Here is a 288,358-nt window from a genome sequence, read left to right on the forward strand (position 1 = left end):
AATTGTGAAGAAAAGAAAATGCAATATAATTTTGTCTAAGTGACTTGAAAGCATGGACATTAAAACCTGGTAAGCTGAGCCTGGCCAAGGCAAGTGCAAGTTAAACGGCTCTGCTTAGGCTCTCCACACCACCAGGGGGCCCCCAAGAGCACCAGGCCAGCATGAGAAAAATAATTGTTGGAGAAGTAGAAGATCTCAAACTTGTGAACTTGTTTACTGTAAATGTAATATCTAACTGTAAATTTAGTATTGGCTACAAATTCAATCTAAATGTTGAACTCATAGCAAGATGTAAGCTAACAGTTAACATAATGGACACTGGTTAGGATGAACGGTTTAAACAAAGCAAAGTGAAGGTGGGTAAATGTTTTATATTTGAACCGTTTTAAATGGTGGAAATTTACTCTTGAATCAACCCTGCTCTGAGAATAATGTAAGCTAATGGTTAAGCTAACAGCTAAACCGTTAGCTTAACCGTTAGCTTTGGATGCATGACATCCTTGCCTTCATCGTGACCGTGAACTAAAATTATATCTCACTCCAGAGATTTCAATATTGTTATTTTGAGAATTACTAAAGTAATATACTCCTTCAAACTGATCTTGAGAGATTTCAGACTTTCAGCTGAGCTGGTAAGACAAGCTTGTTTTCTTCTCTATTCATTGCCTTAATGGTGTTATAATTACACCGTATCACATTCCACCACCATGTGATTTGAGATCAGCTTCCTCTCAAACCTTTTGTTTACACTTTCACACCACCAAAGCATACTGGGAGCTCGCTTCTGCTCTCTAGCCAGTGACCCCTGACAAGACTGAGCAGGTAAAGCCTGAACATTTGAATTAAGACTGACAAGCAGAACAAATCGCTTCGGAAATGAAAAAAAATATTACCAACAGATGTTTATTTAACAGGTTTAAGACCCTTTTTTTACGTTCCACAGGTGGCTCTTATGAAAAGTGAACCAAGAATGAACCTTGAAACATGAGTTTGACAAGGAACTGCTAATCGACCTACAGACAGGAGACAGATGGGATGTATGCGCTTTCTACAGGATGATGAACTGAGGGAGATGGACTGCAAAGGTTCTGTCATGTGTCATATATATATATATATATATATATATATATATATATATATATATATATATATATATATATATATATATATATATATATATATTTATATTTATATATATATATATAAAAATATATATATATATACTGTATATATATGCACACATCCATACAATCCTTCCATTCATTCATTGATCCATCCATCCATCTTTCTCCTTGAAGTACGTTTACTCTAACATATATACATTTCTTTGTGTAATTTTTCGTAGCTTTGTGTTGCGAAAAAAATTAATTTGGAAAATAAGTTCAACTTTTTAACTTTTTTTATAATAATAAAAAAATATTTGGATTTTTTTTTTTTTTTTTTGCTTCCTCTGCCTTAATTAGCTTTTTTGTAAAGATGTTTCTTTTATTTGGAAAAATACCTGAATGGGCATATATTCATATTTCTATCAGTCTGATTACACCATTTTCACAAATTAAATCAAATATTATAATTATACATTTACTCTGTACTTAAGTAGAAATACTTTTTTTCATTTAGATCTCCTACTTTAGAGATGTTCAATATTTTACATTGTGCTATTGATGCAATACCAAGTCTAGGGCTAATGTTGCTGCGACTGATTAAGTTTCATCAAACTGCTGATCTTTACATGTTTCTGTTGTTTTTCCTTTGAATTAGGACAGAATTTATATGTTTACAAAACACTTTAATAACCCATAAGACAATAAAACAATAGAAAACCAAATCAAAGCTGAATCTTTTTTGAGATAGAGATGAGAATCTACAGTAAAATAAAAAAAGCAAGATGGAATCTGTAAAGTATTAATTCAATACTGATATCGACAATGTCAATATTTTAATTGGACCCTCCTACTTTTTTAATTTCTTGAATGACTATTGTTCACTCCTATTTGAGTAAAAATACATTAAAATAATTCTTCTCTTACTTGAGCACAGGTTTCGCCCAGAGCCCTTTTACTCTGCAGAGGAATGGACCAATCAGACCTCAGGTGACTAAAGGTCAAAGGACGGGGTGAATGCTGCAGCAGACGTGCCGCAGCACTCCTCTGCCTGCAGGCTGCGATGATCTCTGAGCTGCTACAGTTGGTCTTTAACGTGAATCTATCAAAGCTCCTGGCGGGAGCCATAATTGAAGCTCAGTCGTGCCAGAAACAAGATTTTTCTTGCTTGGGTGTAGCTGTTGGCTATCAAAGCAAATGCCAAAGGCCTGTTATCACAAATACATATAATCTGTTACTGAGGCATGCGAACGTGAAACTCTCTCTGTTTCAATGCCTCCTATGTACAAGCAAAGATACATTTCCACAAGTAAAAATGTCAAATCAGCACTTTGGAGCTTTACAGAGGGAACACAAATGTAATGATTTCAAAAGCTGTGAATAATTAAGTTCTCTATTTAGATTTTAAGGTTTAATTAATGGAAGGAGTCAGAGTCCAGACAGTGAATCTGTGGGAGAAGAAAAAGATTAGGGTGAAGAAGGGAAGTAAAACCATTAAAACACAAGAAGAAACATACAAAAAGCTGGTTTGTTTGGTGTGATACCAATAAATATTTAGCCAATGATTACTGACAAAAGTAAACTGGTCTTCACATGAAGTTTTTCTCTTGAAAAGTAACAAAACAATTTTTTAAAATCCTTTTTTAGCACTTTTACTCCTTTTTAAATTGACTTTAAGTTTGTTTTTGGTCTTTTGTGAGTTTCTTGGTTGAATAACAATTATGTAAAATCTTAATCTGCCTGGAATATTTTGGGGATTTTTAATAAACATTGAGGTTAAAAGTCTTTGGGGTGCTGTGGTGGTGCAGGGGCAAAGCATGACTCACGTTGAGGCCTTGGTCCTTGTAGCGGTGGCCGTAGGTTCGATTCCCAGCCTGGCGACATTTGCCGCATGTCTTCCCCCTCTCTGGTTGCCCTGTTTCCTGTCAGACTACTTTCAGATGGAGGCCACTAGAGCCAACAAAACCTTTAAAAAAAATAAAATAAAATAAAAAAGTCTTTGACGTAATGAAACGAATGAGCCTAAAATCTAAAAGGACAAAAAATGTGTTGTGAAGTTCATGATTACAACTATTCACCCATTTAAAAGTAAGTTAATGTCAAAACTTTAATTTGACATAAACATATCAGTTTTCAGATTGAAAAAATATTTGTCCCCTTACAGATAATTAAAAAATTACCTAAATGAGTAAATGTAGTTTTTAAATTATTAAAATAAATTATCCAGACTAAACTGAACTTATGTGAGAATATTTGTTAAAAAAAAACCCCAGTGTGACTAATTACTTTTATTTGATTTTACGCCATAAATCCCAATAAAATTCACTTAAGTTGGTTGTAACACAACTAAATATAAAAAATACTTAGATATCAGGAGCAAATGTATGACAAGACATTTGAGTCAACAATAGAAAAGACAAAAGTCACATTTGGAGTAAATCCTTATTTAATATCAATACTCCCGATATCTCTAGTTATCGCAATAAATATAAGCTTGGATTAAATATTTGAAAAAGTCTTTTCTTTTCCAGGTGGACACTGACGGGTCAAATGTAAAAGAGGGGCGCTAGGACCATGGGGAGGGTCTGGGTCAGGGTAAACCCGCCTGTGTTCAGAGCGGATCATGCAGACGCGCATCAGTGACTGAACCGCACAGACTGCGGAGGAGCTCCGCACGTTCACTGCGCACCTGGCGCTTCATTTGCGCTCAGAGTGAAAAAGGAAAGAGGAAAAGAGAGAGTAGGAATATAAGGGAGGAAGAGGAGAAACTTGCCTGCGGATATAATGCGGGAACCCTGGAGAAATGATCCTGATGGAGAGGAGAACCTGACCGGGATGTGAACCGATCCACAGTCTCTAATCAGCAGGTAGGCATCGAAATAAAACGATTTACTCTAAAACAGAATCAGCTTTAAGTTTTATGCTCCAAGTCGGTGCTTGGTTGCTTCTTTAGAGGTTAAAAAAAGATCATACATGAAAAATACAACAAATTGCTGTCGTTTATTTTGCATTCCTAGTCAAACTGAGCTTCATATTGCTCATTTCATCTTTATGACGCAAATTTAACCCCAAACCAAATTCATGTTTTGTTTTTTTTTTTCGCTGCATGTTTTATCAAAATATTTTTAACAGAATCAGCATGTGAATGTAAAAATATAAGGAAGACAATTTTTCTGTCAGCTCAAAAGCGAAAGAAATCAGTTTATACCTGGAAAAAAAAGAAAATCTGCATTTTTTTTTTTTATTTTTGCTTGTGTGTGGCAGCTCGTAGGTGTGTGGACGTGCCCCACCCTGTCTTGTTTCGGGAGTAATGATCTGTGTTGCCGCCCTGCCTCGACTTGCTGCTTTTTACTTTTCTGCACACCTGCTATAGTCTATAGTCATGCCATGCGAGCCCAGGGATCCACAGCGGGGATCGAGTGTCTCCTTTCTCTGTTAATCTGCTCTGAAAGCCTCGCTGTTAATGAATGGCACCCTTTTTACCTGGTCGGCTCTTTATTACAGGCCTTTCTCTGGAATTTGTTCATTGCTTGTTGAGCCAAACAGACATTAAAACGCTTGTTTGCTTCCATCGGGTGAAATCCTATTATCCTGGTAATCTATATTGCGGGGAACAAAAGGGTCATTGTTGTCTCGCCGCTCCAACTTCAGGCCGGGTTTGCAACACTGAAACGTGTGAGCTGCACCTACTTGCAGAAGTTTAGCAATTAGGGCTGGACAATATGGATGAGTCAAAATCAATAATTATTAATTCGTTTTTTTGTTTCAAATATTTGAAATATTAAAAAATATGTTGTTGTTTTTATTTTTAAGCAGTTATGAGGTACAGTGGTGAAACCTGAAACTGCTGCTACTCAGCTGGTTGTTGCTAGGTAACCAAAGAATGAGTGAGTTGCTAGGTAACCAAAAATAAGTGAGTGAGTTGATGCCACCAACTTTGCTTGGCTGCCTGTGAGAGGTCGGCTAAGGTCTTTTCTCTGCCTACATCTCCCAGAATGCTGTGCAGTTCTGGGTTGAAGTACAGTGAATACATATCTGAACCGCCATCTTGGTAGGCAAATGCAGCACAAAGCATAGATGAACCATGGCTTCGAGATCAACAAAAAGAAAGTATATTGACACTCTTGACCAATGTGTGACAGAAATATTTTTTGCTGCTGTTGGGACTGACTCGTATGATGCAGAGAATGTGGCTTGCTTATTGTTGTCATGGCTACTGCAACTGTGATGACAGGTAGTTATGAATATCCACCAAGATGGCAGCTTGTCAGCTACAAAGTTCCTGGTTCCTCACATGAGAACTATGTTCAATATGAATATACACAGTTCTCATATGACGTCACACTTCCAGTAACTTTGTAGCTGACAGCCATCTTGATAGGTATCTGTAAAAGCTATGACAACAACAAGCCACAAACTCAGAACTAGCTCTTGCCTCATTCGTATCTAAATTCAAACAATAAAAGACATTACAACTATTAAGTCTTAAACTTACTTTTAAATGCTCTTTTTTTTTTTGCTGGTCTTGAAGCGGCACTTGACTACCAAGATGGCGGTTCAGTGCTGCAGATAACTTCTGGTTCAGACTTGTGGAAACTATGTATTGAATATTGACTAAACTATTAGATGTATTATCTGTGGATATTGATCATCTATCACAATATGTATTGTTATTGATTTATTACCCAGCCCTAAATTGAACATACAGAAAAAAATGGTTTAAATTATTCAGATTTTGTTGTTACAATAAAAAACATCAATTTCTAACATTCCAATGCATCAGAGCCTGATTGTGCAATTCTTTGCATAAGTACAGTAATATTTTAATTAATTAATTTAATTTAATTAATTATGACCAAAGTAAAGTGGTCAGAAAACAAAAGCATGACAATCACATTAGATTATTTACAAATTTGTGGTTTTAACTCATAAAACATGGGAAAGGTCAAGGATTGCAATCACTTTTGCAAGGCCAGATGCACCTTGTAAATGTGTTTTGTTTTCATATTTTTTCCTTCCATTCAACTTTCTGTTAATATGGCTAAAAGGAGCAGTCAAATAAACTTTGTTGAGGTTTATATCATGTTACAATGTTATTCCCTCATCAAAAACATACCTGGATTGTTGCCTTGATTATTTTGTGTATGTTTGAGAAATCTTTTAATCTCCCATGGCAACCATTCGGGAGTGCCTAAACGCTTGCTTTTACCAAGTATGGCTCTCAAAGAGCTCCCTCCCCCAAGTTGCCCCACTCAGCTTCTTCAGACTAGCGGTAGCAGCAATTAGCAAACACCTGGTGGAACTGTGCATCTTCTGAGCTTATCAGATAAGTTACTTGCAAGGTTTCCCCCAGTGTATTATAAGTCTGGCGGGCCACCAGGCTTTACTTGGGCCCCCACCAGGCTTAGCATTGCATATTTATTTAACTTATTTTTTTTAATGTTTGCATTTTTAAGACTTTATAGTCAGTATTCAAGTATTAATCTTCCAATGACACATAATTATCAAGTGATATTTTCAAATTTCCTATCAAATTTAAAAAAAATTTAACTCAAAAACACAGTAGGCCATAAATAAGTGACTGCCCTAACGCCTCAACCTCCGCGCTTAGCAAGTTTGCTGGAGGAAACCCTGACTTGTTCTTAAAGGGTTAATGGAGAAACGTTGTGATGACATGTACTAAAGGTGGAGTCAGAAAGAGAAGAAGTTTCTTAAAGAGTCAGCGGTCCAATTTGAAGGTGTTAAATTATGAAGTCAAATTTCTTTCAAGTCATGTTTGAGATATATATATATATATATATCATATACACACACACAACTGAAGTCAACAGTTGATTATGCTATAAATGTCATTGTGTTCGGAAAATACAACACTGCCCCTTTAAATGATCATTTTGTGAATCTTTTCAGTGTTTTCCACTATGACGCCACGTGAGATCACCGTCTCAACTCACCTGCTCCTCCATCACCTCCTCCCCTTCACCCTCTCTCTCCTCCAGCCTCCCCACCACCAACCCGTGCACGTGCCCACCCTGGTCCCGCACGCACCGACACCTCTGACCCGCTCGCGCTTCAGCGCCGAGGCCCAGCTGGACTTCACCACCCGCTGCAACGCCAGCTGCTTCCACCGAGCGGAGCAGGAGGAGCAAATGACGGACAAACTGGCCTTCGAGACGCTGTACGCGGACGGTTTCCGCACCCTCACCACGGTGGAGGTGGAGGATGATGATGATGCTCTTCACCCGACTCACGCGCCCGAGTGGAGATGGAGGAGACGATTGAAGCGCAGGATGAAGCGGCAGATCTACGGAGCGGACGGGCGTTTTAACATCCAGGGTGACGACTTCCTGATGGATTATCCCTTCTCCACGGCGGTGCGCATCTCCACCGGATGCACGGGCGTCCTGGTGTCCCAGCAGCACGTCCTCACCGCGGCCCACTGCGTGCACGACGGGAAGGATTACGTTCATGGAGCCCAGAAGTTGAGGGTTGGCTTCCTGATTCCTCCGTCCGTAAATGGCACCAAAGCCGGGTTGATTCCCAACAAGAAGCCGCTGGTCCGCTGGGTTCGGGTGAAGCGCACTCGGGTGCCGAAGGGCTGGATCCAGGGCCCGCAGGAGGTCAGCATGGACTTTGACTACGCCCTTTTGGAGCTGCGCTGGCCTCACCGGCGCCCCTTCATGCGGCTCTCTGTAGCGCCCTCTTCGGACGACCTGGCAGGGAACCGCATTCACTTCTCTGGGTTCGACAGCGACCGCCCGGGGGAGCTGGTGTACCGGTTCTGTCCGGTGGAGGAGGAGTCGAGCGAACTAATCTACCAGCACTGCGACGCGCGGCCCGGGGCCAGCGGCTCCGGGGTGTACGGCCGGGTGTGGGACGACGCGTTGGAGCGCTGGGAGAGGAAGGTGATCGGGATTTTCTCTGGACACCAGTGGCTGGAGATCGACGGAGAGAACCGGGATTACAACGTGGCTGTCCGCATCACGCCGCTGAAGTTCGCCCAGATCTGTTACTGGGTGCACGGGAACCGGCTGGACTGCAGGCAGGACTGAAGCAACCGAGGCCGAAGTGAATTAAAAATAATACAGGGTGACCTTTACTGTTAGCTACTGCAGAAAACATCCATAGGGTGATGTTAACAAAGTTACAGTAAAAACTTAACAGCAATAAATTTGTTTTATTTAGCCTGTTATAAAACACAGAAATGATCTGATATTCGAAGTTGTATACTTTCATCATGTCATTAAATCATTTATAATTAAATCATTGAAGCTAAATATTTAGCTACAAACTAAATATTTAGGTAGCATGCTAAATATGTAGCTAGCAAGCTACACATTTAGCTTCAAACTAAATATTTAACTTGTGAGCTTTCTCATATAAGACTTAAAATTAAATATTTGTCTTGCTAACTAAATATTTTGAAGCTAAACATTTAGCCTTCTAACTAAATATTTAGCTTGCTAGCTAAACATATTTAGATTGCCAACTCAATAATTGATTTAAAACTAAATATTTGGCTTGCTAACTAAACATGTAGTTAAGTCAAACACTCAGCTTCAAGCTATGCACATAGTTTGGAGCTAAATATTTAGTTAAATAACTAAATATATAGCTTGCCAACTAAAGATTTGACTTCAAACTAAATAGCTTGCTAACTAAATGCTTAATTTGATGCAAACTATTTTGTGCGCTAACTAAATATTTAGTTTCAAACCAAGTATTTGAATGAAGATACTTTACTAATCTCAGAGGGAAATTGGCAATTTAGTTTGTAAGTTTGCTGGCTAAATACTTAGTGCTGAACTAAGTATTTAGCTTCAAGCTAAGTATTTAGCTAGTAAGCTAAATATTCAGTGTGCTAATATTTAGTTTGAAACTGACATTTATAAATGAATGGTTAACATGGTGAAAACATGAACCCTCATTTTCTTTCTCTTAGATTAAATAACCCAGATTATTGCTGTTAATTTTTGACAGTGTAACTTTACAAACGCACCTTATAAACATCTGAGTGCAACAGAAATATTTCCATAGAGGTCTGTGTTTACATCAGGGAAAAATCTACATTTGGCTCCATGTTCCCTCTCCTGTGTTTAATTGGTAACCTCTGCGCCCGTTAAATAAATCTGCCAGTGAGATCACAGCTCTGATTTTTGCCCGCGGTCAGATTCATGTCAATGTTTCCACAATAATAGCTGAACCTCCTCAATAAGGAAAAAACACTTTCTCCTGGTGCAGCAGCACCGCGTGTCGATTACTGTAATCTACCGAGGATAAATTATAATCCCCCTTCCTCTTTCATCTGCATCCCGCTTTGGTGATTTTGGCAATTTTCCATTTATAACACAGCTCCTTCTCCGCCCTCCTGCACGCATCTGAAAAGTAAATAAACAATAAAACTGCTTCCTATCATTTCGGCGGACACTTTAGACTTCTCATAGTTGACTGAGGACAGAATGTTAATTTTATTTTTTCACGAATGCTTGAGATATTTTAATAAACAGAGTTTTAATTGTTTGTGTGAAGTCCTTTTGGTGTAAAATGGAGTTCGACTGCCCCCATGTGGCCATGATAAATACTGCAGCTCTCAAGTGTGAACGAGCCTCGTTGATGTTGTAGATTAATCGATTAAAAATGCTTCCCTTTAAAGAATTAACACGCTTTAAAACATATTTAACCACAGTCACTCCTCTTGTGACTGAAATATGATATAATATAAACAGAAATATGAATACCCAGAGATGGAAGGATGAATGTATAAACAGCAGGAGGTATATGGACTGGGACAGTAGGTAAAGCGTATAAATAGGACTGAAACAATTAATCGTGATGAATTGATTATTGAAATAATTGTCAACTAATTTTTGTAATTAATTGTTAACTGGAGTAAAAAAAAGACCAAGAAAAATATATTCAGAGCAGTAATAAAGGCAAAACTGTACAACCCTCCTCCCCCCATAAACATTTATATTAAAGATTCAAAAAATAACCTTTGTAAAAATGTTTTACCCAAAACTCCTCAAGTGGCATAACTTTAGCTTTACCCAGATGAAATTATGTAATAAAAATAATTTAAAAACTACCTTTTTCTATCATTTCATTGATTAATCCAAAAATACACAGATCAGCCTTGAATTGTATTTTTCCACGTTGGTGTTAAAAGTATTTTGGACATTCAATCTTTATGATCAAGTGTTCTCTAAAAGAATGCTACATTATTGAGTTTTAGGCAATAAAATTAGTTTATTTGCATCTATTAATGTGTTCTATTTTATTTTAAAAATGTAATTTGTATTTTTGAAATGTTTTTCTATTATATGACTTTAGTTCAGTTAAAAAGAAATTCTAGAGAATTCAATCCAACTAATCAGAATAAATCAATTACTAAAATAATTAGTTGCAGTTACAGATGTACAAATATAGAAAAGATCATTTTAAGACTAATTTTCTAGAACAAACAAGAATACCTCAGTTTCAAAAGTTAAAAAACTTTTGAAACTCAGAAATTTTCTTTTTCTATAAATTTCTGAGATTAATCTAAATTTTTTTATTTTTCAAACTGAAAAATTTATTGCTTTTCCTTCTGTAGTAAAAATGAGCGTGTAGTTTAAGACGATGCATGAATGAGAGGACAAACTAATTTATGAACTGGATGGACAGACGGAGAAACAAGACAGATGGGATTGAAAACAAATGATAAAATGACTGATTGATAACCAAACTGATCGCTAGATTAATAGATGGATTTTTCCAAAACACTTAAACATCTTTTGTCACAGTTTCTACACAATATGCAGCACAAATAGAAAATGTATTTTAAATAATTAAGGGACTGATATCCAGTTTAAAAGAACCAAAAAGAAGAAGTCAGTAGTTTAGTGCTTTTATTAGAGATAAGGAGACGATACAAAACATCCACCCTTCGCTTCAGTCTGCTTGTCCGTCATTTACACATCGCGCCGCGTCAGACCATCAACAACACCACAAAGCTTTTTAAAACGAGGAAACCTTTTTTAACAAGTACGAGGAATGTTATGTTCACTACATCGAATGCCGAGTTCTCCGACACAACAGGAAATAAAACGGAATCACTCAAGTTTTAGGGATTGCATGAAAACAAAACCAAAAAAACCCCCCAAAACCAAATGGAATGACAAAAACAAAAAAATATTTAACCGTGTTCCCCCAGAGAAGGTTTTCATCCGTCTTGTGCAAACAAGAGTGAATTAGTTCATACTAGGCCTAGTGTCAACTACACACAAAACTTAACTAGAAGTTTGGCAAAAAAATAAAATAAAATGCAGTTGGAATAGTTTTCATGATTTTAAGAACTGTCCCTTTCTCTGAAATATTTCAAGTGGAAAGAACAAAACCCTGTCCAGAAACGTGAGTAAGTGCATTTAAATGTCATCGTCTTCATCACCACCCTTCATCATTAGTATCTTTAGGTGTGTTTTGTTCATAATCCTTATGTTGCATGAACTGGAACAACAGTCTGCCTGTTTGTGTTTTTTTGTTTGCTTTTCTTTGTCACTTGACCCCAAACCCACCCCAGGTCGCCCTCCCCAGGAGTCCCACAAATGACGCTGGTTCTCCTTTTGCCCCGTTTTCTCCAACCCGACTGGAATGAACAGCTAAACCCAACAGATGTGTCTGAGAGGCTTCGACCGAAGCCGCGGGAGGAGGAAGAGGAGGAGGAGGAGGAGGAAAGGCGTGTTTATATAGGAGATCCTTCCAGGGTGACTACCGACGAGCCGCCCAGCTTCTCCGCCAGCGTGCGTCGCTCCTTCAGGTCCTCCAAACCGTTCACCTGCCACTCATGCTTGATGCCTGGAGAAAAATAAAAAAATACACTGACCCGTCAAAAACTGGGGATATTTAATGAGAGGCGAGGTTTTCACCTGATTATTCTGACTAATATCTCTGTGGTTAAAAAAATTTTACTTATTGATTCCCAAGATAATTAAAAACAAAATGCACCAGTCAATCCTACAGGACGTGTAAAACGAGTAAAAGGAGTAAATGTTCACCAAAAAACTTCGAAAACTTTCTGAGTTTTAAAAGCTAAAAATTTTTGACTTTTGAAACTCAAAAAATTGAGAAATTTCTAGAACAAAGGTGAACATTTTCTAACAAATTTTCAACTTTTTAAACTCAAATGTTTTTCCTGCAAGTGTGTGAAACTAAACTGGGTTTAAAAAACGGCATATCATTTACACAGAAAAAAGCATAAAAAGAAAAGGAGTAAATTTCCACTAAAACCATCAAAATTTAGCTGCCTGGCTTTTTCTTAAACAAATATCAAAGAATAATTCAAAATAGTGATAATGAAGTATTATGTATACTTGACACTTTAGTATTAATGCAGTATTACGGAGTAATAAATACATTTTCATGGCGCTTCTGTAAACACTTTATAGTAATCAAGTAACAGCAAGTACATCAAACAAAATCATAAAAGAACAAATATATACGTTAAAAATAAAAACTAGCAATTAGGAAAGATGTACAGCTTAACGCATTTAAAAAATTTATTTCTGAGCATTTTGAATCTATTCATAATTCCCAGAACTAAGAATTGCAATTCTTTATAATGTCGATTTTTTCCCCTGCACCTATAGATTGAATCATCATCATCACAACAACAAATAATTTTGCCCCACATCTCTAGAAAACCCCACTGTCTCTGGCATCTAAAACCAAGAACTTTAAACTTCAGACAGAAACATTTTGACGGTTTTTAAACCTTCAGCTAGCTTGATGTCGTTACCCAGATGGACTGAAGTGGAGCGAATGTCGGATAAACACAGGAATCGACTCGGAACACCATGAATTCAGAATCACAAACCAACCAAACATGTTTAAAGTAGGAAAATCCAGAAAATCCTGGAAACCGTCCGACAGAAGTAAAACCGGATAAAGTTCCTGCCGCGCGCGGCTGCTCACCTTCAAATTTCCTCTTGATGGCGTCTTTAGAGCTGGCGTAGATCATCTTGCTCTTCAGCGGAGCGCTGTCCGGTGCCCTGAGGAAGAGGAGGAAAGGTTTAAATCCATCGCCACGATTCTCTGAAAACATTTCAGCGACAACGATCCTCACCAGAAGATGAAGACCAAGTCCTCTTTCTTCGTCTCTTTGGTCTCGTAGGTGGCGTCGTACAGAGCGTAGCGGCAGTCGTCGGGCGGCAGCATCTTCACAAAGTCCTGGTACGGGTCCATGACGGTGTTGCCGATGTCGCCCAGCAGGATTTCTTTGCCCTCGTCCAGAACGATGTTCTTCAGGTCCTTGCTGAGGCAGAAGAGGATGGCCTTCTTCCTCTTCCTCTTCTCATCCTCGTTCGCCTGAGCCTTACGGACCTTCATGTCGTTGAAGACGGCGATCACTTCATCCGTGACTTTCACACCGGAGGCCTGCGTCAACAGAAGACACCTTAACAGAAGCCGGGCCCGACGCGATCAATCAACTGATCGCATGATAGATCAGAAGGATTCCTCTCCTTCTACCAAAAACAATGATAAACTTCTTCAGTCTGGGGCTTTTTTAAAGATAATTTTGTTCACAGAGAATTCATAATTCATTTTACTTGTAATTTCTATTTTTTATTTATTTTGGACATTTAGGATGACTTCCAATTCCAGTGTTAAATATTCATTTTAATTAAAGTTTATTCATATTTCAGAATGTGTTCTTGCATTATTATTACTTTAATACCATGAACACTTGGAAAAAACAATATTATCACTTATTGTAATAACTTCAGGGACAATTTGTTGTCCAGTAAATTTGTTATTGTCTTCTGATGATAAAATATGGAAAATGGTTTTTTTTTTTTAAATCACCCATTTACTGTATTGTTTATTATTTACAGTGAAGAACGTCGTAAGAATTTTGATGTATCATTGTCTTGATAAATTAAAAAAATAAAATAGAAAAAAATGGTAAAACCAACATTTCCAATAACACTGTTTCACAAAAGCATAAATTAATATCAGTAAATTCAAAAATATGATTAAATGCTGTTACTGTTGGAGATAAAACTAATGCAATCAAGGAACCTGAAGCATTTATTTTATTTATTTCAAACAGAAAATGTTATGTTTAAATCCTTAAAAATGCTAACATTTATATTTTGTTGAAGAAAACCTGAAACCTGGTTTGTTAATTTATACACAGACACGCTTTCTTTGATCCTTAGGATCTATCTTATAACTTTTTAAAAATAGAAACTCTGGGAAGTTGTGCTGATTAAAGCGTTTGCTGCAGGTTTACGTTTCCCAGCTGTGACCGAACAGAGAGACGACTGAGCCGAGGAACCTGAGAGGACGACATGTGACCGTCACGTGCGGCACGAATCCTCCCAACGGCGGCGACTGATAAGACAGACTGGAGCAGCAAACGTTGTGGTCACGACGGGCTGTTAGCCGTTAGCAGAGCTGGCGCCAAGAAAGACCCGAACCCAAACAATACTCCAGAAAGAGGAGAGACACTCAACAAGTCTTTACTCAAGCAAAAGTAAAAAGTAGCAAAGAATTACTCAAGTAAACAAAGTACAGAATAACTGATCAAATTATCAATCATTTAATATTTAAAAATTACATCATCAGATGAAGCACAATATAGAGTAAAGTGGAAATTTTCGTATTTTAAGGATGAAAATGACAATAATTCATATAAGTGACAAAAAAAATAACAAAATCAGGCAAAATAAATTTTCCCAAATCTTTCAATAAAAAAAAAAAAAAAAAGAGAAACATTTATGAAAGTTTAACAAAAACTGCAGGTGTGTGTCTGTGTTTGATGAACTTTTAATAATAATAATAATAATAATACATTTTATTTGAAAGGCGCCTTTCTGGCACTCAAGGACACCGTACAGAGAACGAAAAATAGCAAAAACAATAAAATATAGCAATTAAAAGTAGGTAGAATAAATACACAACAATGTATCTATATAAAATCTATATGTAAATCTATGTAAAAATCTATATAAAAATCAAGCAAACCAATTGTGTCATGTTGAAAAGGCAGATCTAAAAAGGTGTGTTTTAAGTTCGGTTTTAAATTTAGGGAATTTTGGTTAAAACAGGTTTGTTTTTCATTCAGTGGGTAGAAAATCCAGAAATTTTACTCAAGTAAGAGTAAAAATACTTTGTGATAAAATTACTCATAAAAGTAAATTTTTTAAAGAGTTACTCTAGTAAATGTAATAGAGTAAATGTAACTAGTTACTACCAAACTCTGACATAGACAGACGTAGTGTGGTAAAAGCAACCTAAAAACAAAAACGAACAACTTAATCAATAAATAATAATAAATAAATCAAAATATTTAATGTCTAAATCTGAATAAGTTTGTGACTCCCAGTCGGCCGGTAGGTATAAAACATTACATAAGCTCCTTTGTGTCATGCATTCCTGCAGTAAAGATGTCCATGTGTGAGAGGCTGCAGTCGGGAATTAAACACCCCAAAAAAACAACAATAAAGCCTTTGTTTAAAAAACCCGAATCCAAATCAGTCCCAAACGGCCCATAAAGACACTCAGTCAGGTCTCCTGACTCTGCTTAGCCACTTCATGTGGAGAAACCGCCGTCTCAGGGCGAGACGACAAACATATCAGTGGAAAAAACACAAAGAGGAGGAAGTAGGCCAGGAAAGACGGAGCGGAGCAGACTGCAGCTTGCCTCTGTTTGCTCAGAGTGTTAAAAGCTCGTAGTGGGAATCATTAACCAGCAGACTCGTTAATAAGTAAACACTTCCTGAATATTTATTACATCATCCAGGTGCAGATATTCCCGCATTTCCTGAACGTTTCATTAAAGGGATAAGAATCTTCCTATCAGGCAGCTTAAATATAAAACTGACTTTTTCCACACAAAAATTAGCATTTTATTTAGTTTCCATATTTTTTTACTCATCTGCTTTGTTAGATTTAAGAAAATACCCTTTTTTAAAAAGTGAACATGACGTTTTTCTCTGTTCAAAAGAGCTTCACTTTGCTCTCAGCTTATCTAATCTTAACCATTTATTACACAATTCAAAGTTCAAGATCCACAGTCCCAATGTGCAAAGCCTTCATCGCCTGCTGGAGTTAAAATGAGGCCTTCACACCTTCAACACCGGGCATTTTCATCATTTCTGCTCATGTCAGACTCAGAAGAGAAACAAGTTAAACTGAGTCAGCGTTTATAAACGTCTGCAACAAAAACTCAAAAGTATAAAATGATTTTTAAGCATTAAAACTGAATTGAAACTAAATAACACACATTACTTAGATTCGCTGATCAAGCTTTTCCAGACGGATACAGATTTCCTGGTTTTTTATTTTATTTTCCCCATTTTGACTGAAAAGAATAAGTGTGTTGTAGTTTATATTTTAAGTTTATTACAATATTATTACAATCAGAGGACAGGCTGGCATCTGATCTGCCAAAATACAGTGTGACAATTTGGACATTTAGAACATTTTCCCTTCGTATAATAAAAACAAAACCTTTATATCTGAGAAATGGTAAAATTGAACATAATTTGCTAGAATTTGAGTTTGGTTTGAGGTCTGACCTGCCAACTTCATTTTTAATTGATTCCAATTTTCTTTTGTAAGGACAATGAAACAAAAATAAAGGATCAGGTGTGGTTGAGGAATTTACAGACCAATTGGCAGGACGCAACAGTCGTTAAAACCAGCCTTGTTGCAGCTACGACCAAACCAACCTGTCTAACTTGTTTTTATTTCACAAGATAGATACGTTCTGCATAGATTCAACAATTGGCCCTGTAATATACAGACTTGTGTAATGCTGTGGGTTCTCAGATGGAAACTGGAAACCAAAGACGATGAAACATTTACACTCAAAGCCTGATGTGGTAAATTAACCAGTGGGTGACAGAAATGAGTCAATCTTTTGTTTACATTTAGGGTGGCGAGTTGTTGATCATTAGAAGATCAGAACTAAATCTTTAAGAAAATAAAAAATAAGTCAGGTTTTTCACACTTTGAGTCACTAGTTACATTTACTTGAGTAACTTTTTGGGGGGGAACGAAGTACATTTAGGAGTATTTTTACTATGCTGTACTGAGTAATTTATTACAAAGTATTTCTACTCTAACTTGTGTAAAATTTCTGTATAATCATCCCATCTCCGTAAGGTAAAATTTCAACTCCATATTTTTGATCCCTTTAATACAGTATGCATTATAAATCTACATCTCTATTTTGGTAAAATGATGTGGTGGGCCTTCATGTTACTGGCAGGATGCGCAGCTACAAAACAAGATGCGGCAGTCTGCTTTAGCCTCTGCTAACACCAATGTTACATAACCTAGATTATTTTGGACGTCATTTCAGAAGAAAACAGAAAAAAAAAATGCTCACAGCGAGCAAAAGAGCATGGAAAAGATGAGAGTGGCGTTATAAAGCAGTGGGAGACAAAATGGTCTTTGCACCAAATTCAGGGTGGGGCCATGAACGCAGCACATGTGAGCGCTAGCTTGCTATATAAGGCAAAACTACCCAGACACACTGTCAAATATCACTTATTTATTAAACATTGCTAAGGAATACTCCGTATGTTTTGCTTAGAAACAAACTGGCTCAAATTGGCTTCGTCTGCAGCGCGGGGGTGACAGAAACTGAGCGTGAAGAGGCGGAGTAGAGACAAAGAAGGAGAAATCTCAGCTAGCGCCAGTCATACCAGTAGCTAAGAATGCTAACGCCACGGTTATATCTAGATGAGGCGCCGCTGCACCTGCCAGCGAGGCGAGTCTGGAGGTGTAATAACAGAAACACGATGCAGTGAAAACATCGGCGCAGTGTCATGGCAACGCCGCGAACGTTACCTCAGACCTTTCCCTGCGAAACACACCGAGACTGCCGAAATGGCGCCAGTTTCAGGGCAATTGGTATTTTATCTTCCCAATTACGGCAGAAAGAAAGTATCCTGCTGGGGTTATTCACTGAAGCGGAAAAAAAAGTTCACAACACATGTGACTGTTTCGGGAAAGCATAACCGGCTAAACCAGCAGGGCAGCATTAGCTATGGTAAGCTAAGCTCTGTGGCTGCTGCGGCAGCCAGCCGGTCAGGACAGTATGATGCTAAACCAGCAAGAACACCAGTAAACACAAATTTGACCTGTTAAAAGAATAAAACACCGTGTACTTTCAAATGGGGAACGGGAGCCGCGACGTTACTTAAAACGTGAACAAAACCAGTAAAAAAAAAAAAACACCTACCATTGTCAGAGCAGCGAACAGTTCAGCGTCTGAGAGAAATTGAATGGATCGATGACGAAACGACTTTATACACTGCGGGAGCGCGCGTATAAGCGCGTTCCCGGAAGTAGCGGCGTGCACGACGCGTGAGCGCATGCGTACTAATGGCTATAATCTGACTGCTTTGTCTTGAGTTTGATCTTTGATGTTTATTATACTGACACATTTATTACAGCTGGGTTTTTTTTGTGTATATTCCTGTAATATTTTTATTTGTTTTTGAATGTGCGTTTTTATTTTGCATCTGTATTCCCAATAAATTACTTCCTACTAAAATTAAACTACTTTGAATAGTTAATTTAGCTTACAGTACTGTTTAAGTATCAATCAAAATGTATGTATGGTACGATTTAATTTGAATAATTATTTATATTTTTTATCAAGTGCCTCGAAACGACATTTGTTGTGAATTTGCGCTAAATAAATAAACTGAATTGAAATGAATTAAATTCAATACATTTCAATAATAACACTCGACAAAATGTAATGTTTGTTCTGGTTTCTCAGTTGGTGACTGCATGTTGTTTTTATGATTTTTTTAAAATAATTTTTGTATTTTTATGATGTAAGCACTTTGAACTGTCTTGTTGCTAAAATGCGCTATACAAATAAACTTAATTGATTGATCGATTGATAATTTCCCGGGCTTTGTGATAACAAAGCAAATATAACCCATACTACTTAAACAAGTAAGTAGTAAATTATTTTAGTAAATGTAAAAATGTCAATTTATGTGTTAAACAACAACTATTATTATTTATCATTTTATTATTATTATTATTATTGGTAGTAGTAGTAGTAAGCATGTACTCCCCAGTTGTTTTTTATTTATTTGCTTTTTCTTTACTCGCTATAAAATCTTACTACGCATTATGTGTGTAACTGTTGGTTTAATCAGCATTATAACTGTTCTTGTAAGTGAATACGTGCAATTAATTATCTCATTAATGGCGAGAGGGTAGACTGATATTTAAATGGACCTCTCTGCTGTCATTATAGCCAGCCGGGGCTAGGCAGCGGTTAGCATGTTAGCAGTGGGAGGAATCCCTCCGCTGCCCCTCCTTTCTCCTCCCCTTTGCGCGGGTTTCGTTGAACTCACTTCCAAATATGGAAATCGAACGATGAGCGGCGGTCGGGTGCACGCGCCTCACTCACGGCGCAGAGGAGGAGGGCCGGGCAACGGCGCCGAACACCATATAAGGAAACAAGGGACACGAAATTTGCTGCACGAGATTTTTGTGGAGCATCGAATGGCGGAGGGAGGGAGAGAGAGGCAGAGTCAGCGCTTGGTTGAGAGAGAGGTGGATACCTAGCAGCAGCAGGAGCAGGAGGAGGAGGAGGAGGAGGAGGAAGCCGGGAGCCGGATGATAAAAAACATGGATGACTCACGAAATTCAGATATTTGTAGAGCGGATACAAACACTTGAACATCCTGGGGACCTGAGCAGAATAAATTATTGAGAGGCTATCTGCGCGGAAACGTATAAAAAATACCATAAAACCCCTTTAGCTAACTAAGCTTGAAAATAGTGAAATCGGTGGGCCAAGAGTGCACCGTTAACATCAGATAACAAAATAGTCGACTGACGCCAACACAAGGTTGTTATATAAATCAGGGCTGTGCAAAGGACGGTCGGGGGGCCATTTGTGGTCCGTGGATTGATTTTCTGCAGCCCCTAACTGACGGTTGGTTTCTGTAGACGGAGGCTTTTTATTTATGCCAGCAAATTCAAATCTTACAATAGAAAATGTCAGGGACAACACGAAAGTATTTGTCCATTAATAACAATGTGTTTGCCTTTTTACTTTTTATTTAATTTAAATAGCATCTATCAAATGACTTTTTCAAAAGCAAATTTTGATTAATTAAAACTTGCTTTTAATTAATTTAGCACACTTGGCAAAGAATAGCAGGTGTTTCAGGAGAAAGAGTTGCCTAAAGCCTGTTTTTATTGAGAATATACTCTTTTTTCCAGAATAAATTACCAACTGAATGCCTTTGTCTTAGGCAAACAAAACAATGTTTAAGTTTCACACATCTCTTTCCCTCAAAAATGTGACTGCGTTATTTGTCAAGTTAAAATACTTCTTGCTTAGTTTATTGTTAAACAGGCACTAAAAGAAATCTCAATGTTTTTGTGATTTTAGTTTTGAAAAATCTTTTTATGGTGTATAAGTACTTTTAAGTTTTGGATATACAATAAATAACCCCTACATTTTACACAAAAAAATTGACTGCTTTTCTCATTTAAATAAAGTACTGCAACTAATTTTATTGTTGAGTAGATTAAAAAAAAAACAGTATTTTAATTATTTTTTTTGTCCTTTTTTGATCTGTGGATCATTTTTGGCTTCTTGATTTTGGTCCATATGACAAAAGGTTTATTAGACCTATCATTTTAGCTTTTTATTTTCATTTTAAAGTTAGCATAAGTTAACTCCTGAAATTGTGGGGAATAGTGAAATTCTCTCACTCATTATCTTTGAATTTAGCAAACAAATATATTTTGTAATTCCAACATTAAACAGGAAGCATGTAGTCAGAAAGAGAAAAAAATATATATTTGGCTTCAATTATACAAGTTTTCATTTGCTCTATGGGTTTATTAGAAGACTTTTGACGTGTTGTCACAATAAATTCTAATTAATGATGTTTAAAATCCCCCAAAGATGTTAATTTTACTATTTTCTCCACTGTTTGTCCAGTGAGAATATCAGTACATGTAAATAAATCTCAAAATATGATTAAATGCTGTTACTTTGTGCAGTTTAGTGATACAAATCACACTTTTGTATTTGACTTTTGTGCAAATGAAGCGTAAATAAGGTCAGGTATAAGCTAACAAAACAGCAGGAACTGTGTGAACCTCTGTTTATTGTTTATAAAACGGCATTATGTCAAAGTCATGGTCATCAGATCAATGCAGGAGATTGTTACATTTGCCGTTACTACAATATTGCATGCATTTGTTTCCCACATTTGGAATGAGCTGTGTGCAACAAGCACCAAAGAGGAGGAAAAGTGCAAAAATAACTGCCTGTAAGACGTCCACAAGCTCCCTCTAGTGGACAAAAACGAAAAGAGAAACACAAAGAACGACAATGGTGAAAAATCATCTCAATAGTCACTTTTGGCCCTGAACACTTCAGACTTGCATATATAATTTCATGCATTCACTAAGAATAAAGCCCTAGTTTCAATCTTTGTGTACACAGAATATGATCAGGTGTTAAAGTGCACATTATGGCCCCCATTCCACGTGACACTGGATATTTTTAAAATACCTAATGCTTTCTATTTCACTTCTCTAATCATATCATACTTAAAAAATTATTTAATCTATTCAGGGAATGGAGGACATTGTTGCAAATAATAGCAGCCCTTTAATCCGCCACCAAATTCCTTCTGATTTGCTGCAAAAATACCAAGTAAATCCAGTTTATGAGAACTGAAAGTCAAAACTGATCAGTCAAGCAGCAAATGCAGAACAATGAAGCCTGTCGGTTTCATTCATCTGCTCCACATGTAGGACATTTCACACAGACAGTTCAAGCTGCAAATACATCGGTTTTTATGAGTAAGAAACTTTCAGGCTTAAAAAAGCTTAAATACCAACACAGAGACATGCTAAGAGTTGTTCCTCAGTATTCCCTGAAAGCTCAGATTATAACGTGTGAATATAAATATTACTGACGACGTTTGATGCAAAGATGATAAGATTTGCAACAATCAGAATTTCTATTTTGTGTTTTTGTATTTAAAGACGGTGGTTGCTTTGTGTTCAGGTAAATTATTATACCAACTCGTAGAAGACAAAACAGTATAGTTTCATTATATTAGGACGTTTAAAGCTAACTCTTTGGCTGACAAATCGTTTGCTTTCGTATGCTGGTGATTTGACCTCATTATTCCAGAACTGTTTTTCTTTTTCAGCTAGAATTGAAAAAGCTGCGTCTGGTTTATTCTGTAGCGCCCAGCATGTTTCCATCAAGGGTGTAACAGACAAAAGAATAAATAAAAATAAAACTTAGTGTCAATGACACAAATCTCCCAAGAAAGTGTGTTTCTTTTTCTGCTAGTTTATCTTTCCAAGGAATGCTAGCTTGTAACATCTATAAAGCAAATCTACAAGGAGAACAGAATATTTTTGAGGCTATGAGGAATGGAAGAAAAATAAAAAATAAGCTACATAAGCAGGCAGTAAGCAGCTTTATGTAAAAGCTTTAAAGCTGCATTTTGAAGTATCTTTAAGACGAACTACAAAGTGGACCCACGTCTCAGCTCAGTAAAGCTTAAAAAACTGAATGTTTCCATGAGGTGTGAAGGTAAACATTGACCTTTCTGTTAAGACAAACTGTAAACTTGTAGAGAGGGTTTTGTTTTGGGATGTTCCTGCACTTTAACAGGCTGCGTCTGATGCTGGTGAGTCAGGATGGGACACTCGTCGCCCAGGGCCAGTGAGGATGATGATAATGATGATGATGACGATGACAATGATGATGACGATGATGATGATGATGATGATGATGATGATGATGATAAGGCTTTTGTGCTAGAAGTGTGCTTGGGTTTGTGTGCCATCTGTCTGGATTAGAGACCCCTGGGACTCTAGCTGGATTTCTTCTTGACGCTCACTGGTGCTCCTCTCGATTTGTTCAACATCTCCGTAGCCTTAAAAAAATTACACAAAGATTATTTGTTAGATTGGATGAAATTTCACCTTCTATCTATTTATCTATAGAGATAAAGAGACAGTGAAACAAAGATGGAGATTAGGGCTCCAACTAACAATTCTATCAATTATTCAGATGAAAAATTCTCACATTCTCCACATTTTTCATTTAACTACTTAAACTTATTTTATACAATAATAGAAATATATGAAAAACTACAAATAAACAGATAATAAATCACATTATTGCCTAAAAGTCAACAACACTCCATTATTTTAGAGTGTATGTTTGATCATAGTATGCATTTGCAGCTAAAAATACTTCCAACATCAACTTGAGTTAAACAATCAATAATTAGTTTATTCACTCGATTTAACAAATTTCATCATTAATGTACAAACATTCTCTTATAACACTGACTCTACCTGAGTGGAAAGAGCAGGAAAAGAAGACAATCATTTAGAAATTATTTCTAAATAATTATAAAATAAATTTGTCATGGCCACATACATTAAATTATCTCCTCATTAACTCAAAAGTGTATAAAACGTAAAATTTTTTTATTTTGAATTGGTTTAAAGTTGAGCATTTTTCCAAGTCCTCATAAATAAATAAAATAATAAATTGTCTTTAATATCAACTTTTTGCTTTTTGTTTTCATACCAACCCACGCATACATTTCACATCCTTTGATTTTTATTTGTAAACAAATATGTTTTCTAAACAAAAATCAATCAATCAATAAATAATAAAACAAAAACCTGTTCTAGGACGACGCCAGCAGCCTGGTCGATGGCTCCGCCCACAGGCCGGTACTGGCCGGAGTAGCGGATGAAGGCCCACACCAACATGGCGACCATCAGCAGCCCCAGGCCGCAGTCGCACACCAAGGCGAAGGTCGTCAGGCCGACAAAGAGCAACACGCCCGACACGATGTAGAGGAGGCAAATCAGCACGAAGAGAACCGCCGGAGTCCGGAAGGCGCTGAAGAGATTCTTAGCCTTTTTAACAAAGAAAATATTTAATCAGCACATTATGAAACAAAACCAAATCAAACTTTTTCATGTCTTCTGGAAACATTTTGACTTTGGCTCCTTTTTCATTTCAGATTTTTACACGTTTTATGTGTAACACCCATTTACTCAGTTACATTGAGTAACACTTTAATTACTTTTATTACATTGTTCTTTTTACTAGAGTAACATTATTATGAAGCATCTCTACTCTTACTTTCTGGATAATCCATCCACTGAGTAACTTCACTGAATAAAAACAAACATGTTTTAACCAAAAATCCACCAGACACTGATCTGCAGCTTTTATTCCAGTTTTATGAGTTTTATAATGAAATAAACTGACTTGGAAAATTGTTCCTTTTGCCTGATTTTGTATATGAATTATTTTCATTTAGGTCTTTAAAATACAAAGATTTCCATGTAACTTTTGGTCCGTCTGATGATGTCATTTTTAGATATGAAATGATTGATGTTTTGATCACATACTTTTTTTTTTACCAAATATTTTTCTACTCTTACTTGAGTAATTTCTTGGATGGCCAATATTTACTTTTACTTGAGTAAAAATATGTTGAAGTAGTGCTACTCTTACTTGAGTATAATTTTGGGTGCTCTACAAACCTCTGATCGCTCCACAAGTAATAATCCTTTTGGCCTAAATAGGCTTTAAAACTGAAGCATTTGTAAAAAGCATTTATATCCTGATTTCTATCCACTTTAGGAGATCACAAATAAATAATTTATTATGATTTTGTGACTTAAATATGGAAAAAAAAAGATACCAGAGATGATAATGTCATAAGATAATTCCCAAGTTAGCTGGAGACCTGCCATTAATGACCCATAATTTGATATTTCTTCTTTTTTCCTGGTCTTCTTTTCTTTATTTCCTTGTTGAAGGAAAAAGTGTCAAGGAACGCACAGAATAAAATTTAATGAAATATAAAAAAACCCAAAATGATTTAAGCTCACAAAATGTTTTGTTTAGGAATAAAAACGGATGAAATGGTAACACGGCAGAACAAACTGCAACAAATTTTTGTTTTACACGTTTTTATTTTTTATTACTGAAGTTCGGTAAGGGGATGTTTCTCTACTAATTGCAGCTGATGATGATAAATGAGTTTGAAAATAGTCTTTAAAGTTTTCTGTCATTTTGAGGGATAGTTTCTGTTTCTAGCTGTTTCTGACCACCAGCTCGATGTCTCTGTTGCCGCATTCGGTCCGTTTTAATCAAACTCCCGTTTGTTTGTGTAGAAAGTCTGGTTCGTTTGCAGAGATGTGAAAGTAATCAAACACTGATGTGGACCAAAAGAGTGAACTCTGGTGCGGTTTGAATTCACAGCTTTCAAAAACATAGTCCACTTTCAAAAGCAGAAAGTGGACTATAGCGCAGGGCATTCTGGGTAAATACAACAAAACAAACGCACGTCTAGCGCTGGCAGGAGAAATGGCTTGTGGTTTTTTACCAGAGACAAAAGAAAAATCCAACAGACGCTAAAATCTGACGCTACTCCACTTTGTTTACATTTTGTAAAGAAGAAAGTTGTGCTCAGTGTCTTCTGAGGTTTTTGTGTCATTTCCTTCAGTGGTTCTTGGTGCAGCGCCCCCACAGGCGAGGAGGGGAACAGGTTGTTCAATTTGTTTGGCTAGTTTGAGACAGTGCAGTGTGAAAGCGAACCGCAGCAGCTGAAAATGCAACAAATGTTGCAATTTTGATCCTAAATCAAACCAAATCAGGTGTGAAAACACCCTTAGGTAAACTAATATTAAAAAAAAAAATCAGGTTGAAAAGCAGGGAACATCCAAAGAAAAAACATTAAAAGTCACTTAAAAGGGAATGCAGTTTTATATTTTGTTTCCTTTGAAAACAAAATATAAAACTAGATAAGGACTTCAAAAATAAAACTTTCCATTTAGCGGTTTCAGATTCATGCAGAATAAAGAACAAGCCTCACCTCGTTGTGCTTGCTAAGCGACTGCCACATCTCGCCCAGCTCCCTCTGCAGCTGAGCCTGGTAGCGATCGCAAAACTCCTGTCCTCCCATCTTCTTTGTGTTTGCAAACGTGTGGATGGCTTCTCCATGGAAGAAGTTATGCTTCTCCTCCAGCGTCTCTGGAGCCACATATGGCAGATCTCCTCCACATATCTAAGGCGGGATAAAAACACAAAACACATGCTAAAGAACCGGAACCTTAGAGATGCATGATGTGGTTCATGCGTGGCAGAAAACTCACCCTCTCCATGTTCTTCTGGTACTGATCTTTAGCTGCTGCTACGGCTGCCAGGTTGTTGGCTTCTGCTGTGGCCTAGTAAAATCATAAACACATGTGTTGCTCATAGTGAAGAAAAAAACAAAATAATTCAAACTGCCTGTTCAGCTCCATAACACACGGATTGTACACTTTTCCCACAGCAAAATTCAATCATCTTAAGGTAAGAATTAAAACTTTTTCAGCACCAGACTTTGAAGATAAAAATAATACAAAGTAACTAAAAAAAAGACACTATTTTATATAATTTACCATCATTATTAATAGTCTCATGATAGTATTCTACAGTCCTACAGCAGGAACATGGAAAAATAAAACAATAATTAATTTTTATGTGTTGAAATGTCTCTCTTCCACACATCCTAAACTTCTGACTGGTTTGAGAAAGTTACAAAAATATTTATAAGGTGTATGAAAATATCTGATTTCAATAAATAACATTTTCCAAATTTTGGCTTTTAATCAAACATTATATCACCAAACTGTGTAATCTGAATATCCATCACTTTCAAGGACTTTATAGAGAAATTAATCACATTATTCAAAACAATCCAAACAAATTGTGTTAAAGTAAATGACGTTCATGCTCAAATTAAATGTTTAAACACAATACACAAAGAAAGTCTAAAAAATGTCCTCCAGATGTTTTTAGCAAATAGAAATATTTCTTGTAATTCTGACAAATATAAAATAACAAACATTTAGCTTGAATTAACTTCCGACAGTGAGAAATAAAAAAGTATTTTTATTTTATTCAAATATCTGGTTTTAACTATAATTAATGTTTTGCAAAATTAGACTTTTAATCAAATATCAGATTAGACAAATTGTGCAGTTTGAATATCAAGAAATCAATCGCATACAAAACAATCAATAAGTGGTTGGGCCACTAGGAATAATAAATGTTACATAAACTGAAACAATCCAAACAAATCTTACGGTAAATGATTTTTAAAAGCTAAAACACAATAAAAGTAACAAAAAAAAAAAAAACAATTTCTAAAAATATTCTCGAAAAGTTTTCTGGCATTTAGCAAGTAGAAATATTTTTTGTAATTCTAACAAATGTAAAATAAGATAAGGTCTTCACAGAGAAATCAAGAACTTGAACACCTAATTGAAATTCAGGCATTTTCAAGGATTTCCAGCAGAAAACAAACCCTGCCAATATGTCGACACGTACCATGAGCATCGTCTTTGGTTGAGGCAAATCTTCTCCTTGGTAGATTTTAATGTAAGCCTGGAAACCAAAGCAGGACGGAGTAAGAAAAACGGAGCGGGCCTCAGCAGAACTGCAGAGAACCGGGGGATTTCACCTTGAAGAACTCCAGCAGGCCTCTGCAGGTCACTTTGTTCCCGTTTATTTCCTTCTCAGCCAGGTTGTCTGGATGCAGCAGTTTGGGAATCAGAGCCTGCAGCTGCGTTTTGAATTCAACGGCAACATCTGGAAACAAATTAAACGTTTTGTTATTTGGTTAATCTGTGCAAAAAAATACTTACAGCATGAAAGATAATGTAAAAACTCATTATCTATCCAAGTAATCTTACATTTATTACATGTATAATGCATATATAAAACAACTAATCGATATAGTATCTATTTAGTTTTTATTACAGCAGATGAAGATTTTATTTCTTTAAATTTCACCAAAAAACATCAGTAACAAAAATGCCAACAATCAATATTATATATTATATTCAGTAGTAATTATATGTTTATATGATAATTTGAACAGTTTTATGTCTTTTCGTTGACAAACTGTGATTGAGATAAAATTTTCCTACCGAGTTGTAAATTTTCTATTGTAACGTTGTTTATATTTGCATTTTTTTAAAGCTATTTGTGAAACACTTTGCTTTTCTGAATATATATATAAATATATGTGCATATTATTTAGATTTTTTAAAATCTGGAACTGAAGTGGTTTTGTTAAAAGAGTTGGAATAATTATCATTGCTTTCATTGTTCAATATTTAAATTATCACAGTTTGGCTCCATTTACTGACAAACATTTTTTCTACTTGTTCTGAATTTGCGTATTTTAAACTGTGATTTCTCCCTTAAATTATACATTTTGCTCCATAATCTTAAACAATTTTTGAATATTTTTCCAAACATATATATTATTTTAGCTTTGTAAAGAATTAAGAGTTGTCTGTAGTTTCACTATATCAATAAATGTGATAAATAAATAGGGTTAGTGTTTTCTAAAAATCCTACTTTATGGATTATTCTTATTAGGCTGTCAAGATAATAAATCTTGCTGGACGATAAAGTGTCCCAGAAATTATTGCGATAAACAATATTATTGTTATTTTGAGACTATTTTCATCTAATATACTAATTGTAAAGGCTTATGAATGCATGTAAAAATCTTTAATTTAAAAAAAAAAATTAACACGGGACCTGTAAAACGTTTTAGACATTTTAAGCATCCAAAATAAACAAAGCAATAACTTTAAAAGTGATTATAAAGTCTCTGTAACCAAAATTGCATTTAAAAAAATACTAATAATCATTCAGTTAAGACGGGAAAACAGGCAAAACGGGCAGGTAGTGAAAGCTAAATACGTCCTACTGGGTGTTAAATGTTTGCAGAATTTCTCAAAATGGCGGCTTTTCAACGATATTAAAAGTTAGTATCTCTTTAACAACTGGAAATTACTACACTCATGTTATTTTATTATGCTATTAATTGATTTGCAGAATAGTTAATGTCTGTAGTGTAGATTTCTTCACAATAACTTAAATAGATACGATTCATATCTATTTATTCAACATTTTTAGAGACTTTACTTCCAGTTGTTATCAAAACTCATCAGCAGAATCAGCAACGTTTGGATTTTCTCTATTAAAATCAAAGCTAAACCCGTCTCACCGCTCAGTTGTCCCCGGAAAGCGGGGTGGGTGGCAACTTTGAGGCCAGGATGGGGCAATAAGAAGCAGGAGATCTTGGTGAAACATGAATGAATGTGTTCTCTCACAGTCTGCAGCTCCTCATGTTGAGCCTCCTTAACCTGAACATACACACACAGCACTCTAGAAATGTTGCAGCACTTTTAAAATCATTTTAAAAACATTTAAACTGGTACCTGCAGCCGTTTCTCCAGAAACTCGCTGCCACCTTTGAAGCCGTACTTGTATTCGTAGGGGAAACTCCAGTCTCTGACCAGAAACATCAACGACTGCGGGGTGAAAAGAACAGTGTTGAGATAAAAAACATATCTATATTTAGCAACAATAACCACACTATCATTAGTTAGTGTGTTGGATAATGTGATTCATGGTACCTGAAACGGCTTCTGAAAGATCTCATCCATGGCCAGACGGCCATATTCTGTAAACAGCTGAGAGGAGAAAACACCAAAATGATGCAAAATGTCACAATTAACTTCAGTAATATGCTCCAATACGGCCAACAAATAGCACTCCAATATAAAAATCTGTTTTTAATATAAAAAAAACAAAAACGGTATTATGTGAAAATTCTGGGTTTTCTTTAGCTAAAAGCCACAATCTTCAGAAACACTGACATGGATCAATGTTTACTGAATCTACTGTGTATAATGGGCTTCATTTGTTTAATTGAATCATTTAAATAAATTAACTCTATTGATGATATTCTAAATTACTGGTGAGAAAAGCCGACTGAACTTTGGTTCCAGCAGCTGAAACCAAACTGAACTCTCTGGTTTTTGGAACCTCTCTGGTTAAATCCAAATAAGCTGCTGTTGGCCACGCCCCCCAACTCAACGCTTAAACTCACACGTGAGTTGCGCAATTATACAACTGTGCATCTTTGAAAAGCAGAAGTGGCGCCTCCTGCACAACAAAAATGCACCAAGTGGTTTATGGATGGTAAGTCAACAACAAAGCACTTGTCTTTTCCAGCAGCCATTGTACAGCGTATACAGAGGTAAAACCAGCAGACTAAATATGCTGGAACACTGCTTGGTAACGGGCTGAGCTCGGCTGGGGTTGCTAGGTAACAGTGCAGTCCCAATGGAATGTGACTTAATCGGGAGGATTTTGAAATGACATCAAAAAACATGCCAACTTATTGCCAAAAACTAAATGGGTTTGTTTTTTAAGTGTTTAGACTGTTTATAGATCCAGTTTAGAGTCAAATGGAAGCACAAAAATGTGCAAAATGTGAATTTTGCGTGATAGTTTTCCTTTGATTACAAAGTTACAAAGGCGTCAAGATAAATTTAAACTGCGAAGGCCAACCTCCACTTTCCCTTATGCTTTAGGGAGGGCAGGCTGGACTGTACGGTTGGCATCTTATTTCATTACATGGTGGTTAGCTTCCTAGCTTCTGTAACAAAAATATACACAGATGTCTTTAAAATCACAACACAGCTGTTATTTTATTACAGCAGTCCTACAACTATAAGATTCAGGTGGGAATAAAAATAGTAAAATTAGGTTGGAACTATAAGACGAGCTGTTCTTTCTGAAAAGCTTTTATGAAACTGAATCATCTCTAAAGTTAAGTTAAAAAAAATAACAACACAAACCCAGACTGACCTGTAGCTGCTGCAGGTCGTCCTCCTGGATGTTCTGTGAGAGATTGTAGATCTACCAAACCAGAATTCATGTCAGAAAACTCAACAATGACAAACTAATCAGTAATGATCAGAGTAAGATGTTTACCTGGACTGAGCTGGTCATGGTGCTGAGAGCAAAGATGGTGGCACAGTCCTTCACTGTGGACTGGTCATCGAACGCTCCCTGAGTGTCCATCAACACCACAGCCACCTACAGGAGAGAGAAGGAACAGCAGCAGACGTTATTTTCTGTAATAACTGACTTTGTTTTGTTTTTTTTTACTTTTAGAGTAAAGAAATAAACTGTATTTATTTAATAATATTTATTTACTGTTAAAAAGTGGTGACAAGAAGCCCTGCGGGGTTATTTTGAGGCTGCTGATTGGATTGCTCTTTGCCAGCCACATGGAGAATGACATCATGACTGAGTGTGTGACCAACTATAAAAACATCTTCGTGGACAATACTATCCCCATTTGAAGAATTTTGAATTAATATGAGTCACAGCAACATTTAGTTTCCCTTTGGAAAGTATTTTTGAATTGAATTTGAATTTAATGTCAATTTAGATTAATAAAATTGTGTTTGTTTACTGCACAAAATAAACTCAAAGATGTAAAAAGCTGAGTTTGAAGTAAAATAATAAATTGCTAGGTCTTTAGTTTGAAGAACTAGTAAAAAAGAAGTGTAATAAATCTCAGAAATAGCTCGTTGACATAAGCTGAGTTGATACATTCATGGCTGTGTGCTCTAAGGAAGGCTGACTAATAGAGTCTAGATACATAGATGTAAAACATTTAGAAAGAACATTCAAAACAAAAACGGCCATAGCGGTTCTGGTAAAAACCCAAACAGAGGGAAACTTCATTTCAAACTAAATACAGCCTGCAGAAACCAGGTAAAGGCACACAGATGTACAGACTCATCCAGCAACATCTCAACTTTTCTGCTACTAAAAGGAAACATCTTCCTCAGGATGTTCCCAACAGAACATGTGTTCATTTCTAATTAAGTGGATTTTAAATCTGCCACAGTTAATAATTAATAATAGTTAACAATTAACTGGCTGAAATATATAAAAGAAGCACAAACTTTAGAAATATTAAAACCAACAGAACACAAAAAGCTCAAGCCCAAGGTGCCTCAAGATGACCTGTAAAAGTTGCTATATAAATAACCTTTACTTACTTACTTGTTACTGAAATAAATTCACTTTCATATATATTCTTATTTAATAAAATGTACCTGTACTAAAGTACAACAGAGAACAATCCTGAGATAAAGTTTTCTATCCATTTTAACTATTGTTTATTTTTCCCAAAAAGAAAAATGTTGCGATGTTCTTCTTAAATTCAACATTTCGTGTTAACAGTAAATGTTTTTTCTCTCTATTTGCTCATTTTAATGTGTGCTATAATCTAAAAATCAAACTTTAAGTGACATCTGCTGTTTGTTACAGAGATGAGAAGTAAATTGGTATCTCTAGATGACGTCAGTACCTCCGTCCCGTCGCTCTTCTGAACTGTAAAAACTTTGCTCCACAGCTGGATGCCTGTCGTCTCTGGTTCCGACCCGCCTCTCCAAGAAAACCCAGTCAGCTCCTCGTCATCCCGACCCAGCCAGTTATTGTCGCTCTGCAGACACACAAGTTAAACCGTAAATACCAAACATGCAGCAGACATTCAGATAAAACTTTAGAGCAGAAACAGCTTCCCTCTGGGTTTGTGTTTTGGGGTTTTTTTCCCACCATTTTGCCAGCAGCTCCAACTATCATTACAGCCTGTGCTATAAATAGACATCTCCAGTGTTTTATAACAAATAAAGTGGAGAGCAGAGCTCTCAGGTTCTGATTAGCTCCACACTGAACAGCTTGTTTTACTGTCCACTGGAAGCTACGGTTTAAAATTTAAAATGGTGCAACAGGAAACATTTTAATGGAAGAGAGAGAGAAAAAAAATTTTAAAAATCAATAGCATTTATTAATCGCAATCTCAAAGCGTGATGCTTGTTGGACGCATACGAACAAACAGGGGAACTAGTATATGCTGATTAAACTTCCTATGAAACCTGGCAACAAAAATCAAAATTATTATTCATCAGCAAACAGGTTTGGTCACATGCATATTTTCATGCTGTGCTAATGCATCCATGCCTCCCAGATTCTGGAGAAACCAGTCGGATCATGACCTGACCTGTCACATTAAACTGTCCCAGACGTTATCATGACAAATGATAAAATGATTGTTTTTATTTCAATTTTCAGGTAATATAATGGTGATGGCGTAATAATGGAAGTCAAACTTTAATTTTTGACAAACGTTTAATTCTGGAAGTGGAAGACATTTTAAATATCGAAAATAAACAAAACAACTGAAACAACAAATAAAATGAAGAGAGGTCAGTGATGTGGACGTAAAGTTTTATCACAATATTTATCACGATTATCACAATATAAGAATTATTTATTACTTTTTTAGGTAACTGTGTGGCTGCAGCTATGTCGCAGCAATTACAACCCACGAGATTAACTGATTTACTGCGACAGGTGTCGTCATGGCAACACCTCGGGCTCACCTTTCTGTGCATGTAGCGGAGCATGAAGTCCAGTAAGAAGCTTTTCCCCTTCCTGAAGGCGCCGGCCACCGACAGAACAACCACATGTTTGTCTCGGACCTCCGGGTCCAGCAGAACCTGAGCTAAAGCCTCGGTGTTCAACGTGAAGGAGTGATCGTCCTTATTTACGTCCACAATCTGAACCGGTCGCGCATCACTCCCCATTCTGCAAACAAACAAACAAAAAAAAACATTATCGTCAAATAAAAGCTTTACGAAGCTCTACATGAAAACATTAAATAAGCTTAAAACTTTACTAACATTTGGCATCAACTACCTTTAAAAATTAAAAATATTTTCTTTAAGGTTTCATTTAATAAAATTCTTGCTAATAAACATTAGGGCTGGGTGATTTATTGGTTAATAAAGTTTTTGAAGATGTAATTTTTTGGAAAATCTCCATTTTTCTTTACCAATGCATTCCTGAGGTTTTCATAGTTCAGACTGGGGCTGCAGCTAACAATTATTGTTGTTATTGATTAGTCTATTGATTATTTGACAATGGGTTAGAAAATGGGCACATTCTACAGATTTTTCATTTAACCACTTAAACCTTTTTTATACAATATTGGAAATGCAATAAAAGATGCATTTTACAGCCTAACATGCAACACCACAGCATTCCTTCAGTAAATGTGAGCCAGGTGAAGCTAAAATTATGCAACTTGTTGAGTTTTGGGTAAAAACATGTTTACAGACAAAAGTGTTTTTTATCTTAAATTCAAAATTACATATTTTTGTACAGTTTTGATGCAATTACTGCTCTAAATGTGATGTGTTTGTTTCACCAAATTGCCTTTTTTGGGTTTGTACATCTTAGTTAACAATTAATGGATTACTGAATTAATCAATGGTTTTTTTCGATAACCGATTAATTGTAATTAATCCGATTAATCGTTTCAGCCCTAATTCGGAGTGATGTGAGCACACTCAGAGCCGCCATCTTGTTTGACAAACTTATTTAAAATAAATATTTACACTTTGAATGCAGGTCAACAAGTCAACCCAATTTAAAGGTCAGGCTAATATTTTTTACTTATTAGAATAAAGTTATAATATGTAAAGAATACAGTCATACAACAATAAAGTCTAAATAATACAAGCATACAGTTTAATATTACCAGAAAAATAGTTGCAATATTAGAAGAATGAAGTAGTAATTTTATGGTAACTCCTGCACAAAAAATAAAAAATATTATCAGTAGCAGGACTTTGAAATGATTGAGCAAATGACTGAGTCTATTTTGAAGAAAATAACTACACACACTGAGGTGGTCACATCAGATCATGATAACTCTACACAAGCTTTTTATATCATTAAAACTATTTTTTTCTTGTAATTTTTGGCATTTGTATTCTGCTAAAACTCAACTACACTCTCATAACTGAATAATTACAACAACAACAAATAAATTACAGCCAGGCCTTAATACACCATCATACACCTCACAGAAGATTTGACAAAAGCCACTTTTTGAAAATATGTTCTGTCATTTGTAATTTCTTTTTCAGAAAATAAATCAAGAAAACAATAGATTATCATTTAACAAAATAAAAGTGTTGTATGTATGTAAAAGTGGTCTATAAATGCACCACAATACTGTACAAAAAATTTTAATAATTGATTTCTGTCTCATTTATTTGGCTTTCGTAGTTTTTAAAGCTCCACAAACTTTCTGAAGTTTTCATTAGATCTCATTGTGAGAAAATGTACAGTATGGATGTAAATTTTGTGCTTTTAACAAGCAGGTTACATGGTTACAACATTATCCTCCACAGTGCATAAAACCATATGTTTATTTTATTAAAATTTAATCAAAATTTGATGAATCAATGAAAAAATGTGCCTGAATTTGATGCCTGGACAAATAATCGGCAATCACTCATATCATTTTTAATTTTAAGCATTTATTTCAAAAATGAACTTTGATGATAGTTGAACGATGAGCAATTTTGAATCAAACTGAATGTTTTCCAGTCAGCACATCTGGCAGAAGAGATAATTTATCTTAAATAAAACCCACCATAGGGCATTTTTCTGTCCAGATCGAAACATGTTTCAACATTTTCTGCTAATAGCTCTCCGTCATTCACCCTGCGGGCATTAAAATACTATTCCAGTAAGTCAACCAATACAAAGTTTAGCTCTGTGTGGATGTGGCTGCTGGCTGTTCATATTTGTGTCATGCTGCTCTGCCTGCAGCTTATGGATTTAGCATGCCCTCCAATAATCTGTTCATGTTTCTTTCCTCATCAAAGGAGCGCATTGTTACGAGACCTAATGGGGAAACCTCCATGTCCTCCATGTCCTCCATTAAGACAAGAAGGTGAGACGATGCGTCATCAAACTAAGGAGGTCACTCCCTACTTTCAAGCACCTTGAGGGTGTGGCGTTGATGAGCAGCATGCCAGCCATTTCTTTGCAATGAATGTCCAGAACAGACTGGATGCAAGAAATTAGCACAATCAGAATTTATTACTGCTTTTGCGCAACATCAACAGCTAGCAGAGTGAGTTTGGCGCAGTAAAGTTGAGCTGAAATCCACTTTTAACGCGAACGTCTTCGAGTCTGCATAACTGAGCTAACACAGCGGTTAAAACTGCGAGAGTTCAGACAAAAACAAAGAACTAGCTGTTAAATGAGCGCAGAGTTAGAAAAAAAAAAAATCCAGAAACAATGTTGCGTTCACAGGAACATAAGTGAAAAAGTAACATACGTGTTTGTTTTAGCTGAAGTCTCACGGTGCCGTGTTGTCTGCGGAGTCTTCCAGAAGCGTCTCCAGACACTCAGGAGAGCCGAGAAACGAACAACTTTTCACACTGACACGAAAACAGTCATGAGAACTTTTTTCCACAACTAGACTGCCCACTTCCGGCTTCAGTCCGCGAAACGTCACATGGGGAATGTAGTTTTTTGTGTGACCTCCTTCCCCCGTTCGAGCTCTGGTGAAAACTACAAGCCCCTTCGAGTGAAATTCACCGACAGGAAATGGGAAATGTAGTTTTTATTCAGTGAGGGCGATGTTTACGCAACGACCGAGCAGGTAATGTAAAGTAGGTGCGGATACTTTGCGTTTATCCAAATCACTTCCGAAAGGTGACAGATACGGTATCCTAGCAACCGGAATTCGATTGAAGAGAAAACAGTTGTGACGTAGATGCAGCGCCCTCTGCTGTTGTTAATTTAACCAACGTAGGAGTGACGTCATTCATCACGACACATCATAAATCTTCTGATTTTTTTTCCCCCGCTTGTTTTAAGTAATCCAAAAAATATTTTTTTATAAATATTTAAACTGCATTGGTAACATTAGACTATAAATAAAGTCTCTTTGTTCATTATTTTAAAAAATGCAAGAAATAAAATTTTCCTATTGCATAAATGCACATTTAAATTTAGAGTAACTTAAAAATATCTTTGACAAGCAGAAAACTAAAAACTGACATTTTAAAGGAATATCGACATTAGAGAACATAAATGAAAACAGGAATAGAAAATGAATACTTAAGTGAATTAAAATAAATAGTTTGAATAGATGCCAAATTGAATAGAAAATAAAGAGAATATTTGAAATGGAATACAACTAAAAATGTTTGTTACCTGGATAAATTTGTAACAATGGATATGTTTTATTACTGAAATACTTTTAGAAATAGTGTTTTAGAAAAAGGTACAGTACTTTTAAAAAGGAGAGTTGCAGAAGGTGAAATCACACATGAATTCAAGTCTTTTTTATTTTGTTAATTTGGTGGTTTTGTACAAGCTATCTGTAATTAATTTCTGGGAAAATATTGAAATTATGAAAAAAGAGAAGACAAAAATATTATCTTGACCAAACAAAATAAAGATTTTATTTCACAGAACAGAAAATGAGAAACACTGAATTTACAAACAAAAAAGATCTGTTTTACCCCAACTTATTATTTTTAAACTAAATGGCAGTGGTTGTATTAAACTCACAAAGAAACTAATGCTGTTTAATGACAGTTTAGCTTAAAAGTCTTAAAATTATCAAGAAGAAAGGAAATCTGAGATTTAAAAACATACATGACATCAAAAACATTAAACTATCTCTAACAAACAGGATCAGATAAAAGAAAAGAGATTATTTATATAAATATTGCTACCAATACGTTACTGTTATTCCTCTAATGCTTCTCCATACTTCCTCAGTACATTTATGATTAATAAGCACATAATAAATTAAATATACTTTATTGCCAAAATACTTTTAGAAACCATTTTCAGAAAAGGAAACAGAAAAACATAAATTTATTACAACTGTGTATTAGAAATGCAATTTTTCAACTAAGTGTTTGTGTCTTGATGTGGTTTTATTTGTTAAACTTCATGGTTGACTATAAGAAACTTTAACCAAGACGTAATAGTAACAGTACGTCGTCTTGGTTTGGAAGCGCTCTTTCCACCCCTGAGGTTGATGAGCTCGAAATAGGGCTGCACCACCGAATCGGACCAGATTTCTTTAATTTTGCCCAATACTTGCTGCCAACAATATTCAGCGATTTTTCAGACCAAATAAAATCGGTATGAGCAGGTCAAGCCTTTTTAAACATCATGATTGGCAAGAAAAATGCAATCGGTGCACCCCTAGTTCGAACTGTTAGAAACATTACAGCAAACACTGTAAAACTGACATTTTAATACTTCTAGTTTTAAAAACATTTGTTCTGATCTGTTTCCATAAGAGTTCAGGTTGGGGCGTCCAAAGTGCCAGAATACAGGAGGATTTTTACATCATTTCTTTCCATTCTAACATCTCATAATACAATAAAGTCTAAAGGGGAAACACGTGTTAATGACTGAAACATCTGGGTTAATTGAGCTAATATACGCCACCTGCAAGGTCCAACAGGGACCCGGCAGCTTCCTGGGCCTCCACGTCCAGCTGCAGGATCTCCACAGTCTCCAGGTCCAGTTCGGATTCGCTGGGCAGCACCAGGTACTGGCACTGGTCGGACTCGTAGTAATGCAGCTCGATGTAGCCGCTGTCGGACAGCGGGTCCTTTTCGGTGTCTTCGCTGACTTCGTGCGGCTGGTATTCGTGCGGCTCCATGGTGACCAGCTCCTCGTGATCCGGGGTCAAAGGGCACGGCAGGTCTTCGGAGAAAGGCGTGTGCATTTGGGGAGAGGAACTAGAAAGGAGCAGGGCGTGAGAAAGAGAGTCTGTGGGAGGTAAAGAAAAAAATAAGAGAGATTAATCACTAAAACCGTAACATCAATAATCTATTTAAGAGTCAGGATGATTAACAAAGCAGTAATTAAACACGTAACGAAGCAAATTATTGCGTAAACCGCAGAGATTTAGGCGCAAAACAATGCGGACTAATGACGAAGCCCGTTGCTAAGGCGATTGCTACAGCAACAGAAAACAAACACGGGAACAATGGCGTGCGCTGAAAAAAAGGCGCCATAAAAATGCCACAGAAAGCTGCTTCTTCCCTGACGGAGAGCTCCGGGCTTTAGGAAAGGCACACTAACGAGTCGGTCCGTGTCTTTTCTTAGAAACGTGACCCTGGTGTCGGTACCGACCTGAGATCTCCACCGTGTCGCACACTGAAGGAACCTCGTAGCTGGTTCCATCTAACCTGCAAACGAAACAGCAAGACAAAAAAGGTATAAAAACACGACAGCTGGTTGGTTTAAAATTACTCATAAAGTCCTTAGATTGTACCTGGAGGGAGTGACAAAACAAAACAGCTTATGTTTTTAAAAATACTTTTAAATACTTTTGAAAACTAGTTCAATAATTATAACTTTAAATGTTTTCCACTGATACAAATCTGACAAGTTTACCACTTTACTCTGTAACCACTAAATAAAATAGAGCAACAAACTGCCCTCTTGTGGTTTTCTTTTTTGTTACTCTTCTTACCACCCGAAATCTGATGGACTCAGAAAATGAACCTTCACAGACACATAAAGTTACAAAGTCGGTCTTCTATCACCTGGAGAATATTTCCAGGATTAAAGGATTACTGACCAAACAACATCAAGAGTAACTCATCCATGTATTTCTCTTTATTCAAATTCAAAAATAGTGAAATGATCCCAAAGGAAAATAAAATGTTGTAACTCCATATTAATTCAGATTCTTCAAAGAGTTATTGTAGATAGTGATGGCTGTTGGCAGGAAAGACCTCCTGTTGCAGTCTGTATTACATTGAATTTGAAGAAACTTGACTGAAGTTGGACTGAGTCCCTTTCTGAAGTTAAATAAATTTGAAGAATAATATAATGTAGTAATATAATGAATAAATAATCAATTGGCATTTACAGGAGGGCTGCAACTAACGATTATTTTAGTAATCAATTATTCTCTCGATTATTCTGACGACTAATCAGATAAAAACTTTGGCACAGTCTGCAGATTTTTCATTTAACCACTAAAGCATTTTTATACAATGTTCGAAGTACATTAATAAAAGCAAATAAACTAATAATTCCTAAAATGTTATTGTCTAAAATGTAATAACAGCATTACTGTTGATCATTTGTAGTTTATTGCTTGGATGCATTTGCAGCTAAAGAAATTCTTCTAACATCCGTAGGTGAAAAGCTCAGTCCGTTCTGCTTGACTTAACGTCACTGCAGTTTAAGAATGATTTGGGTTTTTTAAAAATTTGATTAAACAGTTAATAATTGGAAAGAAAAGCTGCTTAATATTATGAGATATTTTTTATTTTTACAAAATTTGAACTAGGTGAACATAAAACTACTTTTGAGAAGTTCTGGGTAGAACATATTTACAAAGTTTTTTCATATTAAATGCAAAATGTACATATATATATATATATATATATATACATACATACAGTACAGACCAAAAGTTTGGACACACCTTTCTAATTCAATGGGTTTTCTTTATTTTCATGACTATTTATAAGCAATAAATCCCACTTATTAACCTGACAGGGCTCACCTATGAAGTGAAAACCATTTCAGGTGACTACCTCTTGAAGCTCATCAAGAAAATGCAGAGTGTGTGCAAAGCAGTAATCACAGCAAAAGGTTGCTACTTTGAAGAAACTAGAATATAAGGGGTATTTTCAGTTGTTTTACACTTTTTTGTTTAGTGCATATTTCCACATGTGTTATTCATAGTTTTGATGCCTTCAGTGTGAATCTACAATGTCAATAGTCATGAAAATAAAGGAAACTCATTGAATTAAAAGGTGTGTCCAAACTTTTGGTCTGTACTGTATATATACTGTATATATATATATATATATATATATATATATATATATATATATATATATATATATATATATATATATTAGGGAGGAGGCCCCAGGGAAGACCCAGGACACGCTGGAGGGACGATGTTTCTCGGCTGGCCTGGGAACGCCTTGGGATTCCCCCGGAGGAGCTGGAACAAGTGGCTGGGGAGAGGGAAGTCTGGGCCTCCCTTCTGAAGCTGCAACCCCCGCGACCCGACCCCAGATAAAGCGGAAGAAAATGGATGGATGGAAATATTTCTAATCAGTGTGGTGTAATTGCTACTCTGTGTTGTTCTTTCAGCCAATTGCCTCTTTTTTTAGTCCTTATACTCCAGTTAATGATCAATAAGATTAAATTAGTTGATTATTTCAGTAATAGATTTATCATTAATCTGATCAATCTGAATTGTTTCAGCCCTAAATTACTCATGTTTTGATTGAACTCACAGTGCAGGCTTGTTGATCAGACAGCTGCTGGTGCCGTGATAGCTGTGGGTCTTCCTCAGACCCTCCAGCAGTGCCGGCCGATACTCTGGACACACACACCACAGCGACCCCTTCCCCACCGACTGCAGCAAAACACACACATACACTTTCATAACACATTTTGCTGGATGATAAATTTTTCCAGTAATTATTGTGGTAAATAATAATATTGATGGTTTGAGATCATTTTCAAGTAATACTTACAGCTGAACAATATGGCAGAAAAACACATGATATAAGCGTGTCATATCAGTCGGTATTGATAACTGTTAGTTATTGATTAGTTTTTTTTATTTGAAATATCTGAAATACATATGACCTTTCCTGTTAACCCACAGTTTTCACTTCACATCATTGTTTTTTTTATTTTTAAGCAGTTATGAGGCACAATGGCAGAACCTGGAACTGCTGCTGCGCAAGTTACTCAGCTGGTTGTTGCTAGGTAACCAAAGAGCAAGTGAGCTGCTAGGTAACCAAAGAGCGAATGATTTAGTTGATTCCACCAACCTTACTTAGCTAGCTGTTGGAGGTTGAGCAGCTAAAGCTTTTCTTCTGTCTACATCCCCCAGAATGCTGTGCGGTTCAGTGAATGTATTGAATATTGAATATTCTATCAGGTGTACTATCTGTTGATATTGATCACATGTCTATCATGTGTTTTATGGCATAAAAATGTTACCCTTGCAAAGAGCAATAAACTTTAATTTAGTAGAGAACACTAAACACTGGAACTGGAGGATATTTAAAATCACCAAAATAATACATGACAACAAAAAACAATAAATAAAACAGAAATGAAAAAAAAAAAAAAACACACCTGAAACTATAAATAAAATTATTAAGATGTCTCTGTAAACTAAATTGCCCTTAGGCATGTCACCATAACAAATTTTGCTGGATGATAAATTGTCCGATGATATCCGATAATATTGTCGTCTTGAGACCATTTTAAAGTAACAAAATGATAATTACATAATAATGCAAGTTCAACCTCTCAAAGATCAATAAACTTTCATTTTAATGGAACTTTTAACATTGGAACTGGAAGACATTTTAAATATTCCAAATAAGCAAACAAAACAACTAATAAAATGAATTATGAAGTCTGTAAACAAAATTTTCCTTCATAAAAATGGTCTAATTGAGACAAATCCATCAGACTGAAGACTTTTTTAATCCAGTTTTTAGTAGAAAGAGAGAAAGACGTGGCAAATTAAAATAGTTTCAATGCAGTTCATTGATTTACAGCTTTTTGTGACAGGCTTACTTTTATATAACATAAACATTTGGGTTCAGTCATATAATTTCAGCTGACTTTTGTGGAAATTGTGCACACACCTGGCTCTTGTCCCTCTGAATGCGACGGAAGCTCTTGCTCAGCGACAGGTTGTGTCTCACCGAGTTCCTCCAGCCGCCGGTGGCCGTCCTGTAGTACGGAAAGTTGCTCACGATCCACCCATAGATGTCCTTCACCGGGAGCCTCTTCTGAGGAGAATCTTCTATCGCCATGAAGATGAGACTGCTGAAGGAGTACGGCGGCTTGGAGGAGGCTGCCACAGGAGGAGGAAGCTGCCCGGGGTGTTGCCCGGGTAACGTGGTCACTTTGGTCAGAGGCTGCAGGGGCAGCAGGTCGCCCCTCTGGTGCAGCCAGCTCAGACAGGTCAGGTCATCCTGGTCGGACGTGTCCCTCTGTCCCAGGCACTGAGAGGCGGCAAGGTCTGAAACAGGAGAGGACGAACGAGCGGACTCTGCTGCAGCCGGAGACAGAGAGATGGGGGAGGGAGGGAACGAGACGGGTGACAGAGGGAGAGACGGGGGTGAGGAGGTCAAGGTCAGAGAGTCTCCGAGAGCAGCGAGAGACGAGGAGAAAGGTGGCAGCGTGTGAGAGCCGTTCTTCATTTCTGTCAGATCCAGACTCATTCAGCTGCTTGGCTGCAAAAGACAGAAATTCAGAAATACTTTACTGATCCCACATGTTGCCGTAGCTAGTTTTAATTCAAAATTATTAAAAATAAATGTTGTAGATGGTGATGGTAGTGCGCAGGAAAGATCTCCTGCAGCAGTCTGCATTACAGCAAATTTGAAGTAGCCTCTGACTAAAGATACTCAGTTTTTCTAAAATAATCTCATAAAATTACTCAGTGACGGCTTAAGCAAATATGGCAAAACAAAAATCAACTAACAGGTATCAAGCCAATGGAATATTAGTGAAAAGAAAAGGAAAGAAGAGAAAAGAAAAGAAAAGAGAAGTAAAGAAAGAAAAAATAATTTATTAATCCCACTGTGCAGAAATTCTCTTGTTACAGCAGCACAGTAACAAAATATACCACATTAAAAATATATAAAAACAATATAAACAACTACTAAAATAACAATAGTTAAAATAAAATTAAATAGAAACCTGAACATCTGGGAGATTTTAAATACAGAATATGTTTTTTTGTATGTACATTGTGCAGCTTTTCAAAGCTCACCTGCAGTAAACAGCACATGTGGTTTATTTTAAAAGTCCCAAATGCAATAAGTCTTATGTACAAAAGAAATTAGATTTATGTGGCAACTTCTATATTTTTATTAAATTGTATTACATCTATAAATAGTGGTGACCCCAAGGGGGGGCAACGGGGTGCCATAGTACCCTCTTAAAAAATGCTGAGAATCATATTCATGTCATAGAAATGAATAAAGAGTCATCTTCTTCAATGAAGAAATAAATGTAAAAACAATACTTTTTTTTATTTTTTTTGAGGACACAGCTAAAATCAACAAAATTAGGCCAGTAGTTTTTTTTTACTGGCCTGAAACAATAATAAAAAAAAACAATACCAAATAATAAAAAACCTCTTTATATTTTATTAGAATTTGATATGATAGATGAACACAAAGCATAACTGTGAGATTAAATACTTTTCAGCTATTTTACAAAAAATAGTTGAAAAGTGTGGTGTGTGCATTTGTTTTCAGCTCCCTCTCTGACATCTCTAAATGATGACTTAGTGGAAACCACATGCAGTTTTCCAGGAGATTTGTAAGATGTGACCTGAGCATGTTTCACCATTCTCACTGTGAAACATGGTAGTGGCAGCATTATGCTTTGAGGTGCGTTTGTTCTGAAGACACAGGTTAGGCTGGTCAGGTCATTTTCTATTATCTAGGTGTGCAAAGCATGTTTTTTTTTTATTTCTATTTGTAAAATGTATTAAATATATATTTACGCAGTACTTTGTGTTAATCTAGCACCTAAAATCTTCTGTAGTTTACATTAAAGTACAACTTTAAGAATTTTCTCTGACCTCCCAGGTTAGATCAGTAACATGATGGCCAGCCGTTCCCCTCTGATGAGCATCTTTCTTTGGCCAAAGTCCAGACTCACGTTCCCATCAACCTAAACCTTGAACTTTAAAGATGATGCGAAAATAAACTCATATGCTTCAGCCTAACCACGACTATGATAAGCTGCATTTATGACGCTCTAAAACTTTGTATGAAGCCACATGGCTCTGTTGTGGGGCAGGAGGCAAATGGCGGAACAATATAAAGTTTCATTTAGCTATACAAGAAAGCCGCCTTTCTCCCCACAGGTAACCCCCCCGTCGGTGCGTTTCGCTCTTTAAAAAGCAAAAAATAATAATTTTTTACTCACCAGATACCAACAAAGATCAGTCAACCGGAGCTCGACTCTCATCCGAAGTCCAGGGTTCGGGAGGAATATTTAAGGCGGAACCCGGACGGGTCAAAACGTGAAGAGTCGCAGCCGGACACCTCTTCCTCCGTGCCCTGTTGATATCTGCCGTAACCATGGAAACCGCAGAGAACGCTCTGCGCGCTCCCGTGCGCAACCCCGAGCATAATCACGCTGCCGCAGTGAAAAAAATAAAATACGTGTAAAAAACTTTAAATATGGCTACAAACCGTAGGAAGAGTCATAATACAACCCCAACAAGAAAAGAAATGTTTTCTTTTCTTTTCTGCAAAATGCCGGATTTAAATGGAAGGGATTTGTTTTCATTAAATCTAAAAGTAAAAGTAATCCTTTAATTCAAAAAATACCTTATTAATCCCGGAGAGAAATTAAATGTAACTTATATTATTACATTTGATTTTCTAGAAAAAAATAAATAAAAATAAAAAAGGTGTTGTAGATGTAGCAATCAGGTTTACAGCAAAAGTGACAAAGCCGCAGAGGACGAATGTGACTTTCATGGTGGTCTAAATTGATTAATTCATTTATTTTCAACACTTTCATATGTGGTACTAAATTGGATCCTTATTCCCATATCTTGATACAACAAAAAAATTATAAGAGAGAATCAAACATGCTGTTCCTGCAGCAAATCCAAGAAATACAGAGGCTGGATGAAGTACAATTGTCCAGCTAAAAATGTCGAGTTTGTCAGAAAAATACAGATAAAATTATTTTTTTCTTTATTTCAAAAGGGATAAAGTTGATAAAACATATACATTTTTAAACAAACAAATATTTACTGCAATCTGAACTCAAAGCAGAAGGAAAACTGGACTCAGTCTTGTTTTTTAAGATGTTTTGTCGCTAATCCGAAACAATTTATTCCTTTCCCTTTAGTTTTAGTGTTTTTGGTTTTCAGATGAGTGGAGAACAAATCCCAGGACGTCCATTGACCTTCCCTTAATTTGGATTGTCACTTCCTGTAAGCACTATAAAATCAAATCTGATTTTATTACATCTTTACAGGAGAAATCTTACCACAAAGAGAAAAAAAAACTAGATACACAAAGCTATATATTTGTTTATTTTTTCATCACACAAAATCCAAACTTTATGATACTTTGTCAAATGTAGATAAATAAAAAAAAAAGAAACAGGAGCTGGGCGTACCGTTCGGTTTAAACACTGAGAAACATGTCCAGAGACATGATATGAAAGCTAATCTGCACACAATCAAATCTGATGTTAAAACCTTGGAGCCCTTTTAGTTAGGTGTTTAAAAATACCAATAATTTACCAGCGTTACTTTACAACCACGCAGCAGACAGAGAGGCGCTTCGTTTCACATGTTCTGCTCGTTTCGATGAAGCGGAAAAGCTTCGTAAACACGCTGCAGCTCAACACCAAACAAATGTTCTCAGTTTACCAACAAAAACAGTAAAAGGGCGAGAGCACAAACAGTCAATAACCTCCTAACCTCACGGTCACCTGACTAAGTGAGACGTTAACCAGTAGATAATGATTGGCTGGAAGACGGCGGTTGCCACGGTGATGTAGAGGCGGAGCTGAGGCTTGGAGTTCGATCCCATTCCCATCGAATCCGAGGAGATGGAGGGCAGGATCTTCATTTTCAGAGATCGAACCTGCGGGGTTTGTAATTAATCAATCAATCAATCACATTTTAATCAAAAACTTTTAGTAAGCAGCACTTTTAATCCAAAAGCACTTCTTGCTACTTCATTGTTGAATAAATAAATAGACATATAAACTAAACAACAAATAAATTTATTGTATGTAATCTGTTCTATCATACCCAGAGTTGAGTAGATATACTTGAAGAACTTTTTTTGGGGAAAAAAAATTTACTTTTAGGAATATTTTTACTACAATGTACTTTTTAATTTCACTTGAGTAGTTTTGTTATGAAGTATTGCTACTCTTCCTAAAGTAAAATTTCTGGATTTACTCAATAATAACCCAGAGTTGTATTTGGAAATAAGATTCCTTAAGACTTTTGCCCAGATTCTTACAAATTAAGGAATTTATTTCACACAAAGCAGAGATTAGATTCTCAAAGAATCACTAGAAACTTAAGCTCTTTGATATTTTACAGTGCATTAACCAGCTTGGCTGGATCTCAACAAGTGTTCAGTTTTGACGTTATCCCTTCAAAGCAGGTTTAATCAATATACAAATGCAATACCTGAAGCTGCCAGAAGAGGACACAGATTTCCTATCCATGTAAAACAGAAAAAGTGCAGCTGGGGGGAAGTAGAGAACTGCTGACAACTTTTAGAGAGGAGATGCACCGAATTTGTCCAGAGGTTGATGGATTTATCCAAAGTGCAATTAAGCAGATTAAAATGGCATGTGTGTGCTTTCATAAACTAAAAAAAAAAAAGAACCTGAAGCAAATTATTTACCCTAAAGGACAAACTCTGGAGCTTTGCCCTTCATGTTGTCGTTCTGTTACAAAAGTCTGTATATTCTTGTATTTCTTGCTGCCATTTACAGTATTTTTGTGATAATCTCACATGAAAATCTAACTAAAAATCAGCAGTGCCTTTAAAATTATGCAATCAGTTGAAAATGACCGGGGTTGAAAACATTGTCTTAAAGGAACAGTGACTGTATTTGTACACTGCATTTTAGATTCAAATCATGAAGAATTAAAGTGTCCCAAGAATGGAGCCTTGCGGGACTCCATCTGTCACCCTTTATAAATGCCAAGTCACAAAACGTAACCCGAGTCTGCCAAAAAAAATAAATCAAAAGCCGTTCAGCATAATGCTAGAAAATAACAATCACTTTTCCAACCAAAAATTATGAAATTTTATTACTTTTTCCTTTTCTAAGTATCAATGTTTTAGTTGCTTTCTGACAACAATACAAGAAAGTGAAGGAAAGCAGCTTTACAGTAAGTTCAGTCATATTAAAATACAATAAATGTGACCAAAGTAAATAAGAGTTTAGCAAAATCATGTTGAGAAATTGGCCGACACCAAATATTAAAGAGTAACTAAACCAGAGATCAACATTTTATTTCAGATAAACTGTCCATATAGGTTGTTAAAGGGTTCTATCTTTATAATTCTGTGCAAATTGTGACATTTTTGCGTAAATTTGGCATAAAAACTGTCTTGATTTTGCCGTCTATAGGTTGAGGGATGGCTCCTGCAGTTAACTTTTCCAATTGGTTACAACGTTTCAACTTGTCACGTCTCACTTGGCCACGCCCCTCCGTGTATCTTGGCTCCGCCCACTTTGGTGACATTTTTCAGTTATTGCCTGGTTGGCGGGTTAAACAACTTCTGTGTTATTATTATGTAATAACACTGCAGTAAACAACACAAAGAGACTAAAACACTTACTACAACTTGTTTTAATTTTCTAAACACTTAAAATAATAGAATAAAGTTTGTATTTAGTATTTAAGGCCATATTTGGTGTGTTATGTGAAAATGCAGGTATTAATACTTACAATGAAGAACATCAGGGCACAAGAGGACCAGGCAAGGGCAACATAATATCCGTCGCTGCCGAACATTAAGCCACACATCACCGTGAAGATCATTCTGGGTGAAATACAAACACACAAAGACAAATTAATTAACTAGATATTTTAGGACACATTTAATTTATTTAGCAATAGAAATAATAATAGAACCAAGGCTGAAACTAACGATTATTTTAGTTAGCAATTATTCTGATGATTAATCAATTAATCCGATTTTTAAAACTGGTGTGTTCTGCAAATTTTTAATTTATCATTAAGGTTTTTTTTTATACAATATTAGAAACAAATTAAAATCCAAATGAACAAATAATTCAACTTCTTTTTAAAATAAGGAAATAAATATTTTATTCAGTACTGTGGCTTTCCTTTAGCTTAGGCCTTTATGTTTGACTTAACATCATTTTTTAGTTGACTGATATTGGATATCAAAAGGTTTTTTCTGTGTTTTTGTTTTACAGAATTCAAACTGAGTGAAGCTAAAACTTTGCCACTTGAGGAAAATATTTACAGAAAAATGTTTTTTTTCTTTGTCTTAAATCCAAAATATATCTTTTGTTGTACAGTTTTGGCTCTGAGTGGGTTGTTCTTTCATCAAATCGCAGTTAAAAATCGATTAATCGATTACTGAATTAGTTGACAATTATTTCAATAATCGATTAATCGTTTCAGATGTGACTATAAAAGAGGTTATAATAGCGTTTTGATGGATACCTGATTTAATACATTTAAAATATGAGCATTAAAATGTGTATTTACCCAACATATTTGTATCCACTGTAGGCGATGAGGTCAAAGGTTGAAAGGTCGCTGTGTACGGTCAGCAAATACAAACTCAGCAACATGACCAGAACCTCAATGATGATCCAAACCAGGGCGGTGCTGGCACACAGTCCCAGAACCTCTGGACTGAACCTGCACACAGTCAACAGACAATCCCGATTAAGCTCATCTGACACAAAACCAGCATAAAAACAGTGAAAAAAGAGAGAAATGTTCACCGTTTTTGAATACCAAGAGCCATGCCAGCCAGTAAAATGTAAGTAATGAAAGCCATGGCTGTGAGAAAGAGGAATAAATGTTAAATAAACAAACATCGCAGAATTTTCTGGTCCTGATTGTGTGTTTACACACAACTTACTGGGTATGTAAAGATCAGGCGCATTTACGTCTTGCCTTGGAGTGAGTGGAGTGTCGCGATGGTACCGGACCTCCCAGTCCTACAGAAAAAAAACCACCACAGAAGAAGAAAACTTAATTTAGCAAGACGATGTGAAAAATAAAAGGTGATTTTAGTTGACAAGAAAACATATTTGAAAGCAATTTGAAGATTTCTGCTGAAAAAGGAAAACATTTTGTAGCACATTATTTTTGTAATTATTTGTTTTTCTGTAATATTTTATTTATTAATTTAAACATTAACTAAACCGCAGAAACTTATTTGTATCTGCTGTGTTTGATACATCACTGTGTTCTTAAGCATTCTCCATAAACTAAATACAAAACCAAAATTTCTACAATTTATGAATAATAAACAGACTCATTTAGGTTTAGCCCAATTAATCTCGCTCTCTCTCTATATATATATACTGTATATACATGTATATATGTATATATATATATATATATATACACAGTACAGACCAAAAAAGTTGCAGTTGAAAAGTTTGGACACACCTTCTCATTGAATTCAATGAGAAGGTGTGTCCAAACTTTTGGTCTGTACTGTATATATATATATATATATATATATATATATATATATATATATATATATATAGGGATGTACAATCTAACCCCGTTATTTGTTTATTTCACTTTTGAAAGGACAGAAAAATGTAAGTAATTAATGTAACATCAGTAAATATCAATTATCTGCTATAACAGCCATATTAAAAATCGGCCCAACCTTTTCAGTTTGGGGAATTCCTATTCAAAACTGCAATTATTGTGTTTTATATCAATTTATGATAAAAGAGCAGATTTAAGGGAGATTATTTAGTCTGGAATCAACATAAAAATGTAAAATATAATCTGTTTGCTGACAACATTTAACCATGTGGAGATTTATATACTGAACTCAGGAATAATAATTAAACTACGGCTGTACAATAAGTATCTGAATGGAAACCAGGTATTTACATACAAGAAATAAAAATACACACATTTTTTGTCATTGTCTGAAGTTAAATCAGGCCAAACTTTTCTTGTTTTATCTTAGTTAGAGTTACCAAAATTATTTCTATTTGCTAAATGCCAGAAAACTTGGCGGGAATATTTTTTAAGAAATCTTTTTGTAATTTTCTTCTAATTCAAAAGTTTACAAACATTTTAATCTTTCAGTCTTTTAATCTGTTTGGGTGTTACTAAGCAAAAACAAGAAAAGTTTGGTCTGATTTAACTTCAGACTGGCAGAAAGAAAAAGTCTTTTTATTCAGTGAATCTAAATATCTGGTTTCAACTGCATGTCTGTAAAAGTTGCTACAGGAGTAAATCTTTACTTTTTATAAGATTTATAAGATAAATGCAGTTATGAAGATCAGAAATATCAGCAGAAGTTCATGAAATCTTTAATACAGATTTGATTAAACTTCTGTTGTAACGTTTTAAAAGACAGAAAACATTTTATCTTTGTCTTTTTCAGAAGAGTTTGCATCATTTATACTTTATAAAATGTTACATCTCATAATAAGGGTAAATAAACTCTGAGTGCTTCTAAATACTCAATAATCACATCCCATAAATGTTCATAAACAGCAGTGATAAGGAGGCAGATTGTCTTGTTTCAGTGTAATAAACATTGAAAAATAAAACAACCCTGGATAACGAAGTACTGAGCGTTTTGTTTCATCGCTGGGCGTGACGTGGAGGGCGGCCAGGTGTAATCAGATTACCTGATGTGTGTAGGGGAACATGAGGATCATGAGTTTCTTCAGGACGTATCTGGTGTCCACTGCGAAGAAATACTTCAGCTTGTTCACAGACATGAATCTGTTAATCTGAAATGCAGAGTGTAAACATTAACAAACACAAACTGGAAGTCTGCAGAGATGAATGGACAGAAATGAGTCATTTATTTAAACAAAAGGAAGTAAACTCCTTTGCTTTTAAACTTCTAACCAAGCAGAACAGCGCAGGTTTAAAGTAATCATGAAGGTTCAACCATTATCTTCAACCTTAGGTAAATATTAACAAGCATTTCTTTTTAAAAATCAGCTGTCCTTTGAATAACTCTGAAAAATGAAACTACTTTTGGTTGTACTAATATGTAATATACATCCAATAAATATTATATTACTACTGAAGAGCAAATTTATTTCAGGAACTTAATTATGATGATTCACAGTTCTATGGGGATTAGAGAAACAAGTGGCCATTATTTTAGTTATTTATCTATCTATCAATTATTCCAACAATTAGTTAGATAAAAACAAAATGGTTCCTTTTTTAAATAGAAAAATAAGCATTTTATTGCCCAAAATACAATAAAATAGCTTGATAATTTGTAGCAAAGGAAGAATCTTTAGCTAAAAATAATACTTAAAGTAATTTCTGTTTGACTCAACATCAGCATGGTGGAGGAACGATCCGGTGATTATATATCAGATTAATTGATTAATAACTGGATAGCAAAAAATGCTTAATAGTAGATATTTTTTACAGAATAAGAACCAGGTGAAACTAAGTCTAAGCCACTTGAAGAGTTTAGGTAGAAAATAATTACAGACTATTTTTTCTTTTATCTTAAAAAATGTATATATTTTTGTATAATTTTGGGCAAATAGCTGCTCTGAATATTCTGTTCTTTCAGGAAATTACCCTTCTTTGACCCCAGTTAACAAGTAATCTATTATGGTACTAAATTAGTTTATGATTATTTCACAATTAATCTGATTAATAGTTTCAGTCCCAATGGAAACAGAGCATGAAAAAACTTTTTATTACCTGTAAATTTAAGAACACTAGATAATCTCCAAGACACTTAATTTAAAAAATAATAATCCAGTCACCTCTAAAGAAATGGATATAATCTATAGTTTAATGAATACATCATTCTGGCAGTTTTGCAGAAAAGTATCGTCTTCCTAATTTATGAAAGTCGTCTAAATTCTCAAAAATCACTTGGATTCATAATATATTTTTGTAAAGAAAAATAGGGAAACATGCTCTTAGTGGAAACTAAAACTTTATTTGCCTTATATTGCCAATATAAATAATAAGCAGATTAATGAAGAACATAGAAGCTTTAAAAACAGTAAAATCTCTGAAGCTATAAACGGCTGAATCAGTCATGCTGACGTCCCTCACCTCCTTGTTCACCATGTCTTTCCCCTGATTGGCTAAGGACGAGCCATACATCATGGCGGCGCTGGCCATCGGGTCGGCGAACAGGTTGTTGACTCCCGGCGCTCCCTGCATGTCGTTCGAGGGTCCCGCCATGTTGTAAGCGGGAGCGTAGAAGCCCTGGCTGTTCATTCCAGGCGCTGCTGAGCTGGTGTCGTCAAACAACACCGCGTCTCCTGCAGAGGGCGCTGCACGCGCTCTCTGCTTCGCTGTCGACAAACGGACACAATGCAGTTCAGTTTTCCTTCTTCTAAGACGCCGATCGATCAGCCCGTGGCCCTGCTCAGGTGCAATAAAAGCTTTGGAATAACTTCTCCAGCATATGCTTATTTATGATACAGAATTTATAGTTTTTATTTTCTGTACACTTCAAAAATTTACTTTTTTTGGTGTGGCTTTTAGTGAAAAAATATTATTACATTTGAAATAAGACAAAACTAACTTCTAAGTAACTTTTCAGCAAGATAAATGAGTTTGTTTTAAGTAAATCATTTCCTAATGTTAACAAAAAAATACTTGTTTCATTAGCAGATTATTTCATTTATCATATGGGAAAATGTCTTGTTATAAGTGAAATAATCTGCCAATGGAACTGGTACGTTTTCATCAATATTAAGGAATAATTGACCTAAAATAAGCCCATATTTCTTGATGAAAAGTTACTTGTAAGTTAGTTTTGTTTTACTTGAAGTGTACTAATATATTTGTACTAGAAAACTAGAGAAAAATACTCAAGACAAGACTGCGTTTTTGAAGTGTATCAGTTATCGTGATAAATTTGTTGTCATGATAGGAATTTTTGGTAACATTTTATTTGAAGGGGTGTGCATAAGGCTGTTACTAGCGTCATTTGGTAAATAATGACACTTTTAATGCAAAGTTGCACCAAAAGTTGCATTAAATGTCCATTAAATGTGTCAACTTTGCATTATTCAGTAAATAATGACACTTTTAATGCAAATTTCCATTAAAACTTGCATTAAAAGTCCATTACAAATGTCAACTTTAAATTAAAAGTGTCTTTATTTACCAAATAACACTTCATGGAGGCAATCGTAGACATTGATGAAGACTCCTTCATGTTTGTAACAGGTGTTTTGTCAGTCTTTTGCACACCCCTTCAAATAAATTACCAAATTTTGATTTATCACTGTTACAATAACTCACAATTAATGATGTTTATACCCTCCCAAAATGTTACTTTTTGTCAGGATTCATAGATTTTCTATTTTCTCCACTGTTTGTTCAATAAAAACATCAATAAAGACCAATACATTTGAAAATACTGTGTGCAGCTGAATGATACAAATCACCCTTTTTTATGTGACTGGTGTCTTAGAGAAGTGCATTACCAATAAAAGGGAATGTTTTACAAGAGCAGTAATTATGTTTGTGGGACTATAATTGCTGTGGCACAAAGTCGCAGTCATGAAAAAGAACAAATAGTTCTTATTGTCACTTTTATCGTTATCCCATAGCAAAATATTGAGATAAAACTTTAAGTCTGTATCGCCTAACATTATCTGTAACACATAATTATAAAATTACAAGAAACAAAGGCATTTATATAGTAAATTGACAGTATCATTTTTGTTAGTCATTTATGATCGGACTGTGTTGCATCTTATTGATAGGAAATGGATCTTTTTGTGACTAACTCAGAGGGCATGAAGTTAGCTGGTGTGAGGGTAGGAGATGATTCATGGTGGCGAGAAGAAGTCTTGCAAGACGCTTTAAGATGTTAAATTGTGCTAAATTTATAAAAAGAAACAAAATCTGTTTAGATTGGTTATTAAATACTGGCTATAGTTGATTAATTTCAACAGAAGGAAGTTGTGGAAGTTTTCAAATAGCTACATTTCACTCATATATCCAACAAACTATATCATTTGTGTATTTATTTATTTATGTTTAGTTTTTTAACAGAAATTCAATCATCTGCTTAAATCAAAAGATGTTGAAATCACTTGCTTAGATTTTAACACGTGATTTGTCTCATACCATTTCCATGAAGGCAGGAAACTTCGCCCTAATGACGATCATGTGCAAACTGCAAACGTATATCTATACATTTTTACCTTTACAATCCACAGCATCACTTGCGGTAAAAATTACGTAAAACTGATCTTTAGCAATACGTCACTACTCAAATGAACACACGTTAAAAAGGAAGTAGATACTATGACTGGATTTTTCTGTAAAATCTTGCAAAGAAGTAAAACAACAGTCGGTGATTCAGATTTCCACTTACTTGCTCTGAAGCCTTGATGAGGCAGATCCATGACTCCAGGAGACGTTAGCTTCAAATTAAAAACAGTAACACGTTAGCTAGTAGCTAGGCTACCTTTCTCACTTACTCCAGGTGAATTGTAGGTTATCTAACTGTTAAGAGTTTAATTCCAACTTTTAAATCGTTACAACCTTATTTTTTTATGTACATATGATTAATTTTCTGTGTTGCTCCGAACTTGTTCTTTCTGAAAGTTGATGCTAACAGACAAGCTAATATTAACGTCATATTACTTCGCTTTTTTTTATTTCACGTCCGAGAAGACGGGTGAGTAAGCCTCATCAGCACCGTTTATAAAAGCGTAGTTTACCTCTAAATAAATTATTTAGTATTAAAAAACACTGCACCGCAGGGAGGAGTACTTACCTGCAAAGCTAACGGTAGAGGCTACAAGCTACGTGGCTAACGGAGCTAATCCCTCCCATTCACTGCGATTGGTTGACATCTGTCTGCCTGCGTGGCAGAAACTATCCAACTCCCCACTGAATAATACAAACAGTACACATCTAATGTAACTCTGTGTTCAGTGGTACGGGACATGAAGTAGCGTCCTGTGGACCTTTCGCACATTTTGTAATGTAAGATTTGGAGAGACTCAAGTTTATTTGTATCTGGCACATTTAAAGAACAAGGCATGCCGCTTTCATGATATTACAGTGACAGAATAAAGATAAATAAATAATGAAATGTGCTAAAATTATTCAGTATTCCAGTTGTTATTAATCAAACAGGACTTCAGTCTTGATTTAAAGGGACTCTGTGTTTCAGCAGTTTTCCAGTTTTATGGAAGTCAAATTTATTTGTAGGTAGGTAGTTCATGAAAACATAGTAGTCACCGATTATAAAACAAGTGATAAATATTACAGTTTGTCAAATGCCATCATTAAAAATAATCAAGTGAATTTACATCAAATATATAATCAGTGTTAACCTCTACTAAACAAAGGCAACTCTTAAAAATAGATTTTTTAGCTTTGTGTTTCAGCTGTTTTGTTGTTTTCTGGAAGTTTGTTCCACATAAAAGAAGCATAAATACTGTATGTCGCTTCTCCATGACACTGTTGGAGTAATCAATGTGACTATAGATAAACACATGTATGAGTTTATGAAAGTTTAGAAATGTTCTTCAGGTGATAGAAGGCTGATTTTGTAACCATCTTTATGTGACGCTGAAGGTTCAGGTCTGAGTCCATCATTACACCTAGATGTCATTCCTGTTTGTAGTTTCTGAATGTAATAATTGAAGCTGTGTGCTGACTCTTGGTTGTTCCTCTTTAGGTCCAATAATAATAACTTCAGTTTTGTTTCTGTTCAGCTGGAACAAGTTGTGGCAATTCCATGTATTGATTTGTTCTACGTAGCTCAACGCTTGAATGGGTTCATAGTCTCCTGGTGATATTGTAATGTGGAACTGTGTGTCATCTTGATAGTTATATTAACTAATCTTATTATTTGTTATAACCTGAACCAGTGGGAGCATGTAGGTATTAAATAGAAGGGGTCCCAGGTTTGAACCTTGGGGTCCTCCATATGTGACTTCTGCCTATTCCCTTTGTGTGAGTAGATAACTACTCTTTGGAACAAGCAGGAGTAACCCAAGGTTTAATCCTGGGACCCGTTCTATTTAATGTACCAATTGACACCAGTCAAACCTTTAAACAGAGTTTTTCCAATCACTTTGTTGGAGATTGGCCGGTAATTTTCGAACAGCGACTTGCCCAGACTGTTCTCTTCCAGCAGCGGTTTGAGAACTGCAGCTTTTAAAGCCTGAGGGAAAACAACTAATGGGAGAAAGAATCAGACTATTTCACTAACAGCAATGCAATAAAAGGTAAAGAGAGGAGCTTCAAAGTGAGAGGAACAAAGATGAAATGGGGAAATTGAAAATGGATCACCCACTTTTCATTTGGATGTAATTAGAACATTTTCCAGTACGTAGGACATGACTTTTCCATCAAACTAACTGACAGAAAGGCAAATATTTGCACCCACTTTCACTGGCAAATAACAGCTTAAGTGATTTATTTGAACAAGTTGCTTTTCCCATATTTTTTATGGGATTGTAATTTACTAAATTTTTGATACCTGATACTCGCTGCAATCGTCTGGGTTTTATTTGATAGAAAACCTTTTGATCAGTTTGGATAATAAAATTAATTGTTGCATTTTTTGATAACTAGAATCAAACTAGAACTTCATTAAAACATTGAAATATTATTATACAGTTCTTTATACTGAGCTATTATGTGAAACTAAAGTTAAATTCACTAAAGTTTGTGGTTGTAATATCATAAAGGCAAATATTGAAAAGATTCTATTACTTTTGTAGGGTGCTGTTTATACTCATAAATATTTTATTAAACATTTCTTAGGACGTTGCACTTTGACATCACACTTTTTATTTTCATCAACAAAGTTCTGGATTAATTCACTCGATGTTTAGTCTTGGCAAAATGTAATTATTTTAGGTCTTTTTTTTGGCTTCCAGTACAAAGCTTTTAAAGGCAAATAAGAGTTTTTACATTCAAAAAGCATTTCTGGTTTATTTTCTAGTGCAAATATCTTAGCACAAGTGAAATATAACAAAATGAACTTAGAAGTAACTTTTCAGCAAGATATAGCTGCTTGTTTTAAGCCAATAAAAAATTAAAAACTGTTGGTTTGAATTGCAGATTAGGTCACTTATAATCAAACATTTTCCCAGTTAAAAGTGAAAAAATCTGCCAGTGAAACTAGAACTTTTTCACCTAAATTAAGGATTTGTTAACTTAAAACAAGCTCCTCTTTCTTACTGAAAAGTTGCTTGTAAGCTAAGTTTAAATAAGTTGTTATTATTATTATTATTATCATTATTATTATTATTATTTAAACTGTACTAAGATATTTGGTCAGATTTGTGTTTTTGCAGTGAATACTTGAGATGAAATTGAAAAAGTTAAAATGAATCGTTTTCTTTATTCGGTCCACTTTCTTCTTTGCACCAGCAGCCATGTTGGTAACACACCACCACAGCATGACACTGCCATCACTTTGCTTCAACTTTAAACTCCTGGAAATATGCAGGACTTCTTGTAGTTGTGGTCAAATTGCTCAATCTTTATATCATCTCAAATAAATCTCTTATCCAGATGTTTTTCCTCTTGTCCATCCAGGCAGCTGGAAATTTTTTGTCAAGCTTCAACTTTGGCGCAGCGGCTAATTCTGGAAAGATGCTGAGGTTTTTTCTCAAGAGTAAGACAGTTTCATTTTTGCTACTTTAAATTTAGGTTTCAACTTACAGCTTCTCGGAAGTCTTAATTTGCTACTTGGGGCAGTTTATTGTAAATTTTATTCAATTTATTCTTGTCATTGGCATAAATATTTCCATAAACTAAACGTGTGTCATATTTTAGATAGTGTAATATGACATTGTGAATAATGTAGATTTAAGGCACAGTCAGTATATTCATGTTCGGACTTCACCTTATGATTACAGATAATCTTTTTTTTCTTTGTAATGCGTAAGCATAAAGGTGGCATGGCGTGACTTTAGACACCTATCCTACTTAATAAATTAATCTGTGGCATGGCAGCATGTTTGTGTGGGTGGGATGAAGGCGTGGGTGGGTGTGGGATGAGTTATGTGACAACATGCAGAGATTTCTAGATGAGTAAACTGCAAAGGAATCCAAGCTTCCTTTATTCTCCACCTCGGATCATGTTAAATTTTTAGAGGAAACTCAAAACAGAAACAAAGAATAAGGAAGTTAGTCAGAGTTTCACCCCCTAAAAACCTAAACATTTAATTAAGGAAGTTAGAGCTGGATTTCCTTATAAAATTAAGGGTAGAGGATAAAACCAGAGGGAAACTGAAGGTGTAATAGGAAGAAGACATGTTGTGGCATGTCACCACTTCACATGTCTCATGAGTGAATTCCTCACAGCTGACTCACCTTACGCTCACCTTTACCCTATTTTACTTTTTATGACACCTTTCAGCATATTACAAACAAATCACCCTGCATGTTCTGATTTAACAATGTTTAAACCTGAAACTTTTTAACCCAGAGACAAAAAGCTACAGGTCCCACTTGTTGTTTCCAATGTAAAGAATAAAAAATGTGACTCCAGCATAAAATATTAACAACTGTTGTTCGAACTTTGCAGGACTGGAGTTAATAGTAACACGAGACATGAGTGCAGCAGTCAACCACAGGTCAGACCAGCCGATGCCGGGAACTCTGTCCCTGAGGGACTGCAAGGTCAGCAGCTGTTGTGACAGACTAAGCTTACCAAATCTGCAGTTTGCAAAATTTTAATCTTTACTAGCTACTATAACATGCTTACATGTATTTAAAAAAAAGGGAAATGTGGTAAAACCAGTGGTGAAGTAACTGAGCTGCTTTGCGCCATTTGGGTGACTCATTTCCACAAGAATGTGTGCTTATTGATGTGGTTTATAGTGAAAGTGGCGGCCAAAAAAACTCAAGTTTTACAGGCACGTGCTCAGCTCTCTGCCTGACTGTACAGTCTCAGTCACAGATCAACGTGGATTCAGTCAAAATACAATTATAGGATTATTTATGACATTACGGGAACCTTTTATCACATATGTGTTGTTCACATGATGAGTATTTACATGTTTAAAATTGCACCGCGCCTCATATGAATCCATATAAATTCATACTAACTTTAAATGCTTTATAATAATTTACAAGTTAATATTTAATAATGATAACAATAGATTTAACCTTTTTTATTCCTAATTTTTTTTAATCTCTATTATGGACCAAGAATCTTTGTCTTTGTTAAAGACAAAGATTAATAAACTTAATATTTATTTATTTAAATAAATAAATATTAAAAATAATATTAAAATAAAACAATATAGATTACAAATAAAAACCAAGAAAAACAAGATAGCCATTAAAATTAAATGAAATATTGTTATTGTTGTTATTATATTACTCTTGTTGCTCATTTAAACACTGTATTAAAATTTGGATTATACTTGTGTAATCTCCCACACAACACTAACAAACAAGAATAATTTCTGAGCTTAGCTGTTTATTTTTTGTTTATATGTATTTATAGGGTATATTTATACTAATACATTACATTTACATGTTTATACTTGTGTCTAAACATTATCATTACCTTAATGTTCTATAGTTTTCAGCATTATAACATAAATATATATGTATTTTTTTGAAATACATATGTATTTTTCTGTGTTATGTATACATGAGCTAACAAGATGGAGTGGATTTCTGAAGAGAAAGAAAATGATAAAAATGTACCCTAAGGCTGTTAAAAATATAGGAGCACTCTTGTGAAAGGTTTTAGGAGGAAATTAGAAATTACTCATGTTGTGTAAGAATGTAAATGTCTCTCTTTGAAGGAAAAACAAACCCATTTAACAACCTCAAGAAATACTCAAAACGATCATTTTATATACAGATGTATTTTTAAATTACAGCATTCTAGCTACATGTAAAGCTATTAAATTAACATATCATCTCACTTTCACTCACTAACAGTTGGTCTCGCCTCTGGAAACTGGCTGTTTCCTGTGTGAGCCGGTTACAGCAGAAGGCAGCTGGAAATATAATAACATTTCCACTTGTACGTTTGATAACAGGAGAAACAAAACAGCTAGTTTTGACCATGAGGTGACGCCGCCTGAGGAATCCCTGTTTGTAGTTGCGGGGAGGAAACTCACCATATATGGGCAGTGACGTCAGCCCCACGTGGCTTGAGTTCGTGAGAGATTCCAGACAACACTATTTCCCGTAAAGCGCGGAGGGGCGTGGCAAACCAATTCTCCGGCTTTAAGGGTTTACAACTTGACAATTACTCCCAGACTTCCGATTCTACATAGATGACTAGGAGGCGGGAGGTGCGGCTTGGACAACTTTCGGACGTTTTAGCTCGATTTAAACAAAAGTCAAACACTTTTTCCCTTCCTTGCTCCCCTTCGGATCGAACTCGTTTGGACTCTACCGACTTACGGCAATACAGTGGGCTTGCCCCCAGAGTTTGAATTAACCTACAAGACTCATCCCGAAAGCTACGATCTAAAGGTTATATATACACACAACGGAGATTGGGTTAGGTTGCCGTTTCACAGAAAGCCGGAGAGGATGTATCGAAACTTCGAGAGTCAAGGGAGAGGCAACCCGGTGTACGGAGGCAACCTGTCCGGGTCAAACTCCGCATCACTGGGAAGCACCAGCACTTCCACCACACAGCAGGAGCAGGTAGGTGTGCGCTCACCAAACTGGGCTACAAGGTCAGAGGTTGAACAGGATTACACATACAGGAGGAACTAGAGGTTTAAGTACTTTTAATGTTGAAATTCTTTAATGTGTTACATAAAAAAACAATATATAACAGAGAGATGTTTTGTAATTTTAGTGTGTGACTATCAGAGTTTTGTAGTAACTAGTTAGTTATATTTACTCAATTACATTTACTTGAGTAAAATTTCTAGACACTCTGACACACACCTGAAGTTTTTGTTAAAGTTTCATAAGTTTTCTATTGAAGGAAACTGATTTGGAAAAATGTTCTCTCACCTGATTTTATTTTTTATTACTTATATGAATTATTGACATTTTCATCCTAATTTCCACTTAGCTTTTTATTTTTGTCTGTCTGATTATGTCATTTTTAAATATTAAATGATTAATAATTTATAGCATTAGAGAGATATTTTTACTTCAGTAAACTTTTTACCAAATACTTTTTTACTCTTACTTGAGCAATTTCTTGGACGGCTCCTTTTAACTTTTACTTACGTAAAAATATGCTGAAGTAGTTATACTTCCCACCTCTGATGACTATATCAATTTTTATGTATAATGACAAAGTGACAAAGTCTGTTTTGTCACTTTGTTTTTAGTTTTCTGCTACATAACAATGTTTATTCATTATTATTATTTTTATTCCAGAAATTTACAATGGCAGGCAGCAGCCACTTTGTCCCAAGCCTGAATGCCATCACGACAAACCAGGACCTCCAGTGGCTGGTCCAGCCCTCGCTCATGCATCCTCCAGGACCTTCGCGCTCACCAGTACCGCCTTACCCATCCATCGTGGGGGCCCGGCCAATGGGTCCGCCGCTTTCCCAGTCCCATCTCATCAGACCCGGGGTCATAAGGGCAGCTGCTAATACCCCACCGTCCACAAGGCGCAGGAATGATGAGCAGGTAGGTTTGAGATGGTCAGAAACTACAGCATTTAGCTGTACATTTGACAATAAATTAGCTTTCAACACACCAATAAAAATAAATCAATTAGTTTTTTGACCGCGTCAAAATTGATTTATTACACAAAACTACAATGGAAACACTTTTTTTTCGCATCACACAATCAACAACTGGCTGATGCTACTGGCACAAACCACGAAGAAGAAGAAAACAGGAAGTGGTAGGAGGATCATAGCTCATAATGTTTTTAATGACTTATTCATGTCGGATTTTTAATGGAAACACTGCAATTGCAAAATTGTGTTTTCTGACAAAGTTTTGTACATATTTGTAATGTAAAAGCAGCTATCTATTGAATTAGTAGTAAAAATAAGATATCTGGGAGTTAAGGAGGTCAGAGGTGTGACCAGTGACTCAGTCATTTCTGTGTAACCATCATGTAACATCCTGTAGCATTGTGTCACACAGAGTCACTTTTTTCTGAATTTCAGTAATTTAGAAATAGATTTGGCTGAGAAACTGTTGAGAACATCTCTAAGCTCTTGACTAGTTTTTATTCCCTAATGTAAACATCCTCTGTTTACTTTATGGTTATTGTTTACACGTCAAACAAAAAGCTTCCAGATGTCAGAGGAAATCTAAAACGTGGATCCCTCTTGTTGCAACTTTTAACCCTTGGAGCTTCATTCATTTAGCAATTTCTCATTTTCAGCGGGCACTTGCTGATTGGCACACATCCACGTCACAGAGCTGCGATTTTATGGTACAGGAAGTACACAGTCATGTGACTCACATGGGCAAGTCATTTTCTGTGACTCAACTTGACTCACCCTAGGGGTCTGAGCGTGAGTCATGGACCCAAAAGGGCAGGAAATATAGGGTGCAACTGTAATTATTCAGTAGGGTGTCGGATAAAGCCAGACTTGTCACGTTACAAGCACAAAAAGAAGACGATACTGAGTTATTCAGCCGCCATGATTGTTATGACTCAGAGTCCACACATGGTGGTGGTAATTCTCCACTTATATGATACAGAAGCAAGAAAATGCAACTCATCATTCAGCTCTTCTGTTTTTGCTCTTTGTCACATTTTAATGTTTCAGATTAAAATCTTCTGATTATAGAAAATGTTGGAAACAACACCAATTAATTGTCTTTAAATAAGTAGGCTTTTTGCCTTCTCCACATCTATCCAGCAACTTTACTGGACCCAAATCTGAGTTTGATTCATTTGAAAAATTTGGCTAAAACAAGCAAGCATTTCTCACAGAAAAATCCAGATTTTATTGATTAGAATTGACTAGATTGAGCTAATTTTTGTTCCAACTGATACTTAGAAGATTTGCTAAATTTTTGCAGGCAAACCTGCAAAGCCCTTTTTAAAAATTTGGATCTAGAATAATTTAGAACAAATCTGACTACTTTATTGTTGAGTAGGTAAAATTATTTTTTGACTTGACAATTTTGGCACTGAAAGCAATTGCTCCTCTTGCTATTTTGCCACAGTTTTACAAAGTTGAGTTTAATTTCTCTGTACCAACTCACACCCGATTACTTTGTAATCAAAAGTATCATCACCTAAATGGAACCTATAAGAAAATATCTAGGATAAAATATCTAGAAAAAAACAAACAAAAATCACAACTAGATGAAAAAAAAGAAAACCACAAATGGCATTTTAGTAAAGTTCCACAGCACAAAAAGACTAAGCTCTTCTCATCTTGAGTTTTAGGAAATATTCTGTCCAGAAATCAGTTTGTGACTTTAAACGTAACAAATCTGCTTCTGAATGGCCAAGGAAGGTTGCTGGAATCAACAAACTCTCTCACTCTTTGGTTACCTAGCAACTCACTCACTCTTTGGTTACCTAGCAACAACTTGCTGAGCAACTTGCAGCAGTTGAAGGTTTTGTCACTATCAGTTCTTATTTTTAAACAAAAACAAAAAGGATGGAGCGGAGTAAAAATAGAAAATAAGTACAACAACTTTAGAGTAATTTATGTATAAAACAAGAAATGGTAGTATTTCAGATATTTCAAACAAAAAACTAATCAATAATTATTCATATCAACTTGAAACTCTTATATCGTGATATGTTATTGTCCAGTTTTAACCCTATTAAAAAAAACACTTTTTAAGGTAAATACTTTACCCATAAAACCAGGTTGGCATCTTTTAAAAGTTTAAATGATGTCAACCAGGTTTAGGTCTGAAACATGTAAGTGATACAAAAAAGCAAACACAGAAGAAACCTGAAAGGGCGTAAATACTTTTTAACAGCTCTGTAACCTAGTTTCTGATATGTAATAGTTTGTACTTCTCTTTTTAATCACAGTTGTCACTTGAAGAACTGGAAAGACGCAGGATCAGAAGGGAAAGGAATAAAATGGCAGCAGCAAAATGTCGCAATCGCCGCCGTGAGCTGACTGACTCATTACAAAATGTGAGTAAAGATTTTACAGGTGTCATAACACTTAATTCCTAAAAAGTGCAAATACCTGAGACAGGCATGAATGAACTTGATTGTCCTCCCTTCCGGAGCAGGAAACCGATCAGCTGGAGGACGAGAAGTCACGTCTGCAGAAAGAAATAGCTGAACTGCAGAAGGAGAAGGAGAAGCTCGAGTTGGTCCTGGAAGCCCACCGTCCCATCTGCAAAATAGACGACTCTGACTCGGATTCTGATGACACGCCTTCACTTTCCTCTTTGGGAGCCATCAAACTGGAACCAGAGGAATCCATCATTCCGCGACCCTCCACAAAAAAGGCAGAGAAGCCCAAACCGAAGATAATAATCCCGGCCAAACCGGTGGCGTCCACCGCCTCGGTCGTCGCCTCCGAGTCCGAGTCGCTCCACACCCCGGTCCTCATATCGACGCCGTCCCTCCTGTCCTTCTCCGCCGGCATGGTTTTCACGTATCCGTCCTCAACGTCAGAAGCAGCAGCGCCCGCCGTGTCCCATCAGGCCTTGCACCCTCAGGCCCAGCAGCCCTGCGGAGTCGCCCATCGGCGCAGCAGCAGCAGTGGCGACCAGTCGGATCACTCCCTGCACTCGCCGACCATTCTCACCCTGTGATCGCCCGACGAAACACTACAACTGGTTCCGGTTCCAGCCCAAACGCAGGATCTCTGCGAAACGCTGATGGAAACAAGGACGATGACTGTTTTAGGCATTTCAAGACGATCAGCTGCTTCGTTATTTAATCTCTGATCTCAGCTGACTCTCAAGGCCTCGTGCACACGTAGCCAGGTTTTTATAAAACAAATATCTCCCCTACATCGATTTTAAAACACAAATATCGCACACGAGAGATCAGTTTCAGAAAAGTTTCAATCACATGAACCCAAACAAACATACAACAGTACGACGGAGTATTAGAGCCATGCTAAGAAAATAAGAGAATTAAATTTTGAGAATAATCACATATTACGAGAATAAAGTCATAATATTATGATTTTATTCTTGTAATTTTATTTTTTCTTAGTATGGCCACATATGTACAACAGAATATTAGGGCAAGGCTAAGAAAAATGTAATAAAATTTCACGAAAAAAATTATAAAATTATGAAAATAAAGTCAGAATATTACAAGAATAAAGTCATACAAGAATAAATTAGTGTTACAAAAATATGAAAATAAGGTAAAATGAGGCGCTGAGCAACTTGTAAAGTTATACTTTGCAATTTGTTTTACAGTTGAGGAAATATTGAAGTTATTAACTCAGCAGCATCAATAGCAGGACTCTGAAACGACTAAGTCTGTTACTACAACTTTACTCTCTATAATAAGATTTTATTCTTGTAATAAAATCTTTATTCTCGTAATTTAAACGTTTTTAACTTTTTAGCCTGGCTCTAATACTCCGCTGTACAAATACACTCTTAAGCTTGTTTTAAACATGCCAAACCCACAGGGGGCAGTGTAGTGCAAAGCTAAAGTCCATGTCAGCTAATCAGGTTGCTTCAAAACAACCAGACTTCCTGTTAGGATTTAAACATGGCGCCAAGAGGTTCATTTGTGTGGGTATGTGTTTAACTGCTTTGAAACAGCTTTATATTTATTTTATATGAATATAAATAATAAAATACAGGCAAATGTTGATTGGGAATCATGTCAAAGCAGGTTTGTGGATATATTGTTGCATTATTTCCTCAAATCTCCACTCTGGTTGGATGAAAGGCCAAAATGTCTAAAAATGACTGGACCTTGGATGGCATGAAAATCTGTGGCATTATCAAAATTTGAATGTTACACTCTTTGTTTTTTTTTGTTTAACATAAAGTTGATATATTTTTTACTTTTTTAAGCTATAAGATGAAATGAATGTTTTTTTTTATTGGGGAAAAACTGCATGCACTATATAAATATAAAAAAATATGTACTCTAACAGAAAAAAACTCAGGCTCTCTTAAAGTATAACATGAGAACTGAGTTAATGCAAGAATAATAACTATATTTTTATCTTTTTTTATTTTGTGGAAGTTGTTAACGGCCGATGGTGTGCTCATAACTACCAGCCTTACTGTGTGTGTGGATCCTTTTAGACTACAGATATTTATACAGTTTATTGACAACTAAGGCTGGACCGTAGGAGTTGATATAGATTATATAATCATCTATTTATTAGAGTTTTTAGAGTGTAATATATTTTTGGTAATGTTTAGATTTTCTGTTTTGGTGGGCAGTGCCTTATTGTTATTTTTATCTTCAGACTTGTACGAAGTCACAGAGAATAAAGAAAAGTCTGCATGAAATATTTTGTGAATTTGTTTAGTTTGATTATAATGCAGATATTAATGACTTATAGAGTGATATGGAAGCAAAGTTTCATCAAAATAGTTTGTGATATTTACTGTGATAATCTTCTTTTTTTTAATTACGCAAAATTCAACACACTTACAGTCTTCAGTCAGAGGCCTCATCAGATTAGCTGCAGCACTGACTGCTATAGGAGATCCTTCCTACCCAAAGCATCACCATCTACAAACGACTCTTTAAAGATACGATGAGTTTACGACAACATTTAACGTCCACTTGGAATGATGTGAAAAATGTTTCTGTTTCAGTTTTGCAAAATAAAACGATTTCTATACAGCTAAAAAAAACACATCATTCTAGAGCCAAATCTTTTTATCAAAAAATGAGTTTTGTCCAAATTTTAAGTGAATTTATTTTCAAAATGTGGAATTATGCAGCATGTTTTAGCACAAGAGTTTGTGATACTTTCCAGCTCCAGTGAGTATAAAAAAATTTAAATTTAGTAAAATGAGCAGCAATGTGTAATTTTACTAAGTTTAATTCTAAAAATCAAGAATGATCATTTGATGCAAGTCCACTGCAGCTACTTGCATGCAATGTAAACAGTATTTATCAGTTTGGCAGCTGATTTTTTTAATTACATTTGCTTTATTTGCTGTATTTTAACTTCACATAGTTTGGATCTTAATAAGACAAAATGCACTGATAGTGGAAATACTGTCCAGAATAGTGGCAGACAATTTAGCTAATGAGACCGACCAATTCTGGCATTGATTAGGTAAATGCATTTAGACTTGCTGATGGCCGTTTCCTGACCCCAAACTCTCAATTATCAAAAACTGAAGCCAGAGTTTTGCTAATTCATCAACATCTCTGATCAGAGCTGCAAAATGAGATTAGGGAGGCAGAGTCAGACCGAGAGCTCCAGAGTGGAAGGAGAAAATAAATGTAAAAATCTGTAGAATGACCGGGCACAAACACTGTGCGGATCGCTAAGAAGGCACAAGCATTAACAGCCCTCTTGAGCCAAACTGAGATCCAAAAATAAAACCGATGAACATTCATGAACTGTTCCTGCATGACAAACAGGGCGCATCAATCAAGTGAGGAGCAGAAATCAATCACCTAAGCTATGAGATGAAATGAATGAATGAATATTCTGTGTCGTGAACATGTAAATACTAGTTCAAACTCAGAAGAAAAGGTCAGAACAGCAGAGGGAGTCAATACCGACTGTATTTAAAGCTCTTCAGTGCACTACAAGCATAGCCCACCAATAAACAACTGACGACAAAATAAATCTTCTCTAATCCATGTGCATCTATCTACGGGTTTAAACCCAAAAACAGTTAATAATTCTATAATTAACACAGATAAACCGAGATAACGAAGAGTTAGTCACCCCGAAGGGTGCAGGTTAAATGCAAAGAAAGAAAAGAGGAATTGGAATAAAAATCATTAAAGTTTGTAGACCTTCCAGTTTGATACAAAGAGATTCCAGCTGGGTTTTTAAAACAGGATAAAGTAACTATTAGTTCTGCTCTGAGTGAACTTTACCTTAACCTCTACCATGAACCAAAACTTAAACTATGCCAGAAATTGGCAAATTTTCCCAACTGCACTACAACCTGGAGTAAAAACAGTAACAACCATCATGCACATATGGCACTCCAATCCTGCCCTGAGGAAGAGAGAGTGCATAAAATATTACACAACTGGGCATCTATGTAGCAAAGGCCAATATCAAATCACCAGTGGACTAAATATGGCTCAAAACTGGATTAAAATCTATCATTAGATCTGTGATTTAATGATCTAAGACGAGGCTCTCCAGTGCATTAGAAAAGAAGGCTTCTACCAGTGTAGGCTAGTCCAGTGCATGAGATAAATTTATATTCATGACCCAGTTATTGGTCCCATTTTTTTTTTTTTTGCAACAACAGATCACTGAAAAAGGAGAAATCTCAGAAGATTCAATAGAAAAAACACTGTAAAACTTAGATACTTTGTCATCAGGTCCTGAAATTGGTCAGGTGATAAAGTTTCTCAAATCCTATTGTGGCACAGAAACGTTGCAGCATTCAGAGCGCCTTAAAGGGAAACCTCAGGATTTTTAAAGTTCAGTTAAAAGGTTATAAACATTTAATATCTTGTCTGTAATAAATAAGCCAAACTGGACTTCTACCAACAACGCCAGTATCTCTAAAATGTCACAGCAGTTTATTCAAACGCTACTTTACAAATCTTTATAAAATCACTTCATTTGCATCGGACATTTTTACATAGAATCCAATGATTATTTACCAACCAGACGGAGGCTGGAGGCGGTGCGTCACCAATTATCTTCCTGTCTCTACCCCTGATGCAACAACCAATTAATCAGGTGATAAATTAAAATGAGTAATTCTGATGATTAATATTTTTTGAAAGGCAGTTCGGTTTGCAGAGACATCATAGTCCATTTTATTTATGGTTTTGTGTGGGTTTTTATTTTTGTTTTTTTTTATTGTTGTATCGGTTGTTGAATATTTAAAATCTCTTCCAGTTCCAGTGTTAAGTGCACTTTACAAAATTTACATGCATTATATACTCAATTTAATACTTGAAAATGGTCTATATATTCATAGTTCCATAGTTTAACCTCAATTCATGATCTTAGCATAATTATTTCTTTATTCTCAATAAACGTTTCATACAGAAGATCATTGCTGTTGCACCACCTCCAACCAATGTTTCTTATGGAAATAAGAAACATCTTTGTAATAACAACCAATGCAAATTTAAAAATTTTTTAAATGCTTGTACGTAGACTCTACATAAACATATGATCTTTTTTTTTTTTTTAGATTTGATTGTTTTAGGCTGAGGAAGTCTGATTTGGTTAGAGTTTGTCGTTAGTGATTTGACAGATACAAATTTGAAAACTGTTCTATTCTGTTTTACAAATAAAATAAATGTAAATTAAACTGTAAGTTAAAGGATCTGTGTTTAACGTAAGATAATGTAGGATTTCACAAGTCTGAGAGGTGTTAAAAAATGGCTGTTCTCAGTTGCCAATAAAAGCTGTGAAATAGCCCTTTACCACAGTGTGAATGAGAAGCCAACTTCACTATTTTAATAATGTCTAAAAATCATTAAAATGCGTTGGACTAAAATGTGCAAAATGTTAGAGAAATGCAGAAAATATTTAGAGATTTGAGGGTTGGAAATATAAACTTTAGAATGAGTAGCTGAGCTTTCCTCTCAGATGTGAGCAAAACTGTCAATATTCTGCTAATGTAAAAAAAAATAAAAATTGCTACTGCAGTGTTTCCATTAAAAAAGAAATTGAAATCACGTGAATAAGTTTGTTCACCAGATAAGTAATTAAAAAACATGCCACCATCCTCCAGCTACTTCCTGTTGTCTTCTTCTTTGTGGTTTGTGCCAGTGGCAAAATCCGATCATGTGACTCTTTTTTTAATTTTCAAACTAAATATTTATTTTCTAAACTCAATGTTTAGCTCAGACCTAAATACCTAAGTACTATTTATGTTGCTACAAGCTAAATATTTAAGTCCACGTCAAATAACTAGCTAATATGCAACTTGGCTTGCCCATAAGCAGAAGTGATGTGAAAAAAAGTGTTTCCATTGCAGTTTTTCAAAATTAAACGCAAGTAGCTTCCTTTCCATTGACCATACAATTTAACTTGACAAATTCCCTTAATGGAAACACGACCTTTTTGAAAAAAAAACTTTTTTTTTTTAAAGTTTTGGCTAGAATGATTTGGGTTTTTAGCATCACACTAGTCACATGATCAACAACGATGTTACTACTGGCGGAAACCACGAAGATGAAGGCAACTGGAAGTATAAACTTATTCAGGTGCGATTTATTTAACGAAAACACCAATTACCAAATTTTTGTTATTTTTATCGGAAATTTTTGCGCACATTTGCAGCTAGTAAAGATATTAGCATCTAATAACCTTTTAACCTCTTTTTTAAAATCCTGAAATATCCTTTAATGCCTCCAATTTAGTCTGTGGAGTCCAAAGCTCCCCCTGAGGCCGTCAGTCGTCAGGTGAGCACACCAGGTGGAGCTGGTCTGGGCTCCCCACGCTGCCCGTGCTGGAGCTCCCGTCCCCCAAGTCCCGGGCCACCATGCAGGGCAGGTTGAGCTCCGTGGAGCCGCCGGGGCTGGAGTCGCTCCTGCTCACACACTCCTCCTCCAGCACCAGGCACAGCTCCTTCAGGTCCAGGTTCTCCTTCACCAGCCCGTCCTGCATGCGCTCCAGGTCGGCGAGCTTCTTCAGGTAGCCGCCCAGGTCCTCCCGCATCACTTTGGCGGCGTGGTGGCCAAACAGCTGCCACTCCCTGGCCAGCTTCTTCACCTTGAGCCTGTCGTCGTCCAGGAAGCAGCAGAGGTCCCGCAGCTCAGTGTTCTCCTCCTGCAGGCGCTGGTTGATGACTTTTAGTTCCCTGATTTCCAGGAGGTGGCCCTGCAGCTGCTTGTTGACCTCCTTGATGAGCCTGCCGCGCTGGATCAGAGCGGAGATCTTTTCTGACTCCTCCTTACGCAAACGGCTCACCAGCTCCTCTTTGGAGCAGGCCAGCAAATCCTCATCAGAGATCTTTGACAGCTCTCTAGTTATGATCTCACCTTCACTGCCCATTGTGAGCGAGAAAACCTACAGAGTCCCTGAGAAATTATTCAAACCCCCACAAATGTTGCTGTATTTGATGCTCAGCTGAGAGTTTTCACATCATCCTCTTCTTGTGTCATGTGATTTCTTTATTTAGGCTGCTTTCTTCAAGGCCTTAATGAGGTCGGGTGTGAGGATGCACCGCAAGCTCCGATTAATGTCAGTCCATCATCATCATCTCCTCAGCAGCGGGCTGTGTTTTCCGAAGGCCTCTCGGAGCTCAACAGTCCGTTTTCTCGAGAAAATATCCGCCCTGTGCAGGCGCTTATCTCCGATCGGGTCCGCCGAGATCGTACCCCGCTACCCACGGATGCAAAACCTCGCAGATGTTGTGGGTTTTCAGGTCGGCGGCATCGCGTCGTCAGGCTCCGCTCTGCTTCGGTTGAATGGAGGCAGATTTCCGTTGACGGAGCGGCGGTGTCTTCTACTGGGGGCGGCACGTTTTATAAAAAAACAACAAAAACAAACAAAAAAAACGGTAAAACAGAGAAAAAAAGAAAAAGAAAGGCGATAAAACGGTCTGACCCGACCCGTTACCTGCTCATTACGGGCGCTTCATCCTCCGGAGATGAGCTGCTACCACAACAATGTCCGCCTCCACCAGTTTAACGAGCCTGCTGAGCTGCGCGTGAAGCTGCAGCGCTACCGGAAATACACACAGGAGGCCTTCAAAGTAAAAGCACGAACGAATGATTCAACTGGATTAGCTGAAGAGATGATGCAAAATAACAACTAAAAAGATGTGAATATGGTAAATGTTCCGGAGCTCCACCTGCAGTTAGAGCTATTCATTTTTAAAGCTTTGTTTAAGAGGTTTAAGGTTACATAAAAATTACTTTATTCTTATAAATGTTACTTTTAAGGATGTATGTAAAAGTCTGGGGATTGTCTGGCAGAGGGACCTTGGCTGCATTTTTAGTGATGAAGAATGGTTGAAAGTACTTTCAAATAAAAAGGGAAATATATTAAAGAATCGAGAAGGAAATTTACGCACTATAAGATGGTACATAGATTTTATTTCATCTCATCCAGGCTCCATAGAATGGGCCTGCTCGCCAATAACCTATGCTGGAAATGCAAAACGGTACCAGGAACCTTTATACATGCGATATGGGATTGTAAATGCATTTCCCCATTCTGGAAAGCAGTAGTACAACACATTGGAAAGTGGACAGGTGTGGGGATACCCATGTCACCAAGACTCTGCTTATTGGGGGCTCAAACAGTGACGCCTAATATGTCAAAACACTGCAGTGCAGGTGGGGACGGTCACGGCTGCCAGAATAATCCTCAGACTATGGAAATCTTCAACTGTTCCGAATGTTAAAAGCTGGTTGGAATTAATGTTGGAAATAGTGTCATATGAAAAAATGCTGGCCACGCTAAATAATGACAGAGAAAACGTCAAGAAATCCTCGAACTATTTCCTCTCCTGCAATACTGGGACAAGCAAACTCCTTTGATGAACTGCTGTTTTGGAAAATACTGACGAGTGACTACTTCTGTTTACTGTGGTTGTTTCTGCTAACATCGAAGATATTTGTATATGCCAATTTTCTGTGAAACTTTTATTAATTTGATATGCACTGACCTGGTTGTTTTGCTTTGTTTTGTTTGTGAGTTTTGTTTTGTGAGGGGGTGGGGAGGGTTGGGAGGGGATATATACATATATGTTCTTAAATAATAAAAACTTTAATGACAAAAAAAATACTTTTAAGAAGCTCAAAGTTCTAGACAAAAGTGAGAATCTTAGCTTTAATTTCACAAAACTGCCATTTTCTCTCAAAATGTTTACATGTTTGGGAAAAAAAAGAATTCTGATCTGATATAATTCAGATTATTTAAAATGACAGATTTTTTAAATATAGAATTCTGACTTTTTCCTTTGAATTTAGATTTTTAAAAATCAGATTTTTAAAAAAATCAGATTTAAAAAAAATCCAAATTCTGAGGTTAGAAAGTCAGAATTCTAACTGAAATGTAAGAAAACTGACGTTTTTGGAAAATAAAAATCAGCGATTATGAGGTTCAAAATGTAATTTTAACTTTAATCTCGTAACTCTGACTTTTTCCTGAAAATTTAGACTGTTGAAAAAAAATCTGAATTCTACGATGAAAGCCTGATTTTTTATTAAGTAAAATATTTAAAAATATTCCTGATTCAAGTGACTTGGTTTGGTTTTATTTTGAATTATCTTTCTTTACAGGAAGATTAATGTTGATACTTGTTAACTTGACAGACTCCAGTAATCTGAAGTGTTAATCTTTAGTGGTTGCTTGACACATCATAGATATGCATCAATACTGTATCTGACATTTTTGAACATCTTATCTTTCAGATTTAAATAGTTTGAGTTTCTTTAGTTTGAGTTGTAAAAACATTGTAAACAGATTTATTTTACAACTTCAGAAACATTTGTACTTTTAAATTTAAAGTGTTTAAATTTTACTATGTTAGACCACGCAGACATGGAAAAGTTCAGATTACAATGGAAACAAATAGGAAAAGTTCTGTATGCGACCGTACTTCCTTTGGATTTATCCGTTTACAACCGTGATCTCATCCTCCAAGCTCAAACTATCTCTATTGTGTCCTAAAGGCTTTTGGAGTTCACCCGAAAAGCACAGCACATTCTGTCTGTATCAGGAGACACGACTTGTTTCTTTTCAAAGAACACAGTTGGAAAGTTTGACTGCAGGCGTTTGTGTGTGTGTGTGGGTGTGTGTTTTTCCCATCGGTTTATGCTGAGGTATTCGGCCACATCCTTCCGCCCTCTGTCCCACCTCCATTGTTTCACGGAGGCCATAACAATGTAGGGTGTTAACCGCGCTCAGAGGAATCTAGGGATGGAATCAGGGTGTCATGGGAGTTTAGAAATGAGAGTGTTAATGTGCAGCAAGAGATCTGACAAAAAAAACGAGTTGACCGGGGGCGTGGGTGGAAGAAGGGGGTTGGTTTTTATTTTTATTTTTTTTCTTCCACATGTTGTCATTCTGAAGGACACATGCAGAAACACAGAAACGGGAGGGTGAGGAGAAGGATTTACAGGGATTTATATGGATTAATCTGTGCAGGAAAAGAGAGCAGATTGTGTGCAAGCGAAGTGCCTCCTGTTGAAGGGGGCCTATTCTGGATCTGATACTTGCCCCAATAACAGAAAGTACAAATTAAAGGACAAAAGTCAACAAAAGGCTATATCTCGCTGCCAGATGTTTCATGTAGTTTCAGTCGTCACATTTTAATTGTAAGTTTCAGTCTGACCACTGAAGACTTTCTCAGTAGAATGAACAGTTTATGCTGAGTCAAGAAATTTCACACTGTGCAGGAAATTTCCACGTCTCGTTTTTTCTATTAATGAACTCATGCAGCTTTCTCTACAGCTCGGTGTTTTTTTTCCTTTTTGGAGAGTGACAAATAAACAAGCTTTGGTGAACTCATTTAAATTAGTACAGCCTGTCTTTTGAGAGAACAACCTTTCAATCTCAATGTTTTCTGGCATATTTTTACTTCCTTTGGATTTCAGCAGCTCCAACCCTAATTATCCTTGCCATTTCGTTGTCAAACGTATTAACCATTTCTATTCACAATAGAAATTAATTAAAAAAAAGAACATTGTCTGTGCTATTCATGAAATCTATGACGATAGATAAAATAAAATGTCCGCTTATATTATTTAATCCAAATTGGAGAGTTAAACTTTTGGAATAGTTGGACATGCTATAATGAGAGACATAGCTGACTGACTTTCCTGTTTTGCTTTTAGCACTTAATTTAAAAAATAGTTTGAAAGCCAATGTTATTTTAAACTGATCTTAGGTATTCTCCAGGCTTTCTGGAGATCTTTTATTGTTCTTTGGACTTTGGCTGCTTTTAAGCTCATTTTCATTCCAATACTTGACTGTTTTTTTTTTTTTTTTGTTTACTTTTATTTTGTTGTCGTTTGTTTAGCCACTAAATGGATGTCTGTCGTCTTATTCCTTTGTAGTTTAGTGATTTTGGTCATTTCATACCTGAAAAACATGCAAATGGATCTTTGTTAATCCCAAAAACAAATTAAACAAATTGAGGAAAATCTTAAGATTTGAGGAGCATTCGGCATGATTAGCATTAAGAAATGGAAACTCCAAGTCAAAACTCAGAATGTTGAGATGCTTTGAGGATTTGTGGGTTGCAAGTCTCGCCCCAAATATCTCAAAGTTGAAAGTGAAGAGTGGGGTAAACTTTCCTCAGAGCAATTTTAGATACAAATGGAGATATATGTATTCCAGTTATAGCGGATTATACACCAGCTATAAATAAATCCTAATTTTTTTCTAAAATAGAAAATATAATTTTATTGATAGAAATTAATCAGGTAAAAACATTTGTTGTTTTGGTGTAAATTAGAGAGAAATTAGACACGGTGAACATTTCTTGTAATAAAGAATTTAATATTTAACAGAGTTCTAATTTTTTTTTCTACCTGACTGTATTAAGGTCCCTGAAAAACTTCCTACGACAGAAATAGCGCAGTGTTTAGTTTGCTCTAATGTCTGTTTAAGTGGGAAAAAAACCTCTCCATTACAGTCAGCGCCGCATCCTTAACTTCACCATGGCAACCACAGCTACCGTTTGAATCACACAGTAGCTGTTTTACCAACCATAATACAATTACTGTGAAATAAAAATAAATAATAAAAATGTTTCTAAAGCGCATATACATGATAAGATCATGTATATACTTCTTGTATTGTTTTTATTTTTATATTTAAAAATCCAAACGATTTACGTACGGCGTGACGTCACCAATGCGGAAGCGAGTGCTGCTGTATGTCTGCTGTTGACACTGCGTACCTATTAGGATGGAGCCGTTGGATGGTTATTTCTAGTCTAATCGCAAAAGTTTGAGCTGCAGCTAATTATCTGTAGCCATATTCAAATTTTTATTCAGTCCTAATTTACAGTTTTGCCTTCGGATGATCAGTTTGATGTCGCTAAATGTTGCTCGCTTTACGAGGCTGCTAACAGAGAAGCTAACCTTGAACTAATTTAGCTAATGAGTAAAACTGCTTAAATCCAGCTGACAGGATGAACGTTTCACCTTGAAGATCCGCTGTTATTAAAGATAAACTATTAAATCAGGTCTTTTTACACCCCTAAAATCAAGGTATAAAATATAATATGACAACATTAGGTCGTTTGAGGCAGCTGAGTGCAGATCGCTACGTGTTAATGTTGAATAGCTTTTCTTTTTACTCCTCGCAGATGGCCGTAGAGCTTGATGTGTTCGTTGGTAACACCACCATCATGGATGAGGAGGTTTACCAGCTCTGGCTGGATGGATACACAGGTATGATCATGAATCCTTAACTGAATATGTTTACTTTAGTAGGCTGGTAAATAGAGCAGTACAAAAGTACATGTTTGAATAAGTGAGGGAATAATATCAGAGGAGCAGAATTTATTTTTATCTCCACGAGGAAATATTACAAAGGAATTTGTTTGAGTAGGTTCATTAATGTCAACTCAATGCAAAGAAATCTAGTTTGTATCCAGCTGTGTAGAAATGTACAACCAAATTAGTTCGAAGATTCAGGCTCGTTTATTATATTCCAGTATAGATAGCTCCATTTGATCACACATTGCCAATTGATTATAAGTTATACATTTAAGAAACTACCACTTGTATGAAGCTGTTGACTTTGCAGCTGTCGCACATCAAGCATGAGGGGACAGTGGAGAGGAACCACCTTCGTTTAGCTGGATGAAACCCCCGGCAGAAACAGATGTGCATAAAATGTTGGTTCCTTCAAAATAGGATAGAAAAAAAGTGTTGTTTATTTCAACTTTCCTGTGAAGACCAAATTTTAGTTCTACAGTTATTTGTAATTTTCAAAACATTCTGTATATGAAAAGTAACAATCATCTTTTTGAACAAATTTTTTTTTTTTGATTTTTATTAAATCCTAAAAATAGGAATAAATTGGTTGCATTTTAAAAATGACAACAGATTTCCTGTAGTAGATATTTACGAAACATTATTAGATGTGATTTTTCAAATGGTCAGATAATATTTGTGGCTCTAAACCCGTTTTATTCAACTGGACTGGCAGCAAAAATGGCTCTTTGGATTTTAAATGTTGCAGGAAAAACTCTTAACCCTGAACTAGAATTTCAGTTCAATTTAAAAATACTTGAGTTATCTGTAAGGGAAATTAATTTTTCTAAATTAAAGTTATTTAAAGTTGGGATGACAAAAGAAAAAAATAGAGAATGAAACAGATTTATTGTTGCTTCTTCACTGCAAAGCCTCTGCTCTCTTTATGCATCCTTAAAAATAATGTTACAATCTATCTAATGACATTTTGTTTCCTGTGTCATCAAGATTACAGAAAAGTGGCCATGGAATGATCTCAGTGCAACACTTGGGCAGAACTAAGCCACTGAAAGCGCTTCAGTAGCTTTAGCAAGTCCTAGGAACTAGAGATCTAAAAGATAAAAGTACGTGACACACGTGGGAAAAACGTGCAAGGAATGTTGTTTTCCTCCACACCCTAAATATTAGGAGCAACATGGATCCACTGTAACGTTGCAGTAGCTGCTGATTATTTACACAACTTTGTTACATGATAAAATATCGAATTAAGCCTAGAGTGGATTACTGGATAAGCATAGCTGAAAAAAAAAGCATCTAGTGACCATGTTTATGTCGTAAAAAGTACTTTTTGTTCCTCCAGTAGCCAGTCTGGTGTTAACGTGGACACGATTCATTTCTCAACTGATCCCACAACACAACATGTAAACAGGAATATGATATGCATGTTAATGGGGCTTGGATTTTATCCGACAGTGAATGATGCTGTGAAGGTGCGCATGGCGGGAGGCATGCTGGACGAGTGTGAAGCAAACCAGGATGTTCTCCTGAGTGACACCATGGACCAGTACAGGACTTTCCAGATGTGTGAGCGTCTGCTGCAGAGTCCGGCCAAACTCGCAAACCAGCTGCTCTTCCAGATCCCCCCTCACCGGCAAACCATGCTCATAGAGAGGTGACGCTGCCATCTCAACATTTTTAGCTCTTTTCTTTGTCATGTAATTTTTTTAATGTAGGTGAGAATGCATCTAAAGTATTTGTGTGTTTTTGTTTAGGTATTATGCCTTTGATGATGTGTTTGTGCGTGAGGTCTTAGGAAAAAAACTCTCCAAAGGAACAAAGAAAGACTTGGACGATATCGGTGCCAAGACAGGTGTGACTCTGAAAAGCTGCAGACGACAGGTAAAAGAAGACAGTGTTGAGACATTTACTCTCAGGCTGTAAAACTCTCTAAATGGGAAAAAGGAATCCCTCCAAGCTCTTCTTTTTTGCTTTGTGTGAAGTCATTTCAACATTTTCGACAGAGCACAATTTATTGGCTGGGATTGGCTTGTTGTTCGAGTCACGATGTTGTAATTCAGCGAGCCTCCTGCGTCATCTGCTGTATTTCAGTTTGACAACTTCAAACGTGTTTTCAAAGTTGTGGAAGAGCTGAAGGGACCCCTGGTGGAGAACATACGTCAGCATTTCCTTCTCTCTGACAAACTCGCAAGGTATTGAGTGAACACAGCTGGGTTTGAAATGCTTTGGATGTGTTTTATATATTTGTCACAATATTTTGGAATAAAGTTGTTATATTACGAGTATAAAATTGTATGAGAATGAGGTCATACTATTTCTAGACCAAAGTTGTAATATTAAGCATTTTTATTTTTGTGTTTTTATGACTTTGAATGGCTGAAATGTGCCATACAACTAATCTTGATTGATTAATTTTCATAATATTATGACTATTCTCATATTATTCTGACTTTTTATACTCACATTAAGTTGACTTATTCTCATAATATTATCACTATATTCTCATTTTATTACAACTTTTCATTCTTGTAATATTAAGACTTTAGTCTTGTAATTAAATTTATAAAAATGTCCTTAGCCTCAATATTCTAACACTTCTCTAACCCATCAAAACTGCTGCTTTTTCTGTCTGGTTTTTGGTAGGGATTACGCTGCCATTGTTTTCTTTGCCAACAACCGCTTTGAGACGGGGAAGAAAAAGCTGCAGTATCTGACCTTCCAGGACTTTGCTTTCTGCGCCGGGCAGCTTATCAACAACTGGACAGTTGGGGCCGTTGGTGAGGGAATTTTCTTGTTTGCTTTGGCGCTTTTTACCGACATAAAACATAAACACCACTTATATCACGTTTAGCTGCTACATAGCCCATTAATCAAATGTCACATCGTAATTGCTCGAGATTTAACGTTTATGCAGCTCTGAAATAATAAACCAAGTGTTTTTAAAACTTTGCTTTAAAAACACTTTTAAGCAAAGTTTTAAGCTGTACTTAAGAAAACAAGTGGTTCACTGTGGCTCCTTCAGTGACCACCAGAGGTCCTTCAAGTTTCACTCATCCCTGTTTGAGTTAATTCTGAGTCTGAATGGTTTCAATTAGGAACAAGACAGTTTGATAATGAGTGTGTTTGACACAGAGACAATTCTGAGAAATTAATTTGTTCTAAAATGATTTGTGGGAGTCTCAACTCGAATGCTCTTCGTAGACAACACGGTGGAAGACATGGACGTCGACCTGGACAAGGAGTTTTTACAGGAGCTGAAAGAGCTGAAGATTTTAATCACCGACAAAGATCTGCTGGATCAACACAAAAGGTAACGAAAACACGCTCCAATTTTGTGCAGATGGCCGAGAAACGGCCTGGCTTTCTCACAAAGCTTTATCAGCACACTTTTATCTAATTTCCTGTTTCTTTCTCAGTTTGGTCTGCACGGCTCTCAGAGGAAAAACGAAAGCTTTCGCAGAGATGGAAGCTAATTTTAAAGTGAGGAACACTTCCTGGTTTAATGTAAAATGTAATCTGTTGTTAACTGTCCCGGTGAAAGCGTTATTCCTCTCTTTTTGCCACAGAATCTCTCCAGAGGTCTCGTCAACATTGCCACAAAGTTAACAAACACCAAAGATGTCAGAGATTTCTTCATTGATCTTGTAGAGAAGGTTAGTATCTGATCTCAGATCTGTCTGTCTGCAAGGCTGCGTGACTTCCTCCTTTTCTTTTCTTTTCCAGTTTATTGAGCCGTGCCGTTCAGACCGATGGACATCTGCAGACATAAAGCTCTACCTCACCCACTACACCAACTCGGCACACATTCTGGACTCATTCAAGTGAGTTAACGCGCCTTTATCGGTCAGAGTGAAAGTCAGGAAACTGAACAACAATCTAAGGGTGTTTTCACACTTGTTAATCCAGTAGATTGGAACCAAAATTGCAACATTTGTTATATTTTCAGCTGCTGTGATTCACTTTCGGACTGCATTGAGTCAATCACTACAAACAATTAGAATAGCCTGTTCCCCTCCTTGTCTGTGGGGGCGCTGCACCAAGAACTACTGAAGGGAATGACACAAAAACCTTTGAAGAAGACATGAGCGCAACTTCCTTCTTCGCAAAATGTAAACAAAAATTGAGTGGAGGAGATTTTAGCTGGGCTGTTGGATTTCTCCTTTTTATTGGGCAAAAGACCACAAGCTATTTCTCACGGTAGCGCTAGACTAACATTTGTTTTGGTTACCCAGAATGCCCTGCGCTGTAGTCCACTTTCTGCGTTTGGAGCAGTCTCCGGTCCGCTTGGTGTTCACATATGCCTTCAAACTGCACCAGGGTTCACTTTAACCGAAATAAGACCGGCGTTTGTAGGCAGACCAGAGTTTGACTAATCCTGTTTTAATCAAACTCTAATTCGTTTGTGTGGAAAGTCCAGTTTGTTTGGGTAAATGTGAATGTGCAATGAAACTCTGATACGAATTCTAGTCTGCCTAAAAACCTCTGTCTCAGTTCGGTTGAAGTGAACTCTTCTGCACTTCGAATGCATATGTGAACACCAAGCAGACCAGAGACCGCTCCAAAAGCAGGAAGTGGACTACAGCGCAGGGCATTCTGGGTAAATGCAACCAAAACAAACTTCTGAGTTTAACGCTACAGTGAGAAATGGCTCCTAATCTTTTACCAAAGACAAATAAGAAATCCCACAACCACTAAACACTAAAATCTGTCGCTCATGTCTTTTGAAGTTTTTGTGTCTCTTCCTCCTGTGGTTCATGGTGCAGCGCCACCACAGTGCAGTGTGAAAGTGAACCGCACCCGCTGAAAATGCAACAAATGTTGCAATTTACCAAATCTACCAGACTATCAGACTAAAAAAATTTTTTTATATTACAATGCACAATAAGATTTTACTAGGAGAAAATGTAATATGAAGACTCCATAACAAAGACAATTAGTAGTTATCTAATGGAAATGCCAGAATTGCAAAATTGTGTTTTACCAACAAAGATTTGCATACGTTTGTAAAGGAATCGCAGCTACTGTGAACTCCTTGTACTACTTCTGTTTTGAAAAAACAAAAAAAACCAAACGGTGAAAACCCCCAGAAAAGGCGACGCTCATCAGCAGAATCCTCTGCTCAGGTCGTGATCATTGAAGCTGTCATCTCTGTTCTGGCAAGTCTTCCATGTGGTTTCTGTAACTGTAGTCCCCTTGTTTCTCATGTAAACTCTCAGGAATGTAATTAAAGGTTTACACAGCCCCGCTCTGCTTCAGGGCTAACAAAGAGATATTCATAAATAGCAGCAAAGACTCCCTGGTTAAACTCAGGGGACCCCGGTTGCCTCATTTACTCTCTTTGCACAGATTTCACAATTCCTGCTTGCCAGCTCTGACTTTGCATTATTCAGCCACTGACTGCTTGTTCTCTGCCCTCAGACACCAGGCTGTGTGGGACAGATATATGGGCGTGATCAAAAGCTGCATCTACAAAATGTATCACGACTGAGGCGTTTCCCCTCCTCTCTGCGTTTTGTGTCCCAGTTCGTCTGCCTCCTCGCTGAAGCCGTTATCCTCTCTCTCTTCGTTTTGGCAGAAATTCATTTCCTACGTTCCGTGTTGCGTTATTGCAGCATTCATTGTTGTGTTTCTGTAAATTTGGTTTATAAATAAAATAAAGGTTTTACCACTGGAGTGTTGTTCGGTTTTATTTTTCCCATTTAACACGTCTTTGTGTTTTATGTGCGGCGTTAAATGGCAGAGATGTTCCCATTAACCCAGCACAGGACACAGGATTTATTATCCGCTGGGTGTTGGGCGGCGATAAGAGAGCAGAAGGGGAAAAAGGGAATCAAATCCTTTATTTTTTTAAAAACGCTGCATTGAGTCTGAACTATTTGAGTGTTTTTAAACAGGATCTGAACATCATGTGTTGTGGGATGTCTGTGTGTGGCCGTGGGGGAGCAACCAGAAGGGGCAGTTTGGAGAGGGGGCGGCCGTAATGACAGCTGCCCTTTCTGCCACCACACATAAACAAAGCACACAAAAGGGCTGAGGCTTTGAAAACCCCAAAATACTGGAGGTTCACATCAAAAAACGTGGAATAAATGAGAAAACCGAATTACAAAAAAGCCTGTATTTTTTTTATAGATATGTTTATTAATTTTTTGTTTAATAACAACAACATAACACAGAACAAAAGCTCAGCAGTGCAGTCCAGAGGAGACAAAAAGATCAGATGGGGAGCATACATACTTCCATCATTACATAGTCCATGTCTAGGCATTTATAAAAGCTCGAGACAGGATTGTAGACACGTGTCCTTCACCACAGTCCAAGAAGGGCTTCCATATGCGTCCAATAATGTCAGTCTTAAAGTGGACGAGGCATGTTAGAAAGTCGAGAGGGATGTATTCCAAAATAAGCTTCTTCCACCCAAAAATAGTAGGAGATTTATGAGAAATCCATTGTAATAAAATATTCTTTTGAGCACAGAAAATTAGGACATTATAGAAATTACTCTTGTTTTGAGTTTGGATATGTTTATTTAGTAGACCAAGAAGAAGAGACACCGAATCGAGATCAATATTAGTTTTGATAATTTCCCTAGTCTCAACCAGAATAGATTCCCAGTATATCTGGATTTTCGGGCATGACCAAAGAGTGTGTGAGGCTGCCTTCATGTATTTTACATTTAGGGCACAGTGAAGAGGACCCTGGTTTAAACTTAGACACCCGGTTTGGGGCCAAGTGAGCTCTATGTAGTAATTTAAGTTGCAACGCAGAGGAGCGATTACAAATAGTAATTTTTCTGGCCGAGTTCCACATTTCATCATAATCTCCATATCCAGCTCTCCTCCCCAGGCCTGCAAAAATGCATTATTAATCCCAAAAAGAAATAAAATGTTGATGATGGCTGTGGGCAGGATTTACTGTAGCAGTCTGTATCACAGCGGTTCTGAAAAAGTCTCTGACTGAAGAAGTCTCATGAAGGACGATCAAAGTTGTCAGTAATGTTGCTCATTTTAGGAGGAATCAGTCTTTGCATCTTTATCAGCTACTAAATTCTTACATTTGATTAAATCAGCAATCAGTGAGATTGCTGCATTCTCACTTATTAAGATCCTGTTTATGTTTTTCGGTCTAACTACTTCTGCAAACTTTAACCAATTTTACTAATGCATATAATCAAAACGTTCTGCTACTTCTGGAGATTTCTGCTATATCTTTTTCTAAATTTTACTATTGTACTTTTTGAAATATTTCCACTTTTGTTCAAATTTCAGCCCCATTAAAATACATTGAAATTCTACAAAATTCTACCAAAATCTTCTGCTTTTTCACAGCTTACTACTTCTGTCTACTTCAACATAGAAAGTCCATTCAACTTTAAAACTAGTCACAAGACTGTAAACTATCTTCAAATTTTTCGGCTTTTGATTATCTCTTACGGTTTTTCCACGATTGTGATTTAAGTTTTATGCAGACTTTTGATCGTCTTCTCTAACTGTTGTCAGTTGTTAGTGTACACTCTAGTAACTTATCATGCTTGTTGACAGAATGATGCTGTTCATGCATATTTAACTCTACAGATATAATTTATGCACGTATGTCTACTTTAAGGAACTATTACTATCATTGCGACAGGTCTTACGGTTTTCTGTCAAACTCTTCTGGAGTACAGACATGTCACACCTTCATTATTTCTTGAATGTGTTTGTTTCTATCTGTGTCAGCATTCTGCATGTCTACCTTTCTGCAAATGCCTTTTGCTTTTACTGGTTTTAATGTCTGCAAAGGTCTTCTGCAAACTTTAATCAAAATGTTCTGCTTCGTCTGAATTATGCTATATCTTCTGCTAAATTTTACCAATGTACTTTTCCAAATATTTCAGGTTTTATACAAAATTCTGCTTCTGCTGAATGATGTTATATATTTTGCTATATTTAGCAAAAGTAAATTATAGCAAAAGTTATATTTTGCAATATATCTTTTGCTATATAGCAAAAATATAGCAAACTTTTTTTGCTATATTTTACAAAAAAGGTTGCTATATTTTACAACTTCTTTTAAAAGTTGTTTTTCATAACCCTAAAAAACAACTTTTTTAGTTGTTTATTATTAAACACTATGTGATCTTAGTGTTTACTAATAAACATTATTACGTACATTATTAGGCCTTCGCTTTCGCTGCGAAGGCCTAATAACAAACCAAAGGAAAGAGCAAAAGAAAAACAAAAAAATAAGTAACCTCTGGTCTAATTCCTTTTCTGGGTTGGAAGAATAGGAGTCTAAAACACAGCTGCTAAAGTAGTTTATTCTGGTCTCTCAGTTTGTTCTAATTGCTGTTCATAGTTGTTAGATAAGTATAAGGAAGTAAGTATAATCTGGGCTTTCCAAGTATGCTCAAATTTTTAATGTTCCTATCCTGGAAGTAGCTTTCCTGGATTCTAAGTTTGTTTAACAGCCTTTAAAGTTCAACATGTGTTCAATATTTTAAAATCTGTTATTTTCTTCACCAACAACCAGAAATAAGCACAAGCGAGACAATCTGATCAGAGGACAGCCATTTATTTCCTAGTCATGTGACAGTGGATATTATTACTGATTATTACAAACAGCAGCTTTACTTATTGAGAAATAAGATATTATCACAAATTAACTTAACTTAATGATTCAGCTGTAAATCAGAAAATGAATCAATTGAAAATTTAAATTTAAAGATTAAACTTTGTCATTTTATGATGCTGGGAACATTTAGACACACTTAGCAACCAGGGGTTTTGGTTAGTTAATTGTGTCATCTATCCACTGCTTGTAGGCACAGACATCCAGGAAGCCAGTTGGTTTCGTGAGTGCATACAGTGAATCTCCAACGAAGACACCAATGCCATACAGCCTGTTCTTGAACACAAGTCCTCCACCAGAGTCGCCCTGCCACAAACACAAACCTTTTAGTTGTTTTGCTGCTGTGATTTATCCGATAAAATAGAAACAATGTCTAAATTTTGTGCAGAAAATTGTTTAAAGACTGACATACGTGAGATGAGTCCTTCTTAGAGCTTTCCACGCTGTACCACTTCTGGTAACTGAACATAAAGTTCCCGACTTTTGCCAGTGCCTTTTCCAACTTCTCATGTTTAGCAATCTTTAACTCTGCACACTGAAGATCACCTGGACTTTGTGAGACTGTAGAGAAAAAGCAGCATAAACATGTAAGGTCTGTTTAAGTGTTGACACATTTTGCTCAGGATATCGCCTTGTTATCTGTGGTTATTAAACTGCAGTATGTTACTTGTATAAAATGTATTTTTTACATTTGTATCAAAACTGTCACTATGTGCTCATGGTTAATATAAGACAGATAATCTGTGATAAGCTTGATCTCCTCCACTTCCTCCTTGTTGTCCTTGCTGCCTGCAGAATGCACCACGCCAGGTCAAAAACAACCAATCAGAGCCAAGAGGAGGGTCTTAGTGCTGTCAATCAATGCTCATGTACACCATGCTCACTTTATAGGCTTGCTCAAATTTAAGCTCACAATTTTCTCAGAACTTTCTTGAGGATCGAAACTTCAACTGTCTTGCTAAGTTCAGCTTCAGCAGAGTCTAAAAACTGATTCGAATCATCTGGATCATTTTGAAGTAACAAAAACAATGAGAAACATGAACATTCATCTCACTTCTTTTGTTAAAAAAGCCAACTTCTGTTGGTCCGTGACCTGCAAACTGAACCCTGGTGCCTCTGAAACACAAAAAAACCCCAAAACTAAAAATGAGTCACATTAAGAAAAACGACTAACTCTGGCAGACCAGAGCTCAAACATTTTCCTGGATGATCTTTGCCTCATCTGGCAGATCAAGAACTAAGTTCTGAAATTTGAGAAGATAAAACTTACAATAGGAGAGTATCTGGACAGTCGGGCAGTTTGATTGGTCGGATTGTTGTTTTTTCTGACAGCTTCAGGAGCATGATGTCATGCTGACGACCGTTGCTGTCTCTGTAAACCTCACGCTGAGTGATTCCATACAGCCGCTTTGGAGCACTTCTAGGATGAACACCTACAAGGACCTCATTAACCCTGGGCAAAAAAAGACAGTTATTAAAGAAACGATCAGTTATTGGTGAGTTTTCAAACTTTTTCCCACTCACCATCCTGGATCTGAGTCCCAGCAGTGAGCTGCAGTCAGAACCCACTGATCACTGATCAGAGATCCTCCACAGAACTTTTCGTTTGTTTGAGTATATCTATAGATCGTCACATGATAGAGTCGCTCATCGTCTCTACAGTTCTGACCTCCAATGATTCTCTTCTGCAGAGACGCTGAGCTCACTGCAAAACCTGGAGAAGAAAGTTTCTGTTTTTAGCAAAATAAATCCACACAGTAGAAATGAGGAATAAAATGACAGCTTTATAATGAAAAAAATAAATAAAACACAGATCAACATAACTCAGCATTCAGAGCCAGGGGAAGCGTGTCCTGCTCACCCAACCCCAGCAGCAGCAGCCGAACCTTCAGCAGAGCCATAACTGGTCCAGCCTTAATGTGACTGTCTGCAGACCTGCAGCAGCAGCAGCTTTAAAACTCTGTTCACAACTTCCTGCTGGACAGGAAGTCACCAATCACAGGACGCACACTGATCCCTGCCGCCCCCGACGTCGGATCCACAGTTCTCCAGACTCTCTGTACGTCTAACAGTTTTTATATCTGGCTGCTCAGTCAGTCAGTTTCAGTCCAAATGTTTTCATGACAAAGCACAAACCAAAGTTTTCTGGTAAATTTTTCTCTTGTTTTAGGTCAATTAGAATTACTAAAATTATTTCTATTTGCTAGATGCCACAATAATGACAGAATATGTCAGATATTTATTTGCCTTCAAAGTCAGACGTTTCCACACAGAATGATTACTGTCTGTTTAAACAATGAGGGAACGCCCAGATGATGATGTCATGGCTGTGGAAGCTTCTGATTGGTTAACAGGCACATTTGAGTTAATTGGCGGCAGATTTATTATCATTTTGAAAACAGAAATAAATAATTTGGGTAATTCTGAACTAAACCAGGAGAGATTTGGTCTGATTCAACTTCAGATAGCATACAACGTAATAATAATAATAATAAAACTTTGTTTAAAAAAAGAATGTAATTTTCCGCTCAAACATAAATGTCACCATCTGTCACCATATTGTAGCATAAGGTAATTCGCATCTGCAGTCAAGTTAAAAAAATGAATATACAATAAAATAGAAATAAAACAGAAAATATAACACCACACAGACAAACACTCATACAGCTAATGATTATATCTGAGCAGTTTTTCAAGTAGACTTCTGTTACTTGAATAAAATAAAGAAATTTGTCTGGGTTGTGGCAGAAATATTTGAAGCTTTAAAAGATATAACTAGTTTCATATGGAACTGGAGTTAAATTTAATCAATTAGTTTCTAAGATAACCCACTAATTTCTCCATTTAAAAGTTATTTTCCTTCTGCTGTTTCATTGTTTGACCCCAAGTTGACTCATAATAACTACCTTTGGTTAGGCAACATCCCGATTAGTTTGCATCATAACGCAAAGAAACAGAAATCCTTTAGTCATGTACAAACAAGAAAGGAGAGCGATTATAGTTTTCAGCATTTTGTTTCAGGAAGAAACGAACAAGTTTTCCGCCGTAGTTCTTTGGAAAGTCGCTTGATTTTTTTCCTGGTCCACATTCCATTAACTTCTTTCTCCCACTGCTATAAATATCCCCTCATGTCAGATTGGACGACAGCGAGGGCTTAAAGTTGGAAAAAAGGAAAAGTTGGTGAGCACAGATAGATGGGGGGTAAGTGGGAGAAGGGTGGGGGAGCCTGGGGCTTTTGCGGGGGTTTGGTTTAAATGAAACCAGGTGTGTTGTGGGACCAGGGAAGCGGAGAGGAGGGTGTGTGTGTGTGTGTGTGTGAATCTGTGTGATTTGGACAGATTTGGAATTTCGGTATTTGGGCCGCAGACCAGGAATTTCACCCTGGGGGCAGTGTTGCCAGATTGGGGCTGGTTTCCGCCCAATTGGGCTTCTTTTTAACACGTTGAGCTGGAAAAAATGAATAAAAATAGCTCTGCTGTTGTTAAAATTTCATGAGACTACAGATGGAAATTAGCACTTAGCTAAATCCGATATATATTTGTAACCGTTCTTTCCAGTGGGTTGATTTCACAACACACTCAGGTTCTCTGTATTTATTCGAACAAGAGAAAATAAAGCTTCTGCCCTAATGGCAACCGAAAACGAAAGATGGACGTGCTGTCAGTTACTGGTTGCTATGGTAACCACCAACCGTCAAGAGCAGCACAGCTTAACTTGTACATCAATGTCAGGAGAAATAACTTTTTGGCTAAATAAAATTAATTTGAAGAATATAAAATTAATTTATATTAATATAATCAATATTAATTAATTATAAACCAATTTTGACCAACTTTACATCTTTAATAATGCACAATATTGTACGTTAATTAATATGCGCCCAGAGGTTGTGCTGCTCTTACTCGAGTAAAGTTTTGGGCTCACTGCTCACCTCTGAGTCAGAGCAGAAATTACTCAAGTCAAAGTAAAAAGTACAGAGCAGTAAAAATACTCCTAAAGGTATATTCTTTTCAAAAAGTTACTAAAGTAAAAGTAACTCCCCAACTTGTCACGTTGAGATTTGGGAGGGATTTCTTTCTTTTTTTGGAGCTGGGAGGGTTTCACGTTGTGTTTGGGTTGGAAACTGTCAGTCAGATCTGGCAACCTCGCCTGGGGGGGTCAGGGAGCGGTGGAGGGTGGCAGCGCAGGGGGCCAGCGGGGGGGTAAGAATGGGCCGTCCTACCCCGTCTCTCCCTCCCTCTCTCCCTCCCTCGGCATGTGTTCATCTGCTTCAGCTGTCGGGCTCCCCGCTCACTCGCTCAGGGTCACACAGGCAGCGGTGGAAGGAATCACCAGTGAATGCCAGCTCATCCAGGACGATCGCAGCCAGCGGACAGACACACCGGTCAGCGGGAGGCGAAACGAGACCCACTGGGGAAGATTCACCCGTGAGTTTTCCTCCATTTCACCGATTCCTTCGTCACTGAAAAGGTTGATGGTGGTCATCCTTTAGCAAAACATAGCACACTTGAAGTTCATTTCAAGCTGAACCAATGTACTTGTGTTGGTTTACATGTATACTTCAAGTAGACTTTACTAAAATATACATTGAAGTGTACAGGAAGTACACTGAACTATATACATTTTAGTTAACATGTATAAAACTCAAGGTCTGGGGGCCAAATTTGGCACGCCAAAATGTTTAATGTGGCCCTCTACTCTAAAGAGACGCATAAATAGAGCCAGTAAGATAATAGTTGTGTGCCAAAATATTATTTTATCAGTCAAATAAAAAAACGTTTTCATCTGTATTCTGTCAAATTACATTAATGTGAAAAAAGTTCAATGTTATTTAACTTTAAGAAGTTCTAACTGAATGCAGAAACAGCAATTTATTCATATTTTATCAGTTTAATATGAGTATATTTTGCCACTACTGGCTCTTTTAGTTCACTCATGATACTGATGAGGCCAGATTTTAAAGCTCTGGCCTCTGTTTCAGTTTAATGAAGTATACTCTTCTCTTTACGCCCATTGTAATATAGAGCCATATACTTATAGTTCATATTTTATTATAGTTTAAGTACATTTAAACCATTTTGTGTATTAGTTCACAAATCAATGTGCAGAGTACTTTCATATAAGGGCACCTTAAGTACTTTGTGGCAGAAAGAGTGTTAGCCTAAGAAATAAGTAGCCTACTTCAAAATACAGGCATAAGCATTGGCATTAAAGGGGCCCTAATAGGAAAATTCACATATTGTCCATATTTATACTTTCATTTGGCTCTCAACTCCTTAAAAAACAGCACAAGTGCTTAAAAGCCCCACCAAGCTGTTTTATGGCAATTAGTTAATGGTGTCTGAAAAATAACTTATCAACCCAAACGGAGCTCCAGCACGTTTGGTCAGCTGGTTTTACCTCTGTATTCGCTGTACAATGGCTGCTGAAAAAGGCAAGTGTTTTGTTGTTGACTTACTATCCAGAAACCAATTGCTGCAGTCTTGTTGGTTGTGCTGGAGACTCTACTTCTGCTTTTCAAAGATGTAAGGTTGTATAATTGCGCATCTGTTTGCAGCCATTTTTAGGGTCCAGTTAGGGTGCTAATAGTTACTAAAATCTCGTCGTCTTAGAATGATTTTGTGAAAAAGATGTAAGGAACATGTTTTGTATCACCCATAGACCAATCCCAACCTGTTCACTGAGGTATAATAGGCTGAAGTTTAAGTATTATGTACTTAGTCTTAGACTTCTCTTTAAGTATAAGTCACTATGCTGTTACTAAGTATATCAAAAATATTTCAGGACTTATGAAGTCTGAATGCTTTTCAGGAAGAAACAACAGAGGTGAGATGTACCTCTATCCCAGCTGTCTGGTACAGGCCATAAAACGTCACAGCTTCCCGACTGGCCTGCTGTCTGCTCCGCTCCCCCTGCTGCACTTGGCTTCTCGCTGGAGCCAAGATAACGTGGCTGTGTAGTTTACTTCTTGGCTCAGATCCTAGCAAGTGGGTTAGACAGGAAGACAGGCAGTGAGTCACATCATGGGGCATGTTTTACACTGCTGTTTATTGCAAAATCCTCCTAGTCTGCCATAATCGCACCATGAACACTGGAGATGTTTGAGGAGAAAATGAACTTCTGGGAGAAAAACAGGTGCCAACACAGCTCTAAACTACGAAGCCTGTTTCTATGAATTAGGTGGCATTATAGAGGCAGATTATTCCTGCAAACTTCAAATATCAGCAGTGACCAGCATCTTGTTAGCACAGACGATTGGATTGGATTTTTGCTTCTATGTACTCAGTTATTTAAAAGTAAACTTGGCTGTTTTCCTTCAAGGCAGGTTCCTGACCAGGTTGTCCTGGTCAATATTTCTTTAGGTCTTCTGAAGGTTTTTCTGTACCTTGGCTGCTTTTATCCTTATTTACATGCTGAGAGACCAGACACTTTCAAAGACATGTTTGGACTGCAAAAATATAAAATCTTACCAAGTATCTTTTGTCTAGTTTCTAGAGCATATATCTTACTACATTTGAAATATGACAAGTAACTTTTCAGCAAGATATAGGAGCTTGTTTTATGTAAATAATTCTTTAAGATTTAATTTAAAAAGTACTATTTTCACTGGCAGATTATTTTACTAATAGGACATAATGTTTGGTAAATAAATTAATCTGCCAGTGAAAGTATTGCTTTTTTTGTCAACATATAGACATTAATGACTCTAAAACGAAGCTCCTATGTCTTGCTAAAACTTTACTTGTTAGTTAGCTTTGTCTTATTTCAAGTGTCCCAAGATACTTGCATTAAAAACTGGACCAAAAGTACTAAGATTTTGTGCTTTTGGTTTGCTTAAGCAAAGTGCTGGAGTTCTGCTTGGGTTGCTAGGCAACAGGGCTGGGCTTGGGTGGGGTTACTAGGCAACAACACAGTGCCAGTTGAATATAATCTAAAAGATACTTGGTAAGATTTTGTGTTCATTCAGAGGTTGATATTTTCAACTTAAATGTGACTTTTATCTTGCTCACCATTAATGAAAACAAAATGAAATCTAGGTGTTTGCAGAAGTATCTTTTATTTTTCTAACAGCTTTTTTCAGCATAGCAAATCTGACTATACTGAAATCTGAGTCCAGTCTGGGCACCATAATCTTCTTTATGAGAAGCCATTATTTTCTTGATTTGGATGCTTTGAGTTTTTGTTTCCTGCTTAAAAATGAAATCTCCATCTTCAGCAGTTTTGTGTTTATTATTCCTTCTAGCTTAACTGGAGCCTCAGTTACAGATGAAAAACAACTCTCAGGCATGATGCTGCCATCACCATGCTTCATTGTGTGCATGGTGCACTTTAATTTTATTTCCCACATGTTTTCAGGAATCTCCAGATGTTTTTTGGGAAACTTTATCCAGGCTTTGGCCTTTTGAAATCATGTTCAGGTCTTGGAAATTGCGCCATATTTTCTTCATCACAACTGTGTCTCATGAGTTATGAAATGCCTGATCCCTCTAATGCTTTGGAAGCTCTCAGTAGCTCTTAACTTTTACTAGGAAATGCAACTTGACCCACTGAGCGTTATTTTTGGGGACTTTAAATGATGGCAGGTGTTTTCTGTCTCTTATTTAACACAGGTTTGAGTGTGGCGGTTCATTCAGAATAACATCCCCAGATCTAGATCTTTTTTCTATTTTAAAATATTTCAGATTGTTTTTCAACTTTGTGCATATTTTAGGTTACATTGAAGGTGGGAAAAGTTTTTTACATTGCCAAAATCTGACATTTTATCACGGGTAAAATGTTTAGTTGTTGTATATAAAAAAAACACAAATTTGTCTGACAGGCGGTGAGCAGCTGCAGGTGATGGATAATTTATTTTGTTTACGTAATAATCTCCCAAACTCAAGATAAAAGCATAGCAAACAGCAAAGAACCAGTTTGAATTATCTCAAAATACCCATATCCACTGGAATGGACATGATACATTTCTGGGTTTAAACCAATAAAAAATATTGATTTTGTCATTTCAATGATTCTTGTTACTGAATAGTTTCTTTTTGACCAATGATGACATTGAAGTTATAAATCTTGAGCTGATATATGGCTGAGCTTCAGGTATCAGACAAGAACATTGCTCTGAAACTAGAGAAGAAGAGGAGTAAGTGTCTATTTTCCATCAAAAATATAAATTTCAATTCATGGTAACCTAGTAAAATTACTCTTATAATTCTAAATATGTTGAAGTTGTTTTGAAAACTATTTTCATCATTAAATTGTGGGATTTTTTCAAAGTTGAATGTCCATCCCAATAGACTTGAGGAGTTGGGAAATATTAGCCAATGCTGAATTAATTAATGTTACCATGCAAATTAAATAGTATATTTAAGTTTTTATAGATTTTTTGTGGTTTTATAATTATTATTCTTTTCTATGTGTAACTCTCAGACTTTCTTGAAATGATCGTAAAAAAAAATTCCCCCTATATTTTAATGCTGAAGTGGAGTAAAAATAAAAGAAATGTTCTGTAGATAAAAATCAGGTATGAAGAGATTAATTCAATTGATTAAAAATAAGATCAGACCAATCAGCTGAAACTTGTCCTTTGGTGAATCATTTCACCCTTTTTGAAAAGACATACTATTTATCTTCTGGATAGTTTTTTGTGGCTGACTCTTCTTTTATCCTCTGTATAGACAACTTCTGCTATATATTTGATTGCTTAGTTACAAAAAATGGACGGAAAAAGCCTCCAAATAAAAAAAAAACAAAGACAACAGTTAAAGGGTCTTTAGAAAGGTTTAAGAAATACTGATGAAGTCTGGGTGCAAACTGTGAAGCAAGATGGAGTGGTTTAAGACTTTTGCATGGTAGAGTTTGCAGAACTGCATTCGATCTCGGGCTGATCCAGGTTCAGCTGTAACAAATGCCCAGCTTTCAGTTTACTCTCCCCGCCATCCGTTGGTGTATGCGTGTGGTCTGGATCCGTTTTGTTTTCCTAATTGGTTACTCTTAAAGCCGCCATGAAGTCTTTGGTTGTAAAAGTGGCCTGACTGGTTTTATCATCTAGAAATAACAGATTACAGATTTTTTTTTGTATGACTACAATTACTTTGTAGTTTTGCTGACCTGAAATAAAATCTTTATTTAGCTGAAAATGTTGTGTAAAGATGGCGGCATACACACAAATTAAAACAGCCTTAACTAAAAAGTCAGAAAAGTTAAATGTTAGATGTTTATATAAAATAAAAAATAAATGGAATACATGCTGCACATTAAGATTATTCTGTTTTCACTCTACTTATGGTTTCATAAATAGCAGTATAAAATGCCCAAAGCTTTAAATAATAAATAGATAAATTATCTAAGAAAGCTTGTAATAAATAGTAAAATGTCTTTCCTCTGTTTTATTTGGAGATTCACTCAACAAGGAGAAATGCATCAAGTCTTTTCAACAAAAACATTGAAGCATGCATATTCTGTAAATCACAACACAAAGGGAAAATAAGCTTTTTTCTGGCTGCTAAAAAAAAAAGCTTTCTGAAATGTAATTAGGTTTAAGATTATTTTAAAAAAGATCAATGCACATCAAAGGATATTTTTTCCTTTTACCAGATTCCCAACCATTTATGTGAAGCAATAGTTTTTTTTAGTAAAACTGTATGGAAATTAGCCACTAGAATTAGCATTATTCAACATAAGGCCAATTAAAGAAAAGGTCATTTTTAATTTTAACAATAGCATTTTTGCCAATTTTTCTGTTTGCACATGTAAGACTCATCTTTTTGAGTCCTTTTTTAATGTTTTGTTACTCTTGATAAATAATATTTAGAGGAGTAATGGCAAAAGAGGCAAATTCCTTCTGACAATGGAAAAATCTCATGTATTTGCAAAAGAACAAATTACAGTCTTCTTTGAGTTGAAAACCAATTTCAGTTGTGATTGAAACGCTTCCTGTAAAAGCTCAACGTTTTTCATCAGTTCACTGTAAGGAGGGAGCTGCAGTACAAACAACTGGAATATCAGCAGGTGGATGTATTTGGCTGCAGTAGTTTCTATCAAAACTGATTTATTAAAGCAAACAAAAAAAAGGAAAAAGGGCTTAAACAACATCCTTGTGGAACACCCTTCCATGCTGAACATGGTGTTCAAGTATTGTTTTCACAGTTTGAGATAATGAATTTCTAAACAGTTCAGTTCTATAGAAGTTTATAAAAAAGCTGCATAGGATGTTTATTATCTGATGATTTCATAATTGTTGAAATATTTTTAAAAATTGCTTCAGTAATAAAATCTTCAAATACTTAAACCAGGGCTGACAATGTGGACATTTTTAGTCAAAATGCATGAGGGTGGATGTTTTTTCCCTGTTAGGATCGCCCCCTTGGTTAACAATTAAAAAGTTAATGAATTTGTGATTAATTCAATATTTTATAGACAAATAAAATCTTAATCATTTATTTATTTAGGTACAAGACAAAGTATTTTTCTTTCATTAACAATGATTGTGTTTACACTTTGCTAAAAAATAGCAAGCCTTCCCAGCTTTTGTTGTAAAAACTAGGAGAATAAACCCAGAAAAAGCTTTGGAAAATATTTACCCGTTATTTAATACTGAGAAAAATCCTGTTTTTATTTTGGATCAACAATGATTGATCCAAAATCATTGTTCCTTTTCTAACAAAATTAGAATACGTGGCTTAAGTAATATATTGTCTATTTAATATATTACTGAGGAGATAAAACAACAAATGTCTTAATAAATCTTTTCAGTTTTGATTTTATAAAAATGAGCAATATGAACATGTCAACAATAAAAATGATTAAAAAAATTACTTCTTTTTTACATGCGACTGTGTGACAGCATTCATGGCATAAACACAAATAATGTTCTTAAAAAAAACATTTCCTTTTGAACCAAATTTAAATGTTTTGGACTTTTGAAACTCAGAAATTTCCAACATTTTTTTGAGAATATTTCTGAGCTAAATCTCAACTTTTTGTAGCAAATTTTCAACTGTTGTCACATAATTTAAATGATATATGTTCGACCGTTTGAATAGAAAAAAATATCCATGAATTAAAACTCGTTTCTGAATTGAATCATAGCCCTAAAAATCTGTATTGAATCAACAGACATTGAAATATTCTCACTGCTAATATTCATATATATACTGTATCTTGCTATTTTAGTGCTCTTGAGGGCCCCCTGGTGGTGTGGGGTCCCTAAGCAGCCGCCTAACTTTCACACATTTTGGCTATGTTCACACTGCCGGCCTAAATGCTCAATTCCAATTTGTTTTTGTGAAATCTGATTGTTTCGGCGTGGTCGTTCACACTTAAAATATATAGACTTGATCTCCAGTATGAACTGAAAACGACCTGAAAGTGTCCCGCATGCGCAGCAGAGGGCGCAGTAACATCACACATAATGAGCGTGCTTAGTGCGTTTGCAAACCGCCATTAAAAAGAAGAAGTGCCCAGTGTTTGCGGAAGTAAAGGCGGATGCTAATGGTGGAACATATCTTACGATTTTAAAGGCCAGCACTTTAACAACTTAATCCTCATTATCGTCCGCTATGGTTGTTGTTTTTCTTCCCACTTGAGCGTATCAGAATGCAAAATAGTGACGTTTGTTGAGTATCGATGACGTTCAGGTCAGATGAACGCGGCCTGAAAAGATCGGGTACCTGTCGGATATCCAAGTGGCCTGCGTCGCATTCGGAAGAAAACCATCAGATCTGTGTTGTTCAGACTGTCAAAAATAAATCTGATAAGAGTCACTTCAGGCTAAAGTGAACGTAGCCTTTGAGCCAGTGTTCTGATCAGGTACTTTAAATGATCTGCAGCGTGACTAATCAATAATCGGGTGATTGTTTCAGCTCGTAAACCCCCGTTTCTCACCGCCAGCCGATGAACTCCTGGGTCACAACCACATCCTCTAACCTCCTCCACATGCTGCCGGGAGGCGACACGTTAGCGGGTTGGCGGCTGGAGGTTTTGGCTCCAGCTGTCCTCTTGTGTTTTTGGACCATGGGGGGTTTCCCGGAACCTGATACTCTGGGAACCTGCAGCAGAGGCTGTGGGGCATCCCAGCTCAGAACCGGTGCCCGGAATGAGTGGACCCCATGGTGGTCAGTTTGTTTTCAGCTGGTTTGGCTTTTACATTCTTGGTGGTTCTATGTCATAGAAACGAAAAATAAAAAGGTCTTATTGTGCGGTTTGTGCGCTGATTTACCGTCTGCTCTCTAATGGTGTTATCGTGATTCTGCTTTGGAATGGCCTCTGGCGTCATCAGGAGAGTATTTAAGGCGGTTGGCGTCACTGTTTTCTGAACCTTCAATCCAACAATAAGCTGCTTCTTGCTAACGTGGCCACTGGAATCCACATCCCGAGCGTGACTCCACGCACGGAGAAAGGCACTGATTATAACTTTCCTGTCATGTACTTTAGTTGGAGCTCGCTCTCTTTGTAAACAGCACTAGAGGGTTTTTATATATACCTCCTTCGTCTGCCAAGGTTGGAAGGGTTGATTTGTTTATTTTTAGATTCTGCTTAAACTCAAAGCTTCTGTTCAGGAACATTTAACTGAGGGATGGTTGTGAAACTCGGGCCATCAGGATATTAAACTAACATGATACAATACAAACTCACCTGCAATTTACAAGACACTGGACCCAGCAGGGTAGCAATGGAAGAAACAGAATAATCTTTTACAGATGAGTCTTACATTTAAGTTTAAGTAACATTTATGGTTCTCTGAGCAGTTATTTTCAGAAAAGTATTCACAGCACTCAGATGTTCTTCCATTTTGTTGAGGTACAACCACAAACTACATGGTGCAATATGCAATAGACCAAAACAAACTGATGCATTATTATGAAGTGGAAGGGAAAATATGGTGAGCATTTTATTTATCATCTATAGAAGAGGATTAGAACGACTGGAAAACAAAAATAGTCTGAGTTTAATATCAGATTTAAATTTTTTTCTCATTTCAAATTCAGTACTGCCAAAAAACAGGCCAGATTTTTGACTTTCTTGAGATTAGAATCTGAATTCTTTATTTTTTTCTGATTAAAGTCAAAAGTTTGACTTTTTTCCACAGTTTTTTTCACTTTTCATACTTTTTTTCTTACTTTCAATTCTGAGTTTTTCCTAAGGTTAAAGTAAAAATATAAACTTTTTCTGAGAAATCTGGCTTCTACTAACTTTTTCCTCCATTATTTTGACTTTTTTTTTCCCTCAGAATACGGCAATTTTCTTTATAATAAAATTATTTAGATTTTTTTGCGCAGCTTAAGGTCGACTTTTTTTTCCTCAGAATTTTTACTTTTAACATATTTTGACTATTTCTCTGAATTCGAACTTAATCTTGAGATTCATTCAAACTATATGGAAATTGTCCAGTCATCAGCAACTGAGTTTTCTCAGTTGGATTTAGGTCTGGGTTTGGACTAAGCCATGTTATGAGTAAAGATTTCAATATGCTTTAATTCAAACATTACCTTGTAGCTCTAGCTCTATGTTTTAGTTTCATTCTGCCTCTATCTGTTTAGCTTCAGCCATCTTCCCATCAAGTATAACTTGCATGATGATGCCACTTCCTTTACAGAACATCTGTTTTTATACTGAGATAAAATTTCAGTTTACTAATTACTTCTGAAAGCAACTGGCTGGACTGGATTTTATTTTAGGGTTTCTGAATAAAGAGGATTGAAAACAAATGCAATACACTTTTCAGGTTTTTTACATATCTGTAAAAAATATATGTAAATTTAGAAAAATCCTAAATTATGACTTTATTATAAAGGAAAAAAATCAGAATTCTGAGAATAAAAATCATAATAAGTGAGGAAAAAAATCTGAATTCTGAGAAAAAGATCAAAATTTAGACTTTACTGTAATCTCAAGGAAAAATGAAAATTCTGAGACATTTATGGCGTTAATGTGACAGAATCCAAGGTTTTGCAGCACTTTTCTAGATGTGGTTTTAAAAGCCTCAAATAGAATGAAAGTGACTCAGTTCTTTGTTTTCGAACAAGTTACATCTGCTTCAAGTGCTTTTATCGTTTTTTCCAGTCTAATCATCTACATTTCTGAACTCTTAGCAAACCTGTGGGGGTATGCAGGGTCAGCAAGTTAGGTTGTCTGATAAATGTCTCTGTGAGTTATTATGCAGCAGCTCATTTTCAGTTTCAGCAGAAGGCGGACACAAAACGTTACTGCAGAAACATGTGAGGGGGGGGTCAGGTTTTAAGAGTCAGTCCGGTCTTTGCCAGCTTGCAGACACAGAGAGCTTTCTGTAAGCGAAAGTATTGACTTGGTTATTTTTAGCCGAAGCTTCGGAGTACGTCACGGTGTTTATGTTTTGACCTGGCAGTGTGAGTATTTCCATTTATTTTTGCAATAATTAAAGGAGAACTGGCTTCTGAGAAGCTAATTATGAATCGGCTCCATCGTGTTTTGCTCTTACGGACTGAACAGAACCATTCTGAAGTAATTCTCTTTGGAACAATCCAGAGTCAGCACACAGCTTCACTTAGTACTTCTAGAAATAACAAAACAGGCCCGAGATCTGGTCTGGGCGTAGTGATGGACTCTTCAGAGCCACATAAAGACAGTTACAAAGTCAGTCTTCTATCACCTGAAGAACATTTCCAGGATTAAAGCACTAATGTCTCAGCCAGACCAAGAGAAAATCATCCATGTTTTTATCTTCACAGGTCTGTCTAAAAATATCAATCTGAGATTAGACTTTAAAATATTCTGTTTATAAATCACTTAACAACTTTTTCAAATTTGTTTATGTCAAATTCAGGACAAAAAAGTCAGAATTTTGACTTTGACTTAATCTGAGATTAAAGTAAAAAATTTTTTTTTTTCTCTGAATTTTGACTTTTCATGAGATTAATGTCAGAATTCTTTCTTTATGATTCAAGTAAAAATATTGACTATTTTTCTCAGAATGAAGACATTTTCTTGACAATAAAGTCATTTAGATTTTTGCAAAACTTTGACTTTTCTTCCTCGGAATTTTGGTTTTTCTCACTTATTCTGACCTTTTCTGGAACTAAGGTCAAAATTCTGACATTTTTGTCAGTATTTAGTTTTTTTTCTCACTTTTTACAAAATGTTGACTTTTTTCTGATTTTCTGACTCATCCAGGTTTCAATCAATCAATCAGAGGTTAGACTTTAAAATACTTGTATTGGTTCATAAGTCACTGAATGGCTTAGCACCAAAATATCTTAAAGATCTGCTGTTGTCATAGCAACCTTCCAGAACTCTCAGGTCTCCTGGTTCTGGTCTGCATTCCCAGAACCAGACCCAAACATGGAGAAGCAACATTCAGCTTCTACACACCTCAAATCTAGAAGAAATTTTCTTTTACTTCTAGTCTAAATCCACCTGTTTATATTTTCTTTTGAACCGTAATAAATGAAAAATTGACCAACTTATTGGATGTTTATTGATGATTTTGACGATGGCTCTTGACAAAATTTAATGTTTGTTCCTGTAAAATATTTTTATTTTTGTGTTTTTGACGTAAAGCATTTTGAAGTGCTTGGCTGCTGAAATGTGGGATATGAATAAACTCTGATTCTGTGATGTCCAAAGTTTTAAATGTCTTTTATGTCCTCTCTGTCTCCGTGTATTGCAGATCTCATCCACCGAGTCTGAACTTCAGAGTCCAGCTGCCTCGCAGTCGTTGTCATCGTGTGTGTGTGTGTGTGTGTGTGTGTGAGTGTGCATGTTTTCTGTTAGATTGCCCATCAGTTAGTGTATTAGTATGCAGGGTATTTGTGCGTCAGTCTTGTGTGTGTGCATATGTGTGTCTGCGCTCCTCCGCAGTGCGATTTCACAGTCGCATATAAAAACTTACACCAACACGGTAAGAATGGATGAATCTCTATCGTCTCTTTTCTTTTAATTTGTTTATAGCAACAAGAAAATAAAATGTTGTGTTGTTTACATTTTTGACAAACAATTTAAAAAATACATAAGGCAGAATTGAGAATCAAAATGCTCTTATAAGATTGTAAAATACATTTTTTAGTCACCATTAGAAGAATTAGTTTTAACGCTTTCTCTAGTGCCTTGCAAAAAATCTGAGAAGTGTGGCATGCATTGTTGTGTCAGTGAATTGACATTTTTCTTCATTCTTCATTGCAAAATGGCTCCAGCAGTTTTTATGGAATTTTTCCACTGATTCCCAGTTAGGTTAATGACTGGACTTTGGCTAGGCCAGAGGTCTGCAATTATTAAAATCCAAACAGCCATTTTTGACCTGGTTCAAGCAGAATAAAGCTTCATTACAGCCACAAAAGTTACGTGACGATTTGAAAAAAACACGATTTAAAATCAGCAACGGGGAATTTGTTGTCGTTTTTAAAGAACCGCCATTTTGTTTTGTATTGTTAGCAAAATTGGGTAGTAACTAGTTACATTTACTTGAGTAAAAGAAAAAATAGGGAAAAAAAAATTACGCTTCAGAGTATTTTTACTATTTTGCACTTTTACTTTAGTAACTTTATTATGAAGCATCGCTACTGTTACTTGAGTAAAATTTCTGGATACTTTACCGATCCTGAGTAACTTGAAGAATTGAAAAACAAACATGTTTTAACCAAAACACCAGACACACGCCTGCAGCTTTTGTTAAAGTTTCATAAGTTTTATATTGAAATTCATCTGAAAAAATATTTTTTCCCTGATTCTGTTATTTTGTAATTTATACCAAAATTTCCACATGAATTTCTGTTTTAATCCATCTTATTGCATAATTTTAAAATATTAAATGATTGATGTTTTGATTAGTTACTCAGCACTTCAGTCGAGTAATTTCTTGGATGGTTGCTTTTTACTTTTACTTGAGCAAAAATATATTGAAGTATCTCTTCTCAGAGTATCCAAAAGAAGTTTTGGATACTCTCCATGATTTTTATCCTATAAAATAATAATAAAAATCTTTTGCAAAAAGAAGATGGATTCATTTCCTTTATGGTACTTTAATTGTTGTTGAAAATTAAGGAGAAAGATGTATAGGTTCTAACCTAATGACTAGAAAAAATTATTCTAAAAACGTTGCAGGTGCTTTTAGCGTCATTCTGTTGTGGAACTCTTAATTCATTTATTCCATGAAAAACCTTTTTATTATATATTTAAAACATCAGAATGTCGTTCTTTATCATTTTTATCCAGTTATTAGATATTTATCCAAAGAGCTGCAGGTTGCAGACTATAGCCCCATACATAATACTGCCACCACCATGTTTCACTGCAGGAAGTGTATATTCAGGAGGACCTTTAGTCTTAGTTTTGCTTCACACATGGCGTTTTGTTCAGTGTTTGATCAGAGCGCGTTCCTCCATATGTTTTCTGCATCCTCTACATGACTTGTGGAAAACCTTACTGTACTTTCTTCCTGCCAATCCTCCATATTAGCCAAATTTGATGACTAATATTTGTCCTGTCAACCTGACCTCAGCTCTGGATGTCTGCAGCTCGTTTAGAGTCGCCGTGGGCCTCTCAGCTGTCTTAATGACTAATGCGCTCCTTTCCTGTCTTGTCAGTTTTATGAACCACCAAACTTCCCCAGAGCTTTATCTCAGACCTGTTTGGTGTATTTCTTGGTCTTCATGGTGATGTTTGTTATCAAACAAACCTCTGAGGCCTTCACAGAATAGCTGATATTAAAACACACAGCCAGTGTAATTGGTTGCGTTAGATTTTACTTAAAGGGGATCAATCATGCAAAACTCATATTTTGCATATTTTTTGTGCTTCCATTTGCGTCTCAATTGCTTCTAAAAAACGGTTTTTGGCTATAAGTTTATGTTTTATGGTGCCTTTAATATAACTTGTTTTAAAGACCAACACAAATCAGTAGGAACTGCCCAGATGGTTACCTTGCAACATTAGCGGCATTCCACCCATCACCTAGCAACCCAAGCAGAGCTCCAGCAGGTTTGGTCAACTGTTTTTACCACTGTATGTGCTGTACAATGGCTGCTGGAAAAGCAGTTGTATAATTGCGCATCTGTTGGCAGCCATTTTCACCTGCAAGTGTAAACGATAAGTTGTGGGGCGAGGCCAGCATCAGCTTAACTGGATTTAAAGTGACAAGAGGCCTAAAACAGTTCATTCTGAATGGAGATTAAAATAGGCTGAATTGACCAGGCAAAAATCACATTATTCTAGAATGATTTTGTGCAGAAAAAAGTAATGAACATGTTTTGCATCACACATATCCTAAAATGTTCAAGGAAACATTATAGCTTTAAGAGTGTCAGAGTAAATGGAGTAAGAATATAAAAACACGTGCCACACTTTTTAGATTTTCCTGTTAAATTTTGAAATAATTTACTTCCTCTTTGAATTTGTATACTACTTTCATACTATGAAACCTGAAGCTTGGTTGTAATGTGGCAAACTGTGAGCTCTACTAAAACAGAGACGACTGAATTCAGTTCAATATTAGCAAATTTAGAAAATAAATTAAACTTGGTTATGTACCTTTCAATAAAAGTGACTTAACTCTTGTTTTTATTGCTCAGAATTGACAAAACAATGTTCTATTGACTAGTCAATGGATCTACAATAATTTACATCCATTTTCAACAAAAAAATGACACTTTGTTTAATTAAAGGATTGAAGCTGATTTTATCATTGATTAGCTAAATAAATGAAAGTGTTTTTTATTTTGCAAGTCCGTTTGACTTGACAGTTTTGGCCCAGGTGACAAATAGTTTGGACATCCCGCTCTAACAAATTTCAATCCAGGTTTTCTTCACATGATGCTGCCACCACCTTCACAGAAGGGATTTATGTAAACTGTAATTGAAACAGTTTCACCTCTTAAGGATATGGGGGAATCTCACTAGCGGGTTTAATATACAAATTTAGATTCGCAACTGAACTCTACCAAAAAATCTGAATAAGACAAAATGGCAGGTATAAATGTTAACTTGCCTTAACCTTCCTAGTTTTTCACCTGCGACTCTCTCTCCAACTTCAGAGTGCCTAAAATAAGTAGGAACAGTTTTAGTTTTACATTCATGCCTTCTGGAAATCTGTGACGTTTTTCTGGTTTAGCTGCCTGTCGAGACAGAACGATTTTCCCCTGAAGGGCCTAAAAAAAAAAACAGCATGCCGCAGCAGAACACCTGTCAGGTGATCCTCTGGGTTTTGGGTTGAAATGTTAGCCTTAAGTCACCTCTCCTGCTCTGTGTGTAATGTTCCACGGAAACGTCTCTTCTCGGGACCTTAAAGCGGTCATTGCTGGGAATAAATTTCATTTTAATACCATGTCTCCTCACTCCTCCGCTTTTCTTTCCACTGCAGGTCACAGTGGTGTGCTTTTCCCTCTCAGTGATAATGACCGTTTTTCCAAACTGAGCCTTTAAACACTTTGTTTCTGAAGCACAGTTTGGCTTTGGGAGGGATTTTAAAAACGCTAAAATGGATTTACGTCTCCTCGGCTCAGAGCTTTAACATGAATACCCCCTGCTTCGTTTCTCTTGTTCCACTACTGGAGATTTATTGTGTTTAATGAATATATTATGCAACTCCTTGGCTCAGGGAGTCTGCTCACGTATTTTTTCCACTTTTTTTCTCACAGAGTCTTCTCTCTCTGCTGCTCTTTGTAGGAATGCACAGATGGGTATCACTGGGACCCCCTGACTGAGCATTGCAAAGGTGAAACTCTGCACCTCCCAGAGCTCTCTGCATCCATTTTTAGTCAGATTTCTGACTGATTGTCTTCCTGGCAGACATAAACGAGTGCGAGACCATTCCAGATGCCTGCAAAGGAGAGATGAAGTGCTTCAACCACTATGGCGGCTACCTGTGCCTCCCCCGCTCTGCGTCGGTCATCCCCGCTCCGGAGCCCTCCATCACCCCCACCCCGGCCTTTAACCCTTGCCCTCCGGGCTATGAGCCGCATGGAGACAGCTGCGTGGGTGGGTGGCGGCCGCAGGATGAACGATCGCTAAGCGAGTGTGTGTTGGTGTCCGCAGATTGCTGAGGGACAGGTGGCAGCGGCAGGCGTGAGGACTGGAGGCAGCAAGCTGGTGCGATCTCTGTGGGTGTGAGTGAGTGGGAGCCCGCAGGACAGGAATTTGGGAGATTTCACACAAGGACAGCTGCTGGGTTTTTTAGAAACTGACTTGCAGCTAGAAACCTGCTAGTGCCGGAGGTGTTTGACATGACTTGCATGAGACAGCAAGCATGACTCAACGTGGTATTCTCAGCTGCTGGGAGCAAGCGAGGCCAAACACCGCAGCCTCGGCTTCGGCCGGCGGAGCGTAGCTGCCGCGTTCGCTCACAATGAGTTTTAAAGTGGAAAATATTCTGCAAAAAATACAATAAAAAAATATATTTAAAAAAATCACATTTTGCACATTTTTGTGCTTCCATTTGTTTGTCATCTGCTTCTAAAAAGCTCAGACGCCTAAAGAAAGCTATCCAGACGTTTTTGGCATTAAGTTAAAGTGTAAAGTTGACTTTTTGGGGTTTCACATCACGTTATAACGCTATTTCCTGAAGTGCTGCTTTGATTCTTTCGTGCATGTTTGAGAAATCCTTTAATCTCCATGGCAACCAACTGGCTGTGCAAAACACCTGAGCGGACCAATCCCCGCCTTCACAGAGATGAAGTTTCCCAGCTTGTGAGCTTCTCAAGTCTCCCCCACTCAGCTCCTTCACACTAGCCTGCAGCAATTAGAAAAACCTGTAGAAAATGAGCATCTACTGGGCTCATTATAGGAGCCATATTGTGACGACTTCATGAAGCCAGAATTTCAGAAAGAACAGGAGCTTTTAAAGAGCCCAATTTTGAGGCATTAAAATACAAAGTCAAATTTCATTTAAGTCACCTGAAGGTAATAGTTACTTTATTGTGCTATAAATGGTACGGTGTGGCTGGAAAATATGTAATACTGCCTCTTTAATGCTTTTTGGTGTCTAGAAAATGTGCAGTTTCAAAAACCTCCCATTTGTTAAAATTTCAACTGCACTGTTACCTAGCAACCGAAGCAGAGCCTAGCCCCTTGTCACTGCACAATCCATACCGTTTGATCATTCACACATGCCCAAAAAGAAATACTTCTGAATCATTCAAATACTGAATCAGTTAAAATACTGTAGGTGTGTGCAATTATTTCCTGAAAAAAAATGTAAACCTAGTAATTTTTATTAGTACCAATACTAATAATACGTGTTTACTCTTGAATAATTTCTTGAATGACTACTTTTTACTTTTACTTGAAGTAGTATCATTTTTACTGGAGTACAATTTTTGGGTATTTTAGCCACAACTGGTAAAACATTTGGACTACACACTGATAAAAAGGTAGGGAGGGTATTCAAAGATTGTACTTAAGAGTACTTCAACTTAGGTTTACTCAAGTAAAAGTAAAAGTAGCTGTCCAAGAAATTACACAAGAGTAAAAAAATATTTGGTAAAAAGTCTGCTCAAGTAGAGTAAGCAATGAAATCATGAACCACTTAATATTTAAGAATTACATAATCAGATGGACCAAAATAAAGCTGAGTATAATTTTTTACTTTTTGAGGAATTTTAAGGCAAAAGAAAAATAAAAAGTCAGTTTCTTTCAAACTAAAACTTCTAAAACTTTAACAAAAACCTCAGGTGTGTGTCTGTGTGGTGGATTTTTGGTTAAAACATGTTTGCTTTTCATTCAGTGGTAGAGAATCCGGAAATTTTACTCAAGTAAGAGTAGAAATACGTCATAATAAAATTACTAAAGTAAAAGTAAAACATACAGGTTAATAAAAATACCCCTAAAAGTATTTTTTTTCAATGAAGTTACTTGAGTAAATGTAACTAGTTGCTGCCTAACTCTGCCTTTAAAGTCCGTCTCCGTTCTGCTTCTCCCACACAGATATCGATGAGTGTGAGCGAGACGAGCACGACTGCCAGCCCAGCCAGCAGTGTACCAACACGCTGGGCGCCTTCAACTGCCAGTGCCCCCGTGGCTACAGCAAGGTCGGCACGGAGTGCATCGGTGAGTCCATCTCCACATCACTTCCTGCTGCGCTGAGTAAACCCGTTAACCCTCTGACCCGTGTTTCTCACCTCCAGACATAGACGAGTGCAGGTTCAGGTACTGCCAGCATCGTTGCGTCAACGTCCCCGGATCCTTCTCCTGTCAGTGCGAGCCGGGCTTCCAGGTGGGAGGGAACAACCGATCCTGCGTGGGTGAGAGTTAATGTTATTAATTCCTATTAAATCACCTCTAAGGCCACATTCACAGTGCAGCCTGAAGGGACTTAATTCTTATTTTTTTTGTTTTTAAAAAAAAAAATCAAATCGGATATATTCAGCATGGTTGTTCACACTTCCAAATATACGCAACTTGTATATGATCTCCAGTGTGAACGACCTGAAAGTGTCACGCATGAGCAGTAGGAGGCGCAATAACGACACGCATAGAGATCGTGATCGCCATAAGAACAACAAGAAGAGCCCAGTGTTTGTGGAAGTAAACGTTATCTTTACTTATCTTATCTTACTATTTTCAAGTTGTTATCCGACCGGAACCAGCACTTTAACAACTTGATCATCCGCCATGGTTGTTTTTCTTTCCGTATCAGCACGTAGAATAGTGATGTTTGACGAGTATCATTTATAGAATAGAATAGAATAGAATAGAAGTACTTTATTCATCCCAGCAGGGAAATTACTTCGCAGTTACAGCATAGAGACAAGACACACTAACAACTACCACTGAGTAGTAGTTGTAGATAAAATAAAAAATAAAATGCTATGAATAGTAAAAATATAAAATGCTGTTAATATAAAAAGCAACTTAGAGCAGTCCTTGCAAAGATTAAAAAAAAATACTTTCAGGTCGGTTGAATGCAACCTGGCCATTCAGATTCAGGTCAGATTTAAAAAAAAAAAAAAAAAGTAGGATATGTAACGGATATCCAAGTGGCCTGAGTTGAGTTAAAAAACAAATCTGACCTGTGTTGTTCAGACTGTCATGAAAAGATTAGATACAAGTTGCATTAAAGCAAAAAAAAAAAATCAGGGCTGCAGTGTGAACGCAACCTAAGTAAAAATCCAATTAAAAATGTTCTTCTAACAAAAGGCAAAAGAATAAAAGTAAATCATTGGGTCTTAGCATATGCAATGCCTTTCAAACGCCACAGTCCTTCACATTAACCAATCTATCAAGTTTATTTGTAAAGCACATTTTAGCAACAAGGCAGTTCAAAGTGCTTTACATCATAAAAACACAAAAATAAAAACTCATAGAAAACAATTGAAGAATTACGTTTTGTCAAGTACATCAAAATGTTAATTAATGTTTCAATTATAATCTTTCAAAAGCAACTCTAAATAGATAGTTTTTGGTTTTGATTTAAAGGAACTCAGTGTTTCGTCTGTTTTACAGTAACATTAAAGCATTAAATGTTACATCAAAGCCAGAAATGTTTGTGATTTACGGAAACATAAATGTGAAGTGGAGGGAAAATGGAAGACATGAGGTTTGTTTCATCTATGCTGATTTTTTTGTTGCTTTTTCTACTTTGCAAAACAGAAAAGAAAAAAGTATTTTTGTCTAGTTTCTAGTGCAAATATCTTAGTACACGTTCAACTCCTGTCTTGCTGTCTTTTCAACAAGACAGGAGTTTTAGTCAATAATTCCTTAATATTGATTAAAAAGTATAGTTTCATTGTTAAATGTTCATCTTGCTGATTTGAAATGGTGACATATATAAAAGAATGAATAACAAGGTGAATAAATAACAAATGTGACTTTTCTCACTAATAACAGGCTAATAATCCAAATTGTTGCTGTTAATTTTTTACTGTGAAACTTTATAAACAGAACCCCATTGTATTCCTTCAATAAACAATCTCCATTAAACATCTCTTTTGTAAAATGTTTCAAAAAAAACAAAACAAACATAAAAACTGTATTACCACTCTCATAGTAACTGCTGACAGATGAAAAAGTCTATAATAAGAAAAACTAAAAGCCACTGAGATCACTAGATTTTAACTGGACCGTTGAAGAATAATTGATAAAATATGACTCTGCGTGTTGCAAATCCTCTCTATTTCAGCAATCAGTCTTACTTTAAAAACCTGCTCTCTTGAGTTTTGCTTCTTTGGCAGCGAAGTGTATTTTCCCAGGCAGCGGCTCAGTTAGAAATCCTGGGTTTTGGACGCTTCAGTGCAGTAAAATGTGCTGCTCGTTTTGTGTTTTCAGATGTAAATGAGTGTGAGATGGGCGCCCCCTGCTCTCAGCGGTGTTTCAACACCTACGGCACCTTCATGTGTCGCTGCGATCAGGGATACGAACTCGGGCCTGACGGGTTTACCTGCAACGGTAAGAATTACCCTCCATTATCCCGGATTTATCTGTGGAAAGGCATTATAGCTGTAACTCAGTCTAAAGCCTCTTTAACAATCGCGGGTCTAAAGGAGCAGCAAGGTGTATTAGCTCCCACTGCAGTGGACGAAAATCACGATTACATTAGGAGTTTACACAAGTCTTTTAATACAATAGCTAAAAACTACCGTTCTGTGCTAAGCTAACAGTCACTGACCGATGTCAAAGCAGTACGAATCATGACAGACTGACTTTGGTACTAAAAGGAACAAATAAATATCCTCATTAAGAAGTTCTGCTTGTACTTTATTTACAGTTTACCGAATAAACCATTAGTTTACTGTCTTACTTCCCGCTGCACGGACGTCCTCTAACAGCGGTTGCTTCAGTTGACTTTTTTTCCTGTGGAAAGTTCCAGAATTCCGGAAGTCCACGAAGCAACATGATTGGCCGATGGTTTAACACGTGTTCTGTGTGTCCAGCTGTTTAAGTAGAGCAGAAAACGACACAAGATGCGTTGAATTGGTAGTAATACCAAAAATGTGTTAAAAATAACACATTTCTTTTAAGAGTGTAGAGTACCCAAAAACTGCACTCAGTAGCACTATTTCAATATATTTTTACTCAAGTAAAAGTAAAAAGTAGCCTTCAAGAAATTACTCAAGCACAAGTAAAAAAGTATTTGGTAAAAAGTCTACTGAAGTATCACTTAATAATGACATACCAAGATGGACCAAAATATAAAGTTATGTGGAAATTGTGGGTATTTTATGGACCAAAATGGAAATAACTCATATGAATAACATAATTAACAAATAACAAAAGCAGGCAAAAGAATATAAATTTTACAAAACTTTAACATAAAACCTCAGGTGTGTGTCTGTGTCTGGTGAATTTTTGGTTTGTTTATTATTCAGTGGGTAGAGAATCCAAACATTTTACTTAATAAAGTTACACAAGTAAAAGTCAAAAGTACAGCGCAGTAAAAATACTTGAAAAGTATTTTTTTCTCAAAATGTTACTTAAGTAAATACAACTAGTTACTACTTAACTCTGACTAAGAGACGGATAATATGTGAAAAAAAATTCAAACTCCTCTGAATTCTACATGAGCTACTATGAAGAAATGAACCGCTCCTGCAGCATAGCAAAGAGCAAAGAGGAGGGAGGGTTAGATTGTGATTGACAGCACTAAGACCCGCCTCCCGGCACTGATTGGTTGTTTCTAGTCAGCACTAGAAGAAGGCAGAGGAGCTCAGTTTTTTCACAGGTCTCATGGCCAGAGTTGGGTAATAGCTAGTAGCATTTACTCAGTTACATTTACATGAGTAAAAGTAAATTTTTTGCAAAAATGTACTTTTAGGAGTATTTTTACTACACTGTACTTTTTACTTTTACTTGAGTCATTTTATTGTTACTCTTACTTGAGTAAAAATTCTGGATTTTCTACTCACTGAATGAAAAAAAACATGTTTAAACCAAACATTCACCAGACACAGACACACACCTGCAGTTTTTGTTAAAGTTTCATAAGTTTTTTTTATTGAAAGGCAATTTTCTTTTGCCCAATTTAGTTAATTTTTGTTACTAATATGAATTATTTTAATTTTGACCCATAAAATACCAAACTTTCCACTGAACTTTACAATTTGGTCTGATGATGTAATTTTTAAATATTAAATGATTGATAATTTGATCAGTTACTCAGCACTTTTTACCAAATACTTTTTTACTCTTACTTGAGTATTTTCTTGGACGGCTACTTTTAAGTTTTACTTAAGTAAAAATATGTTGAAGTAGTGTTACTCTCACTTGAGTACTAATTTAGTGAACTCTACCCACGTCTGGTTATATTCTACTCTGAGTATGTAGTGATAATTTAAACAAATATGTAAAATAATATGTTTTATAAGTTGCGTACTGCGGCATTAATCCCCCGATCCGCCTTGTCAGACATCGATGAGTGCAGGTCCTCCAGCTACCACTGCCAGTTCCGCTGCGTCAACGAACCCGGGAAGTTCTCGTGTGTGTGCCCTGAGGGATACCAGCTGGTGGGCACCAGGATGTGCCAAGGTGAGTTTCTGAAACTAAAAAAAATATAAGTGAAAAACACCCCTCTCTGCACAGCCAAACCTCACAAGCTGCTTTTTATGCTGCAGATATAAACGAATGCGAAACAGGCGAGCATCAGTGCAGCGACACGCAGACGTGCGTCAACATCCACGGCCGCTACCAGTGTGTGGACGCCAACCGCTGCCAAGAGCCGTATGTCCACAACTCGGACAAGTGAGTGACGGCAGACACACACACTCACACACCTTGTCCTAATTAGAGAAGTATGCGCTGGCCATCGGCTCTGAACATAATCAGCGCCTGTGCCGAGCGCGGCGCAGACTGCTAAATTACACCAATTACTTTTTCCACGTTTGAGTCCAGCTTTACGAGCTTTTCTTTTGAACGTTCTCCAAAGCAATAAGAGGACTTTTACAGCTGAGAACAAGCTGGTGGAAATCACCTCCTGTCAACATGCCACACAGGAGGGTGTAAAACAGGGCTGCCCAAAGGGCGGCTTGGGGGCCATGTGTGGCACTTTGCAGAATTTCTGGCAGCCCCCAACAATCTCAGTTCTAAAATTGAGCAAATCATAATTTGTTGATGTAGATGTAACACTTTTTATCTTAGGTGCAACTTTTGTTTAGCAGATAACTATTAAAAAAAAATTGGGTAAAGTAAAATTATGACAATAAAGTCGCCATATTATGACTTTACGCTCAAAATGTTATTATTTATATCTTTTTGCATCACCTTAATTTTCAAGTAACTAGAACTACAATTATTGACCAGCTTTTACTCAGCCTCAATAAAAAAAATCAACCCTAATAAATTAGAAACTGTGGCCCTGTTTCATACTACCGTATTAAGCCCAAATATAGAAAGAAGACGTAACATTACAAGAGTAAGATTGTAATAATACAAGAGTAAAATCTTCTTAATATTACTGAAAGTAAGTCTAAATAATGAGAGAATAAAAAGTCTTAATATTACTGGTAAAGTAATATTAAGACAATAAAGTCATGGTATTATGAGAGTAAAGTCAGAATAATGTGAGAATAAAAAAATTGTAATTATGATAATAAAAGAAGTAATATGAGAATAAAGGCCCTAATAGAAAAATAGTTAGATTCCCAATTATTAACAAAGTTTTTACATTCTTAATTTAATTATTGAGCTGTTTTTACTCAAAAGCCCAAATAAGAAAACAATCGATCCTAAAAAATTCGAAACTGTGGCCCTGTTTTATTCTAATGTACAACAGAGTATTAGGGCCATGCCAAGAAAAATAAATACATGAATAAAATTCTGAAAATAAAGTCATAATATTATGAGAATAAGGTAGTAACAATAATATGAGAGTAGTCTTATTTCTAAAATAAAGCCAAAATAGTGTGAGAATAAAAAGTTGCCTAAATATGCAAATATAAATATCGCCCTAATATTCCATCACACAAATGTAATCTTTCAGGACCTTTACGTTTTTTTATCTACAACAATTTACTGATTAAGTTTTTATACAAATCTGACTATTTTGTTGATTTCAATAAAATTGTAATTTTTTAGTTTATTATTGAGCAGTTAAAATAAAAAAAACTGCTCAATAATGACAGTTTTAAAAATGTTGGCACTGGTGATTTTAAAGCAGCTAAAAAACAGTTTCTTCATCTTTTGGGAGAACTTTACTCCCTCTGCTGGCTGACGGATGAACTGCAGTGACAATAATAAATGGTGTTTTTCTCCAGCGTCTGCGTGTGCCCGAACAACAAGCCTGCCTGCAAAGACTTGCCTTACAGCGTGGTCCACCGGTACATGACCATCACCTCGGAGCGCTCCGCCCCCTCAGACATATTCCTGATCCAGACCACCAGCTTCCTGACCGGATCCTTCAACACCTTCCGCATCCGGTCCGGAGACGACAACAGGGACTTTTACATCAGGGTGAGGACTCTGTGAGAAGAACCAGCTCTGTTAGGCCGCAGAACCTAAACATCAGTAAACACGGAGTGAAATCTGCACCAAGCTGCTTAAAAATGAACATCAGATTCCAAAAGTAACATTTAAAATCTGGGTCAGGTTGTAAAATGGGAAATAAAGAAAAGAAAGTTAATTTTTTAATATCTAATTAGCTTATCTTAGATTATTTATTTCAGACATGTTCACAATTCAAACATGTTATATATTTATTTAGCTATTTGTAAAGGAGGTAGGCAGACTCTGCCAACTTTCTTTTGTGTCTTACTTTACACATTATTCTTTACCTAAAGGAAAAATAAAGAAAGCAATAAATTATTCTATTTTTTTTAATAAAAACTGGAAATTTCTTAGTTTCAAAAGTAGAAAAATTTTCAGCTTTTTAATCTTGGAAATTAGCGAGTTTTTCCAGAAATTAATCTCAAAATTTCTGAGCTTCTTGACAGAAATTTACTCCTATTTTTTTAACAATTTTTTTTTACCCCTCCAGCGGGTCTTTTTTTGTGGGCTCTGGTGTCCCTTATATGACAGTAGGCTGACAGGAAAGGGGGAAAGACATGTGGCAAATATCACCGGGTCCGGGAGTCGAACCCGCGACGGCCATGTCGAGGACTCAAGGCCTCCAAACGTGGGTCGCGCTAACCGCTACGCCACCGCTACGCCCTTTAACAAACTTTTGACATTTGGAACTCAGAAATTAACTTTTTTTCCCCAAGAAAATTTAATCTCAAAATGTTGTTTCTTTTGTAAATCTTTTAGAGCCCAGGCAGTTCCACATTTTTTCTAGAAAATTTGTGAGATTAATCTAAAGATTTTAGTTTTTTGGCATAAATTTACTCCTCTTTTTACTACCTGCAATGACTAAAACGTTGTGGTACAATTTAACCACCAGATATTAGCATGTTTGGTGGTATAAAGAAAAGTGGCTTCACTTTTCTTTTTACTCTAAAGAAAGTGAAGCCATGTTTGTGTAATCTTGAGCTCAAAGACACTTAAAACTAAATTAACACATAGCAGTAATGAATTATATCACTATTATCACAAATTAAAGTTATTTTAATGCATAGTACAAACTAATAAAGATGTTTTTTAAAGAGCTATTAAATGTTAGTTTAAATGTAATTATTTTTAACATTTTGTCTCTGTGTAATAAATGTTCACAGATTAAAGGTTTTTCTTAAAGATTACTTAGATTTGATGCTGAATATGTTTGCAGGTTGTTTCATAGAAGCTTCCAGTGACTGTAAAACTCTTTTGGTTTGTTTTTGTGTTGCCTCAGCAAACCAATAACTACAGCGCCATGCTGGTTCTGGCCCGGGCCGTGTCGGGCCCCAGGGAGTACACGTTGGACCTGGAGATGCTGTCGATTCACCCTGTGCTCAGCCATCGCAGCAGGTCCGTCCTCAGACTTTCCGTCTTTGTTGGGCCGTACACCTTCTGAAGCCGGAGCCGGGCAGACGGGCGCAGACCCAAACGGAGCTGCAGAACAGAAGTGGTCGATGCAGTTCAGCCAGTCACTGTGATGTTCACCTTATCTGCCTTCTTGTACTCAGTGGTCCACAGAAAAACGCCACTTTCCTGTCATAATGCAGCAAACACACCGTTTTACTGATTTTACCTTCTATTCTGTCCAGTAAACCATCTGACCGGGTCCAAATGACTGGATTTCTCATCAGTTTTCATGCTTATCAACATGTTAATGTTTTCAGTAACTGCCCACACCAGACCTCAGCACCACACCTCCTCCGCTGTTCATTATCTGTTTGTGCTACTTCTCTGTTGTTTCGGGGTTTGTCATGTTGTACTTTATATTTTTAAAGATTTGAACTCAAATAAAACAATACTCCTTATATCTGTGTGTCTTAATGAGAATGCTTTCATTAAAACACTTCTGTTATTTATTGGTGGAACTAAATATATTTCGGTTATATGATCATTTAATCAATAACAGTCTCTCCCCAACAAACATTTTTAGTATTTTATTTAGATTTCTTGAACAGGCAAACATAAAGTAATGGAAAACTGTGGGAGTTTGTAGCAGATCCAGCGCAGCTAATTGAAAAAAGCCTCATGTCTGATGCTGTGTTCAAGTTGTACTCAAAGCTGGGAAATTCCGACTTTAAAGTAAAAAACATAAAATAAAAAAATCAACTGAATGCCGTCCAAAATCTACAACACTGTATCAGGGCTCTTGTAGATATATAAAAAAGTACATTTGCACCAAAAAACACAGAAATTTTAAGATAAATCTCAGAAAAAAAAAGAACACTGAGGTTCAAAAAGATTAAAAATTTCATTTAAACCCTTAGAAATCTTTTAGAAAAAACTTCGAAATTTCCGAGTTTTAAAAGTCAAAAATTGTTAAGAAAAAAACTGAAATTTTCAGATTCATCTCAGAAATTTTCTAGGAAATTTTTTTTTAAAGTAGAACATTTTCCAAGATTTTTTCTAGAAAATTTCCGAGTTTAATCTCCAAATTTCAGATTTTTTTTTCTTTTTGTAGTTTTGAAACCATGGGGTCAATCTGCAGATTTCAGGCCAAAAACATCAGAAATATGATAGTCTGTATAATACAATTCATATTTTGAATCGCTGCATTCTTCAATTCAAAAGTGTTTGATCTGATGAACACAGCGACATCAAACATCAGTAAATTGTTTCTGTTTGATATTTTGGCGGATTTCTTTTGACTTTCTCACCGTGTCAAACAAGAAACCAGCGCAATTAACTCGACTGTGTCAGTCAGCCAATCAGAAGATGACGTCATCATCCGGGCTTTCCCTAGTTTAAAGAGACAGAAATCATTCAGTATGAAGGCTTTAATAAATATTGTGACATTTAGCAAACAGCAATAATTTTGGTAATTCTAACTGACCTAAAACAAGATAAATTTAGTCTAATTTAACTTCAGACACTGAGAAAAAAAATGTCTGTTTCTGGTTTCAATTGCAGGTATAACCTGCTTATGGTCCAACCATAAACATTAATTGTAATATATCTAAAATTAGGTTTTGTTGTTGTTGCTTATTTAAATAATATTAAGGTAGAGTAAAAACTAGGGTGCCGCCTCATTGTTACGGCTCATCATCCTCATGTGTGCAGATTTATAATCTTCATCTGCAGCCTGATATTTGCCACTAATCGCATCTCTTTGTGCCATTAATGGTCTAAAATGTACTTCTCCTGTGTAAGAGGCAGACTGGAAGCTAAAAATAGCTACATTTTGCTCACTCACTGTTTCACAGCAGCAACTGAAGCTCCTGGCCCAGAAAAAAAATGGAAAAAACCCCAGAAAGTTAAAGCGAGAGCGAGAGAGAGACAGGATGGGGGAAGCCCTTATTTAAGAGTCCACCGCTGTTTTCCTCCGCCCAGTCCCACACACAAACACCACACACAAACACCTCCATCTGTCCTCAGCGGGGGGGACGATGACTCACACAGCCTCTGTTTTATGTAATTGGACCAGAGTCATTTCAGCCAGCAGGGGGCAGCAGATCCCGCATATATCCTCTGCAGGATCCAGAAATAGCAGCAGCTCGGGGTAGCAGCGCTGGTTTCATAACCCAGTTGACGACTGAGTCCACATTTCCCCTCGTTTCCCACAGACAACACACACCTGTAGGAGGAAACACTGAGGTGACTTCAGAAAGTGACGAAGAAGCTGTGAGGGTTTTTCTCTGCTGTGACGGAGAGCAGGGGCGACAGAGGCTGGAGTCAGAGTGCAGCAGGGCAGGAGGGTTTGAGGGGAGCACCGTCCGGTCATCGCCTGCTGCGACGTTTACACAGAAAAATAAAAATATCTGAGCAAAACAAAAGAAAACTGAGGTCTTCATTACGGGTCAAAGGTTGAAAATCTAATGGAAAACACAAAATATCCAACAGAAGGAAAGGACATAAGGAGAGTAAGGATGTTAAAAACACTAGAATGTGATGAAAAATACATAAAGCAAAACAAAGAAACAAAGTGGAAATATACAGATTAAAAAAGAGCATATTGAGCATCTGAGATTTAAACCCACACAACTCACAAAGACTAATTTTTCTTTACCTACTCACCAATAAACTAAGCAGGAACTATTTTAATTAAACACATAATCACTTTTTTCTTTTTGGAAGTTTTCCCTGTTGGATGAAAGGCATTATATCATTTCTAGCTCAATTTGTTCTCAGCAGTAAAAACCAAATTTATTTGACAACACTGTATCTCGCCAAGCTGCAGCACAGAAATTAAAATCAGATTTGTTCGCACCAAGGTGTGTTTTAGAGTATAAGATGAGGTTCGATTTACCATGACAAAAGGAAACCAGAACACTGGGAAGATAACACTTAGATTTCAACTTCAATGTTGCAGTTTTGTCCTAATTTGTTCATTTAATTTTTTATTTTTAATTGTGGTTGGCGGGGGCCTCACAAAAATCAGTACCGGGTCTATAATTGGGCCCCGGACCTCACTTTGATCACCCTTGCTTTAGATACAGAGGAGCCCAACAGAACCAATGTGACCCTGAGAATAACACTTCAATTTAATTTAATTTAATTTAATTCAAAAATACTTTACCGTCTAACTTTTATAAATATATATTTTTAAATATTTGTTAAAACTGTTACTCACACAGATAATCTTTAAAAATCAAGTTTGTCTGTCTTCTCCCAGCGTTAGCAAGAAACAACCAATCAGAGTCATGAAGCGAGTCTTTCGCGCTGCCAATCACAATCTCTTGTGGCGCTGCTCATCCCCTACTCTTATTGCTACAACTTCTCCCTGTCAGCAGATCTTAAGAATGCTAATGCTAGTTAGCATATAGCCACCAATGACGGCAGATAAGCGGTGTTCCTGTAACGGTAAGTTGTTTCTCCATCATTAACACATTTAGCAGCGCATACAGGAGGATGACTGACAGCGTTAAAATCTGCTCCCTGGCTCTGATTGGTTGTTTTTGGCTGCGTTTCTTCAGTCAGCAATATTAGCTCAGGGACAAAATGGAGGAGATTGATTTTTTCTCATAACTTGTCACGATATGATGATAATTTTAACCAATATGTAAAAAACATTTTCTTTATAAAGTTACATCCTGCAGCTTTAATCCCAGAGGAAAATTAAGTCAAAATTCAGCTCTGAAGTTTGACTTTGCTGCTGTTGAACAACAAACAAATAACCAATAAAGATGAAAACAGTCCACAGAACACATTAAACACCCGTGACCCCTTCTGAATGGTGTAGTCAAAGGCCTCTGCTTGTCTCAGTTCATACTTGTGTTTGTGTGAGTGTGTGCCAGAGTAGCAAACAAGTAAAGCATTTGAATGTACGCATTAGTCAGTCTGCGCCCGAATCCCCTGTCTGCATTCTTGTTTTTATGTTTATTTGAGAGCGGGGCGTGGGCGTTCACACCGAGAGGCTCTGAGTGGCAGCGCCCACACGGATGAGTGGGAGGAGAGTTTGGGACAGCAGAGTGGGGAGTAAAACCTCCGGGACTCTGAGTTTTGGCACCTTGTCTGGAGTAAGAGCTCATCTCTGATGCGAAACTAGAAAAAATTAAGGCGGAAAAAACAGTTTTCCACGTTTTACAGTCATGCTCTGTTAGCTATTATTCAATGCATTTTGTCAAGATTGCACTGCAAAAAGCTTTCCATGCTTTCCTATTCAGGTTTTATATTTCTGAATGGAGGAGTGGGGTGGAGTGACATTTACCTCCACCCTCAACCCACAGTACCTCGATTAGTTCACTGATGGAAAGAGCGGTCAGCGGTGTCTGCTGGACCTGAGAGCGACGATACATGAAATGAGGAGGGATGAATTAGTGAATTAGTCAGGACCTGGAGCAGGAAATTAATCTCTCCTCTTGATATTTGCATAAAGAAATATAAGAGGGTGACAAATGTGGTGATATCATTCATAAAAAACAGCAAAACATCAAAAATAAGGGGAGAGAAAAACGTTTCTAGTGGAAATATCTTAGCATAATTTAAGACAAAACTAACTTACAGCATGTTTTCTGCAACAGGAGTTTGGTTTAAGTAAATAATTCCTTAACACTGATGAAAAAGTACTAGTTCGACTGGCAGAGTATTTCTCTTACAAGACATTTTCCCATGTTATAAATGAAATAATCTGCTAATATAAGCAACTATATTTTTATCAATATTGAGGAATTATTGACTTTAAAACAAGCTCCTAATAGACCTGTAAGTTAGTTTTGTCTTAATTAAAATGTTCCACCAGAAACTAGACCAAAAATATTTGATAAGAATATATTTTTATGTTTTTGCAGTGCTTTTTTAATGTGTAAGTAGAAGGGAAGAGACGTTAGCTTGGACTGCTAATAGCCTGTAGCTGGAGGCTAACCACAACAGTTAGCAACTTTGACTTGCTTTATAACAAGCAACTGAAACTTGATTAATTTTGAGGTGGGATTAATGTGAGATTGAACATCTGAGAACAGCTGAACACTGCAGAATGATGTGAAGTTTGCGCTAAACCATGTTAGCATGCTAAATTCCCAGAATAGCATCCTCGGTTAGATTATTCAGCGCTAAACCATGTTAGCATGCTAAGTTCCCAGAATAGCATCCTCGATTAGATTATTCAGCGCTAAACCATGTTAGCATGCTAAGTTCCCAGAATAGCATCCTCGGTTAGATTATTCTGGTGTGTATATTATGATTTGTTTAGACTAGTGCAGTATGCAACCTCTGCACACTGCTTTTAATCTATCACAAGATAATTGTGTATTTTTATACAGAAACACAAAATGGCTATTCAGGTAGCTTAAAGGTGCTAGCCTTGTTTAAGGAAAGAACTACGTAGCTATAAATTGAATAACAGATGGTTGCTTTACACACAGCTTATATTTGGCCTAAACTAAGTAAAACCATTATTTACAGTTTATATGTAAACACAAAACAACAAAACTATCTAAAACTATGGATAATATAAAAACAACATCATGATGAAATCAGCAGACAGGAGCTGAAACGGAAATGTTTAGAATAAAAAAATCTTATCCATAACATCCATTATGATACAAATCATAAATATCTTTCTTTATTCTTGTGCTCTATCTATTACAAAGCAGCTCAGATGTCAGAGTCTTTATGCATCAACAGTCAGCTTCTGTAAATAATTAGCTTATCATTCTGGTTCAGTTGGAGGTTTAGTTGCTGGGTGTGTTTATTGCTTTGGGTTAATATGAACTGGCCATGAACGTTCTGGGTATTTTGAGGCCCTTTTAAGTGATTAACAGTGAAATGATTATGAACAAAACACAGGATTCTGAGAACTTTGAAAGATTAAAGGGTGAAAATCAAATGAAAGAGAAAAAAAAATTCAGATGAAACATCAACTGTCATGTTAAGCGGAGAGTTATTTATACTGCTCCATAAAAGACTCTAAGCCAAACCCAGGCCCGTTTTATTTTCAGTTTCTTCACTCGTTGCGTAAATGTTGTTACCAAGAGACGACGGCGTGTTGCTATGGGTGTGTGGGTGTAGCGCGCCAAAAGAAGCTGATGCTGAAAAGACATTCAGCCCTGAGAAAAATAACAGAGAAAGAAAAAAAAGTGAAAAGTATGAGAATGGCAGGGAGCAGAAGGCTGGAGAAGAGAAAAACACAAAGTGATGGTACAACAGATATTTTCTAACAGCTACTGAGGAGTTTCTAAGAGGTGGATTGAAGGAAAGAACATAGTGGATTTAAAGGTGATCAAAAAACATTTAGAAAACTACATTAATGGAGTTTGACTTATCTACTTTACTGCTTTACTACATCAAAAAGTTACTTGGTGAAGTTTTAAATGTAATTTCTTTATATGTTGTTTCTAACACAAAGAAATTAAAGTAGTTATTTAAGCTGCCTGAGTGTTTGTGACTTTGCTTACAAATAAGAAGAGGATAAGTAAAAGACAAAATAAGAAGTGTTTGCAGAAGTCATGATTTTATCAGATAATAAGAAAACAAATACAGGACAGAAATGATTATGTCTTTCTGCCAATCAAAGATACTATTTTATGTCTCTTGGATTGTGTGTTTTTTTTTGTTTTAGCTCAAGAAAAGGGAGTAGATTGTGTCTGTGTGAAAAGGTGCAAGGTCTGGTTTCAGATTTTGAGCATGTGTGTGGTTTCTCCAAACAATTTTACGACATTTCAGTCCAGACTTTGACTAGGCCCCTACAAAACCTTCTTTTTCGGAGGCATAACTTTTCTCCATGAGAATTTTGGGGTAAGGAGCCTGGTTCAGTTTGAGGTTTCTTCCTGTTAAAGGGGAGTTTTTCCTCTTCACTGTCGCTACATGCATGTTCGGTATGAGGGATTGCTGTAAAGTCAGTGACTCAATGGAACCGATTCTTTACTTGTCGCTACATGTTCATCCAGGAGGAGTAATGCTGCAAGTTACTAGCTGTGTTTCCAAATGTGTACAAAACTTTATCAATATTCTGCTAATGTCGATTTCGCAATTCTGTGCTTCCATTAAATAAGAAACACAATTAAAATCACACGTGGATATGGTTTTTTCACGAGATAAATCATTAAAAAGAATGATGCGACATCACTTCCTGTCGTCTTCTTTGTCGTTTCTGCCAGTAGTAACATCCGATTGTTGATCACATGGCTTTTGTGAGGCAAAGAAAGTGTTTCCATTTGAAACTAACCACATTTTTTTGTAATTCCAGTTTGTGTAATCATATGGTCAATGGAAATGCAGCTAATGACTCAATGCCATCTGCTGGGTAAAGTGCATCAAGACGACACTTTTTGTGAAATGGCGCTATAAAATAAGTTGAATTAAATTTAATTGATCCAGTGCTAACAAGGCGTCTAATTCCTGAAACAGCAAAACATCCCATCAACATGTGTGACTATGATATGATGTAATTTATGTGAAATGTTGTTATTCTACATAAGATGTAGCAGGAAACAAAACTTCCAAAATCATCAACTTTTGTCTCACTTTTCCACACAACAATCCCCCCTAAATATTTATATTTTTAGGTAAATGTGAGAGAAATTTTGCGTTTTTGTTGGTCAGCAATTATTTTATACTTGAAGTTTAATTCTACATGTCAGGTAGAAATCTTGGAGAGGCTGTTTAACCAGCTATTGTTAAACAAATGCAGTTATTTTTTGCCCAAAGTATCGCGCTTTTCTGATCAGTGAATTTAAGATAACTGCTTTTTGTATTCACCAAGATTAATTACATAATGTGAAATATGTAATTTCACTTTATTTCAATCAATAAAGTTGATTGATTTAATCAATCAATCAACTTTATTTATACCACTAGGTAGATTTGGTCATAGTGAGGTGAGTTAGCTTTCTTACCGAACAGGAATCTTGACAAAACCACACATTAAATATAAATATTACATGACTAAAACAAAAAACAAACAAACATAAAAACAATAAAATAAAAACAAATACAGTATCCTCATTACGATAAGAGGATACTCTGTGCTAAATCGAATTTTGGAAACTTATGTTGAGACGAAAAAGAAGACAGGAATCCGTGAGGGAGTAATTTAAGCAACACTTAAAACTAAGATATATTTAGACCAGGAAACACTTTTATTTGGCTAATAGTGCCATTCCCCATCTTTCCACTCATCTATTGCTGTCTGGCACTAAAACTGAGCAAATGCATTTTGTTACTTTGCGCCATTGCCCACAGGAATGTTTACATCTGCTCATAAACGCCTCCAAAAATAGATACAATCTGCCCTGCCAATGAAAGCTCAGCAAGCCTCCACAACAATCACACAGCAACGGGACTGCACCGTTTATGGTATTTATGGCCAAATGTGCTTTTTAATAACACTTAGAAGGTTAATTATGACAGTAAAAACAATATTTCACCCTAAAAGATTGCTTTGTCGAGCTTATCTGCAGCCTGATGCTGTTTTTCCGTCTTTTCCAATGCAGCAGACAAACGGATGGACGGAAAACGAGTCTTTTTGGGAAGAACCGAACGAGCCCCAGTTGATAACGAGTAACAAGCTCCATCCGGCCTTGAATCAGCTTGAAATGTGAGTGGAAGAGAAAGAGCAGGAAACATGAGAGGGGAAGTAAAGGAGTTGTGTGCTTGGTTTTAAAATTACAGGGTCAACAGATGTGTAAGTTTGGACGAGGCTTTTAAAGCCACTCCTCACGTCACTTACTGCTTTGCTTATGCAAAACGCATCAATCAATTTGGTCAATTTGGTGTCGACTCAGATTAGAGAAACAAACATTTGGAAGAACGTGTCCCTCTGTCTTTCTGTGTTTCCCCCCCGAGTTTATCTGCACTTGACCTTTTGGACTGAAAAAGGAGGCTGAGAGCTTATCGATGGAGGGGAGAAAAAGGAAGCAAAGGATCTGCTGCTAGGAGGTCTCTCATGATGTAACACATCTACATCACATCACCATGGCAACCCCGCATCAGCACCAACTGAGTGTCATAGAGAAAAGAGCCGCTGTCTGTGCTGGTATGTTACAGTAGGAGGCTCAGAACCAGTTTAAATGTCGAGATAGTTTTCCAGACATATAAATGAATGGTTGGTTAGTCGCCATGATCATGATCATTTAACTATGTTTGAGGATTTTTCTCTTTTAGTTGTTATTTTTGTGACAGTTTTGTAAACATCTAAAAAAAATAATAATTTTGATATAAGCCTCTTAAAATAGGGTTGGAGTAGTTTTTTTTCTTATTTTTATGTATGAAATTGTGTGGATGTTCGTATGCGACTGTTTACTTTATGCGACTCTGGATGGAAATGAGCATTTTTGCTAAATATGGTACGTTTACGACAACATTGTGAGCTCATTATATGCACCCTCCCATTTAAATAAAATAAACCAATCAATGTTTCAATTCATGCAGAAGGTATTAGGTAATTAAAAAGATAATTTCCAAGCTGAGTTATGTATGATGGTGTGTTAGGGTCTTTGTAGAAAAAAACGAAGTTGGAAATTTGTGAGAAAAAAACACAGACATCAATCCGATCTGTGCCACTTCCATATGTGATGCTAATTCAGAAACATGTCTGACTGTTTTTAAAGCATCTGCAGTGAACGTTCATGTTGCATTTCATCCGACTTTACGTCACTGATATGAGATATCATCAGGAAAAGCCAGGCACGTTAAATCAGGACGTAAATAATGACTTCAATTTATGGTTGTGAAATCATGAAAGACCACTACTGGTTCCGACTGGATCCAAACTGAAATTGAGGTCAACGCTCCACAAAAAGCTACTGCTAGTAGTTGTACTTTCTATTTATTAGCGTTGCTATACTATTGTGACAATACCGTTGGTTCTTGTTACTGAAAAACACTTTTAAAATCTATAAATTATCGGTCATACCTGTCAAGTTTGGGACTTGAGAATAGGGGGAGGGTGTGAGTTGGAGGTGCGAAGAAAACTACCGTCAGAAAACTACCGTCAAACTACCGTAAGAGCGGGGAGGAAGAAGACTAACGATGCCGTGTTGACTACGGTAAAACAGGAAATAACTAATACGGTAGCCCGCCCGAACAGAGGGTAAAATACGGTAGATTCCCGGCCAAAACGGGAGACTTGACCAGTATGAGCGGCTGTATCCGTTGTTACTTCCGTAAACAATTCGTTGCCGTGTGACGTCAACATTCTTTTTCTGCGTATGCGGAATTAATTTCGGCGTTAACCGCTAACACCGAAGTCTCATCTCATTTAGTACGACTGGCAAAACAAAGAAAGAAACAAACAAATCGGAATTCAGCTCAAACTCAGACCTGCTGTGTGAACGTTGAAAACTTCAGCAGACCTTAGACATCTCCATCTTATGTTTGAGTTTGGACGCTCATTCAGCCTGTCACAAAGCAGCCTTAATAAAACCCACCAAGGCTATTTACCGAGCCTTTCTCCCCGTGTTCTCCTCACACTCTAAGTTTAATCCAGGGACCTTGAGGAGACAGAGAACTTCAACACAACTCAAAGAGCGCAGGTTGAAAAACTTCTGTTCAGCGAATGCTAAAAATAAACCCAATATTGAAACGAGAAGAGAAAAGGCGCAAGGCACAGAGGGGGAGGGCGGGAAGATGGATAAAAAGGCGGGAGGTGTGGAGCAGCAGTGAGAATGGGCGTCTGTGAGGCTCAGTCTGTTTATCCATCCGATTCAACAGCGAAGGCGAAATATGTTTCTAAAATACCCCCAAAATGTGAGCATCAGCAAGTCCGCTGCAGGTACACACCCATTAAAACAGGCAAACATGTGACGGTGGAAAAATAAATCCAAAGATGATTTCATCTAAGAGACTTTTTTTTTTTTTGGTAATTGGCTGTTTGATGTTTAATGGAAAACAAAGAAAAACAAAATCATTTGCAGTTTAATGACAAAAAAAGCTGAAAAGTCAACTATGTTATGTAACATTGTTGTTTTCTCTTTACTTTCACTGCAAAAACACAATGACTTATTTTTTCATGCAGAAAAGTCCGTAGCAAAAACAAATTATTACCTTATTAACAACTAATTTTTTCTAGGTTCAAGTGCATATATCTTTGTACGCTTGAAATTAGACAAAAGTAACTTTTCAACAATAATTCTTTAATATTGATAGATAAAAAAAAATATTAGTTCCCCTGGTAGATTATTTCACCTATAAAATATATTTTTAAAAGTGAAATAATCTGCCAGTGGAACTAGCCTGATACCCTGAAATAAAAAGTGCAATTTATTGTCTGCAGAAGGCTCATAAAGTCATTAAAAATATCAATAAATTCCTTAAAGTTTATGGTTGTAAAATGACAACATTTTGGGGGGAAACATTGGCAAGGCACTTTGGAACCATTAAACCTTTTTACTGGATCTAAAATAGAATAAATTTCCACCTCAAACCTAAAAAATTAATTCAAATAAATTCAAAAATACTTGTTCTTGTATGTTTTTGTAATATTGTTGTAACACATTATCCAAGGCTCTTCAAAAACTTGAGGATCTCCTGTAGAGGTCTGTCACCAACTGAAGACACTTGTGTTCACAGTTATCCATAACTTTCTTGATTTAATAAACAATCGTCCTTTATTAAGCAAAAGCACTTTTTGGATGATTCTGGTGAAAATGAAATGAAAGAAGAAGAAAAATAAAGCCATATGGAAACTGGATGAGCTGATGATTCACACAGCAGCCATGACTAATCTTATTTGGTGTGATGTGTCAGATTCGCACTTTGAAAACAAGACAAAACGCTAAGAATAAAAAAACACACAGAGAGAAAACTGTTAATCTCAATGTTGTTTTGTTTTTTTATATTTTTTTTCCCCAAAACTGCATCATTTTTAGATCCAAACTAAAAACTAACACCCCAGACGGAGATGGAGTATGATGTCTAAGAACATTTCTTGTTTTGATTTTTTTTGTGTGTGAAAAGAGTCTTTGTATGTTAACACAAAGCTTCAACATAAAACAAATTACTGCAAAAACATCTTACCAAGTATTTCTGGTCTTTTCTGCAGTGCAAATATTTTAGTAGACTTGAAATAAGACAAAACTAACTTAAGAGCAAATTTTCATCAATAAATAGTAGCTTGTTTTAAGTAAATACTGATGTAAAATAACTTGTTCCACTCATAACATGGGAAAATATGTTATGAGTTTGGGTATGACTGAAAATCCGCCAGTGGAACTAGTTCTTTTTGATCAATTTTGAGGAATTATTTACTTAAAATAAGATCCTATTTCTTGCTGAAATGTTACTTGTAAGTTAGTTTTGTTTTATTTCAAGTTTATAGCTAAGATATTTGCAGTAGAAACTAGACCAAAATATTTGGTTGGATTTTGTGTTTGCAGCGTATTTACAGATTATGTGGCTTTCAGCATGAAAAACATTACAAATTCATGTAAGAAACCTAAATCTGAATCTAAATCAGCAGATAGAAAAAATAAAACCCGTTGTAAACGATACCACTCATTAAATAATAAACTATGGAAATTTCAAAAACACAGAATTTTCCTTTGGGATTACTAAAGTATTTTTGAACTGAGTTTGAAAATATCTACTGAAAATTTGGCATTTCATCCTGTTCTTTAGATAAGAGTTTACTGAAACCTCATTTTTCTAATTTAATTTGTTGCACATGTTAGAGTGCAGTTTTACTAACAAATAATTTAATGAGGTCCAAACCATCAAAGTGCATATTGGTTCTTATTTCTTCACCTTGTTATATCATTAAGCAACAGGAAGCAACATTTTCATTCTTAACTCCTCTTACTAAAACAGAAAAACAAAAAAATGGTGCTTCTTTTTTAATTTAATCTTTCTCTCACCACGTGTTGAGTTTCTTTGCAGTGTAGAAAAATCCTTCCAGGTCTAGAGAAGTATGAAAACATTATTTCTGTTCCCAGAAATGTATCAGAAAAGTTATAAAGAATTGCTGTGATGACGTGCTGAGCGAGAGCTTCTTAAAGAGACAGAGGCCCAATTTCAAGGCATCAAATCTCTTCGAAGTTATGTTTGATATGTGCAATGTTTTTATAACAACTGACGGTTAAATAGTTACTTGATTGTGCTATAAAATGGCTCTATGTGCCTGTAAAACATATATTACTGACTCTTTAAATTTCTAAAATTAAAATACTGTTTTTATAGTTTATTATTTGACAAACATCTTTTATCTCTGATCTTTTTCATTTTATTCTTTGCCACAACAAAATTTTAGGTGTAAAATTTTATCCGTGCAAAAAGAGAAAATCTGATAATTTTCTTTTTGCACTGCAAAATCACAAAATCTTACAAAGTAATTTTTGTTTAGTTTTGAGAGCAAATGTAAAAAAAAAAGTCCAAGTAAACTTGAAATAACACAAAGCTACCCGAAAAGCAGCTTTTCAGGGAGTTATAGGAGTTTGTTTTAAGTCAATAATTCTTTCTTATGACTTCTTATTCTTGTGTTTTTATGATGTAAAGCATTTCCTTGTTTCTGAAATGTGCTACACAAATAGACTTGATTGATTAATTAATTAATGATGAAAAAGTACTAGTTCCATTGGCAGATTGAATCACTTATAGCAAGACAGTTTTCCCTTGTTACCAGGGAAATAATCTGACAGTGAAAGTAGTTTTAAAATAAAAATTTTAAAAGTGCTACTTTTAAGTTTTTTCATATCTTTTATGGACTCTGTCAAATGATTGTGACTGTCGTGTTACTCCCCACCTCACAAAGGGGGGGGGGGGGGGGGGGCTGTAACATGCGCTAATATGCTAAACCTGTTTTTACGAGCAGTTGAGTTGATTGGCAAGTCAACTGCTGCCAATCAAGTTCTTATATTTTGCTAAAAAGATAAATGTAAGTTTGTTTTTTCTCATTTAATGTGCACTATGATATTTGCACTAGAATCTGGACAAAATTTATTGGTAAAATTTAAGTGTTTTTGCAGTGTAGAACGGCTTCTCTTTTATAAAATTTATAAATCAGTCCTCTTTTCAATCTCTGCAAGTTTTTTGTGTCCCCAGAATGATGTTGTCCTGGGTCAAAGGCCCAGTTTTTTATTGATTATCTTTATTTAATATGTTTTGCTTCAAGGGGAAGCAGTTATTCAACATGATAGATTTTTAAAACTTAGCTTTCTTTGCACATTCCTAAAAAACTGGGATAAAAACCGAGATGACAGGGTGATAAATAGCCTCCATGTAGTTTTGTATAAAAGCATTTTAATGTTTTAAGACTCTTGGTCCACTCCTCAGGCTTTGCACTGATAAATTTCCCCAATTCCCCCCCACTAATCTCTCCTCTGTTATTTCCCATCCTCTCTTGCTCTTGCTTCAATGCAGGAGTGGGAGGTGTTGCTACGCGACAGATTAGCTCCTTTCACACAAGAAGCTGAGCGCAGACCTTGACTCCAAGTGTAAAAATAAACCCAAATCATTCAGTTATGCTTACCTTGAGAAAATTTCTCCTATAAAACTAACCACTTTCTCCTCCCTTTCAATAAATAACCCTGAATTGGTCCAAAAATAAGCAGCTTATTCACATGTGAGACAAACACAATTCATGTCTCATTGTCAGTGCAATTTCTTTTCTTGTCAACTTTCACACCAGATCATGATGAGCGCTCTGTTCCCTGCAACAAGATGACTAAGTTAGCGAAGGAACAGGCCGCTCGTCCCTCATCTGCAGTCGCTGTCAGCGGCCGAAGCTGCGAAAGTAGCGCTTGTTGCTGTGGATGGCTTCAGAGGGAGTGTGTGAACAGAAAGAGCCGGAATAGTTGTTGCCCTTTGTGCATCTGCTCGGTGTGAGTGTGGAGAAGCGGTGTGTCAGGGGTGAGAAATCTGAGCAAAGGAGTGGGTTTTCTTCTGCTGGGCGAGTGACTGGGTTTATTTATTTTTACCCTAAATGTTGGAACACATGTTCTAAGACACAATGGTCTCCAAAGGAGCAAAAACTTTAGAAAAAAATGACAATTATCTCAACCTGATTTTTGATTTTGCTGCCAAAACATTGTGAAAGGACAGGGACAATTCACACAAACAGAAGAAGACTGGAAGTAGCGTTTCTATTAACAATAAAACTGAAACTAACTTAATGGAAAAACGAACATTTTGAAATAAAAACAAATTTTTCGCTAAAACGTTTTGCCGCTGTATCGAAAATGGGTTATTACGCAAAACTGGAGTCACATGATCAACGACTGGATGTTTCCTCTGGCGGAAACCACGAAGAAGAAAACAGGAAGTGGCAGGAGGAGGATGACGGCGCAGCATGTTTTTGTGAACAAACTATTTATGTGTGATTTTAATTGTGTTTCTTACTGGAACAACACAGTTGAAAAATAGTGTTTTTTATCATTAGTGAGATGTAGAAAAAGTTTTGTGAACGTTTTAATGTAAAGTTGTGAATTAGCTGCAGCTAATTCACAATTCCAGTCCCTGATTGGGCATTTCTATCAGGGAAAGCCAACTTATAAATCAAAATTAACAAGCTTGTAAACCCCAAATTCACATAATGAAGACTATAAATTAAAATATGCACCATTTATAAATCATTACACATTAAAAATACATACGTATTTCTCCCTTGCAGCATCCAAATTTATATAAAAATTCTTGCATAAGTTGGGGAAAACTAATTTTCAAATTCACATGTTTGAAATTTCCCCATCACTTGCAGCTTATTAAATGTCTATATTTTACAAAAACACTGAAGGTATCCATCCATCCATTTTCTGTTCACCCTTTGTCCCTAGTGGGGTTCGGAGGGTTGCTGGTGTCCATCTCCAGCTACGTTCCAGGCGAGAGGCGGGGTTCACCCTGGACAGGTCGCCAGTCTGTCGCAGGGCAACACAGAGACATACAGGACAAACAACCATGCACACACACACTCACACCTAGGGAGAATTTAGAGAGACCAATTAACCTGACAGTCATGTTTTTGGACTGTGGGAGGAAGCCAGAGTACCCGGAGAGAACCCACGCATGCACAGGGAGAACATGCAAGCTCCATGCAGAAAGACCCCGGCCGGGAATCGAACCCAGGACCTTCTTGCTGCAAGGCAACAGGGCTACCAACTGCGCCACTGTGCAGCCCGTAGGTAATGACAATTTATTATTTAATTCCATTGTATTGTATTAAATTAAAACCATTTTTTTTTCTTTTCCCTCCAAACTCTATTTGGTTATTTACAAATTGGAAGTTGGTTTTCCGTTTCGGTAATATTACTCTCCTAGCAATATTAGTCATAAAAGTTAAATAATTAAACCCGGTAGCAGCTAAGGGACCACAAAAAGCACTAGTTTGTATTTTCTGGTGTGTATCTGCAGCAGACTTGCTAATCAGAACATATTTTTGGATATTTGGGTCAATTTTTCTCGAAACCAAAACCAGATTTCTAACATCTGAAAGCTGCTTGTTTTAGAAGGAAAATGTCGTTTTTGCTCAGTGACTGATTGTTTTCGGCTCGGTTTCTGCTAAGGAGTCGCACTCTGAGCTCCCCTTCACGTTTACTCCATAAATAAAGAGGAAAGTCGCCATGGCAACCAGCGACTCACTGGGTTCATTCTTATATTTCACATGTCGCCCCAGAGAACCCGCATATTTTCAGAGATTGCATAATTTATAAATAAAGTCTGGGAAGCGTCTGCTGTAGGATTCTTTAAAAATGATTCAAGATTTGTTTGTTTTATTTTATTAGCCATTCATTGTGTGTTGCTTAAGTTATTTTATTTCTTTAAAAAGTTTTTGTGGTAAGTTTCCTTTCACCTCACAAGTACACACTACTGTTTTTATATCTAAAACAGGTGTCAAACTAAAGGTCCGAGGGCCAAATCAGGCCCGCCACAGCTTTTTAAGTGGCCCGCTAGACTGCAGGGAAACATAAAATATTATTTTATCGGTCAAATAAAAACAGTTTTATCTCTAAATAGCCAAATTAAATCAATGTGAAAAGATGTCCACTGTTATTTAATTTTTAAGAATGGAGAGATATTTATTGATATTTTAACAGTTTAATGGGTTTTATCAATACATTCTGGCACAACCCAAATCAATTAAATCAATTAATCATATGATAAATTAAAAGGAGCTCGGTAATTTCCATTGGTGTTATTTATCGTTTTTCTCTCCGTCTACCAAAAACTGGAGGACAAGAGTTTGGTCTCAACTAGTCTCTTATTTTGAAAGATAATTTTGTTTACAGAGAGTTTAAAATTCATTTTATTTGTTATTTTGTTTATTTGTTTTGGATTAAATGTCTTACAGTTCTGGTGTTAAATGTTCGTTAGAATTTAAAGTTTATTATTCTTTGAGAATGTGTTTTTGTATTATTATTCCATTATTATTATATCACTTGAAAATGTTCTCAAAATGACAATATTGTCATTTATCGCAATAACTTATAGGACAATTTATTATTATTAGGGCCAGTCAGATGTTAAAGTGCACTGAATAAAGTCATGAATACGAATCATTTTCTTCAACGCAGGAACAAAAGCTTTGGCACAAATTTACTCCCGTAGAGAAGAAATACATTTATGAAAAACAGAAGCCGGAGCCGAAAGCCTGAAAATGAAGCAGTGAGTGCTTGAGTTACCAAAGTGGATTATAAGTCCAAATGAGCCTCTGAATGAAAACTGAGACAAACAGGAGGTTCTGGCACAAAGACGGCCGTCTAATTGGATCCATTTGGGTCCATTTGCTGTCAGGGAGACAGCACACTTGTCCCTACAACCTGTCGCTCTTCTTCTGCCACCACAAGCATTTTCTCATGTTTCTGGGGCTCTTATGACAACCGTGAGAATGGAAACGCAGAAAACGGGGACGCTGCAGGGACATCTGAAGAGCCTGCAGAAAAACAAACAACCTGGAGTGTTTCTGTTCTGGGAGCTCCTGCATAATAACAACACCAGCCTCTTCAGCCCACATAAATCCTGACAGAAATGGTCCACAACCCGGCTGCTCAACACATAGACCATAAAAAACAGCATCAACGTAAACAGCAGAAACAAACCTCTGAGTTACTTAGGAAGGAGGAACTTTTTACTGCAACAAAACAATAAAATCAATTATATTTTAGAAGTCACCATTCTGCAAATCATGTCATAATCTGTTTAAATTTTCTTCAAAAATTATAAGAGACTGTAGAGGTTTTCTAGTTTTCGCCGCACAAGTAAGCAAATCGCAATTAAACTGAGCTGAGGTGATTTAGAGTCTGGACTTAGGAGAGGTTGATTGTTGTTTTTTCTTTACTGGAGTAATTAAACGGAAAGGAAGTGTTTTATTGAAGAAAGTGTCAGGGAAGTGAAAAGTGGTATAAGTTCAATACAATTAACAGCCAGATTCCAGCAGGGAGATGCTTTCAATTACAGCCAGAGAGACTAAAGAGAAACTAAATACCTGTACGAAAAGCAAAAACTAAAACGGTTCATTCAATAAAGACAAATTAAAACCAAAATATCAACATAATTCAATAAAATTATATATAATAAAATATATAACAGGATGGATGGATGGATGCAAAAACTGATGGATGGACAGTTGGATGGACGGACAGACGGATGGATGGATGCAAAAACTGATGGATGGACAGATGGATGCAAAAACTGATGGATGGATGGACAGACAGATGGATGGATGGATGCAAAAACTGATGGATGGACAGATGGATGCAAAAACTGATGGATGGATGGACAGACAGATGGATGGATGGATGCAAAAACTGATGGATGGACAGATGGATGCAAAAACTGATGGATGGATGGACGGACAGACGGATGGATGGATGCAAAAACTGATGGATGGACAGATGGATGCAAAAACTGATGGATGGATGGACAGACAGATGGATGGATGGATGCAAAAACTGATGGATGGATAGTTTAGAATGGATGGATGGAAAAATTGATGGATGGATGGTTTAGGACGGATGGATGGATGATGGTAATTTTGTCTCCCCTGAGCTGTTTCAGTGAACTGTCTTAATGAACTGATTGAGTAAACTGAGTCAGTGAACTGATTCCTCTCTGACTCACTTGGTTCAGTAGTAGATGGGGCTGAATGTTTTCCTGATTCATCAAAAACAAACTCTTCCTTTTCTTCTCCTCCTTTTTTTCTTTCTCTGTTTTTCCGCTGCAGGGCGGAGAAAACCGACAGACTGGCGCCATTTTTAGACTGAGATTTTTTTTTTTTTAAACAAAAGATTTTAACACTAAACCTGAAGGTGCAAATTTGTAACTCGTGTTTGATTATTTTGTTTTTGCACCTTTAGGTGATTACCAGTCTGGATCGGTGAAGGCGGAAGAGGAAACAGAGGTGGCTGAGTCATCGGATTAACAACACGGCAGCTCTGAAACGGGATTATTCATCATCTCAGATAACAAAAGAACAAATTCATCAACACTATTCACCCAATTATTCCTAATTTATCAGAAAATCTGAGTAATTAGACTAAATATAACCTATCAGATTTTGAATTTCGTTTGAATCGTGGAAACTAAACCAGGCTGAACCTTCAATCCGTCATTTAAAATGTAAGCAGAGCGGTAAAAATCCTGCGGCTCGTGTTTCCTCTGCAGCTCTTTATGAATCGGAGGGATGGGAGCCGGGAGGGGACGCGGGGGCGCGCGGCGCGCTCCTTCATGTCGGTCACTGGTGAAATCTATTTTTAGAAACGCGGAATAATTCATGAGCGCCATTCATTAAAAAACTGGCAGACTTTTCATTCAGACTTTCTAAATCTTGTCTGTAACTCTGAACAGAAAAAATAAAGATGACAATAATGAGAATCCTGAGTCAGAAATGAACGTCAAGGTTGAAAAATGTTATCTTTTGTTGCTGTGGTCGTTTAATTGTGTAGTTTATTCTAACATGCATTGTTTTATCATGAATCGCTTTGAAATCGACATTTAACTGTAATAATGGATGTTTTGTTGCTTAGAATGTATTAAAAACGTGTTTATGTTGATCTGCACATAAGATAAAGTGATAATAATCAGATAAAGGGAGATTTTCAGATGTGATATATATTTATAAAGCCTCTTCTGGTGGCAGATAATCTCCTTTAGTCTCAGTAAATGCGGTCTAACAAGAACTTGCCGTGTTTACTGGCGGGTCCGGGGCAAACAGGCAGGTGCCAGACATATAAACACACAGACCTCGTTCGTATTCAGCACAGATCCTCTCCTCCTCCTCCTCTTCTTCCTCCTCCTTTCACAATTCACCGGAGCCCGGTGACTCCGGTTACGTTTTTACGATGGCTCCGCCCTCTACTCGGTTTTGTCCAAATCGGGCTTTTTGCGTCGCCGGAGCTCCCGATTTCAAGCCGACGTCACGACCGAGTAAAGGGAAGAGCTGACGTCGAGGAAGAGTCACAGAGAGGAGAGGGCAGGAGGGAGGGAGGGGGGAGACTCTCAGCGCGGCTCGCATTCATATCAGGCATATCTATCCCCCTTCATCCCTCCTCCTCCCTCCGTTTTACGTCGGTGTTGGCGCGTCGGGAGCCCCCCTGCTCCGGTGGAGTCCCAGGCTATATAAGAGACCGGCGAGCAGAGTCCCTCAACCAGATTTACGGGTTCCGGACATCTGAGCCAGAAGAGACGGCGACCTGCAGCCGCCGATTCACCTGCACTCCGAAAGGAGGGACGAAGGGAGAAGGTTTTTACCCCCCCCCAAAAAAACCTTGCTCTGGAGAAAAAGAAACAGCTGAGATGAAAGTCCAATAGCACATCTTCTTTTTCTTCCCCTCACTTCTACAAACCTGCCTCCGACGGGAAACTTCAGCAGATCTTCTAACAGCGCTCCGCTTTACAACTTTTCACCCGGAGGGACGCTGACGGCTCGCCGCAGCAGCAACAGACCACGATGTACCGCTCAACCAAAGGGGCGTCCAAGGCGCGACGAGACCAGATCAACGCGGAGATCCGGAACCTGAAGGACCTGTTGCCCATCTCTGATGCAGATAAAGCGCGGCTCTCGTATCTGCACATCATGTCCCTGGCCTGCATGTACACCAGGAAGTCCGTCTTCTTCACACAAGGTAGGAACTGAGACGGCAACCTGTTGATCAATCTCCCGCAGAGTGCGGGGATCAACAAGTGTTCGAGCTGAAGTGTGATGAAAATCTGATTTTAGGCTAAAATGTGAATCTATAGTCCTTCTAGATGTTATTAACAGTTTGTGTCGCTGATAAAAGTGAGAAACTGAGGCTGTCGCTGTCCGCGGTGCTGAAATGTTCGTGTTTCCTCGCTGTCCGCGGTGCTGAACTACATGCCTCTACTGCGGCATACGTCCAAGCCTCGCTTCTTTCTCAACAGCTGTTTGGTTCCTTTCTTCCCAGAAGCTGGATCTGCTGGTAGCGACCAGGAGAGGGCTGCGTTTCTGTCTTTTCACGAGCTGTCGGAGCTGATGCAGGCGATGCCGGGCTTCCTGATGCTGCTTACCGGAGAAGGGAAGCTGCTCTACCTGTCTGACAGCGTCTCCGAGCACCTCGGACACTCCATGGTGAGACACACGCCGCTGCTGCATTCCTCAACAGGAAGGTTGATTCAGGTGGGTTTATCACCAGGTATCTGTTTTTGTTGTTGTTTCAGGTGGATCTTGTGGCACAAGGTGACAGCGTTTATGATATAATCGACACTGCAGATCACTTCATCATGAGGACCAACCTGTCTGCTTCTACATCACTTGAGATGGGTAAGACACCGTGTTCTTTTCCTACAGTTAGCAGCTACTGTTCATTTATTACACAATGAAAACTGAGAATCACATACTAAACTCTAGCAAAAACCCCAAAACTTACATTGTCACCTTCCTAAAAGTATTTTTCTTTTTTTTTGCCTCAAACATCTTTTGGAAATAAAGAGGCGGTGATATTTTTTATACAAAAGTTTCACTTAAGACTGACTTTAGATCATAAACATATTCAACCACATCTAAAAACCAGCTTCTTGATGTAGAAACTATCTCTTTTTAAAGCTCAACACATATGGCAACCAGCTGTTGGCATGGCAACCAGAGGTGCACTCCTCACAATGAAACAGTCGTAAACTTTTTACTTTACATTCGCTAATATTTTAAATGTAACAAACTGACATATTTTGTGCTTGATGTCAGCCAGGAGCTTAAAATTAGATTTAAGACCAGCAGATTTAACGTTTGGCATTTCCATATTTTACTTCCTATCAAAATAAGAGTTCAGATATCAAAGAAAAGCACAAGGTACTTCAAATTTTACAGCTGAATTAGCAAGCAAACATAAAAAAAAATCATTTAAATGCATTTTACCACATAATCGGTTCTTTATAGATGATTTTTTTTTTTTTGTTGCCAAAATTACTTTTTAATTTTAAGAAACAGTAAATGGGCTGGAGTTACAAAGTTCTTTTCCTGCCATTTTGACCACTTAAAGCACTTTACATTAGAGCCACGCTCACAAACATTTCTACAGCAATGCACAGATTGTTAGACAACTTGGTGCCTTGCTGGAATTGAACTTACAACCTTCCAATTACAAGTTGACTTCTCCACCCACTGAGTCGCTCGGGAAGGTGGTGAAATAAAGATGCTACTTCCTGTATATGTTATAAAAAGCAGTGACCCAAGTGCACACCCCTGTGGTACTCCATAACTAACTGCTACATTTAAAATGTTATTTTTTAATGACTCTCCTCCCCTCTTTCCCCCACAGACCGTCTCTTTCGCTGCCGTTTCAACACCTCCAAGTCGGTGCGGAGGCAGAGTGCCGGAAATAAGCCAGTTCTGATCCGCGCTCGCTGCCTCGCTCCACCCTCCACCGCCAGCTCCTATTGGACCTCCAACCCGGTGTGGGTGTGTTTCTGCACCCCGCTGGAGCCACAGCCCACTCGCTCTGGGTCAGGGCCAGACAGGGACACGACCTCTGCCCCCCCGCTGGCCGAGACCAACCTGTTTCTGGCGTGTTTCCACTCCCAGCACGGCCGAGACATGAGGCTCCAGGCGGCACAGGACAGGTGAGTTTGCCCTTCGTTCCTCTAGAAATTGTGAGTTTATTCTGCTTATTGGATAAAGACGTGAAAAATCCCATCTCCTCCCACTCTGCCCTGCAGCATGACTGTGTATCTGGGCTACGATGTGACAGCTTTACGCTCCCGCTCCTGGTACGGCCTCCTCCACCCACAGGATCTGTCACACGCCTCTGCTCAGCACCGCAGCCTGTGTAAGCGCTCCGTTTGCTCAAATTAAGCCGTCCATGCCCACACTGTGCCCACTGGCACATTCACACAAGGATGATTAATGTGATTACACACCGACCATAACATGTTCTCAACTCTTGTTCACAGTGAGGGAAGGTGGAGAGGGCAGAGCTGAGATGGTGGTTCGTGTTCAGGCTCACGATCTGTCCTGGGTTTGGCTCTACATGGTGCTTCAGCTGCAGCACGGAGACATTCCCATCAGCAGCAACAACTACATCATCAGGTGAGAACGCTCCACTTTCTGAAGGGTTTAAAACAGCAAAACCAACTCCAATTCATTTTTACTATGACCACCATAAAGCTGCTATAGTTTCAGAGAAAATGGGGATGGAACATAAAATAATTTGGATTTTTTTTTTGTTCCTCGTCAGAAATTCTTTTTGCATTATGGAGAATGTAAATCATTTAGAAAAGTCATGAGTAAGGCTCCACAGTTTGGCTCCACATTATCTGTGCAGAGACCAATGCAGCTGAAGTAAACTAAAGCAAACTTACAGAAGTTTTAGTAAAAAAAATACCGAGGCGTTTTGCCTTTGGCATCAAAATTGCAGAAACTTATTTTCACATGTTTTTGTTTTAAATACTCATGGTGGTTTCTTTTTATCCAAATGAAAATAAATAATTAGGATAAATTATTTCTTTTATCCAAAACCGATCGTGGAATTTCTTATAGGAATAAAATTCCTATATATGAATCAAATTTTTTAGACTTTGACTTAGACTGACTTTATTATCATTTTGCATGCACAGGGTGTATACAGAACGAAATTTCGTTGCATACGGCTCAGGACAGTGTTTTGAGGTTCCAATGTTATGAGGTTACTCCAGAATAAAATAAAATACAAAAATACTGGATTTTGGGAATCCAGTTGGAAAAAAAAAAAAAGAAAAAAAAAAAGTAAATCTAAAGGAAACAAGAATGAACTCTGAAACTGACTCCAGGTTTCTCTGTTTCCTCTCTGTTTTTCAGTGACTCTGAAGCCTGGTCGGTGCGCCAGCAGCTCAGCTCCGAGCAGACCCAGTTGACCCTGGTTCTGAGCGCCGGCCCGTCTCAGCCGGAGGGCCTGAGCCTGCAGTCTCCAGAGACCCTGTCCAGCCCAGACCAGGTGTTCACGCCCGGTAGCAGCGGTCTGTCCGCCCAGTCCTTTGACTTCAGCACGACCGGCTGCAGCGTCGGCTCCTCGGACGAGCCGGGCAGCTCCATCGCCGAGCCCATGCAGCTGGAGGGAGACCCTCGCTCCAGCATCTCCTCTCTGGAGGAGGACAGCTTCTTCCAGCCGCCGCCGACAGAAACCCTCTCCGCCGCGTCTTCGCCGACTCCCGTCACGGTGGAGACAGTAGCAGATTTGGACTTTTTAACCCAGAACATTCTCCTGCCTCCGTCCTTCCAGCTCGACCCGCCGCTGCCGCTGCCCACCTCTCAGGCTCAGCAGACCAAAGAGTTCGTGTGCACCCCGCCGTACACGCCGCAGGTCGGAGGAACCAGCTTCCAGTTCAATGAGCCGCTCTTCAGCTTCGACCCCACTGGCACCACAACGCCTCCTCCCTCTGCTACGACCGCCACCTCCTCCACCTCGCTGGCGCCCTCCGCCTCTTCCACAGCCCCGCCCACTACGAACCCCAGCCCCGCTCCGCCCACCACCCTCTCCACCAAGCTGCCCCTGGCTTTGCCCGCCCTTTCCACCGACCTGCTGTTCCCCGTTGAGACGTGCAGCGGCGCCCTGTACGAGAAGCTGCCCCCCACGCCCGACAGTCCAGGAGACGGAGATTGCACAGTGATGACTCTGCCAGAGGTCCGCGGGCCGCTTTACGTCGACGTGCCGCTCGGGCCCCTCCAGTGTCCCCCTGAAGGCCTGCTGACCCCTGAGGCGTCTCCCGGCAAACAGCCCTGCCTCACCTTCTTCTCCTTGGAGCGGGAGAAGGAACGGGCGGAGATTTCCCTCCTGGCTCAACACATCAGCTCCCTGGCTGAGGGTTTCTACCTGGATCCTCTTTTGTCCAAACTGTCCCCCTCCTCCTCGCCTCCATCGCCCTTCCTGTCCCCGGCTATCGAAGCGGCGGATCCAGTCCACATGCTGAGGGAGTTTTATCCCGTAAAAACATGGAGAGGTCTGGACATCCCCATCTTCCTCGACGACGATGACTCTCTGTTTGAAGAGAACATCCTAGAAACGATCCTGCAAGACGACTTCGCTCCCAACCTCTCTGCCCCCTCCAGCCCCACCTCCCCACACACCCCAGTGTGTTGGCACCAACCCTCCCAGTTTGAGGGAGCGGGCCACATCTGTAGCGTCCAATCGGCGCAATGTAACTCCGTGGCCAGACGTGGGGCGAGCGTGGCGACGAAGGACGGGGAAGGGCTGGCGGAGGAAGCAATGGAGATGGAGGTGGAGGTGGCGTCGTCGCCCGTGTCGTCTTGCTCCTCCATCCCTGCTTCCCCTCCCCTCATCCTCACCGCCTCCCCGAGCCCCGCCGCCGCCATGCCCGTCGCCTCGCCCACGCCCGCCGTGTCTTGCACTCAGTCCCTCCTGGAGGAACTGGCCGTCCTGGAACCCATGTTTGGGGCAGGTGCCTCGATCGCCCCTGGCTTAGGGCAACAACCTGAGTTGTATCAACTCCAATGTCATCCATCGCCACAGTGCTTCCACAAAGGTGAGCGTTTCCTGCGTTTTATCTCACCTTTTTCTTTTTAATATGTGAAAAACTCCAGTCACTAATTTTCTTCTTCTACTGTCTGTTTTTGTCTTTCAGATGGGAGTGGAAGTGTTCCTCCGTTCTAAAATAAGTCTGTGACTTACTTCATTAAGTATGGCATATTGTCATATTTTGTGGAGACCCTTTTACTGAAAAGTAAAAAACAATTAAGTGTATAAATATACATAATGTATATACAACTTAAGGACTTCATCTCCTACATGTCTGCTAAGAACAAAGATTGGCTATATATTTTTGTTCAGTCATTTCTTCTGTGTAATACTGCAAAAAAAAAAAAAAAAAACTGGTGCCAGATTCACATGATGACCGAATGGACCCAGAACTGCCTGGGTTCTGGCTCCATTTGGTGACCACTCAGCTAGAGGTGCACCGTCTGCAGTTTTCAGGTTACCGATCTTTAAAAAAGCCTGACCTGCCGATCCCGATTTTGTCCGGTAACGATTTTTACTGCCTGAAATGTTGCTAAATAAAGTCTGCAGACATGTCCTGCTGGGTGGACAGTGGTTGATTTTTAGTTGATCAGATCCCAAATTTAAGAAAATCGGGTCAGACTTATCGGCAGATCAATTTATCGGTGCACCTCTACTCTCCAGAGCTTCAGAGACGATCAAACTCCAGATACGTATGTGTATTCACTCGTAGTGAAATATCTGTTGTGAACAAAAACAAATGATGCATTTCTTGCTATTTCAGTAGTGGGATGAATCATAGCACTTTTTTGCCTGACATGCAGCAACGCAAACCCAAACCTCAAACGTTACAGGAAGTCAAATGTTTACAATCGTTTACAACCTAAGTGCGAAAACAATCAGTAGAGGGAGAGAGAGAGAGAAACAAGATTTCTTGTCTTAAATCTTCTGATTTAGTTCCCAGAACCAGACGGGTTCTGGTTTAAACGCCTTCCAAAAACATAGAAATGGAATTGAAACCGGGATACTTTGAGCTTTGAGTTTGCGACTTTTAAACCTTTAACATCTCATGGTTATCGCTCCATCTGAAATCTTGTGTATCGATGTGATTTGCAAACAAAAAGAAAACATGAAGAACTGGACTCTGATCATGCCACAAACCCTCTGCTACTCTGTACTGTACATTAAGACTCTGAATGTGGACTCATCGGGTCCTCCTCCTCTTCCTCTTCTTCTTTCCCTGCTTTTGGCTGTGGGGCAGTCGGCTGGATATTCTTGCAGCATCAATATTTGCAATGCTGGCAGCTTATAGCGGCTCCTGTGTGCCTGAAACGGCCCCTAGACTCTGAACTCTTCATCCACTCCGAACGAGTGGACGGTCGGCATCGTGGCTCCACTGGAGCGCGGTGCAGCGAGGCACAAATTTATGGGATACCGTCTGTAACTTTACGCAGTGAAAAACTAACAGCGGACATTTGGTTTCTTTACCCAGAAGGAGAGAAAAAAACATGTGAATGTTCATTTTTCAAAGTTATTTTTTCACAATATTATTCCATATATTTATAAATGTCAGAGTTTGGAGCTAAATATTAAATTTTGAAAACTAAACATTTAACTCAGACTAATACATTTAGTTAAAAACTAAATGTTTAGATTTTAGACTTGTGAATTAAATATTTAGTTTGGAACTCTCAGATTTATAAATGTAGGAATAATATGTTCAAAATTTGACTTTGAAAATTTAACATTCTCATTTTTTTTTCTTTGTTACCAGGTAAATAAACAAAATCATCGCTGTTAATGTTTTACAGTGTGACTTAACAAACGGCACTCCATACGAATTGACTATGTTGAACGAGCGATTCTTCTTTTTTGAGAGGGGTTTAGAATACAAAAAGGTTTTGTTTTAAAAAAATGAAAACTGGGGGGGACGGGTGCTATTTCTATTCAGTTACCAAACGACACGGGTTGAGAATGGTACAATTCCCATGGTGTCGACATGCTCACGTAGAGTTGTCTACGGTCAAGTAAAGGATTGATTCCTACGTTCTAGCTATTCAAGGCTAAGTTAATATACATGTGTAAAAATTATACTTCTGTATGTGTGATATTTGAAGAAAAAAAAGCTATTTCATATGCGTTACATCTCAGGATGTAGGCATATGTTCTTTTCTGAAAGGTTGTACACATTTGTACATTTGTATGAAACAGCTACTGGTCTGTACATACAGAAGAGAGAGATTTTTATCGCATAAGATGGAATATATTCTGAACATCTTATTATTATTATTCCTATTATTTACTGCAGAATGGACATTGTGAACCAGTGTTCTATTGTGATGCTTATAAGTGTATTTGGTTGTCATACAAATGCATTTATATTAAAGTGCACTTAATGCTGCTGATGCATTTGTGTCGTCAGAGTCGAGCTCTCTGTTCCTCCCTCATCATCATCACCACCATCATCATCTTTTCCTCCCTCCCCTTCACTCTCCCGCGTTTCTTCCCCCGGAGCGAGTTTCGCTCAGCAACAGCTCTGACGCACACGTATGACGAGACAGAATGAGACACTATCTGACTCAGACTGACGCACACGTTTGGCATTGAGGCTTCTTTTCAGGGGGGCCACACACACACACACACGCACCCACACACACACACACACACACGTAATAGTAGGAAGACGACGTCCCCCCTCCTTCCTCCTACCATCACCCCTCTTTACAAATCAGAGTCGCCCATATTTGCTGATGTACCTGCGTGGCGTGGAGCTCCATATATAGGCATTCCTGCTCTGACTGGAAACAGCCTTGCGTCTATTCTCAGCCTCTATTCAGAGGCATCAGAGAGGGGAGGGCTGGCAAAGAAAGAGGCTAAAATTAGAGGTACAGTAGGAAGAAAAAGGAGTAAAAATGGAAACGGAACAACCTGATCCCCCAATGCCACAAAAGATGAAGAGACATAACATAAAATAAACCAAATATGCATTCCCCCCATAAGATTTGCTCCACAAATTGAACTTGAGGCAAATATGAACTCAAAACTCAACATGTCTAATGAAGCAAAGCCTTAGGCGTTGCATTTTTTTTTTTCTGCAAGTGAACATTTTGTTCCAGCGCTACCTGCCGCAGTGGCGCTTGATGGAGGTGAGATCACTGCACACAGCTGACTGCTGCTATCTTCTGGAAAACTCAAGCACTGCACCTTCAAGGAGTCCACTGAATCACTGTGTTGTATAAGAATATAAAAAAAAGGTTAGGAGGAGGCCAAAGGGACAGGAAGGGTTCAAACCTCACTGCAGCTTCAGCAAATCCAATCCTATCCAATCCTACCCCGACTAGGAAGGACCAAGGAAGACTCAATAATTAAAAAAGACATGAAGGTTTACAGTTTCAACCAGTTGGGTAGTAATTAGTTACATTTATTGAAAACATGTACTTATAGGAGTATTTTTACTAAGCTGTACTTTTTACTTTTACTTGTATCTCTACGATTATTTGAGTAAAATTTCTGGATTTTCTACCCATTGAATGAAAAACAATTATTGTTTTAACCAATAATTCACCAGACACAGACCTGCAGTTTTTGTTATGGTTTAGTAAGTTTAAAAAATATATATTTTTTATTGAAACTGATTCTTTTGTCTGATTTTGTTATTTTCTGTTACCCATTTAAATTATTTATTGTAATTTTTGTCCTTAAAATAAAAAAAATTCCACTTAACTTTATATTTTAGTCTGTCTGATGATGTAAGTTTTAAATATTAATTGATTGATAATTCGATCGGTAGACTTTTTACCAAATACTTTTTTACTCTGGAGTAATTTCTTGGATCACTACTTTTCATTTTACTTGAGTATAAATATGTTGAAGTAGTGCCCAGTTTCTGTGTACTCTATCCTTCTCTGCTTTTAGTCAAGATAAAGCAACTGAATTAATTAAAGTGTCCCTGAAACAATAAAAACACTTCAATGATTTGAAAGACAAACCGCTCTCCTTACATTTTGTGAACACAAAAGCTTTTAATGACATGTATTTCTCTTGCTATAGATGCAGATTGTGGCTGTTTTAGTAACTGGGTGAAACGCCGCCGCCATCTTGTGACGTAACCAGGGTAAATCAAACCATAAACCACAAAAGCTGAGTACACAGAAGTTGTGAGCGATTTCTCTGCAGTTTTAGAAGAAGCCAGATGGAGTGATGAAGGAGAGGAAAATGGATCTGATGAAGGACTGCAGCCATGTTTATTGAGCCACATTGTTCAGGAAGCAATGACGACTCCAACATTTCAGAGGGTGAAGGGTTGGATCTTGACAACTGTCACCTCTAAATCACTGAACAATAATAACCAGATGTATTTATATAATAATTATTCATCTTTAATTCTGGTTTAATTAAAATAATCCAGTTACTTTAAAGAAACTGGCTCAACTTCTGCATATCTTTCAGAATCATGGCTCCTATTTCCACATCTTAAGTTTAATTTTTCTACTTCTGATAACTGTACAAAGTTTATATGTGATAATATTAGACAAAAACAGCAACGCTCTGCATTTATAGTATTCTGAGAAATATTTACTTTTAAAAGCTTTTGTAAGGCACAGTAGTTCATCTTTTTAAATGCTGCAAGTGTTTTTGTGTGTGTGTGTAATTGACACTTTAAATGCAAACATAGATTTGCTCTTTACTAATATATAAATTTGACCAGGGACGAATTGCTGCTACAAAACAGAAAAACACAAAAATCAGTACAAAGAAAGTTATCAACACCTGGCTCATGTTTAGTAATCCTTCAATCAAATTACAAAAATAGTACTGATGTTGATGAATGAATAAGATTCATTCGACTTATGATTGGCAAACATAATACAGTTTATGGTTTTCTTTCTGTACTGTTAGGAATATTGTCTTCTTCTGATGGTGATAAGAAGAAAAGCCTCTACTCTGTGACTGGCTGTCTGACTAAAGAAAACAATTTTAAAGTTGATTACTCTAGGTCTAATGTCAACAATTAATAATAATAATAATAATAATAATAACAATAAACAAGTGACTGAACTTGTTTTTGTACATCTAATTTGTTAGAACACTATTCTATGCAATTATTTACCTACTAATTCAATCACTGGAAAACAATAAATTTAAAGTGGGGATGTTTTCCTCTCACTATACTATATTATAAAGTAGTTTCACTGTACAAGCTGGGGAAGTATGCAAAAAAATAAAATAAAATAAATAAAAACAGTGTAAGCTGAAAGGCCACACTCTTACAACCATTATGTTTACAGCTTAAAATATCGACTATAAACTAAAAATAGCTCATGTTTTAGAATATGATAAAATAAATGTACAGTTTTAGTTGCTCAATGTTGAAAACATCGTCTAAAATTAACTTAAAATACCTAAATGTGCTAATAGAGAAACAACTTACCGTTACAGGAAAACCGTTAATCCGCGTCATCGGTGGCTATGCTAACTAGCTTTAGCATTCACAACAGGCTATGCAAACTGAGGCGTGGCAAAGAGGTGAGAGCCGGGTGTTTGGGAGGGAGGAGGAGCAGCGCCACAAGAAATTGTGATTGGCAGCGACATGACCCGCCACCTGGCTCTGATTGGTTGTTTCTGGTTAGCACTGGGAGAAGCCAGAGGAGATCGATTTTTTTTTTTTAAAGATTATCTATCTCATACAGTCACAACATAGTGACAGTTTCAAATAAATAAATACGTTTATTTATTTATTTTTTTTAGAAAACTTACAAACGGCAACTTTAAATGTGATATCATTCCGTACATCTTAACGGTCGTTCGTGCTACCAGCAGCCTTCAACAGCACCAAGTACATGATACTGTTTACATCCGGGATATTTCGCGCATGCGCACAACGCTGGAGGGTAAAAAAAAGTTATTTTATTGCCATCCCAGAAAATGGTTCTACGAAAACCCTCAAAGTTGTTGTACTTTATTGACCTCAGTATTAGGAAATGGTAATTGCAATGAAACTGGAATCGATAATCTTGGTTTGTTACTCGACTATTATTTTTGTTATTTTATTGCCAAATCTTGCCTTATTTCTTTTGTTATTTAACACCAATTTCTATCTGTGATGCTATCTGTGAAGAACTTTGCTTTGGTCATTTGAGGTTCTATATATACTTATCTAAATTCTTTATTTCACGTTTTTATCCTGAGCATAAATTTGAATTTTATCAATCAATCAAATTTTATTTGTATAGCACATTTCAGCAGCAAGGCATTTCAAAGTGCTTTACATCATATCAAACACAGAAACACAATGCAACATAGAATCAACATTCAAAACACGACAATAATTCATTTTAAAGTGACACTGCAATGAACAAACTGTAATTTGGCATGAAATGCTGAACTTTTAACATAATTAATAGATTTCTGTCTGAAATACAATTGTTTTATGTCTAGTTTTATTAATGTGTCAATGTGTATTTAAAGATAAAAACAAAAATCTCAAAAACACCCACGCAGTACCTTTAAGACCCGCAAAATAAAACATTGAAGAACTCATTGTTTAAATGATCTATTTTTCCTTTTAAATCAAATTTACAGGCAAAGCAATAATCAAAATTGTAGTAAACTTGAAGCAAAGATTGTTGGGGCAAATATAATTAATTTTTTTTAGATTTTTCCTTCTTAGTCACAAGTTAACAAAATATGTCTTTAAATGTTAAAATCGTCAACACTGCTTTCAGAGCCCAAGACTACCTTCTTTGGATTTTAAGCCATTAAGCTTAAATATATTTAAAATTAACATGTTTTTCAATAGAAAATCTTTATATTTTGCGTTTTTCTAGCTAAATGTTTATTGACACCAGATTTGATAATTATAAATAATTGCTTTTGTGTACCAAAAAAATCCCCCTAATCTTAAACAAAACTTCAGTTTTTTTGGTAGAAGCTATAAACAACGTATTTGCTGAAAGAACAGCGGTTCCTCTGAAATTCAATAATATCAAAAATATCTCTCAGGAATTCTTGAGATTTGAACCAATAATTAATGTGCTGAAACTTTCAGATCCCAGAAAGATTGAAAAAACGTGTGAAATATGGAGGAAACCATCTGCACAACATGTCTTAGAGCCAAACCGCTTCCAGAAGTGTTAATAATGGATAATAGCATCAAAGAGGCTGAAGATACAAACCCTACAGAGGCAGAACAATTACCTTCTCCACTCTTCAGCACCAATAAATTACAGTCATAAATATTTTCAGAAGCAGAGTTGATGTTTTTGTTGCAGACAAAACAAACCAGGTAACTCTTTGTTAACATAAAACTTTTATTAAACAGGTTTTAAGCGAATGTAGCACATGTATTAAGTCAAAATAAACAAATACAGGAAACTATTACAGGTTTTTCTTTTTCCCCGCTGCGGCCTCGGCTGCAGCAGCTGCAGCTGCAGCAGCAGCATCCGCCTTCAGCTTCTCCTCTCTCTGCTCCAGGAAGACTTTGTACTCATCTGCTGAAAGACTGGACAGGAAATAAAACAAAATTATCTCAAGGAAACACAGATTTACCACAACTTACCCACAAAAGTGTGAGCAATAAAAAGCTGTCGCCCGGTGGCTTAATCTTAATAAAACTGGACGATCAGACAGAGAACAAATGCTTCGCTGCAGCAGCGCTGAACCAATCATCTTCAGATGAATCCACCATTAACGAGGCAACGATACCAATTTATCCTCTGAGGTTACAAGCAATAAATCATAATGTGCTACAGCTGCAGGAGACGTTAGGTTTGACGGGTTTCAACAGATTCCTTGGAAAGCATTTCGTTAAGGAAGCAAAAGCAGAATGTCTCTGAATAATGAGGAAGAGCAAAATAAACAGAGCAGCGTGTTTGTCATGAATGATAAGTATCTGTCTATATGAAAGGTAAAATGGTGCAGAGGAAGTTTGTTTACAACCAATACTCTGCAAAAATAACCAATTTTACCAATTGTCTTTGATCTAGTTTCTAGGGCAAATTTCTTAGTACACTTAAAATAAGACAAAACTAATTAATAATTGTATTTATGTTATTTACTAAGGTGATTACTGGTTGGTTGAATAACTTATTTTCTTTTTATAACATTTGACTGAAAGAAATAGTCTAATCAATTAACTCATTATCATATAATGAACTTAAAATGACCTTTAACCTCAAACAACATGAACCTAGATTTTAACACTTAGTCAGATAATAAAGTGTATGTCCACAGATCAATAAAACATGATTTTCTACAAAATCAAAATGCAAACGTGACAAATAAAACAATTTATACCTTTTTTGTTAGAAACTGTATTTTAAAAGTACAAAAATGCTCTGTGAGAAAATTAGCTATTTTATAGATTAATAATTTGTGGACAAATTATGGGAATTTCAGATCGTTAATGGCTGAATGAACGAATAATGAATTTCAAATTAAAAATCCTTCTTTTTCACATTGAGAAACTTACAATGTTGTAAAAACCTGCTTTGCTGCACATGTTTTTCTTTTTAATTAAGCTTCATAAGAGCAAACGCCAAACAAAAATCCGGTATTAATAGTTTTACAGTTTCTCTGCTGACCTCTAGTGGACATTTGAGGGCATAGCAACATAATCTGACAGAACTGGTCCTCAGATTACAGATACTGAGCTTACTCATTGACAACTTGGATTCCCAGCGAACGGGCTGAGCCGATGATGGTTTTGACAACCGTCTCGAGGGAAGGCATCCCTTATCTTGAAGCACTCGTCTTCACCTTTGACCTTCGCGATCTCGTACACGGCTTTCACCGACACCATACCCGCCGTCTCGTGGCCTTCACAGTTACAACAAGAAAAAGAGAAAGCAATTTTCAGCTTGTGCAAGTCAGAGAAAGTTTTAGGACAGCAACTTTAAATTTAGCATCAAATTGTTTTACTTTAATTGCAAAAAGTATATATATTTTGTACAGTTTAGGCTCAATTGTTGCTCTGAGTGAGTTGCCTTTTTTCAGTCTGTATACTCAAGGTTATGATTTAGTTGATGATTGCTTCAATAAACGATTAATCACGATTAATCGTTTCATTCCTATAATGTTTGAAGGAGTAAACAGAGTGAGTAGGAGGAGGATGTGAGACCAGACCCAGCTCTGGTGTTTGGCAACAAGGCTGAGGATAGCTTGGAGCAAAAAGGTGGAAATCCAGGAAAAATCTTCTTCCTGTGTGAGCTGCAGTGCTCCCTCTTCTCATGAATAAAACATCTCAACACTGACTACATGGAGCGATTCCTGCCACAGCCAGGTTAGAGGACACAACGCTCTCACCTGTCTTGCCGGCACCTTTAGCGATTCCTGCTGCCTGTTTGAGGAAGAATGAGACGGTGGGCTGGCCGATCTTCAGATCATATGTTCTGTCAGGCTGCGGAGACAGAGCAACAATTCATCATAAAAAAACTCAACTCATCATTTCATCACAATTATTTATATTTGCACACATCAGAACCACAAATTTAATTGTATGTCAATGGAATTTTGCAGAAATTTTACAAATACTAGAATTGATTTATTTGTAAGAAATACATAGTTCCCACAAGTCTGGGCCAGAAGTGAGCTGTGCCACTGAACCGCCATCTTGGTAGGTAAATGCAGTGCAAAGCATAGATAAACCGTGGATTCAAGACAAACAAAAAGAAAGTATATAGCAAAATTACTGCTGTTGGGATCGACCCAAATGAGATAGATAATGGAAATATGTCAGACAACGTGGACAAGCTGCTTCCAATCGCATACAGTTCACTACCTATTGAACACGAAGAGTGCCTACAACATGACCTGAATATATCAATTTATTTATTAATTTATATCAATTTATTTATTTATTTATGAATCGATATTTAAATAAATTTTTAAGGATGTTAAAACTCTTCATGTGAATAACGAGGTTCTGGTGACTGGCAGAGGAAGTACATGTAGTAACAAACACGTAGGCTACATGTCCGTATTAGCTAGCAGATAAAAGCTACATTAGCTAAGCTAAATTTGCTAGTTCGGCAGTAAGTACTACAGTATATACCACTGATATTTATCCTAGTATTACACAGAGGTGGATAGAGTGCTCAAAAACTGTAACTGAGTAGTAGCTGTAATATAAGTTAGATTGGAACGAGGCGAGAGCTAGTTCTAAGCTTGTGGCGTCTATACTGTTGCCGTAGCAACTCCATAGCAACCGCCTCCCGGAGTGGCTGTCGGTTACAAAGTTCATGAAGTGCGACGTCACATTTGCTACAGTATGGAACCTTCTAGAATTATTTTATATAAATTCTCAGTTTGTTTACCGTCTTCCTCTGGTCAGTCACACAATTTAAACAGAATTTTTACACCGTTTGAATAGAAAAATTGTTTCTGAATTGAACAGTGGCCGTTTTGTAACGGCTTAGTGAATTCAAGTGGGGAAGAAAATAAGTGCAGACTAATTTATGCACAGTTTTATTTCTTGTGTAATAGTTTGAGCACAACCTCTACTCAGTAACTCTATAAGATTGCCAGAGTCAAGGCAAAAATACCAAACAGCAGAGGAAAGGAGCCAAACAAGAGACCAGCTGGAGCGATCTGGGGCCCAGAACGTACGGATGGTTTTATCTGCGGGGGCGAAGTGTCCTCCACTCTGTTTTTACAGGATGTGGCGAAGAAGACCTTATTTTTACCTCGACAGGAACATTGATCTACAACGATAACTTTCACATTTATGAGTCTGAAAATTGGTCTGTTTTCTGTTTCAAACTGAATCTGTTTTAAAACAATTGTTGAAAATCGACACAATTCTGAGGCCAAAACCACATTTTTTGTGTTTTTCTAAAATGTATTCTAAGAATATGAACAAACTGATGAAATACAAATATATTGTATTTACTTCATATTTTTGCATTTAAATAAAATATTTTATATTACCTTTCTCTGTGTTTTATAGAAATATATTTATAAATAAATAAATACATAATTTTTTATCTTTTAAATTGTAGTTTTTTAAAATAAAGATTAATGTTTTTGTAAGACAATTATTTAAAATGTTTCTGTTTTTCTATTCTGTTTTGAGAAAATTAAATTATAATTTTTTTGTTTTTAGTTTTGTGCTAAACTGGTATTTCATATGTTTTAAAAATATTTTTCTGTAAACAAACAAACAAACAAACATAAAACAGTAAACCAAATGATCTTTGGAAAATTTTATTTTTAAATTATCTCTGCTTTTTTCCCCATAAGTTGTTAAATTTTCTGTGAAAAAAGCTTCTTTTGTTTTGTCTTATAAGCATACATATTTATAAATGCTTTTAATTACTTTTTTCATATTTTCTGGTGCAATGGCATTTCTTAATTGGGTAACAACAGTTGCTTATCTAAGGTTATTGCTACTTTATTTTTCTTTTAACCCCATTCGCAGCGCACGCTCCAGATCACCAAAACGCCAAAACCTGGTCACTAATTTCCTCTTAATTTCAACGTAAACACCAAAGGACAGAGTCTGTATTACAGGATCTGCAGAGATGCTGGTTTCCATCCAAACCCTGGATGAGTTGCCAAGTTTTAAAAGATTTTAAATGCTAAGTTTGCTCCTCTTTAGATTATTTTGGTCTCATATGAATCCTCAGAAGAACAGTTTGTTTTTATTCACATCTTTGCTGGTTCTCTTTACAGCAGGGAAAGCTTTTAAGACAGAAACAAACCACTGAGTTTGGACCTTGTTATGTGTGAATAATCTCCACTAAAAGCGTCTTTTACACTCATTTAGTCCCCCGGTAATTTGATAAGACGCCCCAGCTGACTCTGAAGACGACAGAAAACTCCACATCCTCATAAAACGATAATAAACTCACTGGCTGTATTTCTACTTTCCTCTTTGCTCTCCTGCTCTCCATGCTGCCCTCAGGAGCAGAGTAAAAATAATCTCATCAGCCTCACTGAGTTATTCTGACCCTTTTTTCTCTGCCACCTCGCTGTAAAAACAAAAGCCGACACACTGATCCAATCAATAAATCATCTGGTGAAAAGTTTGCTTTGGATCAATTTTTATCTGTCTCATATAAAACAGCAAACAGTCGACCGTGGGCTGGACCGAGGCGACCCGACGGAGCTGGTGATTTGTCATCAGCATCGAGTTATCTACCAGCAGTGACCTTTCAGCAGAGGAAACTGAATTTTTCTCCATCTAGGCAGAAGCAGTTGCTTGTTATTTCTCGTTGAATGTCCAGCCAGGAGTTTTTCAACAATTTTTATAAAATAAAACAAACATGTTCACCGGGGGTTTTATGACGAGGGGGGAAATAAATTAATGAATAACAGCTTCTGTGCGGGAGTTTTTAAAACATCTCTAAAAAAACAATTGTGAGAAATACTCCTGAGTATCTTAGCAACTAAAATAGTGCAGCAAAGGAGATGAAGACATCTGCCTAGTTTTGTCCAAACATTATACTTTCTATAACGTCATGAGTTTCAGCTATTACTAAAATAAAACTAGTTGTTTACCAGACTAATATTAGTTTGCTTTGTTTGTTGGCTGAAATGTTTTAATAACTACTGTATTAATGTAAATGAAGACACCGTTTAATATTACAACACTAATAAAGATTACTTATTATGCTTCCTTGTACAGATTAGGAGAGATCAGTTTTATATACAAAACATTACATTACATTTTGTGTGCACAGATAATAGATAATGAGATTTTAGTCTGTTTTAGGGCCTCTTGTCACTTTAAATCAAAATAAGCTTCTGCTGGCAAGGCCCTCCAGTGGGTTGCTAGGAGACAAGTGGAGTCCTGTTGGGGTTGCTAGGTAACCGTCTGGGCAGTGCCTGCTGTGACGTTACATTCCAGAGGTTTTTGAAACAACTCATCTTCGAGACACAAGAAAACTTATTTTTATTGATTTTTTGAGCATTTGGCCTGTTTTCATGAGCAGCAGAAACCCAAATGGAAGTAAAAAAAAAAAACATCCAAAATGTGGATTTATTCCCTTTAATATTACATAAATATGAACATCATATCTTACTGGTTTGTATTACCCTGCATACTGTAAGAATACTGAAGATATAGCTGTAATTGTGCTTCTCTTTGCTTTAGAAAACCATTAACTGTGTGGTTTTTGTTTTTCTTTTCCATAGAAAGTGAACCTGACTCAGTCCACAGATGTCTTAAGAGCAGATGAACAATGTCTGAATGTCATGTCTCTAAGAAATACTTCTAATACAGAATTTAAAGGTGCAGTATGCAACCTTTAAATTTAAAAGATGTGTTTTTACATATTTGTTAAAACTGTCACCATTTTGTGACAGTATGAGACAGATACTGTGAAGAGATCGATCTCTTCCTCCTATTCCCTGAGCTACTATTGCAGTCTGAAGAAATGCAGCTAAAACAACCAATCAGAGCCAGGAGGAGGGTCTTAGCGCTGCCAATCAACCTTATGTACTCACTGCTAAATGTGATAATGGTGGTAACATCTTATCATTACAGAAAAACCGTTTATCCACTGGGATTGGTGGCTTCAGCATAACCAACAGCGCCACACGGAGGGAGATTGACAACACTAAGACCCGCCTCCCAGTTCTGATTGGTTGTTTGTAATTTGCATTGGGAGAAGGGCAGAGGAGATACATTTTTTCACAGATTTTCTGTCTCATACCAAACTGTTATGACAGGGTAACGGTTTCAACAAATATGTAAACAAATATTTTTCACAAAAGTCACATACTGCAGCTTTATTCATCATACTTCAGTAGATACTTCCTTATACACCAGCTTTCAGATGAATTGAAATGACCTTGATGGAGCTTAAATATTTTCTGTTCTGCTTCTGTATATGGTCGACTTGAGGAGTGAAAAAACAAAGTCCAAAGAAAACCTGCAAAGCACCTTTAAATAAGTCAGGAGAAGTATTGATTAAGGAGCGATAACCAGAAAGTCTGGCTCGTTAAAAGAAAAACATATTAGCATTATTTCTGCTCACTACTTAAAAAGAAAACCCTCGTTTCTCATGCATCCATTTACCACCATGTTTACTGTCACCGCTCCTGGTGATATTTATCTGCTAACCTTGCTCATATTTGCGTCTGTGATTAACTCTGCCGCCTGTTAACTGATGACTACTGTTACAACTTCATCAGTCTCGCAGCAACAAGCGTCTTTAAACTCGAATGCACCTCGAACTTCTCAGTCTTTATTAAACCGATGAAGAGCAACTGCTGAACAAACCGTCGCCAGACTGAGAGAAGGACAATGCAGCTCCCTCTGTTGGCACAGCCGCAGTTAATTCAATATTTATTTATGCATTGTGATGTGTCACAGTGATCCTTTATTGCCAGCTGAAACGCTGGAGCGCAGCATACAGATTAGCAGCTCAAATTCACAGTCTGAAGGGTAAAAATCACTGGAAAGTGTGGAGTGTATCAAAAAAGTATTCACACCCCCTGAACTTTACACATTTTGTCACAATAAAACCACAAAATATCATGTAATTTCTTTAAATTACATCATCATGCGGGATGACCCGTGAACCTGCGGATTTGCTGAGTTGTATCTCCGCTGTATTTCTACTTGTGCAGTTTGAAATGTGTAGATTAGAGAAACTACTTACAAAATATATGTGAATGTTGAGGAACGCATTTATGAACCATGGTGTACATTTACAAATCTTGTTTTTCGCTTCGTGAATCTTTTTGACACTAATTTAGCTACATAGGATTAGAAGTAGAGATTTTAAACAAAACAGAAAGAAATCATTAAAAATACGAAACTGTTCACAAGTTTCAAATCGCGAGTCTGACTCGAGTTGTAAGTCGCTTTATATGCCACTTATGTGCAACTCGATTTCTGTTGTACAACAACATATTAGGGTCATGGTACACTTTTCAAAAAATTGATAATTTCCGTCAAAAAATTTCTAGAAAAGACAAGGAAATTTCTGAGCTCCAAAAATTTTAAATTTGGGAGAAATTTTTTTTTGGTTTATCTTAGAAATCTTTGTGAGAAGACTTGGAAATTTCTGAGTTTAAAAAATCAAAGATTTTCTAGAAAAAACTCAAAAACTGACTTTTGAAATTTCCAGAAATTTTTTTTCAAGCAACTCCTCAAACTTTGAAACTTCTTGTTTTTTCTTGAAAATTTCTGAGATTAATCTGAAAATGTTTGAGTTTTTGGCAGAAATTTACTCTTCCTTTTTTGTATTCACGATGGCCCTAATGCGCCGTCATGCTGCTGCGCCCCATAGCTGCTTAAAAATAAAAATACTGGAAAGGAGAAAAGTAGAACAGTTCAAGTGGAAACTATGGATAAAAATAAAGGTTATATCACCAGTTTGGCAGCATTTTGGATATTTTTAAATAAAAAACTGATAAGAAACGTATAAAATTATTGTGATGTTTTCAGCCCCACCAACCAACCCTCATATTGCAATAAATGCACAACTTATTTAAAAATGAGGTCATTTTATAATTTTCTTTAGCCAAAAGCCACATTTTACAGGTCCTCATTGGTTAAAAAATGAAAATCATGAATCGTTTTCATTCTAATTCATGAAGTGAGAATCACTTTCAGTTTATCTCTTAGATAAAACTCAACAAAACATGCTGAAAATGTAAGAAGTGGAATAAATTTTTGCACAGCCATCTCCATCTGTTGCCCTGTGGCTTCAGACTTCTTATTTAACGCACAGAAACGTTTGGCTCCATCTGCCCAAACTGCTCATTCGTCCTTTAAAGCGATCTGCTGGAAGCCGCTGATGCGCCGCAGCTGAAATGCAGCAGTAAAACGAACACATCTATAATAAACCCAGCACGCAGAGCTACAACACCCACCAGCAGATGGCACTAATGCGTAAGCCCCTGCTGTGCTGGCAGAGCTGTTGCTGGATATTGCGTCGGAGACTAAATTCATGCCTTTTAAAGGATTAGGCTCACCCCCCCTCTTTTCAGCACAAATCTCATTATAACTCACATTCAGCCGACTGGGAGGACACAACTCCTGATTTGAAACAACACACAAAGTGAGGAGGAGGTATGACGAGTCAAAACAATATCTGCTGGAGTAAAATACAAACTAACACCCATTTTCTGAGTAAGTCCCGTCTCCTCTGTGTGTTTAATGCCTCTTGACTCCAAGCTCCTCTGGGCATTGTTGCTTCATTAATGAATGCAAATAGAAAGGCTTACTTCAGTGGTGGAGTATGAATTATGGAGGCGCTCCAGTGATGCTATGCAGCTTGCAGTGGGATTAACCCCATTTGTGGGAGGGATGGGTGTTAAGAGAGGAGGGTCAGAGATGGGTTAAAGAAACGCACCTTGACGTGGATCTTGATGGGAAGTGGGATGCCTTCTTTCAGCTCTTTGGTTTTCTCATTGAAGTCCTTGCAGAACTGCCCGATGGGGATCCCTTTCTGCATTTTATAGAAAAAAAAGAGAGATAAACATGAAAAAACGATGAACGGCTGCATTTAAAATGCATGAGCTCACAGATCATCCAGCTGAATATCAGTCAGAATACAGATGGCACAGCTGCTGTCAGTCAATCCGTCAAACGCTCGACTATATCCACACAGGGCTGAAACGATTAATCGGATTCAAAGCGATTAATTGTCAACTAATTTAGTAATCGATTAATCATAATCTGGAGTATACAGACTGAAAAAAACATATTCACAGCAGTTATTCAGTCAAAACTGTACAAATATATTTATATTTTCTATTTAAGATAAAAACACCATTGCCTGTAAATATGTTTTATCCAAAACTCAAGTGGCACAGCTTTAGCTTCGCCTGTAGCTTCACTAAAAGGAATGAAATATGATTGCATTTTAGGCAATAAAGTGTCTCTTTTCTTATCTAAAAAAAGAATTGAATAATTTATTTTATTTGTGTCCTTTAATTAATTTATAATATTGCATAGAAAAAACCTAAGAAGTTAATGAGAAATCAGTTGAATGTGCCATTTTTTTATCCAATTAATTGATTAATCGTCAGAATAATTAATAGAATAATTGATTACTTTAGGGTGTTTTCTCACTTCATAGTCCAGTAAACCAAAATTGCAACATTTGCTACATTTTCAGATGCTACGGCTCGCTTTCTCACTGCACTGTGTCAAATGAACCAAAACTTTTGAAAAACCTGTTCACCTCCTCACCTGTGGGGGCGCTGCAAAAAACTACTGAAGGAAAAAACATGAAAACCTATAAACAAGCATCAGATTTTTGCAGTTGTAGGATTTCTCTTTTGTGTTTGGTAAAAGACCACAAGCAGTTTCTCTCGCTAGCGCTAGACTCTTACGTTTGTTTTGGTTGTATTTCCCCAGAATGCCTTGTGCTGTAGTCCACTTCCTGTTTCTGGAGCGGCCTCCACTCTGCCTGTCATTCACATTATGCATTCGAACCGCACCAGAGTTCACTTCAATCAAACATAAACCAAGGTTCGTAGGCGGACCAGAGTTCGTTTTTGTAGTCGACATCAGAGTTTGATTGTGCATTCACACGTCCCCAAACGAACTGGAATTCAATTAAAGCGGACTAAGAGTGCATTCACAGCAGCCATAGTTAGTTTGCTTTAATCAACTTCTAGTTCTTATCCCAAAGAAGTCCGGTTCATTTGGCGAGATGTGAATGCGCAATCAGACTCTAATGTGAACCAAAAAGGCGGACTCTGGTTCACCTACAAACCTTGGTCCCGGTTGAAGTGAACTCAACCGATATGTGGTTCAAATGCATATCCAAACGTCACACATACCAGAGACTGCTCCAAAAGCAGAAAGTGGAAGAAACCGCTTTCTGGGTCAATAGAGCTAAAATAAATGTGTCAGTCCAGTATTCGCAGAAGAAATGGTTCATGCTTTTTTTTTTTTTTTTTTTACCAAAGACAAAATCCTACAACCGTTAAAATATGACGCTACTCCATTTTTGTTTACATTTTGTGAAGAGAAAGTTGTGCTCAGAGGCTTCTTCTGAGGCTTTTGTGTCGTTTCTTTCTTTCCTGGTGCAGCGCCACCACAGGTGAGGAGGGGAACAGGTTTTCCAATTAGTTTGGATCCTTTGATACAGCGGAAAGAAACCCAACAGCTGAAAACGTCACAAATGTTGCAATTTTGATCCCCAATTGAACCGAGTCTACCGGACTATCGGAACGCCCTGAAGTAATCATTAGTCGCAAGCCTAATCCATACATGTGAGCGGTCCAGGAAGTGAGTCCAGGCCGCGCTGTCACCGCAGCTATGACTGAATGCATGTTGGGGCCCAGAGCCAGAGCGACCCGGTGATGAACGAGTTTCCATTTTCCTGGCTCCTGCAAGGCCAACGGAGCGAAAGCAAAATGGATGGGTGACATTAAGTCAACACCCGGCCAACGCTGCGTTTCTCTTCGCAGCTGAAATCAGGGGCAAGGACTAATAAAGAATCAAATTAATGCAGCTGAATTTTAAGCTGACCTTCACCCGCCATCTTTCCCCAAAGGCAACACGCTGATTGAAGTGTTCATTTTAGAAATGAGAGGGAGAAAAGGGGAAAAAACGTTTTTTTATACAAAGTTTAATGGAGTTGTGAGCCTCTGCTGCGCCACAACAGAGGAGAACCCGCTTTAATAATGACTCTGATGAAAAGTCAGTCACCCTGAGACATCCGTCAATGACAGGCTGGGTAAAGACATTTATACGAAGCTAACGGAGCGGCAACTTTTCCGAACATCATCTCTCCACTAAAGGTTCCAGGAAGCACCTGATGAATGCAAATCAGTCGCTGCATCTCTGTCACTTCATTAGTGCCTAAAATGATCCGCGTTTCCTGCTCGCTTCTCTTTGCAAACAGAACAAAGTGATGTTAAAATAACAAGCAGGTTGGATTTTTTTTATCCAGATTAGAAGATCATAAAGGAGGAATGAAACACACCCCGTCCCTGGAGTCCTCAGGCTTTACCTTCCCTCCCCGTCCTACTAATTAATCGTAATCCCATGTGACAAGCTTCTCCCCCTCTCATAAAACAACACAGGAAAGGTAAACAAGGAGGGATGGAGCGGTACAGGAAAGTCTAATTAAATATGGATTAATATAAAGGCTGTGATGTTGGGCATGAGTCAAAGCAAACCCTCAGGCTCTGCCTTGCACATTCAGCACCAGCTCCTTTCCCTCTGTTCAGCCCCTGTTGGATAATGATCTCTCCAACAGACTCAGACAGGCTTTCATTCGCCACACAAAGCCATGAAAAAAGGCCAGGAGATAAAGCCCGACACCTCTAAAACGTGCTTAAGCGCAGATAGTAGCGGGGAGAGCGCTAAAGATAGAGAGGCACGGACTGTCAAAGCGAAAATACGTGAAAAGAAGCAAAGAGAGTCACGGACATGACCCACCAGAAAGAGATGATTAGTATGCAATAAGCTGATTTAGAAAAGTACAGATGCATCTGTCTGCGTCCATCTGGTCCTGCATTTAACATCTGTATCCCCTAGTTCTACAATAAGGCAAATGGAGGCGGATCTTGACCCGATTTAGACGATTTGACTCGAGGTTTCTCTTTGCCATAAAGGATCTTATCTGGCGGAGTCTGAGCTCAGATTCAACACACACTGCAAGAAATCTTAAGCATGTTTTTAATCTGGTTTCTACTGCAAAAACATTTTCAATAAGACAAAACTAATTAAAAGTACATTTTCAGCTAAATATAGGAGCTTATTTTACGTCATTAATTCCTTAATATTGATGAAAAATAACTAGTTCCATTCTCAGATTATTTCTCTTATAACCAGACATTTCCCCATGTTTTAAGTTAAATAATCTGCCAATGGAAAAAGTAAATTTCTCTCCAAACTGTTACCAAAACTTTGGGAGGATTAAATTGTTGAAAACGTCTTCAAACAACAAAGACGTAAAAGGTTTTTTTTGCTAGAACACAACGGCCAACCCAACTTGTTAGCTTCTTGAGCTAAACTGAAGGAAGATTTGAACGCTGCGACGCCGTAACTTTCTCCAGCTGAGCAGAAACAAAACTGGAGTTATTATCTTTGGATGCAAAGAGGAACAATCTAGAGTCAACACACAGCTTCAGTCTGCAAATACACAAAATCTTACCAAGTGTTTTGTCTAGTTTATAGTCCAAAAATACCAATACACTTTAATTAAGACAAAACTAGCTTAACCGTAACTTTTCAGCAAGATATAGGAACTTGTTTTAGGGAATTGTTTATAATTTCACTCAAAACAAGACATTTTTCATCAATATTAATGAATTATTGACTTAAAACAAGTTCCTACATCTTGCTGAAAAGTTACTTTTTAGTTAGTTTTGTCTTTATTCAAGTGTACTTAGATATTTGCACTAGAAACTAGACCAAAACATTTAGCCAGATTTTGCTTTTTTTTGCAGTGTGGAGCTAGAAACTAGTGACCAGGCCTGATCAGCTGGTAGACGTCCGGCCAACGTCTAAATTACACGATTCAATAATTTACGTGCAGTAATCTGTGGGACTGAACCCGGTCTGTCCTGGAGTCTTTGAACGCAGCACGGAGTTTGGCATGTCATGAAAACCTCGTTGATGGTTGGCTCCTCCAGCTCCACATGACATTTATCAGCGAGAAGAGAGCTGGAACGGCAGCATCCATGCGCCGGCCAAATTGCTAACCCCGCTCACCGCATCTGAGCATCTAATCATCCACAGGCTCAAGCTGCCGGATAAACCCTCGTTTCTCAACCGTGGCTGATTAGGAGCTCTCCAGAATAAAATGGCTGCAGCCCTTGAACCGCGGCGGAGGCCTTCCACGCCGCTGCCCGTGGACAAGGACATCTTCAAAGCCCTTTGAGATCCTGGGCGGCGGGATTAGACTCTAAGACGATATTTCCTCGCTGTCAAATGCGGAGTTGAGTAATTGCGATTCGAAACCAGCGCGGCGGGATGAGTTTTATTACTCGTAATTATGGGAGCAATTAGACATTCGCAATTAAAATGTGAGGAGTTTCCGTTTGATTCGACCCTTTTGCTGCTGCCGCCGCTGTCTTTTCTGACACTCCGTCCCTGTTAATGTGATTGGCCTTTCAGCTTCACTAACTCTTTTTAACAAGATGTAGCGCTGGCGTGGAAGTGGGGAAAGAGACAGCTGAGGTATATGGAGGCTGTCAGAGTGCGGCGAGCGACTGTGGTCAATGTTTGAGCAGTGGCGGACGGAGGGTCCTCATGAATACGGGCGGGAGCGCTGCGATGTTTATGCATGAACGCTCCGTCCTTGTTTTCTTCTGATGAGACGCTTTAGAGGGGAGATGGGAGCTGCTGACGGCGGGGAAACGCGCAGCGTCTTCTTCTCTTTCTCATTTGTCGTCACATCGAGACGTTTATAAATTATGATACCAAGCAAATGAAAACAAAATGATTCACTGAGGGTGAAATGGTTCCAAACCAACTTTAATAAATGGCTGGGTGGCTGAATCTCCCTCAGGATTTCAGGCCCCAAGCATCACACTGCCACCGCCGTGTTTCTCTGCAGGTATTTGACTTTACTGGAATGATTAATTTTATGAAACAAAGCCAAATAAAAGAAGGAAGGAGAGGATGGGTGGACGAAAACAAGAACGGCTGGATGAAAGAAATAAAGGACAAGAGAAAGTATGATAAAGTAAAAAAGAAAGAAGAAAGAAAGGATGATGGACGACAGAAAGAAACAAGGAAAGAAGGAAAGGAAGAATGAAAGGATCAAAGAAAGAACAAGAGACAGGATGAAAGTAAGAAAGAAATGCCAAAAGAAAGAAAGGAATGACAAAAAGAAGGATGAATGAGAGAAAGAAAGAAAAAATGGATGAAAGGAAGGATGAACAAACAAAACAGGCAAAATGCTAAAAAGAAAGAATGGGTAAAAGAAGAGATGAAAGAAAGAAAGGATGAAATGATGAATGGATGACAGAAATAAAAAAAGAAAGAAGGAACGGAAGAAAGGCTGGATGAAAGAAATAAAGGACAAAGGAAAGGACGAAAGGTTGAAAAAAGAAAGAGAGGAAGAACAGGTGACAGAACAAAGAGAAAAGAAAGAAAGGATGAAAAGGAAGAAGAGAGAAAAAAGGACAGAAAGTTGCAGCAATCAGATATGAAGATAAAGTCTGGGGGTAAAAGCCGGGGCAGGCAGCAGGATTAATTGCCCCTGGCCTTGGAGGGCAGCTGATGAATTACCCCTGGCAGTCGGCATGGAGGTCTGCGATGGCGACGGAGGTGTTGGAGTGAAGAAGAGGTGGAGGGAGGCGAGGTTAATTAAACCCTTTAGTGTGAACCGCTCTCATTCATTACCTTCATTAACTCGTTCATTTAATCTGCAGCGGCGTTTTATCACGCGCTTCCCGCCGCGGCGGATCCGGTTTCACGCCGAAGCCCTTCGGCTGCAGGGGGCAGAGGTAACCAGGATACCAAAAACCACAAAACACCGTTTAAAGAGACACACACTGCTAAACGCTGGAAATAAACTCCGAGCTTTACAGGGTGCAAGATTTAAAAACGGGAAATAGAAACGATTTTCAGACTGAAATAAAAGAGCAAATGGAAAAGAGCTAAACCACTTTTTAAATTTATTCAGGTTATCTTTGTCTGATATAAAATATTTAATGATCTGAAATGTTTAAGTATGAAAAAATGTCAGGATCTGTGTTTTTCTGTGTTTATTTAGTTTTCTGTGTCCTTAGTCTCTTCGTTGTCCTGTCCTCCCCTTGATTGTTCCCAGGTGTGTCTCGTCTCTGTGATTACCCTCCCGTGTATTTAACTCCACCTGTGTTCTTTGTTCTTCGTCGGGTCCTCGTCAACGTCAATGTCTAGTCTGTTCGTCGTCGGTGTGTCTCTGTGCGAGCTGCCGTGTTTCTGGACTTATTTATATTCAAAAATCATCATTTTCATCTGACCTGGGTCCGCTGCGCCTGCCTCACCATCAACACCACCGCACTTCATGACAGAAGGACCCGACCATACCGAACGGTGAGAATGCAGCATATGGCCCAGCACGACCAGGAGGCATGGTTCCAGCAGCAGTTGGAGTTGGCTCAGCGGGATCTCTACAAGGACGTAGAGATCCTGCCATCTCCGCTGCTGCTGGAAGAGATGGGACTGGTGTCGGACTACACCCTGGCGATTAGCCAACGCCAGATGCTACCAGTCCCCACCCCAAAGCCCTCCGGATTCGGCCCCCGCCGTTACTCACGCCGGGGGAGACAGCGACGTGAGCCGCCGGTGAACCCGGCCCCTCGTCGCCTTCCGGATCCGTCACCTCCGCTGTCAGCCCGGAGACGGCGACGTGAGCCGCCGGCAGACCCGGCCCCTCGTCGCTTTCCGGAGCCGCCACCTCCACGGTCAGCCCGGAGACAGCGACGTGAGCCGCCGGTGGACCCGGCCCCTCGTCGCCTTCCGGAGCTGTCACCTCCGCAGCCGTTTCCAAGGCTTCGCTGCGGCTCGCCCCCGCGGCCGTTTCCAAGGCTTCGCTGCGGCTCGCCCCCGCGGCCGGTTCCAAGGCTTCGCTGCGGCTCGCCCCCGCGGCCGGTTCCAAGGCTTCGCTGCGGCTCGCCCCCGCGGCCGGTTCCAAGGCTTCGCTGCGGCTCGCCCCCGCGGCCGGTTCCCGGGCTTCGCTGCGGCTCGCCCCCGCGGCCGGTTCCCGGGCTTCGCTGCGGCTCGCCCCCGCGGCCGGTTCCTAGGCTTCGCTGCGGCTCGCCCCCGCGGCCGGTTCCAAGGCTTCGCTGCGGCTCGCCCCCGCGGCCGGTTCCCAGGCTCCGCTCCGGCTCGCCCCCGCAGCCGGCCCCGAGGCTCCGCTCCGGCTCACCTCCAGCCGGCGCACCCGAGGCCGAATCAGCCGGCGTTCCAGCCGGCGCACCCGAGGCCGAATCAGCCGGCGTTCCAGCCGGCGCACCCGAGGCCGAATCAGCCGGCGTTCCAGCCGGCGCACCCGAGGCCGAATCAGCCGGCGTTCCAGCCGGCGCACCTTCCGAGACTCCCAGTGTTCCTTCCGAGACCCAGACCCCCAGCATTCCTTCCGAGACTCCCAGCGTTCCTTCCGAGACCCAGACCCCCAGCGTTCCTTCCGAGACTCTCTGCGTTCCGACTCAGACTCTCTGCGTTCCTCCTGAGACCCTGACCTCCAGCGTTCCTCCTGAGACCCTGACCTCCAGCGTACCTCCTGAGACCCTGACCTCCAGCGTTCCTCCTGAGACCCTGACCTCCAGCGTTCCTCCTGAGACCCTGACCTCCAGCGTTCCTGAGACCCTGACCTCCAGCGTCCTCCTGAGACCCTGACCTCCAGCGTTCCTCCTGAGACCCTGACCTCCAGCGTTCCTCCTGAGACCCTGACCTCCAGCGTTCCTCCCGAGACCGAGACGCCCTGCGTTCCACCCGAGACCGAGACGCCCTGCGTTCCACCCGAGACCGAGACTCCCTGCGTTCCACCCGAGACCGAGACTCCCTGCGTTCCACCCGAGACCGAGACTCCCTGCGTTCCACCCGAGACCGAGACTCCCTGCGTTCCACCCGAGACCGAGACCCCCTGCGTTCCTCCTGAGACCCTGACTTTCTGCGTTCCTCCTGAGACCCTGACCTCCTGCGTTCCTCCTGAGACCCTGACCTCCTGCGTTCCTCCTGAGACCCTGACCTCCTGCGTTCCTCCTGAGACCCTGACCTCCTGCGTTCCTCCTGAGACCCTGACCTCCAGCGTTCCACCCGAGACCGAGACTCCCGGCGTTCCACCCGAGACCGAGACTCCCTGCGTTCCGACCGAGACCCCCAGCGTTCCGACCGAGACCCCCTGTGCTCCACCAGAGACCCTGCCTCGGGGGGCTCGTCGTCGCCGTCTGTGGGCGGCCCCCGGGACTCATCGCCACCTCCAGCGCCGCGGACGGCCGCCGGACCGCCTCCGTGGTTCCCGCCTCCGGCGCCGCGGACGTCCGCCGGACCGCCTCCGTGGTTCCCGCCGCCGCGGACGACCGCCAGACCACTTCCGTGGTTCCCGCCTCCTTTGCCTCCGCCCACCCTGTGGGTAGTTTTTTGTTTGTTTATGGACTCTTGGCCCTCCCTGTGTTTCCGCCCACAACGGTGGGTTGTTTTTTGTTTTTTTCTGAACTCTGGCCCCCCGTCCAGCGCCCCTCCGCCCACCCTTGTTGTGTTTTTGTTTTTTGGGCGTCTGGTAGCCGCCCTTGAGGGGGGGGTACTGTCAGGATCTGTGTTTTTCTGTGTTTATTTAGTTTTCTGTGTCCTTAGTCTCTTCGTTGTCCTGTCCTCCCCTTGATTGTTCCCAGGTGTGTCTCGTCTCTGTGATTACCCTCCCGTGTATTTAACTCCACCTGTGTTCTTTGTTCTTCGTCGGGTCCTCGTCAACGTCAATGTCTAGTCTGTTCGTCGTCGGTGTGTCTCTGTGCGAGCTGCCGTGTTTCTGGACTTATTTATATTCAAAAATCATCATTTTCATCTGACCTGGGTCCGCTGCGCCTGCCTCACCATCAACACCACCGCACTTCATGACAAAAAACAGATATTTGTAAAAAGGGAAACATTTTTACAAAACAAACTGAGGAATTTCAGTGTGAAGCTGCAGATGTTTAATTTAGACAAGAAAGGAAAGAAAAAAGAAAGGAAGGAAGGAATAAAGGATGGATAAGCAACAGGGAGAAAGAAGGAAGGAAAGACAAAAGTAAAAAAGGATGGATCCAAGAAAGAAAAAGGACAAGTGAAAGACGAACAAAAGAATGGATGAAAGGATGGATGGAAGAAAGAAAACAAACAAAAAATAGACAAATGGAAAGATGGAAGAAAGGAAAGAAGGACGAAAATGGCAAAAGAAAGAAAGAATGGACAAAAGAAGAAAAGAACAAATGGATGAATGACAGGAAAGACGACAGTGGAAAATAAAAGCGATTTTGAAAAGAGCCAGTCAAATCAGTGGAAACTCAGCGGAGCAAAAACAAATCTGGGATTTGTGTTTAGAACAAAAACCAGGTAAGCCTCTCATTCATCGGGGGTTTTATTGTTGCTCTAAATAGACACAACCTCCCCGCTCTGTTTGCACCTGGCACCAGAAGAAGAAGAAGAATCAGCCTTTTGAGGGGCCGGGTGAAAGCAGAGCGAGCGGCGAACAAAATGGATCGCACAACTACAAAACATCCCATTTTCAACTCCATTAGGCCGCCCTCACAGACGCCACACTGTTGTGCTTTTTGCCACTTCACATGATTAATCACGTGCGGCGGCTGAACTGCAGGCGGCTGAGATGAATGGAGAGAAGAAATAAAGCATCAACACACACACACACAAACCGGAGTGTCAGGTGAGGGGATGGAGTCAAAGAGACCTGCTGACATTTGGTTTGAGTCTGTCATAGAAACCGCTCAGAGTATTTATGGAGCAGCAGGGAGATTTTTATCTTCAAGAGCAAAAACCTCAAAGATTTTGTTTGACGTCTGCCTGCAGATTTCTTATTTTCTAAGAATATTGGATGAATCCACTGCAAAAACACCAAATGTACAAAGCAATTTTGTCTCGTTTCTAGTAATACGTCTTAAAGGGACGTATTATGTTTTCAAGCCACATTGTGTCATTTTGTTGCTAGCATTGCGCAGCGCTCTCACTTCCGCCTGAGTTGTTGGCGAAAGCTAAGTGCTAACAGCATAACGTCCAATTTTCAAGTTCGGCCCGTGGGAATTTTACTGATTCATGATAATGTCCGGGTTTTGTCGTTTTTCGGGGAACCAATAAGCATCCTTAAAATAATCATTGCATGTGTAAAAAATTTTGCTACAAGCTGCAGAAACATTTGACCTTTTCCACATTTCCAACACATTATGACCACAAACTTCAGTGTTTTTTTTTATTTAAGGTGTAACTAACCCGAATCGGTATCAAACGATATTAAACCTCAGATATCTGTATCGGTATCGAAAGTGAAAGAAATGAATTGGTGCATCCCCGATTCAGCTGGCAGAGACTTTTAGCTGCAACTCTGGCAAAAGGTGGTTTTATAAAGGCCTGCCATGTTGGAGGAAAAATACAAAATACATTCAAATATGTGGAAATGTTCAATTAGTGTGAATACTTTTCCTGCTCTGTTTGTGTCAGTGCCGTTTGTACTTCATATGAAGGTTTAATAAACTACAAAAAGGTGTATTAATGTAACTCTTCCCCTCACTTAAGGTTTTTTGTTGTAGCTAAAAAAACAAAAAAAAATGCACCAAACTTGCAAGATTCTGGGAACAAAATGTTTCCATGCATCCCTGCTGCAAAGGAAACGGCTATAAAAGTTACATTCCAGGTTTTGCTGTCAACCACACATCACATAAAACTAAAGGTTGCTCAAATGCACTTCTGCTACAAACCAAAGAGGATTTCTGTCTCTCACTGCTTGTCCCCTTTCTGCAGATTCTCGTGCGGCTCTGTTTATTGATTACACAGAACAAGCCTCTGAAACTCCTTCTCTCTGCTGGAGGCGAGCTGCTCCAGGCTTCATTATCAGCTACCTGCAGAACTGTTGGCAATCAGCTTGAATTATGGGCAACACGAGAGCCAGATTTTGACAAGGAAGATTAATGTTTGCAGTTAAAATCAGGCGACATCTCTGGTTGAGGCCTCTCGCCTCAAGTTGGAGTAAGAGCAGGAAAATGACTCCTGCGTGTTTGTGGAGGTCACTGCGTGTTGCACGGCAGCGACAGACTGTAACCTCATGCGTCCTTCCAAACTTCCCCCAATCATGTCCGAGGCAGAAAGTGATGAGTGCACAGTACTGTGGACAGCCAGGCCGCCTGGCTGCCCACTCGTCTACTCTGTAGCTCTCCATCTTTTATTTTTTTTCCTCTGCGAAAGTGAGCCAGTGAGCGAGTGACCTTCAACCACACCCAGTGGGAAGAAGACAAGAAGGGAAAGGAGATGAAGCAGCATGGAGAGAAAAAAAGAGAAGACGAAAGAAAAGCACATATGCTATTATAAAAAAATAAAACACTGGAGTGAGGAAAATGGAAAATCTCTCTTCTCTTGGAAGTCATCGGAGCGGGGAGCTGAATCTGACAAGAAAGATGACTCTCCATCGCTCTTCTCTCCAGTCTGATTAAACCTCTCACTCCACAATAAACCCAACACTCTGCAAGCCTCAGAAATGAGCAGAGCTGAGGACCTGAGCCCCGGCTAAAAATGTTAAAACCTTTAGGCTACAGCGACGCTGTGACATTCAAAATGTGTCTGACAAAGGAACCGAAATTGAATTCTTGAAGACGTAATGAGCCAGACGTTTCCAAAGATTCATTTTTCCCAACAAAATCTATCTGTGAAAATTCCCAATCCTCCTGTTTGAACACGCACAAAGCCGCCGAAAAGAAGTTAATCTACAACAGAAGGATAATTTCCTCGTGTGACGAAGGAATGAGCAAACAGAAGAAGGGCTAATTAAAGTTGTAACATCTGCTTTTGGAGCTCTAACTCTGTCTGCAGGCTGGAAACATCTTTCGCTCCACTTCCACTGCGTCTCCTTTAAGCGATGATGGGTAAAATAAGCTTTGTGCAGAAAAACAAAAAAAGGTTCTGAAAGCAGTGACGGTTTTTGATATGGGTCATATCCAAACCTCCCGTCGGTCAGCAGGAGGAACCAGATCTCAGGAAGAATAGGAATCCATCAGCTGCATCATAATGTTTGTTGAAACTCTTGTTTACAAGCCTAGTTCATTAAAAGTCAGAAAAGCAAATATAATCTGAAACTGACATTTAAAGGTGACCTATTATGCATCCTTGAACAGGTTAGGGTAGCTTTATGGGCGACGCAAAACATGTTTATTATATTTTTGTGCACAAAATCATTCTTAGATAATGAGATTTGAGCTTTTTTAGGGCATCTTGTCACTTTAAATACAAATAAGTCGCTCCTGGCCACGCCCCCCCAACTCACACGTAAAAATGGCTGCCGACAGATACACAACTATACAACTGTACATCTTTGAAAAGCATTAGTAGAGCCTCCTGTACAATTAACAACAATGCAGCAAGTGGTTTTTGGATGGTAAGTCAACAACAAAACACTTGTCTTTTCCAGCAGCCATTGTACAGCACATACAGTGGTAAAACCAAACAAGGGTTGCTAGGTAACGGCACAGTGTGACTTAACAATCAGGAGCTTTTTGAAACAGCTCGTTTTCAAGACACCAAGAAACATAAACCTATTGCCAAAAAATGGCTGGGTTGTTTTTTTTTAAAAGCCCAAATGCCAACCAGTAGAATTTGCTACCCACTGGTAGCATTGGGAACAATGTGCCAAGCAGAACTACACCCAGATATTTCTTTAAAATATTTTAGTTACTCGCTTCTAAAACAAAATATGTGAATAGGCTAATATTAAAAATTAAGCTCCTCTGGATTCTTCCATTGCTAACTAGAAACTACCAATCAGAGCCAGGAGGCAGATTTTAGCGCTGTCAATCACCCTCCGTGTGGCCATCCAACTCCTGTACATTCCTCTCTTGCTCTCTGCTACACTGCAGCTAGCATAGTCTGAATGCTAAGTCTGTCATCGGCTTAACCACCGATGACAGAAGATAAATAGTTTTCCTGTAACAGTAAGTTGTTTTTCCACCAGTAACGTATTTAGCAGCACGTACATGAGGATGATTGACAACGTTAAGACCCTACTCCTGGCTGTGACTGGTTGTTTTTGATTTGGAGCAGTGAATTTATTCTGAGAACAATAGGATCTTGATCTTTTAACAGATTATGTGTCTCATATCATAATGTCACAACCAGTGATGGCATAGTTACTTTGAAAAAGTAACTTTAATCGGATTACTGACTACTCCTTGAAAAAGTAACTTAGTTAGATTACTGATCACTTGATTTGGAAAATAACTAAATTACATTGAAAGTAACTTTTTTAGTTACTTTCAGCAGCTGCTAACAACAACGCTGTGAAAATTACATTGATCTTTGCCAATATTTAATTGCAAGTTATTTTATAATTTTATATAACATCAACTATGTGTTTAAAGGTTATAACAGTACAAAAAAAAAACTTTAATAATTTGTGCGTGTTTTTGTATGTCCCAGTATTGTCTGGAAAACTATGGAAAGGATTTTAGACCCCACCCCACCCCGCCCCATCATCCAGGTTCTGCGTTACGGCCCTGCGTGGTGCCAGCGCCCTGCGCTCCTCCTGCGGCTCCACAATACTGATGTGTCATTGCACAGATTTGTGACGCTCATCTTAATATTAATAATTACGATGGCGTTTAGTTGCACAACTTTACGGACTCGTTCATTCGTGGCTGTTTTCACGTTTATTGCGCTGTTCGTATTAGTCTCGATGTTTGCAGTTTTCTGGAGCGCAACGCGAAGCTCGACGTAATTCAGAAGTAATATATTAACTTGACATTAACAAAGACACAGCGGGACGGTTCATCCGGGAAATGATGGACAGGGAGAATCTGACTAAAACTAACTGGATGTCAGACAAATTCTGGGGTTTATGTCTAATTACTTCCAAACCCAAAACCGCAACCCGCGACTCATTAAATCTGCAAGGACTTTAGAAAAAAAAAACACCTAAAAAAAACAAAGCTGCTTATAATAATCGGACTTGGCGAGAGAAACTCAAAATAGTTCCTGTTTTTCCAGCAACAAAATGCGCATCTCCCTCTTCCCTCTATTGTTTGTTTCTGTCGCATAGAAACGGTGATCACTCCCCAAGACGTGTAGAGGAAATAAAATTAGATCACAAAAGAAAATAGTAACGCACAGTAACGCACAGTGATTTTAATAGGTAACTGTAGTCTGACTACTGGATATGAAATAGCAACGCGTTAGATTACTCGTTACTGAAAAAAGTGGTCCGACGTCAGCAACGCGTTACTGACGTCACTGGTCACGACATTGTGACAGTTTTAACAAATATGCAAAAATAAAAAATCACAAAATGTACATACTGCACATTTAAATGTCCTTATATATATATATACTAAAAAAGAAATAATAATAATAATTAATAAAACTTACTGTCCCAGTTGAGTTTTGAGTTCTTTAAAAAACAACAACAAAAGCATCTGGTAATAATTTCAAAACAAAAATCAAATTATTATTTTTTATTTCCATTGAGAAAACTCAGTTACCTTCAACATGCACGGTTTGCTCGCCCGGGGCCCCATTCACTCAAGAGCCGCTCTGCTTTCATTATTAGAAACATCACAACTGTAAGACGCTGCTCTGAAATATTCCTCCATTCCTGCTGAACTTTCCACAGCTGAGGAAGAGGAGGAGACGAAGAGGAGGAGGAGAAGGAGGAGGAGGAGAAACTGAAGGAGGGGTGGGAGGTCTGAGCTTTGAGCACGTAGCCTGCTTACAAATCACCACGACCGAAACTCAGCGTGCGGGAGTTCGCCTCGCACCTTGCAGATTTCCGCCGCTCCAACGCAGATGAGGATGATGCTGATGATGATGAAGCTCCACTTCTGAGCGACTTCCAGTCCAGTCCGCTCCGCACAGCCGGAGCCGCCGGAGCAGCAGGAGCAGCAGGAGCAGCAGGAGCAGCCTTCCTCCCCTCCTCCTCCTCCCTTTTCTCCTCCCCCGCTGCTGTGTCAAAAGATTAACAGACCCCCACACTGCAGGGAGGCGACAGCATTCGCAGATCCGGATCCAGATCGAGCCTCTGCAGGGGAAAACCCCCCCTCCAAAACCCGGAGAGTATAGAACCGAGCCGAACCGGGAAGGAAGACATCTGCGCTGAAAGCGAGGGGGAAATCTTTTAACTATGAGACGAGTTTTTGTTTTTAATTCCTCAGCACCTTCATCACCGGGCTTCTCGGTGGAGCTTCTCCCGGAGCGTGAGCGGCCAAAGACCCGGACAGTGACACTTTTATCGGCTCATCATCGACACTAAAGGAGGGAGGGGGGATCCACTTACTGGCCACCCGACTGCGCTTCTAAATCACGCCAGGACGATTGAGCCCAAGTGCAATACGAATGGTTTGGGTAACTACAACCTCACTTTTTTCTAATTTATTTACAGTTATTGTGTTCGTTTTTATTACATGTTGTAAAACTCAGAGCTGCAAGGCGGCTAATGACGGGGAAATGTAACTAAAACATCTGTTGATGTGGATTTATTGAGCTCTATTAAATTATTAGCTGTCTTGATGCCCTTGATGCTCCTCAGCCACCTGTGGTTGCTGAATTGTGCAATTTGGGGACGCAGAGTGACGGGTGTTTATGGAGATAAACTGCAGGTGCAGACAAATGAATCTTGGCTCCAACATGGCTTTTTCTGTCCACTCGGGAAGCACCAGATATTAATAGAAAATGACTGAAAGTGGGGAAACCGGAGCCTCGCTTCATCTCTGTCAGAGATTTTAGCTGCTTTCTGGATGATTACTTGGACAACACAACGCAGAGAGACAACACAAGGTTGATGAAACTGGTTCTTAGTGCTACCTGCGAGCGCACGGTAACTCATGCTTACTGTGAAATGGGCTGCCTCACCTTGTCAACAGCCGTGTCACTTCCCAGACAGCAAGAATGATGAATTTGGTCATTACCGATGAGCCCGGCTGGACAGGAGGGTTGTCATCCCTGCCTCTCAGTCAGAGCAGAATAAATTACACCGCGCAGACATGGGAGGGGAGCGAAAACACAAACAGATTTCCAGATTTCCAGGGTGAGGATTCGCAGCCTGTGCAGGTGGAATAACTTAGCAGCAAACAGAGGCTGTGAACTTCTCCTCACCCACACCTCCCTCCAGGCTGGACTTGTTCCCCGAGAAAACACAAGACACATTTAAAATTCCAATATCCACTCAACTGGCCGCCAGGAAATTCATTCAGGTTTCAGGGGATGATAATCAACCCGCTGAGAGACAAAAGGTGTCGTATCCAATGAGATGTTTCCGATCCGTCCTCCTCTACAGTCACTCTGAGTAAGATTTATCAGATCATTATAAAAGCCCAACCTTTGATTTTCTTCTGTAATACTCCTAACTTCTTCAACATCAAGATTTTAAAAGGTTATGCTTGCGAAATTGCTGAAATTTTAACAATACCACTTTTCAAATGCTCTTTTAATGACATCCAGGTCAACTAGAGCCAAAATAATCACTCAAGTTTCAGCAACACTTCAGCAACAAGACGGTTCAAAGGGCTTTACATCATAAAAACAAGAGTTTCTCAGCCAACGATTGAGAAATCAGTGAAGAAAACATTACATTTTGCAAACTGCCATCATTAAAATCATCAATACACATCAAATATTTTGGTCAATGTTCCAGTTATTATGGACCTTAAGGGTCTGGAAGGTTGATAGAACAACATAAAGCCACCAGACGTTTCCCTCAATGAAAAGACAAAAAGTGTCAAAAGTTTGAAGAAATTTCCAAAACTGAACGTATCTGCATCTCCATTTTGTTACAATTTTTAACATTTTGAATGAACTGAAACGCGGAAATTTAGAAAAAAACTGTTTTTTGATGAAGTTTTGTCACTATGATGCAGCGTTTATTGTGCAAAACTGCAGTGGAAACAATTTTTTCACTTCAAGCGAGTCACAATCAATAACTGGATGTTACCACTGGCAGAAACCATGAAGAAGAAGACAGGAAGTGGCTGCAGGATGTTTTTAATGAGTGAATAAGTTTGTTCATGTTTGACTTTAATTGTTTCTTATTTAATGGAAACAACGCAACCGCCAAATTATGTTTTTTTTTTACATCAAACTGAAAGTTTTGCAGACATTTGTAATGAAAACGCAGCTGGCAAGTGAATGTTTTTAAACCACAATTTGAAAGCTTAGAGTTGCACATCTTAAATAGCTGACCTGAGGCCAGGGTTTCCAGAGCTGATGGACAGTTTTCAGCCCAAACCAAAAAATAAAAAAATATATGTATATTTACATAAAGAAACTTTTGCATGAAGTCTTATGTGTCCTGTATGTCATTGACTGGATTTATAGATGTTTCAATCCTCAATTCAAAATGTTTTGGTTGTCCTTCATTGTACTCTGACCAGAACCAGATCCGATTGGCACTGCAAAGGACTCGACTCTTAGAGCAACAGACTAGTTTTCTTTTTTTTCTTGCGGCACTAAGTCCTTTTGAATCATAAAGTTACAGTGGGATACTACATAGTGGCATTTAATTAACAAATGACTATGAATCACTGATGATGTCACGTTCGACAGTTTATACTCATTTAAAAACAAATGAACTAATAAAATGAGTGCAAAGAGACTGCTTTTTATAAAAATGTAAAGGTTTTGTAATTTTCTGTCACACAATGACGACTGTTTTCCACCAAGTGTTGTGAAAAGCAACCCAAATTTTAAAAACTCACTTTTATAAGAATTGGAGTTAACATAGTTATTTGGTTGTGCTATTAAATAACCCTGCTTTAAATGCAGAGTGAGTTTTGGATCATCTTCCAGCAGGAAGACTCATATGGTGACGTAAAGTTTTGGTTTCCATTGCCGTAAACCTTAATCTTTAAAACAGTTTTTTTTCAGTGTCACTTTTTAAAGTTGCATTAAAGTTTCATAAACCTTCTGAATGTGTTCACCATATTTTTTCTTTGCAAACCAAATCAACAGGGTTCAGGATATTTTCCCTAATCTGCGGAACATTTTTGTGTTTTTGTGGATTCATTTTTACTTTTTTACAGCGAAATGCAGAAGCATCTCTTCTAGTTTCAGTCTTCAGCAACAATAAAGGTATTAATTCATCACTGAAGCATCCGCATGAATAAATATAACATCACTATAGCTGTATTAATCAGTGATGTTATGTTATTATAGCAGCTGTTTGAATAATAATTTCTCTGTTTTGGACTACAACTGTTCCATCACATTTTTGCATAAATACTGTGATGCCACGAGAATCTCAAAGATGAATTTGGATTAATTCAGGCCAGGCTCGCTCGAGTGGATGGAAGTCACTTTCACTTCTTCATCACCTCCTCTTCCCTTGAGCTTATTTATGAACTATCACCATCATGCAGTAACACTTTATTAGCCATGCAGACAGCCCAAAAGGCCTATTAATCTTTCACTTACAGCTTTCCTAATGCACACATGCACCAATGTGTAAAACTCTCGGTTTTTCCTCCCAGCGGGGGGATCTTCTGTCGTCTTCAATGACTCAGGAAGGACAGGAAGGCGGCGGAGCGCCTTGGAGTTAGGGATGCGATGTGTCTTCCATCAGCGAGATATCAATACACGTTTTTCACTGGCAGACTGACAATCTGCAGCTCGATCAACTGTTAGGGCACGACCGAAACCGGTAATGATTTCATATGACAATGCGATCGATCCGCTGAAGGGTTGACACTGAACAGAGAAAGCGAACCGCGCTGCTGCGCTTTTCTTTTTTTTTTACACCAAACACAACCGAGAGAGACTCTGGTTCGATTCTCCTGTAAAGTCAATGATCATTTCTCACTCCCGCAGATCGATGCTGTTTTTTATTCCGTCGGTGGTTCATGCACATTGTGAGCTGTTGCAAAATTACAGGATGAACCCTCCCAGTTCAGCCGCATTGGCATTGTCTCCGTGCAGTCACCCCGGCAGTGTACACAAAGCCACGAGACGAGCGCGTCTCCAAACAAATAGCAAGTTATCAATATTCATCTGAAGCGAGATGGGGGATTTGGAATGATTAAAGGCTGCAGCGCGGTATGAGAATAAACACGGCAGACTATTGAGGCAAAGAAAAAGCTTTGACAGGGCATCTAGCTCCCCCTGAATGCGATTAATTAATAATGAATGAGCTGATCATTGAAAAAGAAACAAATAGAAACTTGTGGAAAAATCTGCGAATCAAAAAGAAGCAATCTTGGGTCCTTTATGGGAAATGAAGGGTATTTAATTCAAAGAACGGTGGACTAAAGATGTAAAATAAACAGTTTAATAGGCTTCCCAGCTTGAGTCACCAGAGTGTGTTGCTCTGGCCAAAGATGAAGGACGTTCGCTGCTTCTCCTCTGCAGCCAACGTCTTTAACCATAGCAACAGGCTTTAAAGTAGTTTACAGTTGGTTGGGAAATAATGCCGGAAAATAATCACGTCGTGTGATGCACATTTGTCACTTTTACTGGAACACAGATGGCTTGGCAGAGATGTAAATAAGTAAAACTTGTATAGCACCTTTAACAGGAAACCACAAAATGCTTTACATAAAACAATAAGATGCAAAACCACAGAAAATATAAAACAGCAGAAATAAAACACAATAAAACTGATTAAAAGCCAATTTGAACAAATGAGCGTCCAAAAAAAATAGGAATTCTGAATTGATCAGCCCTGAAATCTGAGCATAGTGATGGACTCTGAACCTTCAGAGACACTTAAAGACGTTATAAACTCAGTCTTCTATCGAGTGAACATTACTTCCAGGATTAGAGGACTAATGTCTCAGTAAGAGCTAGAGAAACTCATCCATGTGTTTATCTTTTGTCACATTGATTAGTGCAACAGTGTCTTCACAGGTCTGCATTAAAAAAAAAAAAAAAAAAATCAATCCTCCAGCTGCAGCAGATCCAGAACGCTGCTGCTGCCGTTCTGACTAAAACCAGGAAGATAGAGCACATCACACCAGCTCTACAGTCCTTCACTGGCTCCCTGTAGCTCAGAGAATAGACTTTAAGATACTGTTGTTAGTTTATAAATCACTGAACGGTTTAGCACCATAACACACTAAAGATCTGCTGTTGTCATAGCAACCTTCCAGACCTCTCAGGTCTTCTGGTTCTGCTCTGCATCCCCAGACCCAAACATGGACCACATATCTGGAACAAACGTCCTGAAAACTGCAAAACAGTCAAAAATACTGAGTTCCTCTAAATCAGGACTAAAACTCACCTGGTTAGAGTTGCTTTTAAATAATAAATAAAATGTTCACCAACATATTTGACGTGTAGTGATGATTTTGATGATGGCACTCATCAAAATGTAATTTGTTAGCGGTTTTCTCAATAGTTCTCGTGACGTCTGACTTCCATTAAACTCTTCAAAGAGTTATTGCAGATAATGATGGTTGTTGCAGGAAAGATCTCCTGTAGCAGTCTGCATTACTACGAATCTGAAGAAGCCTCTGACTGAAGATACTGAAGAGAGTCTCATGAAGAGGATGGTCAGGGTTGTCCATATTAAGATGCCTACTAAGGCGGCGCAGATCACTTCCTGTTCAGACCTGTGGGAACTCTGGCTGTTTGGTGTCTTTTATGACTTTGTGTTTTTATGATGTAAAGAAATGAGCTACACCAATAAACGTGCCATCTGTCCTGCCTCTGTTCCAGGCATGGTGCCCACGCCCCAGGTGTGCGTATCAACCCTGGTCACGGTGAGCACGATGGCGGTGGTGGACCTCTACCTCCTGGAGCAGAGCATGCTGGGAGCTCGCGGCATGTCTGGACCCAGCGTGTGGCAGTACGTGGCGGTTCTGCTGGGCGACGCCTGCTTCCTGCTCGCCCTGCGCTTCGTCTCGGCCGGCGTGGTTTCCGAGGCGCAGTCGTCGCGCCGCGGTTTCGCCAACGCCCTGTGGTTCCTCTTCCTGTCGCTGCTGCAGCTGAAGCTCTTCTTCGTCTGCCACAACTACAGGCAGGAGCGGCGGCCGCCCGACCCGCTGGCCAGGAAGACGCTGACTCTGCTGCTGTCCATCTGCCTGCCCTCCCTGTTCCTCATCCTCACCGGCGCCGATCACATGACTCCTCAGCGCAGGAAGCAGGAAGTGCGGAGCCGGCTCCTGTGGGTCGTCGTCGACCTTCTGGACGTTCTGGACCTGCAGGCGGGGCTTTGGGAAGCCCAGGGCGGGTCTGGAGGCGTTGTTGAGCAGAGGCTGCCGATCTGGGCGGAAGGCCTTGTCTTCTTCTACTGCTACGCGCTTTTGCTGCTGCTGCCTTGCGTGGCGCTAACGGAGCTGGGCGCCACCGGGCTGCCCGGGCAGAGGGGCCCCCGCCGGGAGGCTCTGTACCCCTGGCTCAGCTTGGTCACCATCAACATCTTCACCCTGGCTCTTCGGGGAACCGGCATGCTGTGGTACAGAGACTCCCGCGTGTCGACTGTGTTTCTAGGGAAAAACTTACTGGCGCTGGCCGTGAAACTGAGCTCAGCCTGGGAGAAACACAAGCAGGAGCGCGGCGCTTCAGGAGCCAGAACCGTGGCTGGATCGGAACCAGAAGCCACCACCGCGCCGCCGAGCCAGAACTCAGAGCAGGACGAGGGCCAGGCTCAGGGGAAAGCTCCTCCTGCTCATTTCCACACACTAACGCGCTCACAAAGCCACACTCTGTCCCACGTCAGCCTGGAGCCGACGGCGACCCCTCTGGGGCCGTCTTTTATCTCCCATGAACTGTAGAGAATCACACCCAACATGCATGCATGCAAATACTGTATGTACGCACACAGAGGCGTCACAAACCCTCCAGCAGACCGGAGCCGGCGTCGCCTCCCAGCAGATAACAGCGGCGGGCAGAACGTGAAGCTGTGGAAATGCATTTGGCACGCTCGTCTGTTCGTGCATTACATCGCGCTGGGAGCAACTTGAAATGCATTGTTGTGATTTGTGGGATTGCATTTTTAGAGTCAACACTGTGAGCAGCACTGCCAGACTGTAAAGCGTATTGTAGAGATGTTGAAGCCTAGTGAGTACTCTCTGTTGTATAATGGAGGCTTAACTGCCTTACCTCTCTCAGTTTGTTGTCCTCTTGACAAATATATTTTTAAACTTATTTCTACTTCTTGTTAAATATCCGTTAGTAACGAAGTTGAATTTTTACGGTTCTTTGGAGAAACTGGATCATTAGATGCCAAAATCTGTGCTGTGACCTTTCAGAACGCATTTTCTGTCATTCCACATTAGAAAGATTTAATACAGAGACGAGGTGATGCTTCATTTTTCTTTTCCTTCGGTACCAAAGAGGCAAGATTGAACATCTAAATGAAGAAAAGTCCCACTGTACCCTTCTGCACTGTGGTTTATTGTTTTAATGTAAAGTTTAACCCAGGTGATGTTTCCCTGGCTAGGTAATTCACAATTCATTTTATGTGAATAAAAAGTGGAAAGATTAGTCAGAACAATGGTAATATAATGTACAATGGGAAAAATAAGTTTAGAACATGTTGGTAAAAGTATTTCTAATGGGCCTTTGAAATTCACACAATTAATGCAAAAAGTCTAGAAAGAAATGAAAACGATCACGTCCATAAGATAAGTTATTTATAATAAGTAAATAAGAATAAAACATATCATGCAATGAGACAAAGAAAGCCAAAAAACAGCTGAAATAAATCCTGATTTCTTCCCATCACTGCAAATTTATATCAACTAGTTCAGCTTTAATTGATGGCCTATAAAAAGGTTTCTCATTACAGAGTAAAGAGCTCCCTTAAAACCTTATTGTTGCAAAAATAAGATATACTTCTAACCTTATGAATGTCCCAGTTAGCACTATTCCAGATTATTCTGTAATCTGGAAGTGGAAACAGCATATTTTTATCATGATCAAGTATTAATACAATATTTCTGACAGAGAAGTGGGAAGAATAATCAAAAGACGAATTAAACCGAACAAAGTTTCCATTTAAATTCACTCAACTACAATGGCGTTTGTACACACTCACAGCACAAGACTCCACTGCTGAAGAAAAAACCTAATTTGGTCAGATGGGGCCAAAACCATTTGAATGTGAGGAGGGATAGAAATCTCCGTCATCCCAAAAACACAACACAAACGAAAGGTTGGAGGTGGAAGCATCATGATGTGTGGCTACTTTTCAGCATTTTTGGGAACATATCGTTTATCATTTATCGTGAGAAAATTCTTTAAAACTTTTTGATACATTTCAGTTATTGATGTTAAATAAAAAGCAAAACTTACATTATGGTTGAAAATGTTATTTTTGTTATTTTCTCAGCATCAATGAACATTAGTAAATTCAAAAACATGATAAAATGCAGCTACTGTGTGCAGCTTAGTGATGTAATTTATACTTTTCAGTAAGCAGGTGATGAAGGCTTTTCGAATGGGAACAAAATCTGTGTTTTTGGTGCCATGAATGCTGTTCCATGCTGTCACAGCCAAACAATTGATTAAAAAATAAAATTTTTTTTATTATAATCTTAATCAAAATATCGCAATAAAACCTTCAAATCCATATCGTTCACTCCTAATACAGACTAGTTTCTCTAAAAAAGATCTTGAATAAATCTTAATTTCCCATTTGTTATTCCACTTTACTAATTTTTTGGACTAGCTTGTGCTGCTTCTTTTATATATGTGTGGTTTTACTGGGCTGGTTACTGACATACTGGTGTGACTTTCATGTGAATGGGCCCATTAGGAACATATGTACTGGGAACAGCCTGTGTTCTATACTTATTTTCCCCAGTAACTGCTAATGTGATCAGGATGCCTTCTGGGCGCCTCACTTTGAAGAGTTTCTGGATGCGTCCCACTGGAAGAAAACCTCCGGGCTGACCCAGAACGCACTGAAGGGAACACATCTCCCTTCCGGCCCAGAAATGCTCCAGAACCCCCTATGGGCTTATTACCTCCACAAGAAGTGGGAAGGAATGCTGGATGGAAGTACAATGTTTTACTTTTAGTACTTGTATCTTATTTTAGGGGATCTTATAACTTCTAGGATGCTTCTAGTCACTTTTGGTCACTTTTTGATTAACACAAAACAACAAATAAAATATAAACATAATGGCACAAAAGGAAGTTTGTCAAATTATCTGAAAGGCTTTCTGTCTTTCTGTCTCCATGATCAGAACAGACTGAGCGTCACTTAGAGAGACCTGCTAAATACATTTATCAGTCAGTGTGACATCAGATCATTGTGTTTGTTTTAACAGACCGTTGGGCTTGTTGCTCCAGTTCCTCCTGTCTGGATAAAACTTTGGAGGAACCAGGAGTTGTTTTAGTTCAGGGAAAATCTGAAGCTGCATCTTTGCTGTGACTTGCATACTAAGTCAGAAACCCTGAAGTGATTTTAGCTCAGTGAGAAGCAAAAGTTTACTTTCACAAAAAGACTTTTGTAAAAGCCCTAAAATGCGTTATGTTTCTTTAAAAATCTTAATGACCGAATGATTATTTTTTCAGATCTTTCAAAGTTTTGTTTCGACTTTGGCTGCTTTTTCACTTTTGTCATTTTAGACGAATTATGCCAGATTCATCGGACGGACAGATTGATAGTCGGATGTTGGTTGGTTGGTTGGTTGGTTGGATGGATGGATGAACCATTGGATGGTATGATGGACAGATGGATGCATGGATGGATTAAAAAATGGGTGGACATACAATTTGATGGATGGATGATTGGATGGACGGACTGACGGACGGATGGATGGATGATTGGATGGACGGACGGACAAATGGATGGATGGATGGATGGATGGATGAATAAATAAATGGATGGATGGACGGACGGACGGACGGACGGATGGATGATTGGATGGACGGACGGACAAATGGATGGATGGATGGATGGATGGATGAATAAATAAATGGATGGATGGACGGACGGACGGATGGATGATTGGATGGACGGACGGACAAATGGATGGATGGATGGATGGATGGATGAATAAATAAATGGATGGATGGACGGACGGACGGATGGATGATTAGATGGACGGACGGACAAATGGATGGATGGATGGATGGATGGATGGATGAATAAATAAATGGATGGATGGACGGACGGACGGATGGATGATTGGATGGACGGACGGACAAATGGATGGATGGATGGATGGATGGATGGATGAATAAATAAATGGATGGATGGACGGACGGACGGATGGATGATTGGATGGACGGACGGACAAATGGATGGATGGATGGATGGATGGATGAATAAATAAATGGATGAATGGACGGACGGACGGATGGGCAATAAAACAGAAAACCCCAAAAGTCTGTAAATCAAATATTTAGTTTTCCTGAAAAACTGTCAGGTTTTTCCAGACTGAAAGTGAAAATGATTCCCTGTGGGTTGGAAACATGAACCTGAAGGTCTTCAGACGGACGATTCGTCTCTCAGGCTGGATTTTTCTCTGATTTCTAAAAGACATTCTGAAACCATCCATCTGCTTTGGTTTGTCCATTTCAGAAGGACAACGTCCTTAAAAACAAAGTCGGTCAGAAAGCAGCCAAAGTCTAATGAAAACCATGTAAGACTTCAGAACCACTTTGAAAGATTACAAGGAAGTCTGGCTCCTTATCCTAAATCATTCAACTCTGACTTTAAATAGAAAAACTAAGACGTCAGTATGAAAGATGCCGTCTCTCAGTCTGTTTGCATGTCAAGCAGAACCAGAACCACACAAAACGCAGGTATTTTACTACGCTGTTTACAGAAATTCAGTAATCCCTTTACTGTTTTTTAAAACCACGTTTGATGTGATTTGTACTTATCGCAGAGTCTGTCAGTCATTTTTAAAAACAAGAAGTAGAAAAAAAACATCTGCTTGTTGGAGCTTCTGATCTCTAAAGATGAAAGTTTTGGTTTCATTTTTTATTTCAGGAGTGATGGAGCCTTTCATCTGTAAATGTATCGAGACGTTGGGCGTCACAGGGTTGAACATCTGCTGTACGGTTAAGTGCCTTGTTTCCTCATGGAGCGACGAGAGGCTCACCCGTTCGGTGCACCATGTGGAACTGGGTCAAAAACTGTGAGCTGGTTTCTGATGCACATTCAGGGTGAAAACTAATAAACGTGTCTCATATCCACCGGATGCCGACACTTCATTTGGGTTTGTCAAGTGATGAATAAATACTGGTTTGAAAGCTAAAGCTGCGTTACAGATTTGTTCTGTTTTTGTTAACTAATCATTAAAAACATTGGTAAATCATCAATTAATTGTGATTAGTCACATTTTTCGAACAGCTTTGGTAGGGCTGGATAATAAATAATATATATATAAATATATATATATATATATCACGATAGACATGTGGTCAAAGTTGGTTAGTAATTAGTTACATTTACGTGACCAACTATTTTGAAAAAAAAATTTGAGTATTTTTAAATTCAAATTCAAAAATGCTTTATTAATGGCAAAGGGAAATTAAATAATTATTTAACTTAATTAAATAATTATAGCAACTATTTAATTTGATTAAATAATTATTTAATTTAATAATTAAATAAAACAATTACTATAATTATTTCATCATATTAAATAGTTATTGCAATTATTTAATTAAACTAAATATTTACTATGCTGTACTTTTTACTTTTACGTGAGTAATAATATTATGACGTATTCTTGCTGAATGAAAATCAAATGTGTTTTAATTAAAAAATCACCAGACACAAACACACACCTGCAGCTTTTGTTAAAGTTTTATATTGAAAAAAACTAATTTTGGAAAAACAATTTTTTGCCTGATTTTGTTATGTTTTGTTACTTATTAAAGCTACTGTCATTTTCGTCCTTAAAATACCAAAATGTCCACTTAACTTTATATTTTGGTCTGATTATCTATTATATACCTTTTTACTTTTACTTGAGTGAAAATATGTTGAAGTATCGCTACTCTTACTCGAGTACAATTTTGGGGAATTCTTTCCACCTCTGAACATGATTATTATCAATAGGCAATATATCTGATAGAATATTCAATATTCAGAATAGTCACTGAACTCTGATCCAGAGCAGCACAGCATTCTGGGAAATGTAGGCAGAGCAAAAGGCTTTAGTGCTCAGCTAAGCAAGGTTGGTGGAATCAACTCACTCACTCATTCTTTGGTTACCTAGCAACAACTTGCTGAGCAACTTGTGGTTACCTAGCAACGGCTTGTTGAGTAACTTGGCAGCAGCAGTTTCAGGTTTCGCCACTGTGCCTCGTAACTGCTTAAAAATAAAAGACTAATGGCATACAGTGAAAACTGGATCAAACTAACCAGTTTGACAATATTTCAGATATTTAAAAAAAACAATTATTATCAATATCAACAATCTCTGATAGATTGATATTGTGATAGGTTCTTCGGCCGTATCGTCCCGCTCTATGCTGACGTAAATTCAACAAGCAGAACCAGTCTGACACCATGAAGTAGGCCAAAATATCTCAAAGGCAACACATCATGATCTAATCTAAAATATACATAAAATTAAGAACATCTCAGTCCAAAGTCACTGACGTCTATCAGTCTGCAAAATGTTACAAGGTCATTTCTTAGACACCTTCGCCATTTTTTCTAAGATAACAATTTTAGCCCCATATCCAACAGCTTAAGCAATTTAAGGGACGTAAAACGTTTCGTCTTTACAAAATTGTCTTGGAGGTAAAAATTTTGCGCGTATTCAAGTGAACAGTGAAAACACTGAAAACACCAGGGGTCTTCAACCTGAGGCTCCCGGGCCACAAGCGGCTCTTTGGGCTTCGACCTCTGACTAAAAACGATACAGAACCAACTAAAACGTTTTTAACTAATGCAGATTTTCATCATCAATTTGTCATGGAATATATTTTAGTCTGTAGCTTGGAAACAAATATCAACATCCAACAGAACAAAATTGATCCATCCTATTTCATTTGTTTTAGTTTTATTTTAAAATGATTTCTAACTGCTAGCCAAAACTAAACATGGAGAGAATTCATTCAACTTCGATGCACCACAAATCTGGAACAAACTTCCAGAAAACTGAAAAACAGCTGAAACACTGAGTTCCTTTAACTCAAGGCTAAAACCACCTGTTTAGAGTTGCTTTTGAACCATAATTAATGACACACTGATCAACATATTTGATGTTTATTGATGATTTTAATGATGGCATTCGACAAAATGTAATGTTTGTCAACTGGTTTTCTCAATTGGTGACTGTATGTTGTTTTTATAAATTTTTATTTTTGTGTTTTTATGATGTAAAGCACTTTGAACTACCTTGTTGCAGAAATGTGCTATAAAAATGAACTTGATTTATTGATAAACTCCACAATAATGAGAGAAAATATGCCAGGAGTTTACATTCATGTATAATTCAGGTCAAACTTTCACCAGCTTCTCACGGTAGTTGAATAAATTAAACCAGAATTTGAAAACTGCACTTTGATCTCAATTCAGAAGAAATCTGTGCACTTTGTCGCAACATAAAAATCCACCCGGAGTGGCAGGAAGTTTTCAGATGTGACTGAAAACAGGCGAAAAGCCGTCATTTATCACGCCGGCGGCCCCAGCAGCCCAGATCTTCTGGCTCAGATGATCCGTCTGTTTTTCATCAAAAGGTGATGAGGGTCGTCTCGTAAGGGCAGCAGTAAACGCGCGGCATCTTTTTTTCATGAATGCACCTGCTGCTCTCTTTTCTCAGCTTTTACAGACGGTGATAATTGAAACAGAGGCTTTTTTTTTTTTGTCCAACAGGAAGTGCTCATTTTGAAGCTTGATTTCAGAGGACGCATTAAGACTAATGCACACTCTGATCATTTAGAGTCACTGCGGGGACGTTCACTCCGGATCGGGCAGAAATCTCAGAGGGATAACCAACCTGGCAGACAGCATGCGGCCTCTGTCTTTCATCTCTCCCCCTCCTTTGTTCGCTCTACATTTCAAACACATGCACTCCGTATGCAGTCCCTGTTGGGCAACTTCTCATATTTCTATTACTCTAAAAGCCCTGGCTGCAAAGGCAGCAGCCGTGGAAAATGACTGCCTCCTAGAATTTGTTACACCTGTTAAGCTGCAGATACGATGCTCAGCATTTTCCTCTCACTCTCATGAGTTGCTCTTCAGGAAAAGCTTCTTCTGTTTGCTTTCTTCTCTCCCTCCTCCTTATTATCCATTGTGCTAATTATTCAAAAAGCTGTCAGTTCCTCCTTTTTGTCTCCGGTTTGCTCTTTTTATTTCTCTCGTTTGTTTAAATTTGCCCCGCAGCCGACAGGGAGCCTACCTCTCTGCACTTCCCTGTCAGGGGTGGTTAGTCAGAGCCAGGGAGAAAAAAATGAAAAGAAGAGGATGGCTAAGATTAAAGGGCTGGGGCAGCTGCCTGAAGCAGAATGGCTCTCCGCTGCCATTTATCTGCTGCTTCCTTCGTGTATTTAGAGCTGGAGCACAAAGCCACGACACAGCATCCTGACAACAATGACGTTCCCAACTAGAGGAGCCTTTAAACAAACATACGGCTTCGTTCTGCTTCGCCGAGTCCTTTCTGACGAAGCGCATCACCTCATTACTCCGATGCATATGAGCTCAAACGCACCTATCTGCACAGAGACGCCACATTTAACGGACAGACGTCTAAATCATTCATCTCGCCGTCAGCACCGCTGCTTTGGGAAGAGCACTTCAAAGTAAAACTCTAAGAGAAGAGATGATGCAAAAGAATCTGATATGCAACGCAATACTGCGGGCAAACGAATACTAATGCAGGTCTCAGGCGGAGCGGGGACATTTACCTCAGGGCCCAAATTAAAAAAAAGTGCAATAAATTTCTATAGTTGTTTCATCAACCTGAAGTTCTTTGAAGTTTTTGATCTCTGCTGATCTGATCGGACGTTTTGCTGCTGTTTTCGGTTTTTAATTATTGAGAATTAAATTCAAAAAGAAGATTTTGTTTTACAAAAAGTCAAAGGAAAGATGAAGGATTACGTTCCCAACTTACACAAGAGTTAACATCGATATAAACACCAATAAAGATTGTATTTAAAGTGTAACTAGATTATTCCGACGCATCACCAGATAAAGTCTCTGAAAAGTCAGAAATAAAACTTGTGAAACTCATTTTAGGAACTTTAAATTGTTAAAGCTGGAGTATGTAATTTTTATTAATTATTTTTAAAAATATTTGTTGTGACAGTTTGTTATGAGACAGATAATCTGTTAAATTATTATTTTCCTCTGCCTCCTCTCTGAGCTATTATTGCCATCTGACGAAATGCAAGTCAAAAACAACCAATCAGAGCAAGGAGGAGGGTCTTAGCGCTGTCAATCAACTTCATGTACGCACTGCTAAACGTGCTAATGGCTGAGAAACAACTTACTGTTACGGGAAAACTGTTTATCCGCCGTTGTCGGTGGCTATGCTAACGAGCTTCACTGCTGATGGGTAGCAGTATAGTAGCAGAGATCACTCACATGCATGATTGACATTACTAAGACCCGCCTCCTGGCTCTGATTGGTTGTTTGTGGTTAGCAGCACTGGGAGCACTGGGAGAAGGCAGAGGAGATCAATATTTTTTACAAATTGTCTGTCTCAAACCAAACTGTAACAACATAGTGACCATTTCAACAAATATGTAAAAAAAAAACACTTATAAAAGTTACAAACTGCAGCTTTAAGTTCCCAATTAATGCCAGGATTCTATTTAGAGTAAAGTGTAATTATATTATCCTAATTGGCTGTTAAGTGTGTAGTAGAGACTCATTTCAGGCACTTTATGTCCATAGAGAGAGATAAAAAAAATGTTATCCATGCAGTTTTACTTCTTAATTCCAGATTTTACTAATAATGTGAATCGGTTTATTATTGCTATATTATATTAGAAAAGAGTTCACAACAAAACGGGATATTGCTGCTCTGGGATCAGTCATGAACTGCAAAAAAATGCACTGCATATAAAGTATCAAGTCAATATACTACACTGAATCAGAGCTGAAAGAGTTTATCAGATTAATCGTGATTAATAATTGAAATAATCTGCAACTGATTTAGTAATTGATTAATCATTAACTGGACTCAAAATAATGTAATTTGTTGAAAGAAGAAACATACTCAGAGCAGTAATTAAGCCAAAACTGTACAAAAACATATAGATTTTGCATTTAAAATATTTTTCACCTAAATCTCCTCAAGTGGCAGTTTTAGTTTTACTCAGTTCTAATTCACTAAAGAAAATCTACATTATTGCATTTTAGGCAATAAAATGTTTATTTTCTCATTTGAAAAATGAACCGAATTATTTGTTTATCTTCATCTTTCAATGTATTTCTAACATTAATAAAAGCTTAAGAGGTTCAATGGACAATCTGTCGAACGTGCCAATTTTTAAACATTCAATTAATCAAAAAACAGAATAACTGATAGAATAATTGATTACTAAAATAATTGTTAGTTGAAGCAACATGAGCAGCTTATACAAATATTTAAATCACACCCTGAAATCCTTCTTTTAGAATATATTTCTGCAGACTTTCTAACACAAACTATTTAATCTTTGCTAAGTTTAAAATCTCTTTGTCAGACTTAAATGTTTATTTATCTCGTAATCAGACAATAAAAACGTCTGTTGTTAATTCGGAGTTTGGTATTTTTGTGGGGAAATTTCTGCTTTGAACGAAAGCATCAAACATTTGGCCAGAAAATGTTTTCTCTCTTTGCATCTGAAAGAGACGAAACGACTCGGAGAGTTTCTGGAAATGTTTGGACTGAACAGATCCAGGGTTTGACAGTCTGAGGGAAATTAAAGGGGCAGAAAAGTGAACCTGAAAATATAAAAAGCAGAGATGACAGAGAAGGCCTGCTAATGGAAAATAAAAACTGTAGCTACAAATGAAGAGCAGGAGAAAGACATAAAGAGAGAAACTCACAAGGGGAGTGAAAGGGCGAAACTCTAAACCTAAAACAATAATCACACTCTAAACATTGTAAATATAAAGAGAAATGAATGACTCATGATAGGATGCATAATCTTTAATCTGTAGAACAATGTGAAGCAGAGCAGCGGTCCTGCACGGCTTCCTGCTCCTCATGTTTTTTAATGACAGAAAGCAGAAACGACCAGATGAATCCTGAAGCTGCTACAGGATTTCTGTCGGCTCAGATTCATCAAAACGCTGCAAGGCTTTGATTGATGAGATGACGCTTCAGGATGCTAACGATCTAAAACTCCTCAGGAGGAAATTACTATCAGATTATCGCTAAACTAACAAGAAGAAAAAAGTAAGTAGATCGGCTGGATTACATGAGACACGATGCATAAAATGTCGTGAAACCAGGCTGGTGGATAAACACGGCGTCGCATCAGTCAGGCTGATTGACGAAAGAAAACAGAAACAACCAGATGAACTTTGAAGTGTTTACAGAGTTTCTGTCTGCTCAGATTCTGGTGACTGATGAGGTGAAACCAAGTAGATTTCTGCGTCTGGGTGCAATTTCTTTCATCGGATGAGTAAGTCAAATGCTTATGATGAGATTAAACTTATTGAAAACACAACTGAGAGCAAAATATTAAACACTTTACGATAACTGCACAGACAGTGGGTCAAAAAGCGTGAAAAGAAGCAGCTTGAGGATGAATCACAAGTAATTTAAAGGTATCAGGTGAGACATAAAGCTGGTTTCACCTTTAAATATAAACAAGGGGAAATAAAAACAAAGACTAAACATCAGAAATATTGGTAAAATAAATGTTAGAAAAGGATTTTAAATATTTCCCTTCCCAGCTTATGAGTAATTCAACAACTTCGCTGATGAGGTCCAACTTCACAAAAGTCCACTGAGTCACTGAGTGAATCCAAAATATCCATGAATAAACGGGTCAGAAGTTCTTCTGGTTTAATGAGAAAAAGGCAGAAATTTGTTGTTTTCCTCAGAAATGAGAGGTTAAAAGTCACCACTGCTAAAAAACAGAGGCTTCAAGGAGCAAAGGCGCCATAATGGACTGAAGACTGAACTTTAACAAACACTTAAAAGTCTTTTAATAAAAAATTTCATGTGTATGCGTTAGGCTCATTTTTTAATAGTTTAAATTATTACAAAAACTCCCTGAAAACTTGAGATGAGCGAAAACGACTTGGTTCACGCAGCCTGTAAATTAAAACAGTTCATCAGTTTATTCCTATTGTGTCTCACCCTTTTTTCTTAGTTTTAATTTTAAAATGTCCTTCTGCTTATATGAAGCCTTTATTTACTCTTCTAATACTATTTCCAGTTTTTACAATGAGCCTAATTTTCTCCATTCCATTTTAAGGCTACATTCACATTAGCTCTTTTTAGTTCATTTTAATCAAGCTCTAGTCTGTTTGCCCAACTCCCTACAAACCTAGGACTACAGAAAGAGGACTACAGCCCAGGGCATTCTGGGTAAATACAACCAAATACGACCAACGTTTAACTGGAAGTCCTACAACCGCTAAAATCTGGCGCCACTCCATTTCTGTTTACATTTTGTGAAGAAAGAAGTTGTGCTCAGTGTCTTCTTCTGAGGTTTTTATGTTGTTTCCATCGGTGGTTCTTGGTGCAGCGCCGCCACAGGTAAGGCGGGGAACAGGTTTTTCAAAGGGTTTGAATCGTTTGACACAGAGCAGAGTGAAAGCAAAACACACCAGCTGAAAATGTAACAAATGTTACAACATTTTCCCCAAATCAACCGAGTCTATAGAAATTTCATGATTAATTTTGTTTTATTTTTTCTGTTGTTTTTTGTTTGTTTATTTATTCTGGATATTTAAAATGTGTTAAATGATAGATGTTCGTTAGAATTTAAAGTTTATTGATATTCAAGAATGTGTTCTTGTATTATTATGCCATTACTGTTATACAGCTCTGGAAAAAAATTAATAGGCCACTGCAGTGAACCCGTCTGAAAACCTCCTGGTTATTCCACCAAATCTTGATTTCTGAACTCTTCAGGATGGATGCAGCTCGCACGTTCTGTTATGTTAGGGATGAGTGTGAGTTTCTGTCTGTACTGAGTGTCTCTGCCTTGTAATGAATGAATGAATGAATGAATGAATGAATGAATGAATGGATGGATGGATGGATGGATGGATGGAAATGCTAACAATCCAAACCTGAAGACTGAGATATAACAAGGAAAGTGAGAAAACTCTGCATGCAAAACGATTTCAGCGGAGTCTTGCATGCATTATTTAACGTGTCTTTCACTCAAACAGAATATTCTGAGAGGACACAGCGAGGAACAAGCGTTGAGAGGTGAAACAAGCCATAAACACACAGATAGGCAGTAAGTGCTGCAAACTTGAAGCTCCAGGAAGAAACCACTGCTCCTCATCAGACGTCGCAAAAATAACAGAGCGATGAAATTTATCAAATTCCGAACATTTGGAAAGGAAGCTGCATCCGAAAATACTTCCCACTCCCACTGAAGCATCCCTGTGAAAGGTTTCAGACCAGAGCTGGGGGGGATTAAACTAAAATATATGATCACAATTGTTTGAATCTTCATGAGAGTCTAACGCCGAGCAGCAAGAGAAAACACGTCGGCTCTCCGCCAAAATAAAGGCTTTCGCTTTAAAAGAAAAGAAAATATTCAGCGGTAAATGCTGCTAAATGACTCACGCTATGAAACATTTAGCAGCAGCAGCTTTGATGGCTAATCTTCAATCAGGTTTTAAAGTTCCCACAGCAACTCAGATGGAAGAAAGGTTGTTATTTATGTGACAATCACAGTGACTGTCAAATCAGGAGGATCTGCTGCGCGTCTAAAGCTGAGCCTTAAATCTGAGAAAATGTTCAAATCAGTTAAACAGAGAAGCAACAAAGAGAGCAGAAATAATAATATAAAAAAGGTTTCATGAAGTCTTTTCAGCCTACAGTACATTTAAATAAAAAAATTTAAATGAAAGGAAAGCATAAATATAAAACTACTTCTAACTGATCTCAGAAAAAGGATTTGCGTTTATTTGAGATTTAAGAAACTAAAAATCCAAAACGCTTTTTTACGTATTTTAGTTTTTTATTTACACTATTCAGACTTAAAAGGTGTAATGAAGTTAAAATGTGTGACATTTCATTCAGTTTTGCAGAATAAATGCAAGACAACAGAAAGAAAAAGGAAATAAATCGGATATATATTTTTTAAAATAAGAAAAAATATATTTTTCTTTAAATATATATAGATTTTTGTCGTGAAAAAAAATTATTATTTTATTAAACAAAAAATATATATTTTCTTCAATCATTTTTTTAAGAAAACAAAAGATACATATAAAGTTGAGTTCTGTATTAAACAGTCCAACTTAATATTGATAGATGAAAAAATGAATTAGTTTTAAAGAGCCACCGTCATTTATCAGTCAATTTTTAAAGAAAACTATGTAAATTATACATTCTTTTAAAAATAGCTACAACATGTAAAAGAATATATGATCTGAATTGTATTCTACGCTTTAAACTTTACATTGCTTGTATCTTCAAATGTTATATTTTTGTTTTAATCCCAGCTTAAACCGATAAAAACTGTTCGATCTGTAGCTGTTAGCTATAATTAATCAAAGATTTTCCAGTATTGACACCGAAGAGAAGTTCATAGATCACGTCGATCTCTGTCAGGGAGACGATTTATTAAATTTATAAACATTTACACGTTTTTGTGGAGGATGCAATGTACCAGATACAAACGGCAAACAACACTGATGTGTCATAAATATTTAACTGCGTACAACCCACATTTCAGGAAAGAACGGCGTATTTAGAGAGTCTGCTCATTAAATATCAGATTCAGCTGATATTTAATTCAGTAATTTAGCCGCTAAACGCTCATAATCATGATTACCAAAAGCAGAAAAGACCAAACAAACAGAGAAGGAAGCCAGAAAACCAAGACAGAGGAGAGTTGGATGAGTTACTTTTATTGCACATAATCATGCGGCTCATTTAAAAAATGTATCCCAGCAGCTTTAAGGCAGAAACTGTAAAGTAAGTATAAAATTTCCTGTGCCGCAATGTGAAAAGATTGTATTTCTAACACTGAATAACTTAGTGAAAGCTGAGGAGAGACTGTCATCTGCAAAACCATGGTGTGCCAACGCTCTTTATGAATTATGCAAAATTTAGGAAGAAAGAAAGAGAAGAAAGAGCAGGTATGAAATCAAGCTGCAGGGATGTTTGGGGATGAATTACTCACAGCTCCTTGATGCAAATCTTAAATTATGCATCTGTAATCCTGCTTACAAAAATTCATTTGCAATATCTGAGCTAATAAGTCGGGTGTTTCTTTTCAGAATAAACCTGCTATTTAGGTGTTTGTGCAACGGAGCACAGAAGAAAAAGGAGGTTAGAAGAGACAGAAGGTCTCCAGAGAAAGATTAGCAGAAGAACAAAAAGTCTAAAATGTGATTCTCCAGGAGTAACAAGCTGAAGGTCCTGCTGCGAGCCCGGCTTCCCAAACATCAATCGCCAAGCAGACAGAAATCCATTCAGGGATCTAAACGAACGAGGATGGAAAACATTTACAGCTCTGAATAACCCAACCGCAGCTGTGGGCTTTTGTGTTTGTTGCTACACTGAAACAGCAGGGAGTATTCGCTGTTTGCACGATTATTAGGTGAGTATTTTGATCGTAGCTGCTTAAACGTAAAGATGGAAGTGAAATATTATAGGAAGTTTCTAATTCCCAAGCAAAATGGGTAAAAAAAGAGTAAGAAGATCTTTAAAAATAATGGAGTAATTGTAAAATTACAACAACACTGAGGGAAGGTCACAGAAAAGTTTGATAAAAATGGTCAACAGATGTAGATTAAAGTTGGGAAAAAAATATCTAAATCACCAGCCAACAAACAAGAAGTTAATAGAAACTCGTTCGACCAAATGGCAAGAAATTTTGGCTTCCTGACATACATTTCCATTTGAATATTTTAGATTTGCTTTACAAAAAATAGGCAAATTTTCACGTTCCTCGGAAAAATTAATGAATGCTGAATTGCGAATACGCAGGCATTTTTTGGACTGTTTGGTACAAACTCAGAGAGAATAAAGTCTTAACAATGAACTTCATAAAAACTCAAACACACGGGGCGTGTGTTTGAGTTTTAAATCTCACAACTTTTAAATCTCACAACTTAACGAGATGCAAGTGAAGGACAAGGAACCCAAACAGACCAATAAAACACTTCAATCTGGAGTAAATGAAGCAAAAACTAAAGTTTTCAGATTTTACCATCAAGTGGTTTAAAGAAGAAAAAATATTTTAGCCTTTTCATGCATGAGATATGATCTTTTTTTGTCAGGAGTGTTTTCCAAAGTGTTTTTGTTTTTCTAGGTGATCAGCTGTAATTTTCTGCTAAAACAAAGTTGTTATTTGGAAAATACAACAGTAGCATTGGTCTTTAGGGGTTACTTGATGTCACAGTATTATTATTTTTTATCTGCAAGAGTCATCTACAGTAGAAGAATATTCCCCTGGATATTCCCCAGTTGCTTCTTCGTCTGTCAGCCATGTTGAATTTAACAAAAATGTTCTTGCACTTGCAGTAGGTGGCCAGTAGTTGGCAGTGTATTAAATGATGCACTAGTGTCTTCTTCAGTGGTCTGTGTACATTTATAACATCAAAATCCACAAGAAACAAAAGAAAATGGCTTTTAGACAGCTGTCCACTGCAGAGACCGCTACGCATGAAAGGGTTAAGAAATACATAAAGTTAGGAACTAAAAGTCTTGAATGCGAATCAAGCAGATTTTAAAACATTAAAAACATTTTTTTTTCTGCTGATGCCCTATTGCCATGAATCTGACTAAGTAGCTTAATATGGAAATTTATCCCAAAATTTCCTCATGAAACAGTTTAATTTTTGAGGACCTCCGGCCGTGTGGGGGTGAATTCAGCCTCAGTTTTCAGCAGGAACGCAGTCGCACTTGAAACGAGGCAACACTCACTTCCTGCTTCATCATTAGTCACCCAGCACTTCTACACTAATTATTCCATTACAATAGGAACCGCTCAGATTGTGACACGCCATCTATTGCCGTGGTAACCCTTCTGAGACCTGCTGCTTAAAAACCCCTAAAAGCCAGCAGGCGTGCTGCCTTCGATGTCTGGATTCGTGCAGGAAATCAGGATGAATTGAGCTCTCGCCCTCTGCAGGGGGGCTCTGCCCTCCATCCGCTCGCCGCAGGACGCCTGACAGCTGAAGTGAGCGCCCGCTCAGGGCCCAGGTGAGACAACGAATTATGAGTTTCCAGGTGACAGGAAGGACGAAGACACCGCCGACCTGAACAGAATATCTGGACCGGTCCTACAAAAGATTACACGACCAAAAAGAAACTATGTCCAACTGACGTCTGTGCACTTTAAGAAACCTCAGTTGTTTTTCGTGTTAAATTAGATTTTAATGAGAAGAGTTACAATTTTAATATATGAAATATATCAATTAGTTGTTGGAGTTGATAAAAATTTTAAACGAGTTAATTTCTGTTCATTCAAATTTACTACATTTAATCAAAAACAATATAATTGACCCCTTTTTGTTAAATAATTGCAACTAACAACTATTTTAATCATCAATTATTCTATCAGTTCAATTAATTGGGTAACAAGATCAGCACATTCTACCAATTTCTCATTTCTTTTCTGTTTTCTACAATATTAGAAATACAGTAAAATATGCCAATAAACAATTGAATTCCTTTTTTAAAGGAAAATGAGCATTTTATTGACTAAAATGCAGTAATATAACATTTTTAGTGACTATGAACCAGCTAAAACTCGGCCACTTGAGGAGTTTTGGGTAAAACATATTTACAGATTTATCTTAAATGCAAAATGTACAAATATTTTTTTACAGTTTTGGCTTAATTACTGCTGTCAATTTGTTGTTTTTTCAGCAAATGGCATTTTTCCTACTTTATATACTTTGGTTAATGATAGTTTACTAAATTAGTTGACAATTATTTTAATAGTTTATTAGTCACAATTAATCTGATTAATCATTTCAGTCCTAATAGACATATGAGCTCAACAACAAAGATATTTATTGTTTGGTTATTTACAGCCATCAGTTTGACGTAAAGTGATATTATACTAATTTAGCTTTCATGTGTTTCAGGAAACCCTGATAATTCATGTAATTTATTTGAATAAAAACATCTTTTTTACAAAGTACTTTCTGTAGCTTGTTTAACATTGAGATGGTATTTTAGGCTAACCACTTTTAGCACAACAATAGTATTTTCCAGCGTCCCATCTAATCGTTTTTTAAGCAAAAACTGGACTTTTGTATGCAAATAAGGGGGAAAAGAGTAACAAATTGTGTTAAACTAGTTAAAATGTACGTATTAAATTAATAGAAATTAATGCATTAGAATCCCGGCACTCGTAAAAATATAACAATATAATCAAATAATGTAATATGGTAGCCTAAAAATATTACTACGCTCTCTCACAGCGTCAAGGGAAAAACACAGAACAATTATTTTATGTTATAATGTTTTCCAAAGAACATCACATTCCAGACTATCGTCGTTTAATCCACAGAAAGTGAAGATAAAGAGGAAAAATGCCAATAAACTCGGTACTCAAGCAAGATTTTTCTTTTTTGCACGACTCTGACAATACGTCACATCGTTGTGAAGAAATGTTGACCTGTTTTTATTTGTACAACGCTGCTGAACCTCATTGTAACCAACCTTTGGGACTTTCAGACAGATGGCGTCTGAATTAACCCCTTCATGGCTGGCTCAATGACTGCAGGCGTTCTGAGGCTCAACAATCAGCCGCATCACTTCTTCTTCACCCTGGTGCTTCATACGTGGTGTTTTCTTCTCATATATTTGGTTTTTGTCAAACGTTGTTGAGGTATTGAGATTCATTTAGCTGCAACTTTACAAACCTAAGTCCTGCTGCCAGACTTTTTCAAATGCGAACAGAGGCTGCAGACTAGCAAACTGCCAAAAATATTTATTTTTATGCACGATTTGAAGCTGGGCTCATTTTCTTGGCACATCCGAACCTTGGAAGATTGACAACAGTCTTTAAATGGGGGGATTTTATGCAAAAATTCACATTTAGCACATTTCTGTACTTTCACTTGGGTTTCAATTGCTTCTAAAAACAACCCAAGAGCTTTAAAAAAAAAAACACCCAGTCGTTTTTTGGAAATACAGATTGGATAAAAATAAGAGCCCACTGCACTGAGCCCCATTGAAAACCTCCTGGTTATTCCACCAAATATTGATTTCTGAACTCTTCCTGAGTTAAAACATTAGTATTGTTGTTTCTAAATGAATATGAATGAATAATTTTGACCATTTCTCATTTTCTGCAAATAAATACTAAATTGTTGCTTGGAATTTCAGAGACATGTCAGTAGTTCATGGAATAAAAGAACAATGTTCATTTTACTCAAACATATACCTGTAAAAAAGTAAAGTCAGAGAAAATGATCATTTAAGTGGTCTTTTAATTTTTTCCAAAGCTGTAAGTTAATGTTTTCTAGTGTCTGGAAAATGAGACGTTTCAAAAAACCTCAGTCGTTAAGTCACATTGGAAAGGAAGTGTGCCGTTGCCTAGCAACCCAAGCAGAGCTCCAGAACGGTTGGTCAGCTGTTGGTCAAAGGTTGGTCAATGTATTGACAAGTGTTTTGCTGTTGACTTACCATCCAGAAACCATTTCCTACATTCTTGTTGGTTGTGCAGGAGGTTCCACTTCTGCTTTTCAAAGATGTACGGTTGTATAATTGCACATCCGTTTGCAGCCATTTTCATATGCGAGTGTAAACGTTGAGTTGGGGGGCGTGGCCAGCAGCTACTTATTTGGATTTAAAGTGACAAGACGCTCTAAAACAGCTAAAATTAGGTAGAACTGAGCAGACTAAAATCTACTTTTCTAGGAATTATTTTTGAGCAAAAAATTTAATAAACACATTTTGTATTGCCCGCAGACCTATCCTAACCTGTTCAAGGAAGCATAAATACATAATCTTTAGTGTTTTTCTGCTGATGAGGGAATTCAGTCGGTTGATTCAGGTGCGTTGCAGCAATGTTGCATCTAAAAGTTGCAGGATCTCATCTCCTGAGGTCTAAATCTCCTCCAGAGCAACAAACGGCACAAACTCCTGCTTTTTTACAGGAAGTCTCTGGATGACTGGATGAATTTATCAACCATCAACAATAACATGAGTCCTTAACTGTTTTTTTTAAGCAACATATACAGTATATATTTTTATTCTATCCAAAGATGTCATTTGTTAATTACTAACAATGCTTGGATGAACCCAAAAGAGACAGGATACAGAAAAAATAATAAAAAAATTTGCTTTTATTGCTACACACAAACTCCCTCCATCTGCAAGCAAAGCTTTTATTTTTCCCCCAGAGTGCCTCCAAGTGCAGTGGTGATTTATTTACTCAAACTTATAACAGAAATATAAAATGAAAGTCTGTGATGTTCAGAAAATACATATTTTTATATAATATCCACAATGGAGGGGGAAGGAAAACAAACAGACTGGCTTTGTTTTCTGATTTATCTGAATGAAACAAAAAATATAAAAGTAAGAACGAACATGCTCTCCTTCAGCGAACATGTATGTTTCAATGAAAAATTTGTTTTTTGAGTGATTTGGTGACTTTATAATGAATAAATGAAGGAAAAATCCCAAACTATAATGCCTTAATAAATCAGAACAAGAAGAAAAAATGAAAATGCTCCTTCCGGATGAAGCTGATAAATTAACTGACGGGAAAACAAGCATGTGAGGTCAGTGGGAAATATTTTCCATACATTTACCTTTGAGAAATATTCAACTTCTTAATTCCTTTGTTTTTTTAACTTTTCTGTTCTAAATTGGCAAAACAATTCATGCATGTCTACTTTCTCACTATAAAAAATGTAATTAATTTTAATCGCTGCACTAGGCTGCAAATTTTCCTCTTAAATCTGAAGGAAGGAAGGGTTAGTTGTTCACTCATAAGTAGGGGTGGACTTATTTTATCATAATATTCTGTAGAAGTATTGTGACAACAATAAATGTGACATTAGTAACTATTTATTACTTATTTTTAGGTGGCTCTATGAATGTGTTTGTCGCATTCATAACAGCACAATTGTTGTTTGATTCAGCATACACTTCTTTAGGACAGTCGTCACATAAAGAAGTGGGATTTTATTACTAAACTTCACACAGTAAATGCATTTAATCATATATTTACATCTATTGACAGTAAAACAGTAAAACTAACAATCCCGACAATATGGAGAGTATCGGAGGAGTTTTAACCATCATTAGTTGGATTTTATTGTGGCAACAATAAATCAAAACTTATCACGATAAATGACAGACGATACGTTAAATGCCCAGTTCTCCATTTTGAATTTTGACCTCATTCTTCTTAGATAAACAATCACAGAGTGGAAAAAGTTTTTTTTTTGTACACCTGAGGATAGTTTTAAATACGTTTCAAAGGTAAAGATCAAATTATTTTAATATTTTGCAGCTAATAAACGACCTTTGTTGGTTGTTGTCGGCTCTCTGGTCCGTCATTCCGGTTCCCCGGCTCATGCTTGTGTCTTTATAAATGTAGTTGCCTGCCCTCGATGCTGCCTGAACCAGAAGTCTATTGTACCTTTAAATTAATAAAAGCCATTAAAGCGAGATGGGAAATGTCCCCCAGTACTCCTGTTGTAGGGCTCTGAGGATAGGAAATACACACACAAACAAAACTAGAATTTACAGAATGGGGTATTTTATTTTTCCCATAACTGCACATGAAATACCCTGAATACAAACGTCTGTGAAGCACCAGAAGCAGCATCTTTCTAAGGAAAATCTGCTTGACAATGCAATCCTTTGTTTGCTATAATAGCTAAAAAAAAAACCTCCCAATTTGCCACCATTTCTGGAACAATTATTCAGTAGGTGGCTTAAAAAATTCCACCGGAACCAGCTGGGATAAACTGATGAGCCGCTGCGCCAGCGTAACCAAATTACTTTCCCTCGCGTTGCCTTCATTTCTGCTGCAACATCCCGTCATGTAAGAATAGGACGCACAATTTAGCAATGCTTGTAATGTAATCCATGGGTGGAAGCAGAATGAAATATTTAACTTCCAAGCTTCTGTGTTCGGTTCAAACGAACTCAGACGTCCTTCAGTCAGAAATAACACCAGCGTCTCAGAACAGATGCTCATTGTCTTATAATTTGAAGCCTTAATTGTCTGTTCTTGGCAAGTGGTTTAATCAGTTGTGTCTGGCTGTGCAGTTAAAGACGTTTTCCTGATTAGGCGAAGTAAAAAAAGCTATTTTTCTTTGGCTGTTTTAGCTGAATTTTAGTATTTTGTAACAAACGAGAAGCCGGCTTTGAAAGAAGCGTGTGATAATTTTAACTCTTATCTCCTTTTTCACATCTTCTCTGTTCTGCCAGCTTTGTTCACTTTCCCGTCCTGCTGTCTTGAGCGCCGCCATTAAGTCACTCAGATGGATTAAGTGTGAGAATTGATCTGGTTTCAGAGTGTGCAACAGCGTTCAGGGCTGATGAGTACTGTCCATTAAAAGAGGTTAACTGGATCGTTTGTATGTACAGAAACGAGCCGAGCAGCTGCTTTCACTCAATCTGGAAAGGGACGATCAACCTTTAATAGCTCAATGGCCGTAAAAGCAGGGGCAGATTGCTCCTTTATGGTGAGAAATAAAATAAAAGCTTTACAAGAAAGACTTTGAAGCAAGATCACTGGATGTAAAAGGTCTTCAATTGTTTGGGATGCAAAAATAGAAGTTTTACACCCACTTAACCAGATCCAAAAACTTTTACCATATGCAAACTCCAGGCAAGGAGCCAGTAAGGACACACTTGCCAAAATTTAGAGCACCTCTGATTAACACCAAACAAACTCCAGCTGTTCGATTACTCTGGTTTTTCCTGACATTCTCCTGGTTGCATCTTAAAGCAGTGGTGTCCAAGTCATAAAAAGCATCTCTTAAAATATTTGTTACATTTCCAGCTGATGTGTTTCGCTTTCACACTGAAACAAACTTTGAGAAAGTTGTTCCCCTCATCGCCTGTGATGGCGCTGCATCAAGAACCACTGAAGGAAGCGACACAAAGACCTCAGAAGAACACGTGAGCGCAACTTTCTTCTTCACAAAATGTAAACAAAAAACATGAAGTAGTGTCAGATTTTAGCGGCTGTAGGATTCTTCTTTTGTCTTTGGTAGAAAACCACGACCCATTTCTCCCACTAACTATCGACTCGTGTTTGTTTTGGTTGTATTTACCCAGAATGCCCTGCACTATAGTCCACATCCTGCTTTCAGAGCGGTTTCCGGTCCACTTGGCATTCACATATGTATGCGCCAGAGTTCACTTCAACTGAACCGAGACCAAAGTGGACCAGAGTTTGTTTTTTTTGGTCCAGATCAGCGTTCTACTGCGCATTCATACCTCAACAAACGAACCAAACTTTCTAGACAAACAGACTAGAGTTGGATTAAAGCAGATTAAACAAAGCTGGTATGAATGCATCCAGTGTCTCTGCTCCAATACAGCTGATTCATCTCAGCATGTTGAAGTTCTACAGAGAACTGCTAAATGAACCATCATTTGATTCAGGTGTGATAGCGGGCCTTGACGACTGACTTTGGCTGCAAACAGATGCGCAAATATAAAACCATACATCTTCGAAAAGCACAAGTGCAACCTCCTGCACAACCAACAACAATGTAGCAAATAGTTTCCGAATGGTAAGTTAACAAAACTAAAAACACACTTGTCTTTTCCAGCAGTCATTGTACAACGCATACAACGGTAAAAGCAGCTGACCAAACATGGCGGAGCTCTGTTTGCACTGAGTACCTGAGACACAGCATTGTTGTTTTATTCAGGGAAAAAAAAAATAACTCGGGTAGCAGTCATTGTTTGAGGAGTGCTGACTTTTCTTGTTACTGTAGCAGCCAGCAGATACATTTTTCTGGTTACAATCGGCATCAGTGGAGAAAAAATTGCAGTGGTGCATTCCTGAGAAACAAATAAAAAAAAAAAAAGAAACCCATACAACCTCGGCTGCCTCAGCGGAGCAACTGAAGCGGAAAGGAGAACAGAAGATTTTAAGCTGAAGCCTTCAAACGTTCAGTCCCATTTCATCTACAGGCCTGTAAAGAGTGAAGCTAATGTTTATGGACAGCTGCTGCTGATGGAGGCGTTAGTGTCTTTAGCCTGGAAACTGATAAAAACGTTGCACGCTGAGGGAAGTGTGTGGCACACAGCTGCACAATGGAGCTGTGCGACTAGAATAAGAAGTCTAAACAGAGCTGTGGGAGGAGATGGAGGTGTAGCGCGAGGTCAGTGGAGGGGGAAGAGGGAGAGGCGTGATTGGCAAAGTGAAAATAAGAAAGGATCAGGTTGTCTGACGGCTAATGGAAGCTGTGTGAGAAAGGTCGGCTAATAAAACAAAGCAAGGCTCCCGCAATTAGGTTGATATTAAAGATCACTCAGAGCAAATTGAGAGAACAAGAAGTGAAATGGTAGTTAATTTACCTGTCCCAGGATGGGGCCCAGCGGGGGGCCGGGAGCAGCTTGTCCTGACCTCACGATGGCCCGGATTACATTTCCTGTGTCCACTTTCTTCACCGCCTTCGCCGCCTTGGAGATCTTTGACATCCTGGTCTGTTTGGAAAACCTCAAATCTGCCTCAGAGTCAACAAAGAATCCATCCACTGGAAACACAGAAAAACGAAGGAAAAAACAAACAAATTAGTCTTCTAAGCGTACACAATTGCAACAAATCATTCACAAGGCTGCCTCATTAAAACATCATACACTCAAGTCAATATGAATACCCACAGGCAGAGCCACAGCTTTTCTACTCTGCGTCAGGCGAGTAATTAAAAAAATCTTTGCCTTCGATTGTCAAAGAAAAAGCAGCTTTCCTGGAGCTGTTCGCAGTGCAGATCAGCCGCCGAGGGAGAAACTCGCTGCCTTTAACTACAGACAAGGTAGAAAGAAAGTACACCTTTCTGTGAATATATCAAGACTTTATTCTAAAATTACCTTTAAATACGCAGAACAGACTCCATGCTGTCATTAGTTATCAAATGAAAATTAAATGAAGTATAGAAAAGGCATTTGTGATGATGGAAAGTAGAATCCAGGTGATGCTAATTAAGTACAGGTAATAGTTTTAACACCATGCCAGGATGGAAAGACATCAGCAATGATCTTCAAAAGAGGATAAACCAAGGTTTGTTAGTTTTACACACTAAAAATTCACAATTATTTTTTGGTCAACGATTGGCTAAGGAATGCCGTCACTGGTTGCGTCACTAGAGGAAATCCAGCTATTTGTAAAAACTCGCATCAGTGACTGAACATATTCAGAGCTTTAGGGAAAATGGAGAAACTGAAATCGACATCAGGGCCAAACGTCGCGGCAGAGACAAGAAACGAGAAAATATTCCAACTGCTGTCCCAAAGAATAGCAAAGTAATGACAAGAGAAGCTTAAAAATCTGAAAAACGAGTTAATAATAGCTAGAAACCAAACAACTGGTTGATGGTTAAACTGGTCATGAACAGCTGGTTGATGGTTAAACTGGTCATTAACAAGCCCTGATTGGTTTAGAAATGGATGGTACTTTGATTCGGCTACTGGCGGACTCCATGATGGATGATAGTGAGCATCCAAAACTCATACTTAAGTAAGAGTGAAAAAATGTATTTGGTATAAAGTCTACTCAAATACTGAGTAACTGATTAAAACGTCATTTATTATTCTTTAAAAAATCACGCAGATCAAAATATAAAGTAATGTTTACATTTTTGTATTTTAAAGATCAAAATGAAAATAATTCATATAAATACCACATTTATGAAATAACAGAATCAGACAAAAGAAGAAAATTTCCAGATTTTTAAACAAAATTGCAGGTGTGTGTCTGGTGAGAGTGAAGCTTATTGCTCATGTCAGTCCTCCACATGGACAGACAGACGAGTCGGCTTTTCCTTTCCACCCTAAAGTGCATTTGTGAAATTAGGAGTCAATTAGCAGAGAGGAGGGAATGGCCTGAACTTAGAGCCTTTCTCTGGGGAGGCAGAGGACGTAAAAGCAGACGTATAATCTGCCACAGGAATAAAAAGTGATACAGCCGTAAAAACGGACAGGAAGAAGAAGAGGAAAGAAAGATCAATGGCTGGAGCCAGTGGAAAGAGACAAGTTTTAAAACACAGCTTTGAGTTTCAGGGGAACCATGCATTCAATAAAATAAGTGCTTGAGAGCGGAGAGAGGATTCATCGTCGGCAACAGAGGGTATCCAATTAGATCAACAGAAGAGACACGACCGTAAAGCTGTACAGCGCCTCGTACGGCTCTGAAGCTACAAACACGGATAAGCTGCTCCGAAGAAAAGACGTGATTTTATCTGAACTGATGATTATCGGGCGGCCGTTAAGGTGCAGCCACCATGAGGCAATATTTGTAAGGGCATTAAGGTTGGCGCTGGTTCTGCAGGGAGAGAGAGTCCCAAATAAAACCCATTTAGTCTGGATTCTCTGAATAACAATCTCAACGTGACGCGCACACGCTGCTGCTTTCCCAAGGTCAATTTCACGTTGCTCACCTCATGTGTTCAGCTGTTGCACTGTGGAGAAATTACGTGAGAGTTGGGTCCACTTTGCGGAGCCCAATTGCATTAAATCTGAAGTTAGAAAAGCCACTTTTGCAATCAAATAAGAAAAAAACTCAATAAATCTTACAGAAACCGCAGCTAGAAGGTGAAATTAAAGGCTTTTAAACTGAAAATGGGCCGTTCAGGGATGAATCTTAACAAGGTTTTTGAGGCTGAAAAACAGTTCGGACCGACATCAAATGCTCATTTCAATTTCAATTTAGAGAAAGAATACCACTTCTGCGAGGAGGGGAAGCGACAGAGTCATGCTTTAATGCACCGAATCTCCAACCTCTGTTGGAGTATGAATAATAAAACCGCAGTTCCCTTTTCCACAAAACCAAATCACTCATCACACGCCGCCGAAGAAGAATTGACCTACATAAGGCGTCAAAACGGCACAAGCTGAGCGTTTCGCCCGGCTAAATTTATATTAGAGGCAGAGCAGGCAACAGTGTGGCTGAATGCTGCACGATGACGGCTCGGTCAGAGCTGAGTTAATGCTCTGCAGCGAGTAATCAAATCAAAGCTGCGCTAATGTGGAGGAACAGACACATTTCTGGGCCCCTCTTTAGGCATTTCATGCTAACAGCATCAGCATTAACACGGAGAACACAGGAAGAGTAATTAGTTTGAGATTTGGAGAGCGCCACTGGAAAGCAATTTGTTAACGCACAACGTCTGATTAATAAACCGAACCGCAGGGAGAGGCTGGGATTCAAGGTCTACCTGGAAAAGTCTGGAAAAAAACAATGAAAGAGAAAAATTTCATTATTTTCAGACTTAATTCATTGTCCTATTGGTTAAACGTTGGGGCCATCCAACCGTCTGTCCAACCATCCAACCGTCTGTCTGTCCAATGTTAAGGAGGAAAGTTATTAGGTTAGCTTAAATTTGGAAAAAGCATGGCTCTCTTTCACTCCTGTTCTCCCGGGTCCCGAACGGATGTCGTCACGGCTGCAAGACAAGGCGAGGCACAATGACGTCACGGATCACAGAGTTTAATTCATACAAAGCACCGCTTGAATCCGTTAACAGAGCTGCAGAGGTACAGAGATATACATTTTTCTCATAAAAATAAAGACACACAAGGGTAAACAGACACACACGAAACACATAGACAGACAAAGGCGCCCAACGTGGAGAGAAAAAGATGGTAAAAAACTCTCTCTCTGTTTGCTGTCCTGGCATTTTAAATCAAAGAGGCGTTTCCCTATTTAATATATGCAAAGAAGGCGTTCCGTTCTTTGACCAATTAGAGACCTTGTTCGGCCCCCCAAAGAACCCCGGAAACTCCCCTCATTACAGCTCCGATGTCTGGTTTTTATCTAAGAAAAGGCGGACCACTTCGTGCCCATCTCCGTCCGACACGGGCCGAGAGGCGCCAAGAAGTCTCTGACCCCTTTCGGACTGTAAATTTTATTGCTCTGTGTGTCAGCGGGGGAGGAAAAAGGCCCTGCTTCCCCATGCTCAACAGAAAACTGTTCCAAACAAGAGCGTTGGCCATCCCTTTACACATGTCGCAAGACTAACTGTATTTTTAGCACTAAAATAAGCATTTTCCTTAGCAAGCCCCCTTTTGAGGTCTTAATCAAAAGATCTCAATAAAAATTGAGTAAGCCTTCTAATACCGAACCAAAACTATGTATTAATAAACGAAAAAACGAAAAATAAAAAAACAAAAGAGTGACGTACCCTAATTCTATACAATCCCCCTTTTGTAAACAAAACCCAAGGTGTAGAAAGACTTATCCTTTCAAAAATAAAATCATAAAACAAAATCATCACAATCCAACCAAAACACAGGACAAACAAAAACCCAAAATGTAAAACAAAACGAAAACAGGGCCATACATAGAAAAATTAGTAAGAAATAGTCTGCAACTTAAAGGACAACATTCACCACAAAATTACAATCTGTCAAATGAGAAAGACACAAAATTACAATCTGCTGCTCGTCTTTTTCTGTTTTTTTTTTTTTTAATGTCCATCGACAGTCTCTTAAAAAATATGAAGTCTTCGTCAGGAAATGTTCAAAAATGCGCGCAAAAACGAAACGAAAGTCCTTTTCAGAGTTCACAACGAACGAAAAACACGCAATAAAAATTAATGTCGATCCTCTTGCCTGATCTTCTTCGGTCGGAAACCTCAGGCTTCCACCTGAACGTCCGTTGCTCACTGAAAATTGGATTATTATGCCAACATAACAGTGAGTTTTAAGGAGAAAGTGAAATCTCCTCGTGAGGAAAGTAAATCTCGTGAAATGACCTGTTACAAGTTATTAAAACAGACATTTTGTTTCACCAACCATCCAACCGTCTGTCCAACCATCCAACCGTCTGTCCAAACATCCAACCGTCTGTCTGTCCAACCATCCAACCGTCTGTCCAACCATCCAACCGTCTGTCCAACCATCCAACCGTCTGTCCAAACATCCAACCGTCTGTCTGTCCAACCATCCAACCGTCTGTCTGTCTGTCCAACCATCCAACCATCTGTGTGTCCAACCATCCAACCGTCTGTCCAAACATCCAACCGTCTGTCTGTCCAACCATCCAACCATTTGTGTGTCCAACCATCCAACCGTCTGCCCAACCAACCATCCATCCATTCCTCCACCCAACCGTCCATCCAACCATCTGTCCAACCATCCAACTGTCCGTCCATCCATACATCCATCCATACATCCAGCCGTCCGTCCATACATCCATCCAGCCGTCTGTCCGTCCGTCCGTCCATCCATCCATCCATCCATCCAGCCGTCCGTCCGTCCGTCCGTCCGTCCGTCCGTCCATACATCCATACATCCATACATCCAACTGTCCGTCCATCCATACATCCATCCATACATCCAGCCGTCCGTCCATACATCCATCCAGCCGTCTGTCCGTCCGTCCGTCCATCCATCCATCCATCCATCCAGCTGTCCGTCCATCCGTCCGTCCGTCCGTCCGTCCATTCATCCATCCATGAACTACAAAATCCAACATTTCAGAGACAATCTGTAACTTCTCAGACTCCACCGAAGCCTGTCTGGAAACCATCACAGGTGTGAAAAAAGATTTTTGACAGAGGTAAACATGTCAGTAAAACGTCAGAACTGAGGTAAGAAACGAAAGAAATCGCAGCTGTCAGGGAAAATGTGCAGGTTTGCAGAAACCGTCTACGCTTCACATGCAGAAACACGTCACATTTTATCACCTGAGCCTCAGAAACGCCTGAAGGTTGTCACAGAACAGGCAGCCGACGCCGTCGTGTTGCAGCATAATTAAAACCGAGCGCATCTCAAGGATAAAGCAGACATTGACCGAAGAAATTAATCTGTTTGCAATAAAGACGGCATGCTATATTGCACTGGGGAAGCCCACTGCTGCTTGCTGTTCAAGCTATTAGCTCCACTTTGTTCCTAATTAGTGAGGAAAGTCGAACTGCAGCCACCATCAATGACGCCTCTAAATCTTTTATTTAAAAGTCAAGGTTGCAGATATTGAACCTCAATAAAATGTCAGTTTTGAAAAATGAACAAATTGGTCTTTGAGACTTCTCTCTGGTTTGAAAGTCCCAGACTGCGCTCAATATAAATGACACTGGTATTATATCAGCCTTGGGGAAATTAAGTCTTCTCCTCTCTCTATCTTTCATATCTTTTTGCTGCAGTCTGATGAAATAAAAGCCGAATAGTAATTAAGTTTCTCAGTGGGATCAGCCTTTGTACCTGCAACAACAGGAAACCGGTTCAATGACCTTTGTTACGCCTCTGTGATGCTGCTAAATTTAAATGCAAAAAAGGGGGAAAATTTGACGTCTAGATCATGTTCAGCCAGTTAACTTTAGACTCCGACCAATAATGCAAAATTGAAGTGTAGGCAAGTTTATTTTATTTGTAAATGTTGGTGAAATTAGCTCTATATGTTAACAGAGCACTCCTAACTGGTAAAGATGTTTTAAAAACCTTAAATTTTCAGTATCTTTATTGAGTAAAGAACAAAAAGAATATGTGTGTTTTTTTATGTATAATACACTTAACTGTGTCACAACTATTGGTAACCTTTACAATAAACAAGTCAAGCATTTTAATTTACTTTACATCTTGCTTACATTGATTAAAGGTTTTGAGGGTCTTTCAAGTAGCAGTCTATGACTTTCTGTCTCTGTAATGTAGGACAAGACAGGCAATCTTCTTTTAAACGGCATACAAAATGGGAAAGACAGGCAAACAAGCCGTTCAATAAAATGTATATTTATCTGGAAAAATTAATTTTAATCAATTACTCCTGTAACATAAGTGTTTGGAGGAGGACGGATATTTACATCCAGGTTAAGTGAAAAAGATAATATTAAATTAAAATATTCAAAGTCTAGGGTTATAAATCTCATCCAAATAATCCACAATCCAAAAGGACTTTTCTGTCAAATAAGGTAAAAGTATGGAGTTAGCTTACTTGGAATAGGCAGCTTAGATCTTTTGGCAGTGGTTAGGAGCTACGATAAACACCTTAAACACATGGATAAGTACGGTAGAGGATCTGTGATGCTGCGTTCCCATTTCTGTGAACAACATGCTTCAGATACAAGCAGATTTTACATAAAAATCAGTTAGTCTCTGCTTAAAAATGGAACATTTGTTGTCAGAATAATGATCCTAAACATGCGGCCACACTAAATCTCCTGTCTCCAGTCAAAATAATTCATTTATCAATTCAACCAATACTGGAAAAATGTATCATTTAAACATATTTTATCACATTAGAATCAATACAATTTCTCAAATTGTTCTCAGTGTCTCCATAATTAGCTGCATTTATTTATTTTCTTTCAAATTTCATGCAGCCCTGTTGTACAGTTATTAAAATTATAATAAATTATTATTATTCAAGATAAAATTATATATATATATTTATAAATAAGATAAAAGCATTGATAGCAGCTGTGCCACTAAGTGTGCAGCACATTAATTTGATTTATAAATATTGTAGAACATTAATTTTTTGGCGTCTCAATATAAATTACAGGTTGGCTTTTACTGTTTGTAATTATACGACTGCAGTACAAAACAATGTTCATCATGTGGAGGGGTGCTGTATGCGTCTGAAATAAAAATCTCTGTCATTTCCGTCCGAAACCGGCCTTCCCCACCAAAATACAGCCTGTGCTTGCCAGGTTTCAGTGCAAACATTAGCATTTATTTTATGTTGTGTCAGAGAAGGGGCCAGAAGAAGTCAGCACACTTACAGCCCTCATTTGACTGTTTTATATATCCTAATTTCTCTGGTGAACCGACTTCAAACCGTCCACAGAATGGATCCGAAAGGCTTTATTTTCTTTTCCTGCCAAGCAAAAAAAAAAATCTTATAATTCTCCATGAAATGTGCAATTTAGAATAAAAGTTCAATCTCACACCAGAATAAACGTGTTAACTCTGCTGGTCTATTAATAATTTCAGCTCCTTGCTTTCCAACTACACGCCCATAAAAAAGTAAATTCCCCTATATCATATTTTAGGTGCTACATTTTCAGTCGAGGAGATGAATAAGGCAGCTAGAGAACGAGGAATCCCATTCAGATTTCCAATATTTGTTGTAAATAGGTGCAATCAAAAGGAAGAATAATGGCTAACACTTTATTTGAAGGGCTGTGCTTCAGACTAACATAACACCTGAACATGAAGGAGTCTTCATGAATGCTTATGACTGTTGTCATGAGGTTTGGTAAATAATGACACTTTGACTGCAAAGTTGACACATTTAATGCACTTTTAATGGAACTTTGTATTAAAAGTCTCATTATTTGTCAAATAATGACAAAAAATGACATTATTTGTCAAATAATGACACTTTGTCAAAAAAATGAGACTTTTAATGGTCATTATTTAATAAAAGGTTTGGAAAACTGACCCAGAGGTGCAAAGTGTGATTATTTATCAAATAGTGACACTTTCAATGCAAGTTTTAGTGCAACTTTGCATTAAAAGTTATTATTTAAAAAGTTATTATTTACCAAATGACACTTCAGGACAATTGTTGTGAATATTTATAAAGACTCCTTCATATTTATAACAGGTGTTATGTCATTTTATGACAGTGTCATGCACACCCCTTCCAATAAAGTTACTAAATAATCTGAACAAAACTGTGACTTTTCTTTAACATGTGTTATGGCATTTCTCAGATTAAAAATATCTTTTGAAAATCTAAAATAAATATTCATGATTAATATGAAAAGTAAACATTTGAAATGCTCTTTAAAGTTGAAGAACTTTTGTTCATTTGACTTTAAGCACATTATGAGTGGATTCACAGGCCTTTGCTTGAATATTTTCATGGTCTGCTTAGTTATTTTCTTTGCAGTATAATTAACATATGTAAACTTAAATAATATAGGTTAGTAATATTTATTTATTTTTCCTTCTTTTGGGTTGTTTAAAGGGTTTCGCCTGCTTTTGGGCGAGCTGTAAAAGAAATGTCCTGACATGTTGATAAGTAAATGGAGGATAAATTAAGAAAACTGCCTGGTTCTTTGACTGAAATACAGTGGACAAAAAAAATCCATTTTCAAGTGGGGAAACTGCATGAGTTAAAGGAGAACTTGACAAACATACTTGTTGTTAAACTCACATTTCTGAATTAAGAAATTAATATTTTTCATTGTAATATTCTATTTTTAAATTGTGTTTTTATTAGATGTAAGAGAAAAATAATCATATTTAGCCAAAATAAAGGCTTGAAAACATCTCTCTGTGTAAATTATCTATTTAATGTGTCTCACTTAATAAATTATGTAACTGCAATGAATAAACTTTTCAATAATATTCTAATTTACTGAATATTTCTGCATGTCATGCATCAGAAATCCATCATATGAGAAAATATGATGCATATCTCAGAGCATAGTGACGAGCACAGCTGCTGGCACATGTCAAAATTTACTGAAACTGTTTTTAAAATCATTGATATGATGCAAGTCAGATTCAGGGTTGCAAATTCTCTAATAACCATTTCCATCCTATTGTGCTCTTAAAAATGAAACCAGAAATAATTTAATCTGTCTTCATCCATTCCTCCTGACAGAACTGGTGAACAGAGTCAAGTTTTTAGGCTCTTTGCACAAAACGTTTCACATTTACCCACAAAGTTTCTTTAATAATAGGATCAGGACTTTATGCATTAAAACAATGACATGCTTCCCCTGTGTGATTAGTGATGCTCTCCATTTAGAGAACCAATTAGTGTTACAGGTAAACCGCTTTTCTAATGTATTCAAACATTGCACACACAAATACAGCGATCGAGAAACATTTCGATTTGTTTTATCTTCTTTAGGACACCAGTCACAAAAAGAAGTGTGATTTTTATCACTAAGCTGGACACAGTAACTGCGTTTTCATATATTTTCAAATAAAGGTGATATATTATGCTTCTTTTAACGAGTTAGGATTAGTCTGTGGGCTACACAAAACATATTACATATTTTGCACAAAATCATTCTTAGACAATGAGATTTCAGTCTGCTCAGTTCTACCTATTTTGAGCCGGTTTAGGGTCTAAAACATTTAAACATTTACAGTGACGACAAATCTGAATTTTATCATACCAAGAAAATCCTTGCAATAAATGATAAACGCTACGATAATGCCCTCCTCTACTCTCTTTCCAGCTTCAGCCAGAATATTCACAGTTTTCTGTGGTTTTTACGCACATTTTGTATCAAAACATCTTCATCCTTTAGGCCCAGAACCCTTCAGCTTCCTGAACGGTTTTAAGGCTGGACAGATAAATCTGGCACTTTCAGCTACATAAACACTTTAAGACTTAGGGATCCATTTTATATAAAAAACAACAACAATAGTTTGCTCAACATGCGGCATCACTGTCTCAGATGTCTTGCTGGCAGCAGACCTTCCTCCTGCTCCCAGTCTCTTCTTGCCTTTCTAAGGATTTGTTTGCTTTTTGCTGTTTGTTATTTGATGTAAAGAGTTCCTCTGTGAATAAACACAGCTCCCACTGTCAGTCTTGTAAACATTTCCTTTACATATTCCAGCTATGCATTGGTTTTTCTTTTTCTCTTGGCAATTTCAAGCCGTTTTTGAGGTACTGAAGAACGAAGCCTCTGATTGGTCACAGGTCACTCGACTTGTGACCAGTCTGTTGAGACTGAGGGTGAAAAAGTCTCTTTGAATTGCAGCTTACTTGCATCATCCACAAGGAAAAGGTTTGCATTAACTTCTAAAATATGCAACAAAGTGCATTTCCAATAAACCTATTAAAAAACGTCTATTTTAAGAGATTCTGTGTTTTGAGGTTAACTGCAGATTGCACACATAAGATGAGTTAAATGCTGCTGAGGAATCCTGCTGCTGTTTATGTGACACGCAGAATATTCAGATCGTAATTATGAAATAATGCAACACACCTGGCTACCCCCATCCAATCTGCAATGCTTAAACGGACGACCAAAACAAAGTGATTCATAACACAAATTGCTGCAACATCAATGCTTGCAGATTATGCAGAGACATTTTTGCAAAACTAAGAAAAATTACAGATGTTGGAGAACATTCAGGCAGATTGGATATCTGAGAGTAGGAACGTTAAACTCATTTTCATTTTGAGCCACATCAAGATCATAATTATTATGGCAAAAACTACCCATTAACAAACTGTTATAATGTCGTAGCTTTCTCTGCATTCGATTTGCACTTCCTCAGATTAAATAACACTTAACAGATTTTCACACTGATGTTATTTGGCCTACAAACCTAAACGTATGGGTGGGCACTTATCGTATCGTTTATCATTTATTGTGAAAAATTTCACATGGTGATAAGAATTTTGATTTGTTGTTGTCTTGATGAATTTCAGTGAATGATGTTAAATCAGGGGGAAAAAACTGACAGTATTACAGGAAGTCTTAGTTTTACTATTTTCTTCTATAAATATGAGTAAATTCAAAAATGCATTTACTGTTTTTCAAGAACAATATTTGTGTTTGTGGAGCTAATAATGCTATGCAGTCAGTCAGTTACCTAAAATAGAAGTAAAAAATATTTTTTAATCATAATTTTTATCGTTATCGCAATACTACCACAAAATATCGCAGTAAAATTCTACGACCATTTCGCCCACCCTTCACTAAGAGCCATGTTTGCTTTCAACGCAGCAAAATAATCTTTAGAAGAAGAAAAAAAGACGACAAGTTAAATTTTTTGTACCTAAGAAAATTTGTTCTCATTTTTAAAGAACACCAATTTACTTTTTATTTTTAGGCTTTAAAATAAAGAAAAACATGACTTTTGCAGTAAATAAAATGGATATATTTCCTTCTGTGAGATTGTGAAATTTCTGGAAAAATGTTTAAAAAGTAACAACTTATTGACAAAAAGTAAATAGACCCGAAACAGTGTCACTGGTATTTTTAGTGTCGTTCTGTCATGGAATATCAATTAATCACATGAGAAAAACAGCTTAAACCAGCATATCTTATTAAATTTATGCTTAAAATGTTAGTTGATTCTTTATAATTTTAATCCAGAGCCACTGTGTCTTAGAGATATACCTCCTTCCTCTCAATTTATTCATGTATTCATTCCTAATTATTCACAATTTCTTTGTACAACAGCTCATCTCTGCACACCAAGAGCAATTCACTTTTATATACCGGCTATAAATATGCAAATTCCCATTTCAATCTAAGCTCTACTTCCAGTACAAACCATTCGCTGTTTACAGAGGTGAGCAACTTGAGTTCTCAGGGATCCTGTATGTTTTAGATGTTTCCCTGCTCCAACACACCTGCCTCAGATACTTTAATTATCTCCTCTGCTTGTCACCAAGATCTGCTGGAGGAAGCTAATGACCCGTTCCAGGAAGTCAGGTGTGATCAAGCAGGGAAACCAGAACTGCAGTAATTTATTTACTGCTCTAGACACTGCTCAAGCTACATGTTATTTGATGTGCAGTGAAACAATTTCCCTCACGTTTCCAAAACAAATACAGAAATATCTCAGTTTCAATGGTTTAGCTGGTATTCTCAGGCGACATGTTTCCACACTGAAACACCAGACGGCTCAAATCCCATAAAAAGCCTGAATCGTTCCCCGTCTAGCCTTTAAATACCCAGATCTCTATCTGATCAGGCGAAATAATGTCCCGAAGAACATACATAAAACCCACTCTGCGTAAATAATTCAACACTTGGCTGCCATGGTTACACAATGCAAAGCCTACGGCATGGTTTCTTGAAACTATAAAGCTGCCTTTGATGCACAACCAAGAGCTCAACAGGTTTAGACAAAAATAGGTTTTGTCAGCCAAGAAGCTGCGTCAAGATTCATTCATTTAGAGTTTATTTTACAGAGAAAATCCTGAATCAAATGTTTAATAGATTAAGTGATACTGAAATCTGGCCAGAGAAGAAATATTTGATCAAGAATTGAGTTTTCTGTTACATTTAAGCCTTTTTGAGCCCAGCAGCACATTCCAGCGTCAACAGAGCAGCTTTCAGTACTTCTGCCTGTTGACGTTAATATACTGTTTCAGTGTTAATATCATTTTCAGGGATGTCATCAGGAAACGAATCAGTGAAAGGACGAGGCGTTTTACGGATGATTTAATTCGAAGCTGTGAACATAAATCGCTCCGGGGCAGGTTGTGTTCGGCGTAAGTCTCAATGATCCAGCCAAGTGAAAAAGATCATGAAGACACTGCAAACGTGACACACCTCGCAAAATGTTTCTTTACAGAATACTGGGGAAAAAAATCACAACTTAGGGATTTAAATTATGCCTTCATGCCTGATGACACAGGAAACCTCCCTGAACGGTAATGCGGCAGAAAGCTGATCAGTGCATGTTGTTCATATATCTGAACCAAAGGCTCATATTTTCGGGTTGGCCTCCTTTCTGTTTTCTCATTTTTGATTTCCTCTCCTACAATTCTGATAACATGATATCTGCAGCTACGATGATAATTCCCTGGCCTAATTAGAATGATTTAATTTGAAAGATTAGGTTTATTCTAGTGTGTCTCTACCTCGGTTTGCTCTGAGAAGCATGATTCATTACTTGATATCTGCTGTCCTGAGGGTGCAATTTTTGTCATCCACTGATAGCGGCTGAAAAATTCTTATTCTGGTCTCGTAACTCGGTCTCAAAGGAAGAAGAAATGTTCTGTTTCCATCTCACTACACAGATAAAAACTCGCCAGAGTCCTTTTTTAGGAAAACACGATTATTCGCTAAAAGGAAAAACAAATTCCTTCCTCTATATCGACTCTTGACGATCTGTAATGTTGTTTAACTTTTAGTTTGGAAGTCCATCTAGTGGTTGTTTTTCTGCCTCTAGAGGTTAATTCACAAGCTTTACTTATTATAAATGGGAAAAAAAAACTCTGAGAAATAAAAATGAATGGTATGGTAAGGGTATGGCAAAACAACATAAAGAAATGCTATAATTTCTAAGTGCAAAGTTACGTTTTTTCTTATTTCAAACATCCATCCATCCATCTTCTTCCGCTTATCCGAGGTCGGGTCGCGGGGGTAGCAGCTTCAGAAGGGAGGCCCAGACTTCCCTCTCCCCGGCCACTTCTTCCAGCTCTTCCGGGGGAATCCCGAGGCGTTCCCAGGCCAGCCGAGAGACATAGTCCCTCCAGCGTGTCCTGGGTCTTCCCCGGGGCCTCCTCCCGGTGGGACGTGCCCGGAACACCTCACCAGGGAGGCGTCCAGGAGGCATCCTGACCAGATGCCCGAGCCACCTCAACTGGCTCCTCTCGATGTGAAGGAGCAGCGGCTCTACTCTGAGTCTCTCCCGGATGACTGAGCTTCTCACCCTATCTCTAAGGGAGAGCCCAGCCACCCTACGGAGAAAACCCATTTCGGCCGCTTGTATCCGCGATCTCGTTCTTTCGGTCATGACCCAAAGCTCATGACCATAGATGAGGGTGGGAACGTAGATCGACCGGTAAATCGAGAGCTTCGCTTTTTGGCTCAGCTCTTTCTTCACCACGACGGACCGGTACAACGCCCGCTTAACGGCAGACGCTGCACCAATCCGCCTGTCGACCTCCCGCTCCCTTCTTCCCCCATTCGTGAACAAGATCCCGAGATACTTAAACTCCTCCACTTGGGGCAGGACACCCCCCCTGACCTGGAGAAGGCACTCTACCCTTTTCCGGCTCAAGACCATGGCCTCGGATTTGGAGGCACTGATCCCCATCCCGGCCGCTTCACACTCGGCTGCGAACCGCTCCAGCGAGAGCTGCAGATCACGATCTGATGAAGCCAAAAGGACCACATCGTCTGCAAAAAGCAGAGACGAGATCCTAAGGCCACCAAATCGGATCCCCTCGACACCTGGGCTGCGCCTAGAAATTCTGTCCATGAAAGTGATGAACAGAATCGGTGACAAAGGGCAGCCCTGGCGGAGTCCAACTCTCACCGGAAACGAGCCCGACTTACTGCCGGCAATGCGGACCAGACTCTGGTCCAAACAAACAAACAAAAAAAAACAACATAAAAAACATTATAAAAAAAATTGAATCCAGTGCAAATAAGGCAGTGTCAAACCTGACAGGACCTTAATCTACTTAAAATGGACTAAAGTAGTCCTAATGCGTTCAAAACTAGCAGACCAAAAATCCTGGGGTTCAGATTAGGTTGCCAGGAAACGGGCTGTGCTTTGCTAGGGTTGCTAGGTAACGAGCTGGGCTTCCCTGGGGTCACTAGGTGAGGGGCAGTGCTGGTTTGTGACGTTACAATCTGGAGAGTTTTTGAAATTCGTAATTTTCCAGGCAACAAAAAACTTTAAGGGCATAACATACAGAAATACTACAAATGCTGAGTTCAAGGTTTTACTTTCTCGTATTTCAAACATAAAACAATGAAAGAATAAATTTTTTATCAAATTAATTGATTAAACATCAGAAAAAAACCAATAGATTAACCTATTACTAAATTAAAACATAGTTGCAGCCCCAATCTTTTGCTTTATTATCTGTAAACTTAATGTCTGTACCAAAGTCTTGCTTGTCCAACACAATCTTGGATCAATAAAGCTGATTCTGATTCTGAGATGGAAGCTACATATTATTAGTAATCAATGAACCAGCTGTGTTAGAAACCGCTGCTTCATTGATTAAAAAGAGGCAAAATATTCTGGACTCTAATCGTTGGGTGAGACACAAAAGATGCTCAATATAAGTTCAAGATATAAACTTAGAAATATCCAGTCAAAGCTGATTCTCTGTTCCAACATATCAGTATTCATCCCGCCAAACTTCTGCCCTGGAGTTTTTATCGATTACTGAAAGCCAAGTGTTAAAGGCCAGTCAAATAATACAAAGAAGTCAAGAAAAGTCTGAATGATCCCTCAAGGCCTGAAAAAGGGACTTGCTCAACTTGCTTAAATCGACATGTGAACCTGCAGGTCGCATCTCTCCCAGGCTCTTGGCTGAGCTACGGACTAAACGTCTCACTACTTCCTCCGTTTAAATTAATTTTACACCAAACAGTCAGACGGTCTATCATCTCTCATTAGTTTTAAACAGAGAGAACAAGGAGAAGGCAGCAGCAACTGCTTCATATTAAATATTCAATGGGCTTCTAAAACATATATTTAGATTACTAATTTAGATTCATGTCTTACATTGATATGATGAGCTTACTGCGCAGACAAACATTTAATCACTGCCCTAAAACAGCAGGGTGACTGTTGCAAGTGTCTGCTTGAGTTTACATGCAGAGCTGGTGGAGAAACAAAGTCAACATCATCTGAACTACAACTGGTTTTACACACATTAAGGCTGGGAGATGTAGTTTAAAAATTACATATTATGATTCCTTGAACAGTTTGGGACGGGTCTTAGGGCTCTACAAAACATGTTCATTACATTCTTTTCACAAAATCATTCTTAGATAATGAGATTCTAGTCAAGTCAGTTGTGCCTATTTTAGCTGGTTTAGGCACAAGTGAAAATGGCTGCAAACATATGCCCAATTATGTAACCATGCCTCTTTGAAAAGCAGAAGTAGAGCCTCCTGCACAACCAACAGGAATGCAGCAAGTGTTTTCTGGATGGTAAGTCAACAACAAAACACTCGTCTTTTCCAGCAGCCATTGTGCAGCGCACACAGCGGTAAAAACAGCTGTTTGAGGTTGCTGGGTGACGGGCTGTGCCTGCTGATTTGTGACATCACATTCCAGGGGTTTTTGAAACAGCTCATTTTTCAAACACCAAAAAATGTTAACTTATTGCCAAAAAACAGCAGAGTAGTTTTGATAATAAACCTGACCGTTGTATAGTTGACCTGAATTCAAATTCCAAATTAAAGTGCACTTGTCAAACTAGATGGTGGGCTTTGGGAGTGCATTGATGGAAAAAAAAAACTGATTTTCCAAAAACTATATCTTCAAAAACAAATTTTCTCAATAGCACTGATCAAACTGATTTATTGCCGAGCCCTTACACACAGATATTGAGTCTTTCCCAGGGCTGAACAATAAATTAACAACATGTATCGCATTAGACACATGATCAATATCAATAGAAAATACATGTGATAGAATAATCAATATTCAATATATAGATTACTCACTGGACTCTGATCCAGAACAGCACAGCATTCTGGGAGATGTAGGCATCTCCCAACCTCTCAATGCAAAGTTGGTGAAATCAACTCACTCACTCACTCTTTGGTTACCTAGCAACAACCTGTTGAGCAACAGGTTGTTACTGCGCAGCAGCAGTTTCATGTTTTGCCATTGTGACTCATAACTGCTTAAAAATAAACAATGCTGCGGAGTGAAAACTGTGGATAAAACAGGAAAGGTTTTATTCATAAGTGATCATCTAGTTTGGCATTACTTCACGTATTAAAAACAGTAAAATAATTACTGATATCGGCTGAAATGAAAAGTTTATATCGCGATGTGTTTTCGGCCATATTGTCCAGCTCCAGTCGTTCTGTGTGCGTTTTGCTCTGAGAGCAGTTTCTGCCCGAGCTTAAACATGAAGTGCCCTTCAGCAAAGTGCTAAGCCACTTGATTTTCAGTCTCACAGATCAGATCAGGATGTCTGGCTCAGAGCCATTCAGACACTACCTCACCAAACGTTTCAATAAAATCTGCAAAGCATTCATGTGAAAGGAGCATAAGGTCTTGAGACATTCCTCCTTTCTTTAGATTCTCTTTAAAAGTAGTCAGGTGGTGGTAATCGATAACTCTTGAGGCGTTTTGAAGGTTTCTTTGGAGCTTTGATGCTTTTTCACCCCAGTGTCTGGAACATTTACAGAGAAAATCTGTGTTTTCTGTTGTCTGTTAAGCCGCTCAACACCGACCTATGAATCATGCATCTTTCAAATCCAGTGTTCAAATCTCAGGATTTCTGGTGCTTTTCAGCCGCTGTACATGGATTTTGAAGGCCGACACTCATTTTACCCTCAACCTGTTCACTTTGCTCCTTCAAAAGAACTGCGATCACGAAGTCAGGGTCTGCTAAACGGGTTTGACTGAAATTACTGAAATAGAGAAGAAAAACTTCAGGAGGAAGTCCGGAGAATTATTGGTCAAGACATTTAAAACATTACACTGAAGCAGAATAATAACACATTCTGAAAAAAAATTATTATTTCTTGTTTTTCTTACAAAAAAATGTGCACACTAGGGAATTCAGGTACAACTCAATAAATTAGAATATCACCGACAACTTCATTTATTTTAGTAATTGAATTAAAACAGTGACGAGTCAAAAAATAAACAAACCAATATATTTTTCAGAATTTATTTCTGTTTATTTTGATGATTGCAGCTTACAGCTAATGAAAACCCAATGTAATGTCTCAGAAAAATTTTATATAGCCTCCAAACATTTAAAACAAAAAGCATTTTCACACAGAAATGTTATGGCCCACATAATAATGGGGAAGTTTTGAAAGTCACTGACACTAGAAAGTTGGAACAGAGAGAGCTGTATGTAAGTATATGAAGGGAAAATGAGTGGAAGGAAGAAACTGCACAAGCAACATGGATAACTGTAACCTTGAGAGGACTGTGTTAGATAAAAGTAAAACTTTCATGGAAAGTTGAGTGGAAGGAAGAAGTGTGGCAGGAAAAGGTGCACCAGTAGCAGGAACAACTGCAGCCTTGAGAGGATTGACAAGCAAAATCAGGTACTGAGTGCGTAGAAAAAGTTTTTAAAAGCTTGAGTTTTCGGTTTTGATTCTATGTAAGACAAAATGATCAAAATTACAAAAAGCAGCGCTGAAATATTTCACTATGTGTATAACAGATCAATAAATAAGTTTTAATTTCTACAATATTCATATTTTTTAGCTGTAGCTGAGATGCACCTACTGACTAATTAGTTTTATAAAAGTCATTAGCAAAGTTAGAGAGAAATGAAGATATAATTACAATTCGACTCAAAAATAGTCACAAAATAAACAGACGTGTTATTGCTGCTGATCAGACAGATCCATATGAAAAAGTAAAGTTTGCAATTGCATTTTAAAATGGTCCTCTTCCCTTTTTATAGATTGTTTTAATTCACACTAGTTGAACAAATCCTTTCCTATAACTAGACAATAATCTACAAATCGTATTAATTTAGCCAATACCTTAACCATTACTGCAATAGAGTGTAATGAGTTGCTAAAATCTGAACATGATGCTTTTAATCTCTTTGTTTTCCTGTAGCAACAGCACAAAGATGCAGGGAAAACTGCAAAACATTTGCTTACATAACATGAGGTTAAAAAATAAATATAGAAACAACTTTCAGCTCTTTTGCTGATAAGACATTTGCTTCAGCTCAGCTATCCTGAGATCATTAGAGAAAATATTTGTCAACACAAGACTTAAAGTTTTAAACTCATTCTTTAATCCTGAGTTTGTATACCGACAGCTGCAGGCTTTTTCTTTTAATTTTTAAGCAGCAACTTTTCTATTTTATTTAAAGAGCAGATATATAGGATCCTGGTAAAAATAGAGATGAATTCAGTTTGATTATAAACAGCAGGTGCATGGCTGATTATGTCTGACACAAGTTACACCCCCAAAGGAACATATCAGCGCACCGTGTCATGTGGCGTGCAGAAGCTCGCTGCACTTTTTTTACAAGAACTTGCAGACTCCACTGAGTCCAGTTTCAGCAGAACTGAAACCAACTGTCCTGTTAGCTCCAACAAAACAGTGTCACACTGGTGTTACAGTGCACAAAAAAATGACAAAAAATCAAAAGCTGAGCACTGGAAAAACATTTCCAGCCTTTCGGTGACAACTGGAGGAGGACAAGAGGAGATGGAAGTGTTGGACCTTCGGATTTAAAGAAATAATTGGAGCGATTGCACTGACAGGTGTCCAGTCAGACGCTCCGGCTGAGCGATGCCGCTTCAGGCACAGCGCTTACTGGAGCTGCTGGTTCAGACAGCGAATCTCTGCCTAGCACAGCAGCAACTTACATGTTCCTGCTGGAAACCTGCTCCAAGAAAATAATAAAGCCTGTTTTTTATATAGTTTTACATTACTATAATTAAACGTTATGCATAAGAAATACTGTAAATGCTTAGAAATGTAACAGTAAGACTAAAAATGTCTGAAGAAATGTAAAAGGGCTGCCCAAGTGTGTGTGTCAGCTGGAACCAGAGGTGGGCAGCGTACTCAAAAACTGTACTCAAGTAAGAGTAGCACTACTTCAACATATTTTTACTCAAGTAAAAGTAAAAAGTAGCCATTCAAGAAATTACTCCAGTAAGAGTAGTAAAAGAGTATTTGGTAAAAAGATTACTCAAGTACTGAGTATCATTTACTATTTAAAAAATACGTCACCAGAAGGACCAGTATTTTCTATATAAAACTAATAATAAAACTAACAAATGTTTGGTTAAAACAAGTTTGTTCTTTATTCAGTTAAATTATTCGCAGTGAGTAGAGCATCCAGAAATTTTACTCAAGTAAGAGTAGCGATATTTCCTAGTAAAATTACTCGAGTAAAGAAGTACAACGTAGCAAAAATACTCCTAAAAGTAATTTTTTTCCAAAAGTAATTCAAGTGAATGTAACTGAGTAAATGTAGCTAGTGATTAATACCCAACTCTGGTTGGAGTCCAGCGTTCTGAGATTTAGCAACAATGCTAATGTTAGCTTAAAAACAGTCGTTAGCATAAGAGCTATTACTGTAATGTAGACTTACAGAGAGGCTAATATTTCAAAGAGTAGCTAAAAGTCTGATTTTAGCTATTAGCTAATGTAGCCTGACTAGCATGTTGACAGCAGGATGTGGGTTATCACTGCCTTCACAAGGCAAAGCACTGCTGTCAGGGCCACAATAATGTGATAACATGATTACAAATAACAAATCTGAACTAAAATAAGAAGTGTGTTTGCTGCATAAAGCCTGGAAAAGTTGAACAATTTGTGCATTTCCACCCATAAGAAAAAACATAATAATCCTCTAAATAAAATGTGTAAAAAATTCATGAATAAAATTGTGATATACTAAATGTATCTAAAATGTGGTCATATTTATGCAGATATTTCAATAATTTATTAATTATGCAAAAAATAAATTAAATTGATTGAAATGTTAATTTCTTTATTTTAGCAATAAGTTTAGTTTAGTTCACATTTCTTTATAGTTCATCATAAAACAATCTAAACTTTCTATTTGCTCTTTAAATAGACCAAATCATTTGATTGGTCAACTGGCACAAAAGTTTTACTGTAGACCAATCACCTTGTTTATAGCAGTTAGTCCTGCCCACTTATCTTAAAGGGCCAGACTAACAGATAAAATCAAGATCTCCTCCAACACAGAATAATTAAATAAATACTGGGATGAATAAATATGCTTTTAATATTTAATGCAGATTTCCATGTTTAATTTTACAAATTATATACACATTGAAATAATAAGTATTTACTTATTAACTGTTAAGTGTAATTCCAAATTTATTTCAATGACTAAATATTAGCGTTAATTAAGCAATCAAATTATTTTTACTATTCTTTTTTTTTTATTTTTTGTGGCACTTTTGGCTTTCCATATATTGTATGGAAAGCCATTGTAGTTCCATGCCATGCCATGCTGATATGTAACTGGTTGATCCATGCATGATATTTACTGGAAATAATTTTTTTTAAAACAGCATTACCAAGTCCAAATTAATATTATTCTGTTTTTAAATATTTCTGTTTTAAAATATCAATAAAATGGGTTTGTTTACTTAACATTAACACACTGAGAATCTCAAACCGTCCCTGTGAGCTGCACCAAGTAATGATTACAGATGAGCCGGAAAGACGACGCGTGTTTCTTACATGTTGGTTAGAAACAAAGAGCAGGAGCCACGCAACGCAAAAACAATCACAGCTAATGCTTATTGCACACCACAGAAGAATCTGTCAAAGCACACACATTAATGTGTAAAAACACCCACGAGTCTACACTAACATCATTTAGCATTAAATGTACACACTTCCTGCTGTTTTCTATTGTTTACACACAACTGGCATCCAGAAAAGATTTTAAGAGTAATGGAAAACTGCTATTTGGAGCTTTCAAAATCACTTCAATGCAAAAATTCAATACTTTCTGTCACTTTTTGAAGGATTTTTGGTCAAGAATTTGTACTAATAGCTGTTTCTTGGTGCCTGAAGTAATAAAATGTTTTGTATTTGCCCTCCGAGTCGATCCAAATGTCCAACTTCTATTACAGCCTGATTGATTTGTGCAGTTTGGACCCCTTGTATCCTTTATAACAATTGAAGTTTCCCACTGTGATAAGAAAAGCAGGAGATAAAAAAGAACGCTCTTTTCTTCCTGCAGTACAAAAAATAAATTAAACAACCAAAACCAGCATACTCCTAACCAACAGCAGGCCAGACTAAGAAAAAATTAATAATAAAGCAAAATTACAAAATAAAGTCATAGAAAAAAAAAAAACTTCAATAATACAAGAATAATATCGCAATAACTTCGGTATTGTTTTACAAATAAGTAAATACTTTATCTGTTAACAAATCAGAATCTGATTATAATATTTACTGTGACATTATTTTGATAATACTACAGCTTTATTTTATAATATTAACTATTCTCGTATTATTGCAACTTTATTCTGGTAATATTATGACTTTGGTCTTGATGTAGTATGGCTTTAATCTAATAATATTTCAACTTTATTCTCATATTATAATTTTATTCTTATAACATTACTTTATTCTGGTATCCTTTTGACTTTATTCTCATACGAGTTATTCTCTTAAAATTGACTTTATTCCCGTAATATTATTACTGTATTCTCTGAATTTTATTTTTTTTATCCTGGCACTAATACTTCATCATAGTACTAACCCTACCAAATTCACACCATATCTCTAAACCTAACTCTAAAAAAGTAGAATCCGCTGCATTAGTACCAGGCTTTGGTCCCACAAGGTGAGCGAATACACCAGAAAATATTCTAAAAACGTAACATAAACAAGTATCACTGCAGCTGGGTTCAGTCCAGGACTTTGTAGTTAAATAGTGATGACTTGCTACCCAAACACAACCTGCGTGTATTACTTCTGCTTCCCTGTCATCAAACCTCAGCGAGGCTCCCTGCTCCTCTGAATTACTTTTCTCCTCTCTTCTTTTGAATAGCAGAGCAGAAACGCTGAGAACCACCTGCACAACAACAGATCTGGAACCAATCTGAACAAAGCAACAAACAGCAAGCATAAAAGTTTACCAGCACAGAAATAGATACTTGCAAATGCAGAGGATTTTCTGATTTACACTGCAGACAAGCAGCTTGTTGTGTGTGTTTTTTTGTTAGTCTTTATTTGGATCATGTGGCTGCACTGGCTGCCAGTTTATTTTCTGTTTCCTTAGAAAAAATATCCAAACCTCTGACTGTTGGCGCCAGGAATCAAGCTGAAGATAAATTAGACATTTTGCTGCTCTGTTATCATCCAATTTCTACCAGGATGTTTCAGGCTTCAGGCCAGGATTCATCATTTGCATGGCATGAATGTTTCAAGAAGGAGCTAAATTCATTTTTATCACTTAAAGGAAAATTTTAAAATACACGAACAATGAAAAATGAAGGGGAAGAAATACACTGTGTAAATTTGAAGTTGCTGCTGATTTTCTGGGGGGCATTTTCCCCCAACTTTATTGAAATCATTATTCTTATTATGTATTCTGCCCACAAAAAACGATTTTCATTGTTTTCTATCAAAGTTGTGCATCGAGACAATTATTGTATAGGATTGTTTTATATAATGATGTTGCATTTTCAAATATTAGATTTCATGTTTTTATTTAAAAAGTTTACATTTGAAATAAGTGTTTAACAACTATTGTTAAGAGATAAATTTAGGGGTAGTATATCTCATAAAATGAAAGTTTCTTGTTTTGACAAGATGTAAAACTCAAGATTTATATCTCATTAAAACAAGAAACACAGAATATTTCAGACTCCTAGAAACAAGGGTGAGAAGATGGAGAGAGGGAGTCCCAATACTGCGTTTCATAAAGTAATAATCTGCCAGATTAATTTATTTTTGAGAAATGTTCTTCTCGACGCCAGGCTAAAGCTAGCAGCGCGCCAATCGCACTGAGAGTCCAGCGGAACCTTTGTATTCGCTCGTTTCTAGTACGCCCGTAAATCCGACGCACAACACGCGTTCGCCAACAACAGCAGCAGACGACGAAGCGGTTTCTCTTAGCCCACTGGAGTTAATTTTTGCTCCAAAACCGTTCTGGTCGGACGCTGGAAAAGACTACTGTTGTGTTAAAGTTGTGCTAAAAGGAGTCAGTCTGTCAGTGAAGCTATTCAACCGTAAAATAGCATCTCAATAACACGTTGCAACAACACATTCGTCCTCAACGGTTACGTCGACATTTCTAAAATAGTATTTTTTTAAAGACGTCACGTGAATTATCAGAGGTTTCTGAAGCACCAGTTCGATAATGGTTCGATAACCTAATTAACAGATACAAATTAAGCTCATTATGTCTATTTATTCAATAATTCAGCAGCAAAGCGGGCTTTTGAATTGAAAATGTTGCTCAATTTATTTGATAAATTAATTTAATGCGATAAAAATTTTAATCAAGTTCCACTACTGATTTTTTTGTGTTGGCCTTTATTAAGATCCTTTGGTGAAGTATTGTCAATAATGCCTTCCAATAACACATAATTACATAATCATATTTTCAAATTTCCTGACAACTTTTAACATTTATAGCAGTACAACATGGTGGGCCACTGCCCTAGACCTGCACTGGGGTTAGAAGGTTTTATGGGTGTAAACCTGAAATTAGGGCTGCAGGTAATTATTATTTTAGTAATTGATTATTAATCAACAATTAATTGATTAATTATGATTAACTGTTTCAGTCCAACCTGAAATATAAACCTAGAAGCGGCTACAAGGGCATATAATTTTAAAAAAATAAATCTTTTCAGACATTGCTTTGTTCTCTCATAAAAGAGTTCAGTGGTGTTAATTAAACCAACCAACAACAGGAACTAGTGCACTGAGCTGCGAAAAAGACAAAAAGAGAAAAAACTATAATAAAGCAAGACTCCAAAAGGACCGCAAATTTAACTTGATGCACACGAAAGAAAGAAAGAAATCCTGAAATGGGAATGAATAAACTCTGCCCCAATGTGTGTAATAAATAACATCAGTTATTCGCTGATTGCAGCAAAGCAATGCAGTAATTGCTGAACTGAAGCCAAGGTGATATTTCAATACAAGCCTCCACTGCTGTGTCAAGAAAAGAAACTGCGCAGTGAATTCACTGAAAAGGTGATTAGGAATGAAAAGAGAGCTCTAGTGAAAGTTGGGAAAGTTAAAAAGCTTTTAGCATTCTCGAGGTTAATCTCAACATTATTCAGATTCAAAAAAGGAGCTGGGTTGCATTGATACAGCTCTCTTTTCATTCACTCAAAGCTTTTCTTAAAATAAAAAAGCAACATTTATTCATTTACACCCTCATTTTAATATTGCTGTCTATCACAACGCCAATTCTTGAACCAATGTCCTTGTCTGAGTGCAAGGACACTTGTTTCCACCTCATGAAATATGGAGAAGGCTTAGTTTATTTAGGCTGCATTGTCAACATCAACCATTAGTTGATTTTGCAGCAGGGAACCTTTGATACTCACAGATTGTGAAGCTTAGTTTGTACAAGCGGCAAGACGAAAAAACTGACTGATTGTTGACAGCAGCTGGCAACTCATTTTAAAACATAACTAAAGTCTAGAATTGAGCCTCATTCAACAGAAATGTAGAGTAAAATTAAATGTTAAAACTTATAAATGTCAGCAATGATTGAAATGATTGCACAACCACTGAACAAACTGTTTTTTTATTCTGAAATATGTATCATTAAATGTTTACCACCACTGTATCTGACTGTCAGAATGATGTTCTTTCTTTGAAATACTTTATTGAATTTTACATCCTGTTCTTTTCAAACCGCTCAGTAGAAACGAGGCCAGATAAACAACCCAAACGTTCCTAAAATATCCAATTTTGTTTCAGTCCATATAACATTTTTCGGAAAGTCTTGGAAATCATTAAGATGTTGTTTGAATCATGTGCTACAAACCTTTCAGTTGTTTTGGGTCAGCAGTGGTTTTGACCTGGGAACTAATGGAGACCATTTGGCACAGACTGACTCTCTCTCTCTTATTGTTTAATAATGAACTCTGACTGGCATTTATCGTATCATTTATTATTTATGGTGATAAAGATTAAGAATTTTGATTTATCATTGATTTATGTTTTTAAAAAATGTCTGTACTGTCTGGATTATTAGGTTTACTATTTATATTTTGTTCAATTAAAGTCATAAATATTGCAGGGGATCCACAAGGCAAAATTCACATTTTTGTACTTCCCTTTGCATCTCTAGTAACGCTGGGATTCAATTCAGATTTCCAAAATGTATTTGATTCGACTCACGATTCAATTTGACTGAGTTTTGATTCAGCTAATTATATTACGCTGTCACAATTTTACTTGGATATGGAAGATATTCTCAGAAGAGCTAATGCTGTAAATAACAGAAACTAACCTTAACTTGGTGAATCAGTGAAAATATGAATACTTACATTAGGAATTTACCCCAACGCAATTACAGCATGTACTTTTTATTTAGCATGACCTTCCTAAAACAAAAATGCAATAATTTAAATAAAATGTAATAATTTAAATTATTGTTTCCAATGAGAGTATCAATAAATACCAAAATGTGAAGATGATTAAATGTATTTAATGTGTGAAGTTTATTGATAAAAATCACACTTTTTATGACTGGTGTCCTTAGGAAGCAGCTTTGCAAATGGGGAAAGTTTTTCAAGAGCAGTATTTGTTTGTGGGGCTATGATTGCTTTGCCAGGCTGTCACAACCATAGAGTTACCTACAAAAGTAGGAATAAACAGTTCTTATCATTTTTATCATTATCACCAAATATTGTGAGACAACTTTAAATACATAGACCAGCCATATCCCAGAGTCCTATAAATGAGTTTGTAATACTTTCAGAATGTATTTAAGTTATAAAATCTGTTAGCCAGAAAACACCAGCTTTGTATAAATCTCGCCTGTGTCAAACACGTACTAAAACAGGAACATGTGAAGCATTTCCAGACAGTAACTACCTAATGCAGGGGTGTTCAAGGTGGGGCGCCGATTGTTGCAGTTCAAGAACGGTACAAATCTGGCTCTATAGCAAATAATAATGCAGATCGGAAATTCTTTAGGATGAGCTTTTCACATTTATATTCCATAATTTGAAAATAATAAATACATCACAAAGTATATTCCTTTCATGTTTTTTTTAAAACTTTCAATTCAATATAGTAAGTAGGACCAAAAACATCCAGCGCCTTTTTACTAAAGCACAAACTCATTGAGCGTCTTTAAGTACAGCAAAGGTTTTCGAAGAAAGATATTTTTGTTGTTGGGAATAGATTAAAACATTTTCTAGACCAATTTTAAAAAAATGTAGAGCAAACGTCTGAGACTCTTCTCTTTGGACGTATAATTATGTTTTCCTTTCTATTTTGCTTCTTTAATAATTGCATGTTTATATTAATACTGAGCATGCAAAAAGGAAAGAGTTCAAAGTAAAATTATTTAACTGGAGTATATTAATAAGCAAGAATGGCCTAAAGTAATTTCAACTTGCCGGTTTTGGCATCCAAGTACACCACTGACCTAAGGAGAGTAAAAATCTACATTTCTTTTAATTACATGTGATTATTTATTTTTACAATGCTTGACTTTTCCATCCAATATTCGCTCTATCATGGAACGTTCAACATGTTCAGTTCAGAGTCTGTTTCACATAGGAAGAATATCAGGTGATGCACGCCTTCAAACCTCACTTGTAAATAATCGCTGAATGCAGCTAAGACATTAAATAATTGTAAAGACATTATATATATTATTTTCTCCTTTCATCTCTTTCTCATTTTTGCTTTCTCCATTTTGTGACATTTAGCATTCTGAGCATCTACTGGTGAAACTCTATCCAACTGGTTAAATTAGCATTAGCATGTGAAATGCCGGTTCATAACACTTGGAATATATTAGTCAACAAGTATTGCTCTCTAAACAGTCTTTCACCACATAAATAATGCACACACGCATATATTCGGGTATATATTTGCGATATGTTGTGCAGCTGTACCTCGTTACCATGGTAATGGATCTAGGTGAGACATTATCCACTCCAACCTGACGTAATCCTCCTGTAAGTCATTAATCCTGTTTGGTTGATATAGTTGGAAAACTTTACGTTGACACTTTGTGACTAAATAACTGAAAAAAGGCGGTCAGTTTGGTACATAATATATCTTATAAAGATGGTGGGAAAGAGAAAAAGCACTAGAGGATTTATGAGCGGTTTGTTTTTATATCTGCTCTGAGGATATATTGATCTCTCCACGCTGAGTAAAGGTGTTCGTTCTGTGGCAGATAACTTCCAGTCCCTCGTTCTGCGTTTATTTATTCCTGAAACGATTATTCTTTGTCTCTGCATCGATCAAAAGGTGTCAATATTCGCAGCTTTTGAGTCTGAGATAAATGTATTCAAATAAATCAACATAAAACCTCACTCTGTTAAACTTTCAGTAAATAAACACAAACTATATCCAAAAAGGAGGATTTGTTTAACCCTCATAAACGACCACTAACTACAGAGATTCTCCTAAAATACCAACTGGACACATGTTTTGTACTGATTGTGAAACAAATGAGCCACATTTTTACATCCACCGTCCCAACAGACAACAATCGCCGACTGTGAAAGTCAGGCCTCTATAATACTCACTTTCTTCTCCACCAGAGATATTAATAACGCCGCTAAAACGACATTAACCTGCGTGTTTTCATACCTGTCACTTGTCCCGCACCTTCACGCTGTCAGCAGCATCCTTCAGGGCGCAGACATCTTGGATAAAAGCAGACTGCCTGCTGCTCCGCGGTCACAGCGCTGCCCCCTGATGGCACGGAGGAGCAACTGCAGCAATCGGGGAAAAGAAACTGAAAACTGATTTGTTTTCTGTTTTAAGAGGCCTGCAGCTATAAGGGAATGAATTAAAATGATATTTATTCGTAAAAATGTGTCTTTACAGCAAAGCACGAGCATATAGTATTTTAATGTTTAGATGGACAAAGACATATTCAAAAAGACAAAGTAAATCAGGGGCCTTTTTTAAAATCAGTAGTTTTTGACAAAACTACAAAAATAATGAAAATTAAATAAAAATATGTAATATAAAATAAGCGATTGCATCAATATTCATTGCCTTCAAGTCAGTAATCATTGGGGGTACCTCTGGTTGCAATCACATCAGTGACCATTTCTGTGTGACTTCAGCTGGATGCTAGTTGTCTCACTTGCAAATGGACACAAACTGTCCTCCAGGATTTCACCTTGACATTTAAAGGGTTTTTGTGATTTATCTAGTCAAAAAAGGCTAAATTTTGTTAATCACGACTGATTTGTAAAAGCAATAATAAAAGCTTGTATCATTTTTATAGGCACTATGTTTATTTTTAAAATGGTCACAAAGTTTCTCATTCAATATATGAATGAATGAAAAAGAATATGAACCAGATATAGCATAAAACCATAATGATTTAAATAAAACACTGAAATTAGATTTTTTAAAAATTCTACAGCTTTTATATAATCTACAGAGACTGATCTTCACTACAGAAGAGAACATTTCCTGAACAAACACAACGTTACTCATAATAAATTAATCCTACAAAAATAAATATCGCCAATCCATTTATATTTTATGTGGTTTTGAGCAGTGCTGCTTGAAATCTAATAATGCATCTTCACTCAAAAGACACACCCACACAACACTACTAGTTTCTACATTTCTAAGTGACACTGCCTCACAGGCACACCCAGCCAGATTGGGTGGAATCCATTACACTGCGGCAAAATTCCTGGAAAACATTGTGTTGTTTTTGTTCTTGCAGCGAACACTCCCTTTAAGTTCCCAGAATTATGTAGACAAAGAATGCTTCAGCGATGTCTAAAGATAGTCAACTAGAAGGGTTCAAAGAGCTGAATAAATATGAATGCAGTGGTTTGTCGGAAATATTGCAAAAAAAAAGAAAAAAGTTAATTTTTTTAGATTTTCTTTTCCTTTTGTACAGTCAATTTTAACCAGGGGTTGAATGTGCTCATATTTAATTACATTTAAATAAAGAAAACATTACAGTAATTAAACATGCACTAATTAAATATTCAACATTAATTTGTCAAATTTGTGTATCGAGCTTATGACAGAAACCTGGACGCTGCCAGATCAAAATGGATGCCAAAAAGTCAGCCATAGCCTCAAACTGTCAATGTTGACAATTATTGATTATATTTTATTTTAAATATTTTAAATACTGCCAGACATGACCTTTTCTGATTTATCTATATTTTCCACTCCACACCATTGTTTGTTACTTTTAAGCAGTTATGAGGCACTGAAACCTGAAACTGCTGGGCAAGTCACTCAGTAGGTTGTTGCTAGGTAACCAAAGAGTGAGTGAGTTGCTAAGTAACCTAAGAGTGAGTGAGTAAGTTGATTCCATGTTAGTAACTGATCAAAAATATCACAAAAAATTAAAAAATGACATCATCAGATAGACCAAAAATATAAATTTATGTGGAAATTATGATATTTTAAAGATCAAAATCAAAATAATTAATGTAAATAACAATTGCAAAATAACATCAGGCAAAGAATTATTTTTTTTCATATCAGTTTCTTTCCAAGTAAAACGAATCTTAACAAAAGCAGCAGGTGTGTATCTAAGGAGCTAAATTGGGACCATAAAGTTTGTTCAAAAGAAAAAAACAATCTGAAATAATAAATAAATTTAAAAAACGTGGATCTGGAAAGTAGCTTTGAGCATCTTTTTTCAGTTTCACTGTTTTTCAAATTCAAAAATATCTTTATAGTTTCAAATCTTTTTTCCAGTTTTTTTTTTTTTTTTTTTAAGTTTCAAATTTTTTTTATTCAGCTTTAATTTTTTCCTTTTGAACAAATTATGGTTCCAAATTAGTTCCATATTGCAAGGTGAACTTTTGGTTTGAAACAAGATTTTTCACCATTCAGTCACAGTGGGTAAAATATACATGAATGTTAACCAAATAAAATGTGACGTAATGAAGTTACTCAAGTAAAAGTTTAAACTACAGTAATAAAACACTCCTAAAAGCTTTTTTTTTTGCACTAGTTAAATATAACTATTAATGAATATTGGTAGCGTCCATATTTTCTTTTCTAAATAGCCGTTCTTCTAAAAGTCCCAGTCTGAAGGAGTTTTTAACCAGATAGGTCTTTACAGAATGTCACTCTCATTTATGTTTTTTCATTAAGTGTCTTCTTCGCTGCTCTTTTTGACACCTGGTCACCATGGAAACAACGTCCCTGAAGCTTTCTACACATCAGTTGCAGCTTTCTCCATGACGACTTGCTAAGTGACTGATTTGGGTGTAATGTCCCTCGCAGCAACATTCTTACCAGTGAAGCTGTTGTGATGCAAAGTGAGAATGAAGGTTTTGTTTCTTCCCAAAGTAACCATGATAAGCCGACAAAGCGACTCGAGTGACCGGTTTGATTCCTGTTACTTCCAGGGGATAATCAGGAAGTTGGAGTGGCGTAAAGTCTGTGTGCGCACAGCTGTGGAGCCGAAGAGGAGTCACAAAGGAGTTATGATTTTCTTCTTCTGTGGTTTTTGAGTCATTTTAAAGGTCAAAAGAAGCAGCTAATTGTTTGCAGATGTCACTTGTGTGTCAGATTTACTGGAGTACAGGAGCAGAACCTTTGTAGGTAAAAAAAAAAGAATAATTACATGAAATTTTGAATGCGTTAAAATTTATGTAATTAATAAAAATTAACGTGTTAATGTCATGACCATAACTAAAACAAAATTCTTAGATTTTCAACCAACGTTCACAACAAATACGGATCGTCTATCAAAAAAAAATCATTAAAAAAATCATTAACATTTTTGTGTTGTATTTTGTGCTCCCTTGGAAAAGAGGATTTTAATCTCAATGGTTTTTTTTATGAAATAAAGGTTAAATAAACAAGAAAAAACAAAAATAGCCAATATTTTATAAATACATATTTTATTTTGAATACATTTTCAAGTTTTACATATTTACTTCAAGTTTTGGGAGAGGCAGCAAGATTTTATATATTCAAAAATACCTGAATCAGATTCCTTTTGTATGCAAACACCTTTAGCTTAAAGTGCCAAATTATTTTAGAAAACAAAATGTGGGCGGTGATACCTGGAAAACAGAAACAGAGGTGACTTTTTCCTTCCTGAGATCATCAAGTAGTAGGAAGATTCTGACTCTCACAGATAAAGTTCCTGATCTCAGCCATCAACAAAAAGAAACTAACACCCACATTGTGTCTGAGGTACAAAATACTTACACAAAAAAAGGAAACTTCTTTTACATTTATGCACACATGATCCCAAACATTAAGGCAATTAATTATAAACATTATTATTTTTTAAAATGGTTGCACATTAAAATAAAGGCAGGTTTCACAGCTTAGTTGGCGTGGTTGGTCACTTTGTGAAGAATCGCAGCACTGATCTGCAGCGAGGGATCGCTAGGCAGAAACTCCCTCAACAGGAACGCGAGTAGCATCTGTTGAAAAACACGGCGGACATGTTTTACAGTGAAAAGAGAAGGAGGGAAGCGGAAAGGGTGAGATACTCACACAGATCAGAGTTTTGTTTTCCTCTTGGTTCTGGAAGATATTAAAAACCGACTCCACGTCCGTCTTCTTCAGGACGAGATAGCTTGAATCTGCAGAGAGGAGACAGGAGTCAGGTTTCCCCCCAAAGCAACGTGAACGCGTCTGAATGGAGAGCAGGAAGAAGTGGGCTACATCGAGCGTTGATGAGGTCGTGAGCTCGCTCTCGGGTCTCCTTCCTCTCCTCGTCGGTGCGAGGATGAGGAGCGGTGACCTGCTGGACCTCCGGCCACAGATTGCTGCGCAGAGCGTCGATGTAGGCCACCATCTGCTCCTCCGTCGGGTTCAACTTGTTCAGGAAAGAGTTAATCTTCCTGCAAAGAAACAAGACAGAGACTCAGAAAAAAATAATACCACTACAATAAACACAAAATCTTACAAAGTAATTTTGGTCTTTTTTTCATACAAATATCTTAGTAGACTTGAAATTACACAAAAACTAACTAGCAAATAATTATTCAGGAAGATTTAAGGGCTTATTTTAAGTTAATAATTTGTTAATATTGATGAAAGAGTCACTGGCAGATGATTTCACTTATAACATGGGAAAAATATCCTGTTTAGAATTAAATTATCTATCAAATGAACTGGTACGTTTTCATCACTATTAAGGACTTATTAACTTAAAACATATCTTACTGAAACACTTGTGACTTGTAAGTAAATTTCATCTTATTTCAAGTGTGGTAAGAAATCTGCACAAAAAACTAGATAAAAATTACTTGGTAAAATAATTTCTTTCATGATTTGATGAGAGATCGTGTTTGTTTGCATGTTTTTTATTTTCACTTAATACACTGCAAAAACAAATTTTACCAAATAATTTTGGTCTACTTTCTAGTGCAAATATCTTGTGAAAGTGAAAGAACGTAAACTGTTGACTTACTTCTTCAAGATGGGCATCACAGGTTTTAATATGGCATCAAAAATGTTGATCAGGATGGAGTTTCCTGTGAAAGAAAGGACAAGCTTATAAAATTATAAAACTGCAGTCATGAGAATAAAAATCTGTCCTTTTCCAATCAGAAAATATCAATATTGCTTTTACAGAACTCAAATTAGATAAACATCAAGGAAATATTAAACCAAAGTGGAAAAGATGTTATCTCCTGTGATTTAAAAGATTGAAAAAACAACTTTTTTAGCATCAATAACTTAAACAGGTGCAACCTAATAAAAGATCAATAATCTTTGTTGCTCATTTCAGAAAATGAAACTCCTAGAGTGACCCATTTCAAATTTCTTCTTCTTGTAATTTGAATGATTATTGCCTACAGATAATAAAAAATTAAAATTAAGTGTCAAAAATTACCCAACTTTCATTCTTAATGCACAAATGTCTCATAATGGCAATATTATGTTCCATACACAAGTCGCGAAGTAAGTTACAAAACATTGTTTAAAAAAAGCTGATTCTTCAGAATGCTGTAGCCAAGAATATTCATAGAAAGTTGAGTGGAAGGATAAAGTGTGGTAGGAAAAGATGCACCAGCAACAGGAAGAACAGAAGCCTTGCGAAATATCATGCAAAATAAATTTACAAACTCTCGTTAAAAGCTTTTTTCTCTTTAAAATGATTTTTGGTCAGCTATTTACAAATCTGTCATTTCGTTCTTAAAGCTGCGGCAATAAAACTAACTTAATTTCCTCCAACCGGCCTTCTGTCAGTCAAGTATTGAAGATCACTGCTGCCACACTTATTTCCAAGACAAACAACCACAGTGTGAGTTAATTATAAAATTAATTTAACAGTATGAAGTTTGCATGAGGTTGAAAATTCATCTCTGAACTTATTTCTTTGCTGAGGCTGCATTATTAAAACATGTTTCTGCAGCTGCTGCTTTCATTTTATATTCTACCGACTCTGCATGATTTCTGTCCTCACCTCAGGACTGCAAGAAGTTTTCATTTTTAACAATGTTTTTTTAATACATTATTTTTCCAGGCAACCAGCTGTCAGCTCTCAATTTCCTCTGAAAATGAAAGTTTTACCCAGGCCTCATAAAAACAAACCGCACTAAAAATAACATGTTGATTAATGAAGAGTCTGTTTTCACTGCAGGATTCCTGAGGCAACTTTTCAAGTCCTTACAGGCAGAGTCCGGTAGTAACTAGTTACATTTACTCAATTACATTTACACGAGTAAGCCTTTTTTTGAAAAAACTATTTTTTTTTTTTTACTACTTTGTATTTTTTACTTTTACTTCAGTAATTTCATTATGAAGTATTTCTACTCTTACTTGAGTAAAATTTCTGGATTTTCTACCCACTGAATGAAAAACAAACACGTTTTAACCCAAAATGCACCAAACACAGACACACACCTGCAGTTTTTGATCAAATTTATTCAGACTTTTACTGAAAAAGTGATTTAGAACAAATTATTTCCCTTGATTTTGTTATTTTTTTGTTACTTACTGTATATGAATTATTGCCATTTTTGTCCATAAAATACCAAAACGTCCACTTAGCTTTATATTTTGTTACGTCTGATTTTAAATTTGTAAATATCAAAGGACTGATTATTTGATTAGCTTACTCAGTACTTGAGTAGACTTTATACCAAATGCATTTTAAATTTTTACTTTTACTTGAGTAATTTTATTATGATGTACCACTACTTTTATTTTAGTAAAATTTCTAGAATGAAAAACAAACATGTACTCATACTTGAGTACAGGTTTCTCTGTACTCTGCTTCAGGTGGCAGGTTTTATTTTTTCTGCCACAGAAATGAACCAGCTGTCAAGACTTCAGCAGGAAAAAGAAAGAAATCAATAGAAGAAAAAGAGAATAGCAGAAACGGCAGAGTTTCAAACCCTGCTGTGAAGTCCACATGAGCACATCATCTGACATTAAAGAGCAAACAAACCTGATATTTCTTTCAGCAGCTCAATAATGGCTTTGGTTGACTCCAGCTGCTCACAGCTGCCTTGACCTCTCTGACCCTGAGAGTCGTCTCCTCTCTGCAGAGCGCCCGGCATCGTCTCCTTTCCTTTCGTCTTCCCCGCTACACCCGACATCCTGAAACACGTCTGCTCCTTTTTATTCGACTTTGAGCTGCAGCTGAGGCAGCGACGGCCCCTCTGCGGCCGCCCGCTGCGTCTCCTCAGGCGGCTCCTCATCCTCGCTGGCCTTCGAGGAGGACAGAGACTCCTGCGACCCGGTTCTGCTCAGTCCCTTGATGTTCATTTTGACGGGAGAGGTTAAGGTGTTATCAGAGTCCTGGAGGCAGTTTTCATGCGGGTTAGCTTCTGCTTCCTCAGGCTGTTCTGGAGGATTGTTGTACTGGGAGATGACGATCTTTGGGAGCGGGGATCCGTTTTGAAGAGGAGTGGAATTACAATGATTTTCTGCAGAGAGGGAGGTCGACTCAGGATGTGGAGATGGCAGTGCGTTTTCTTTGGGGACTTCTGTCTGCAGGCTTGAGTTCTGCAAAGAAAACAAAAACAATCTGGATGTGACAGACAGCAGACCCTGAGGAAACAGCCTTCATATTTAATTAAAGACACAAACCTAAAAAAAAATCACTTCAAAATCAGGAGCAGGTTTCCAACTTCATCAGGTTTTAAATCCTGACACAAAATGACTTCTAATATGTTTTTTTTGCTTTGTACATTTTAACACAAACACATTAAACCAGAGGTGTCAAGCTCGTTTTCATTTTGGGGCATATAAAGATCATAAATGACGACAAAATGTTGGTTGTGCCAGAATGCATTCATAAAACCCATTAAAGAATTATATCTAGTTGTCTCTACATTGATGTAACTTCAAAACACAGATAAAAACGTCATTGAATTAATAAAATAACATTTAAGCAAACAACTGTTTTTGAAGGCTCTTTTTAAGTGAAGTGCTAGGATTTCTGCTAAAAAAAACTCAGAAATTTTATGTTAATCTCAGAAATTTTCTAGAGAAACTTCAAATTTCGAAGTTTCAAATGTTGAATATTTTCAACTTTAGGAAATTTTCGGAGTTCCGGAAAATTGTACAAGAAACATTTTCAGCTATTCAAACTCAAATTTCACAGATTATCTTCTAGAAAATGTAAAATTAATCTAACAATTTCTTAGTCATTTCTAGCTAATTTCTGACTTTTCAAACTTGGAAATGTTTGTGTTTTTTATAGAACATTTCTGACATTAATCTAAAAAACGTTTTTTCAAGCTAATTTTTTACTTTTCAAACTCAAACATTTTCAAAAAAGATTGTAGAAAGTTTGTGAAATCAGTCTAAAAATGTCTTGGTTTTCTCCAGCAAATTCTTGACTTGAAACTGAAATTTTGGATTTTTTTTCTAGAAAATGTTCAAGATTAATCTAAACATTTCTGAGTTTTTCCAGCAAATTTGTAATTCTCAAAACTCAGAAATGTCCTTGTTTTTCCAGAAAATTTCAGATAATTTTTTTCTTTTTCTATTTATAATGGTCGTTGTAAGGTATTTTTTACATTTAAAAAAACAAATAAATTCCTTCCGCTTCTGTTTTTCATTTATCAGATTAAAATCCCGGTAAAACACAAAGCTTGAGTGTGTAGCATGATAAAATGTGAAAAACCTCAGGAGGTGTGACTCGTCCTGCAGAGCCCTGAACCATTGCAGAGGAGAAACATCAACCTTGTGATGTTCTGCTGCACCAGGTCGGCTTTGCAGGTCAGTGAGCCGCTTTTGTGGATCTGACAAATGTGCTCCCTCTGCAGAGATGAACTTGTTTCTATTTTAGTTCCTACATGGATGAGCAACCTGCCGCAGACCAGCAAACAAATGGAGGCATGCAGGCCGCATGGCTATCAGCAGCAGCAACCTGCTATTACATACATACACACACACACACACACACACACTGTATGTTGACTGTCTCTAAGCTTTTGGCTGCAGACTCGATAAAATTTTATTTTGTTCCAAACTTAAGAACCAGAAGTGGGATGTATTCTGGAATGGTACATTTGTAATGATGTTACAGATAAACAGATTTATCATTTTTAACGAACAGCAAAACTACTGAAAAGACCGATAAAACAAAAAAAAAGTGATAATAAAAGCATCCATCCACTTTTATCTCTGTGTTTTTCAAAATGGGAGGGAAGGAGAGGAAAAAAATTGCAATAAAATTTTTAAATCAAATTTTTACAGATATATTTTTAGTTATATACCTTTTTTAATGAAATCTAATTTGTTTTTTCAGTCATTTAAAAATAAAAAAAGTTAACAGGGGCAGCGTTAATCATTGGCCACCATTGCCAAGTGACTCAGCAGCAGTAAACGCCTCAGGAACAAGCAGTTCCCCTCCCAAACAGGTGGTGGCAGCAGTGATGACATCAATATACGCCTATATTTATTAATATAGCAAGGCTTTCTAGAAACTATCTTCTGTTTAGTGAATTATTTTGAAAACACTGAAAATGTTTGTTGATTTTTTTTCTTCAATTGCAGTTATCATTTTGGCCAAAAATCTTTTTAGTTTTAGTTACATCAGCCTGCAGGACATTTATCCAAAATTAAACCCAGAGTGAATTTGTAAACTTGAATCTGTTGTGGTTATGTTGCTTTTGGACTGATTTATTCTTCTTTGGTGAGTGGCCTTCATGCTGGTACAGGTAAAAAATAAAATGTCTTTTTGATCAAAAGTATCAAAACTTAGGGCTGAAACAATTAGATAAATCATGATCAATCGATTACTGAAATAATTGTGAAAATATTTACTCTAAAAAACAACCATATGCACTAAAAGAACAACACACTCAGCAGAGATTTAGCTAAAACCGTAAAAAATTTGTATGCATTTTGCATTTAAGATGGAAAACAAAACCTTTGAAGTGTTCCACCATGTTTTAGTTTCACCTGGTTCAAATTAACAAAAAAAAATCATGTTAATCTATGATTAATATATAATCAACAAATCAGCCCTGCACTGTTTCGATGTAGAAATAGCTGAGCTATTCACGCGTTAATTTAAGAAGTATTTCTTTTTAGCTACCAATGATCAAACGTTCACTAAAGGAAAGCTACATTTTTGCATTCTAGGCAATAAAATGTTGATTTTCCTATTCAAATAAGGAACTAGATCATTTGTTGATGTGCATTTGGTAAAATAGAAAATCTACAATTTGTTTTATTTGTCAAAATAATCGACAGATTAAACAATAACATAAATAACTTGTGTATTTTAAACTGAGTGGAAACATTCTGTAATTGTCAAACTAAGACAATTCTCGAGTTTATCAACTTGCCAATGAATCATTATTATTAATAATTCATTAATAATCATTAATGATGATAATGAAAGCTGCAGTGACCCATCACCTCTTCCTCCTCTTGGCCTGGAGTGAGGAAGCAGGCCAGACCGCTAAGAATCCCCCACACGCCTGCATAATGCTCCTCCTCGTTCAGCAGCTTGTCGAGCGGACACAGGAACTGAAAAACGGCCTGAGTGTGGCCGATCATGGCGTCAGATACCAACTCCTGCAAGAGAAAGAGACAAAACGTTCACTCAAAGCTCTTTAAATGTTCATCCGTGTGATCTGAGCTTTCGGACCTGCAGGAAGTGCTCAGCTGAGGCTGTGGCTTCATCTTTCACCTCAGCGCTGACCTCAGAGTCTTCCAGGGTGGAGATGCTGGGAAGGCTGGTGGAGTCCTGAAATATAGATATCACCATTTAGAAAAAAATAATAAAGGTGAACAAAATGTAAAACAATAATTTGACTCAATTTATCCAGCAATCAGCGACAGGAGTTTTACACTTGTGCTCTATTTCATTACATTTTTTGCACAGAAATCACACTTAGATAATGAGATTTCACTTTGCTCATTTCTGCCTATTCTGAGCCTCTTGCCACTTTAAATCAAAATAAGCTGCTGCTGGCCACGACCCCCAACTCAAAGTTTACACTCACATGCGAAAATAGCTGCTCACAGATTCACAAATATATAACCAGTAAATCTTCGAAAAGCAGAAGTGGAGCCTCCTGCACAACCAACAAGAACGCATTAAATGAATTCTTGATGGTAAGTCAACAACAAAACTCTTCTCTTTACCAGCAGCCATTGTACCACAGTAAAACCAGCTGACCAAACGTGCTGGACCTCAGCTTTTGTTGCTAGGTGAAGGTGCAGTGCCTGTCGATTGTGACTCAACATTTTGGAGGTTTTTGAAACGGCTCATTTTCCCAGCAACAAAAAACATTAACTTATTTCCAAAAAAAGTCTAGGTTGCTTTTTAGAAGCAGTGGAGACCCAAATGAAAGTATAAAACCATGTACTTTATATGTTTGCCTTTTTTAAAGACTTTGTAGATGGTGTTTAGGTAATTTTGTGTTACTGGAAGACATTATTCACAGTACGTAATCATATTTTCAAATTTCCTGTCAACTTTAAACAGTTTTTTAAGTAAAAAAACAACTGGTTGACAGTCCTAGCGCCCCCTAGCACCAGCATGAGGAAGTTTTCTGATGGAAACTCAGACAAAAATAGCCCAAATTAATCTATTCCTAGAGCTTTCAGATGAACAGTGGTCAATGAACTGGTGTGCAGCTCAATACATGGCAAACCTTGTGCGCTTTAATTAGGACGCCATTAAGTCAGACCTAGAAAAAACTTCTTCAGGAGTTTTCACTACAATCAAACGATTAGACAAAGTACATCATCAATAAGCTAGATGGATGAGGTCCTAATCTTATCTCAATAGAGGCTCTTTTTAGAATCTCCTGTCCAGGATATCAGTTAGTTGTTCCTGATCAATATCTTCTGGTCAGAGGAGTTGTACGTTGAAAGCTCCATATCCAGCAGAAAAAACTAGAGCAGCAGTTTTGAAACCGCTTTCAGGCATGGCAGTAACTTCATTCCCCTTATTATACAAAACAGATGTGTTGTTTTCACATTCCTGCCCACATTTTTGTGGTTTATGGCAAAACAAGCTATGGAAGAGGCAAGAAATAAATTTAATTGAGTGCAACAATTCCAGTGGGCTTTTCATCGCTCACTGCACAGACATCAAGTTACTGCCAAAAAAATGTTTTCCAACAGGTTGGCGCTACATTGCATCAGCCAAAAGAGCAAACTGCTGCCTTTGATTCTTAGCCATATGGTAAATAGTCTGAACTCGCTTTACACACGAGCCTTTCAGGGGCTCTAAGCTGTTTTTGTCATCCATCTTGGCCACAGTGGCATATACACAATGAATGAAGCTCCTGAAACACCTGCCAGTGTCCCACAATCAGGAAAATGCTGTAATTAGGAAGAACAAAGCGCATCGCGGCTCTGCTTGCAGGGCTTTACCTGCCATCTGTTGCGGAAATAAACAACATCCATGTAAGTCTTCTTGATGTTCCAGTGTAAATTCTCAGGGCTGCCCTTTTCCTCCAAGTGAACGGTGAAGATTAGCTCGTCGTCCTCCCAGTCAGCCTGAAACAAGAGTTAACGACTGCTCAACAGCGTGGCTCAGACATTAGCGAACACAGCCTCGGCATGCAGATAAGAGCCTTACGACGTCTTTAGCCACTCACATGAGGGATGCTGACAGCCCAGCAGCCAACGCGCCACATCTCATAAGAAAGCTTGAACTCTATCATGTCCTCCTGGACGCTGGCCAGGTACTCGTCCAGATCGCTGTCGTCCTGATAGAAGCGAGGAGACATGAGGGAATGAACATGGCAGGTTTAACTGCATTCACACTGCAGTCCGAAGTGACCCAATTCCAATTCTTTACTTATTTTTGCCTTAATGCAACCTGTATCTGATCTTCTCATGACAACACAGGTCGTATTTTTCTTTGAATGTGACCCAGGTCACTTGGATATCCAATACGTATCCTGATTTTTAAAAAATGTTTACCTAATCTGAATGGTCAGTCATCCTTAGCATGCACGTTTACTTCCGCAAACACTGAGCACTACTTCTTCTTATTGGCAGAACACTGAGCACACTCTCTATGGTTACTGCGTCCTCTACTGCGCATGCGGGACACTTTCAGGTCTTTTCACACTGGATATCACGTACAAGTCGCATATATTTGGAAGAATGAAAGACCAGCCCAAAAGAAATCAGATTTGACAAAAAATAGGAATTGGGTCACTTAGGCTGCAATGTAATCTTCATTTACCTGTCAAGTTTCCCATTGTGGCCGGGAAACTACTATATTTGACCCCTCTTTCCCCGCCGTGCTCCCGTATTAGTATTTTTCGGTAAAATTTAATTACAACATAATGAGGTCTGCCTCCTCCTATCCACCCCCAGGCCAACGATAGTCTCTTCCCACCCCGCCGCTCTGACGGCAGCACAGGTCGGCGACAAATTTCACGTATTTTCAAATCCAAACATGACAGGTATCATGGACCCGTACATGTTGTTGTCTATATCGGGAAATCTCGCGCATGCGCACAAAGCTGGAGGGCAAAAAGACTATTTTTTACAAGACATCCGTGGCTGCGTGGCCGCAGTAGAACAACTGCGTTGACTAAATGAAGCCTGCAGGTATTATTAATTTAGTGCTGTTTGCCACATCAAAGGGGAAAATGGCGCAGAAAAAACGTTAAATAACTAAAAAAAAAAAAAAAACTGTCTCCTTCTCTGTGTGCTACGCTAATCACAGACTCGTTGCCATAGCAACTGATAAAAACCCCCAGCTACTTATGTTTCCAGATTCAACACCAAAAAAACACCCAACCATTTCCCACACAAAGAACATAACATTCAGTCCGTTACAGCTTCATGTTTTTAGGCTTTCTGTTTATTTAGGGATTATTAATAAGTAATCTTTGTGGTAGATTAGCTACCGCAGCTACTAGCTAAGCTAACACAGCCGTGGTTGATTAGCTAATTTAAACACCTGCTCTACTGATGATCTCTCTGAGTTGGGTCGCCTTTTTATTATTTTAGCTGAACCGAAACAACAAATTCCACATCACATCTACATGCCTAATGTTGTCAAAATCAAGCTAGCATAACTGAACTACTTTCCTCTCCAATTTTTTTTTAATTAATTTAAACTTTTCACTGACCTTGTTATCTAGTTGTCATAGTGTAGCAAATCACTGTGTCCCTTTTTCTTTAATATATCAGGCGTACATTTAATATGTTGTTTTGAGAATTAACAGCTAGAACCAATGCTAGTCATAGTCAGCTAGCAGCTTTTTGCCCTCCAGCAGCGAGATGGGGCCGGAAGCTTGCGTGTGACGTCACAAGGATCCATGGCCGCCTCACTCTGTGTGAGTCGTCCTGGCTGACGACCGAGCCCTCTTTGCTGCCGCCGTCCTCATCGTTGGACCCATCTTCCTGGGTCGCCATGATCCTCATAACCAGCTCTTGCTCCATCTTTTTTATCTTCTTCTTCTTGGCTTTCTTTGTCTTCATCTTGTCCACAAATTTGGACCATCCTTCCCTTAACTTGTGACCTTAAAAATAAATAAATAAAACCAAAGTCATCTTTGTACTGAAAGTTAGCACCCAGCTTCAGTTATTACAGCTAGAAATGATGGATCAGTAGAGATGCACTGATTGGACTTTCTGGCCGATCGCAGATTACCGAACTTTAAAAACCAAACCTATTGCCAATTCCAATTTTGACCATTACTGATTCAGTACTGATTACTCATCATCCTGGAGTACCCAAACATTATACTCAAGTAAGAGTAGCACTACTTCAATGTATTTTTACTAAAGTAAGAGTAAAAAAGTATTTGGTAAAAAATTTACTCATGTACTGATCATTTAATATTTAAAAATTACATAATCAAATGGACCAAAATATAAAGCTAAGTGGAAAATTTGGCATTTTAAGGACATAAATGACAATAATTCATATGAGTAACAAAAATAGCAAAATCAATCAAAAGGAATTTTTTCCAAATTAGTTTCTTTTAATAAAAAACTTATTAAACTTTAACAAGAACTGCAGGTGTGTGTCTGTGTCTGGTGGATTTTTGGTTAAAACATGTTTGATTTTTCATCCAGTGGGTAGAAAATCCAGAAATTTGACTAAAGTAAAAGTATCACCCCTCTCTGTTGAGTAAAATTTTTTGGGTACACTGCCAACATCAGAATAAAACCTCTAAATACATTAAAAGTTTGTGGTGGTTTGTTACAAAAATAAAATCTTAAGAATGACTTTGCACGATACTGCGCTTCCCCCAATCTTGTACTACGCTTAAAGTGAATAAATTATCTCTGCTTAACACTTATTTTTGGTTTAAAGTTTGGCAGGATTTGTGAGAAAGTCGACAGTAGATGAAAAGAAAAAAAGAAAGCGGGGAAAAAGAAGCATGATTAGTATTCAGACCTTCAATGTTATCAATGTAATAGTCCAACAAATTGCATTAATTATAACATTAAAACTGTTCGATTCTTTTCAGTTGAAAGAGAAAACTGTGACTTATTTGGCATTCAGCTTGCAGCTTTCGTAATGAGCTGTCTGGACGAACAAACAGGACTAATTGCGTATGGAAAAACCGGCCAGTAAAGAATTGAAATGCCACCTCTGTCATCGCAAAGTGTTTCATCAAACAGTTGAGGATACAACGGTGTGAAAACGTGTTTGCCCTCTTCCTGATTTCCTACTTTTTAATATCTCTGTCATGTTTCTGTGTTTCAGAACATTTAAATATTAGTCAAAGATAATTAGGGCTGCAACTAACGATTATTTCAGATTTTTAAAAATGGCCCATTTTACAGATCTTTCATGTAACAACTTAAGCCGTTTTCATACATTATTAGAAATACACTAAAGGATGGAAAGAAATAAATAAGAGAATAAATATTTTATTGCCTGGAATGTAATGCTGTCGCTTTCCTTTAGTAAATATTTAAGCATGTAAATATACCTTATTACTGTCCATCTTTTATTTGTTTTTCTTTTACATTTATTTTGTTTCTATACAGCTGTTTATTCTTTTATTACACTATGTTCAGTAAAGACGAAATAAAACTAAATCTGAACAGGTGAAGCTGAAACTGTTCCACTTGTTGACTTTTTGGTAAAACAGACAAAAAGATGTTTCCATCCTAAATGCAAAATGTATATTTTTTGTACAGTTGTGATTTAATTACTGCTCTGAATATGTTTTCTTTCAGCAAATTGCCTTTTTTGAGTCTGTATGCTCCAGTTAACTAGATTAGTTGACGATAACTTAATTTATTGTGTTGTCTTTGAGAAGTTTAATGTTCCGAAACATGCAAATAATAGGAATTCAGAAAGACTTTTTCACACTACTGCATTTGTACTCTACACTCAAATAATTCAACCTGCTTTTCTGAAACTATTATTATCTTTATAAGTGTTTTTTGCATTTAAAAGAAGCAGATCTCCACCACCAAACTCAACAAACACACCTTTCCTTTGGAACGTGACTGCAGTACCGGTTGAACTCTCTGCTCCAGGCAAATTCCTGGGATATAAAACAGAAACAAAATCAAACCTGATCCAATTTTAAACACAGACGGCGGCTGCAGCAGCAGCAGCTTCTTCTTTGAGCCTCAGTAACACTAGGTCAGATCAGCGGGATGCAGAGATGACAGCTACTCACACTTCACTGCCTTCCTCGTCAGTTTCGCCCTCCTGCGAAGAAACGGAGGCGCGATCTGGGTCAGATACGCGCAGCTCCTCTGCAGAGCTTTTCAGAGCGACTCCGTCGAGCTGATTCACCACCAGCTGGTTCAGGTTGTCGGGGTCAGAGAGCCAATTCACTATAAGGCCCAGACCTGCAAAGACAAGCACCAGGAAACCTCAAACTTACAGTCTTAAATCTAAGGAAATTCTTGAAACACAAGATTTTTATGATAATTGGGCTTTTTGAAAGCGGACCCGTAATGCAAAATTCACTATTTGCGCAATTTACACTTCCATCTTTTAGCAGCGTCTAAAAACAACCACACAGCTGTTTTCTAAGGTAATGTTTTTGATGTCTAGAAGATGATTTGTTTCAAAAACTGCGTCCCAGATGAGCATGATTGGTCAGCAGGTTTTACCGCTGTACAATGGCTGCTGAAAAAGATAATTGTTTTGTTACTGACTTATCATCCAGAAACCACTTCCTGCATTCTTGTCGGTTGTGCAAGAGGCTCCACTTCTGCTTTTCAAAGATTTTCAAAGATACGGTTGGATAATTGCAAATCTATTTGCAGCCATTTTGAAGTGCGACTGTAAACGTTGAGTTAGTGGGCGTGGCCAGCAGCAGCTTATTTGGATTTAAAGTGACAAAACGCCCTACAGCTCAAAACATGCAGAACTGACCAAACTATAATCTCATCATTTAAGAATTAATTGCACAAAAAAGTAATAAACATGTTTTTCCTAAACTGTTCAAGGAACCATCATAGGTCACGTTTTTCTTTCCTTTATTTAACCAGGTAAACCCCCGTTGAGATCTAGATCTCATTTTCAAGAGGGACCTGGGCAGAAGTCTGCAATACACAGCAACCTGGTTACAAAATAAAACTAATTAATACATATAAAGAAGTGTAAAACAAGAGAAAACAATCGAAAAACCTTTAATGTTTTATTTAAAATATTAATATATCTGGAAAATTGGTAACTGCAGCCTCCATTCTTGAAAAATTACATTTAACGTTAGAAATTTAGTGTTATTGCCTTTGAGTTTCTTTATAGTTTTTGATATTTGCACAGAAACTACAAGTTTACAACAAATTTGGAAACAAAATACACCAAGAAACTACTTAATTAAAGCGTTTTAAATTAATATTGAGAAAATATACACAATGTTTTGAATAATTGTCTGAATAATTGGCAGAACATTTATTCATATGAAACCTTTAGGTTAGAGAAAACTGCTAAATGTTTCGTTAGCGACAGCTCCTAAAATTAGAGTTTGATTGGAGAGAACAGGCAACACTTGACTATTACTTAACATTTTCAAAAGGAGAAAACCCAAGTTGTTTAAAAGCTTAAAATAAGTGTGACTAAACTTTGCAAAGACCTTGATAAGAAACCACATTTTTATTTAGTTCTTCATCTGCATAACCTTTAACTCTGATAGCACAGGGTAAAATGTATAAAAGTATAATGTGGTTTCTTATCAAGGTCTGAACGCAGTTTCTCCCTGCAGTTTTACATTTTTTGGTGAAATATTTCTGCAGATCCACCATCAGTTTCAGCTCGCCTGTGATAAAAGAAACTCTGTCGGTGTTTTTGTTGCTTATCGGCATCAGGAGAGGAAGCAGGTAAAGGAGATTTCTGTGCAGACGTTGTGTACCGTTAAGGGTGTCCTGCTGCACATTGATCCTATCTCAGGTTCCTGCTGAAGTAACAAGGCAGCCTTCCCCTTATCAGTAAACTTTAATGTACTTTATTTGGATTTTAAGCTACAGGAAAAAGTAATGCATAATTGTGAAGTAGAAGGAAAAATATGATTTTTTTTTAAGTGTGCAGTTCATCTTCACTCAGCCTTCACTTAACTCCCAGCTAGCACAGCATGTCATGAATGCTAATGCTAGTTAGCATGGCAGAAGAGGACGGTGGAAAACACATTCGCTGTAACTGAGTTGTTTCTGAGTCATTAACAGCGCATTCACAAGGTTGACTGACAGCATTAAGACCCGCCTCCTGGCTCTGATTGGATGTTTTTGGTCGGGAATTTCTTCAGACGGCAACAATAGCACCTCAGGGATTAGGTGGAGGAGACTGATCTTTTCTGATTTTCCGTCTCTTATTATACTGTCATCACTTGGTGATAGCTTTAACAAGTATTTTAAAAATGTATTTTGTATAAGTTACATGCTGCAGCTTTAATGCTCTCCATGGAGCAAAGTTTTAACAATCGTTGGGAATTAAGTGCGTCACATTTTATTCTTTTAATCTTTTCGTTTTCTATTCTGCAACTTAAGTGTTTCCAGTTTTGTTTTATTTTATAAATATGATTTATTTTATTTAAAATAGAGACAATATGCAGGATACATTGACCATAAGAGGAGAGATGCAGGTTATAGCCTTGAATGCTAATTTCTGCCCTAACCCAGCTGATATATTTTTAAAAAATGCATAAGAACAGCTGGATGCTATTCCATATGTATAAAACATAAATATGTCTAAGTTTAATAATGTGAGGAAACCTTAATTATCTCTTTATTCAGACAGAATTTAATACAACTGAAAAAATAATGCTAAATTTCTTTTTAATTCAGCATGTAAGGAAAAATTAAGCTTTTGTACAAAGAGAAAGCCTCAGGTTTTTAAGAAAATGTCTGCCTCTCACTTAATCATCAATACAATCAATCAATTCTAGATTAACTCAATCAGTAACTGGCATCGCTTCCATCCCAGGACTCTAACACAAAACCACTAAAACCCACCACAGACATTTTCAGCACGTTAAAAAAGCATAAAAGGGAAACCGCTGCCTTCTTAACATGCAGCAGAGGGAAGACCAGGAGACTTCACAGTTAATGGCTCATTTTTAATCCTGTGTTGAGGTTTTAATCTACTGTGAAATGGGTCTTACATGAAGATTTAGGGACAGATATTTCCACCCAGGTATGCGTAATTGTCTTGCACTCAATCTGCAATTCTCTCTGAAAGAAGAAGAGCTCTGATCTTCATAATAAACCGTCTTGTTTTCAGTTTAAGATTAAAGGAGCGAGACGTTCCTCTTTTCCTCCAACCGCCAACATGAAAGGATATGAGAGCATGAGCAGAATAAGTCAGCGATGTCCTCGTTAAGGATTAATTGCACTTCTGAAACGTGGCTGCTAACTTGTAAAAAAAAAAAAAAAATCTTTCAGTTCACATGACCTTAAGCGTCACCCCTGCTGGACTGCAAGATCTGAGCCTTTAAACAGTTGTGGTTTTTTCCTAATGTAATGTTTTGCCTATAAAATACCAGCAGGGGATTGGATTAGTAGGAAATATTTAAATATTTAGAGAGGAAAGCTTTTGCTGCGACTCAAATGGTTTTTGTTAGAGTATTTTCTCAATTAGGAGCTCAGGCGTTAAAAAAAGACCCAATGCTTATTAACGGAGAATTCATGGCAAAATATTGGGAATTATTGAGAAAATAGGAAAAACAAATAAAATTTGAACGAGAATAAATTCAAAATAATACGAGAATAAAGTCACACAACAATAAAGTTGAAATAACACAAAAATACATTTATATTAAGTATAATATTACAACTTTATTCTCTTCTAAGACTTTATTCCTGTAATTTTGTTACTTTTATTCTCGCAATTTTATGACTTTATTTTTGTAATTTTATGACTTTATTTTGTAAATTCATGGCTATTTTTGTGATTTTATTACTTTTATTCTTGCAATTTTATAAAGTTTTTCTTGTAAAAGGAGGAGAAAGAGGGAGAAAAAAATAGCAATTAGAAAATTTGATCAAACTAAACTAAATTTAACTCCTATTTGTAGAGTTTTTAAATCTGTAAAACTGTCCATTTGATGATTCTGTCTGCATTTTATATGAAATTATTCTTTTCCTCGGTCTACCGGCCTCCTAATCCATGCTTTTAAAACCTGATCTACACCTGCAGTCGCTTCCATTCATGCTGTGTTGAAAGTTATAGTGATTCGACCCAGTTATGTTCAAGTTGAAAGCACAAGAAGGAAACTCAGTATGACACCGACCTGCCGAGTTGCCTTCAGATGAAAACTTAAACCTTCCCCTGCAGCAAAACTCCAGAGATAAAAACATTATATCCGCCGTTATATAAAAAAGTGACAAATCCCTAAAGGAAATTGGAGGATCACAGCAGGAAAATCCATTCTTTTACATACCTTAAAATACCTCTCTAAGCTCTATAATGCTGCCGACAATAAGGGATTACACAGAATTCACTCTGAAAAGAAGTGAAGAGGCTTAGTCCTTGTGTGGCACCGTGTTACTGTACGAGAGATGATTTAGCGCTTCCTTACCCTTTAAGGCAATGATCTCATTTAAGGCACAGCGGTTGGTTTCTTGGACCCAGACAGATCGGGGGAACAGGCTGCGCACCAAGGCGTCGGAAAGCTCTCGGAGAAGCGCCATTTCCAGAGCGGCAGCGCTGAACAACGGGTCTCTGAGGGGAAAAACAGAGTCTGAACGATCAGGAGAACCTAATATTTACAACAACATGCAGTTTAGGATTAAAGTGCTGAATGTTTGATATTGAAAAAAGTGTTGAAGGGGCGTTTTTATGTGTTTTCCTGGCAGTTAGTATAATTTTATTACAGGTGAGTAGAGTACAAAACAATTGTACTCAAGTAAGAGTAGCACTACTTCAACATAATTTTACTCAAGTAAAAGTAAAAAGTAGCCTTCAAGAAATTACTAGAGTAAAAACATATTTGGTAAAAAGACTACTCAAGTACTAAGTAACTGATCAGTCATTTAATATTTAAAAATTACATAATTAGATCAACCAAAATATTAAGTTGAGAGGAAATTTTGGTATTTTAAGGACGAAAATGACAATAATTCATATAAGTAACGAAAATAACAAACTCAAAAGAAAAGAAAAGAAAATGTTTCCAAATCTGTTTCTTTCAATAAAAAAACTTATGAAACTAACAAAAACTGCAAGTGTGTGTCTATGTCTGGTAAATGTTTGGTTAAAACATGTTTGTTTATCAATTATTGTGGAGAGAATCCAGAAATGTTACTCAAGTAAGAGTAGAAATACTTTATAATCAAATTACTCAAGTAAAAAGTACAGCTTAGTAAAAATACTCCTAAGAGCAATTTTTTCAAAGAAATTGCTCAAGTACATGTAACTAGTTACTACTCAACTCTGCATTTTATAGCATAATCAAGTAATGATGTTAACTTCAGTTGTTATGTCTCAATATGACGTATGTCCTGATTTCACGTCCTGAAATTAGGCCTCTGTCGCTTTAAGAAGCTCCTGCTCATTCTGAAGCTCCGCCTTCAGGAAGTTATCACTATCATGGCTCCTCTATTAACCCTTTAACAACGTTTTTAACCAGCGTTTCACTGAGAAGTAGTTCCTATAATGAGCCTCAGCAGATTTGCATTTCCTTCCAGGTGTTTGCTAATTGCTGCTGGCTAGTCTGAAGGAGCTGAGTGGGGAATCAAAGCTGTTCTGGAAAGATCAAATCTTTTTTCCCTCAATAGATGAAATCAATATTTGAAAATTGAAGTCAGGTTATCTTTTATTAAAATGTGATTCATCAGATCAGACACTTAAGAGCTACAAAAATCTGTAAAAAGGAAAAAAGCTTTCAGAAATATTACATAGAGCCGCCACAGGTACGCACCAAAACGTTGTTAATCATTCATAAGGTTGTTAAAGTAATAAGACTTTTATAGCGTTTAGACATTTTACTGGGTGCAAAGAGTAACCCGAAGGAGGAAATTCCACTTAAATCACAATAAGGAGGAAAAAGTCTCACCGGTCAGACTGCTTCGCAGTCATGCAAGTGCTGCGTCAGAATCCTGATGCAGTCCACCATGGCCTGGCAGACATCAAAGTCCCTGGCCCTCTCAATGATGCGGTCAATTACAAAGTCGAAATCGCCTGCTGAGCACCTTGTGCAGGGGCTGCTGCTCGCAGGGCTCAGGGACGGCGTACCAAGGCAGAACCAGCTGAGCGTAGGCGCACTCGAACACTGAGAAGATTTGTCACAAAGTCAGTGAGTCACAGTAGAATAATCCCACGCTCGCCTCCTGGAAATCAAACTGAAGAAGGAGTAAAAAACACAGCACTGCACTGAAGGTAGTTAGACATTCAAATTCTTATTTAAAAGCTACTGAGTACCTTCAGGTGAAATTTCAACACAAATATTCATGAAACGATTCTCTTCTGAACATTAGAGGGCTCATGGGGTGAAGATAATAACTTTGGGCGTCTCTTTTTTTTCTTTAAATAAAGTCTTGTCGTTTGTGTGAATGTCACTTTGACATGTGCGACCCCATCGCTGCAGCGCCACCATGGCAACAGCAGATAATGGTGGCCTCCCACAGAAACCACAGCAGCACTTATGAGTCCCTGATGGCTGCTTGTCCCTTTGCTGTTGTAGCCGTAATCCTCCAGTTGATGTTGGTAATTATACCTGTAGTGGCCACATTAAAGTACTTTTTTTCCCTGTATGAATCATAAGCTTACAAACTCAAAAGCTCCTGAAGTCTGAAATATCTTAAATTTCCAACAGCTTCGCTATTAGCGCTCAGCTATTTTCCTGCACAACCTCCTCTATCCAAAACACCCCGATTTGGTTGATTTAAATAATTTTACAATAAGGATTTCAACAGATTTATGTTTTATCCAACCATATAAACATGCTTGACCAATAAGTGTAGGGTAATGTTACTGTAAAGATAAATTTGTGCAACCCTAACTGGCTGCATTTATGATTTTACTTGTTAACCTTAAAACTGGATGTAAAAACAACATTTAATATGTTTGATTGTTTATTCAGGATTCAAAGTTTTAGTCTAAATTTTCTATAGAAACTATTCTGAGCTACTAAAAGCGATAAGAGGCATTTAAAGATTCAATAATAGCGTTACAGGCAATAAATCTGTCACTGCATAAAATAAACATTCTTCTAAATTGAAACCATTTCACTCATAAACCAAATTCATTCATAAATTTAGATGTGCTACCAAGTAAACACTACACTGCAAAAACAAAACTTTACCAAGTATTTTTGGTCTACCTACTAGTGCAAATATTTCAGTACTCTTGAAACAAGACAGAATTAACTTACAGGTTTTAAGTCAAAAGTTCATAATATTGATGAGAATGTATTAGTTTATTGGCAGATTATTTTGATTGTAATATTGACTTTTTTGTCAATATTAATGAGTTATTTACTGAAAACGAGCTCCTATATATTGATGAAAAGCTCATTTTCAGTTAGTCTTATCGTATTTCAAGTGTACTAAGATATTTGTACTATAAACTTGATCAAAAAAAGTTTATAGTACAGATTTTGAGTTTTTGCAGTGTACGTTTAGTGAGTATCCCATGCACAGCCGGCCCAAAGCGTATGTGAGCTTAGCGACTGTTTAGAAACCACCAGGGGGCCCCCAAGAGCATAATTTTATTTTATTTTGTAGTGATGAGTTGCACAGTTTGCACACATCTATTCCAAATTTATATATTTAAAGAAAAGATTAAATTTGTTAACTTGTTTACTGTAAATTGAGTGTTTATCTTCAGATGTTGATTTTAAATACATGAATTAATAAATGAATTACATAGCAGTCTGCATTTCAAAATGCAAATTATTTAAAACATATTCAAAGAGTATCCATAGTAACACTGCCATGATGTAAGCTGATTACAAATTACACTAATAATTGTAGGTATTTTACATGCATAATGTAGGAATGATGAAGTGTGTTGTGTTTATATGTTGGAATTAAAACAAAATTGGGGCCCCAAAAAAGCTGGGGCCGGCCCTGATCTTATGGAAAAAGAATAGTGGAAAAATACATGGAACAACAAAAATGTCTGAAATCATATGATCAGATTGGGCCGTTTGGAAACTTCAATTAGAGTTCATCTTTACGCAGTAATTACGTATCCTGAGTGCATTCATGATGCTCATTTATGATCAAATCTGAGAAACAACAAGACATTGCTGCAAATTACTGGCTGGGTTACAGAAGAGCAAAAGGAAAACACTTAGGAATAAAACTGCCAGTCTGTCTTCCTTACAGCTTGATTTGAGCTGCAAATCATTTACTTCTCCTCAAAGTCGCCCACTTTGAACCTGACAGATAAAATAACTTAACTCATCAAAATGTTTAGCAGCTTAAAATGCAGCTGCAGTGAATCTGAACCATGTCAGCTGGCCGTGTGACGTTTCTACGTGTTAATTTGCATGAACAGCGACCGACTTAGAGCTTTATCACAAAGTCAATCATTTGAATTTCTCTCTTAGACCGCAACCCCCTTCCTCCATTATTATTATTATTATTATTATTATTATTATTATTATTATTATTATTATTATTATAGTCACAGTTCTGATTACAGCCGGATGCCATGTAAATCAATTCACCAATTCTTGGTGTAGTAAACAGTTTATGAACACTAAAAAAATGTGGATACTGAAGTTCTAGTTTAAATTTTGAAGTTATAAATATTTATTTTGCAGATTGATGTGACTTTAAGAGTCAGGTTGCAGCATAAAGTCAACATTTTACTCATTAAGAGCCAATTTGATTATTGCTGAGGAAGTGTTTTTTATCTTCTTCCTCCTTCCAATCCCCTCTCACTGCATGTAACATGATCTGCAGCTGTGAACTGTCCTGGCTGTGTCAAGTCAAAACAGAGCTGATGGCAAAGCGGCCTGAAATCAGACTTCAAAAATCTGCTTTAATCCGCACTGGCTGAATCTGCTGAGTGCATAGTTTTCTCTGCCTCACCTTGCTGAAGGGATTTCTTCACATGCGGACACTGAGACGTCAGCGGGATGTTCTGCTCAAGGTTCCTCACATCAGTCTGTTCAAACGACTCTTCCTCGACATATTCCTGGAAACAGAACCGAGATTAGAAAGTTGAGAAACCGGAATTTCTGGGAATGTACAACCTGTTGGCAAGCCTCAAATGACTTTAGAAACTGACTTTCATTGACTCATTGGCGTGTTTCACCTGTGGGGATTGGTTTTGAGTTTCAAATGCAACTATTTTGTGATTTACAAACTCAATTCGCCCTCATATCAACAAGTTATTAACTTTAATATGGTTGGAAGTAGCTTTTTTAATAACAAAAACAACGTGCCGACCTCAAGCGGATGTTCTTTGGTTTCTTCATCAGTTTGGGTGCTGCTCTCTCGCCTGTTGTTTCCAAACAGCAGCGGCGTTGAAACGCAGAGGAGGAAACATATAACATACTGTATGATTGTGCGACCGCAGTCTGAAAAATACCAAACCAGACCGAGGCTCCCAGCGATGGAAAGACGCCACAGATACATCTTCTTCCCTCACAGCAGGCTCCTACCGCCGGCGTGGCTGACTTTCAGTGGATAAGAGTTGGATGAAGTAGCAGCTAGCTTGTTTACTACCATCTTTAAAGCTCCGCAGAGAAAGAGGAACGAAACGACAAATGCGCTGTTTGGCTTCGTGATCGCAATCAGACAGAAGAAAACGAGAAACTTTGTCAAGCTGGATAAAGCGGAGCTGTGATTGGCTGCGGGGAGTCCTCCCGTGTCGACGGTGAAAGCGCGACATCTAGTGGACGCGCTGTTACATTACAGCGACCAGTTGCTGATAAATAAGTAGTTTATTGCACCGAAATGCATCTCAAAATTATCTTTTTTATATTTCAGGTTGCATATGAAATGCACAGAGCAAAAATGCAATTCCAATTTCAAAAATACTGCATTACTTCCAAGGGAAAGTATATAAAAATGTAATTATTTATATAAATTATTATTATTATTATTATTATTATTAGTAGTAGTAGTAGTAGTAGTAGTAGTAGTCGAAGAAGTAGCAGTAGTCGTCGTCGCCGTTGTAATAGTAGTAGAAGTAGTAATATTTAATATTATTATTTATTTATATATATAGGGGAAAAAGGCTATTAAACTCAACAAAGTTTAATTTCCTTAACTGTCTTAATTTTTTTGTGTTTCTGATTAGATATCAAATGCCCAGAATAAATACAAAATGCATTTACAAATTCAAAAGTGCTTTAATGATCCCAAATGGAAGTTAAATAAAAATGTAATTATAATTATTTTTAGAAATTATTTTATACATTAGGGGGGAAAGGCTGTTAACAATTATCTTTGGGGTTTTTTTATGTTTCAGATTAAACATCAAATGCCCAGAGTACATACAAAATGTAATTACAAGTTCAAAAATACTTTATTGATCCCAAATGGAAGTGAATGTAAATGTATTGTTTTACATTAATACAAATGTAAATATTTTTATAAATAATTTTTTATAAGTTATTTTTTATTTATTTAGGGAAAAATGGCTACTAAACCCAACAATTATCTTTGTTTTTTATTATTCAGATTACATTTCAAATGCTCACAGTAAATATAAAATGCAATTTCAACCCAACCTGGTCTCATAATAATCTTTATTTTCCACATATGTTGAAATCTGCTTTCAGATTCACATGGTAAAAATAAATATTTAAACAAATTACACAATAGACAAAACATGAGTAATGTCCAATAGTTAATCAACAGTATTGCGTTTGGTATTGATGATTTCTTTCAAATATTCTTGGTTGCTACAAATCTCCCAGCATTCTTTGCTCTCCTTTGATGATCTCATTGGCCATGCTGACGATTCTGGACAGTCTGTTTTTGTCTTTTACTCCCAAGCGAATGTTAAAAGTCGAAACACTTTCAATAATCAGCAATGCATCAACAGGTTTCACCAGGTCAGGGGTCAAGTTTGAGTCACTGGAGCAGAGATTAGCCAGAGTCCAGCTGAGAAAATCATGTAATCTGAGAGTGTTTGGTTAGAGGAGTCCGTCTCCTTCAAGATCACAGTCTTGTCAAGTTTAATTTCCTTAATTTATGAGGCTAAAACATAATTTACAGAGTTGAAGAGTGAAAACCTCCACACAGGATGTCCGAATTAAACTTTTAATTAAGCCCATAGTGATTTAACGATCTAATTATTATGAAAGCCTTGAGGAAACAATGACCTTAACTGCACTGAGATTTTTAAAATTTTAATAACTGGAACCTCTTAATTATTCATCTTCAAATAAATAATGAGTCATTGGGAGTAGTTTAAAAAGGGAATAAAAAACCAGTTTTACTCCCCAACATTTATACCGACCGGCAAATGACTATTCTGCAAGTGCACCTTGAAATATCGCCAGCAGATCAACTTTCTCAGCAGATTTTGGCTCATCCCCAACTACAACCTGCAGCTATAAGCTCTCAAAGCATGCTAGCCTGGAAACCATTTATGTATAATGTTACAGTTCAAAAGCGGCTAGGCTGACTTCAGTTATAAACATGGGCCAATAGTCAAGTACATAACAGTTCAGTTTATTTTATATAGCACCAGTTCACAACACATACAATGTCAAGGCACTTTACAAAATGAAACATACAGAGAAATTTGAAGTACTCAAGTTGTTCGTAGTTATCCAAAAAAAATCTGTCAAGTTCAGTTCATTATTCAAATTGATGGAAAAGTTTTTCTATCTAAGTGAAATCATCAAGTTTCTTAGCTCCTGGATGATGTAGCTACAGTGGAGAGTCGATTGCATTGTGTCGTTGACTTTGCCCCAAACCTTCATACTGAGCCTGCATTTAGTGATAGTAGAAAGGAAAAACTCTTCTTTAACAGGAAGAAACCGCCAGCAGAACCAGAACCTGGCTCAGTGTGAACATCAAGGACCGACTGGGGCTTGAGAAGACAAATCCAGGTTTAGATTCCATGTTAAAGAAAATTACAAAGGTCAATGGCAGCAGTAGCTCCTTTAGCAGCTTCATCTAGGAGAGAAACTCAGATGAACAGATGAGCTCTGAGCCAGTTTTCAAATATATCGAATGAAAGAAAGAACATGCAGTTTGTCACAGTAAAAGCTCAAATATATCATCAATAGAAGAAGAAAACAAAGTTGTTAGGTGGTTGGTTGGTTGGATGGTTGTTTGTTTTTTTGTTTGGTTGGTTGGATTGTTAGCTAGATGGCTGGGTGGCCGGTCGGTCGTTCGTTCGTTTGTTCGATCGGTTGGATTGTTGGCTAGATGGCTGGGTGGCCGGTCGGTCGTTCGTTCGTTCGTTTCTTTCGGTTGGTTGGATTGTTGGCAGACAGACAAGCAAACAGATATGGACAAATTGTGTCACACCAATTAGACTTAATCCAGCCTATTGCTGTTCATTTGATCCCTGCAGCAGGTTCGACCCTTTCTAACACAATATTATAATTGACTGCATCAAATGCAGCACTAAAATCTAAAGGAACAAGTACAACTGCAAATTCAAAAATTATGAATTGGTCCCCTACAAACATATCTAGCTCAGATATTTAAGTCCTTCCATGTTGCCCATGAACATTGAAGAGACCGAAATGAACTCAGATGACTTTCTTAATCTCATCATACAAGACGAGCACGATGGCACTGCAAAAGCCTCTGATCATATTGGACCAGGCTCCTTTGAAGAAGGCCTTGCTGCCTTCATCACGTGCGATCTTCCTCCAGCAGTCCAGGGTGCCGGTGTACATAATATCAGCTGAAGAGAAGATAGAAGAAGGTCTCAATCATGACCACAAACAGAGATTTTAAGTTATAAAGGTATTATGTTGGAGTTATTACCTCCTTTGCGTCCAGACTGCATCATCATACGACGACGGACGGTATCGAAGGGGTAGGACACAAAAGCAGCGATGGCTGTGGTCTGAGCGATCATGAAGCTCACAACAACGTGTGTGTTCTCAGGATCTGGGAGCATGCCTGAAAGAGATGCATCAGTTCAAAAGGTTAATCTAGTTCAAGATCTCATTGGGTGGTTAGTTAGTTGGATAACTGGTTGGTTGGTTGAAAGCTTGCAGTCTCACCCTTTGCTGTGTCGTAGACGCCAAAGTAAGCTGCTCTGTAGATGATAATGCCCTGCACTGAGACGTTGAAGCCCTGGTACAGACCTTTGAGGCCATCAGACTTGAAGATCTTCATCAAGCAGTCACCCAGGCCCTTGAACTCACGTTCCTGCCCTGCTTTGCCCACGTCGGCGGCAAGACGTGTCCTGGCAAAGTCGAGTGGGTAGACAAAACAGAGCGACGTAGCCCCTGCTGCGCCGCCGGACGCCAGGTTACCTGCAAAGTATCTCCAGAACTGCGTGCGCTTGTCTACGCCGTCCAGGAAAATCTTCTTGTACTTGTCCTTGAAAGCAAAGTTGAGGGCTTGCGTGGGAAAGTATCTGATGACATTGGCCAAGTTGCCTCTCCAGTAGGAAAGGAAGCCCTGCTCTTTGGGGATGCGTACAATGCAGTCCACGATGCCTTTGTACTGCTTGTCGGCTGTGATCTGTTTGCTGGCATGTTGTATCTGTAAAGCAGAAAATGGCGTTCATGCCTTACATTATTCTGCTTTATCCCCCACATTTGAATGAATGTGCAGGACCAATTTAAAGGATAATTTAGTGTCTCTGCATACGTAACACTTGATTTGTAAACTGCTTTAGGTATTTGTATCTGTCAAACATAATTTGTAAACTACTGTTTTGTGTTCAATTGCACTCAAAAATTTCAAGAACTGATTACAAAATACATTTTACTCATAATTGCAATTTACAACGAACATTAAAATACCACATGTAACAAATTTCACACAAATACCCAGGTACACACAGACAAACGATAATTTACGCACATATCAGCTTACAGCTGCATAAATAGTTAGGGGAACTCATTTCACGCTTTAAAGAGGAAGACATCTGTCCTAACATGGTGCGTTTAAATGCTGTTGGAAAGCTGGTCATTTGAACTTTCTCCAGAGTCGTTATTTCCCTCTATACTTGAGCCAAAATGGCTTAGACTTTTTTCTATCTAAAAAAGAGTATCTCCCCGTTTTAAACCACATAGACATAAATTTGCATTTAAATACTTTAAAATTGCATATATATAACCATGTATGTATGTGTTAGCTTAGGGCACTCAATCCGAGACAAGAAGACGGTAACCGCGCTCCATGTGGTATAACTAAGTGTTGTTGAGTTACTCTATTTTTCCATAGAAAAACATGTTTACAACTTCGGTAAAAGTAGAGGGAAAAATATAACGCTAGACACCAAAGGAGAATTAAAATACCCAACTTTTCAGCTGCATTTAAACGCACCATTCTCTAAGTTTTCTCGGAAGAGTGAAATGAACACTGAGTAATTGTAATCTGATCTGTTTGTGTAAATGAGTGTCCAAATGGCGAGTTGTGCACACGTAATTAACAGATTGTGTATGTGTCAAATTTGAGCGCTTATAATTTTTAATTGTGCGTGTGTAAATTGTTTGGTATCTTCATCATTGAACATTTGCACAAAATACATTTTTTACAGTTTACAAATCATGTTTTACACATAATGTTCCTTTTTAAATGCGATAATAAGTCATCAAAGAAACACACAGTCTTATAGTACAGTTTTATTATTACCTGGTAACTATCTTTTGTATTTCTTTTGTAATTGGTTATATGTTTAATTGAACACCAGTTTCTTCCATTAGGAAGTATAAACTTGCTGTTCCTTTTCTGTCTGTACTCCACTTTATCTGCCTGAAACAGGCAATATCTCAGAAAAGAAATGAATGAAGTAAAGCACAGCAGAAATGTTACTATTTTTAAATAAAAGTAAAATATTGTTCCTAATAACACAACCACAGTTACAAAGTAGCACAACCATATTTACATCACAAACTCTCCACTTTTCATTTTGAAGTCATTTTATGAAAAATATATTTAGAATTTATGTATTAGCATCAGAAACATTTATTTATTTCAGTTTTACATTTATTGTCCACTTGATGGCATAGTAGACCACGGGATTCATTAATCATGAAGCATCAACTGAAGAAGCATCAATGCACTTTTTTTTTAATTTCACCGCGTCAGGTAGTAGAAACGCCTACCTGGAGGAGAAGTTTCACTCTCTCAATGGGGGCTACGGCTGTCTCGGTGATGGCAGCGGCGAGGCCGCCGGCCAGGAAGTCCTTGGCAAAGGAGGAAACTTCATTCGCCATCTTCATGCGTTTCCGTGAGGTTTGCAGGTGGAGCAGAAATGGGCGAACTAACACCTCTGCCAACGCCTCGGGAAGAAAAATTGCTATTGGCTGACTGAAAGTACCTTAGAAACCCTACATGAACGTCATCATCTAATTAGCATATCTATTTTTTTTTTTTTGCTATTGTTTCGATCCACCACACAGGTGTGTGTGGGTGTGTGGGCGTGTGCACACGCCCACACACACACCTACGTTGAATTTTTTGCGACGATAAACAAGAAAAGCATGAAAATGTAGATCAGAGAAAGCTAATTCTCAACAAGTATGTGGGTCAGTATAAATAAGTCTTCACGTATTAGTTTTTGTTTTAGAAATTGTTTGGTCTTGTTATTTAAAACTAAGATCTTTTTCCATTTTTATTCCTGCAGGTGGGGTTTTTGTGTGCAGGTGAGGTTTCTGCATCAGGTTACTGTGGGACTGATCACCTGTCAGAGCTCGGGGAAGTGGGAGGGGCTCACGGCAGCGTGGGATTTCTGGCTCTTTCTGGAGAGCCAGCTCTTTTGACTCGGCTCAATAAAAAGACTCGGCTTTTTCGGCTCCAAAGAGGCTCTTCAGATTTTTTGTTTTTCTTTATTTATTATCAAAAAAACCCAAAAAAAACAAAACAAACAAAAAACATGTAATATTGTGTGCAAAATAAATAAGATCAGCTCGAAGGGAATGACTATATTCCACAGCTCTTCTTATGGGTCAAATGTGAATTTAGAGTTTTAAAATAACTTGAGTTTGTTATTTGGCTTTTAATGTTTAAATTTACACATTTACCTGCAGAAAATTGATGGAACAGGAGCTTTTATTTCAGATATCTTCACATTTTATCTGAAACTTGTGTTTGTCTTGAACCACCAAGCAGAAAACATATTTCTGCTACATGACAGTTTACAGGCTCTGAAAGGAGTGCAGGGATTATTTATATCCTCTAGAGGGCGACCTGAACAGTCTTTAAACAGAACATGGAAGAGGATTAAACCCAACCATAGTTATTGTTTTAGTATAAAGTAGAAAATATGTGACATCAGTTACACAGAGACAATTTATGGACTGTGTAATAAGAAATATGTGTCTAGTTGGAAGAAAATAATATGTGCTTGAAATATAATCTACAAAATATAAAACTAGGCAACATTATAACACTAATTTTGGTTTTTGATTGTATAAAAGTATAATAAATAAGCTATTTTCTTGCTTAGCTCTGTATTGTTGAATGGACTGACAAACTGCTGTGATTTTTTCCCCTCCATGTAAGGGATGCACTGTGCTGCCATGACGTTGTGACATAATTCAGGCTAACAGCTGACATTATGTAACAGTCCAGCTGACAGGAAGTTCTTAGGGGTATAGCAACACTGAACTAATGTCTTGCATGTTAATACACAATCTGATCACTGCTGTTGCATGCAACCACTGCACATCATCTGTTCAGCTTTGCTGCTGTTTTAAGTTGATGTTTAAAAAAACCCACACACATCAGAGAAATTTGAAAAGTGGAAGAAGATTTTGTTTTTATTTTGTAATTTCACAACTTTCTTTTAAGTAAATGTTCATAGTTAATAAGGGGATTGAAAGATAATAAATGTGATTTTCTGACAGGAAACTGGACCTGACTGGTGATTTTGCTGACGGCCGAGCGTCTCTGTTTCTGTAGAGATCACCGCTGACGTTGGTAATCATCTCTGCAGAGGTCTTGATTCTGACCAAAAAATAAAGTTCAGTTAGTTCAGAAACATCAAAACGAAAAGAAGTTCATGATTTACATTTAAACTAAATCCAAGCCGAACATTTAATTAAGATCTGCTGACTTATATTTGCAGAAATTTATCAAAATTAAAGATAGTTGTATTTTACAAAACGTTACTGTACTTTTTTAAATAAACAATTTATGAATAAACTTATATTATTTAAAGATGAATCAAAAGACCTAGAATCTGCAGAATCTCTGGAGAATGAAGAGTTTTAATAAATTAATGACACTTTTAAATAATTTTTACATAAGTTACTCATTGTCATTTGCCACTTTTCAGTCTCCATAAGAGTCAGGACATACTGGAGAAGTAGTTTAGGATTAAGCTTTGAAAATATAACTTTTTCTAAGAAAAAGCAAGTTTATCCCTAAAACTATATTAGTGATATAGTTATATAAATAAATACATGTCATATATTTTTTCTAAAATTGTATTGGAGATGAATTGGCTTGTTCTTAGAAAAATGTACATTTTGAGAAAAAAAAAAAAGAATCAGTTCTAAAAAAAATAAACATAAAATGTTGCTGTTTCTCTAAATTTTTCTAAAATTGTATTGGAGATAAACTGGTTTATTCTTAGAAAAATGTTTCTCTAAATTATTCTAAAATTATATTAGGCATAGACTACGGATAAAATATATAGTGCTATTACCAGACGTTTTATTAGAAGTTGCTAATAAAACTCATTACAGTTGGGGGGGTTTACGGGTTTTACTGGAAAATGTCAAATCTGGCAACCGTGCCAAACGGCGCCATTTTTGTCATTAATGAGCAAGGCGCATGCGCCATGCTGTATAAAAGTATGACGCAGCTTCTACGTAAGTGTTTTTTAAATAGTCGCGGCTAGCACCTGACGCCCGGACACGCGAAACTAGCGTCTGATATTCATGAACTTTGGAACCCGGATTAAAAATGACATTTCTCGATCTACCAAGACGAGGAAACCGGGTGGACGCCCAGCCTAAAGACTGAACACTTTTACGGATACAACTGAAATCGTTCGATGTTGATCCAGGCCTAGTTTGGCTCCTTGTACTTGACTTAGGAGCAGGCCGCAGAGACGACGAGTAGGCCGCGGGAGAGCCATGTTTGAAGTCGCTGCGTTTGTTATTCGGTAAGTTATTTTTGGGAAACCTTATTGTAAGTTGTTTGTTTCTTTTCCCAATGACATAATCGAAGCAATTTTTGTGTCTAAACAGAGCAGCAAACAGGAGACCGACCATGGCCTCTCGGTGGTGGTTTGTTTGGCTGGTGGCGTCCCTGAAACATTTGAGGAGAAATAATGGCGTCTGGAGCTAGCAGTCGATCGATTATGGATTTACTTCAATCAAGCTGAGGATTCCCTTCAATCAAGCTGAGGATCGCTTCCGTCAAGCTGAGGATTCCCTTCAATCAAGCTGAGGATCGCTTCCGTCAAGCTGAGGAATCGCTACAAGGTGCCTGGCGGATCCGCCCAACCCGTCAAAGGTTTGTTAAGTCAAAGAACTGTTCCAATGGCGGGTCCAGAAGACAACTCAGGGTAGGAGCTGTTGCGGGTTTTGCTACGCTGCTGATGCTGTTGAAGGCCAACGCTAGGCCTCTTGGTTTGATTCTCTGCTGAGAGTCAATGAGCTGAGAAGGATTCCGCTGTTTTAAATCCTTCTGCCTTTGGGGTTTTTTTTGTGTTTGAAGCAGTTACTGTGGTCTTGTGACCTATGGAGGTTTAGGTGCAAGTAAAATCTGATACCTAGAATTTGAAGTTACTGGAAAGATGGCTGCCAATGATTTGGCAAACACAGTTTAGAGGTTGTGATTCAGCATAGCCTTAATATACTTATGGCATACCTACTTATTAGTGCTAATTTAAAGTGGCTATGTTGACATTAATATAGCTGCATTAAGATATTTGTCTTTCTGATGAATATTATCAAATATTTTTGGTGAAAATAAGGTTTTACATTTCAACATACATACATTTTTTATTTTTTGTACCTACTTAATATTTGATATTTAATCTAAATATTTCAAAGACAGGGCCCATACTTTAAAAACTCAAACAAACTTAATTTACGTTCAACAATTTAACGGTGAAAACCGATTTTTGCGCCGAAACAACGCGTGGCCTCGTGCAATTTCATTTCTTCTGGATGACGGACAACGGTGAGATCTCCTGGAGCTGCAGGCCAGAAGTCAGAGGTAATGTTTACACTATAATCCACCATTTCTTGCAGGTTTTCAGCTGAAGAGAGGAATGACTGGGACCTGTCCGTCAATGTTTTTAAGTCTGTTTTTAACCCACTTTTTCTCTTAGAGTAAGCTACTGGTGGACCTTTTGGTGCAAATAACTGCTTTTTCTCGTAGATAAAGCCACCAAAGGAGCTTCTGCTGCAACTAACTCTTTTTTTCTCCTATAGAAAAGCAGCTCTTTTTCTTTTTCTGTCTCTCTCTTTATTCTGTCCTTTCAAATCCCCCGGGGGTAGTGACAGATGGCCTTTCATACAGAGCCGACTTCTGGTTCTGCTGGAGGGTTTTTCCTGTTAAAGGGAAGTTTATCCTCTCCACTGTCACTACATGCATCCTCAATATGAGGCATTGATTTAGCTTACTTAACTGCTAACCAATTTAAATAATTGGTGCAGTGTTAGCCTTTTATTTGGAAAGGCTTCCTGTTAAAGGGAAGTTTTTCCTCTCCAGTCATCACTTGTATCCTCAGTAGGATGCATTGCTTAGGCTTACTTTGCTTTTAATGAATTTAAAAAATTGGTGCAGTGTTAACCTTTTATTTGGAAAGGCTTCCTGTTAAAGGGAAGTTTCTCCTCTCCAGTCATCACTTGTATCCTCAGTAGGATGCATTGCTTAGGCCTACTTTGCTTTTAATGAATTTAAAAAATTGGTGCAGTGTTGGCCTTTTATTTGGAAAGGCTTCCTGTTAAAGGGAAGTTTTTCCTCTCCAGTCATCACTTGTATCCTCAGTAGGACGCATTGCTTAAGCTTACTTTGCTTTTAATGAATTTTTAAAAATTGGTGCAGTGTTAACCTTTTTTTCTTTTGGAAAATCTTCCTGTTAAAGGGAAGTTTTTCCTCTCCACTGTCGCCACAGGAATCCCCAGTACGAGTTATTTCTATGGTTAATATTTAACCAATGTTTTATTTTTTGGAAAGTCTTCCTGTTAAAGGGAAGTTTTTCCTCTCCACTGTCATATGAATCCTCAACTTGAGGCATTGCTTAAGCTTTTTTCAATTTTAACCAATGTTTGATAACCGTTTTTTATTTTTTGGAAAGTCTTCCTGTTAAAGGGAAGTTTTTTCCTTTCTATTGTCACTACATGCATGTTCATTGTGAGGCATTGCCTTAGCTTACTTGTATAACTTAACGAATTTAAATTGGTGCAGTGTTGCCTTCTTTTGGAAAGTCTTCCTGTTAAAGGGAAGTCTTTTCTCTCCACTGTCACCAGATGGGATCCCCAGTATGAGTTATTGCTTAGCTTAACTTTTGACCAATTTAAATAATTGGTGCAGTGTTAACCTTTCTTTGGAAAGTGTTCCTGTTAAAGGGAAATTTTTCCTCTCCACTGTCACCGCATAAATCCTCAATATGAGTTGATGCTTCAGCTTACTTAGCTTTTAGCCAATGTTTGATAACTGCAGTTTTTTTGGGTAGGGGTGTCTTCCTGTTAAAGGGAAGCTTTTCTTTTTGGAAAGTCTTCCTGTTAAAGGGAAGCTTTTCTTTTTGGAAAGTCTTCCTGTTAAAGGGAAGTCTTTTTTCTCCACTGTCACCATGTACATCCTCAGTATGTCTATGGTGATTGGATAATAGTTTTGAGCTCATGGTTGAGAATTTAAGGCCTTGTCGACACCACATGGAATGGGAAGATATGGAAGCCGAACAACAGTCTTTGTCAAGATGGAGAATCTGAAGACACCAGATGGCCTCAGACGGGCAAGGAATGTTAATAATCAAGATGCACTGGAGTGTGAATCCAACGGCAGCCACTTCTCAAGGTTATGAAGTCATCGGATGAGTTCAAGGAAATTGGTAACAAACGAGTACATCGAAGGGGTCAATCCATTCCACGTACAATGCTCCACGCAAGAAAAACACGGCAGGCCATTTGAAAGATGGGAGTGCTGATCTTCGGTACAAAAGGGTAAAAGTGTGAAAGCGAGCCAGACTGAAGAGTAAATGGCTTGGGTTTCCCTTCAGTCGAGTTTGTGTGAAAATGAACCCGACTGATGGGAACCAGAGGGTTAGGGATAACATACCCTTTGGTCAGTTTTAACAAACAAAGGTTTTAACAAACCCAAACCCTTTACCCGAGTGACAGGTAAAGGGTTTGGGTCACCCTTCGGTTGGGTTTGAGTGAAAACGAACTCGACCGACGGGTAAAAGGTTTGGGTCAGCCCTTCGGTGGTGTTTGAGTGAAAACGAACTCGACCGACGGGTAAAGGGTTTGGGTCAGCCCTTCGGTGGTGTTTGAGTGAAAACGAACTCGACCGACGGGTAAAAGGTTTGGGTCAGCCCTTCGGTGGTGTTTGAGTGAAAACGAACTCGACCGACGGGTAAAGGGTTTGGGTCAGCCCTTCGGTGGTGTTTGAGTGAAAACGAACTCGACCGACGGGTAAAGGGTTTGGGTTACCCTTCGGTGGGGTTTGAGTGAAAATGAATTCAACCGACGGGTAAAGGGTTAGTCAGCCCTTCGGTGGTGTTTGAGTGAAAACGAACTCTACCGACGGGTAAAGGGTTTGGGTCAGCCCTTCGGTGGGGTTTGAGTGAAAACGAACTCGACCGACGGGTAAAGGGTTTGGGTTACCCTTCGGTGGGGTTTGAGTGAAAATGAATTCGACCGACGGGTAAAGGGTTAGTCAGCCCTTCGGTGGGGTTTGTGTGAAAACAAACCCAGCTGATGGGTTTGGATTACCCTTCGGTGGGGTTTGAGTGAAAACGAACTCTACCGAAGGGTAAAGGTGTGAAAGCTAACCAACCAGTCTTAGATTCTTTGTTGAAATATGTGTATGGAATCCATATAAAGGTTACTAAGAAGGTAACAATAAAAATGACAACACACTGACGACAAAAAATCCGACAAGTCCTTTAAATGACCCACCCACTCCCCGACTGCTCCTGACAAAGACCGACAAAAAAGGCCTCCATCCTCAAGAAATGCTGCAGGTATTTTGCTGTTAAAGGTATTTTGAGTTTCTGTAAAGTGAGGATTTTATTCAGAGTTTTTAAAGGGTTTGACCTTAAACCTGCACCCATCCTGTTGTCTTCCTGTCCTCCTTCAGAAATCCTCGTGAATCATCTTGTTTTTGTCCTGGATTTCAGCCTTCATAGGACCCCCATCGACCAACGGAAAAGGCCCTCATCGCCCCGACAATGACAAAAAGACTCATCGCCTCCCCTGCTGATGGATGACCTTAGTGACTCTACCATAGGAGCAGTCTTTCTCAGGAAATGCTGCAGGTATTTTGGTGTTTAAGTGATGGTTACGTATGTTTTTGAATAGTGATAATTTTATTCTGATTTGTTAAAGGGTTAAACCTGCACCCATCCTATTGTCCTCCTGTCCTGTTGTCCTTCAGAAATCCTCCTGGGTCATCACCCCAATGACAATGGAAAAGACCCTCATCGCTCTGACTGATGGATGACTTTAGTGACCCTACCATCGGCAGCAGTCTTTCTCAAGAAATGTTGCAGGTGTTTTGCTGTTATTTCAGTGATGTTCCGGATGTTTTTGAATAGTTGCAATTTCATTCTGAGTTGTTAAATGGTTTAACTTTAAACCTGCACCTGTTCTGTTGTCCTTCAGAATTCCTCCTGGATCATCACCCCAAAGACAATGAAAAAGGCCCTCATTGCCCTCTGCTGATGGATAACCTTAGTGACCCTACTATCGGAGCTCAGAAGTTTTCCTCAAGAAATGCTGCAGGTATTTTGCTGTTAAAGGTATTTTGAGTTTCTGTATTGTGACAATTTCATTCAGAGTTGTTAAAGGGTTTGACCTTAAACCTGCACCCATCCTGTTGTCTTCCTGGCCTCCTTCAGGAATCCTCGTGGATCATCTTGTTTTTGTCCTGGATTTCAGCCTTCATTGGACCCCCATCGACCAACGGAAAATGTCTAGTTGGCCCCAACTAGACATTGCTTTTTTTTATGGACAATTTTGTTTAGAGACTTCATAATTTTATATGTTGTTTTTCTTAGACTGGTTTATTGTGATCTGTTATTTATGCTGCTGTTTGTCATTTTCTGTGTTTACTAACTTATTTCAACTGTTTTTGTTTTCTCTGTTGTTTTTCTCTCCATAGATTTTACACCTGGTATGGCATTCTGATTGGCTGTGGTTTCTTCCTGGAGGAGGGCATTGGCTGACATGAGTTCATGAACATGGAAAGTTCTCCTGATCAGTTGACCTGTTGATGTGTCTCTGCTGTGTCGTCTCTCTGCTCCAGTCAGTCATGGCAGATGGCTGTTGGTACTGAGCCCAGTTCTGGTTCTGGTGGAGGTTTCTTCCTGCTACAGGGGAGTTCTTTCTCTCCACTGTCACTACATTCATGCTCTGTGTGAGGGATTGCTGTAAAGTCAACTACTCCACACAAGCGATTTGCTGTCACCCCCTGTTGGTCATGAGGAGTGAATGCTGTAAGTGATGACTCCATACAATCTGCTGGGTTTCGTTTGGTACAAACTTTTTAAACTATTTTATCAACTGAGCTTATTGTACTGTTAACTAATAGCAATTGGAAAACATGTGATTGAACTAAAATTATTTAAAAGTGCATTGAGACGACATTTGTTGTGAATTGGCGATGTATAAAATTTACCTTTCAAACTAACAAATGAGCTCAACCAACAATATAAAAAACCAAACAAAAACCCCAACAACTAATACAAAAAAGTCCAAAACCCCAAAAGTAGATTTCAAAACCCCAAAAGTAGATTTCAAAACGTTCAAAACCCCAAAAGTATTCACCAAAAACGTCTAAAACCCCAAAAGTAGGCACCAAAATCCCAAAAGTAGATGGCCAAAACTTATAATGTTAGTTCACAACAGTGTTGTTCTCAAAGCATTTTACAAAATGTTGTTTCAATTCAGTCATAGATTACTATTGATCCAAGTTATCAATGCATTAAGTTTGGTTTATTAAATTTGTTTCAAAATTTTGCACCAAAGGAAACCCAGTAGATTGTATGGAGTCATCACTTACAGCATTTACTCCTCCTGAACAGCAAGGGGCGACAGCAAGTCGCTTGTGTTGAGTCGTTGACTTTACAGCAGTCCTTCATACAGATCATGCATGTAGTGACAGTGGCAAAGAAGAACTCCCCTCTACCAGGAAGAAACCTCCACTGCAGAACCAGAGCTGGGCTCAGTACCAGCAGCCATCTGCCACGACTGACTGGAGCAAAGAGACAACACAGCAGAGACACAACAACAAGTTGACTGATAGGAGAACTTTCCATGTTCATGAACTCATGTCAGCCAATGGCCTCCTCCAGGAAGAAACCACAGCCAATCAGAATGCCAGACCAGGTGTAGCTTCTATGGGGAGAAAAATAACTGAAAAAACAGAAACTTTAGTTTCTAACTAAACTTTTTAGTTAGAAAAGTTTGTGTTTCTAACTAAACTTCATGTTTAGTTAGAAACACCAGAGCGCCACCTTCTGGCCTCTCTCCAGATCAGTTCAGGTCAGAGAATGGAACTGTTTCTGCCTTTTTTTTCCCCTCCGTGGGCTGCCACCTTATCGTGGTGGAGGGGTTTGAGTGTCCCAGTGATCCTAGGAGCTGTCAGAGGCTTCATGCCTCTAGTTGAGTCGGGTCTGCTCTGCCAAACGGGTCCTAGGTGAGGGATCGGACCAAGAGCAGCCCAGAGACAGCTTAGAAATGTAAAGAGTATTCCTTAGAGATAGAAAAATAGACGGTGTTCCCACTTAGAACTAGAGCTATAGACAGAAGTCAGGATTTCCCCGCCTGGCTGGCCACCAGGCTTTATTTTCCTCCCAACAGGCTATGGGTTATTTTAAATGAGACTTTTTCTACAGCAGTAACTTTAAAGACAGATTAAGCTAAAGGTTTATAGTTGAGGCATTGACCTGACTTAGGAGTTGTGAACCAATTGTGCCGTCCCATCAGTTGCCTGCTGGCTTCACACGCTGTTATTTCTGAGTTATGATGCCTGATCCTGCTCCATTTTAACCCAAACGCACAGCGGGCCGCTGATGGACGACTCCAGCAGCTCTTCCACCGGGATCAGCAGGTTTTCTGGAGGAAACCCTGGAAGTGTTCCCAGGTGACGCTTCCTGATTGTTTTCCACTTTGACTTGAAACTTAGCAATCTTCCTTAGAAAAGCTGCAGGTATTTTGCTGCTATCTAAGTGATATTTACGTGTTTTTGAAAAGTGGTTTCATTCTGAGTCGGTAAGGGGTTTGACCTGGAACCTGCAGGATGTTCTGTTGTCGCCTTCCCGTCCTCAATTTCAATTTGCATGATTTATTGTTTCTCTGTTTCTATCAAAAACTGGATGACTAAAGTCTTCAGTCTGGTGCTTTGTAAATAAAATTGTTCTTTAAAAAAAAAAAATGTTTAGTTGAGAACAGACTTCATAATTCCTTTTATTTATTTTTTTTAGTTTATTTTAAACATCTTTCAGTTCCAGTGTTAAATGTTCATTAGAATTTAAAGTTTGAGAATGTTATTGCATTATGCTTTAGCCATTATATTAGTTGAAAATGGTATTAAAACATTATCATTTATTTCAATACCTTCTGGGACAATTTATTATCCAGCCAAACTTGGTGACAGTCATCAACATAAATTGTCACAGAAGTTATTGCGATAATATTGTTTTAATATTCAACAGATATAATGGCAATAGCACAGTAATGCAAGAACACATTCTCAAAGATCAACAGTCTTTAAATTCTAATGAATATTTTAGTACTGGAACCGGAAGACATTTTGAATATACAAAATAAAAAAAACAGAAATAAAAGATAAAATGAATTGAGTCTCTGTAAACAAAGTTGTCCTTCAAAAAATGGGGCTTGTTGAGACCAAAGCACCAGACTGAAGACTTATCATACAGTTTTTGGTAGAAAGAAAAACAATGAATCATGCAAACGGAAATTATTAAACTTGTTTTAATTTCATGTGATTAATTGATTTATTTCTTTATTGTGACAGGCTTACCCCTGGGTATAAATACCCTTTAAATTACTCAGCTATTGATGTTTACTTCCTGTTTCTCCTTTTGATTTGTCAGAGTAAAAGGAGAGTTTCATCATGTGTCCCGCAGCAGCTTGACCCAATCAGACTCCGGTACCGTCAGTAATGAGCCAAACGGGTTGGAGTCACGTCGCTACAACCTGTTCATCTGGAGCGCTGCTGCTGTGGGAGATTTGAGATCAAACAGCCTAACGACGGCCTCAACTGTTCAGGTTGAGTCGCTACGTCACACTGAGCCGATGGAGGCTGGAAGAGAGGAGAGCTTCTCCTGATGGGCAGATCTGAGAGAACAAAACGAGGATTTAACTGTTTTGCTTCTGGGTCTGCTTCCAGACCCAGATGAACGGCTAAACCTACATCTGAATCAGTCCTGGTTCCCTCCATCTGTCCATCCTGGTTCCTTCCATTTATCCGTACATCCTGGTTCCCTCCTGTTTCCCTCCATCCATCTTGGTTTCCTTCAGCTCCTCGGAGTTGTGTGACCATTTGGATTTTCTTTTTTTAACAGGGTTTCAGAATCTTTTCAAATAAAAATTAATAAAACCAAAACCACACAGTTGTTTTGGGTTTTTTTTAGTGTGAAACATGTTTCATTTAACTTGGATGTGGAGAAATCAGCTGCTTACAAGATCTTGATGTCATCTGGTCTTTGAAAGACATGACAGTCTTGGTGTATGCAAATTTCTGAATTTGAAAGAAAGTCAGGAAATTCTCATTCTGGTATTTAGAAAATGGAAATAACTGGGCTAAAGCAGGAACAGCTTATTCTGGTTAAAACATGGCAATGGAAAAAAATTTTATTTTTCTACAACATATGTAAATATCTGGTTTCAGATATTTTAACTGCAAAAATAAGTCAAAATGCAGAGGTTTGTCTGCTATGTTAAGTAAATGTTTTAAAAGTTAAATGAAACTTTTTTAAATTTGGTCATAAAAAGCATTAAATTCCTATGTGGCAAGTCAATATCCTGCAGTCAATAGATGCAGCATGAGGTCGGTGTGTTTCTCAGGGATATAAAAAGCATTGATCCCTGTTGAACAAGGAATCTGCTTCACTGGGTCAGAGGTCAAGTTCATACTACTGCAGAGGACAGGAGATTAGACTAGAGTCCAGCTGAGAAAATCTGAGTATTTGCTAAAGGAGTCTGTCTCCTCCTTGTGTCTTGTCAGATTTAATTTCCTTAACTAGAGAACTTAGAGAACCATTCACAAGGTCAAAGAAAGAGAAAAGGGCACATTTAGAGTCATAATTAAACTCAAAATGATGCAAGATCTAATTATTACAACAGGAGGAAAAGACCTTAACTGCAGTAACATGAATATAAAATTTGGGCAATTGAAATTTATCCAAGTTTTAATAACAGGAACTTCATAATTATTCATCTCAAAATGACTTAATGAATCAAAGTATCAACACCAAATCACTGAGTAGATTTAAAACCTGTAAAACAACTTTCCATATTTATACCAACTGCACAAGGGCAAATACTACCAACAGAACGACGAGTACACACCCTGGTTAGAGAGTAAGCGGTACATTGCGTCCTCTCCTGCATATGCCACTACCAGGTCAAAGCCTGCAACTCTTTATGCTGGACAGATCATGTGTCAGGAGGAATCCAGTGTATGAGCTGCAGACCCAAACCTTAAAGAGGCTTATTTAGCTGTAGCATCTCGCTAAGAGCTAAAGACACCATATATCTTGGCTGCGACAGGAAATAACTTGTGTCGTATTTGTAAACTGTCAATCAGCTCAAGGACACAAAGTCCTCCGTCACAACAGTCCGAGGCAGACAGAACACGGCAAGAGATCAAAGTATATTTAGCAAGTTGTAGTAATCCAAGCCCTCCTGCATGTAATCCTAGTAGTTCCTCTGCAGCAAGTTCAAACGTCCGACTCCCAGACTACCTGCCTATCACCTTTCTGCAAGTGTGACTTGAAATATTGTCAGCAGCTCAACTTTCTCAGCTGATTTTGGCTCACCCCCAACTACAACCTGCAGCTCTAAGCTTACAGCTCTCTCAAGGGGCTGCCAACCTGGAAACCATTCATGCATGACATTAGAGTTAGAAACCAGGTAGGAGGTTCACGCAGTAGGTTGCCTTTATTTCTCATATTCTGGCAAAGTTCTTGAAGTCAGGGAATGAAATTCTCGTGAGGGGCAAAACAAAATAAAGGAAAAGAATGGGCCAAAAAAAAAAAAAAAAACAAGTGCATAACAGTTTCCCCTTTACAACTAGTAAAAAAATACTAGTTGGTCCCCTATAAACATATATAGCTCAGGTATTTAAGTCCTTCCAAATGTACAAGATATGTTACAGATAAATTTAACAACATGAGCAGTGGAGAGACACAATCAACTTAGATAACTTTCTTAAGCTCGTCGTACAAGACGAGCACAAAGGCTCCGCCCATGCCTCTGAGCACATTGGACCAGGCTCCTTTGAAGAAGGCCTTGCTGCCTTCATCACGTGCGATCTTCCTCCAGCAGTCCAGGGTGCCAGTGTACATAATATCAGCTGAGGAGAAAATAGAAGAAGGTCTCAATCATGGCCACAAACAGAAATTTTAAGCTATAAAGGCATCAAGTTAGAGTTATTACCTCCTTTGCGTCCAGACTGCATCATCATACGACGACGGACGGTATCGAAGGGGTAGGACACGAGACCGGCGACGGCGGTTACAGACTGAGCGATCATCCAGCTCACAACAATGTGTGTGTTCTTGGGATCTGGGAGCATGCCTGAAAGAGATGCGTCAGTTCAAAAGGTTAATCTAGTTCCCTAAAGTTCAGGAGCTCATTGGGGGGAGAAAGTTTGTAGACTCACCCTTTGCTGTGTCGTAGACGCCAAAGTAAGCTGCTCTGTAGATGATAATGCCCTGCACTGAGACGTTGAAGCCCTGGTACAGACCTTTGAGGCCATCAGACTTGAAGATCTTCATCAAGCAGTCACCCAGGCCCTTGAACTCACGTTCCTGCCCTGCTTTGCCCACGTCGGCGGCAAGACGCGTCCTGGCAAAGTCGAGTGGGTAGACAAAACAGAGCGACGTAGCCCCTGCTGCGCCGCCAGACGCCAGGTTACCTGCAAAGTATCTCCAGAACTGTGTGCGCTTGTCTACGCCGTCCAGGAAAATCTTCTTGTACTTGTCCTTGAAAGCAAAGTTGAGGGCTTGCGTGGGAAAGTATCTGATGACATTGGCCAAGTTGCCTCTCCAGAAGGAAAGGAAGCCCTGCTCTTTGGGGATGCGGACAACGCAGTCCACGATGCCTTTGTACTGCTTGTCGGCTGTGATCTGTTTGCTGGCATGTTGCACCTGTAAGGAAAACAGGAAATGACATTATTATTTTACATTAATCTGTCATTGCATGCTGGATCAACTCTTTACGCATTCATTCAAGAACTCATAACCCCGCCCCCTCTTTTTCTTCCTCCTCCTCCTGCTGCATCCAGGCCCCTATGCAGCAGTGAAAACCCGTGGTGCAATCCTTCCTATGACCTTGTTTGCAAGTTTTTAAGCCAAACTATCACACTTCATAGAAGAAGAAATGTTTTTTCAAACGCCGCAGCAGGTGACCATATGAGCTTGTTAAGGGACACTGTGTTTCCTCCCTGTGGAGTGCTGCAGCTTTCAGGCCTGACTATTACATAACTGGTCTGGTTTGCCTCGAATATGCTCATTCTTAAACTCAGACAGAGCTGCTGAGATTTACTATTAATAGCCTACTTTCTGCTGCTGACGCTGCAGCATCCATGCTTTAAAAACAAATCTTTACCAGCACTTATCACTGCGTCAGGTCAGCATCTAAGAGTCAGCTGTTTTAAGGATGCCGCATCAAAGGCTGAGGCGTCTCTGCATAGAGAGGAATAACAGCCTACCTGGAGGAGAAGTTTCACTCTCTCAATGGGGGCTACGGCTGTTTTGGATATGGCAGCGGCGATACCACCGGCGAGGAAGTCCTTAGCGAAGGAGATAGCCGTATCAGTCATCTTCGGGTGTTTCCGGACGCCGTCCCGCTGCTCGCTCCGTCTGGTTTGCAGGTGGAGTTGAAATGGCAGAATCAAACCGGGACTTGAAGGGGTTTTAAGGAGGCTGAACGCATAGAAAAGCACGAACTTCGACTCTCGCTTGCTATTGGTCGGTTGTGAGTGCGGTGGGCGGAGCCAGAGGGCGTTCTATCAGTTTGATTCGCTGGTTTCCATGGTCACGCAGGGAATGAAAGGACATATTTTCGTCCCAAAAGAGAATAGGGAGTTTATCAGTTATCCAAAAAAAGTTGTGGATAGTTTCTTTTACTTTCATTTTGTTGTTATTTGTTTTCTTTACTCTTATTAAAGTTAAAGGTCGCGTCGTCTGCCAGTCTGAAGCAGCCAGGGCCTGAAAACTATGGTGGGTAAAGGTCACCCCATCTGTTGATGTCCTTTGGCTGTCACCGTGTTTCCCACACTGAGAAGGACACGAGTCAATCAGCTGACTGAGTCCACGCAAAACCTGTCACAGCTCTTAAGGCAGGTCATTTTATCAAATAATTTAACGTTTCCAATGCATATTTTCTTCTCTCCTCAGGTAGAGTTGAAAGTAACTTCAACACATTTTAACTCAAGTAAAAGTAAAAAGTAGTCATCCATGAAATTATTCAGTTATTAAAAAAAGTATTGGATGAAAAAGCTACTCAAGTACTCAACACATCAATAATTTAATATTTAAGAAATGCATCATCAGATGGACCAAAATATGTGGAAACTCTGGTATGTTAAATACCAAAATGAAAATAATCAATATAAACGGCATAACTGCTAAATAACAAAATTAGGCAAAAGAGACATTTTTTGAAATCAATTTCTTTCAAAATGAAGTTCATGAAACTTTAACAAAAACTTCAGGTGTGTTTCATAATCATGTTGGTCTTGATTGTGAATGAATGAATCTTTTGTTACAACTCTAAATGAAACTTAAACGTTAAAAAAATATATACATGTATTAAGCATTTCAGTCACTTTAAAGGAAACTTAGAGCCCTTCTTGGAAATATAATATTAAGTGTGATTTTAATGAGGTTAAATGCTACTGAAATCCAAACAACTAACTAGCAGGCTTGCAAATGAATATATGTTATGACGGCTTGCCATATACAGGATGTAGTACACTATGTTGCCCATAAATACTACAAGGTGGAGGACAAACTGCAAACAGAACATACTGGACTCTACCATAAATAGTTTAATGTACAAAGTTATTATTACCAAAATACATTTGGTGTAGATGTACACAGTTATCTTTATGTAGCAGTTTCTCATAAAGAATCATGTTTAGTAAAAAAATGTTGAAATAAAATGTGAATTTGGAAGGTCGACCGTTGATAAAATAATGGAATAAAACATTGCTTTGTGTCATACATTGAAATTGTAGAAGAATTTAAAGAGTTTGCTTAAAAACAAAGCAACTGTTAAGACATTAAACTCATTTTTTGTTTTTAAAAAAGTCAGCTTTTGGATGCAGTTCTATCTTTTCGGGGTACACATAAAAAAATAAACACTTAGGTTTTGTTAAAAGTAAACATTTTTAATGTTTGATTCCTTCAGTAACAATTTGTGTCAGCAGATAAAAGCCTGCTTCTGTTGAAGGATGAAAAGGTTGCATTCATTTTATTCTTTACAATTATAACGCTCAGATTCAATCATCAGAGTTAGTCTACTTCCTCAGAACAGACTGTGGCACAGTGTGAAGTTAATGCAGCAAAAACTGCAACAGGAGCCAAAATAAATATTCAACAACAAAGGCACAGGTTTTTACATAAAGCAGTCATAAATTGCTCACAATTTATGCTTAATACTGTCAGATAAAAATGATGTAACTCTGAAATAGTCCTAGTATTAGTCTCTTGGAGGGTCTAGTGAATGTTTTTGATTTTTCCTCCATTTTTTTGTCCGCGGGAAGCATTTCCAGCTTCACCAGCGGTTCCCAAAAGACGACTCCCTTGACCCAAAGTTCCTGTTTTTCCAGTAGCGCCTGACCTCCTCCAGCTCGTACGGCCCGAGGCTCTGGTCGACCCCCGGCGTGGGCTGGTAGCTCAGAGGTGAGACGATGTAGCCGTTGCGGTAGAGGCACACCTGCTTGCACATCTCGCAGCAGGTGAACAGAAGACCAAAATAAGGAACAATCTGTGAGGGAACAACAGAGTTTTGATCTGATTAGTGTTAAAACAACTCAAAATTTGACCTAAATTACCTCAAATGTGCGCTTTTAAGTCTTAATGATTGTTTCTCTTGAACTTAAAGGGGTCTTGTTTTAAATTAGATCATCATGTGTGAGACAATGTTCAGCGCTGAAGATATTTGCAGCTGAAATTGGAGACTGGAGCATGCTGTTCCACCTTGTTCTCCTGCAGCGGACACTCTGCGTCACTCCTGCCTTTGCATAGATCATGCGTTACAAATCTTTCCTTTGGCACGTGGGAGCTATTTGTTACACAGAAATCAGTTTTCTAACCAAATGAATCTATGACACAATCAAGCATGGAGGCACCTTTATCATGTTGGCCGTTAGTCCGTTCCACAGTGACAGAACGCCTTTGTTTCTAACAATCTGCATGAAGCAGTCCATCGTTCCACTGAAGTGGACATCAACACCACCAAAATGGGGAAGACGAGAACTCTGTGCCTGAGAAAATAATGAAAAAGAAATAAAATATGAGTGAATTGGCAGAAAAATTTAAAATTCCAATAAGTTAAAACGTCAAGATTGTTTTTTTAAATATCTCTGTCGTCATTTTCAAGTATGAAATGTAAACATGTTTTGAAGAATGTGTAGAAAACAGATTTATTTTTGCAGTTTGTGTGTATCTTTACACCTCAAAGTGGGATATTCCCCATTTTATAAGCAGGATATGTTGCAAAAGTATTTTAGATTAAACATACAGGACATTCTCCAAAGTGTATTGGTTGGAAAAGTTTTGTTATTTTGTATTTATTATTGTATGTATTGATTTTAGTTTTTAACATAGAAGGATTTTTACAGGTTTCTATTTTTGTTTGTCTAATAACATTATTGTAAAATATTGAATCAGATGTTTTAATCAGTTACTCTGTACTGAAGTAGTTTTTTTTCCCAAATTATTTTTACTCTTATTTGAGTTATTTTCTGTTTACTTTTACTTGAATAAAATATGTTGAAGTAAAGCTACTTTTACTTAAGTATTATTTAGGATGTTCTACCTGCCTCTTCCATTGTAATTAGCATAAACCTGGAAACCTGAACCAGGAGACAAATATTACAAATCACACATACACAATCTAAAAAGAAGTGGGCCAAGAACAGAGCCTTGTGGTGCACCTTTATTCAATTTTTCTGTTTTCCACTTTACTGTGCATGATGATTTTAAAAAAATTATCCCCAGATCCAGTCTTATTTTTATCCATTTTCACTTATCTTAAACATTTTAATTATTGTGACTGAGTTAGTAGATTTTTTTTCTTTAATGACTTTTTGTCACTCAGGATTTGGGTCACTTTGTTCAAACAGCGTGTTTTCCTTCAGTTCCTGTTCTTAAGGAGTAACTAAGAGAAACCTGCTCATGTGTTTATACCCCAGGAAAACAGGAAGTCAAAATTTAAATTATTTTTTAAAAAGCTACAGTTACCTTTATTTAGCTGAAAAATATCTAAATGTTGAAAAATAAGTAAAACTAAAAAAAATCTCTAAAGTAGATATTTTACCCCCAAATGAATAAATGCACTTAAATAAAATATTAGATTTTTCTAAATCTAATATTTAAGTTGCCACTATACAAATAAACTAAACTGAAGCACCTTTTTCAATGGGAAATTATGGCAATACAATAAAATTATTTAAATATTTTAAAGCACCAAAGGAGAAACAAACAAACAAAAAAACAAACTACCAGCAACTAAAGAAATCTGGACATTTGCGTTTAGGAGGAAGTTCCTCTGGAATATTTCCTCTGGAAAATGTTTCTCTGCTAAGATTGCTTGAATTGTGTTTGTTTGTTGTTAAAACATCTTCAGTGTAGTAAAACATGCCGGTGTAAAAATGTTTTGGGTAAAGCTAAGAAAGGCAAGATGTCATCAATCAGATGTAAAGAGGAGTAAATGTTGCCACAAAACTTGAGTTGTTTTTTCTTTATTTAACCACAGACTGAACCTCACGTGTATCCTGTAAAGTTTTAAACCTCGAGAACAAATTTGTAAGGAGAAAAAAGTTTAAAAACTCTCCAGAGAAAGCTTCTGTATCGCCTTTTGTAAGCTGCAGACGTCATTTCACCTCCAACAGGCTTCCTCCCCTCTGACTCTGCTGGACTTCCAGATATTTAACTTCCTGAGCCGCCATTAGCGCCCTCAGCGTCTCTGAGTTCACGTAGGTTCTGTCGTACATCCAGCCGGCCATCATGTGGGCGTTACGGCTGCTGAGGTCACATGTGGGCGTCTTAAAATTTGCAGTTGACACATAAACTCGTTAAGAAGAAGCAGTTAAACTGTACAGCGCTCATCTTATATCACTACCCTGTCCATCTGGAAACATCTTTTTAATCTTTTCTCTGCGGTGGGTTAACGTTTAACCGTACGCTTCTCATTAAATGGAAGCATTTCAATAAAAACTGTATAATAAAGTGCTGTAGGTTGCATTATCTGGAAATGCACAGCCCTCAGAGCTGCTGCTATCTGACAGTCTATCTTTAGAGAACTTATCTATAGCCTGATGGACCTGGGGCACATTCACATTCCCAGCTGCTGTTAAACCTTGTGGCAGCTAATAATAGGCAGACGAAACCCGGATGAAGTGCCCAGTCCTTTGCAGAACGATTGTTCCATGAGGAACAATGAGGACCATGAGGATTTTGTCCGTCCTAATAAACCCAGAAAGGTCTGAAATGCAAATTAAAGATTATTAAACACCCAGAACCAATTCCACATAATATACATTTACTAATACTTATGTAATAGGCATGTTTTTAAGCAGAGATTTATTTTTCTGTCCAGTAAAAGTCCTCATTCAGTTAGTTTATGGTCTCTGTAAGGCGTTGCATTCAGTGAATAACTTGGACACGTCATTACTGCCCCCTTCTGGTGAAACTGTGGCAGGAAAGCCGCTTCTCAGGATCCTGTTCAACAAGTTGAAGCAGGATAAAATCTGATCTAATCTACCCATATTTATATTTTTCTGTGCAGCTGAACGCACTTTTGTATTAAACCTAAAATGTTAGTTACATTGTACAAACCGGATCACCATTTATCCGGTTTGTAGGGTGGCATATATTATATCCAGTAAGTAAACAGATTTTTAAAAAGTGTATTGCTTGATCGGTGTATTGGCTACTTGCTTTAGAGCAGTCAGACATTTTTAGAGGATTTTACACCAATAATATATAAAGAAATTGACAAATTTGTTGGTATCCTTCCACTATAAATGCAACCCACCTCCCCCCCCAAAAAAAACAACAAAGAATGAAATAACGTGATAAACTAACAAAAGTTTAAATGAATCTCTTGTTGCTTAGTACATATTTAACAAAAGTCGCACTTTTGAATATTTTCTGATTTAGTTGAAAATTTCATGTAATTAAACAAACAAAAACAGCATGAAGAGAAACAAGGTCATTTAGAAAACTTTGTGGCAACAACATTTGCATCAAATGAAGAATCTGTTCCTCAGAACGAGCGGTTTCCTTCTGCCACAGATGTGTCGATTTGGTTTAAGATCTAACGTCATGGAAAAGTATTAAATTAGATTATAGCACTAAATAATATTTAGCATTATTTAGTGCTTTTAGCAGCGTGTTTTTGTTGTGAGCAGCAGTCTGGCGTTCATAAACTATTTAGCTGCATGGTAGTTTCTATAAACAGGCTCTTGTGATACTGAAATTATACTGTGAATTTTCTCATCTGCGCACCAAATATTTTTAATTAAACTTATAAACTAGTCATATTTTGTGTGGGAAACTGATATAGATCCAACATTTAAAAAGAGTTTTGCATATTTGTCTTATCAAAATAGAGAAATTCAGTTTGCAAATTCCTTTAGATTCTGTTTAATAAATTAGAAAAACTAGTTTCTTTATTTAATGAAGCTTAGTAAAAGTAATTAAAAGCAGATCTGGAAAAGTCACCAGATAGATGAAAAAACAGAAGGAAAAATACTTTATTTTGTATTTAGCATTTCCCATTTTAAGACGACTTTGCTTGGAATAAATTTTCTCAAAAATAAAAATAAAAATTCTCCATCCGAACCAATCACCTGCACTGGCGGGACAAATATTTATTGTTTTTAAATGGCAAAAGTAATTTGTTTGCTTTTCTCCAGTGAGAGACCAATTTGAGGACAAACACAAAATTAAATTAGTTAAGCTGCTCGTTACCCACCTGCATTTTCCGTTTAACGGTTTCAAAGGGGTATGAGAGCGTTTGAGCCACTCCCGCTGCAATGCAGCCATTAATGAAGTTCTGCAGAGGAGTGAAGCGAAACGACGGCTCCTGCCACAGCTTGTCCAAATTCATGTAAACCGCATAGCATCCGACTGAAAAGGGAACCGCACCTGCAGGCGGAGAAGATGGAGGAAGTGGAAAATAATTCAGTATCGATGTCAGACGCATGTGTTGAATAAATGTGTGCTTACCCAGAACGGTGAGGGAGAATCCTCTGTAGAGAGCAGGCAGGCCTTCGTTCCTGTAGATCTTCGAGATGGTGTGAGCTGCGCCAATGTAGGTCCGTTGTCTGCAGTTCTGGACGATCAGTCGGGTCTCCGCCACCTCCAGAGGATACGTGAGCAGGGCTGCAGCGACGCCAGCCAGTCCGCCGGCTAATATGGCCCTCCACTGGGAGATAAAGCCCAGCTCATCCATGTGAAGGTGGACGATCCTGCACACAAACAGGCGTCAATAATGAACAGTAATGAATCAATCTTTGAAATAATCTAGTAATTTAGTAACCCATTAACTGGAGTATGCAGACTCAAAAAATGGTAATTTGCTGAAAAAGCAATATATTCAGAACAGTAGTTAAACATAAACTGTTAAAAAATATATACATTTTGCATTTTTTATTCATCATTTGTCTTTTTGTGATGTATGTAACATATATCTCTTGTAAAAGAGACAACAAGTCTCAAGAGATTGTTTCTGTATAAATAAAAGATTATATAAAACACCTTTGTCTGTAAATATGTTTTACTCAAAACTCCTTATGTGGCAGTTTTAGCTTCACATTTATTTTATTGTATTTTAGTAATGTTTACGTCTTATTCAAAAAAAATCATCTGTTTATTTGTATCTTTTAATATATTTCTAATGCTGTATGAAAAAGGCTTAAATGTTTTAGTTAAAAAAAATGGTAGAATGTGACAATTCTTTTGTCCAAAGAATCAATTAATTTTAAGGATAACCAATGGCATGATCGATTAAGTCAATAACATTTTTAAAATCTCTTATTTATTTATTTATCTACGTAGATTCAACAAATGTTGTGGCTCTTATTTAATATATTAAACACTTTCTACAATGGTGTAAAAACTACAACTGTTATTTAAATGTAAAAAAAAATAAATTATATGGACGTTTATGCTCAGTATTTTACTTTTCAGGCCGATAACCTGAAACCTTCAGCAGGAAATATGATTTGAATAAAAAAACATGAGCTAAATAAAAGAGGAAGGGGGTTCCTTTTCCTGGAACTACTGAACAGTTGCTGCTGTCGCTGCTAGACAGGAAAAGGTGAGCACTGAATAACTTATGTTTATAAAACCAGGAATTCAAAAATGTGTTATAAAGCATGACCAGCCGGGTTTATTGCTCCTTGCTGGATTACTGCTCAGCTTAATGCTTTTTTTTCCTGTATCCATGCTGTCAGAGATCAGCAGTTTGTTCTGCCCTCTGGTAACCCAGCAGATGTGATTTCAAACCGTTTGCCCTCAGTTCGGTCTCACAGGCAGGAATTCCCCTTTCAGCAAGTTGTAGAACCCCCAAGCAATTTAAACATGAAACACAGTTTCTTTATTACAGCTGAATAATTCTGTGATTAATATTTATTTTTGTCAAATATATTTAAAATCGCAGTAATAATAATTATGTTCATGTTCATGTTGCAGAAAAACACTAATTTCACAGTATTTAATTACATCATTTAGGTAAGGAAGAAAATTTTCAACATGAAATGTAATAAAATTAATAAGAAAATTCTAAAATATTAAACTAATATGTTTTTTTTATTTGGTATCTATAGAATGACGATTTCTTATCAATTTCAAATATTTTATGGTAGTAATATAGATTTTACTTCACCGTTGAACAGTTTCAACCATTATTTTTAACTTATGTTACTTTTTTTTTTAAAATCAACAGATAATTTACAAGTTGTGTAATAGTTAGCTTATCAATCTACATATTCCTGATGAAAGTTTGAGTCCTAATGTAAACAATTTATTAAACTCACTGCATTAACTTTATTAAATCTGCAGAAGCTGGTGAAGTTGGAGGCAAAAATATAATATTGGTTTTTTTTTACATCTCTAAAATTGTTTTATATACTGTATTTCTGCTTCTGGCGAATATATTTTCTATAAATTACCGATTAAACCTATTATCATAACCTGCCAGACAAAACGTCGGGCAAACGAAACAGCTTCCAGTTTAAAAATGGACTGAGTAAATGGAGCCTTCTGATTGGCTGGAAACAAGAGGACGCGTCTCGGACGGTCAAAACAGGAAGTATTTCCGTACAGTAAAATAAACGACAAAACAATAACAAAACAGCCTTTTTTTCCATTTTAAAACATCACACGTGTTAAAATGCTTCATCCATATTGATAATAGCGTCAATTTGCAAAATCAGTGTGTACTAAAAGTGAAGTAATAGATGAATAATAACACAAGCAGCTATAAAATAAGATATAATTTGCGACAGTTAGTCCCAGTATTATATATTGCCCTGCTAAACTTACTTCTTGTACGTGGTGAGGTGAACTGCTGTATATGGAAACAGCCGGAGACAGGAGACCATATTCCCTTTCCAAAATCCTCGAAGTCCCTCATTCTGGTAGATGACGATAAAAGTTTGCAGGAATCCGCCTTTGCCGTGAAAAGTTCCCACCTGACGTTTAATCTTCACGACCTCCAGAGGAGACGTGACGGTTTTGCTGAAGAAACCAGCGAAACCAGAGCAGAGGAAGCTCTGAGAACTGGTCAGCCGGGTGTCGTTTTTCACCGAGACCACCATTATTTCTCTGGTTGTTTAGCCTGAACCCCTTGTAGGGTCTGAACTCGACCCACCGGCTGGGTTTCGCTGTTCTTCGAGGTACAACCAGCGACCTGCGTGGATGGGTCACACACATCTAATTTTAAACACCGGGAAGGTGTGTGTGTGTGTGTCCTGCGCGGGCCTGTGGTGTTATGTGACAAAAATATTCACGTCACTTTGATTTGATCATGTGGGATAACTCAGTTAAACACTAGAGGGCGCTCCTTGACCTATTTTTAAACGACAAATAAATTGACAGTTTTAAGGATGAACGGAGGCAAATAAATATGGCGGTTCAAAAGTGCAAATGTTCAAAACTGGGTGCAAAAATATTTAGGCTATTTAATAATTACATACACAAACTACAGTTCTGGATGAAAGCACATGTATAAAGGAAAAATGAAAGAAGAATATATACATTTCTTGATGAAAACGCATTTATAAGGAGAATAAAATATCTAAATTTTTAATAAAAACATGTATAGGGAAAAGGAAACACAAAATACATATATTTCTGCTTTTATTTTTAATTATGCCCAGCTTTGGTCCTCCATACATCAAAAGGTTTTACATTTTACCATCCATAGGATGCATGTTAGAAGTATTTATTTATTATTAAACTGTTCTGTGTCGCTGTCACCCTTACCTGTAGAAGTAAAAAG

At 37.7% G+C, this 288,358-nt stretch overlaps 17 protein-coding genes across 22 annotated transcripts in view; 6 read left to right on the forward strand and 11 right to left on the reverse strand.

Moving 5' to 3' along the window:
* Window positions 1–3,717: 3,717 nt before the first annotated feature.
* prss23 (serine protease 23) lies at window positions 3,718–9,623 on the forward strand. The gene is made up of 2 exons (XM_032555407.1): window positions 3,718–3,970; window positions 7,014–9,623. The coding sequence occupies exon 2, from the start codon at window positions 7,025–7,027 to the stop codon at window positions 8,153–8,155; it is 1,131 nt and encodes a 376-aa protein (XP_032411298.1). The 5' UTR covers window positions 3,718–3,970; window positions 7,014–7,024; the 3' UTR covers window positions 8,156–9,623.
* A 1,350-nt stretch (window positions 9,624–10,973) lies between these two features.
* On the reverse strand, window positions 10,974–18,486 carry cfl1 (cofilin 1). Its single transcript, XM_032555026.1, has 4 exons — window positions 18,337–18,486; window positions 13,204–13,514; window positions 13,053–13,129; window positions 10,974–11,936 (listed from the first exon to the last, which is right to left on the reverse strand). Exons 1-4 carry the CDS (start codon window positions 18,469–18,471, stop codon window positions 11,824–11,826), a joined length of 636 nt encoding a protein of 211 aa, XP_032410917.1. The 5' UTR covers window positions 18,472–18,486; the 3' UTR covers window positions 10,974–11,823.
* A 2,744-nt stretch (window positions 18,487–21,230) lies between these two features.
* On the reverse strand, window positions 21,231–36,384 carry LOC116714441 (atlastin-3-like). The gene is made up of 14 exons (XM_032555027.1): window positions 36,221–36,384; window positions 33,465–33,669; window positions 32,390–32,524; window positions 30,997–31,101; window positions 30,871–30,921; window positions 29,631–29,687; window positions 29,433–29,525; window positions 29,219–29,357; window positions 27,656–27,783; window positions 27,523–27,579; window positions 26,304–26,375; window positions 26,024–26,215; window positions 23,811–24,050; window positions 21,231–23,047 (listed from the first exon to the last, which is right to left on the reverse strand). Exons 2-14 carry the CDS (start codon window positions 33,666–33,668, stop codon window positions 22,985–22,987), a joined length of 1,536 nt encoding a protein of 511 aa, XP_032410918.1. The 5' UTR covers window position 33,669; window positions 36,221–36,384; the 3' UTR covers window positions 21,231–22,984.
* A 1,878-nt stretch (window positions 36,385–38,262) lies between these two features.
* Window positions 38,263–45,817, reverse strand: LOC116714448 (forkhead box protein N2-like). The gene is made up of 5 exons (XM_032555037.1): window positions 44,875–45,817; window positions 42,570–43,163; window positions 41,193–41,314; window positions 39,055–39,110; window positions 38,263–38,688 (listed from the first exon to the last, which is right to left on the reverse strand). The coding sequence occupies exons 2-5, from the start codon at window positions 43,149–43,151 to the stop codon at window positions 38,348–38,350; spliced, it is 1,101 nt and encodes a 366-aa protein (XP_032410928.1). The 5' UTR covers window positions 43,152–43,163; window positions 44,875–45,817; the 3' UTR covers window positions 38,263–38,347.
* A 164-nt stretch (window positions 45,818–45,981) lies between these two features.
* Window positions 45,982–55,545, reverse strand: yif1a (Yip1 interacting factor homolog A (S. cerevisiae)). Its single transcript, XM_032555040.1, has 9 exons — window positions 55,431–55,545; window positions 55,026–55,074; window positions 52,739–52,983; window positions 51,325–51,429; window positions 49,572–49,650; window positions 49,432–49,489; window positions 49,190–49,345; window positions 48,398–48,491; window positions 45,982–46,559 (listed from the first exon to the last, which is right to left on the reverse strand). Exons 2-9 carry the CDS (start codon window positions 55,054–55,056, stop codon window positions 46,401–46,403), a joined length of 927 nt encoding a protein of 308 aa, XP_032410931.1. The 5' UTR covers window positions 55,057–55,074; window positions 55,431–55,545; the 3' UTR covers window positions 45,982–46,400.
* A 5,359-nt stretch (window positions 55,546–60,904) lies between these two features.
* fosl1a (FOS like 1, AP-1 transcription factor subunit a) lies at window positions 60,905–67,009 on the forward strand. The gene is made up of 4 exons (XM_032555039.1): window positions 60,905–61,303; window positions 61,997–62,254; window positions 64,590–64,697; window positions 64,799–67,009. The coding sequence occupies exons 1-4, from the start codon at window positions 61,187–61,189 to the stop codon at window positions 65,327–65,329; spliced, it is 1,014 nt and encodes a 337-aa protein (XP_032410930.1). The 5' UTR covers window positions 60,905–61,186; the 3' UTR covers window positions 65,330–67,009.
* A 1,220-nt stretch (window positions 67,010–68,229) lies between these two features.
* Window positions 68,230–72,351, reverse strand: ccdc85b (coiled-coil domain containing 85B). 2 transcript variants are annotated; one of them, XM_032555043.1, is made up of 2 exons: window positions 72,238–72,351; window positions 68,230–72,127 (listed from the first exon to the last, which is right to left on the reverse strand). In XM_032555043.1, the coding sequence occupies exon 2, from the start codon at window positions 71,668–71,670 to the stop codon at window positions 71,068–71,070; it is 603 nt and encodes a 200-aa protein (XP_032410934.1). In that variant the 5' UTR covers window positions 71,671–72,127; window positions 72,238–72,351; the 3' UTR covers window positions 68,230–71,067. The 2 variants fall into 2 exon arrangements, with proteins under 2 accessions (XP_032410934.1, XP_032410933.1); XM_032555042.1 differs by having other exon boundaries at window positions 68,230–72,124; window positions 72,238–72,344.
* A 4,136-nt stretch (window positions 72,352–76,487) lies between these two features.
* fibpa (fibroblast growth factor (acidic) intracellular binding protein a) lies at window positions 76,488–82,748 on the forward strand. The gene is made up of 11 exons (XM_032555038.1): window positions 76,488–76,847; window positions 76,946–77,030; window positions 78,531–78,729; window positions 78,830–78,956; window positions 79,167–79,267; window positions 79,719–79,852; window positions 80,277–80,385; window positions 80,492–80,555; window positions 80,642–80,728; window positions 80,799–80,896; window positions 82,494–82,748. Exons 2-11 carry the CDS (start codon window positions 76,946–76,948, stop codon window positions 82,561–82,563), a joined length of 1,074 nt encoding a protein of 357 aa, XP_032410929.1. The 5' UTR covers window positions 76,488–76,847; the 3' UTR covers window positions 82,564–82,748.
* Window positions 82,749–85,609: 2,861 nt separating this feature from the next.
* On the reverse strand, window positions 85,610–88,595 carry LOC116714455 (kallikrein-2-like). 2 transcript variants are annotated; one of them, XM_032555046.1, is made up of 6 exons: window positions 87,544–88,595; window positions 87,207–87,396; window positions 86,953–87,135; window positions 86,737–86,798; window positions 86,095–86,243; window positions 85,610–85,988 (listed from the first exon to the last, which is right to left on the reverse strand). In XM_032555046.1, the coding sequence occupies exons 1-6, from the start codon at window positions 87,581–87,583 to the stop codon at window positions 85,842–85,844; spliced, it is 771 nt and encodes a 256-aa protein (XP_032410937.1). In that variant the 5' UTR covers window positions 87,584–88,595; the 3' UTR covers window positions 85,610–85,841. The 2 variants fall into 2 exon arrangements, with proteins under 2 accessions (XP_032410937.1, XP_032410938.1); XM_032555047.1 differs by having other exon boundaries at window positions 87,507–88,595.
* A 1,280-nt stretch (window positions 88,596–89,875) lies between these two features.
* efemp2a (EGF containing fibulin extracellular matrix protein 2a) lies at window positions 89,876–115,905 on the forward strand. 2 transcript variants are annotated; one of them, XM_032555045.1, is made up of 11 exons: window positions 89,993–90,109; window positions 101,320–101,550; window positions 105,309–105,357; window positions 105,432–105,620; window positions 107,565–107,687; window positions 107,765–107,881; window positions 109,905–110,024; window positions 111,981–112,100; window positions 112,187–112,313; window positions 113,825–114,020; window positions 115,333–115,905. In XM_032555045.1, exons 2-11 carry the CDS (start codon window positions 101,449–101,451, stop codon window positions 115,492–115,494), a joined length of 1,305 nt encoding a protein of 434 aa, XP_032410936.1. In that variant the 5' UTR covers window positions 89,993–90,109; window positions 101,320–101,448; the 3' UTR covers window positions 115,495–115,905. The 2 variants fall into 2 exon arrangements, with proteins under 2 accessions (XP_032410935.1, XP_032410936.1); XM_032555044.1 differs by lacking the exon at window positions 101,320–101,550 and having other exon boundaries at window positions 89,876–90,109.
* Window positions 115,906–135,305: 19,400 nt separating this feature from the next.
* Window positions 135,306–143,746, forward strand: npas4a (neuronal PAS domain protein 4a). Of its 2 annotated transcripts, none has more exons than XM_032554914.1 (8): window positions 135,306–136,519; window positions 136,823–136,983; window positions 137,073–137,175; window positions 138,170–138,470; window positions 138,567–138,676; window positions 138,801–138,936; window positions 139,684–141,365; window positions 141,465–143,746. In XM_032554914.1, exons 1-8 carry the CDS (start codon window positions 136,345–136,347, stop codon window positions 141,491–141,493), a joined length of 2,697 nt encoding a protein of 898 aa, XP_032410805.1. In that variant the 5' UTR covers window positions 135,306–136,344; the 3' UTR covers window positions 141,494–143,746. The 2 variants fall into 2 exon arrangements, with proteins under 2 accessions (XP_032410805.1, XP_032410804.1); XM_032554913.1 differs by having other exon boundaries at window positions 135,307–136,519; window positions 136,820–136,983.
* A 4,881-nt stretch (window positions 143,747–148,627) lies between these two features.
* Window positions 148,628–232,061, reverse strand: mrpl11 (mitochondrial ribosomal protein L11). Its single transcript, XM_032554916.1, is given in 7 exon segments — window positions 148,628–148,838; window positions 149,994–150,061; window positions 150,063–150,154; window positions 150,641–150,734; window positions 157,645–157,740; window positions 203,436–203,614; window positions 231,954–232,061. Coding segments are annotated over 6 exon segments (597 nt in total). The 5' UTR covers window positions 203,559–203,614; window positions 231,954–232,061; the 3' UTR covers window positions 148,628–148,714.
* Window positions 172,767–182,303, forward strand: tmem265 (transmembrane protein 265). The gene is made up of 2 exons (XM_032554915.1): window positions 172,767–173,273; window positions 178,575–182,303. The coding sequence occupies exon 2, from the start codon at window positions 178,577–178,579 to the stop codon at window positions 179,630–179,632; it is 1,056 nt and encodes a 351-aa protein (XP_032410806.1). The 5' UTR covers window positions 172,767–173,273; window positions 178,575–178,576; the 3' UTR covers window positions 179,633–182,303.
* A 6,699-nt stretch (window positions 232,062–238,760) lies between the features above and the next one.
* Window positions 238,761–258,111, reverse strand: LOC116714692 (uncharacterized). Its single transcript, XM_032555408.1, has 12 exons — window positions 257,538–258,111; window positions 257,178–257,283; window positions 254,192–254,407; window positions 252,716–252,858; window positions 248,369–248,543; window positions 248,175–248,230; window positions 246,051–246,241; window positions 244,355–244,465; window positions 244,128–244,253; window positions 242,389–242,487; window positions 242,157–242,315; window positions 238,761–239,285 (listed from the first exon to the last, which is right to left on the reverse strand). The coding sequence occupies exons 3-12, from the start codon at window positions 254,212–254,214 to the stop codon at window positions 238,899–238,901; spliced, it is 1,470 nt and encodes a 489-aa protein (XP_032411299.1). The 5' UTR covers window positions 254,215–254,407; window positions 257,178–257,283; window positions 257,538–258,111; the 3' UTR covers window positions 238,761–238,898.
* Window positions 258,112–259,759: 1,648 nt separating this feature from the next.
* On the reverse strand, window positions 259,760–263,482 carry LOC116714315 (ADP/ATP translocase 2-like). The gene is made up of 4 exons (XM_032554806.1): window positions 263,351–263,482; window positions 261,293–261,779; window positions 261,051–261,188; window positions 259,760–260,967 (listed from the first exon to the last, which is right to left on the reverse strand). Exons 1-4 carry the CDS (start codon window positions 263,465–263,467, stop codon window positions 260,810–260,812), a joined length of 900 nt encoding a protein of 299 aa, XP_032410697.1. The 5' UTR covers window positions 263,468–263,482; the 3' UTR covers window positions 259,760–260,809.
* A 13,048-nt stretch (window positions 263,483–276,530) lies between these two features.
* On the reverse strand, window positions 276,531–278,525 carry LOC116714316 (ADP/ATP translocase 2). The gene is made up of 4 exons (XM_032554807.1): window positions 278,331–278,525; window positions 277,281–277,767; window positions 277,055–277,195; window positions 276,531–276,971 (listed from the first exon to the last, which is right to left on the reverse strand). The coding sequence occupies exons 1-4, from the start codon at window positions 278,439–278,441 to the stop codon at window positions 276,814–276,816; spliced, it is 897 nt and encodes a 298-aa protein (XP_032410698.1). The 5' UTR covers window positions 278,442–278,525; the 3' UTR covers window positions 276,531–276,813.
* A 1,123-nt stretch (window positions 278,526–279,648) lies between these two features.
* Window positions 279,649–288,358, reverse strand: part of slc25a43 (solute carrier family 25 member 43) — a 10,722-nt gene continuing 2,012 nt past the window's right edge. The window contains exons 2-7 of one of the 2 annotated variants that reach the window (XM_032554805.1): window positions 288,343–288,358; window positions 287,401–287,767; window positions 285,082–285,323; window positions 284,828–285,000; window positions 280,977–281,111; window positions 279,649–280,612 (exon numbers count right to left, since the gene is read on the reverse strand). The exon at window positions 288,343–288,358 is cut by the window's right edge and continues 129 nt beyond it. In XM_032554805.1, the coding sequence (XP_032410696.1) occupies window positions 280,400–280,612; window positions 280,977–281,111; window positions 284,828–285,000; window positions 285,082–285,323; window positions 287,401–287,675 (1,038 nt within the window). In that variant the 5' untranslated portion in view covers window positions 287,676–287,767; window positions 288,343–288,358 and the 3' untranslated portion in view covers window positions 279,649–280,399. Of the gene's footprint in view, window positions 280,613–280,976; window positions 281,112–284,827; window positions 285,001–285,081; window positions 285,324–287,400; window positions 287,872–288,342 lie in introns of those variants that run through there. The other variant, XM_032554804.1, reaches the window with a different exon arrangement.

Source organism: Xiphophorus hellerii, chromosome 23 (genome assembly GCF_003331165.1).
Source record: "Xiphophorus hellerii strain 12219 chromosome 23, Xiphophorus_hellerii-4.1, whole genome shotgun sequence".
Classification (NCBI taxonomy): domain Eukaryota; kingdom Metazoa; phylum Chordata; class Actinopteri; order Cyprinodontiformes; family Poeciliidae; genus Xiphophorus; species Xiphophorus hellerii.

Excerpts from the sequence above, each read along its gene's own strand:
- LOC116714692 (XM_032555408.1), bottom strand. The coding sequence starts at position 254,214 with ATGACTGCGAAGCAGTCTGACCG. Across the intron at positions 248,544-252,715 it reads TGAGATCATTGCCTTAAAGG|GTCTGGGCCTTATAGTGAAT; the intron begins GTAAGGAAGCGC and ends TTGTCTTTGCAG. Across the intron at positions 244,466-246,050 it reads GCCAGGACGACTCACACAGA|GACGACAGCGATCTGGACGA; the intron begins GTGAGGCGGCCA and ends CGCTTCTATCAG.
- cfl1 (XM_032555026.1), bottom strand. The coding sequence starts at position 18,471 with ATGCGCTCACGCGTCGTGCACGCCGCTACTTCCGGGAACGCGCTTATA. Across the intron at positions 13,130-13,203 it reads GACTTGGTCTTCATCTTCTG|GGCACCGGACAGCGCTCCGC; the intron begins GTGAGGATCGTT and ends CCTCTTCCTCAG. Across the intron at positions 11,937-13,052 it reads CATCAAGAGGAAATTTGAAG|GCATCAAGCATGAGTGGCAG; the intron begins GTGAGCAGCCGC and ends ATTTTTCTCCAG.
- LOC116714315 (XM_032554806.1), bottom strand. The coding sequence starts at position 263,467 with ATGAAGATGGCGAATGAAGTTTCCTCCTTTGCCAAGGACTTCCTGGCC. Across the intron at positions 261,780-263,350 it reads GAGTGAAACTTCTCCTCCAG|ATACAACATGCCAGCAAACA; the intron begins GTAGGCGTTTCT and ends TCTGCTTTACAG. Across the intron at positions 260,968-261,050 it reads GCAGTCTGGACGCAAAGGAG|CTGATATTATGTACACCGGC; the intron begins GTAATAACTCCA and ends TCTTCTCTTCAG.
- efemp2a (XM_032555044.1), top strand. The coding sequence starts at position 89,891 with ATGGGCCGTCCTACCCCGTCTCTCCCTCCCTCTCTCCCTCCCTCGGCA. Across the intron at positions 105,358-105,431 it reads CCTGACTGAGCATTGCAAAG|ACATAAACGAGTGCGAGACC; the intron begins GTGAAACTCTGC and ends TCTTCCTGGCAG. Across the intron at positions 112,101-112,186 it reads GGGCACCAGGATGTGCCAAG|ATATAAACGAATGCGAAACA; the intron begins GTGAGTTTCTGA and ends TTTATGCTGCAG.
- yif1a (XM_032555040.1), bottom strand. The coding sequence starts at position 55,056 with ATGGATCTGCCTCATCAAGGCTTCAGAGCAA. Across the intron at positions 49,651-51,324 it reads TGTTCCCCTACACACATCAG|GACTGGGAGGTCCGGTACCA; the intron begins GTAATCTGATTA and ends TTTTTTCTGTAG. Across the intron at positions 46,560-48,397 it reads GTGCCCTGATGTTCTTCATT|GTTCGATCTCTGAAAATGAA; the intron begins GTAAGTATTAAT and ends CAAACCCCGCAG.
- fibpa (XM_032555038.1), top strand. The coding sequence starts at position 76,946 with ATGGCCGTAGAGCTTGATGTGTTCGTTGGTAACACCACCATCATGGAT. Across the intron at positions 77,031-78,530 it reads CTGGCTGGATGGATACACAG|TGAATGATGCTGTGAAGGTG; the intron begins GTATGATCATGA and ends TTTATCCGACAG. Across the intron at positions 80,556-80,641 it reads AGATGGAAGCTAATTTTAAA|AATCTCTCCAGAGGTCTCGT; the intron begins GTGAGGAACACT and ends TTTTTGCCACAG.
- LOC116714316 (XM_032554807.1), bottom strand. The coding sequence starts at position 278,441 with ATGACTGATACGGCTATCTCCTTCGCTAAGGACTTCCTCGCCGGTGGT. Across the intron at positions 277,768-278,330 it reads GAGTGAAACTTCTCCTCCAG|GTGCAACATGCCAGCAAACA; the intron begins GTAGGCTGTTAT and ends TTTTCCTTACAG. Across the intron at positions 277,196-277,280 it reads CGTCTACGACACAGCAAAGG|GCATGCTCCCAGATCCCAAG; the intron begins GTGAGTCTACAA and ends CATCTCTTTCAG.
- npas4a (XM_032554913.1), top strand. The coding sequence starts at position 136,345 with ATGTACCGCTCAACCAAAGGGGCGTCCAAGGCGCGACGAGACCAGATC. Across the intron at positions 138,471-138,566 it reads CTCCAGGCGGCACAGGACAG|CATGACTGTGTATCTGGGCT; the intron begins GTGAGTTTGCCC and ends TCTGCCCTGCAG. Across the intron at positions 138,937-139,683 it reads AGCAACAACTACATCATCAG|TGACTCTGAAGCCTGGTCGG; the intron begins GTGAGAACGCTC and ends TCTGTTTTTCAG.
- LOC116714455 (XM_032555046.1), bottom strand. The coding sequence starts at position 87,583 with ATGGCTCTGCTGAAGGTTCGGCTGCTGCTGCTGGGGTTGG. Across the intron at positions 87,136-87,206 it reads TGGGACTCAGATCCAGGATG|GGTTAATGAGGTCCTTGTAG; the intron begins GTGAGTGGGAAA and ends TTTTTTGCCCAG. Across the intron at positions 86,799-86,952 it reads TGTCCAGATACTCTCCTATT|AGGCACCAGGGTTCAGTTTG; the intron begins GTAAGTTTTATC and ends TTTGTGTTTCAG.
- prss23 (XM_032555407.1), top strand. The coding sequence starts at position 7,025 with ATGACGCCACGTGAGATCACCGTCTCAACTCACCTGCTCCTCCATCAC.
- LOC116714448 (XM_032555037.1), bottom strand. The coding sequence starts at position 43,151 with ATGAGTCTGGATCTGACAGAAATGAAGAACGGCTCTCACACGCTGCCA. Across the intron at positions 41,315-42,569 it reads TTCAGAGGGACAAGAGCCAG|TCGGTGGGGAAGGGGTCGCT; the intron begins GTGTGTGCACAA and ends GTTTTGCTGCAG. Across the intron at positions 39,111-41,192 it reads CTGATCAACAAGCCTGCACT|GTTAGATGGAACCAGCTACG; the intron begins GTGAGTTCAATC and ends TTTCGTTTGCAG.
- LOC116714441 (XM_032555027.1), bottom strand. The coding sequence starts at position 33,668 with ATGGGGAGTGATGCGCGACCGGTTCAGATTGTGGACGTAAATAAGGAC. Across the intron at positions 29,688-30,870 it reads ACGACCTGCAGCAGCTACAG|CTGTTTACAGAATATGGCCG; the intron begins GTCAGTCTGGGT and ends TTCTCCTCTCAG. Across the intron at positions 23,048-23,810 it reads CTGGCGTCGTCCTAGAACAG|GCTACGGAGATGTTGAACAA; the intron begins GTTTTTGTTTTA and ends AATTTTTTTAAG.
- ccdc85b (XM_032555043.1), bottom strand. The coding sequence starts at position 71,670 with ATGGGCAGTGAAGGTGAGATCATAACTAGAGAGCTGTCAAAGATCTCT.
- tmem265 (XM_032554915.1), top strand. The coding sequence starts at position 178,577 with ATGGTGCCCACGCCCCAGGTGTGCGTATCAACCCTGGTCACGGTGAGC.
- fosl1a (XM_032555039.1), top strand. The coding sequence starts at position 61,187 with ATGTATCGAAACTTCGAGAGTCAAGGGAGAGGCAACCCGGTGTACGGA. Across the intron at positions 62,255-64,589 it reads GGCGCAGGAATGATGAGCAG|TTGTCACTTGAAGAACTGGA; the intron begins GTAGGTTTGAGA and ends TTTTAATCACAG. Across the intron at positions 64,698-64,798 it reads TGACTGACTCATTACAAAAT|GAAACCGATCAGCTGGAGGA; the intron begins GTGAGTAAAGAT and ends CTTCCGGAGCAG.